At 35.2% G+C, this 285672-nt stretch overlaps 28 protein-coding genes across 50 annotated transcripts in view; 18 read left to right on the forward strand and 10 right to left on the reverse strand.

The window, feature by feature from the left end:
* The first annotated feature begins 2242 nt into the window (after window positions 1-2242).
* Window positions 2243-10642, forward strand: LOC140795038 (nonsense-mediated mRNA decay factor SMG7-like). Of its 3 annotated transcripts, none has more exons than XM_073147398.1 (8): window positions 2243-2370; window positions 2849-2948; window positions 4437-5039; window positions 5190-5312; window positions 6460-6689; window positions 6803-8746; window positions 8859-9003; window positions 10074-10642. In XM_073147398.1, the coding sequence occupies exons 2-6, from the start codon at window positions 2880-2882 to the stop codon at window positions 8721-8723; spliced, it is 2946 nt and encodes a 981-aa protein (XP_073003499.1). In that variant the 5' UTR covers window positions 2243-2370; window positions 2849-2879; the 3' UTR covers window positions 8724-8746; window positions 8859-9003; window positions 10074-10642. The 3 variants fall into 3 exon arrangements, with proteins under 3 accessions (XP_073003499.1, XP_073003497.1, XP_073003498.1); XM_073147396.1 differs by having other exon boundaries at window positions 8862-9003; XM_073147397.1 differs by having other exon boundaries at window positions 2344-2422; window positions 8862-9003.
* A 1989-nt stretch (window positions 10643-12631) lies between these two features.
* LOC140794717 (flowering time control protein FCA) lies at window positions 12632-32749 on the forward strand. The gene is made up of 19 exons (XM_073146854.1): window positions 12632-13241; window positions 16892-16962; window positions 18205-18283; window positions 22752-22834; window positions 22947-22998; window positions 23396-23463; window positions 23758-23824; window positions 23917-23996; window positions 24069-24133; window positions 24267-24329; window positions 25981-26134; window positions 26220-26303; window positions 26375-26962; window positions 27138-27329; window positions 27414-27650; window positions 27726-27764; window positions 31373-31435; window positions 31514-31559; window positions 32377-32749. Exons 1-19 carry the CDS (start codon window positions 12872-12874, stop codon window positions 32382-32384), a joined length of 2409 nt encoding a protein of 802 aa, XP_073002955.1. The 5' UTR covers window positions 12632-12871; the 3' UTR covers window positions 32385-32749.
* A 2195-nt stretch (window positions 32750-34944) lies between these two features.
* On the forward strand, window positions 34945-37184 carry LOC140794727 (peroxidase 40). The gene is made up of 4 exons (XM_073146870.1): window positions 34945-35389; window positions 35494-35685; window positions 35807-35972; window positions 36554-37184. The coding sequence occupies exons 1-4, from the start codon at window positions 35147-35149 to the stop codon at window positions 36937-36939; spliced, it is 987 nt and encodes a 328-aa protein (XP_073002971.1). The 5' UTR covers window positions 34945-35146; the 3' UTR covers window positions 36940-37184.
* Window positions 37185-37531: 347 nt separating this feature from the next.
* LOC140794726 (probable sucrose-phosphate synthase 4) lies at window positions 37532-48088 on the reverse strand. The gene is made up of 14 exons (XM_073146869.1): window positions 47779-48088; window positions 47605-47694; window positions 46323-46564; window positions 45450-45513; window positions 44566-45264; window positions 44235-44351; window positions 44012-44143; window positions 43686-43862; window positions 41541-41594; window positions 41393-41455; window positions 40358-41296; window positions 40126-40253; window positions 37960-38280; window positions 37532-37750 (listed from the first exon to the last, which is right to left on the reverse strand). Exons 1-13 carry the CDS (start codon window positions 47959-47961, stop codon window positions 38004-38006), a joined length of 3165 nt encoding a protein of 1054 aa, XP_073002970.1. The 5' UTR covers window positions 47962-48088; the 3' UTR covers window positions 37532-37750; window positions 37960-38003.
* A 7699-nt stretch (window positions 48089-55787) lies between these two features.
* LOC140795461 (calmodulin-binding receptor-like cytoplasmic kinase 3) lies at window positions 55788-63296 on the forward strand. Its single transcript, XM_073148017.1, has 7 exons — window positions 55788-56344; window positions 56733-56990; window positions 58602-58870; window positions 60123-60288; window positions 60379-60468; window positions 61937-62235; window positions 62799-63296. The coding sequence occupies exons 1-7, from the start codon at window positions 55993-55995 to the stop codon at window positions 63006-63008; spliced, it is 1644 nt and encodes a 547-aa protein (XP_073004118.1). The 5' UTR covers window positions 55788-55992; the 3' UTR covers window positions 63009-63296.
* A 707-nt stretch (window positions 63297-64003) lies between these two features.
* On the reverse strand, window positions 64004-68021 carry LOC140795790 (putative chloride channel-like protein CLC-g). Its single transcript, XM_073148568.1, has 7 exons — window positions 67703-68021; window positions 67422-67622; window positions 67152-67329; window positions 66400-66662; window positions 65973-66242; window positions 64634-65753; window positions 64004-64502 (listed from the first exon to the last, which is right to left on the reverse strand). The coding sequence occupies exons 1-7, from the start codon at window positions 67876-67878 to the stop codon at window positions 64335-64337; spliced, it is 2376 nt and encodes a 791-aa protein (XP_073004669.1). The 5' UTR covers window positions 67879-68021; the 3' UTR covers window positions 64004-64334.
* Window positions 68022-74486: 6465 nt separating this feature from the next.
* LOC140795637 (synaptotagmin-5-like) lies at window positions 74487-80087 on the forward strand. The gene is made up of 13 exons (XM_073148322.1): window positions 74487-74723; window positions 75344-75446; window positions 75536-75588; window positions 75746-75866; window positions 76544-76665; window positions 76755-76856; window positions 76936-77010; window positions 77118-77197; window positions 77283-77433; window positions 77501-77731; window positions 78914-79210; window positions 79285-79398; window positions 79727-80087. The coding sequence occupies exons 1-13, from the start codon at window positions 74619-74621 to the stop codon at window positions 79868-79870; spliced, it is 1698 nt and encodes a 565-aa protein (XP_073004423.1). The 5' UTR covers window positions 74487-74618; the 3' UTR covers window positions 79871-80087.
* Window positions 80088-81504: 1417 nt separating this feature from the next.
* On the reverse strand, window positions 81505-88626 carry LOC140795633 (translocase of chloroplast 90, chloroplastic). Its single transcript, XM_073148317.1, has 3 exons — window positions 88449-88626; window positions 85863-85978; window positions 81505-84471 (listed from the first exon to the last, which is right to left on the reverse strand). Exons 2-3 carry the CDS (start codon window positions 85975-85977, stop codon window positions 82250-82252), a joined length of 2337 nt encoding a protein of 778 aa, XP_073004418.1. The 5' UTR covers window position 85978; window positions 88449-88626; the 3' UTR covers window positions 81505-82249.
* Window positions 88627-90088: 1462 nt separating this feature from the next.
* Window positions 90089-92349, reverse strand: LOC140795049 (probable monogalactosyldiacylglycerol synthase 3, chloroplastic). The gene is made up of 7 exons (XM_073147409.1): window positions 92213-92349; window positions 91876-92037; window positions 91646-91787; window positions 91091-91307; window positions 90936-91006; window positions 90662-90736; window positions 90089-90256 (listed from the first exon to the last, which is right to left on the reverse strand). The coding sequence occupies exons 1-7, from the start codon at window positions 92332-92334 to the stop codon at window positions 90089-90091; spliced, it is 957 nt and encodes a 318-aa protein (XP_073003510.1). The 5' UTR covers window positions 92335-92349.
* A 2018-nt stretch (window positions 92350-94367) lies between these two features.
* On the forward strand, window positions 94368-95426 carry LOC140795807 (triphosphate tunnel metalloenzyme 3). Its single transcript, XM_073148595.1, has one exon. It carries the CDS (start codon window positions 94655-94657, stop codon window positions 95276-95278), a length of 624 nt encoding a protein of 207 aa, XP_073004696.1. The 5' UTR covers window positions 94368-94654; the 3' UTR covers window positions 95279-95426.
* Window positions 95427-104073: 8647 nt separating this feature from the next.
* Window positions 104074-112597, forward strand: LOC140795620 (protein S-acyltransferase 24-like). 3 transcript variants are annotated; one of them, XM_073148300.1, is made up of 13 exons: window positions 104074-104444; window positions 105036-105176; window positions 105871-105983; window positions 106233-106312; window positions 106432-106595; window positions 107800-107938; window positions 108028-108124; window positions 109742-109799; window positions 110135-110212; window positions 110310-110408; window positions 110545-110623; window positions 110706-110854; window positions 112104-112597. In XM_073148300.1, the coding sequence occupies exons 1-13, from the start codon at window positions 104229-104231 to the stop codon at window positions 112326-112328; spliced, it is 1638 nt and encodes a 545-aa protein (XP_073004401.1). In that variant the 5' UTR covers window positions 104074-104228; the 3' UTR covers window positions 112329-112597. The 3 variants fall into 3 exon arrangements, with proteins under 3 accessions (XP_073004401.1, XP_073004402.1, XP_073004403.1); XM_073148301.1 differs by having other exon boundaries at window positions 106465-106595; XM_073148302.1 differs by having other exon boundaries at window positions 104303-104444; window positions 106226-106312.
* Window positions 112598-114954: 2357 nt separating this feature from the next.
* On the forward strand, window positions 114955-119479 carry LOC140795682 (protein PHOX1-like). Of its 2 annotated transcripts, none has more exons than XM_073148398.1 (3): window positions 114955-117257; window positions 117857-118069; window positions 119180-119479. In XM_073148398.1, the coding sequence occupies exons 1-2, from the start codon at window positions 115379-115381 to the stop codon at window positions 118003-118005; spliced, it is 2028 nt and encodes a 675-aa protein (XP_073004499.1). In that variant the 5' UTR covers window positions 114955-115378; the 3' UTR covers window positions 118006-118069; window positions 119180-119479. The 2 variants fall into 2 exon arrangements, with proteins under 2 accessions (XP_073004499.1, XP_073004498.1); XM_073148397.1 differs by having other exon boundaries at window positions 114968-117257; window positions 117857-118091.
* Window positions 119480-124149: 4670 nt separating this feature from the next.
* On the forward strand, window positions 124150-125054 carry LOC140795255 (uncharacterized). The gene has a single exon (XM_073147729.1). The coding sequence runs from the start codon at window positions 124190-124192 to the stop codon at window positions 124760-124762; it is 573 nt and encodes a 190-aa protein (XP_073003830.1). The 5' UTR covers window positions 124150-124189; the 3' UTR covers window positions 124763-125054.
* Window positions 125055-127922: 2868 nt separating this feature from the next.
* LOC140795771 (protein TIC 22-like, chloroplastic) lies at window positions 127923-133007 on the reverse strand. Its single transcript, XM_073148531.1, has 7 exons — window positions 132004-133007; window positions 131770-131844; window positions 130564-130620; window positions 128578-128637; window positions 128414-128494; window positions 128290-128325; window positions 127923-128194 (listed from the first exon to the last, which is right to left on the reverse strand). Exons 1-7 carry the CDS (start codon window positions 132556-132558, stop codon window positions 128105-128107), a joined length of 954 nt encoding a protein of 317 aa, XP_073004632.1. The 5' UTR covers window positions 132559-133007; the 3' UTR covers window positions 127923-128104.
* Window positions 133008-138581: 5574 nt separating this feature from the next.
* On the reverse strand, window positions 138582-143381 carry LOC140794781 (70 kDa peptidyl-prolyl isomerase-like). Its single transcript, XM_073146959.1, has 13 exons — window positions 142979-143381; window positions 142818-142904; window positions 141332-141592; window positions 141163-141237; window positions 140989-141069; window positions 140693-140887; window positions 140504-140593; window positions 140223-140398; window positions 140013-140135; window positions 139780-139926; window positions 139564-139691; window positions 139351-139471; window positions 138582-138877 (listed from the first exon to the last, which is right to left on the reverse strand). The coding sequence occupies exons 1-13, from the start codon at window positions 143163-143165 to the stop codon at window positions 138812-138814; spliced, it is 1737 nt and encodes a 578-aa protein (XP_073003060.1). The 5' UTR covers window positions 143166-143381; the 3' UTR covers window positions 138582-138811.
* A 4406-nt stretch (window positions 143382-147787) lies between these two features.
* Window positions 147788-149671, forward strand: LOC140795462 (RGG repeats nuclear RNA binding protein A-like). Its single transcript, XM_073148018.1, has 5 exons — window positions 147788-147853; window positions 147943-148278; window positions 148781-148933; window positions 149020-149061; window positions 149198-149671. Exons 3-5 carry the CDS (start codon window positions 148784-148786, stop codon window positions 149390-149392), a joined length of 387 nt encoding a protein of 128 aa, XP_073004119.1. The 5' UTR covers window positions 147788-147853; window positions 147943-148278; window positions 148781-148783; the 3' UTR covers window positions 149393-149671.
* A 991-nt stretch (window positions 149672-150662) lies between these two features.
* Window positions 150663-167607, forward strand: LOC140795594 (uncharacterized). Of its 7 annotated transcripts, XR_012110321.1 has the most exons (14): window positions 150663-151059; window positions 151149-151308; window positions 152751-152812; window positions 157119-157278; window positions 157362-157482; window positions 158070-158151; window positions 158248-158351; window positions 161978-162056; window positions 162148-162198; window positions 163661-163759; window positions 164353-164408; window positions 165557-165599; window positions 165680-165772; window positions 167345-167607. XR_012110321.1 is itself a non-coding variant. In XM_073148265.1 (11 exons), the coding sequence occupies exons 1-10, from the start codon at window positions 150820-150822 to the stop codon at window positions 163742-163744; spliced, it is 1143 nt and encodes a 380-aa protein (XP_073004366.1). In that variant the 5' UTR covers window positions 150664-150819; the 3' UTR covers window positions 163745-163759; window positions 165680-165888. The 7 variants fall into 7 exon arrangements, 2 of the variants coding, with proteins under 2 accessions (XP_073004366.1, XP_073004367.1); XR_012110320.1 differs by lacking the exon at window positions 165557-165599 and having other exon boundaries at window positions 150664-151059; XR_012110319.1 differs by lacking the exon at window positions 164353-164408 and having other exon boundaries at window positions 150664-151059.
* LOC140795595 (uncharacterized) lies at window positions 165833-166804 on the reverse strand. Its single transcript, XM_073148267.1, has 3 exons — window positions 166518-166804; window positions 166387-166448; window positions 165833-166300 (listed from the first exon to the last, which is right to left on the reverse strand). Exons 1-3 carry the CDS (start codon window positions 166600-166602, stop codon window positions 166106-166108), a joined length of 342 nt encoding a protein of 113 aa, XP_073004368.1. The 5' UTR covers window positions 166603-166804; the 3' UTR covers window positions 165833-166105.
* Window positions 167608-169623: 2016 nt separating the features above from the next.
* Window positions 169624-169923, reverse strand: LOC140795050 (putative lipid-transfer protein DIR1). The gene has a single exon (XM_073147410.1). It carries the CDS (start codon window positions 169921-169923, stop codon window positions 169624-169626), a length of 300 nt encoding a protein of 99 aa, XP_073003511.1.
* A 6977-nt stretch (window positions 169924-176900) lies between these two features.
* On the forward strand, window positions 176901-178103 carry LOC140795295 (uncharacterized). Of its 2 annotated transcripts, XM_073147792.1 has the most exons (4): window positions 176901-177207; window positions 177318-177488; window positions 177584-177718; window positions 177811-178103. In XM_073147792.1, the coding sequence occupies exons 1-4, from the start codon at window positions 177202-177204 to the stop codon at window positions 177877-177879; spliced, it is 381 nt and encodes a 126-aa protein (XP_073003893.1). In that variant the 5' UTR covers window positions 176901-177201; the 3' UTR covers window positions 177880-178103. The 2 variants fall into 2 exon arrangements, with proteins under 2 accessions (XP_073003893.1, XP_073003892.1); XM_073147791.1 differs by lacking the exon at window positions 176901-177207 and having other exon boundaries at window positions 177229-177488.
* A 1909-nt stretch (window positions 178104-180012) lies between these two features.
* Window positions 180013-189134, reverse strand: LOC140795266 (uncharacterized). Of its 3 annotated transcripts, none has more exons than XM_073147745.1 (3): window positions 188668-189134; window positions 185825-185992; window positions 180013-180367 (listed from the first exon to the last, which is right to left on the reverse strand). In XM_073147745.1, exons 1-3 carry the CDS (start codon window positions 189028-189030, stop codon window positions 180356-180358), a joined length of 543 nt encoding a protein of 180 aa, XP_073003846.1. In that variant the 5' UTR covers window positions 189031-189134; the 3' UTR covers window positions 180013-180355. The 3 variants fall into 3 exon arrangements, with proteins under 3 accessions (XP_073003846.1, XP_073003845.1, XP_073003844.1); XM_073147744.1 differs by lacking the exon at window positions 180013-180367 and adding an exon at window positions 184153-185144; XM_073147743.1 differs by lacking the exon at window positions 180013-180367 and having other exon boundaries at window positions 185687-185992.
* Window positions 189135-190720: 1586 nt separating this feature from the next.
* LOC140795593 (uncharacterized) lies at window positions 190721-215055 on the reverse strand. Of its 2 annotated transcripts, none has more exons than XM_073148263.1 (16): window positions 214589-215055; window positions 212232-212378; window positions 211503-211555; window positions 209678-209715; window positions 207436-207526; window positions 202644-202749; window positions 202483-202553; window positions 200021-200090; window positions 197850-197912; window positions 196796-196867; window positions 196576-196677; window positions 196334-196408; window positions 194627-194749; window positions 193299-193415; window positions 192835-192891; window positions 190721-191039 (listed from the first exon to the last, which is right to left on the reverse strand). In XM_073148263.1, exons 1-16 carry the CDS (start codon window positions 214610-214612, stop codon window positions 190980-190982), a joined length of 1269 nt encoding a protein of 422 aa, XP_073004364.1. In that variant the 5' UTR covers window positions 214613-215055; the 3' UTR covers window positions 190721-190979. The 2 variants fall into 2 exon arrangements, with proteins under 2 accessions (XP_073004364.1, XP_073004365.1); XM_073148264.1 differs by having other exon boundaries at window positions 209678-209712; window positions 214589-215050.
* Window positions 215056-223054: 7999 nt separating this feature from the next.
* Window positions 223055-227881, forward strand: LOC140794990 (serine/threonine-protein kinase AFC2-like). Of its 5 annotated transcripts, XM_073147341.1 has the most exons (12): window positions 223058-223282; window positions 224264-224456; window positions 225104-225130; window positions 225328-225481; window positions 225582-225630; window positions 225723-225837; window positions 226171-226262; window positions 226465-226600; window positions 226688-226752; window positions 226843-226940; window positions 227068-227170; window positions 227452-227881. In XM_073147341.1, the coding sequence occupies exons 1-12, from the start codon at window positions 223184-223186 to the stop codon at window positions 227608-227610; spliced, it is 1290 nt and encodes a 429-aa protein (XP_073003442.1). In that variant the 5' UTR covers window positions 223058-223183; the 3' UTR covers window positions 227611-227881. The 5 variants fall into 5 exon arrangements, with proteins under 5 accessions (XP_073003445.1, XP_073003443.1, XP_073003446.1 ...); XM_073147342.1 differs by lacking the exon at window positions 224264-224456 and having other exon boundaries at window positions 223056-223282; XM_073147344.1 differs by lacking the exons at window positions 225582-225630; window positions 225723-225837 and having other exon boundaries at window positions 223055-223282.
* Window positions 227882-230108: 2227 nt separating this feature from the next.
* LOC140795451 (E3 ubiquitin-protein ligase RGLG2-like) lies at window positions 230109-236786 on the forward strand. Its single transcript, XM_073148005.1, has 11 exons — window positions 230109-230475; window positions 232751-232835; window positions 232908-233048; window positions 233134-233247; window positions 233342-233439; window positions 234179-234258; window positions 234426-234531; window positions 234641-234768; window positions 235722-235902; window positions 236024-236080; window positions 236337-236786. Exons 1-11 carry the CDS (start codon window positions 230239-230241, stop codon window positions 236415-236417), a joined length of 1308 nt encoding a protein of 435 aa, XP_073004106.1. The 5' UTR covers window positions 230109-230238; the 3' UTR covers window positions 236418-236786.
* A 2648-nt stretch (window positions 236787-239434) lies between these two features.
* LOC140795562 (28 kDa ribonucleoprotein, chloroplastic-like) lies at window positions 239435-245652 on the forward strand. Its single transcript, XM_073148209.1, has 4 exons — window positions 239435-239994; window positions 240558-240659; window positions 244769-245047; window positions 245330-245652. The coding sequence occupies exons 1-4, from the start codon at window positions 239521-239523 to the stop codon at window positions 245390-245392; spliced, it is 918 nt and encodes a 305-aa protein (XP_073004310.1). The 5' UTR covers window positions 239435-239520; the 3' UTR covers window positions 245393-245652.
* A 4365-nt stretch (window positions 245653-250017) lies between these two features.
* LOC140794637 (actin-related protein 3-like) lies at window positions 250018-262644 on the forward strand. Of its 2 annotated transcripts, XM_073146742.1 has the most exons (10): window positions 250025-250424; window positions 252036-252264; window positions 252339-252563; window positions 253717-253863; window positions 255624-255716; window positions 256184-256303; window positions 260956-261066; window positions 261210-261335; window positions 261409-261507; window positions 262210-262644. In XM_073146742.1, the coding sequence occupies exons 1-10, from the start codon at window positions 250378-250380 to the stop codon at window positions 262288-262290; spliced, it is 1278 nt and encodes a 425-aa protein (XP_073002843.1). In that variant the 5' UTR covers window positions 250025-250377; the 3' UTR covers window positions 262291-262644. The 2 variants fall into 2 exon arrangements, with proteins under 2 accessions (XP_073002845.1, XP_073002843.1); XM_073146744.1 differs by lacking the exon at window positions 256184-256303 and having other exon boundaries at window positions 250018-250424.
* A 3113-nt stretch (window positions 262645-265757) lies between these two features.
* Window positions 265758-276102, forward strand: LOC140795628 (ALBINO3-like protein 1, chloroplastic). Of its 3 annotated transcripts, none has more exons than XR_012110327.1 (12): window positions 265758-266217; window positions 266832-266942; window positions 269633-269707; window positions 269920-269980; window positions 270480-270553; window positions 270650-270754; window positions 271421-271528; window positions 273250-273353; window positions 274226-274447; window positions 274533-274602; window positions 274678-274892; window positions 275602-275742. XR_012110327.1 is itself a non-coding variant. In XM_073148313.1 (12 exons), the coding sequence occupies exons 1-12, from the start codon at window positions 265873-265875 to the stop codon at window positions 275695-275697; spliced, it is 1485 nt and encodes a 494-aa protein (XP_073004414.1). In that variant the 5' UTR covers window positions 265759-265872; the 3' UTR covers window positions 275698-276102. The 3 variants fall into 3 exon arrangements, 2 of the variants coding, with proteins under 2 accessions (XP_073004414.1, XP_073004413.1); XM_073148313.1 differs by having other exon boundaries at window positions 265759-266217; window positions 274779-274892; window positions 275602-276102; XM_073148312.1 differs by having other exon boundaries at window positions 265761-266217; window positions 274533-274677; window positions 274779-274892; window positions 275602-276102.
* Window positions 276103-283415: 7313 nt separating this feature from the next.
* Window positions 283416-285672, forward strand: part of LOC140795788 (succinate dehydrogenase [ubiquinone] iron-sulfur subunit 1, mitochondrial-like) — a 2947-nt gene continuing 690 nt past the window's right edge. Inside the window, exon 1 of the mRNA XM_073148566.1 lies at window positions 283416-284209. Coding sequence (XP_073004667.1) covers window positions 283545-284209 — 665 coding nt within the window. The 5' untranslated portion in view covers window positions 283416-283544. The remainder of the gene's footprint in view (window positions 284210-285672) is intronic.

Raw genomic sequence — 285672 nt, forward strand, 5'->3', positions numbered from 1 at the left:
TTTTCTCTTGACTTTCTTAGCACCTAAATTTCTAATATGCATGACTTATTATAGTACTGGATATATACACGTGGTCTATCATATAGAAAGAAATGCATAAATCTCATTAATAGAAAAGTTGATAGAAAAAGCATGAGGGTACCCGAATAGGCGCCAGGGTTAGAGGTACTTGAAGTGACGATTATGGTCGCTGATATACGATATCTCGTGGTCTATGTCCGAGATCAGTTGAATCTGTGCGCACAGACAACTGGACACATGTTGTTCGCCAAGACATACGTGTGGTGAGTTACATTCATGTGATTTATATTAACTGGTGGGGTACTCGTGTATCAATTGTTTAGTTATATCTTGATGGTTTGTTGTGGCCTATATGGGCCTTGCCAGATTGGGTAGTGGTCTAGTGCATATTATTATGGACTTGGATATATTTATATATTAATAAATTTATTTAGTCGATAATATGATTTATTTAGTGTTGGATTATGTTAGCATGAATATGTTAGCAGATATTATTTCATGATGCCTTGATTATATGTGCACAAGAGTGTATCTGTGTGTGACGGGCTTCGCCCGTCCTATCGCATGTGCCGCACATGCCGTATGGGCGTGCACGTGCCCGTGCTGGGCGGGGGCGTTTCACCGCATGTGCCGTGTGAGCGCTTGGGCGTGCACATGCCCGTACCAAGCGGGGCGTCTCGCGCTTTGAGATCTTTGCCTTAGGAGAAAGTAGCAATATCATTGTGCCCTAAAACATAAAGGAAGAGAAAGAAGAAGAAAGAAGTAAGAGCATTTTAGTTATTTTAGAAAAAAAATTATTTGTCATCATATTCTCCTTTTATACAATTTGTATATACAGTGTTAGTGTAAATATAATCCAAGATGTTCTGGACACATATTTATAAATATTAAAAATAGAAAAATTGCATATAGCACCCTATCTTTTAACGAAATTATGGTTTTCACTATTTATATATCGAGCCTACAATTTAGTGAATATGTGCAAAAAATATCATATTATTAGATCTGTTAGTTACACTTAACTAAACATCTAGATTAAATTAACTATAGTAAAAAATTACAAAAATACCCTTAATCAAATCATACTAATGACATTTTAGCCATTTTAAAAATAAGATTATTTTAGTCATTAAAATATTTCTACTTAACGAAATATTCTCACAGGGTTAGTTTAAATCTAATCCGGAGTATTTTTTGCACATATTTACTAAATTATATTTATGAATAGTAAAAATATAGGGTGTAAATTATAATTTTGTTAAAAAAAGCAAGGTGTTATATACAAATTTTTTCTTAAAAATATAGGGTGTAAACTATAAATAGATTAAAAGACAGTGTTAAATACAAGTTTTTGTAAAATATAAAATATAAAATATAAAAAAGTCACTGCATTTGACGGTTGAAGTTTTTTTGTATAGTGGGTGAGTTAACAAGTACATCTTGAAATAGAGTTTACCTAAGAATCTAAATCATAAACCACATTCGAGAGTACATTTAAACAGATTTTCCACCACTTCTCATTTCCTATTTGGAATGAATTTTTACTTCACTAATTCATTTTAGTAGTTCCTCCAAGAATGATGAACCTGAATCATTTTCTTCTTATTCTATTTTATAGGGTAAAACGCAGTTTATACTTCTATGATTAAGCCAAAATTCAAAGTATTTCTTTGGATTTTTGTTTATATCACTTATTCTCTTGTAGTTATGATTTGTATTCAACCATTAGTTTTTTAATCTAAAGATAACGGTGATGAGATGAGGCCTCGTAATTATGATTAAGCAAGCTAACCGACCCTCATCTTTTGAGCTCATAAATATATGTCCCAGTTGATGAGATGGAGGCCCCGACCACCCCCCTTATCCCAGAGAAAGAACCGAGGCTTCTTTGTGTAACCACGAACACCCTGTTCCTCTCACTTATGATTCTTCTTCTTCTTTTTTTTAATTTTGTTTTTTATAAAGGAAACGATTCCTATCACTTATGATCAGCTGATTACCAAAACTAAACCTCTAATCCTCACAATCGGATCGTCTCCACCCTTAGTTGTAGGAATATCCAGAACATAATACATACCTGGCAGGTCTAGCCGTCTAGATAAATGAGGTATCGACTCACTTGCTGCCACGTAACAATCGAAGGCTAACAGAGCCGTGTCTTGCTGTGGCTCTCTTTATTTCTTATTTTTCTTAATTTTATCCTGGAAAAACTAATTAATATCTATTTATAAAGTCGATAATATCCTGAGAATTATATAATCCGGTCGCCTTTCTCGCACCGGCCTTTCTTATTTGACGTCAAAACGGGCCTCGGAGACTCCCTTCTCCATCTCCCTCTCCTCGTCGAGGGTACGATTTCCTCGTCTCTACCTCCCGCTTGCTTCAATCTTTGATCCGTAGGGTGAGAAATTCGTGATTTTTCCCGATTTTTGCGGTTTTTCTTTTGTTTTCGGGGTCGGATTTGGCGGGATCTGTTGATTTTGGACGCATTCTTGGTTTCGGAAGCGAATGATCGAATTTAGGGTTTGGTTCGGTCGAGTTTCTGGCGGGGTTGGGTGGTGGTGGTGTCGTTAGTGTTTGGATTGGGGTTCGGTGTAAGATCTGTTAGGGATTAGGGTTTCGGATTTGGTAAAGGCTGGATTCTGAGCTTTTTTATTGTTGGGAAAGGGAGAAATAAATGGAATTATTTGAATTTTGTACTTTGCTGTAAATTCGTCGTGTTGATCGATTGTGATTACTATTTTCCTCTTTTGTTTTGAATATTTGGGTGCATGTTCTTGTTTTCGTGATGTATGGATGCATCTTACTGGTGCCTATTTTATTGCAGGAATTCTAGATACCATGCTCTTGATGGATTGATGGCTGTCCCGATGGATAGTTCACTTGCTCCCTCATCTTGGGAGCGTGCCGAACGACTTTACAAGAAGGTATGTTCTTGTTCTAATTTGTTCCCTTGACAATTTGGTCTTTGTTTACATAATAGTTGCTCATGATTTCGGATGCACCTTGTTTCTTTATACTCATGAATTTGTGATAGTTAATATTCAAAGTGGTAAGCTCTCTACTTTGACTTGCTTGGAGATGCAAAACTTATTTCACTCGATTCTTTGTCGTTACTAAAGAGGTAATTTGAGCTTATTTTGTTGTCTTCTCTTATTTTCTTTCTTTCCTTTTTTTTCTTAGCTGGACTATCCAATCAAAAGCTGTTGTAGTTGTAATGGTTAGGCAATTTTAATTATTTTAGTTGTTGATACTTGTTTCTAGTATCTGCTCAGAAACTGACAGGGGTGTGTAAGACTCTTAAGATTGCCTGTTGCATTCCCTTCTTGTTCAGAATATTAATATTTATCATAGTCGCCTTTCAGCTTTTTGTTAAGAATTTTTTTTATGCTTTATTTGTTGATGCCTTGATATTGGAGTCAACTGATCTGAAAATGCTATCGTCTTATGGTCTTATCTTTAGGAATTCCTTGTAAAAAATGGATTTGCTCTGTGGTTTGACATCATGGAAAGAGAGGAAACAGTGGTGTTGGTGTAGGAAGCATTAGCTTTTTATTCCAGATGCAGTAACATGATGCAATGCATCTGTGGACCATTGTGTAGACTAAAGAAAGGATGGCAATACAAACTCAAAAGCAGATACAAGCAAGAAGATTTTATAATTTAATTTTGGTGATGAAATGAACTATAGAACTTTCCATTTGATTGAGCATTGCACTAGAATGTGTTGGTTTAGCTCAGATACTATGTGCGTCTAGTTGTTTTTGTTTTACCCTTTTATATGGTTTACTTACAAGTATCTCATGATGTTGTGGAATTGAAGTTGGTTTTATTTGTATCTGGTTTAGATCTTATTATCATTACGTTCCCATTTATTTTCAATATGTTCCGTTGGTTGCAAATAGATTTTTAAATGATCTTGATTCCAATTCCTTTAGACTTTTCTTTCTTTATCAACGCATATCGTATGGTCATTTGTATTTCTGTACAACCCTGCTATTTGTAATTATGGAATGTGGAGGCAGTAGACTTTAATATGAGATTTTACTGCAGAAAAGTTGACCTACAAAACTTAAGATATTAGTTTATTTAATAAATACTTAAGTAGCACACTGCCAAATGTTAGATATGGCAATTGTGTCCTACAATTTCCTGCTGTGATGGCATCACATTTTTGCAACTTCCTGTTGAACATTGGACAGAAGGATAACTCTTTATCAATAGTAAGGTTTCTTTTGAACTTTGCATTTTCTCTATACATGATGCTTCTCGTTTTCCACAAGTGCCTGCCACCATTGTTCATATAATAAACAATCTTGGTGCCTCAAAGTTTGATCAGGTCTCAAAGGAGGATCTGAGCTTCTTGTTTGCATTGTTTTTTTTTAAACATCTGGTAATAATCATGTTTTCTACAGAATATTGAACTTGAGAATGGTCTGCGAAAGTCAGCACAGATGAAAGTTCCTTCAGACCCTAATATATGGTTTCAGATGCGTGAGAACTATGAGGCCATAGTCCTTGAAGATCATGATTTTTCTGAAAAGCACGAGATAGAATATGTTCTGTGGCAGTTGCACTATAGGAGAATTGAGGAATTCCGGGCACGGATTAATGCCGCACCGCCTGCTGGATCAATTGCTTCACAAGGTGGGAAAAGTAGTGCTAATATGGAGAGGATTAAGAGAATTCGATCTGCCTTTAAAAGCTTCCTTTCAGAAGCAACAGGATTTTATCATGATCTTATACTGAAAATTAGATCAAACTATGGTCTACCTCTGGGCTACTTTTCTGAGGAATCTGATAATCAAATTCTTCCAATGAAAGATGAAAAGAAAATGGCTGAGATGAAGAAGGGGCTTATCTCTTGTCACCGCTGCTTGATATATCTGGGAGACCTTGCCCGTTACAAGGGATTGTATGGAGAAGGTGATTCTGTCAAGCGTGAATATGCTGCTGCTTCTAGCTACTATAAGCAGGCAGCTTCTCTCTGTCCTTCAAGTGGCAATACCCATCACCAGGTTCTCTAATTTCTGAGTCCTTCACATTTTTTATTTGTTTTGCTGTAGTTGTGTCCTGTACTGTGTTAATATGAATGGTCTAAGGGGTACTATTTTATGATTTTGAGTCATGAGTTCTTTTAACATACGAATATGTGCCATGTTTGTCAGCTTGCAATACTAGCATCCTACTTTGGTGACGATCTATTGGCTGTCTACCGCTACTTTCGGAGCTTGGCAGTGGATATTCCTTTTTCAACAGCAAGGGATAACTTGATTATTGCATTTGAGAAGGTACTTCTTTATTGGTGACAACCCATCAGATGTGCTGCTTTGTTGGATCTGCTCTTCTTTTATGGTTGCACAATCTTATAAAGCTTCACGATCTATTGTTCCAACATGAAAATATTACTTTACTGATCTAACACATTATGCCAATACTAAAGTTGTTAGAGCTTGCTCAAGTCTAATTCATATTAATTACAGAATTTTGAGCTTCTCATATACCAAGGAAGCCCTCTATATAAGTATATATGTTAGTTATATTATAGTTAGTTGTGTGCATACTCTAAATGAGTTGTTTTTTACATGGTCCCTGTGGCTGTATATGAATCTTATACATAAGAGATTAAAGGTTGATATCGAAATTGTGAAGTGTTGCCATGCATTATTTCCACTTGTCACCACAGTTATACTATGCTGAAATTTAATGTACTGCTTTTGTACATGATAGCTTCACATAATAGGGGTTCATACAATTCTGTGATCCCTCTTGATTTGTAATTAAATACACAAATCAATTGGTTCCGTCAGGTTAGCGATTGTTGTGTTGTGTCTACTGTCTCCACACAAGGTAATATGATATCTTGAGGGGTTACATATCTTGGATCTCTGACACAAATTGGTGCATATCTAACTTCATAGCGATTACTTATTGATACAACTTCTTTCAAATTTACTATGTTTTGTGTAGTGATTTTTTACTATTAAAAGTTAGCAGCTTTGACATAGTACTTTATAGGTAGGTGTAAGTAGCTCAATTAAAGGTTTGGTGATGGCTTGGGTGCACCTTTCTGGTAAATTTTCCTTGTTTTCTTGCCCTGTCTTTTTTGGAGGTTTCCAGCATGCGACATTTATTTTGACATTAATTGGTAACACTATTAGGATTTTAAAATGTAGCATAACTTGAAAATGCTATTGCTCTCGTAGATGTTGACTGTTTTATTCCTCAGATATTAAGGGAGAAGTCGATCTTGCCCATGTCCTTCCTTTCCGCACATTGAAATCTGGACCTCTTTTTCCTCTGGTTTATACTGGAAATTTATGATCTACTTAAAAATGCTATCGATTTCACATCATTCAGTTGATGATGTTTTGGTTGCTAATACAAGGTCCCCCAATAATCTTTGAGTATTCTGACTTTAGGAATTATTTTATGCAGAATCGTCAAAATTATTCTCAGTTGCCTAGTAATACCAAAGCCCCTGCAGCTAGGATATTGCCCACACGATCAGCTGGAAGGGGTAGAGGAAGAGATGCAAAGGTTCTAGCAAAAGAATTAAAAACAGATGCAACTCCTGTTAAAGAACGAGAACCCACCATTCCTGAAATATTTAAAGCTTTTTCTACTCGATTTGTGCGACTTAATGGCATTCTTTTTACAAGGACCAGGTATTGCTTATATTTTCTCTTCTCCTTTAGTGTTTCCTTTTCAGAGGGGCAAGATATTCTTTCTTGTTGCTTTAATATGTCTTACATGATCATTTATTTATTTATTTAAACAGCTTGGAAACATTTGGAGAAATATTTTCTTCAGTAATCAGTGACCTACATGATCTTGTTTCTTCTGGTCCGGAAGAGGGGCTTAATTTCAGTTCTGATGCTGCCGAAAATGCACTCATCATTGTGAGACTTATAGCCATTCTTATATTCACAGTGCATAATGTGAAGAGGGAGTCAGAAGGTCTGTCATATGCTGAGATACTGCAGCGTACTTTACTTCTTAAGAATGCATTTACAGCTGCCTTTGAGTTTGTTGGACATATACTTAAGAGATGCATAGAGCTACATGACATTGCATCAAGCACCTACTTGCCAGCCATTCTTGTTTACATTGAATGGCTGGCATGTCATCCAGATATTGCAGCAGGTTCTGACATAGAGGAAAATCAATCTAAAGCAAGATCATTCTTCTGGAATCAATGCATATCATTTTTGAACAAGTTAATCCTGACAGGCCTTGCATCTGTTGACGGTGATGATGATGATAACTGCTTTTCTGATATGAGTATGTATGATGAAGGGGAAACTGGCAATAGGCTTGCATTGTGGGAGGACTTTGAATTGAGAGGATTTTTACCTTTAGTGCCAGCACAGGTTATTTTGGACTTTTCAAAGAAGCATGCATTCGAAAGTGGGAGCATCAAAGAAAAAAGTACTCGTGTTCAAAGGATTCTGGCAGCTGGACGGGCTCTTATGAATGTTGTTCAGATTGATCAGCAGAGAATATATTTTGATCCATACTCAAAGAAATTCGTGATGAGCATAGAGCCTCCAGAATTTGAAGCTACGCTTACTGGCATCACTGATATACCTGAGACAAATGGTAATAAGCAAGGATGCCAACTTGATGACAGAATGAACCTTGAGGCAAAACTATCAGCGGCAGCGATTCAGTCAAAGGCACAGCTTTATGTTGAAGGAGAAGAAGATGAAGAAGTTATTGTATTTAAGCCAACTGTTGCTGAGAAGTTTCCCAGCGTAACTACTTCAGTGTCTCCGACGAATGAGTACACACGTCCTGTTCAAGCGTCTGCTGCCAATTGGGCAACCAATGGGACATCGTTTACTACACCTCTGGATAATGGCCATCTGCCAAACATTTTGAATGTGGGTGCAGATCTGCAAACTGTTGTACCCCAACTACCTCCACATTACGCCAGTCCAGAAACGTCAAAATGGCTTCTCGAGCGACAAGCATTCTTATCTGATGGACTGAAGAATTTAAACTTTGGTGACAATGGGCTTCTAGAGCAGGGGTTGCAAAGAGGATTGAATGGTTTGCAGCCTCAGTCGTTTGCACCTCAAATTTCAGCCGCAGTAAATTCAAGTAATACCAGCATGCTGTACAATCAGATTAAAGCTGCTGAAATCGCTACATCATCTGTTCTACATTATGTAGTACCATCAGGTGCAGTGTCTGATGCAACATCTATAAAGTTCACAGCAGCTTTGCCAGCGGCATCGAAGAAAAATCCTGTAAGTCGTCCTGTTAGGCATATTGGACCTCCTCCAGGTTTTAGCCATGTTCCTTCGAAGCAACAGGATGATCCCATTTCAAGCTTAACTACAAAGGACCAGCACCCTCAGGTTGATGATTACAGCTGGTTAGACGGTTACCAACCACCATCAACTAAGGCTGTTGGGATGGATAACTATAAAAATAACATTGGCTACATGTATCCAAATGTTACCGCTGTTAGAAATAATGCAGTTAATGCCACTACTGGCTTCCCTTTTCCTGGTAAACAGGTTTCTGGTGTGCAGACTCATGTGGTTAACGAGAATAAATGGCAAGATTTCCAACTTTTTGAGCAGCTAAAACCATATGCAGAACAACAGCTTCAGCAAGCACATCAGCAAAATGGTCTGTTGCCAGAACAGCAGCCAGCGCAATCTCTTTGGTCTGATCGCTATTTTGTGTGAGAGCTGTACCAAAACGATTACAGGTAAAGATATTAATTGATAGCATGTTTAATGATACATAGCCTTCTAACTTGTCCTTTCTCTTTTGTAAGAACTGAAACTGAGAAAATTTATTGATTGCTGATCTATTTAAAGCAGAGGTTGCTCAGAATTTGTTGCAGTACTGACCTGCAGCCTTGGTGCATATCGAGTTCCGCCCCACTTTTCAGCCCTTTCAATATTATTTTCATTTGGAGCATGAATGGTCTTGGGAGCATTGAAAGTATTACCCTTAAATTTGGTAAGTCTTGGGGCTCCATTTGTTTCATACTGCTGTTCCTCTTTTATTCTATTTTCAGAAAATTAAAACCAATCTTTGAGTGATTGCTGACTCGGGGAAGGATTTTCTAAGCAGTTCACTTACAGGGGTTTAGGCTAGTCAAAGAAATCCTGGCCATTGTGCCTTAAATGCTTAAGATTGGATATGCTGAGAGAGCTATTTATAGTGGCTGGCTAGATTGTATGGACATACAGATAGAAGTTCATAAGCCTCTCTTTCAACTAGTGAAATTTTCTTTATATTTTTGTTTCTAGTTATCTATCAATTCATATTCAAATCTGAAAACAAATGAGACTTGCCCCTCTGTCTACTTTGTCTTCATTTCTGTTTCTTCAGCAAATTCATAATATGCCTTTTTTTTATATGTATGCATATTTTTCTTTCTCCTCTTTAGCCAATTGTTGTAACTTGTGGCAGATGATCTTAATGCGCATTTTGCCTCTATATTTTCTGATGTATTACATTATTTGCTGTTTGCAGTCTGCTGATATGCAGAAAGTAGCTCCTAATTCTCTAACTAGGTCTTCTATTTCCATTTAGTAACTTCAATTCATACTTGTCTGGCTACACAATTGTCTCCAAGATCTCTTTCTAAGACTGTTTTTGTGTCCTGGATTTGCCTGGATGAATATTTATGATGTTCAGTGACCATGTTGCCTCTATGCTGTTTTCTCTTTGTCCTGGCTGATGAGTGATCCTTATATCTATTCAGTTTATAAAATATCTCTATAAAGGAAACTCCCAATAGTATTAGTATATGTCTGCATGATACATTTATTTGAAAAAATATTGAAGAGCTTAGGAAACATTGCTTTGTTAAATTTGTGAAGTTAGCATTTGATATATTTGTATGAAAAGAAATTGAACAGTTGTAGAAAAATGTACTTACAGATCTGCTTTTCTCTTTCGGCTTTTTTCTCTGCTCTGACTTATGCAATTCTAGAGAGTTGGTTTTTTTATTTTCTTACGGAAGTAGGGTGTTCTTATACTTTTCAGATTCTGCTACATATTACTCCAATTTTTATTTGCAGGGTGTACTGGAACTCCTAGACTCGAGGGACAGAAACATCTGTGATTGATGATGCTGAAAAAGTTCTCACTCGTGTGCTTGACCCTGGGGTTTATCGCGATAAGCTTAAATCTTATCTGGGCCAGAATCGAGCTGTAGAGATGCCGTCAATGAGTTGCTCTGTCTCAGTTATTGGTCTTTAGGTAAATCTGCTACAAGGATACTTCTGCTTTGAGTGAGCAATATAAGAGATGTAGAATCTGCTGAAAAGATTCAATCAATTGGAGGAGGCTGCTTGGTGATAATACTCGGATCGAAATGATATGGAATGGAAGAGATTGCAGAAAGAGTTTGGTTTTAGGAAGATAAATACCTTAATATTGTTACTGCTAGTATTGTGAGTGTGGATCTTCCTTTGATAGGGTGGTATCTTGACTCAGTATATGTTTTGGACTTGCACGTACTAAATTGTCAGTGTCAGTGTCTCTTTTATTTGGTGAAGATGGTCAAACTATTTATATTGGTCACTATATCATGTAACCTTGACTTTATGTGTGATTCTATCTTTAATAAGATGCTTCTGTAGTCTAATGGCATGCAGTCTCATTTCTTGGGTTCTTTAAGATTGTAACACAGCAAATTTTTCACGCGGTTTCCATTTCCAATCCTGTTAAGCGCTCCAGCTGTTGTTTTCCACCTTCCTGTTTGCTGCATGCTTCATTCATGGGTGGAAATAGGTGTGTGCTCTAAGCCTCTAAATCATCTTAACTTGGTGACTTTTACATTATTATATATCTGGAATTGGATTTTTTTTCTTCTTTTTTGTTGGTTGGGGGTGGGGGTTTGTTGCAATTGGGTTCTCATATATGTGCTCTTGAAATGTCGTTAATTGTTGTGAGCTTAATGATGGGTGCATTCCACTTGTTCCTGAATGTTCGGAATATGTGCTATTTTGCTCAACTTCCTTCTTTGCAAGTATTGGTTTTATAATTGTGCATGCCTATATTTATTCAGCTGTATTCTTGTCTAAATAGCTGTGTTTATTATCAACGTCATTTTTAGTTTACGGAAAATAAATTATATGATATTATGATGGCATTTATATGGTCATCTCAGTTTCTGGCACTGGTTGATGACTGACTATCCCTGACGTCGCATGTATAAAATGAAGGCTTTTCTGCCTTTTTGACCCAAATAGACCCATTTAAAAAAAATTTAATCGAAATAAAATTTTACTTAAATTTATTATCAAATGAGGTCTAATTCATTATATTCCTAATAAAAATGTTGATTAGTTCAACATATTTTGACTTTAAATTGTCGAAAGATTAGTTAAAAAAATTTATATACATAGAACATTAATCAACTATCCGTTACTAGTTACTAAGTAGAAAGTTGGATCACACTTCTCCTTCCAAAGTTCGATCACACTTCTTCCCCTTTAATTTTTTTTCCTTAGCATATCTTGTAACTTCTATTTTAATTAATAAATAGTTACAATTATTTTATTAAACTATGAATTTTATTTACTTTTTACTTTTTCGTCATTCAAAAAGGTTCTGCACTTGCATTTATATGGTCATCTCAGTAGAAAGTGTATATCTTGCATTTACCTCTTTATTTTCCACAATGTCATATATGTGATGATATTGTCTTTGTATATATATATATCTTCCTCTTCATTACTAATACCTTTCTCCATATCATCAATGAATCATTTTATCCAAACAATATATATCTTGCAACACATTGTTGTTTTTGACTTGTCTAAGAAATTGCAGCTCCTCCAAATAAAAAAAACATGACTTGAAGTAGATTTACCATCATTTATATCCCCAGGAAAATCAACATCTAAATGTCCTAAAACCTTTAATTCATTAGCTTTATAGCATGATTTTTAAACCTTTTGTACCATATATTTATCCAGATTTACCTTGAGAACCAGTAGATATCTGAGTTTACATGATCACCGACAACTCAACAAGGGGCAAAAAAGTTGAGAGTGCGAGAGAAAAGAAAAAAAATAAAATAAGTGTAGAAGCAAGCAAGACAAGAAAAATAATTAAACATAAAAAATGACCAAGGTTTTGGATGCAAAGCGCTTTAGTTGAATTATTTTATGGGAGAGCAATTTATAAATTACTTACCATTTTTATTGATAAGAAAAATGATCTTTTAATATATTGACATAATTGATAAATCCATTTCAGAATCGCTATCAAATACGACTACTTTTTATGGGACATTAAACTGAAAAAAAAATGTAGAAATAAATTTGAATATTGCAGCACTCCAGTAATTATCAGTTTCTGTGAGATTAATTTAGATAAAAAATTGCCCTTATCTAGCCTATGGATAATATTTCGGTCGAGATTTTTTTTTTTAATTTATAAAAAGAAGAAGAAGAAGAAGCATTCTAGCAAGTAACGTCAATTAATTTTATTTTGGCGAAATTCCAAAGAGCTCAGAATGCAGTCAAGTCACAGGTGATAGAAGAGACAAATTTGACGACACGTTGCAGGACACAGTTGGATCGTAAGGCCGTTTGCTGTATCTCGACCGATAGCCAATTCTATCCCTGCCGCCAAAAAGGCTAAGTTCTCCCTCTCTCGTGCTCAAACCCTTGTTACCGTCCCAAACCCCTTTCCACGCCTCACCCTCCTTCGTTCCTCCTCTCAATCTCCTCGACGCGCTCTGCTCCTCGACCACCATTCCTCTCCTCTCCTCTCCTCTCCTGTTCACTGACTCCTCAAGCGAGTACGTCTCGCCCCTCTCTTTTGCAAGTCACCCCCGCAGCTGAGTAAAACCCTAGATCCAGCGATGGATCGCCACCGCGGCGGCGGGGGCGGCGGGGGCGACGGCGGGAGGCACGCGAGAATGCCTTCCAGGTGGTCTTCATCCGGAAGCCCCACCCACGGCAACCACCGCTATCCCCGCGGAGGCGGTGCTGGAGGAGGAGGCGGCGGCGAGGGCTTCTCCAGCGGAGCCGCCGGAGGTGGAGGCGGTGGCGGCGGCGGCGGCGGAGGAGGGAGGTATCACCCTTACAGAGGTCCCCCGGAGTACCCTCCTCCCAGCGGTGGGTTCCGGGGTGCCGGCGCCGGTGGAAGCCCGGTCGAGTTTGGTGGGCCACCGATGCCTATGCCGATGCCGGGACCGAGGCGTGGGTTCTCCGGGCGGGGAGGTTCTCCAGGTAGGTCAGGAGACTTCATTTCTTCTTCCTGTTGGGAATTAGTGATTTTTGTTAGTTGCTATTTCGAGTAGTTTAGGGTTTTCATTTGATGGTGTTACCTAGTGATTCTTATTAGTGATTATTTTTGGTTATTACTGATTCTTGTTACCTAGCCTTTTGTTTTCTATTGGTCGTATCATTGATTTGGAACTCTTACGCTTACCCCTTGGATGTGAAATGATACACATGTGGCGACCGTTATGCTTGCTGTATCCTACATTTTCTAGGATATGCTTATCTACATTATGACAGGTGACTTGACCATCGAAGGAGGATCCTTCTGTAGGTTGATACTAGAAAGATTGCACCTTTTTATTTATGAGTATAAATAATTACAGATCTCAAATAACGATAAATCACATATAGATTGACCCTTACTAGGGCTTGGATAGTGCAAAGATGGATCTTTGGATTTTCAACTAATGCATTTCAGAATTTCAGATATGAAGTCACCATTTGTTGGATAACTCTTTGAGAAAATTTAGGTGTTAGGTAAATATGATCGAACTAGGGGAATAAAATGAAGAATACGACGAATATGAAGTTCATGATGAGAGAGAACTTTCAAGAAATTGACATCCCTATAGAAGATGATTGGATGGTTAGTTTCTCGCTCCAAGCCTCCATCGGAGTTCATTTTGATTCCAAATGCTATATTTTAGACTATTTGGCTCAAACTTAGTTTGTTACTTTGTTTTGTACTAGACTATTATGTTATTATTTATTAAGATAGAACTTGGTCTCCCACAAGATGGTTGTCGAACTTATTTTGGAGACTGAGAAACTGTAAAGCTATACAAGATTGCTCAGTTTAAATGTTGAGATGAAATTCTTGACTGAAAGTTGCCTTGTAAAATTTTCAATAGGAAATTCACATTGCAATGAAAATTGGGTGAATTGGGTGTATAGTGTTGATATAATTTGTCATCCTCTTTTGGGTTACCCTTTGGTAATTTGATAGATGGAGAAGACACGAGGCTGTGAATACCTTTTTTCTTTTAATTTCTAAGCCAGGGTAATTATGGGCTAGACGGGGGGTTGGGGCAATACATCCTGATACATAAGGCACTTAAGCACATAACAAATGGTTCAATGCTCCAATAGAAATATGTGACAATGGGCAAAAGCCAGAACACATATGTATACGCTAAATTCTAGTTGGTCCACATGTTGCACATTCCTCTAGAGCATTCTATGCCTAACTCCCGTGATCTCTTGGCTTCCGTGACAGGAGCTTGATCGTTGTGATAAGTGGTTGAGCCAATATCTTGATCTTTATTCTTTATTGAAGATAAAGTGTAAATTGTCTTGCATTCTTAGAAAGATGCGCTTTTGTCAAAAAAGAAAAAAAGAAAAAGAAAGAAAAAAGAGAAACATAAGCCATCTTATGACAACCTAAAATGCTGTCACCCTCATAGGGGTCAGATATTTGTGTCTACACTTTGTCCTACATAGAGCTAATTCTTAAAGGGTAATAAGACCTGTGTACAACTTATTGTAAACTTAGCATATTATTCTTCTTAACTGCAATTATTACAAGAGATACATAGAGTTCCTTGTATAGCAACAAGTGCCTTTCTTCCATACTTCTCTCAATATCTTCCTTTTCTTTTGATTGCCAACTTGTATTATATGTACTAGTGAATGTAAATATTATAAAATATTGAATGCCTATGCAGCATATGCGTCTGCAATACTGCATATGCGTTATGTACCTTGTCTGCCTGCATATTGCGTCTACCCTTTAGGACATCGATCTTATATAGAGTCATCACATTTTAATTTAAGAATACTGCACATGGAATTTATTCCTTGACATGCAAGGGTTCATCTAATGCAGTTCATGTCGTTGTTCTTGGTGAAAAATTTGCTTGGCGTCTTTTTGTTGGTTGTTGGAAAAGGTATTAATATTTTAAAGTTTAAACAATTTCTTGGAGAATTTGTGGTCTGAATATTAAAATGAGAAGTGTGCTTTGCTTTGTTAGTGCATGCCAAATACTCAAAATGAATTAGTTGACCAAGTAGGTGGCATTCTATTTATGTATAGTGAGAAAAAGGCCGCCTTAGCTAGAGTTGGTTCTTTCTTAGACTATGCCCTTTTGATTTCATACAAAGCCTGATCCATTTCCTTGACCTACAACCCTACACCTTCTAGTGTAAGTAACTTATCAGCAGTGGTAGTAGCAAGATCGACTGCTGACAATTTCATGACATGCATCTGCAGCTTCTTGATATACTTCAATCTCGTATTCATAGCTCTAGAGCGATTGCTGACCCACAATGTGGAGATTTGTTGTTTGAAATATAGTGACATCTTTAGGCATCCATTCATTATTGATTATGCATATGTTTATTGGTAGGTATGACCTGATTAGGTTTTCCTTAACATCGGATGCGACCAATGTGCTTCACATAGAATTGCCAGAAATGATGATGACATGTTACACCTGATGGCTGATTGCTGATGGCATCGGTATTTAGAGACTACAACTTAATAGTCAAGAATGAATACCCTGAGGGAATTGATTTGGGCATGGACGCTCAACTGATTTACTTAAAGCTCTTTTGAATTTAAGTGGGTCCAATTATTGTGCAAGATTCATCTGGAAGCAGATTATGTCAATTAGATTGATCATTTGGTTTTACTTTTCCCCTTTATTTAGTTTGATTAAGCCAACTTATTATTTAATTTTTCAATTGGTTTTGCCAATTGCTAAACTGAGTAGAGTAGCCTAAGATATTGCTTTGGATGTCTGACTTAGTGGAGTCATTGTGTCAACCTAGATATTGGGGTTAAATCTGAATTCTGGGTTTTTTAATATAAAAATGATAACAATGGACCTCTATATCTGATAGGGTGAATAGCTGTTGCTCTCATCAAGTTGCAAGTTAGCCCACTGGATGTTGGAAGAACTCCCACGAGATATTAACCTGACAATTTCACAGCTATATTCCTTAATGTAATTTTGGCTCATGCAATCCTAGTTGCAACTTGCAAGTTTATAAAAGTTTGTCTTATATAGAGCAAAACCTAGATGAAGATAGATGGATGATGACTTATGATGCAACTGTAACATGCAACCCTAGACTGAGCTAATTGGTCTCTTAACTCTCTTCTGTATTTTCTTGGAGATTTCAACAAAGGGAAATTGATTATTTCACAAGTCATGGAGCTAACAAAGGTAATCAAACATGTTCCATGAATTAAAATGTCGTAATGTCAATTGGGTCAAATATATTAGTTATTCCATTTGTTCATGGTGAACATTCTTTTTCCCTGTTATACTAGACTCATTTCTAAAGTGCCAAAGGTATTGAAGCAATTGAGATTTATCAAGTCTACTTAAAACTTTATTTTATTCCTTAAGCAATGAATAAAATGTTGGATAATTCCTTCATACAGAAGTTTCTGCTTGTTTTTTGTTTCATAATCAGTTCTCTAATTAGTTTGGAAATGGATTGCTCTCCAATCATAACTTAACCACAAGTTGAAAGCCATACATGTGTACTACTTGCATTTTCCCGCTTTAATTGAACAAAATTTGTCCATTCTTATTATATTCTTGCTTATGCCTAACTTTTTACATCTTGTGTGGTAACATTTTGTCTAGATCATAATGATGCGAACACCTATGCTAAACTTTTTATTGGTTCGGTTCCAAGGACAGCTACCGAGGAAGATGTGAGCATTTTCTTCTCACTTGCAAAATCTTTTCCCATTGCAGCTTTATTTTCCATCATTAGAGATATATACACCATTTTTTGTATCCATTCGGGATAAGTGGCTGTTTCTTTTGTCTGAGATATACCGGGGAATTTGGACATCTCATATTCTTGGACTCGTAGCTTAAATATCTTGCTCAAAGTTGTGTTCCTTCGTTATTGTTTGTCTTTTATGAGCTTTTGGTTATTTTCTTAACTCGAAAGTGTGCCCTTGTTTTTTTACTTATCTGTAACCATGCTTATTTTCACGGGTATTAATGGAAAGAGGGAATGTATTGGAAGTAGGTTGTTATTAATTATTTGAGTGCTGTGCATTAATCACCTTATGGTGCCAAAAAGAGCTACACTTCTCATTCTTGATCTCGAAATTCTCTCTCCAAAGAAAACAAGAAAAGGGGAAAAAAGAAGAATTCAAGTGTGGAATTTCAAAGGAGATATCAGTTTCAAGAAATATAATATCGTTACTGAAGTTACAAGTAAACTAGAATGGTTATTTGCAAGGATACAATCAGATACAATCCCTCTTCTTGATATTTCTGGACCGTAACAACTGGAAAAAATATTAAGTTTTTTTTCCTTGATGACTAATTGGAATCTGTCTTCAATCATAGGCTCATAGCCACTGTAAAATTTTAGTTCTGAACCTAGACCACTGCAGTAGTCATTTGTAAAAGTATTATCTGGTACGTGCATTACCACGAAGTTAATAATCATTTTCTTTCTAGATATAACATTAGTGATTATATTTTTAGTCACTAGTTTGAAGTTTGGATTGATAGAATTTAACTGGGGCTCTTGGCCTCCTCCAAAAGTTATCATCCCACCATTTTAAGAAACAAATCTTAGTTCACTTGTTACACAATATTTACATCAGGCGATTTATTAAATATGACTGAATTCTAATTCCGTTAGGACTATACAGTCAAAGCCTCAAATAGTTTAGTAATAGCATTCAAGATCTCTGCAACTATAATCATTTGCTATATTAAATGATAGCAATGAGGATTCACTATTTTAAAGTTGTGTTATAAGTTATTGTACTGGTATACAACAGCCACAATTATGCATAAGTTGGTTAGTTTTATACTGGATCCATGGTGTAGTGGTTGTTGAGATGGCTGCTGAATGTTTTTGTCCAGTTTCCTACATGTGTTTCAACATCCTCTAATTCATCAAATAACATTTTCTCTTTCTAACTCAGATTCGTCCTCTATTCGAGGAACATGGTGATGTTATTGAGGTGGCTTTGATCAAAGATAGGAAAACAGGCCAGCAACAAGGTACGCTTAGATGCATTTTCCTTTCTCATTATGAATATATTTTTTGTCCCATTTCAGGTCTCCTGAGGGGTAAATGGAGCAATAAGGTGACGTCTCCTCTCAATTAGTTTTGGAACAGTTGTCCGTGGTATTTGATGTGGTTGGCTATGTTTTCGTTCTGTTCTTTCTGTGTACCTGGAAGAAGACAAGGTCATGGAAAAGTTTAACGGTTGATTTGTCATAACACTTGAATTAAGTTCCATCTAGTACCACTCAGAGCGGGAAGTCTTATCACCAGCATATTGTTTAGGTTCATTAAGTTTGTAGTGTTAGTATTCTATGGTATTTACCCCTGTGCGAGTTTTGCAACTGCAAATTGGCAAGGGATATGAAACTATGCTTGCTTTAAAGGATGCTAAATACCAAAATAAAATTCTGAAGTGATTGACGACTATCAATTTTCATCTTTTTCTCAATTGGAAGTTAGTTGCATGCCTAAAAAGGATTTCATCATAACTCTTCATATTGTTGGATGATTTGGGAAGCTTTCATATCCTCTTGTCTCAACATAGGTGTTTCACTTTATCTTTTCTGGTGTTGGATCCTGGATACTGTTTCATTTTTGTTGCCAGTGCAAATTAAGCCTGCTGGCTGTGTGAAGCATGGGAAACGTTGGACTGAATGCTCATTCATAGTGGTATTCTATTGTGGTTCTATTATTAAGCATCTTGTGTTTGCTTGATGGGCTGGTCATATTTCATTGGTGGGCTTCTACCTATATAGATCTCAAATTAGGTGTTACGGTTTTTTTTTTCCTGTTTTTTGTGTTGGATCCTGGATTTCTTTCCTATGTGGGTGGCAAGCCCTTTATTTCTCAATGGTCAAGGTGTTCCATTCCTTTTGCAAGTATGATGTCCTTATTCTTTTTGCTAGCCTAGGCAAAGGATGGAGCCCTCATACATAGCATATATTATACTATGGTTTTACTCTTAAGTTTGTTGTGTTTGCCTTGTTTAATGGTCATGTGCAATTGGCTTGCTTGCAGTTGATATTTTCCTTTTATATTTTGCGTGGATAGTTTTCTGGGTTTTCAAATATTGTGCTTCATGACCTGAATGTAAATATATTATATTTCCAGGACAGCTTTTGCTGTACATTAGTGGCTCGACAATGCCGAGACTTATTATTCTGGGTCAAATGTCTAAAATTATCCCATTTGTTGAAGTTTGATGTACATATACCTATAGATCAAAGTAACTGCCATAAGAACCAGAGCTGCCTTATCTTCAGGGAACATCTTGGTCTGGTTATCATGTATGCTATATATCAATTTCATGGCTTCCATCTACTTAGTAATTGTGTATGTGGGAATGGTTCTGTCATCCTGTACCTTGTTGACTGATTTTCAGTTAATTTGATTCTTTTGGCTGAAACTTAAGAAGCAGTTTTCAAGTAGGAATCTGCTAATTTCTTATAATGGTGGACTGGTGGCAAGATACATTGTACTCATTGTATGTGGAGTGCTACTTATTGTATCTGCGTAATATGCTGCGACTGTTCTGCTTAACCCACAGAAACATTTGGTGATTGTTATGTCCTTTGTATGACAATATTGTGGCCTCAAAGATACTCTGGCTGTGCAACTTTAGTTTTTTTTTGACACTTGCAGGATGTTTTATGCTCAATATATGGAACATGGTTTTGGCCCTATGGGAGTTTCTATGTTTGAGCAAATATATGTGTAGATAGATTTATAGATGCTCCAACGCTTGGATGTGGTTCATTATAGAGAGCTGCTTTGGTAAATGATTGGTGGTTAGTGGATACAATTGGCTGCAGCTGTCAAGATGCAACCAGTTTTTCCATTGCATGAGAAATGAGGATACAATGATTGCTCATGAATCAATTAGCTCAACTGGTACATTTTCAGCAATTTCTGGAAGTGGACTAATTCTTTCCTCGATTACATGTCATTTGGAATTTAAACTTCTGACACTATAACTAACTAGATGCAAGCTGTTGCTATTTTAGGTTGTGATTTCTTGCTTGTTCCTCTTGTCTATTATTGTGCAGTGCATGCTAGTAGAGTAATGATAGATAGATAGATAGCTGCTCTTCTTGCCATCATGGGGTTGCATATTACTTTCTGTTATTAACATGTATTAATGCACTAATTCTGTACTCTTCTTCATTATTACTTTGTCTTTCAAGTCACAAAGATCTACTTCGCTATTTGGAAGCATGTTCACTACCATGAAGAATTGTGACTGTTATATATTTGAAGCACATTCTGGCTTTGCAGGGGTATATGATTGGGTCAAAGATTAGCAGATATGCTTAATTTTATTGGACAGTTATTTTTTTAATTATATGGGAAACCCAATATATAATGTTATTATCTTTGACTGAGGAAGTCTAAAAAATTTATGTTTCTGTTTGTGCTGCTGAAAGACTTCAAATGTTCTTCCCTTGTTAAAGGAGAGGTAGTGGCTTGTAATTTTAGATTTTATAATCCAGTTGCATTTCATTGTGTTGATAGAAGAGATGAAAGTTATTAACTTGCTTAACATCATCTCCAAATGTGTCATAAGGAGCCAAAAGTGTGAGATTGTAAGTTGAGAAAAAGGGCCTCAAATTGGGATATCTTAGATTAGTGTCCTTTTATTTCTTGCATTCTTGAATGCCTATTCTTATGAATCAGAATTCTGGTATATATGGAACTTTTCTCCATTGGAAGGTAGACATGTCCGTTTTACTGTGTTGGTACTGAGAAGCAATGCAGTGAAATAAGGCAGCATGCAAAAGTTGTTTTGAGCTAACAATAAGGCTACTAGAATGTTAACTGTAGTCGTAGCAATGGTTGTAGACTATTAGTTTCAAGAGATACAATCTTCAGATTCTCTATTTATAACTGTCACTAAATGATTCAACTCCACAAAGTATAACAAGCATAAGATCTTATGCATTGTTTGTTGTTGATCGTGTAGCTAAGAAATTAGTCTTAATTAAATCCCCTTCTGTGTTCTGAATTCAATATATCTGTTGAGAAATTTTGAGAGACACATACTTAAAATTTCCAGAATCATAAGTTTGATGCAGGTATAGGTGCAGGTGAAGCACTTGTGCCAATGTATTGAGTCTTGTGTTTTGTGGTGAACCTTATTACTGATTCTGTCTGTTTTGACGTGAACCTAATCACTCCTTAGTGTCATCACGTGAAGTAAAATTTCTTGTGTTTTGTGGTGAACCTTATTACTGATTCTGTCTGTTTTGAGATTTTCTATTGTTGTCTAAATGAGTTGGATGTGCTTAATTGGTGCTCTAAAGACAGTGATGGTTGCAATGCTGAATATCTCAATTTCATGAGAACTCTTACATGCATGTTACAATTTGCTACCACTAAAATGCTGGCTATAAGCTCTTCCCACATGGTTCCTTTCTTTAGACAAATTGTTAGTTCATTGCTTGGTTGGATCTCATCAACATATGACAGTGGGTAAATGCTCAGAGATATTGGTATCTGCTCCATGTGTTGGTTATTAACTTTCTGAAGAACTCTCCTGTCTGCTGACTCTGCTCTTTAATTTTGATCTTTTCATTGTTTTCTGGATGAGCAAAGATTGCTGTAATTTTCGTTATTGGGAATTCTAAGATCTGAAAGTGTGGTTAAGTGTCAATTTTAGCTCCTTTTTCTTTGCTGCATGGGTGTGATCGCAAGAGAACATTCTATCTCAAACATTTCATCGACATCTGAATCTTGTTGCCCCAGGAGTTAAAGTTCTAGTTGAATTGTTGTGTTGGTTTATGTTTCTAGAATGTGACTCTTTTGGATGACATGGCAACTTCAGCTTTTCCTTTTTTTCTTGTTTTATACAGTATATGGTTCATAGTGCATAAGACCCTGCAAATGCAGGGTTAGGGATAGCAATATGTCTGTAAATTCAGATTTGAGGAGTGAGGAGTAGGGTGGCTTATTTTTATTGTAAGGTACTAGCAAGATATGTAGAGTGAAATGTAATGTTATTGTACTTGAGAACTCAAAATTATGTTACAAGAACCATCTATGGCCTTCACCTTGCTTGACATTTGAAAATCATTCATGGTAATTAATGGGACTCATCAGCTTTCCTTATCTGGTGGAGAATGCAAACTTCTTTCCTTACATCTTGATGTTTGTAAAGGCAGTGTGAGTTTTCATCTGTTTTTAAATATGATTGTTTAGATGTTCTTGAAGATTAGTTAGTTGTGACTTTTTGTGAATGATAAAGGTGTTGGATGAAGTCTTTCGTGACCTACTCTGCTATAAATTTTCTTTCTCCTTTGCGATATTTGATCTGGTGAAGTAATAAATCTGCAGCATATAGAAGCTTCTTCTGTTTTAATTCTCCACTTTCACTGTATTTATGCTGCAAATGCATACACATATGCCATCTGCATAGAGGAACTCTTGAAGTTACTTGGAGTCAACTATAAAACCTTCACTCTACAGGATGTTGTTTCATCAAGTATGCAACTTCAGAAGAGGCTGATCGAGCCATCAGAGCTTTGCATAATCAGTATACTTTGCCTGGGGTGAGTGACTTTTATTTCATATTGCTTGGTTTCTTTCTCTTACTTTGCTATGGTTATAGGTTATAACACAAGTAATTGAGTTCTAGCTTAAGTAATTAAGCATTTGGTTCAGGGTACAGGTCCTATTCAAGTTAGATATGCTGATGGAGAACGGGAACGCCATGGTAAGAATTCAATTGGTACACATTTTCTATTTGATTCAAACTTAATTATGCACAGCTGATATTCAAAAGTATGGTAAATAGCCTTCACTGTCTACATCATCTCTTCATCAAGTTCAAAAAATGTTAAGACGTAATTTTCGAAAAACTGCTAGACCCCATAGTTTGCCTGCTTATTGTGCACAAAGTAGCTCACAGATATTAAATACTTTGGCTTTCAATTTTTTGTAGTGCATCTATTAATGTAGTCACTGTGATCAGTATATGGGCAAACAAACCCTTGTTTGTGATCAGTATATTCTACTAGTAGCCGTCATCACAGAAACTCATTTTTCATTACCTAGACTTGTTAATTAGCTTAGTTGGTTCTGTACTTAATATGAAATCTGTATTTCACTAGGGGCAATTGAACATAAACTGTTTGTCGCATCACTGAATAAGCAAGCGACTCCAAAGGAGGTTGAGGAAGTAAGTGTTGCCTTTTCTTTTCTATCCTTCTTGATAATGCTCTAAGAAGTATTTTATTGGAAGCATATAAATGTTTTTATAGATATGTTCTTTGATAGTATGTTACTGCAATGGAACTACCACTTCACTACATTTGTTTTGTACTGCAAGATATTTTCTGTCAGCTTTCTGTTAGACAATGTACAACATTATAATGGCTAGATGTTGCTACGAAGTATACAGTATATTACAAAAAATGACTTCATTTTCTTTAGTATATTTAAATCGGTGGTATCTTTTGGTCCGACTCTACAGATATTTGCACCATATGGTCATGTGGAAGATGTCTACATTATGAGAGATGGATTGAGGCAGAGTCGTGGTTTGTACTTTCACATCTTCTGTATGATTTTGTTGCATCCTTTTTTTTTCCTTTTCATATATTTTAATGCGTCACTGTAATAAAATATGAAGGATGCGGATTTGTGAAATTTTCGACCAGAGAGATGGCAGCGGCAGCTATGAACGCTCTTAATGGAACTTATGTTATGAGGGTATGTGTGCTTGATCAGTTATCTAGAATTCTGGACTTACCAATGATGAATTTGCTGTTACTCTACTACCAGGGATGTGATCAGCCGTTAATTGTTCGGTTTGCTGATCCTAAGAGGCCAAGACCTGGAGAATCAAGGTCACTTAAACTTGAAGTCCTTTCTTCTATTACTTTTAGTTGGAAAATTGTTTGATAATCCTACGTCCACTATCATCTAACTTTTCCCCCTGCTTCTGAAATTATATTTATTGTTTGGTTGGTTCTTTTCTAGGGGTGGTCCTGCATTTGGGGGTCCTGGTTTCAGTCCTCGATCTGAAGCAGCACTAGTGATCAGGTATATTCTCCATCTCTGAGTTCTTTATTAGAGCAGACAAAAAATGAAGCGACCTTCATAAGAATGTAAGCATAAGACAAAAGGTATACTTAACATTCTTTTTCTACATGGCATCACACTCTTAGTTTCTGAGAATGCAGATCTTTTGGTCTGCAACGCTGATAGATAGGGAGATGTGCATACATGCAACTTGATATTCCTTCTCCGTCCTGGCTGAAGAAAATGCTAGTTTTTGCTTTTATTTTTCTGGATTTTTGTATCCTTAATCTCCGGAAGAAATTGTGTCAATTTAATTGAGGGTAAATTTCAAATTAACACTTTATGGTTATGCTTACCCTTTTAAACTTTCATTTACTTTGCCCCACAACCTTTCCGTGGTTAAATTAATTGAAAAAGTACAAATTATGTAAACCCATATTATATTAATAATTCCATTGTTTGAGTAAATATGAATCTTCTATCCGTATTTTTAAGATGTTTGAAAATTTTCATCTCATGGTCATATATTTAAAGAGAGGTATATTATGATAGATAATAATTAAGATGTGAGAGTTGTAATCGTAGATACGAGAAGTTAGAAAGGTTGAAAGTATATATTATTTTAAATTTGAGGAGTATAATATGATGAGTAAATTTAATGGAAGGAGAAGGACTATGTGTGCTGCTTGACACTGTGTGCTGGGCGATACATTGCATGCAGCTGAGGAGATAGCAGAAGACCTCATTGGCCCTAGGGCATCACCTTGCACACCTATTTCATTGATTTCTTCGCTCAATTCAATTTGTTCACTGTTGATTGTCCTCCATCGTCAGCTTCATTCACTGTTGATTGCCCCTCCTTTCACCCCCACTTCTTCTGCTTTGCCGCTGCCTCCTCTTCATCTATTCCTCCTTTCTCAAGTTCCCACTTTATCAATGTAACCCCTCTCATCGACTCTGGCTCCATTCCCTCTTAGTCTCCCTCGTTTGCTTTCTTCCTTGTGGGGAAGACGGTGTTTTGGGACAAAACTACTATGTTTTCTTTTACGCTCATCCTTGGGTTTTAAGAACCTTTCTTAAACATGTTTAGTTCCTTTTTTCTTCTCATGCGTAAGCTGAATCTAATAATTTGTGAATTCCCATAATCTTCTCATTATATTAACTGCGACAGTGACAAGCTGCTATCCCAATGCCCAACCGTTTGCAATTTGTTATATACTTATATATCCTTTCTTCATTCAACTCCATTTGATGTAATCATTTTTCCGTAATTAAGTGCTATCATATCTTTTCTTACTGCTTATTCCCACATCAGTTTTGGTCTTATGCTCTCTCAAGGCACTCACCAGAACTGCTTCGCCTGAAGACCTGAACTTTTCCTCTATGGGGCTACTTACAACATGTGTGGATGCACATATATTTTTTATTCTACCTTCTGTCATAGCCTGCTTATCTGTCTCAATATCTTCATTTCGGCAACACCTTGAGTTGACCTGACTAGCTGTAACAATAATTAACCTTCAAGGTAGCTCTTATGGAGTTAGTAGTTGGTTTCTACATGCTTAATAGCATGTGTATATCTATGTGTTTAATTTTATGCAGCCAAGTTAGCTTCCTTTCAGATTATTTTGTTCTCCATAGTCATTTATTTCTGAAATCGTTTTTGTCTCAGGCCAACAGACAATCTTGATGAGTCAAGAGGTCGACGGATGCCACCTGATTCATGGCAGCCACTTAGTCCACCGTCAATGAGACCTCAATTTAGTAACCACGGATCTGACAGTCATTCAACTGTCAAAGGTGGTGCAGTCACGTCATCAGATACCGTATGCATCAACTTAAATATTCTGTTAGATTAAATATATTTTTTTAATTCTTGTTTGCTTATTTTTTGCATTGCGGAAATCATAGGTTGGTACTTTTGGACCCACCAGCATTCCTCCCAATGGATCTCTATCTAGTCACTCAGCTGCACCAACTTCTTTCCCACAAATGGTATTTTAATATAGACATAATGAACTAACAAAAGTCCGTTCATTTATTACATTAACTTTTGCATTTTCCAGGGCTTTAACCCTTCTATGACACAAGTTCGTCCTGTTGTCGGCCAGCAAATATCACCCTTGCAGAAGTCACTTGTGTCACCTCAAAGCTTTCCCCCTTCTCTACCACTGCATAATACCCAACAAATGCTATCTTATTCCCAGGGACAAAATCTGCAGGCTCCAATGCAACAGCTTAGCCAGCTTCAGGTTCCTCAATCTATTGGCATGGCCTCCTTTAGCCAAACTCTACCATCTCAAAAGTTACCTGGTCTTGGAGGGCCTCTGCCTACATCACAAACTATGATCCAACAAAATCCCACTGCTAGTGCTCTCCAAACTCCTGGAACTGCACAACAGCAACCAATGCCTACTATGGCTAATCAACATCAATTTTCTTCCTCAAACATCTCACCCCAACTGCTTCAGCAGCCTATGCAGCAATTGCCATCACAAATACCACAAGTAATGCTGCAGCAGCAAGCACAAGCTTTGCAGTCAAGCTTTCAGTCCTCACAGCAAGCAATTTTGCAGCTCCAACAACAGCTACAAATGATGCAGCAACAATCAAGTGTAAATCAGCAGCAGGCTACTCTAGCCACTAAACAGCAGGCAAGGAGCATTTAAATAGTCTATGGCAGCTGACTTTATTTGGTCAGATCTGAAATACCGGCTTTCTTTGTGAATTTCTTTTCTAAGCTGCTGAGCTACCTACAAACAAGTTTAGCATATTGTGTTAATTGTATCATTCTTTGTTGCTTTCTGATTTTATATAATTTATTCGTAGTCATGGGGTGGACCTGTAGCAACATCCAACAGTGCCAGTGCACCAGCTGCTATTGTGCCTACAACTTTGTCTGCAACTCCTTCACTTCCAGTAATTACTACACCTGCAATTCAATTGACCTGCAACTGGTCAGAACATTCCTCTCCTGAAGGATTCAAATACTACTATAATAGTGCCACTCGGGAAAGTAAGGTGAGCCTCGATTATATTTTTTTTTTCTTCTGAAAGTCTTGGCATTATGGGTCCACACAATTTGATTAGATCATGCTACTGTAGTGGGAGAAACCTGAAGAGTTTGTGTTGTATGAGCAACAACAACAACAACAACAGAAATTGCTTTTGCTGCAGCAGCAACAACAGAAACTCTCTCTCCAGCAGCTTCAATCACCATCACACACTCAGTCACATACACAGATTCAGCCTACCCAGCAAGTTCCTCAAATGCAGCAGGGACAACCTCAAATGCAGATGAGGCATCATGGACAATTGCACATCCTTCAGCCTTCAGTTTCGGTTTGTACCACTTATTTGTTTTGTTTCACTTTATTAGGTTGTCCTATTTTATAACTTAGTTCCCCACCATCGCAGTATCAAGCTTCTGCTGCTGCTGGCCAGCAAAACACACAGGTATTCCTTTACTACTTGTAGCTTTTCATTATTGTAATTTGATCCTGGTGTAAACTTCTTTTTCTTGTAGACAAATTTTGATGAAATTCTAGCTGCAGATTGCTTAGTCGACAAGGGAACTGAGAGAAGCTAAATTACTATCGACCATTTATAAGTTTCATCTGACCATAAATATATGAAACAATAATAAACCCCAAAAAAATTGTGATAATATCTAAGCACAAGATTAAACACAAAAGGAATCTTATCTGCCAAACTGGAGAGGAACAATAGTAGAATCAAAATAAACAAATACTAGACTACTAATTGCTAATTGTCAGTATTCCCACTTAATGATTGGCTTTGGGTGATTTTAATAGAAACTTTGTAAACTTCAACTGCTTGTATTGGCTGTATCTGGGGAATTGATTTATATCGAGCTGAAAGAATCGGTTTCTCCTGAGACTTCAAACTTTGATTGGTTCTTCTAATATCTCTATTAATACTTAGATATTAATTAGTATCGTTGCAAATTCCAACTTTTAGGTTAAGATTAGTTTCCAGAGAGGAGGGAGTGTCTTCTGCTCGAGTATTCCATGGGCCAAGTGCATTTAGCTTGTTCCCTATAAATCTTCACAGAGCCAGATCCCTTAGGCCTGTCGATGTAGTTAACCAGGTTCTGCACTCCTACTGATAATCAAGCTTTGTTCCTGCCTATGCTGGACATGAGTAATCTGCTTCATGCCATTCCAGAAAAAAGTTACTAATTTAAATGCACCTGTTCATTGTCCTGAGTGAAGCACATGAATGAACAACATAACAAGCTGCTATGAACTTCTTTTGGCTCTAGGAGCAAAGAGGCATTTGAGATCTGCAAGAGTGTCAATTTCTCATACTGGAAATTCAACTGTAATGGTAAAAGGAGAATGTATGGGTTGTTATGAGGGCCTATGCCCTGTGTTTAGTTAGTTAAATTGATTATTCAGCATTTTGTAGAGGATGCTTTTAGTTTTCTTCTCTAGTATTCTTGGTTGGCCTTTTCTCTTCATCCAATCTTCTGCTCTCAGATTTTAATGTTTCCTTTCCTCTACTCCTTTGCATCTTCTGCTCATCATACAATAGGTTCATCTTGAGTTTGTCATGTTTTGGGTGATGGATATAAGAAAGCATGCCAACAAAAACTCATCATTGTTTGAGAACGCATGGGGCATGTGGGTACTATTGTGATTAGGTCTCCTATCTGCCATTTGGAGAACAGTTGCTACTTGCTACAATTAAGCTATAACTCTTGGACTTTTTCTAAGTGAATGATAGCATGAGGTAAGGTTTTAAAAGACTATAGGTGGTAGATGAGCGGACAAGGGATCATGTAGCTAGGGATGTAAACGAGCCGAGTTCGAGCAAGTTGAGCTACGCTTGGCCCAGCTCGAAATGGATAATACCCCTGCTCGGCTCAAGTGGCTCGCATCTAAAATATTATATATAAATTAATTTAAGATAACACATTTTAACGGTGTAAGAGCTAGCTATGAAGCCATTCCGTGTTTGCTATTTTCCAATGTGGGACTAAGAGTGGAAGTTCATTTGAAAAACGCCACATATTACTTTGATAAATATAGTAAGTAGGATTCAAACCTGTGTCTTGGATAATGAAAAAAGTACTCTAACCAACTGTGCTAGACTAGCTTTACATAAAATAGTTGAATTATATATATATATATATATATATATATTAAGCTAATTCGAGCTGGCTCTAGCTCTATTTGGCTCGATTAATTTTTCGAGCTAAATAATTTAGCTTGGCTCGGCTCATTTGGAGCTCAAGGTGAGTTCGAGCCGAGCTCATAAGCCTCGTGAGCTAGCGATTTTTTTTGACAGCCCTACATGTAGCGCTTAGGCGTTAGGTGGGTGCCTATGCGGGCTCCCAAAATTTAAGACGATTAAAAAATAAACAAATACAAGAAATAATAGTTAGAGAAGAAGTTAAAATTAATGCCTACAATCTAAACAATATACTAACTGCATTCTTGTTAAGAACTATAGTAATCTATTCAAATCCACTAATTCATCATGTACAATAATTTTGAATTTCAGAGTCAATCTGCATACTAAAATATGATATGAGATTTTAAGGTAGTCACCTAATGGGAGCTTAGTTATATTCTATCTAAGATGGGTGGCAAAGTGTTAAAGGGTAAATTTTTTAAAACAATGGCATGAGGGGACATACTCATTTATCTGCTCTATTTTTCAGCAGAACAACAAAATTTGCATTGATACTCTAAACAAACTCTACAGTTAGGAAGTTCTGAATATTGGTTTTATGGGTGACTAAAATTAAAAGTGGGGTTTCTACTTACAGATAACTACGAGGTTGCTGAATAGTGCTACTATCCAAGTGCATTTACTAAAAAATGCAAAAAAGAATGATATTGAAGTGAGAAAGGAAATTAAATAATTGAGCAAGTGTTAAAGTTTAAAACGGAGTTCCTAGACTCAGGTAGGTGGTAGGAATTATTCCATAAAATATTCTTGCACCTTCATGTTAGAATCATGTTCTATAGAAGGGAAGGAATGTCACAGTATTCATATGTTAAGGCAATCAATCGGTCATCGTGCTGGTTAATGCAATAACCTCTGATTTCATACATTAGGTAGAATAAATAACACAAATGATACAAAGGGAAATAAGATAGCCAATGGAAGGATCACATGCTTTCCATTTCTAGCATTTCTATTTGATCACCTGCAAGATTGAGGCTCCTGTGATTTTTCCTCTGTTCTTTTTGATCTTTTTAATCAAGATGAGATTTTTTTTTCCTGTTGGAGCATCAATTGCCAATCTTCAATTCTGTCAGATCGTACAAAGTTACTCCTGTTTCATTTTGATCTCCGAGGCCTTTAATTATTCCCAGGGTTATCTTCGATAAATGTAGTAATGTTGGTTTTGTGGCAACTTATTACTTTGCGGAAATAAAGGGAAATGTCTTTGTTATGGAACTAAAAGAAAATGAAGAATTTACAAAGTCAATGAGATGGACTTAATCAGGATCAAACTAAGACCTTATGTGAAAGCTAATTTTTCTCCAGGACCTCATTTGTGTAAGTGGTTACTTCTTTATGACCATCTGGAGAGAAGAAGGATTAAATGTCTTTAACTTGTAAGAGTTGTTAATTGTTATAGAAAGCAAGGCATGTGGATATAGGAGGAAGTGACAGTAAGAAGAATTATATAGCCCATATGCAGCTCCTATAAAGGCGTGCATTGTATATTGTCTGTGTTTGCGATCTATGCAGTTAATGGATGGCATATCGATGTGTCTAAGGAACATAGGCTGGTCAAGGTTATAAAATCTGTTCTTTTCTGGCAGTCACCTGTACAGCATTAGTAATTGCCTTTGGTGGCAAGGTATATGTAGTTCTTAATTATTTGGTAATTATTATATGTTATATGTTATTTGTTAGTGAATATTATTTGTGTTCCAAGTCATTCTAGTGTTTATTCTCAAGTTTCATCATAAACTTTCATTTCTGTATTGTTATTCAGTTTCTGCTATTTGGGGAATGCTCTCTTCTTTTTGGTTCCTGCCACTTTGATTGTTGTTCTGTTAACCTCTTTCTTCTTCCAGGATTCAAATTATGCTCAAGTGCAAGGCAATAGTTCTGCTGTAGATCTCAGCCGAGTTCAACAGGTAGTATACAAGTTTGTAACCTTCAGTACATGTTTCCAATACATATTTTTGACACTTCCCTCTATCCTTTACATGCAGGGAATTCAGGCTGCACAGGAGTGGGCTTGGAAAAATAAACCTGCAGGTTTGCAATTTGTTTTAACATCTAAAGTACTCCATATGGGTTTCCAAATCATGATTTTTCTCCAATTTCTTCCAAACAAGAGTAGCAATTAATCTCCGGTTATGTATTTATTATTTAAAATGTGTGCGATGTGATCTCCAATTGCAATTCTTCTGCAAACTTATTTAATATGAAAAAAAAATTGTTTGACACTTTTTAAACAATACTGAGGCAAAAGCTTCCTTTCATAGTTGTGATAATAATCTGGTTTTAACTGTCAGCAATTTATTTTTGGTGAGCTTCTTATTCACTATTTCTGATTTCTTCATGTGATATTTTCTCTTTTCTAATCTGCATGATACTCAATGGAAATCAATAGGCTTATCACAACAGTTCTGCATAGTCATTGTTCAGTATGTCATGATATATTTTTCATTTGCCCACCAAGAATTTGGTGTGCTTTCAATTGATTGGATTTATTGACAGCAAGTGACAACCTCTAAAATTTGTCTCCCTATCACAGCTAATCTGATCCTACCCATAGATCCGTTAACAAATTATTTCCTGTAAAGTAAACAACTATATGTATGACTCCCCTATTAAGCAGATCTATCAAATCAAATTATGGTCCATGTTGTCCTCAGCCAATAGTTATACATTACAGCCCTTCTATTTCTTCACTCTAGATGCAAGAATGACATCGATGATTGCCATTTTTTTTTTAATCTTGTTGAATGTATTGACATTTGATTGGCAAGAACTCTGTGAAGTTACACAGGTTATAGATGGAAATTCTATGTGTGGCCTTTACTAGTTCTTGGATGTTTCTTGTTTTCAGGATCATGATCGCGGTGCAGTCATGGACAAGCTCATGGGAGACAAACTCATGGGAGATTGGGAGCGGGAGCCAGAAATACCCTCTGGTGCAAGGGTTCCATTGTCTAAGAATTGATGAATGATAACTACTCTGGCACTACAGCTGTTTGCTCCTCATGGCCACAACGTGAAATAGATTACGATTTAACAAATGTCAACTTGAAATTATTTTTATCTCAGGCTATTATGTTGGTGTATTCCCAATCTTCATACCCGGCAGAGCTTCTGGTTAACATGTAATTTTCCTGATCAGTATATAGTCTTGTTGACAACCTCATAAAGTGAGCTAGCGTGCTTCAGATTATGCATGCTTGGCTCCTTTTCAGGAGGCATAACAGTGATTGCTTTCTGGGTCTTCTATTCTTCCCTGTCGCAGCCTTGGAGATTCATAAGAAATGTGATCATCTTTAATCTACCACCAAAGTAAAAAATCTCTATATCATTGACAAAGACGAGAAATTTCAGAGACCTGAAACCACTATTTGATCAGGAGAGCATAAGCGATAAGGATTAGGGCAAGTGAAAATGGGTTAGTTTTGGGTGAATAGTCGATGATAAAGGGGTTATTAAAGTTATAACTAGATTATTGTGTCATAAACAGGCTGATAGGTCGAGTCAGCAGGTAATTAGGTTGAGATAATAATACAATATTATCTGATTAATAATTGGGTTAGATGTGGGTTAACCTGTAATGACCTGAATTTTTTTATTATATTAAAACTTAAGCTTGTTTAAAGCATTTGGATTCGGGTAGGATTAAAAACTGACACCCAACGATGGCTATCCAACCCCTGAATTTAGTAGTATTTTAATGGTAAACAATGGTTCACAATTCCTAGATCTTATGTATACGGGTTAATTACATTTTCAGTCCTGCACTAATAACCTAGCACCACATTAAACGGGGCGTGCACTTTATCTTATGCATCTACCATCTAAAATATGCCATCTTCTTGCACCTTTATGTTGAACGTTTTCAAATAATTTAGATACAAATTAAATGCTTTTGTTCTTGGGAGGTAATGTGAATGTGTAACTAACTAAACCCTAGCTATGTATATATCTTAACTTGCTGTTTAAATTGCTTACGTCAACGAATAGGTGTCCTGAAGCTCTCTTATATATATATATATATATATATATATGTTAGTCTGAAGGATTAGCTCATGCAATGCACCGTACGTAACTGCTTGCATGGAAACGATCTCGATCGTGAATCGCAAAGAGAGTTGAGAGAGTACGAGAGACGGTTTCACCAAATACGCGTCGATCTCTGCCACCTTCCGCATGTGATCAGGATGAGTTGATCTCTTCTTGACTCGAAAAACTTGAAGTCAACTCCTCTCCGATCTGATGTAATAAAGAGAAGAAAGTTTTAGTTGTTTGCTTTTGAGTTTAGTAACACTTTCTGAACTAGTTTAGAAAACTTTAAATTAGTTCAATAATTAAATATTTTTTATTTTTTATATTAAATTAAATTTATTTTTTTAAAATTTAAGATTAACTAATCGAATTTGAAGCTTAATTTCAAACTAAACAAGGCCTTAAGAACCATTCAATTGGTTCAAGCGGCTCTAAGATTATGATTTCAAAAAAGGAAAAAAAAAGTTGGCAAATTACAGTGTAACTCCCTGTGGTTTGATACCACCTCAACTTACTCTCATGTTCTTTAGACCAAGTTACAATTGTTATATTGTTGTATTTTTACATAAGTAATCAAGTCTTTTCACATCCTCATCAAGAGCTAATTAACAATTGCAATTTGATGTCAATTATTAAAAAACGTTAAGTGCTTAAATTTTAAAGTAAATTAAAATCGAGCCAAATTAGAAAGGAATAAACTGTAATTAATTTACCCAACTTATATACATTCTAGCAATATTTTTGAACTTGATATATGTGCGCAAAGTTTTGCATTTTAAAGTTAAATCATATCATAATCTTTTAGCTCATGTGTCACGATTAAATCATCACCCAGGAGTCATCATTTGCTTACTTATTGGCTCCTTTTTTTTTTTAATAGATTTACTGGCTCCTTTTCTAAATTTAAGTACACATCAACCTATGCATATCACACTTCACACTCCTGCAGCCTGGGTTGCAGGATTTACCTGCATAAGGACTTATTGGCTATCAGAACCACCTTATCTAAAAAGATTAAACTGAGAGAAAATGGCAAAACCCTACTTGGATTCTTTCTATTATTCTACAATCAGCCATTATATAGAAAGATCAACAATTAATTCAACTCTCCTCACCAACGGTTAATTTATATTGTAATTAGTTTCTTATAAACCTCTCTCCTATATATATATATATATATATATATATATATATATATATATATATATATATATATATATATATATATATATATCCTTGCAGTTGTAATGCTATCATTGTAGATATACATTTCACTGACATCCAACCAATCCCTTACAATTAATTGACCACTTCCAAATGCCCTCCACTGACTCCTTCCAACCACCCTTGTCCTCCATATATCTACACACACACATTCACATTACATGCACCACCCTTGCATGACTCTCTCTCTCTCTCTCTCTCTCTCTCTCTCTCTCTCTCTCTCTCTCTCTCTCTCTCTCTCCATTGCATCTATATAATAAGTGATCAACTAGCTAGAGACCTAGTAGTACTCTACACTCAACCACTGCTTTAGCTTTAGCCTTAGCTCTTTACTAGAATTAAGTACGTAGCTAGCTTAGCTAGCCATGCTGATCACCTTCCTAGCTTATTCCCTTCTTGTGCTCAACCTGTCTCCTATGCCCTACGCCTTGAATAAAACTTGCGTCGGCGACGGCGACGGCGATGGATCTCTACCCTTAGACATCTACCAGATGACTTGCCCTCAGGCGGAAGACATCATCTTTTCGCGGGTCGAGCAGGCGGTCGCCGCCGACCCTCGCATGGCGGCCTCCCTCCTCCGCCTCCACTTCCATGACTGCTTCGTAAATGTAAGCATTACTTAATATTTTACCAACCATTTAACTTAAGTGGTAATTTAATTAATTAGCCGAGGTTTCCATGTTTTGGGTGATGATCGAATCGACGAATGCAGGGGTGTGATGCCTCGGTGCTCCTCGACGACACAGCGACGTTCGTCGGCGAGAAGACGGCGGGGCCGAACCTGAACTCGCTGAGGGGATTCGACGTGGTCGAGTCGATCAAGTCTGAGCTGGAGGAAGCTTGTCCTCAGACTGTTTCTTGCGCTGATATCCTCGCGATAGTGGCTCGAGACTCGGTTGTGTTGGTATGTGATCAAATTAAGGATTGGGTTTAATGCTAATTAACCACATAGCTAGTTATCAGAGCTTAAGATCATTAAGGCTGCTAATTTTCGTAATTTTTTGTGTGTGTGTGTGTGTTTGTAGTCAGGAGGTCCCACGTGGCAGGTGGAGGTGGGTCGGAAGGACAGCAGGAGTGCGAGCCGCCAAGCAGCGAACAACAACATCCCGGCACCAACGTCCGACGTGGCGACACTTATCCAGAAGTTCCAGAACCTCGGACTGTCGACTAAAGACATGGTAGCCCTCTCTGGTAAAAGAAGCGTTTCCCCTGATCACTCTACCCGTTTCCCGTGCCACCTCTTAAGAATTAATTGGTCTACTTGGTGAGATAAAATTATCACAAATAATAGCCACTTAATCACATTTCCTGTAGAACCAGTCCCATTCACACGCACAAAATTAAATAAAATAAAATTAAAAAATAATATTTTCCAAACATTTCTTCCCGCAAAACTTTCTTCTTTCTAAATGGACTCTTCTTCTTCTTTTTTAATAGCTTATAGCTCTTCTCACCCCTAAAGAGATAAAACGATAAAGATGGCTTTTGAAAAAAAAAAAAGCTCCAAATTAGTAAAGTGTGGTAGCCAATTTTAATATTTTAGAAGTTATGATTTAAAAATGAAAGAATATTTATCAAAAAAAATTTAAAATTAATCCAAGAGTTTCTTTTCAAGAACTTATAATAAAAAAAATAGTCGGTTTAGACACTTAAAAACGAAGTATTATTTGTTTTCGTTCTCACTTGATTCAATTAAACAGGTAGCGTTAGGACTTACAAATCTATGAGATAAAACTCTATACTAATTCTAAACGCTATCTATATGCATGCAGGTGCTCACACCATCGGTAAGGCTCGGTGCTCCTCCTTCACCTCTCGGATCGGCGGCTCCGGCGACGGAGGCGGCAGCGAGTTCCTCCAATCCCTCCAGCAGCTCTGCTCCGGCTCGAACGCCACGCTGGCGCACCTCGACATCGCCACGCCGGCGACGTTCGACAACCAGTACTACATCAACCTGCTCTCTTCCGAGGGGCTCCTGCCGTCCGACCAGGTGCTCCTTACCGGGTCTGGGGATGTCGGTAGCCTCGTCGAAGCCTACGCCATGGACGAAATGCTCTTCTTCGGCGACTTCACGGTGTCGATAGTCAGAATGGGGAGGCTGGCGCCGCCCGCCGGCGTTGTCGGTGAGGTCCGAAGGAGCTGCAGAGTGGTCAACTAGGCTGTGCTTCTGGTCGTTATGCCATTAATAAGTGTTGGTGGATCAGCTTGGTCGTAGTTTGGTTTAGTTTGTGGTTGTAGATTGTGAGTGTTTTAGTGGTAAGATGGTAGTAGTTTATTAACTATTGTGTTTGAGCTTCTATCTCCTAGTAGTTTGGGACCCGTGTCGTTTACCCTTATGGGAGTGATAAAAAAGATGTGTTGTTTTCGATTCAAGCAATTGGAAGATCTGGCTAATTTCTGATACGATAACTTAAAGCCACACAGTTATAGAATGACTCTAGAAGTAGTAAACTTACATGGACATAGCTTTGTGTGCATGAAACCGATAGTTTTGGTGTCAATATATTTTGAAGTTATCATGATGAGATCCTTCCTGTAACCAATACCTGAAATCGAGTAGTTGCTATGTAATAAATACATAGTGAGGTGCTGATGTGATGAGAGCCGTCTTCAGAAGAGTAGCTTCAAAGAAAATGTTGCCAATGCGAGATAGGAACTCTGCAAAATAGGCATAAAGCTACTGTTTTCACAATAAAATGGAAATAATTTCAGGGGGGAGGTGTGAGTTGCAGTGTCTTGAGAGGAAGAAAGAGATAAATAGCACGACTGCCTTATTAATATGTATATATACAAGGTAGCATGATAAAATTTCATCACATGTAATAGCATATACTGAGATAACATTTTTATCATTTATATAGTCATTTTAATTGTAGCAGAACTTGGGACTCTTCCACTCAGATTGCAGAGTAAAGCAAAAAATGCAATCATCTCCATCAGACTCTGCCCTCGGCCCACCTCAACCGGACCTGATTGTGAAAAAGAACAAAACAGAGTTAACTATGTCAAATAAGGTAGTAATCTAGAAGCAGAATTGACAAAAAAAATATGACCATCTCAAAAGGAATGCTTCAAAATAACAAACATGGAATACCACAAGAGATGTCTTTTTGGGCTTAACAAGTGAACTTAGCCTATAAAATGAGCAACCATAGAAGAAACAATTCATCCAACTTACGGTGAAGCTCTTCCATCGCAAAATGAGGAAAAGGGTATTTGATGTCAGCTTTTCTTTACGCTAAGTTGTTGTAGAGCTGATTTTATGTCATTAGTGCCACATCCCTCGACTTGGACAATATTTGAGTTGTCAAACGCGACAACATCTTCTAAGGGGTAGCTTCTGGCTGCATGAAGTTGGCTTGGAGCATTGTTAAATGCACCTTTTAGTATGATGGTCCTGTGCACACCTCTAAGTAATCCTTCATAATCTGTGTCACCACTTTCTCCAACTAACACCACCATATTTGACAGCTCTGCGCCCCACCTGATATATAAATACCTGAAAAGATCGCGAAATTGTAGACAAATTAGAAATATGGACCAATTAAGTACAAATAGGATGCACATAACAGTGATGATGGAGAATATACTATAACATAGCCTCTATGACCATTTTAACTACCAATAAACCGCTTGCTCTCTCACAATTCTGATATTTCTATCATTGACAATAGACCCAAAAACAAAGTAAACCAAAAAGTATGTGGTTTAAAAGCCACTTCCCAAATACTTGGAGATGGAACCTCATCACAATATTCTTAGTAATTATTTTAGTTATTGTACTAGGCTATGTTCACTTGTAGAATAAGGGTGGAATAGACATAACTATTCTAATTTTTAATACTAAAAGAAGAGAACTAATACTAGTATAAGCTATTCTAATATTTACTTTAATACTAATATAAAGAATAATAATTACATTTGATGTAACATAAAGTTGATATAAAATTTTTGAGAATTGGTGATATTTTAAACCAAATGATAAAAATATTCTTAAGCCAGTGAAAAACAATATTTCAAAATTTTCCCCACATTATGCGGGTATGCGGGGTTATAGCCCCGCATTCGAGTGTGCGGGGTAATATTCCGCACTGTGCGGGTATGCGAGGCTGCCTTTTAGAGAGGAGAGAGAGAGGAGATAGCAACTGTAGCTGATATAACTAGTAATTATGTGGTCATCTCAAAGAGTAAAATGATAATCTTAGATTATTAATAAGTTTTAAAAAGTTGCAAATAAGATAAGAAAGAATGTTGCATTAGTATGCTAGAATAAGGTAAGATGTTGTTTAGTTATTATACCACAATAAAGAGGCTTATTCTAGAATAAACCTATTCCTATTCTATAAGTGAACGGGGCCTAGTGTTTTTTCCTTGATCCCAAAACCTTTTTCCTGCTAATATTTAAAAGAATCCAAGAGCAATGTGTACTTCAACTTTATATAGCATTTTTTCATTACAAACACTTGCATCACTAAGTATGTTAAATCATATATATCTCAAAATCTAATATTACCAAGTTCCAAAACATAGTAGATGACTTGATATTTCCAAAACATTTGGATTTGGCCATCAAAAGGCTTCAATAGCCATTTTTCTTGATGTGGGCCCAGTTATAGGTATTCAGGTCATTACATGAGGGGCTTGAATGCTATAAAATATAAACCAATCATAATCGTGCCAAATCGGCATACCCCTTGCTGACCGACACTTGCCATTCCAATAGTGGTACGACACTTGGCACGGGGTTGCTAGAGGCACACCCCCGTGCCGAATCGTGTCGACTGATATGTAAATCTAAAATATTCAGTGATTTTTTCTTTATCATGTGATAAGCATGATGTCATGTGGGCCTTTTTTTTAAAATGTTTTTCTTTTTTTATCATATTTTTTTCTTAGTTTTAATGAATATATTCAATCGTATTATGTGTTGAATAATGTTTCTATTTGACTATTACTATATTTTTAATAAAATAGGTCATTTACAAAAATAATCTAAAGAGAAAAGACTCTAATATAAGCTTTAATACATATATTCATATCAAAAAATTAAGGATTGACGTACCGAAGACCTAAAAATATTTTTAAATACCCTAAAAATTATATTACAAATGTGCCAAGGGCAAGCCAGTGCATGCCAGCGGCATGTAGGGCCGTGCCGACCGGGGATCAGCATGGCCATCGCTACTATAAATGGTTGGAGGAATAGTTTGCATAGAGTGAGAACTCTTAAAACACAATTCTTATGCATCAATGACATGCCAAAAGACAAGTTTGACAAGTTTCAGTCAATCAGATAAATATTCAAATGGTAAAAAGGAAAAGTAATTTGAAATTGATTAGAAACCTGAGTGCTTGAGATCGAGACGCTAGGACAGGAATAACATGTAGTTTGCTACCATCATGGCTATATAATACACGACAGCGGAGTGCCTGAATTCGCATCGACTTCCGTAGCTCCTTCACAGGAGGTACCTATGACAATTTAAAGTGGAGGAATAAATCTGTTTCTATGATAAATCTATTCAAATGCGTAGCAATCTCGAGAAGTCAGCTAAAGAAAGGGAAAACCAACTTACAAGTTGTGGGTTCAGCACTTTAAATGCAAAGCAATAAGTAGATGAGCGTTCTTCATCTTCAATGACAACTTGTTCTTCATTATCCCCCTTCCTTTCTCCAGCCCAACGAACTAGCGTCTTCCGTAAACCTTCTCCTCCCCAACGATATTCAATTTGCGAATGGTAATCTAAATCAACAGTAAATGGAAGCTCCGAAGGGCTAAGAAGATCCTCAGAACTTGAAGATGGATAGTATAGATCACTACCGCTATTGCATATAAAGGCATCAAAATCAGTGGCAAGAATGCCCCCAGAGATAAGTATAGGATGTATCTCAGAAATTGTCAGAGATGTTGACAATATGAAACCAATAGAACCCGAGAACCTCTCTCTATGTGAAGCCTCAAAAGTGTTTTTAATAATCTCAATCAGGTCTTCCTTACTGACTGAATCCACAGCAATAACAAAGATGTGTTTCCTCCTCCTCAAAATTGGTAAGTTATTAGAGTTGCTGCCCTGATCAGCCTTCTCAGACCCATCCTTTCTTGTGGCTCTAAGGACACCTTTCGTCAATTTCGATACAACACCTTCCAGGTTAGCAGAATTTTCTTCAGAATCAACAGCAGTGTCTAGACAGCCACTGCCATCAGCTTTTTCACCATCTAATGAAAGCTTTAAGTTCAACGATATGTCTTGAATATCCCTCAAAGAGTCACCTGGTGAATCTGATTCTGAGCTTTCAGGAACATCTTCACTGCGCCATTGAGGATGTCTTGCTCTGAGAGTAGCTATCCGTGACAAGTAGCTCTTGCAATGTTCAGGCCATGAGAATTGGTGGATGTTTTTCAATCCATTCTGTCGGCATCGTGCCCACAGCTGCTTATCAGAAACAAGTTTATAAAGTGCATCAGAAATTGCATTCTGGTCATGAGGATCAACAAGGATACCGTTGTCAAGAACCTGAATAAAATTTAGTATAAGTTAATACAACAGGTTCAATGGGTCAGCAAACTCAATTACTCACTACAAAAAGTAAAAGGATCAGAATACACAAACCCGATGTATATCAACAGGGCCTCCATTTTTTGTAGCCACGATAGGCAGACCATGTGCTGCAGCCTGTCCAAAAGAAAGAATTACCAATGCTAGTAATCAACTGCACTTTAAGGTGCTAATGACAAAGGAATATCACTACACTAATCACCTCTATCAAGGTTAGACCAAATGGCTCAATGAAAGCAGGATTGATGAAAACACCCTGCAAGAAACCTAAATTAGTATGCCAATATACTTGAACATATACAAATAAAGAAAAGAAGATACAAAGGTAGGTGGACTTAAGCATGTATCCTCTCAGAAGGACAAATTTCATAACCAAATATCTATCTACTAACCACAAACTTGATAAGAATAAGGCAATCAAATAAACTATAAAATTACTATCGCTATCCGAACCAAGGATGGCCATGCCGACCAACACGGGGCGTGCCGACTCGGCACGGCAAGTGCCGGCGGCGTACCGGCACATGGTACGAGGGGTGCCGCATGGCACCCCTCTTAATAGTTCCGCCGCTCGCCGTCGAGCTACCCGTTGCCGATCGCCGGCGACGGCAAGTGAGCGGCGACGGCGGTCGGTGAGATGCCTCTAGAACGTCGTTTTTTATTTTTTTTTACGACGAAGGTAAGTATCTCGTTTTTTTTTCTTCTCCTCTTACGGCACGGTTCGTGCCTGTGGCACGGTCATCGTTGATCCGAACCTTTTTCAGCAATATGTGGTCCAGTGACAAAAATTCAAAGTGAAAGAAGCTACCATATAAGTACAGAAGAACAAACAGATTTTGCAACCATTTGCCAATATATGTCAAGGATCTACAAATTGTTGAATAATTCCTAAGAAAGACACAGTTCAGCAAGAGAAAGGGCTTCCACTTAGATATGTAATGCCTAAGTAGGGTGATATACTAAATCAGACAGTCGAAAAAGAAAAGACCCTCAAAAGATTGTCCAAAGAGAGTTACGATGAAGGCACATACAAATAAATTCTAAAGTTTCAATACATTTTTTCATTATTTTCTACTAAATCATCAAATGGTCCTCACAAATTTAAATAAGTGATCACATGATATAGTTTCATGACTTCCAGTTTATATTTTATACTCGGCTAACAAGTCAGATAATGATCTGTGTTTCAGAAACTCACATGAAAAAAAAAGGTTCTTCTACAACTTGATAACTTTTAGAAATGGAAAGATTGAACTATTGAAAATTGACCTACATATGGATCAATTTGTATTGTGATAGAACTTTACATTGCTATGCTGCCTTCATTATGGTCAGGAACATGAAAAAATTGTAAACTATTCTTTTTTAAGAGTTCAACTATCAAGGTACTTTAAATGATATGTTCTGCACAATAAAACATTCAGTGCTACACTAAGAAAGTAAGAATGAAAATTAGATAAAACCTATATTTTCCAAGTTATTAAGATACGATCATCATTATCACCATCCGAGACTGTGCTGAACTCCAGTAGGACAAGATGTACATATGTGGGTACTTAAATGACTGTCTCTAGGTAAGAAGTTTCAAGATAGTAAGGTAGAAGATGAGAGGCCATCATGTAAATCAATTCATTAATGAAAATATCAGGTCATCACAGCTAAGATAAATTCATTTCTCCTCTAGATTTTATTGATGTCTATGAAGAAGACTGAATATTGATGTCTATGACAGTATGACTCTATAAATGAATAGTTGCAGCTTTTCTTCACCATTCTTGAATGTATGTTGTACATATTATTATCTGTATTTATATTATAAAAAATATTAAGTAACTGGAAGCTCGCTAGATATGGATTAATATTATCTCTTCCAAGAAACAAAAGTGGCATTCTCCCCCGTAGACCCTCCTGACAAGATAAGGGAAAAGAAAAGGAAAAAAAGAGGAAGAAAGAAAGAAAAATGTGCATATGCACACAAACAAACACACAAAAAGAAACAACCTTCCTTTCAAGCTTGACAATAACAAATATACACTATAATAGTGCATTCTAATTGTCAGTAAAAGACCTAACATCTAGATAAGTCACTAGGATATCTACATGCTCCACTTCTTCTCAAGACTGCAGAGTTCACTAACCTTCTTATCTCTTTCCCTTCATATTTTTCATTTTCCTTCTCATTCTCCTATTTCTACCTTAATTATCAAGCATTCTCATTCTCCTATTTCTACCTTAATTATCAAGCACAGACATATTTAATTCAGCAAAAACATAAGAAGCTACTTTAAAGCAGACAATGATAACCTTAAATATATGGCTTGTTCAGAACATTGTAATATTATTGTACCTTTGTCCTTGCTGCCAAACGGTAAATATCAGGAACTTCATACTGTTTATGGTGCTTTGGATAAGCCACTTGACCATACAAATCATACTTGTCAATTAACTTAAGTATTGCAGTCAAGACAGCTGCATTTGTAGTTGACATTTCATCTATAGCCTCACGATTTCCCATTATCAATGTCTGTATAAAATTCCAAAAATGTTAGACATAGAGAAACTTCAAAAGAAGAAAAGAATTGACTTTTCTTGAAACTCCTACTAAAAACATGATAAAAAGACCAATAAAGGATATTACAGGTAAATTAAGAAAACCCAATTATATTAACATACAAGGTTTGCAAGCTCCCTTAATGGGCGGCATTCACCAAATGCCTTCACCAATGTTGTAATGTTCTTTTTAGGATCTGCTCGAGCAAGAGCAAGGATCATAGGCTTGCGTGGATTGGTAAAGAATCGCATTATCTGCATTGATAAAAAGCAGTAAGAAGATGGATTGCAATCTTTAGGCTTCAAAATTAGATCCCACAGAGAAGAGTCCAAATGAGAAGTCAACCTCAGACCAAATGGGTGGATCTGGAGAGACTGAAGTATCTTCATTCCCTTCTCCATCACCATCCATATCAACATCAGGAACAACAATATGACTGAACTCCATACCAGGCGGAATCACCTGTAGATTTTAGTAAAAGAGCATTAACTAATAACATAAAGGCAACCATCAAAATAAGATGAGAACCAAATAGTAAACGTGCTTACCTAACACCAGTGATCAGAGGTGCCGGACAAGAGGATATAAGAACAATATGAAGCCATAGGCATAACAAGTGAACTAAAGCATTCTGATGGAAAAAAAAAGAAACAACACAACATATGAACATACTCACAATCATACGAGGCATATGGCGTCCATAGCAGCTAACGCCACGCTTTATTCTTGCCCGAAGTTTCCGTGCAAGTATCACATCAAAACCATCATATAAGTTCCATTGCTCTTCTATCTCCTGTCTAGTGCTTGTGATAACTATTTCAGATGAATCAAGAGACAGTTCCTCAGCCTCAATCCTACGCATTATTTTGTATGTTGCATTTATTTCGTCCCTTGTTTGTCGCCCTTGTTTGAGAAGTTGTTCTAACTTATCTCTGCCAAGAGAATGTCCTGTGAACAACATAGGGACGTTCAGTGCCCCGGATAGTAGAGCAGCAGAGTCTCCAGCATCAGCATAATGCCCATGAATAGCATCAGGCCACACTGGCTGCCCAGAACCTATTTGTTCACCCAGAACTTTGGACATCTGCATGATGTGACCAAGTGCACCATCAACAAATTCTTGAGTATGAGGCCATAGATGTTCCTTAGGGATATATCTATCTCTTGGTCCAAATGGTATGCGGATGATATAAGCACCACTGCTCTCGCCCATCTCATGGATCAAATTTTCAGAATTTCTAGGAGTCAACATCTCTGTTGGTTCCCCATAACTCCAATCAACATCTGGTGCTGAGATTTGTCTGGTCAATAAATCGACCCGATAAACTCCAGGTGTTGAACCTAAAGCCCTTGCAAGTTCTACAACATATTTTACCTAACAAAAAAAAATCAAGTCCACGTCATGAGATTCAGAATGATGTAAATAATTTGAAAGGAACAATGTCAACAGGCTCTCTTACTCAGATACAAGGATCATAAATATCACAAGTAGAGCATAACAAAAGAAAAAGGAATATAATATACATACATATAATATAAGTATAAGCATGACAGACCTACCTGACCGCCGGTATCTGAATCACGCCCAAGCTCCATATTCTCACCACGTATCAGACCATGAATACTGCGTAAACATATAGTATCCATTAGAAATGACAAACAAACCATGCATAACGACAATGATAAACATGCATGTACTTAATTTTGCCCAAGAGCTTTTAGAAACATTATTAACAACCTTCAGGACAAGCACACAATCCAAATTATTTATCACTGAAAAGATTTTTCAATGGTTTTATTAATAGCTACTCAAGCAAACTAGATAAATATAGAATCGACATCCTTGAGCTCTTATTTTGATTATTCATCATTTTATAGCCTGCACAATAAGTTTCAATCTCTTTGTTACATGACAATATCATATGACAAACTCAAGCGAGTCCTCCAGTAAATTCTAAGTATTTCCTTTTACATCAAGTAGCAAGAAACATGGGTCCATAAAAGAAAATCAAAAATCTATCGGATAAAGATCAGGTCCTTATCAATTCAATAAATTATTGGAAACGAGTACTAGATACATTCAAAGAAAACTACATGAAATTCTATGATACTTTGCTTACAGGTGCAAATATATTATCTATTACATGGTGGAGAAATTCCTATTGTTTCATGTTTGGAGTGCCAGCTATAAGCTAAATATAAGATATATACAAGATAGCAAGTGTTACAAAGGAAACTGTCATTCTTGCTGGGAACATGGGTTGGGTAATAATAGAGGAGCAAATCACTTGCAAAAAAGTGAAGAACAGAGGACATAAGATTTTATAACCATCATCCCTGAGAGACGGTAAACTCAAAATAAAAAAAGAAACTGAAAAGAGAATCAAACCGAAAAGAGAATTTATTGTAACTGCAAGAGATTTAGTTCTGTACCTTATCAATACTATATATAGTTTTTTATCCTTATGCTGACTAGCCCAAGCCTCAATAGCATCAACTGAACTAATCCTCAGCATTCGGCCTCTTGTGCTGTCACCATGAGCAGACAGATCACCTGTATTATCTCCTTTTTCTCCTTCAGAGAGGTCTTCAGACATATCAGCAGTTGCATCTCGACGTCCTCTCTCACGTTCAAGGCGACGCTTAGAAACACACAGTGCTTCCTCTCCTTCAATCTGCATTAGCACATCCAAGATGGAACATAGTAAAAGAAAAATACTGCACCTCCAATAAAACTATGCATAGCATAGTGTTATAAATCTAGATAGGTAATACAGTGTACATATGTACACACGTGTTCATTATAACTCATGGCAAACTGCAATCTAGACCTATAAAACAAAAATACGGAAAACTAACTAAATTATGTACTGCTCATTGCTATTTCATTGATCCAAGAATATTGTAGCAACACAGTAAGCATTACTTGTGATCTTCAGCCTTGGTATCTTCTTTTTAGGAGGATAATCATATGTCCATACTCCCATTCAAAATCTCAATGCTTGTGAGAAACCATGCTCTGCTCCCTGTTCTTCCAGTTACATAATAATGGTTGAAGCAATGAAGCATCTCACCTTTTCCAAACCATCGGTACATGAAACCCAAATAAATAGCCAACTGACCACTATATCCGGTGGTCAGGTCCAGCTAGCCCATGATGGAGTTTGGGTTCATATCCTCACGTGGATCTTGGGGTTAATATATGACGGATATTCCACCAGAGCACCGTATACGCACAGTTTGAGTCCAAGCCCATTTCTTGGGAGGGTTGCTAAGTTATCCACCCTATATATCAAGGGGCTACATTTTGTCTAGACCACAAGCTTATGATCTATCCAGAAAAGAAACCTAAATTGGAAGAATAATAACAATAATAAGGGCAATTGCATCAGAATCAAATTGGAACAGAGTTTCCACCTAAATCACTATCCTGCTAAGCCATGCATCCCAGAAATGAAATTGGCAGCATCAGTTTAACTGAGAGACAAAATATAGTAACACAACGCCAATCAAGTGATCTGCAACAGATACTACAAGTAACTAACATTACCCAGTAAATCATCAAAATCCCAACTTAAAAATAAACCGATGTTTATTTTCTTTAAAAAAACAAAGCACTAATAATAATAACAACGAGAAATATCAACAGAAATAAACCATCAGGAATTTTTTTTTTCGAAAGAAAAAAAGAAGAAGAAGAAGAGGAAATCATCACCTGCTTCTTCTTCCGAGCCAAATTCCAAATCCTCCAGCACATGTTCTCCAGCCTCGTGTTCCTCTCCTGCGGGCTCCGCATCGCCGCCGCCTACCAAAACCCACATCGGCAAACAAATCAAACCCAAAACCAATCAGAACCCAACAAGACCCCGGAACAGAAGACGATACCCACCCGCACCCACGTCTTGTGGAGATCGGTCTCATCGAATCCGGTGATGACTTCCTCTACGAAGTAGCGAGTGGGGCTAAACCTCCCCCTCTCCCGCAGCAGCAAAGAGGACTTGTCGGCGTCGATTGCAGGCCCGGCGTCGAGAATCGCCTCCAAATAGCTATTGATCCAATCGTTCCCCGCCATTAACGAGTGATCCACAAGAGAAGATAAGAGAAGAGAAGAGAGGGGAAGCGAAGGAAAGACAAGAGTGGTGGGTTCTTCTTAGTAGGAATTTTTACTAGTATCTCTTCTCCTCCACTGCCGTGTTAACGGGGAATGATATTTATAGTGGGATAGAGCAAGAGAGCGCAACCGATGTAGAAGGGTCGCAATGAATTGGAAAATGAACCCGGAGAAGACTCATGAATGTACCCAATAATAATGTCTCTAATGACTTGGAATCTAAAGGGGGAAATGGGTAAATATACACTTTACTCCCTACAATTTTTTTTTTTTGATTAAGTTGCAAAAAATTTCATTCAAAATTAAAGCTATTTTTTATTTTTGATACATACTTATTTACTAGAAACTGAATTATTTACGGTTTAGTTAAAAGTAAACTTACTAGATAAAACAATTTCATGGGTATCAATGTTTTGGTACTCAGAGATGAGAACTATGCTCTTGTTGAAATATGAATCCGTAGTTAAATTAAATAATTGTAATGCAAGGAGGGGGTGTTTGTCCAAGGGAGCATAATAAATATTCCATGGATTATGCTTTGCAAATCTAGATGTAGGAAATTGCTACCGGACACTTGGCAGCCTCCCATTGGGGACCAGCACTGATAAGTCTTTTTACATATACTCTGAATTCTGGGGTGACAAACTGACAATATATTATTTATTAAATAAATTATAAAAATATTATCGATTCGGATTATAAATAAAATTTCTTTTATTATAAAAAGTTATTTGTATTATAAATAAATTAAAAGGTAATAAATACGAGTAATCTGGTTAATCTGAATCCGATTAAACTCTACTCGACGTTCTAGTTTCAAATCTAGTACCTAAAATTTTTACCTAAGATATTTGATATTATTTGATTTTTTTTCTCAAAATTTTACTTCTCTAATAAAAAGTATAGATTGTTTGACCTATTACTAATTTTTACAAAGACACCCTCATATATAAAACTTCCAAAATATCCCTTAGTTATAAAAAAAATTGTCATAATTAGACGATGACCATCACTTTATTCCTACTGTAGATGAAAAAAATAGTTTGCATTGTTCTTTGTTCCTACGGTCAGTAATAAAGTTCCGCAAAGTATAAGAGTTTGCATTGTTCTTTGTAGTCATATAAGATTTTATTTATGGGACCATCCAAGGTATAAGTATCATTCTTTTAAAAAAAAAATTAATATATATAATATTACTTTTTTTGAAAGAGAGTAACAGGTGTACAACTTTTTGAGTTATTGACCAAATTAGCCCTAATCCAAATTTTATATACCTAATTAGATAAAAATACTTATAAATTAATTTACTGATCTTATTATTATTTTTATTATGGCAAACCAACATATCTAAGAAAAAGAAAATAAAAATATGGACTTAAGTATCAGATTAAATATTATTATGTTTAGTGCCTTCTGAAAAGAAAAATACTGAACTTATCTCATCTTATAAGTTTAATATTATCTTTTTTTATCAATAATAAGTTTAAAGTGTAATTAATTTAATTAAATAAAGTCTGGGGAAGGGTCAGTATGGTCAGAAACTTTTCAACTTTTTGGGATCGAATTTGCTTTATTAATAAATAATGCTATTGCATGTGAATGCATGGGCCAAAGTCAAAGGCAAACATAATCTAGAAGCTGCCAGGTAACAGCAACAGAAGAGGAATAGGAAGATATAATAATGGTGTCCCTTAGATTATTATACCAATTAGTCTTAAAAGGTCTGGTTTACTTTAGAAAATAAGTTTAATTTTAGAATTTTGTATCTTTCATGTTATCATCAAAATAAAATCTTTATTCTTAAAATAATTATTCTTATGATTACTTATATTTTAAAATAAGAGTGTAATAATTATGATCTTTTTATTGGTGACATGAATAGATGAAAAATATTGCACAGCATAAAAGTAGATAGTATACATGAGATTTAAACTCAATTTGTGTAGAAAACCAAGCTTTGATATCATGTTAAACACTTGATTAACATTATCAAATTCTTTGAAGACATTTATGTTAGAAATGTGTCCCATTTTATTTAATGGTGAGAATAAATAACTTTATCCTTCTCCTCTCAAAATTGAAGAAAGATTTCTTGAACTCTTTCTTATTCCCAACAAGCAATAGAGAATTGCTTGTCCAACTAGTGACAATCAACATCTCAAGAAAGCAACAGCATCAACTTTGAGTCTCTATCAAGGAGACAAATTTAGTATCCTCCACCATTCTAATATCCAGTGCTAGCTCTCAAGTAGAATAACAAAGAAAAGATAACATTATGGGGGGAAATTTGAGAACCTCATCAATGCAATAGCATAATTACTTGTTTTTGTTAATCATAAGAGAGGTGCTAACTATAACGGAAAATTATAATTTACCTCCTGTATTTTGAATGGATAATAACTTATTCCTCTGTGATTCATTGACACTAATATTTTTCGTCATAAAAAAATTGTTACATGATCAGACTATCCTTATCATTTTCAAAGCAAATTATATTTCTATAGAGATAATTAAATCTTTTCACATCCCGTTAGCGTTTGACTGACGGTTATAACTCAGCATGGATCACAAAGGAGTTAAAGTTTGAACTACGTCTACATAAGTAAGTTAATTGAAAATTACCCTAATTAAAAGTTGGGCTATCTTATAGCATGAGCAACGCAATAAAACTAGCATTATTTGCAATTAAGGTGAGGTTACAAGGCTTTCTATTATAAGTCTCATTGAGATGTCATCCCATAGAAGAAGAAAAAATGTAGGAATTATTAAATTTCCTCATGCCAACTTGCAAAATGCAATCATAGGGGATAAATGGGCAAATGTTTAAAATATATATATATATATATATATATATATATTATCTGAACAGAGAAAAACTAGAAACATATAGTTTAAAATGCATGAAGTTTAATCAAAAGGATAATTTGGCAAATGTTGTTAGAAGTAACAATCTGATTCCAAAGAGTCACAAATCAAAAATCCGATCTCTCTTTCGGATGCAGACTCAAACTTAAAGACTCGACTCTAGAAGGAATGAACCAAGTTTTTCTTTGTATAATTATGCAGACACCATTTCGGGTTTGAAACTAATTAATAGTTACATTGTGAAGAGATGCACCATTTGGGTCGGGTTCAACCAACTAACTGATTATCGAAGGCACCACTTCGACCAAACCAGATTTGAACCCGTATAAATTAGACTTGACCCGTGCGTGCGAACCGAACCGAGCCGACCCGGGCCGGGCGGCGCGCGTGTGTGAGTTAAGTTGCATAGTAACATTTATCCATAAAATAGGTACCCCTTTTGGGGCCCAAAGCCCATAAGAAGTTTGTTACTTATATACCATACTAACATTTCTTAAATATCCAATATGGTTTTAAATTTACTTTTCTTTATTTTTCATTGCCATGATACCCACTTCAGAGCCAATTTTCATTCACTTCTCTTCATGGATTTGACTAAGTGAATATTTGACAATAAAGTACACTTTGAGCTAAATTAATTCCACCATTAAACCATCATTAATAATGTGTGGGCTCCACTTAAAACTTAGCTCAAAGTTAATAAAAATTTATGTCAAATACATGAAATTATCAACAAATGTTTCTAAGTAAAAGCATGGTCTAGACTTCACATGCATGTAGTTGGCATCAACTAAGAAAAATTAATTGAGATTTGGTAGGTTGATCAAAGAATAATTATTGATGGCCACCTCATTGTCTTGAACAGAGAGGTTGGCATTGCCATCTAATTTCTTATGGCATTGCCATTATAAAGTATATAATGTTTAGTTTTGGGTCTTGTTTGATATGAAATTGCCTTGAAAACTAGTATCTAATTGAAAATGGTCCTAATAATAATAACTTTTTTTCTAAATTATATTTTAGATTTTGGGTTGAACTTGACTTTAATCCTATATTTTTGACTTTAATGTGTTTGAAAAATAAGATACAGAAGACTATTTATCAAAAGAAGTCTAAAATTAATAATTTGAAACTGAGATCGAAACTTTGAACCATGATCGTAACTTTTTAATTAATATTTATTAATTAGTAACATATAAACCTCCACTACTCGAGATTCAAAATGTGAGTTAGCCGAATATTACTCTATATATCATAACTTCATAAATAACTATAAAATCTAAATCATAATTCTTTTGTTTAAAGTCAATCCTCACGTAACTCTATAATGGGAAAAAAAATTTGGAAGAATTTTGATATAATTCTGGTTTTTGATCTCATTCCGCTCATAAAAATCTTTGGATAGCTAAAAATCTTGACAGGAAAGTGCTCACTTATATGCTAATGATTGATTCAGTAGAAAATTTATATTTGTAGTGAAGTGACAAATAAGCTATGTGTAAAAATAAATTATATTGGTTAGTATATAACTTTTAAAATTCTATCTTTTATAAGAGAACATTTCATAATAGTGTATAAAAGTAATCACTATAAGAAATTAAAACATGAATTTCTATATAGTTATATTTTTCTACTATATAAAGAATATACGAATATATGCATAGTTTTATGTTATGCTACCTTAAAATATATATGAGTATTGCATAGTTAAGATATTATATTTTATCCCATATGGTTTGGCCTAAATTCACTTCACGTTTCTTATAGTTTTATTTGGATTACTTTAATTTTCTATGGCTATATTCAAATTAAAACTATTATTTTTATTATTATATTTGATAAAATTATATGATAAATTTAAAGATACTTATTAGAAACAAAGTTATAATAATTGTATAAATTTTTTAACGCATCTAAAATAATTTTGATCTAAATTTAAATGAGAAAGATATAAAAAATATATATAAATTTTTAATATATTTGTCATTCTAAATTCGATCAGTATTATTTTAAATGTATTAAAAATATCTTCAAATATGATTATGATAATTATACACATTCCCAGTCTGTCTATGATGTAGCACTAGGCATATTTATTTTAAATTTTATATAATTTTGTATTTAATAAATATCTTTAAATTCGACTTATAATTTGGTTAAAAATAATAGAAAAATTTGCAGTTGAATTTTAATCCATATATTAAAAAGTAAAGTAACATAAATAAAATTATATGAAAGTAAAGTGAATTTAGGATAACCATAAGAGGGGTAAATATAATTTTTTTTATTTTCTACTATCATAAAAAATACATGAATTTCTACGCAGCTTAATTTTCTACTACTATTAAGAATAGATTGATTTTGTCTAGTTATTCCCTTATTGAATTTAAAAAATAACACTAGATATACTTTGTCCCTACTAATGCAATCCTTAAATACAACCAATGAACAACATAAACTTAGTTTAATATCAATATATTAAAATATTAATACTATGCTTAATATCATTTAACTACTTGTATAAAAATTCTTTCCTAGTATGTGAGACCTCCAAATAGCCTCTAACTCTTTCATTTTCTTTTTTCGATCATTATTTTTCCTTACATTCCCACATAGATTGCTACCGTTAGAGAGAGATTTTATGGTTTATCAACCGAAACATATGATTTTAATCAGAGAAGAGAGATATTTGTCCATGAACCCACTATATATAGAGTGTATTCCTATTAATTTCATAAAAGATAAAACTCATTTTTCCGGTCTTTTTATTATTTTATATTACATCAAAGATAATTATTACACTTTTAATTCAGAATACAGTAAACGTAAGAATAATTATTTATATAATAAAGGGATAATTTACTTTCCACTCCCTGAACTATCACTCATTTTCATACTGACTCCCTAAACCTTTTTTTGGTACGCACTAACCCCCTAAACTATCAGAAATACTCCACCCCGTGACGCCATTGACAGAATTTATGAATTGACCAAATTACCCCCTCCACTTATAATGACGAGATAATTAAATGTCTTCACTAATATTAAATATTTAATTTTTTTAAAATTCCTTTATTTCGCTCTACACTAAATCTCTTTCTAAACAAAATTCCTAATCCTCTTTCTAAACAAAATCTCTAATCCTTTTTCTAAATAAAATTCCTAATCCTCTTTCTAAACAAAATCAAACCACATCCTCCTTCATTCCTCTCCTCTCCGATCACATCTCACCCCAACAAGGGATGATGCACGAACGAGGCGGTCGGTCGCTGCCACCATTGTTGAGCTTGGTGTTGTGGGCCTCGTTGAGGCTGACGGGGAAGCTGTGGTTGGCTAGCCTTGAGGAGGCAGGTGAACGACGATGACATGGACGATGAGGAGGGGGTGACTGCGATCATCTTCATCTCCTTCTTCTTGGTGGTTTCATCATGCAACAGCATGAAGGCGTGGGAGGTGTGGAGGAGAAGCCGATGCTAGAGGCGTCGGAAGAGGTCGAGATGGCGCGGGGTGTTGGCGGTCAATAGTGGCTCTTGCGAGCTCTCGATGACCCCACCTGTCTTGCCGGTGGTGGTGGTGGAGCTCACGGTCGATGGCGGCTCTTGTGAGCTCTCCGATGACCCCACCCATCTCGCCGATGGTGGTGGAGCTGGCGGTTGATGGCGGCTCTTGTGAGCTCTCCGATGACCCCACCCATATCGCCGGTGGTGGTGGAGCTGGCAATCAATGGCAGCTCTTGTGAGCTCTTCGATGACCCCACCCATCTCGCCGATGGTGGTGGTGGATCTGGCAGTCAATGGCGGCTCGTGCGAGCTCTCCGATGACCCCACCCGTCTGTCGGTGGTGGTGGTGGTGGAGCTGACGGTGACGATGGTGGTGGAATGGTAGTGGTGGTGCTAGAGGGAAGGTGGAGGGTTTGGTGCTAGTGGTTTTGCTAAAGGGAGGGTGGAGGGTTTAGCGACGACAGCGATGGTGGTGGTGGAGCTAGCAATGGCAGTGGGTAGGGCGGAGGGTTTGGTGCTAGTAGCATAGGAGGTGTGGGTAGTGGTGGTTTTGGTGGAGGAGATGGTGGCGGTGTTAAAGGGAAGAAGAGAGGTTATACAGGGGTATTTTTGTTATAATAAAAATTCTCTTAGTTGCTCATAACTTACACACGCTTCTCTGAGGTAATTTCATCATATTATTATTATGTGACTGTCACGTGATAATTTATTAACGAAACCCTAATGGAAAGGGTCAAGTAAGGTATTTCTGATAGTTCAAGAGGTCAGTGTATATAAAAAATAATAATTAAAGGGTCAATATGAAAATGAGTGATAGTTTAGGAGGTAAAAAAAGAATTATTCCTAAATAAATACCCTATTTTAGGAATAATAAAAAGAAATATCTATTTCATATTTGACTTTATTGTTAAAGTAAACGAGAAGAAAATGAGTAGTTTGATTTTAGGTATAATCACCCTAAATAATAAAATAAATAACACATATTCTCATATATTTCCCTTGCAATTAACCCATGTATAAGTGTGATTGGGGGAATGCTAATCTTGTCATAAATCTGTTAACAACTTTAAATCTACGTGTTAAGACATTTCCATCTTATTTTCCCATTTCTAAAGTTTTGAAAATTTATTAGATCTAACTTTCACATTCCTAATTGAGCTCACATTCCTAATTGAGCTCACATTACCACATATATCTTATAGTGAAAGCTAAACTATTCTAACTCTAGTTGTCCTTAGTTTATTGGAGGGGCCTACTTAAAAATAGTTGGCGTGAGAATAACGCGGCGTATTGTTCTCCCCCAATTTCTTAACTTACCCAACCCACCGCCTCTTCCGTAGTTGAATACCACAAATTCACTGACCAGATGATAACGTCACCCCGCCAATTCCTATAACCGGAGCCGCCGGTTCCCAGGTTGCTTGTGCTCTGCTATTCTTTTTCCAGGCCAGCTGCAGAGAGCCCCGAGAAAGCCCTCGGCTTCTAAGTTTGGATTGGGGAGCGTTTCCTTTTTCGATCTTTTTTCGAGGTGGGTCTAATCCAATCCGTCGAATTTGGGGTGGGGCGAGGTTAAATTTGGCGCAAGATGAGATCTTTTGGGGATATGGAGGTCCCTGTCTATCTTTAAATGAGATTTTCTTTTAGGGGTTTCGGTGCTCAGATTGCGTTAAAGATGTCTGCGATTGCTCTGGGCCTCTTGCTGTTGGTATCGCCTTTGAATTTGGTTTCTGGGTCGGCTCGCTACCTTTGCAAAGATTGTGGTGTCGATCAGGTTGTGTACTTTGAGGATTCTGACGCACACTATCTTTCCATTAATCAGAATGAGATTGGGGATGCTGTTCTTGCTTGTGAGGTGTTGAAATCCTATTCTAAGAATGGGTGTTTCAACTGTGACCTGCAAGTGGAAGCATGGAGAGAGATTATTAAGGAGTTTTGTAGTGGAGATTTATTACCAAGAGAGGAGTGCATTACTACTACCGGTAAGCTCTACTCAAATGGATCATTTGTAATTTGGTGTAATTTTAATATGTGTGTGTACTCTATTTACTAGCAATGGAGAGGAAGTTAAATTGCACCTACTTAAGTGTTAAAATGGAGAGCAAGTTGAGATCTTTTGAACTAAATCCAACTTCCAGTTTCTCCAGCTTTTTTATTGAAAAATAATATCTTTATCTTGATTGATGTTTTTTTACTTTATTTATACTTCACCTATCTGATGAGAAGAATAGTAGTCAACTTATTTCCAGCTGAACCTTGCTATGATTTTCTTCTTTTCCTTGTGGACACTGATTGAATTGCTTTGACTGCTTATACCAGTGTGCAAACTAATCTGCTATCAAACATATATTTCTTTTATCTGTTATGCAGTGGATCTACATAGAAAGGCAGCGAGAAAACTTTTGCGGCATTTATCAGTGAATGCCTCAAACCTTGATTATCCGAGCAACGAGAAGGATCACTTCCAAGAAAATGCACAAGGTCATAATGTTTATTCAGAGCCAGATAATCATCCATTGGCTGTACCAGGAATTATTCTTTTATGTTGCGGTTTGCTCTGTCCTTGCTTTCATCCTAAAAGAAAAGAAGCAAGTGAGCATAATGTTCTGCCCAATCAGCTAAATTCATGTGAGACATTCCAAATTTTCAGTTATTTTTTCTTGTCACCTGAAATCCTCTTTGTTTGAGCAAAAGTACTAGATATATGATTCTTTTATCATTGTACTGCAACCTGCTTTTTTTCCCTTTGTGCATTGTAGCACTTTCTGTATAATTATATAACTAAGTTGGCTTCTCTCGCTTATATCATAAAATAAATGTTAGAAAAGTACAATACATCTCCAACTTTCTTTAGTTTCAGATGGTAACGAATTATGTCAAGAGTTTATGCTATTTATTAGTAAATGAATTCAGATATTGCTTACTAACTGGTTGCTACTTAGACTTTTAAGTTTAGCCTTTAAATGATATTTGCACTTATGCAGAATTAAGTGGGGGTATTCTATTTTTAGGATTAATTATAGCTGATTTCACTATGCTCTTAAATGTCCTAAACATTTTTTTATTTTATTTTTAATGATTTATGTTCCACTTCTATGACTGTGTAACAATTTTACCTGTTCAATAATTTTATTTGGTACTTTTTCTGGATCATTGTGACTTTTTGGTTTACATCTTTGAATTAATATTTCTGTGAAGTCAATTGTTTCATTGAAAGCATGCAACCGAACTTCATTTTGACATGCAAATGCAGTATGACATCCTATCAAGTTGTTCTGGTTGCACAAGACGTACCTACCTAACTATGCACAATATCTTAGAGAATTTATTGTTGGGAGTAACAATCTGATTCCAAAGAGTCACAAAAAATCCTATCGAAAATAAGTAAATAAATTAAATAAACTTATAGATTACAGAATATAAAATTCTATATAATCGAGTCTAGTGTTGGACTTAAACAGGCTCGACGAAAAGATGCAATTGGTCACGAATGAATGCACCATTTCGGGTTTGAAATCAATTAATAGTTATATTGTGAAGGGATGCACCATTTCAGGTCGGGTTCAACCAACTAATTGATTAATTAATTGTTCTAATCGAAGGGACACACTACGATTTCGAGTAGGTTCAACCAACTAACCAACTCGAACTAGACGAACCAGACCAGATTTGAACCCTTGCATAGTACCATAATACTATTTATCCATAAAATAGGTACCCCTTTTGGGGCTCAAATTTTATAAGAAGTTTGTCACTTATATACCATACTAAAATTTCTCAAATATTCAATATGGTACTAAATCTACTTCTCTTTATTTTTTATTACCATGATACCTACTTTATAGCCAATTTTCATTCACTTTTCTTCATAGATTTGACTAAATGAATATATGATAATAAAGTACTTTTTAAGCTAAATTAATTCCACTATTAAACCATCATTAATAATGTGTGGGCCTCATTTAAAACTTAGCTCAAAGTTAATAAAAAAATTATGTCAAATACATGAAATTACCAACATTTATGAGATACTTTTGTGCCATAAATTGGTACCTGTTCTCCTAATAGATAAAGCAAATGTAATTTCATATTCTCAAGGTCTCTGTACTCTTACAACTAGGTGTCTTTGAATGTAAATCACTATTGTTCCCATAAATTCAATCATTTTAGAATTATTCCAACTAATTATTAGCAAGTTTTGGACTAAGCAAACAATTCTCTTTTCTGATTCTTTTGCAGTGGATTCTCAATCATCTTTTGAAGTAAGCACATCCTCTGAAAAGATTCCACCAACTCCACGTAGAGTACCTCCTAGTCCATCTAGATTTTCTATGTCAATGTCACCTCAAGTGTCTAGCATTGGATCAGTACAGTTGAGCATTCATCAGATTGTCAGGGCTACTCAGAACTTTTCACCTTCACTGAAGTTAGGGGAAGGAGGATTTGGAACAGTATACAAGGCTGTACTGCCAACTGGTCAAGTTGTTGCTATTAAGCGAGCGAAGAAGGTAATCATTTCTGCTTCTGTTGCATATTTGTTAAAGTAAAAAAATTAATAGATGTTGATACCTAAGTTAGATGCTACTGTACAAGCATGGTTCTCATTCTTGGAACCCACTTACATGATAATGTTGACTTATATGGATTGCATGTCCTAGTACTTATTTACTTTTGCAGTTTTATTTTTATTTATTTTTACAAGATACATCTCTACAGCTATTCCATATAGATGATTTGCTTTCTAGTGGGAGAAGAGATCTTTTTTTCAAGAGGGTTATCAAAGTTATATCTATAAGAATGCACATGATAATTTTAAATCAGATCTTTGTAAGTATTTAGGTGCGATGCGCAGCAGAGATGTTTGGCGAACAACAATAACTAGAATTCTAAACCAGTACATTGCATTCTAGCAAAAATCATCTCAACCTATAACACTTTTTTGAAATGCTGTACATCTCTACACTATGATACTAGTCTAGAACTCTAGAAGATAAAGGTTGTGATTCTAGATATAAATTCTTGTTATCTGACAGCATTTTAGGCAATAGATCGTCTGTTAAAAATAAGTCATGAGAACAGAGGAAAAAAGAGTTCACCTTGCATCTAACAACTTTTAGAGGTGATTAGATCATATGAAATCATTTCTCATCAAGCAAGCTGAAGGAATATTTGGGCAGTGGAAGACTGGAAGCATTTAATTCCCGAGCAAAAGAGAAAAAATAAAGAAGGTTGATCTAAAGTGATACTATGTGGAAGCCTGACAGGGAAGTCCTTGCTAGTGAATACACTACTTAGCAAATGTTTGGAGGTCCACAAGATCTCACTGAGGTTTACTTTTTCTTCATTTAATGCACACTCAGCCACTTTCATGAACCGATTCAGTTAGTGCATAAAATGAGTATCTTACAGTTCTACAAATTTTCATATCCTTTAGTTACATGGTTTTGACTTTACAGAGTAGACAAACATGCTTTCTCTATTAGTGTTCGTAGAAAATAAACTATGACTTAGAGAATTTATCATGTTGACTTTTGGAATATGTAAGTGAATGTGGTATTGTTCATGTCAACCCTCATTTAGTTGATGTAACTTTATAATGGTAAGAGAACATTTGCCTGTGGCTTGCCAAACTCTAAGATACCTTGATATTCAGAGCTGGCTTCCAGTCCCAATGCTTTCTTCATGTCCTTTATGTGTTAATTAGTTGATAAATTTTATAATTTTTCTGGCGGCCCTCTGTTCATTATAAGCTTTTGACAGGATCAATTTCCAGCTATGGGAGATGAATTCAATAATGAAGTTGAATTGCTTGCAAAAATTGATCATAGGAGCTTAGTGAGGTTACTAGGTTACACAGACAAAGGAAATGAGCGCATTATCATCACTGAATTTGTTCCAAATGGTACACTCAGAGAGCACCTAGATGGTAAGTTGCATTTACACTTGTTATCTTATTTTATTTTATTTTACTTATTTTTATATTTATGAAATGCTTTTGTACATGCAACTGTTGCAGGGCAGCGTGGGAAAATTCTTGATTTCAACCAACGACTGGAAATAGCTATTGATGTCGCTCATGCACTGGCTTATCTCCATCTATATGCAGGTAGGGTTGTCAATATAAAAAACAGATGTCCTTATTGAACATAAAACTATCTGACAGGTTTTCTTATCCTTCTAGAAGTCCCTTCTTTTTCTACGACTGAGTTCAATATCATTTATTTAGTATGAATGAAGTCAATGAACATGGCTGCCAAAGACATCAATTCAGAAATATTCCTTTAACCATTTGTTTTGAACATAGCTTATGATAATTTCGTTTTTGTGGAATGAAAACATTGAAGCACTTTTATGTTTCATTTTTCTCATTTACGAGCAGCATAAGACATACTCTATGCTTATTAGAAGTTTCTGAAAACTAGCATGCCAAGTTCATGAAGAACAGGCATTTCATTTCAATCTTTACTCTTCAGATCAAAACCTAGCATGTCAAGGTTCCTGTTCCTTACCAACAGAGTGGCACCAACTTATTTTGTGCTTCTCAAAGTCTCATTGGAATTGTTGGAATTATGTCCTTTGTTAATCAAGAGTTGTAACTATCATGGAACCTTCCGTTTGTAGTCTATTTAGTATTCATGCACCAAAGAGGTTAGGATGTTCTTAAAGTCTAAAGTCTCTAGGTGGTCAGAAGTTGCATAAAATCATAAAGTTCACCTACTTCATTGAGGAAGACAGTAATTTACGAGAAGTTAGTAGTAGGAAATATAGGTAAGACAGTAATTTTTGGTCAAGGTTCTAACATTCAAGTGTAACAACATTTATTTCTGCAGAGCCTTTTTTAGAAGTTGACTTTGGAAGACAAATTTGCGTGACCAGAATGTTTAGATGGATGAGTAGTGTTTGTGGGGAAAAAAAGGAAACGATAATAGCAGACAAAAGTTAGGGTGAGCATCCATAGAAGATAAGTTACACAGCAATCAATTAAGATGGTGTGGAGATCTCCAACAAAGAACCCACATTAATGCACCAATTATTCATTTAATTAGAGGATTTCTAAGGCAATGAGAAGACCGAAACTGAAGTCGGAAGAAGTAACGAGAAAAGACATGTGAGCTCTTGATTTGACACCTTTATTGATGACACATGATGTCTTAAGACTCTAAACTAGCTAAATGAGTAAATTTTTTTTCTATTTGGGGCTCATTTCAAATGACTAGAAAAGACATGAGCTCTCTCTCTCTCTCTCTCTAAATATCACACACACATACATGCACACAACACACTCACACTTGCTCTCTCACTTGGATACACTCACAAAAACAGAAAAGCATGCACATACACAGAGAAGGACCATTGGTACTCTCAGTTATTGATGCATATGTCCTGTACCTTGGTGCTTGCAACTTCTATTCTTCATTTAGTATACTTCAAATCTTGTTCTGGTGGTGGACTAGTATATATATGATTTACTTTCTAAGTCTTCTTAGCCTGTTTGCTTATTCTCCATTCATCTGCTGCACCAGCTATGATACTTAGAATTAACACTTCGGCTCTGAATGTGACAATGTAAACAGAAAAGACAATAATCCATCGAGATGTTAAGTCATCAAACATTCTGCTGACAGAAAACTATAGAGCCAAAGTATCTGACTTTGGATTTGCAAGAAGTGGTCCTACTGACACAGAGAAGACCCATATCTCAACAAAAGTGAAAGGAACAGCTGGCTATCTCGATCCAGAGTACCTGAGGACTTACCAACTTACGCCTAAGAGTGATGTGTTTTCCTTTGGTATACTACTAATAGAAATACTTTCTGCAAGGCGCCCAGTAGAAGTGAAGAAAGTTCCAGAAGAGAAGATTACTGTCAGATGGGTAAGCAGTAGGATCCTTCTTGAATGCAAATAATCATTCAGTAGAAATATTTCTGGAAAGTCATATATCCACTGTAAAGTGTCAACTTTCTCAAAAAAAATTACAGGGTCTTACTTAGTTTGTGTTAGAATAGTGTTTGAATGCAAAATATAAAAGCTACTGTTTTTTAACAGCCAAAATAACTGTTTTTAGAATGTTAAAAATTGTTTTTAGAATAGTTAGTGAGTTAATATGGTATCAGAACAGAGGTCTTGGGTTCGAATCTCACCAGATTCATATGTTATTTAAAATATATCATCTTCACTTATGTAAGTTAAAGTTCACTTATTGGACTTCTCAAAATTTCTCAAACATAAAAACGGGGAGGAATGTGAGAATATTAAATTTTTAAAAATTATTTATTAAAACCTTAAGTTTTCAAAGTAATTGATGAGTTAACAGTTTAGTTCTAAGATATACTATTATACATCTTGGTGTCATGGATTAGCCTCATAATGATGTGAAGGGAGCCTTATGCTCTAGGAATCTTGGACATCATTTTACTGAAGAATTACCTTGTGCAGGCTTTCAAGAAATTTAACGAGGGCAATGTGAAAGTTATTGTAGATCCTTTGTTGGAAGAAGCAATAGATGACAAGGTAATCGAAAAGTTGCTTAGTTTGGCATTCCAGTGTGCTGCTCCTACACGTTCCGATCGCCCTGACATGAAAGAAGTTGGAGAACAGCTATGGGAAGTGAGAAAAGAGTACGTGAAGAGTCTCAGAAGCATATGAAGTTCCTCTTCCATCTGAACACTGTGAATGCATTGAACAGTATAAAGAAATTTAGTGCTACGCCCTTTTATCTGGGATAGGATGTCATGATGAACTCAAATTTCTTTATTTCTTTCAACTTTACGATTCCATATTACGATCATTTTGCGGTAGAAATACTTCGGTGGTTAGATTCATAAGATCAGCTATCCTTTTTCAGATGTATTGTGTTCTGTAAATACTGGGAATATCTATTGTTGATGCTACTAGTAGTTGTACTTCATATAAATTCATTAGGTTATTCTTCCATTGGTCTGAGTTTTTATTCTTGAAAATCTATGAAAACCACAGTACCTTTTGCTTTTATTGACATTAACACCTTGACATTAGCTTGCTTAATTGATAATTACTATAACAATTAGTTAAATTAACTATATATGTGTAATGATCCTAGTGCCCTTTAAGTTAACATGCCCTATTCTCCTATTCACCTCTCGGAAAATATCTTTGGGCACTAATGTTTTAGTTTTTATGGATAAGGAGTGCTTACCTCTTAAAATAGTCTTATTAGTTATATTTATTTACACTTTAGCAATCAAACATAAATTTTTACATATATTTATTCAAAATAATTATTATAGTTTTATCCATATTTTACGGTTAAATAAAAATAAAATATGAGTAAAGTTATAGATATGCTTAATTTGTATTTAGGAGGTGCATGTTAATTTCATACCAAGTCTGGATTAAGAACCTCAAAGCATACTAAGACAAATTGAAGTTGGAACTTCGTTGACTATGTCGGCGGCAAATGGTGATCTGCCGTGGGCGACATTGATCGGAAAAGAAGCAATCTGGGTTGACCCTGATATATTTTTGTGCCATTTTTGTGGTAACTCGAAAAGACCACGCCAATTTTTTTTCCTCTCAAGATGATTAATTTCTTTTTCTTGTCAGAAATATGCAACCACTTAGACCTATCAACAAGACTGCTCTTAAATATCAATGAAACAGTGTTAGAGATGCAACCGTAGCCTCCTTTTAAAATTCAAAGCTACAATTCCAAGTTTCAGAATATTATCAAATATTTTACAGATGATCATACATTAAGAGCAAAGTTAAAATTGGCATTGAGGAACAGCCATCTGCGCCGAGTTCTGGTACTGTGATATGGTCTATTATCGATCCTCTGCACGTCTGGAGTAAGAATTTTGAATGTAAGGACTTGCCTGCAGCTACATTTGCAATAGAGAAACAATCTGAAGATTTTGCAATTGACAAACAATTCTGAAGAGAGCATCATTCCATGATCAGCTCAACTCTCTCTTAGGCATGAAATGGTGGGATTTAAGAACATTGTGCGAGCCACATAAGGAAAGCCCTAAAGAACTTCGACACCGTGGACATCCGCCAACCCAATCGCTTCCATCTGTTTCTCATCAGGTAAGGATGCAGCCCCAGTATGTGTTCAGGCATAAAATCGTGTCTCGTGAGTATGCCGACTATTGGTGCCCTCTGAAATGCTCACAAAAGCAGCACACAAAAATTCGAAGAGAAGCATCAAGTAGAGCGAAAATTATATAACGAGTATAGAAACTGATATTAGTTCTAGAAAGAGAAGTTTGAGTTAGAATGAGTTCACATACATCTGATGACTTTGGTACAACTAAGAGGTGCCTCAGGCCAACTTCGCGGAAAAGTATCAGAGCTTTTGCCAGTGACATTGTCTCTACCACAGTATAAGGTGAGGTGTTGGTAAAAGGATGCAAATCAACGAACATGTCCATCTCTTCTGCAGTGACATCTATATCATCAATGCTGTCATGTTTGCCAGATCCACGCTTATCGAAATCAGCAGCCACAAATTTCTTCGATGTGTTCATGCCTGAAAGTGAGCAAGTTGCTAGGAAATCCTTCTTCTTTAGCAAAACTAGAAGGTGTGCTCGAAGGACTAGCCCATAGAGTACAGGAGAAGGTGAGAATGGCGGTTCATCGACGACTGGAAATGCGTGATGCCCAGTTGTCTTTAAGATATGGATTATGTGAGCGACTTTTTCAACGCCATTGAAGATTCTCAAGGGGCCTGCAACCACATCGCTGACGGTGAGCTGCCTCATGTATGGCTCTGCATGGCCTTCAAGATAAGGAAGCCCCTTCAGTTGCAGAATCATGTCATAAATATTTGAGTTGAAAGAGTCTGCCACAGATTTAGAGATCAGGAGAACCATCATAACTAGTGGAAGCAGTAACAAGTTGTTGGTTAGCTCTAAGATGATCACACATACAGATACTGTCATCCTCATAGTTCCACCAAGAAAGGAGGCAGAACCAAGGATTGCAACAAGGCCATGGTCTAGTTTCGAGTGTGAACCAATTAGCATAGCAACTAGGCGTCCATACGTCGCCCCTGTCAAAATGATGGGCACAAAAAGACCAAAAGGAGCCACCACACCATAGCTCAAAATGCCAAGAATGTAAGAGGAGAAGAAGAAAAGCAGCATGGAAATTGGATGGTAAAAGTCATTTGTTCCAGCACTGTAGAGACTTCTTATGGCATCATCGTTGGTGTTGAAGAATAAGCTAGCTAGATCATTGTAGTGATTCGGAGGACAGTTGAACTTCTTGAACCTGTTTGTGGATGGGCAGCCTCCATTCATCATATCTGGACAAGGTCTGCAAGATGCATACCAAGGCAGCACAAATAGGCACAAGGAAGTGAATAGGGACACAGTTGCAGCAAGGAGCAGCTTGTGTGCACGGCCTCTCCTGAAAGTACAAAGAGAGACGGCAACTTAGCAACAGAAATTGTTCTTTTACTTCCAAATTTGCATAACAACAAACAAAGCTTAAAATAAGTAGACTATCTACTACTAAGTACTCATCAAATAACATAAACAGGGTAATCAACAATGTAAATCAATAACATACACAGCACAATCACACTAATAAATAGAGAGAGAAAGAGGGAGGGAGGGAGAGAGATACTCATTAATCAGGTTGTATATTCGTAGAACTTTTGACATGAAGTAGTTGTAGAGACTCCCCAATACTCCCCCAATAACTCCAAGAAGGATCACTGGAGGTAAATCTGCAAAGTGATAAGTCATTTCATCTGATGTAACGTCGTACATTATAAGCCCGCCCTTCCCAAACAAGCCACACTCCCCACTATTGCAGATGTTAATGAATAATCGAAGCACGACAGCAACTACTGCTGTTGTGAAAAATGATCTCCAGATTAGTGCACTTCTCCACCTGCAATATCATCAAGCCAAGCATTGTTCCCATAAAGAAGAGATGAAGAGAAAGATGGCATTGCCTTTTTGAGGTGAGGGTTCTAAGATCTAGTAAGGCATGATCAAATCTAGCAATTGTGAGAAGAATTATGAGCAAGAAGGAAGTCACGAAATACCATGATGATAGTGATTCAAGAGCAAATAGAACACCACCAACTGGGGCACGGAAAGCTGCAGCAGCTCCAGCACCAGCTCCAATGGTGACAAGATCACGCCTGTCTCTGTCATTTTTGAAGTATCTCAGCCATTTACATGTCATATGGTACTTAGTGGATCCACCCTGCCCAAACAAAGCTGCAATACATGCACCAGTATGCACCATGGGCCCTGCTTTACCCACATGGATAGATGATGATACAGCAGCAATGCAGCCTAGAATCTGCAATTCGGACCAAAATACTAAAATTTTGTGCAATTACTACTCAGAGATCTAACAACTATCACTCTGTACTTAGTATTCAAGTGATAAGGAATCGTAAGAGTTCAAATATGAAAGAATTCATCTCTGGATTCGGTTAACAAATGCAGGTAAGTCACACAGAACCGCACTTGAGTTTAAGTTGCATTAAACTTTTCGATTTCTAATTGCAATTAAACATCCGATTAGAAGACCAAAAGAACCTTAGAGTATCTTCATTGAAATTAGATCTCCCTGGCCTTTTGATTCAAATACACAATAAGATAAGCTCAAAGCTACTAAAGTTCAACTATATTCATATTGGTGATTCAAGGTTTCTAAAAAGTGATTGAGATCAATACAGTACAAGGTAAAAGTGGTATTTGTGAAGTACCCATCAACTACTTTACCCCTAATATTATTCGTCTTTCTACTATGCATAAATCAAATTGGACAGCTTAAAAATCACACCTTGACAACAAGAGTCCTCAGAGAGAAAATATTAGGAGCATCCACACCATTCAAGTAAGCCTTCACCTCCGGGATCCCAGATCCCCCGGCTGCTGGCGAAACAAATGCCGTTATCACCGACGCAAACATCAAAAGAACCAAATTTGAAGAAGCAAACACACCAAAAGCAGTCCAATACCTACACCCAAATGAAAAGGATGAAGAAAAACAACAAACCCAGTTAAATTCCATCCAAGAAAAAAAGATCCAATTTTTATTTAATCTGCGTACTTCTTCTCCTCCATAAACTTTGAAATCGCGACGAATTTAAACCCAGCAATGTTCTCGACCGCGAGGTTGTTGAAGAATACAACAGCGGCCACAATAATTCCTATCAGGAAGCAAAACGTCCACTTGAGGAAAACGTATCGCAGTATGTGGGATCTCCCTCGGCTCCTCCAGTTCTGGTTGACGAGGTCGTTCTCGATCAATCTGAGCTCGTTTAAAACCCATTAGACCCAAAACGATAACGAAGAGAAAAGAGAGCAAAAGAAGGGATGGGCATAGATTACTCGTAGTCGAGGCTCTCAATTGGGCAAGGATTGGAGCCAATGATGGCTATTTGGGAGGTGTTATTTGGCGCACTGCGGCGGAGATGGATGGTGCTGTGACCCAAGAAAGGTTCCATGAGAGACGAGCTTTGCTCGTCTTCTTCGTTGTGCTCTTCTTGGAGAACCATAGAAGCCATTGGAGCTTAGAGAACGATGAGAAGTAAGAAAAAAGAAGTTCTGGAGTACAAGTAGAGAGGAAGGAGATTAGCGCAGACATTGCTCTGTACATTTAAACGACCATAGAATTTTGCAACCAATCTTGGAAAACATTAACTACCCAAACTCACCAAAAAGCAAAACAGTAGGATGTCTCACTCTCAGACGAGAGAAAAAAAAAAGGTAAGAATGTAATGAATAAAGAAAGTGATGTGAATTAATTCGAATAAAATTATAATGCTGGATATTTATACATATTTTTTGAAAGCCTTATTAATGAGAGTTTTTGAAAGCCTCACTGTGGTTAAATGTAAATTTTAGCATACAAACTTATATATATTGACTTGAGGTGCAACTATTCATTTTTTTTTATTTTTTTCTGACGTGTTTGGTAATTAAAATAATTCTCTCCTTAAGAAAAAATAATTTAATTAAAAAAATGGTGCTTCTTTTGGTAAGTAAACGAGTCACTTTTTTTTTATTTTTTTTAAAGTGACTATTTTTTCTCTTATTTTTTAAATAACGAAACAATAAAAGAGTAAGTAAAACTCTAATTAAGATTCATTAGAACAACAAGATAATTTATATTCAGGGAATTTTTTTTTTTTATCAATCTTGCAAAAAGATGCACCAATAGGCAGCACTGCATCCAAATCACATGCAATGGCATGGATTATCTGATGCCAAGGGCCCCACTGACCTCATCCTCTTGTCTTCACATGTATTAATAATTAGTGTATATATATTGTTTTTCTTAGAGGCATCATGGATTGATTCATGGGCATGGCCCCTTGTTTGGTTTGCTAGTTCTTGTATCATTAGGATTGTTTGAGCTAAATTGGGTCCCACCCACTTAAATAATTGGTGCTGACTGAGCAACTGGATTAAAGTTTAATTAGATAATGTAACCATTATTTGTGGCCTTCTCATGGTCCGTACTATTTGATGTGATCTAGGTCTAATTATCTTAGTTAGTTATTTAATTTAGTTAGAGCTTTAGTATGTTTTTTATTTAATTAGCTAAATTCAACTATTTACAGTTTCGGAAAAATATTCGCAAAATATTCTAAAGACATTCGAATAATATCAAACTAATTGGATAAGATCGCCAACCTCTAATTCTACAAATTTAATATTTACGATTTCTCCATATTTGGAATCTATCTGCGGCAAAACGAAGGGTTAATCTTAGAAGATAAGAAAGCCTGGTTTAATTGATTTGTTAGAGTTTTAATTTAGTTGTTTGAGTCCTTAGGTAAGCCTCTATAAATATGTGAAGAAAATCATAATTGGAGTTGGATCTAATAATTGAAACCAGCATTGTGACTTTTATCTCCTTCTCTACTTGCTTTAGTCCTTGGCGCCCTCTCCCACTTCCTTCCTTCTATCGCCTAAGTTCTTGGTCAGCTTCCTCTAACTCCTAATCCCCCTCTTCTGTAATAACTTCTCCCCATTCACATTAAGAAATTAACCTAGTACCTATCTAGCCATTGAAGAGCTATCAAGCTAGGGTTTATCTGACCTTCGGCCACTGTTCGGTTAATATCTCAAGATCTAGTCATCCAAACTATGATCTTGGATTCGTTGGAAAGCTCTGTTCAAGAACGACAACATATCCAAAATTCAATAACATCCATCGGTTAGATTATCCGCAGCTTCCTCAATCTAGTCTAGAATCGTTATGGATCGGATCAAGCAGATTCGTAACACTATTTGCATCAAAAGTCTTTATAAATTTTAAGTAATAATAAGATATGAGCTCTCGTGTGCATCTCCTATTATAAATTATATATACTTCATTATAAAATAATAAATACACTTGGTTTCTAAGAGTTTATTTTTGAAAAATGTCAGTAGACATATAATTCATTAAGCTTCATATACACTAAAAAAGGGGAGATATGATAATATCTTGTAACAAGTCCCATTCTTAGCTGAAAACGGACTAACAACATTATACTGGGCTATCAGTTTGTAACAAAATAAATACTTACGTAAATAAAAAATAACTGGAGGGGGATAGGGGCTCTTAGCCCGCAAAGAAGAAAATGTTGCAAAAGACTTAAACTTAGAATGCACCTCATCAAAGGGTCAGTGTCCTATGGCTCATCTAAAAAAAAATAGAATCAACACGTACAGAGACTTGCCAACCCAACTAGACAACTAAACAAATTACTAAAATCGGATTAGGCTAGCCACCAAAACAACATCCAACACAAGCACATCTAGTCCACAATAATATGGCGGGGCACTCAACCATTGCTAGTCTTGGCAGAGTCACTAGCGGTTAACAATTGTAGCAAGAGGAGGCCCGGTGAGGGGCAGTGAGGTATGGGAGGATGACGGCCACATGGGATACTGAGAATGGTCGTTGCCTAGGCTCTGACAGACCAACACGACCACCATAGCATGAGGCGGAGGCGGTGAAAAGGCAAGAGGTCGAAGAAGCGACAATTGAATAGGTGGATAGTAGGAGTCGAGACTCAGTTTGAAAAGGTAACCAAAGCGGGGACTGCTGATATGGGGTCGAGACTCAACCTAAAAAGGTAACCAAAGCAGGGACTGTTGCGATAGAGGCTACACCACTAAGAGGAAAATGGGTTCCGACAGGGGGAGGTGGAAAGAGAGCGGAGTGAAATACCAATGGAATGGGAGCGTAAAAGGGGCGACGACGTTGGAGAAGAAGAAGGTGTCGAGTACGACCCACTTCAGCCAACCCCGAGCCCAATGAGGAGAGAGAGAGAGAGAGAGGAAACCTTTAGGGGAGAAGGGCCTCTCCCGTCCTCTAGCACTCAGCTAGATGAGGGGAGTGGAGGGAACACCGACTAAAAAGCCCCTTATGCGAGAGGGAGAAAAATGATCGCCAAAACCTAGTAGAGTGCTAGAGTCAGTGCTAAGAAAAAAAGCTAAGAAGAAATGGAGATGGTTGAGATGATTTGTGTAGTTTTTAGAGTTAAATCTTGTTATTACTAAAATCTAAAATGTTATTTTATAAAAATAGTTGATCCATAGTCTGCTTTGCTTCTCCACTAATTTATTAATAAAATGTATCCTATAATTACTAATTAAACAAGAAAAGCAGAATGTACAATGCGAACTCTCTCACTAAATAGGTTGTTTCAATGGCCCCAAACTCAAGACTTTCTAAGAGTTTTTATTGAAGAAATGTTATTTTTTTTAAAGAAAATTTTAGTAAATTATGGGAAGGGGCACTTATTCATATAATCATTTAAGAATTTTTTTCCATAACTTCCTAATGGGGTTGAAACTCTACCTACCTTGCAGCATTCTAATGAGACTAAAATCAGGGTCTACTTGAATCTTATTTTTAATACATTTTCTCCAATTAGTTAGAAAAATTATAATTATTCTTTTGTGGTTCAAACTAAGTTGCAACTGTTAGTCAACCATTAGAGAGATAGTTTTTAGTTATTTTATTATTTATTTATCATGGTAAATATTAATGATAATGAAACACTGTTAATTTTGAATAAAAATACCAACTGTTGTAATTTAATCTAATCCGCATAAGGTTTAATTTGAAGTATAATAGGGTAAGTCATAATTGAGATAAACCACAGAGGATAAGTGAGAACTTAATAAAATCCTAATTAAACCAATGTCACTAAGAATTTCAATAGAGAAACACCCATATAATATGAGCCTTTTAGCCAACTATGTTTTATACGGCGTTATCATCTCATGTTATTAATCTATCATTTGTTTGACTTCAATTGCATGAGTTGGAATAGAGACTTCTCCAATTGAAAATTGATTTTGTTTGCATTAAGAGCATCATATGATGATTACATGACCCTACCTGAAATAAAAGAATAATCCAATTTTGTTCTTATTGTTATTTGTATAAAATATCTAGTTGGTTTATTTTTTTTTAAAATTTTTTAGGAAGGATTGGGGATTTAAACCCCAATTAAAACTTCATTAAATAATGAAAAATAACAAAATGCACAAAGTTAAAATGCAAGGTTTTACATGAGACAGATAAAAATAATTGTAACTCTAACTAAGGATGATTTAGTAATTTGAATAAATCCAGTCTCTGTGTTTGCCTCCTAAAGCATGCATATTAATCAGCTAACTAGTGATTAAGTTTTTGATTAACTTTTGATCAATTCATTATCAAATGTAATTACAGACACAAAAGCTAAACAGAGAAAACAGGTAACAATTAAAAGTCAAATTTACATTTTTACTCTTATCATATTAAATGTACACGTAGAATACTCTTTGAGGTAAAAAAATATTTTTCTAAACTTTTATTTATATATCACTTTAACCTTATTGTTTTTTTAAGGGAAAGTTCGTATACCGAGTTAATTCAACTTCGAATGGTTATAATAATAAGACCTGATACATAAAGAGTAGGGGAGATAGTGTGATGGCTCTTTGACACAAGCCCTACAAGAGCAAAGAGCCTCGCGTTCAGCATTCATAGCCTAATAACTGCAGGTTCCATCAGTTTAACATGCCAAGACACAGCTCTAAAATTCTATTAAGGTAGGAGGATCGAAGATTAACCACTTGTAACACAATATTGAAGAAGAGAGAAAAACTAACACCACTCTAATTCTGCTACAAAACAAAATAAAAGAAATAGCTAGGGACCACCAAAAAGCACTACATCTGTGCCCTAGCAACACAAATGCTGGCGAGCATAGACAACTCTATGAACAGGTCTCGGCCTCTTTCAATTAGCATGGCAAAGAACACACTAAGTGAGGAAGAGACCTCAAAGGCAGAGCTGCAGCGCTAGGCGCAGATTGAGCGGTTACCAAGCTTGGATCTTGCAAGGTGAAAAAAAGCAATGGCGGTAGTGAGGTGCGGCTATAGGGAGCAAAAGCTACAAGGGGGTTTAGGACAGCGTCCAAGCACAGCGGTAGAAGGTGGAAGGGAGCACTAGCGGTGGGGAGCGGTGGTGATGGAAGACGGCGTCCAAATACAAATATAGTGAGGGAAGAAGGAGAATGATGGAGGCGATGAGGAGCATTGGATGGGAGGGGCAGTGGCGTGGAAGTGAGAGGGAAAGGGATATGCTGTGGTGCGCGACATATGACGATGTCGAGAGGAAGGAAAATGGTAACAAGGAGGCGAGGGATCCGACTTTAGAGGGGAGGAAGAAAGAGGGGAAGAAGAAAAAAAACAAGTGCTTCCTCTTCCTCTAGAAGAGGGAAACCTTGTTGAGGATGACGAAGGAGAAAATCTCTCTAGGAGGGAGGGGATATCTCTGTGCCAAATCCTAGCAAAAACTAAGGCCACCATAGAGCCGCAACTTTTCTCTCTAGAATCACCCTTTTAACTCTATTATAGTTTTGACATCGACGCAGCTTATAAAAGATTCAAAAATGTCCCGTTTGATATACATCAACCGATAGGGTGATGGATTTTCTATAAAAATTATTAAGTCTTATCAACTTGACTTTCAGTGGACTTTTTTTAGACCGTAAAGAGAGAGAAGTGCATTTATTATAATCTAAAATTTTATTCTTATTACCAACCAACTTTAGTAGAGTTGGTAGGTATTTTTTTTTATTCGGTTGATGGCTCGACAGTGCAGTTAGCTTGGAGAAACAACTCGGCAACGCAACGTCTTAGAGCAGGTCTTAGCAACGTTTGGTTCAGAGCAATTGTTTGACGACACATATCTAACTTTCGTGCTCATGAATGATCAAATATTTTTTTTTCATTTTGTCACTTGGTAAATAGAAAGTTACAAATTATGAAATATAACTACAAAACTTGCAAAAATACGAGGACTCAATAACTATACATTTTATAATAAAATTTCGAAACAGAATATACAAGTATTCAATAACTATAAATTTCATAATAAAATTATAAAATAGAAAATATAGATGTTCAATAAGTGTGAAATCCTTAATAAAACTACCAAACATAATTAAAATTTTCTTTCAAATTCATTAATTGCAACAACTTCCCATCACATCATAGAAATTCAAATTGAAAAGAAAAATACCTCACTTGTAAGGAAAAATCAAAACCGGCCTAAGTGATAAAAATAAAAATTTAAGTGTATTTTTTATGCAAATCAACCTAATTTTAGGTATATATATATATAATACGAGTCATAATTTTTGTGCTATATAATATTTATTATATTCTAAAATTAACTTAAGTAGATTGTTATGTAATTTAATCTTCTTCATCATCAGCTCGTTTAGAATTGAGGTCGAAATTAGTTCAAAATTGGCTTAAATTCTTGGTGTGACCGTGGTTAATTTTTTATCCACAACCGGAATAACTAAAATCAAACTTCATCCAGCTTAATCAGTCCCATCCACACGTGGTACTCACGCGAGCCCTCTCCGTCGGCAATGCCCGATCTTATTCTTATCACACACACAGCAACCCCACCGTACCCGCATCCGCATCCGCATCCGCACCCCCTGTTCCTGCCGACGAAGAAACGAACCAAAACGCCAAGCTACCGAAGCGTAGTCTCCCCCTCTTCCTCTATCCGTCCTTCCTCTTTTCCTCGATAGATCTCTTTCACACCCCACCAAGTAATCCCAAACCCCTGGTATCTCGCCACTCCCAGCTAATCCACTCGGTTCTCAAATCTCTTTCTTGTTCTTGAAGTTGTTGTTGTTGTTGTTGGTGGTGGTGGTGGTGGTGGTGGTGGTATCTCTTCCTCGGTTTGCTACTTGGGTTTTTCCTTTCTCGTTTTTCGTTGTGGTTTGGGATGTCGTTCTTCGTGGGATTGGTCCTCGGGGTGGCGTTCGGGGTCGGGCTCGTCATGGCTTTCGCGCATTGCGAGAATTACCGGGCCAAGCAGCGAAGCGAACTGGTGAAGTTGCCTCCTTTTGATCTTTTCTCGGTCTTTTTGGTCTTTTTTTTCTGCTTCATTTTTGGAATCAATTAGTCGTTGGAAGACAAGAAGAACACGGTGTGAGATTAGGAACCTATCTTGTTAGAGTTGAGAGAATTCGAAGGCCAAGGAGAGGAATTATGATATCTCTTCTTCTATGTTTCAGTTAGCCCTTCTAGGCACGCGGTTTTTGGCCATATCGTACGTAAATTTGATGTGCAAATTTAGATAAGGCCGTAGCTGTAACAATTTATTAACTACATGCATCTCTATGGAAACTTTATAATGTGAAAAATTGATGAATATTGAATATCTAGACAACTACATGATGATGTCTGAGGATTATATATATATATATGCTATACTTGGAACCACAAGAAATTTGTAGATTCTGGATATTATTAGTTGCAAACAATGCATGGACATGCTCTCTATTATATTAGCCTATTATGCTTATTTCATTCATTTTGGTACATTTTCCTCGAGCATTAAAATTCTGACATTTAGTTATGTCAGACACAGAACTCGTGTCTCATTTTCTTTTACTAACTAAGAATCCAGAACAAAGGCCTTTCTGAAACAGATAATTTTATTTGCAGGCTGCTACAATTGCCGCATTCTCAAAGATGACAGTTCAAGATTCAAGAAAACTTCTTCCACCTGAATTTTACCCATCATGGGTTGTATTTTCACAGCGCCAGAAGTTAAGTTAGTTATATATCATATAAATTTGATGTGTGCTACCTTGTTCTGTATTAAAATACTGATTTGGATCATTTTTCCATTCTTTCAGCTAAAGTGGCTCAACCTTGAGCTGACAAAAATCTGGCCTTACGTGAATGAGGTGCTGAATCTTGGAACTCTGAAAGCTTAGTACATTTAATATTGATGTGCTAACTCCTTGTGAAGTTGCTTTGTTGAAATTTATTAATGTATGTTTGGCAAAGGAACGTTCTCTGTGAATGGGATGATTAAGTTTAATTAAGATGCTGTTATTACAGGCTGCATCTGAGCTGATAAAAATTTCTGTCGAGCCAGTTCTTGAGCAATACAAATCTGCTATCTTAGCTTCACTCAAATTTTCAAATCTAACACTTGGTACTGTTGCTCCACAATTTACAGGTGTGGTTTTTTAGATAGACTTTTTAACTTACTGATTACGAATCAATTAGAAGCATCACTTTTACTATCACAAATATCTCATATCTGATATAGACACCAGATTCTAACTTGACCTTGTCTGCATATGCTATTTTGTTGAGTAACGATGTCGAATATGTATACTAGATATGTAATACCAAGTGCTGGTGGTTTATAAATCCTTGATCGTAACTACCATATGAAAATTATCTGTCGTTGGGTACTTGGGTCTATTCTGCCTCTTAGCGAATTGGTATTTTCTGGGATATCGAACCAAAGGTCTTTCTTGTTTTGAAGTTTAAACTGGTAAGTAAACCATTTGAACCATGAAGCAATTGACTGGACCAAATGAGAATTTTCTTGATGGACCTAATGATTGTCTGTCTTTAGTTTTGCTGATTTGAGCTGTGATGAGCTGTGTTGTCTTATGGATAACATGATGTTTTTTTCTTTTCTTTTATGTTCATTTATCTCAGTCATTTTTGCTTTGTTGCCATCTTACTGTTTTCTAAATTTCGCATTGCCTAAACAATATGCCACCTCGCATTTTGCGATACCATTATAGTTTCTTTCTTTCTTTTAAACTCACTGTCGTCTTACAGATCCTTCTTCCTTCCTTTCTTTTTCCTACAGTTCTTAATATGAAATGACTTCTGTAGGCATTTCTGTAATTGAAGATGATCCATCTGGAATCACCTTGGAGTTAGAGTTAAACTGGGACGGTAATCCCAACATTGTTCTTGATATTCAGACAATGTTGGGTGTGTCACTTCCTATACAGGTATCTAAGATAGTCCTACATTTTCACTTTTATTGATTTCAACGTATGAAAGATGCTAAGTATCTGGCTTCAAATTCTCCAATCTTTAGGTGAAAAACATTGGCTTTACAGGGGTATTCCGTTTAATCTTTAAACCTTTGGTGGAGCAATTTCCATGCTTTGGAGCTGTCTCTTATTCTTTGAGAGAAAAAGTATAATCCTTTCTTCTAGTATTTTGATCTTGAAGTCATGTGGCACTACATAGTTACAACATCATACTTTTGAGTGTAGAAAAATCTGGACTTCACTCTCAAAATTATCGGTGGTGAATTATCGTCCATTCCTGGAATTTCTGATGCAATTGAGGTTCCGTTGTCCCCACCCCCATCCAGTTTCATGAATCCATCTCTTCTATGTACATGCTGAAAATGACATATATTTGTTGCTCTTCTAAAGTTTATTTGTTTCTCTAGGACACCATAAGGGATGCTATTGAGGACTCAATAACATGGCCGGTGCGTAAAGTTGTTCCAATATTACCTGGTGATTACAGGTATTCCCTGAAAGGCTGAAACATAATAGTTACTTAAATTTTATGGTGCATGCACAATGTTGAGGGCAGCCTAATTGTTTCTTAGTGACCTGGAACTTAAGCCTGTTGGAGTATTGGAAGTAAAGCTTGTTCAAGCAAGAGATTTGACAAACAAGGACATAGTAGGAAAATCTGATCCCTTTGCTGTATTGTATGTACGTCCATTACGTGACAGAACTAAGAAGAGTAAAACAATAGTAAGTGATGATGTGATTTCTCTTCTTTTATTTCAACTATATTCTTCTAATGCTTGTATTTTTCTAGAACAATGATTTGAACCCAATCTGGAATGAGCACTTTGAATTCATAGTTGAGGATCCATCTACTCAACGTTTGACAGTGAAGATCTATGATGATGAAGGGATCCAGGCATCAGAGCTTATTGGTTGCACTCAAGTACACTTAGCGGACCTTCAACCAGGAAAAGTAAAAGACCTCTGGTTGAATCTAGTCAAAGATTTGGAAGTCCAAAGAGACAAGAAAAATCGTGGCCAGGTCAGCTTAGACTTTAATGCACCAATTTCTCAATACTTGTTATCCTCCTTCTTTCCTCCTTTCAGCAATGTATAGGTTACTTTATAGGCATATTAGTTAAAATAAAGAGATGCTTTTACTGATTTAGATCTTCAAACAACAAAATCTATTAAAAGTAGATACTGCTTAGATATGATCTGTTGATTGCTGCCTTTCTATTCTTGTTGACATTTTATAATTGTTAATTTTCATGGATAGTTCTATTGTGAAACAATGGTTTATGATACTGAAACTTGTTTACGTGTAAATATTAGATCCTTTTAATAGGTATTCTATCAGTAGGGCATTCTCATTGATTAACCATGAATAGAATGTTAAGAGAGTTAAAATGGAGCCTACACATCTCTAAGGGATAAATCCTAAAGTTCTCCAAATTTTATGCTGCATAATAAAAGGAAACCTTTTAAGTTTTTGACGATTATAATGAACACTCGTGCTTTTTCCAAGGTGCTCCAATAATAATTAGTGCTAATACAACTCCCTGCGTTTCTATAATTCTATTGATGTGATTAGTTGGTGTTGTGCAATGGCTCATTTCCTCTGATATATTTATTTTTACATTACTCAATATCAAATCCTTAGGAGTTTACTTCTTTTTGTATCACTCCAATGATTGTATTTGCTTTAATATCGTTCGTCATCTATTGAAGAAAGCAATCTTGCGCAGTTGTGCATGTACTTAGTAACATTACCCCTGTGCCCCTTTTCTACACCTAAGATAGCTTTGAATAATTGTACTGTAATGGAATCAGCAGAGAGTCACTATCCATCCATTGACAAGTTGCTCTATCCAGGCATATGTTGGTGTATTTTGCATTGTTTGTAGATATTGGAAATGATGTGATTACATCATGTCATTGTTAACTTCTTCTTTCAACTTGTTGCTGTTGCTTTATAGTTTATACTTGGAAGCAAATTAGGAAAAAAATCTCCTTGCATTATATAAAGCTAGTTTATAGTTATATTAGTGGAGAAATGACTTTCTGGCCACTAATAACTGGTGCTTGTTAAATATGCCCTTATATCGGTGAATGTTTTTCAATTTATTGACCGGTTGAGGTTAAGTATATCTCTTGAGCTTTGTGTATGTAGTTTAGGTGATTCTTGCATCACTTCATATCTGATACTCCATGTGTTCATCAGGTGCACCTGGAACTTCTATACTGTCCGTTTGGAGTGCAAAGTGGGTTTTCCAATCCTTTTGCCACTCACTTTTCTTTGACTTCTTTGGAGAAGGCCCTCAAGAGTGAGGCCAATGGCTCTGAGGCTGCTGATATCGACAAGGCAGTGAATCAGAAGAAAAGGGATGTTATTGTGAGGGGTGTGCTCTCTGTGACTGTCATATCAGCAGAAGACTTGCCTGCCATGGATGTGATGGGAAAGGCAGACCCATATGTTGTGCTTTATATGAAGAAATTGGGAACAAAAAACAAAACAAGGGTAATTTCCTGATCTGTATGGAAATATTTGGGAACTTATGTCTTTGTTCTTGCCACATAACCTGACATCTGCAGGTAGTGAATGAAAATTTGAATCCAACCTGGAACCAAACTTTTGACTTCGTCGTGGAAGATGGCCTGCATGATATGCTTATTTTGGAAGTCTGGGACCATGATACATTTGGCAAGGTGAGTTTGCGTGCACTTTAAGTTTGCTTGTACAGTAGTAGGATTCATTTAATTTGTTGAAAGTTCTGCCAGTTCTTTTTTTTTCTCATAATAGATTCTTAGCTTTATGATTTGTTTCTTTAGAGGATTGACTCCTTTTTCTAATATCCTTTATGTCTTCTCTCATTTCTCCACTTCTAGTTTACTATGTAGGGAAATGAGATTAATTGGCTTTTAATAAATTTGTTTCATTCAGGGCATGCCCTCAAGCAGATCTGATTTAGGTGCAAAGTTCGCTTTGTTTTTCATAGTTTAGTTATAGTCTAACTTTCACATGTCATCATAACAGGATTATATGGGAAGATGCATAATGACCCTAACAAGGGTTATAATGGAAGGAGAATTTACAGATAGCTTTCCTTTAGAGGGGGCTAAATCTGGGAAGCTAAATTTGCACCTTAAGTGGACTCCACAGCCAATTTACCGGGACTAATGAAGACGATCTGATCTTGGTTCTCTTCAGTGGATGGTTTGTCCTCTGATTATGCTTTAAGGTTCAGGTAAGGAAGCAAATGTAACCCATGACAGCCTCCCACTAGCAAATGGGTTAAGCTTACTTTGTAAAATTATGTGTTCTAGCAGAGCTGAGTGTAAATCACGATATACATGAGGACGTATAAAATAAATGATGTCTTTATTTACATTCAAAACGTTCATGATTGAGGAGCAGTACTCATAGATTGAATTAGAAAGAGTAATTGGTGCAAGTAATAGGTTTAATTTGTTTTTCTTTTATAATCTACATGGGACTATTTCCTCCTGGAAGATGACCATTGTGCTTGAATGACTTGGCAGCATTTAGAGGCAGGTGAGAGGTGTCTAGAGACACAATCAAGTTTTGCAAAAACGGCCGACATATCCAAGCATAGTAGCATCTCAAATGATATTGGTTCTCCTACTAGAACCAGCTTTTTCTTTAATTTTTTTATTCAAAAAATGGGGAAGAACCCCGAATTTGCTAGAATGATGAGTCTAATCTTATGTAGTTTCAGAGGTTTTCATCAAATATTTGTTAATAGAGCAGTAATAATATGGCAATTACCTTATCCTTCAGTGGTTAATACTTTTTATAAGGCTGGTGTTTTTTTTTAAAGAACTTTAGTGTCATTTGTTTGTAGTTGTGGTCGGAATGTACGGTAGAAAAATGTGCTTTAAATGCATTCATTGATCGTTGTTTCTATTTTAGAGAAGCACGTAAAATATGTGTTCATCTGCAACTTGGAAGAAAGATCATAAATATGATAGCGTCATGGCTCTGGTAATCCACTGAAATAATTTTAGGCCTTTTGTATTAATACCCCTGTAAAACAACCACTCCTTAAGGCCATTTAGTTTTGTGTATTTAAAAAAAAAATGGATCTGTATATATAAAATCTAACACAGAAATCAGTTTTCAGTTCATAGATCTACTAAAATATCATTTCCAAAGAGAGATACTTTCCAAGGACTACAATTAGCTCATAATCCACATGTAGTATTTTCACATCCATTTTAATTAATCTGTGATGGAAAGAAAAGAGACCAAACGATCTCTTAATACATAGTCAATTAAAATGTTTGCTTCTATATCTCATAAAAGTCCTCATTTTTAAATACATAACCTTCATATGTATTTAAGACAACTAGATACTTTGCATCACAACAAAGTCCGCTCAAAATGCTGCCAAAACATCAAATTTGGAGAAATTGTGATCCCTTTTTTTTGCACCATAGGTAATCAATGGTAATAAATTGTTTTATAATAAAACTACGAAAAATACAGAAGAAGCTCAAAATCTTTATTTCTGCTCCTCGTGTCCCTCCTAGATCGTTAGATAATATTCGGATGATACAAAGGGAAGCAAAGAATATCGAAAATTATGCAACTATAAGAGATACTATACTTATGTGGTAGCTGTGTAGTCTTATTATAGGAAATTTGTGACCATAAGAGATACTATAATTCTTTAGAAGTGACTAGCCTATTTGAGATGATATCCTGCAACACTTGGTGCAAAAAGTCAGGACATTCTCAAACACACGATGCACACGGTACAAACAAAAGTAATAGAATCTGCAAAGGTGATGGATATGAGATGTGTGTTTAGCTTCATTAAAAAAGTTCACACTCAACAATCTTTTATCCAGGTAATTCTATAAAAATTTTGCCTCAGTAACTCATCTAATTCTGCCTCATGTTGTTCACAGTAGGATTAACAACAAGAATAACAGTATTGCCTGCCTATTTAAAATGAATAACCACTGTTATCAAAAAAAATATTGTAGAAATAGTAAAGAACTGCAGGTGGTTAGATCTGACAACTGATCACTGCCCTAGTGGCTAGAATTTTGTCTTTTTTGTCTCCTATCCATTCTTGGCAACATGTAATTTCTTTGGCATCTTACATAACTGATGGATAAAAATAATAGTAGACCTCATGTAAGATACCCCATACCTCTCCAAGTTATAAGCTGAATACGAACAGGAAAACCTTTTTTTACCAAGGGAGCTCAGAACTTACTGATAGAAGTTTTCTCACATGGTTTGCAACTTGTATGCTTGGGATCTTGGATGAACAATGATTCCATACTTCTCCAAGTTGTAGGCTCCAAATGAACAGAACAGCCTTTCTTCGCGATGGAATCTTGAAACATTCTGATTAGAATTCTCACACGATCACTATACACGTGCTCTTAGATAGAAAATGAGAACATTGCATGTCAGTTAGAAGTGATGGGGCACCACATATCCGGCTCCAGCAATCATGCAGTCATGGCATTTTTGTCATCGTCTGCTTATTCGATTTAACTAATTTCAAGTAATTTCTCAGCATTACTCCACAACATCCATTGATTTTCTCCTAAACAAGGCCTGGATCAATGAAATAACTGCTACCAATGCTATTTCAACATGATCTGAGGTGCTTGTCCTGACACAGACCTGACCTAATTTTCTACTATTTAGATTAGCACTAATAGACACTGTAGAGCCATGGCCAACTCGGAAATCTGACTGAATAGAGCCCCCAAGAACAGTATCTTTGTCAAAGGAAAGCATAGTAGCTGCAAAGGATACTTTCTCATCTCTGGCAGGGTAATCTTTCCCCTTTATTATTGCTTCTAAACTTCCCCCATATGCCACTTGTCCACAGCCCCCCATCCTTCCGGTGTTCATCGTCAACTTAAATCTCCTCCCTACAGCAATGGAGTCCTCTAACTTGGCCCCAACAAAATACAAGTTACCATATTTTGTTACAGAGAACCCACCTCCGGTAGTGTTCCAGGACATATTGCGAAATTTAGCATCTCCATGAGCAGTGCAAACCAAATCCCTGCCAGAAGTTTGAATGTCAACTCCCCCAAGAAAAGATTGGTCATTTGGACCTGTATACCTTGCTGCACATTCTGATCGGATACTAAAATCGTCTTTGTCTTTGCTCATCTGTCCAGCAATTGAAGTATAGATATTCCTCTTTATGTTCTGGGAAGCCTCCAAGCTAATCCCATCAAACCCAACATCATGATCCCATCCTTGGGGATCCAAAACAGGCCTCCAGAGCCATTGATCATTACCTAGTTGGCAGCGATATCTATAAACAGGACAGTCCGAGTCAAAACTTTGCGGTATAGCAATATCTGTCACTTGCATGGCCTCTTGGGGAGAGCTGCTCTCAAAATCATCATTGACAAAAGATGCATCATCACTTTGAAGAATGGCTAGCTTTCGCCTCCTAACTTCTTCTTTTAGTTGCTTCTTCAGATACAGAGTCTCACGATAATCCAGCTCATCAAGATAAGCATTTCTCTGAGCTTTGGATAACTTCTGGTATTGGGCCTTCGTTAGAATACGGATTGGAGGTAGTTGATCATATTCATCCTCATCATTGTCTGATATCTCACCTAATTCATTGTCAATGCCACCAGAACTAGAAAAGGAATGGGTTCTCAGTAGTGAAGAGAGGAGATGGGGCAGCGAAGGCAATCTGGTGCCTGCAGGTGTTAATTGCAAGCTATCCTGAAATTTCAGGAGAGAGTTTGCTTCCCCGAGTACCTTTGTAGCTGTACATAACAAAAAAAACTTGGACATCCAAATGTGGCCATTTGGAAGAACTTTTTCACCCTTGGTGTTTGTTCGACACATTGGATGATTCTCAACTAAAACAACTGGGTTCTCAAGCTGTGTATTAGAGACTGCCTGGCGTATATAGTGCTGCAATATATTCGTGCGATGATGAACAAAGGATTCATAATTCACCGGATAGCCATCAGGTCCTTCAGGAGGAGCTGAAGAATGAGTCATGACAAGAATAGTGTTAAACCAGATTGAAGAACCAAAGACATCAGTTATAAGTTTCAGCAGTGGGTAATCATTGTAGCCCTTGTTAATAAGATCAAGTCGCTCAAAGTATAAAACAATGTCAGGCGGTGATTTTCTAATGAAGCGTCGAACTTTATGCATAAGCACTCTATTTTGCCGCTGATTTCTGCATGAAGGTAAGAGACCCGGTGTATCAATAACTGTGACTTTCATTCCTTTAATTGTTCCAACAATTTCCTGGATACTCTTGGTGGCAGGTTGGAACGCATCGGTAACTACCTTCGGTTGATCAAATATCGAGTTTATGGTTGCACTCTTGCCTACACCAGTTTTCCCCAGAAGAAGAATCTTAAAAGAGAAGTCCAAATTAGGTCGGCTAGTTGCCTCCTGCTCTGCTGCTATAGCTCTAGCTTTATTAGTCTTAAGACTGGGTCTCTTTACCTCTGATTCACCAGTTCGTATCAAAGTAGCAAGTTGCAATCTGTACAAAACCTGGGCAACGACAATATCATCAGGTGACTCTCCAATTCTATGGACAAGACGCAAGAACTTGATTTGGAGTGCCTCAACTTTCTTTAGAGGATCTTGATCCTTATCCTCAGAGTTCTGCTGTGCTATATCAGAAGTCAAAGTCGTAACAACCAGCGGGCCTGCTGGAGATTCAGACACTTGGTTGTCACTCGAATTGTTATTGTCAACTGAACCACTTTCTCCCATGTTTGTCCTATCTACAGTACCTGAACCACAAAAGCCATGATCAGAAGCCTGCATGCCAAATTTAATTAACAGAAGGAATTTCAACTGAGATCAAACTTATTCAGTTAAAGTTCTTGCTTTCCGTCACTATAACAATAGCTATTAGGTTGAATTACTTTTTCCCTATTACAATGAGATATTCTGATAATGATAGTTAATAGTTAAAATAAATGAAAACATAAATTGATATAATGTACTCGTAAAAATTCAGACAGGACAATTATATGTAATTATGTATAAGGAGAATAGATGAAAGCAACATATTAGAGAGACGAAGTTCAAAAAAAAAAGATCAATAGCTTAAGATTTGTATACAAAATAAGGCTTGATTTAGCAGTATGTTTTAACAAATTAATCCTTTAATAGAAAGAGATAGAAAATTATAACTTGTTTAAAGCTCGTAAAGATCATCATATTTGGATCTTCATGGTGGAAAGATTTAGTGGTAAGATCAAAAGAAACTGAAGAAATATTTAAAGTAAAAGGGTAAGTCAATAGATGTTTGTAGTGCTTGATCCAGCTCAGTGAGAAAAAAAATTCTCAATGCTAGAAAACTATATAAGTCCTAGATTCCATGTAAGGTTCGATTGGCCTGACAAAGTCCTGAACCAAAACCAAGGAAGGTTCATGCACAGCTGATAGAAAAGCTACATGTATGCTCAAAATGTTGGGTCATACTCGGCCTTCCTCATCATCAATTATCATAGGAAATTAGAACTAGTAAAAGTCAGTCTATTGGAGCCTGTTAGCCTGTGCAAGATTTAAAGTCAACCTAGAAGGGCAAGATCAGGAAGTAGAGAAAAAAGAAAGAAAAACTTAAGTTTTTGTTAGAATTAGGAAGAACCAATTGAATGAATATGTGAACGAGTTGTTAGATTTCTCCAGTAATAAAATTGCTTACAAATTTCAGATATGTCCATTTGTGGGCAAGAATAGACCACGAAGCATAGATTCAGCACGATGCAGAAATGAGAATTCATGAAACAGACAATATATTACTGCCATGTTCCAAGCCTCAAATCACTAGTTAATGGATGCACCAACTTTTTCAAAATAAATGGATGCATGTTCCCCATTTGACAGTTTGCCACATGTCACGATAACCAAGTACAACCTGGTTCCTTCTTTCCTCTTCCTGAACAAGAGCTCAGTTGGCTCCATCAAGTGCAACCTTCATTTGGTTATCAACTAAAATGGGCTGCCACAGAGAGTGTAATAAGACCATACAAAATTTCCAACAAGGTCAAACTCCTCTAAACATACATTGGCAACCTATTCCAACAAATTGTAATACCAACAAGAAGAAGATTAATATGAAATATCTTCTAAGAGATGCATTAGAAAAAAAAAGAAGAAGAGAAAGAATGTATACTTTGATTCATAGTTTGTCCATCTGGAGAATCCTCATCAAAAAAGCTGAAAGGCCTTGCAGACAGCAAAGACTTGGATACGAGTTGACAGGAAACCCACTTTTTAAAATTCATCATCCTTCATAAAGAAATTGAAACAAAAGGATGAAATTTGATATTCAATAATGCATATGTCTATCCGAGTATAAATAACTTTGAAGATTAAAATCAATAGGTACCTTCAGAAGGTTATAATGCTAAACTTACACCACGCAAAAATGAATACCTTATACCAAGAATTTTAAAAATGTAGTACTTCATTATTTCATCATCCTATTGGAAACATTTACTCTTGTTCCCTTCATTTGGAATACCTTATAACAAGATAATATATCATGCAACAGCTATTACTACAAGATAGCATAGAATGAACTTCAAAAAAATTGATATGAAAATATGAAACAACTCAACATGATGAACCTCCCAAGAGAAAAGAAAAGGAAAAAGGAACAGGTATGAATTAAATTGGATATCAAACAATTAAGGTCAACCAAGATAGCTCAGCTTTTCTTATCTCCTGCATTTTTTCAGGAATTTTAGATGAAACTCCTTGTTCATTTCAAAATTCTTTTGCATAATAATTCAAATGATACAATTAAACCATCGGATGATAAGAGAAGCACATTATCCAGACTCGTTTGTCTCAATCATTTTCTACGGTTTCTATGTAACACTAACTTTAAGGGATTATTTCTTATGGTTTTGGAAGAAATACAAAGGTGTTTTAGTGCACGAAGCTCCTACAATGGGGTCTGAGAGAAGATGTATGAAGCTTTCCCTTTATTTTGTAGGAGACTTTTTCAATGGTTTGAAGTCATAATTCTTGGATGTAGGGAAAAGACTTATGGTCATATCATGTGATGCCCCCATGAAATATGTTGTGTCTTAGCAATATTTTTCTATAGCAGCCACTCTAGGAAAGGTGTCAGCCCAAGAGCCCACTAATCATGCAAAAGTGTTCATTCTTCTAATCTTCTTGTAATGGTTTAGAACTGCAATCAATTAATTAAATCTCAACATCAATGATCCAATTTACGGTTTCAGGATATAAAAAAGGGAAATTAATGTCTTAACCATCAGATGTCAACTATGTAATATGGAAATATAAAGATACTTAGTACTACAAATGTGCAAATGATATTCTGTCACCTTTAACATACTATACCTCAGATAGTTCACAGTTGCAATGTATGAAAGTTAAAATATGAATTATTATGAACTTATGATTATGGGTTTTGGCAAACAGTTATGGATACAACATGTGCAAAGATGAGCAAGTACAAATAACCAGTCATACTTACCAATATACCATTGGAGGTCCTTTAAATCATTTAATTTAAAAAATATATATCAAGGAGTGCTATTGGACATAGGCTTCTGTTAATGTGTTTGCTTTGGTTAACAGCATCACTTAGCAACACATTAAATTTTGGATTTGAATGTAACAAAATAGATTTGGATGCTAAAGCAAAGAGACTAAAGTTGCTTTTGATATAAATATCTTGTACTAACTAGAGGAGTGGAGAAGAAAAGATGATAGAAAAATGAAAAGATGAATGAAGACTAGAACTAGAAGAGAGTAACAAGTAGGAGCAATCAGATGTATTATTAAACAATTTCCTTTCATACATATGGGTTAAATGGGCTTTCAATGATCCTATTAATAGACACCCTAATAACTTGAAGAGTTTATCAAATTGTAATAATGGCTGACTGCTGTATAACCTTTCTTACAATTGGGCATGAAACATGAAATGCTATAAGGTAATCAAGGTAGTGAAGTACCATTCTGAGACAACAAACTTTTGACTTTAACAAGCAACTGCAACGTCAGATTCTAGTTTGAACCATCGATAAAGAATCCTAAAGTTATTACTTGTTGCTTGTTAGTATTCAAAGTATACCTAGCAAATATACAAAAACATAGAGTGAATATTAAACCCCATATCAATAGAATGAATAATTTGGACTAGATTTGACAAATTATGCATGAAGTCATGATATTTAATAGTGCAGCATTAGCTCCCATGATCCATATTGCACTATTTGGTTAAGCCGTCCTTTAAACAATGGGTTCCACCACAAAACAAGATCAATATCCTTTCGTAGCATGCTATTAACTTATCCATTTCTGTTCAGGCTTGCAAACATAGATTTAATGCTTAATTTTGGCATCTTGATTCGATGAATTCTAGAGAGTACATGAAAGCTTATTTATTTCCTTTTTTTTCCACTGAGAGCTGATGGATTCAACTCAAGAGCTGAATTCTCTACTTCCTAATCTAATACCTTTCACGCATGACACAAATGAACCTAGTTCTTCACAAACAAATTAATTAGCATAAATTAGAATGCCAAAGACTTTCTTCACAGCATCACAACTCCAGGCCTAACGAATCTCCTCACCCTACCGCCCTAAACTAGCACAATCCAATACGTTTCTCTCCGAGTGGTACAGAAGAGAACTCGATCAACAACTCATCAAACCTAAACCGAGTTCCAATCCTTGAATAAAAGTCGATGCTTGGCATCTCGATCGAGTGCGATACCTGAAGAATCGGCGGGGCTGCTGATCATGGAACGGATCGAAGCAGCTGTTCTGGCTCGATTCCTCTGCGTCTTCTGTAGGATTTTGGGGTGAGAGGGAGAGAGAGAGAGAGAGCGAAGAGAGGAGGAGGGAGAACCCGAGGCGGCTTCGTATCCCGACCAAAGATTCGACGATTACAGTTGTTTGGTTTCCTCTCCTCTTTCTTATCGCTTAGGAGTCCAATTTGGAAGGGGAGGAAAGGGACCGCTTGATTTATTTGGGTTCAGCGATTTGCACCAAACACAACGTGTCTGGTCAATTAGTCACAAAACAAAAACAGAAAAAAAAAAAATCCAATATTGGGAAATTTTGTTTTTGTTTTAAGAGAAAATTATAGATAGCACCCTTTATTTTATCTATATTATAAATAAAGCCCTCTCTTTTTATTATTTATAAATAAAAATTTGTCTCATTTGCTATAAAATACCAAACAACACTCTAACAAGTATACGACGGAACCGAATGGAATAAAAGGTAGAATATTTTGTCCATTTTCAATGGTATTTTTATATTTCCTAATAATTTACCCTTTTCTTACTCCTTTTATATCACCTTTATAATTAAATAACGATATTTTCAATCCATCAATCTCTTGTGGGATTCATTGGGTATAATTTTTGTATTTTAGAGGCTTGAATTGATCATAGAAATCAGTGTTTTGTTTTGTCTCCAAGCTGCTTTAGAAACTTTATGTAGTTTTACAATTAAGTTAAACTGATAATTGAGTAAAATTAATTTATAAATTGTGACTTAGTCATTTTTAGCAAATAGAGGCAGAAAATTTATAAATAATAAAAAAGAGGGCTTTATTTATAATATAATTAAAATTAATGGTGTTATTTATAATTCTCTCTTTTTCTAAATTTAATTATATGTATTAGATATGAACATTTCCAAATCAGTTGTCATGTTTCTTTTTTCTTTTTTTTCTTTCAGCAAATACTAGACTAGATCTCTTTAGAAACTTAAATACCTGAATAATCCTTCAAACCCCAATAAAAATTAAAAAATCTATAACAAAACTAAAATGCTAACTCGATCAGCGATTTATTTGATTAAATTACAAATCCAAGTTTAGAATGTCAGATATTGCCAGTGCATATTGGTGCAAAACATTTGGTTATTCCTTTTGTGGACTGGAGTTCTAGTGACGCAAGTCCAAGAACTTCAATTAAACTTTCTTTCTTATCACGATTGAGAATTAAAACCATTTCAATAAATATCCTATTACACTAGGCAACCAAGAAATTTATATCAGTGTCCACTTCAATAATGTAAACTATCTGGATAAGATGAAAACATAGATAAGTATATATATTTGTTGGTTCTCACTTCTTACTAAGAATGATACAGAGAAGCAATGGACTATTTGTGACTATCTATTTCTATCTCACAAGGGGCTAGAATTCTGGCTAACCCACTTCATCAAGGACTACGTACAATTCAGACGCTAGTAGATGTGTTGGGTATTACAAGAGAGAGTTTAAAATCAATGCCAAATCCTTGTTCATTTGTAGTGAAATTTTGTGTTTCTTCAACAGTTATAGTATTAGAGTTGAAGGGTTGCTTGACTGACCTCGCCATGGAAGCAGTATATGAATGTCAAACACGGCACTGGGTTGGGCTTAGTTTCAGTGCATTTTGAGAGAATTTTCTAAGCTCTTCTTTGCTTGAGTTGAACCAGCAAGCCATAAAGTTGGATGTCTTCTTTGGGTCTTTAGAGAAAACGCCGGCTCCATTGTCGACCACATAAGATACATTCTCGACTTCCTGCAAGGACTAACTACTTTTAAGGGATTGAGATTTTTTTTGAAGGAACATTCTAACATATATATATATATATATATATATATATATATATATATCGGATAACATTATAGTATTTGATAGCTAATCTAATCATTTTAAATATATTTTTATAATATAAGTTCAGTTTCAAAAGTAACTAGTTAAATTTAACAGACTGAATATTATTTTTGAAAGAGCTCAATACTTTTAGTTGTAATTGTAACATTTTAGAAAATATTATAGTGGCAATTGTCATATTTAAAAAAATGACTAAGTTAGAGTGCATTACTGGAGTTCTTTTTATTGTTTGGATATCCATAATCTACACTAATTGATCACCTTTATCATGGAGCAAGATTCAAATGTATGTAGCAACTTAGAACTAACTTGTCCAGGGGTGAAGTCATTGAGAATCATAGGAAGTCCCCTTATCGAAGCCTCAGCAATTGTACTTGGCCCAGCCTAAAGCAACAAAAAGAAAAAAAGAAAAAAAGAAAAAAAAAGAATCCAATTAGAAAATAGTATCTGAAGGGATTAATTACATATTCACCAATGAACTATGATTTTGTATCATATTTCACCTCTGAAAATGGGAATGATAATATAATTTCTATGCTTATAGAAATGTGTGAAGTGTTTCATTTTGGATAGTATGATGTACCTTTGTTGTGATGCAATCACAAGCCCCTATCCATTTCTCCATCTCATTCTCAATACCTCTTATTTGCGATGAATGACCATGATCACTGAATTGCAAAATATATGCATAATTCAGACAAAATAAGTTCTCATCTAAAAATTATGGTACCTTGTCGAGGACCTTCCATTTGATCTTCTGCAAAGACGATCGTAGCGTATGATTATGACCACATATGATCACAATCTGTCCAATGATTTTGTTGAGCTCTCTATCATAGAGTGCTTCATCAAGGGCCTTTGCAGTCTTCTTTACTGGACCCATTCCTTCACCACCTCCCATCAGAAGAACTGCAGGCAAATGAGGATCCATCTCAAGTTCCTCTCTTAGATCTTCCTGTAAAGTGCATCAAAGATTAAATTATCATTCAAATATATCAACTGGTTTAGCTTGAGGGTTTAGGATTTTATATATGAGAATGAAAGAAGAGAAAGAGAAAGTTTCAATGTCAGTATTCATATATTTTTTGTCCCCATATTTCTTAATTTTCACTCTTGTTGATATGTTTTTCTTCACCCATCTCTCAAGAAGTTAGTGTGTACGTCTCCAGTGTAATCTAGAGAGACTTAGATTCATAAAAGATGTATGTGTAGTTATTGTTCCACTGAATTACTTGCTTCCACATCAAATTTCCTACACTGGAGCATTAAATAGTGAAGTGAGAGAGGCAAGGCCTTGACAAGAACCGCGTGGCAAAATGATGGCCTGCTAGGCAACCCGAAGACATGAATTTGAGAATGTCCTAGGCCCTCAAGAAGAGCTCTTTTCGCCACCTTCTCGGAAGGGCAATAACATCTAGTAACACCATTGTGGAACCTGAACCAATTCAGAATGATTCAATCTTCATACATATAAATGTAGTAATAGTACTAGTAGTATTTTGTAAATGAGAAATTGAAGTTACCATGTAGGATTGCAGGTATTTAGATCAGCATTGACAGTAACAAAAGGCACTCTTTGCTGAAGGCTCTGCCATTTGAGCACCCATAGAGGTATGTGCTGCATGAGGGGATGCACACTTATGATGATATCTGGCTTATACTTCATTAATCCAACCACCACTTTCCTATGAATCATAAGCATCAATTAGATAAGTAGATAGTTTAAATTTTTTGAAAAATTTGTCCTCTATAACGTAATACTTTCTTTCTCCTTTACAAAATTGCAATAGTCTTCACTATCTTAGTATTTCATCAATCTAATTACATGCCATGGCATTTAATAGTAAGAAGATACCACACTTGGCATAGATGGCAGCAAGGGCAGTGAGATAGAGGCAATGGGACCAATGAGGCGAAGTGCCATGGAATGCCACCATCCATAGCTGCACATGCTTCACCATGAACTTGTATGATCTCTCCATATCATTCAGCGGCCATCCACCGTACTCTTTTCCCAAATCCTTCACGAACACCTAAAAGATTAAAACTTTAAGATTACGCGGACAAAAATTAGCGCAAATAGTTCCAAAGACTGAGCAAAACCAGAGGAAAACCGAGGAAAGGCAACCGAATTTCGGAAAGAAAAGAAGCCAGAAACGCGAAAGAAGGCATCTTTATGGGTTTCGGAGATCCACGAACCTGGTACTTGTCGCCGAACTCGAGGCGGAAGGCGTCGCGAACGGCGATGGCGGAGGCAGGGTGGCCGCTGCCGGTGTCGCTCACGAGGACGAGCACGTTCTTGCGACGGCGGCCGGTGCAACCGAGAGTCGCCGCGAGGCCGTCGGTGTGGGAGCAGCAATGCCGGGGGTCATAGTAGCAGCCTTTTTCCCCGCCGCCCCGGAACACTGCCTCCCTTACCGACCTCCTCCGCGGCAGTGGCACCACTGACATCACCATAAGTATAGAGATGCGGGAGTTTGTGCGTAGATTTGAAGTAGAGGAGGTGGATGGATATATCAATTGTCTCAGATTGGAGAGGTGGCCATTAAATTCGCATCGAGATGGAACCTTCGGGTTTAAAGATTTGCTCCCGCCACAGCGAGGTGCGGATCGTTGTTGTGGTGCTCCGCAAGAGCAACGAGTTTGTGTAAATAAAATATAAAAAAAAGAAGCTATTTTTGATCCTAGCTTGACTCGTTTAATTTCAATTTGACCCTAATTTCTAGCTTCTTTTGAGTCGAACTGAGCTTAACCCTAATGAGCTGCTTGATCAAATTGATCATATTCAAGCATGTCTTTTTTAGTGTAAAATTGATTCACGAAAACTAAAGGAATGGACCACTCCCTTTTTATTTAATGAATTTGATCATTTGAAACCAGCGGTGCATCCAAAAAGGACTTGGAATAAAGTGTTTGAGTTCTTTCTTTTACATAATTCCACAACTTTAGTTATGCTACAAACTCATCTATCAAAGACTAACGCCTCTTATTCTGTAGACAGGCTGGGGCGACTGGATTGATATAAGTGTGTCAAATTATGGTATCATTCTGGCTTGGAGATCTTCTCTTGTGTATCTATCTTCCTCCATATTGGAATTGGTAAAATTTTCTTATTCAAAGACCCTTGGATTTGCATAGGTAATTTCAATTCCATAGTTAAGCTTATAATGTTAAAAGATGCTATGCCTCCCGTTCCTTTTGTTTTGAATTATTCTGGCTTGAGTATCCTGCTGTGAAGGAAATTATTTTTGAGGTGTTGTCGTATTCGTCTCTTTCTTCTGCCTTACTTAATTTACTAATTCTATTTACTAAGATCGTCTATGAGTAGGTTTCCTCTTGGGACCGCAATAGAACTTGGCTTTGCCTGCCCCAAACCTAGATCACAATAATATATCCTTAAGACATAATTCTTGTTTCTTAATTTGCGTACTTATTTCTACACCTACTCTAATCTAGTTGACAAATTTTATATATATAAAGTTTGGCTCAAAATTAATTCCAAGTGTAACTTAATAGAAGTGAAATCAAAATTCATTATGTTTATATCCAAGAGCCAGCTTTGTTTATTTATTTTGTTAAGAAAATAAAAGAACAAACCACCTAACAAGTTGCGTATGGCTAGACAAGATGATATCACATCATTTTAAATATATAGATCTCCTTTATTGTTTTCCATATACACCCTCATGAACTTCTCTTTAAATATATAAATCCGCTGAACTAAGAATTATTTTATCATATAGACTATTGAATTAAAAATATTTATGTGGATATTTCTTATAAACTTAGGATATTTATATGGATATAAACAAAATTTAAAGTGTGCACGTAGAAACAGTGATAATTTATGAGGCTCTATGTAATTAACCCTAAAGTATTAAGAGATTGTTTGTCAATGTAGCAGTATTATTATTATTTAAATGATAACTATATTTTAAACATTATTATTATTATTATTATTTGAACGGCGATATTCTTCTTTTTGGGACCACTTCATAAAGACACCTTTAATCTATTATTCCGATCCCTCGAGGGAAAATAAACACAGTCGGGAACTATCATGCTTCGGAGGAAGCCCACCAAGATCGAGGTGAAGGCGGAGGACCGCGAAGAGCTCGAAGAACTACTCCGCCTGCGCTCCTCCTCCTCCTCCTCCAAACCCCACCCCAATCCCAATTCCAATCCCAATCCTAACCCTAACTCTAATCCCCTCCACAAGCTCCTCCTCGACCCCCTTGACCCGACCTCCAAATCCCACCGCATCGGCCTCCAACCCTAACCCTAACCCTAACCCTAACACCGATGGAAGTCGAGATCAAGCTCCGGCTCCCCGACGCCGTCGCCCACCAGCTCCTCTCCGACGCCCTCGCCCCCTACCACCTCCGCACCCACCTCCAGGAGAACCTCTTCTTCGACGGCCCCGCCGGGGAGCTCTCCGCCGCATTCGCCGCCCTCCGCCTCCGCTTCTACGACGGTGACTCCCGCTGCGTCCTCTCCCTCAAGGCCCGCCCCCGCCTCACCGCCGGCATCAGCCGTGTCGAGGAGGAGGAGGAGGAGGTCGACCCCTCTCTGGCCCGCGCCTGCGTCGCCGAGCCGTGGCGGCTCGTCGCCATGGCGAAGGGGTCGTCGCAGATCATGAAGAGAGTCATCCAGGAGTTCGGATTGGGGGAAAAGGAGGAATCTTTGGTTTGCCTTGGGGGGTTTAGGAATGTTAGGGCTGTGTACGGGTGGCAAGAAGGGTTGATACTGGAGCTTGATGAGACGCAGTTTGACTTCGGAACGAGCTATGAGGTGGAGTGCGAGACGGCGGAGCCGGAGAAGACCAAGGAATTGCTCGAGAGCTTCTTGAAGGAGATCGGAGTGCCCTACTCTTACTCTGAGACCAACAAATTTGCGGCTTTCAAGTCTGGAAAGTTGCTGCCTTGAGTTAATCTTTTCTGGACTACTACTTATTTGATCGAATCTATATGTAATGGCTATAAATTTTATTTTGACGAATCTTTGGAGATATTGTTATGCTTCTGATAATGGTTTATTGGTAGAAAGTTATGATAACCATTGGATTGGTGTTTAACATCTTGCATAATGTTCTTATTGTTTACTAAATAACTAAACAGTTTGTGATAGGCTGATAGCAATATGGGTGTTGAAGCATTTCTTTTGCTGATAGATAAATTGGATGCAATTAGAATGATGCGGATTAGGCTGTTAGTGCATTTGGGTTGTGCTGATAAGCATATCATGAAATCAAGATTGTTTCTCGAGTTATTAGTCAATGTGATAGAAAAGTAATTTTAGAAAGACAGGGATAATTGAAAATATGTACTACGTAGGGCTTCTAGTAGCTATGCTCATTTTTATTTATTTATTTATGTTTCTCATCTTGGGTAGGTCTGTCTTTTGATGGGTTTTTAGATGCCGTATGATTCATACATGAGTATTTATTCATGAATTAGATCTTCATTTAATATATTTTATAATTAAATACCTATTTATTTATATTTTGCTCAAATCTTGTATAAATTAAGTCACGTCACAAGTAATGTATGAAATCTTATTATAAGCGATGGGATGCGAATAAAATTATGTGTACTTTTTAGATAAGATTTTTGTTATAATAAATATACTTATTCACATTTTAGTAATTAAACACAAATTTTTATTTAAACTTATTTAAGGTAATTATTATATTTTATAATTAAATAATTGAATGTGAGTAAAAGTATGAAGTTACCTAATTTACATTTAAGTTCTCATATTTTTACAAAACTTTATACAGGAACCAAACGAAATAATTGTTGGCCATGGCAAATTAGCAATATGAGTAAGATAGAAAGAGGCTCTTACCTTGAAGAAACTTCTGTACAATGGCATGAATACTTCACTTGAACTAATACTTATATGGTTGTGAAGAGTTATTTTAGTTTAATTACTTTGTTAGTGTTTGTTCCCCTTTCTCTTCTCTTTTAGCCTCGTCAAGAAATCGAGTGACCAACAATCTCGTATGCCAGTCCGGGAAGCTTCTCTTTGCGAAGTTCCTCCGATTTTTACCATTCGTAGGCTCTCATCTCTCTTGGAAGAGGCCACACTAAGTGGCCTCTTCCCATCGACTTTCAAGGGTGAATCCAACAACTAATATCGCCATCTCTTCTCCTTGTTCGAATGTGGATTTTGACAACCTCCATGACTACTGGCCATAGAGAGGATGTCTCATTGCCCCCAGCCACCCTAGTCGGCCAATCCTTAGGTTGTGCGCACTCCTCTCGGCCTCTCCGTTTGTTTGGTTTAGTTCCTCAGCCATCTCCCCCAGCATCTCACTAGTTTGCTCCTTTGGTCGTCAAGCCCCTTTTTTTTATCCTAATGTACCTCTATGGCCTCACCTCTAGTATGGGGTGCTTCATGCCTCCTTCCCCTTGTGGGTGCTAGTAGGCGTGCTGGTCTCGACTGGCTGGGCTAGTGTTCGCCAACAACCACCTTTTTTTCTCTCTGGGTATGGCCCAACTCATGTTGATCAGTTGGTTGGGTTGCAGCCCAACCTAGGTTGTTAGTGGTTTGAGCTGTGGCCGAGCTCAAGTGGCTATCTTTTAGGTACTTTAATGAGTTTGTATTGTAATTTTTGGATTAGTTATAGCCCAGTCTATTGCTTTGGACCTTAGGTTGACCCAAATAGATTAGTTGTTCTTTAATTTATTTTAATGTACTTTAGTAGTTTTATTTAATTATTCATGTCAACTTGATTCTTAAATATTAATCATATTTAGATGTGGTTTTGTTAGTTATAATATTTGTTATAAACCAATATTAAATGAGGCTGTGGTGTGAGAATCTCTTTACTAATCACTCCTAACGAGGGATTAGTTCTAATTGATAATCATTTTTAAAAATACTCAATGGAGCAAATTAATTGAATGTTGTCTATTTTATTAAATTTTAAATCGATAATAATTAGTGGAATTATAAATTTGAAGTTATTTGGATTAATTACTTTTAATAAGACATCAGATTATTATTATTGTTATACAAACTCTATCTGCTAATAAATGTAAGAATTCCTAAATGGACCTACCTAAACTTGTAACAATTGTCCGTGGATTATTTAATTAATTAGTTTAGGTAGGCTTGTGTTTATGGTTATTACTTCATTATCAAAGCAGATTCAATGCGAGGGTGATATTGAAGCTAGTTAACTAAGAAACGATTTAAAGCAAGTGGCTCCTCCATGGTCTAGAAGGAATGTAATATTGAAGTGATATTTTATTTTATGGTCTCATTACGTTCATATCATGCATAAATATTTATTTATTAATCAGCATAATAATGTTATTTTACTACTTCATATTTATGCATGAATTGTTGGGTGCATTCATAGGGTATGATAACTTTGATGTACATGTCGTATAATTAATAATATTTATCATGCATATACAAATATTTATTTATTAATCAGCATAATAATGTTATTTTACTACTTCATATTTATGCATGAATTGTTGGGTGCATTCATAGGGTATGATAACTTTGATGTACATGTCGTATAATTAATAATATTGATCACTGCACCATTTGCACATATTACTATGTAGTTAAGTCCTGTCTCGACAGTGCCTGTTTACTCGCGCAGCCTAGGATCATGAGGCATAGTGTATATATTACATATATTTATTGGCCAAAGTCAAGGCCGAGGTTGTGAGGTTTGGATATGCTAGAGGCACTGCGTGAGTCGTTTGAGCAAGCGTAGTACTTCCAAGTATGGAGGCTAGACATTGGATGATCTTAAACTATGATTTAGAGGTAGGGGTCATAAATTTAGCACTACCTATGACACATAGGTTAGGTTGAGTTATGGCTTGTGTGTTCCGCACATGTGGTGCGATGATTGTGAGCGAAAGACTCGGGTAGGTAGCATCGATATGCGATGTTGATTATGTGATGGACTTACGACTGAGACTTTTAGTCTGCGTGACCAATATGTTTGAGTTTCTTGTTGTTTATATTATTGGTAGAAATATTGAGTCTTTATCTTATGTATTATATAGAAATATTGACTATCATGTTATATAAAAATCACGTAAGTTTTACTCACATGAGGGGATATGTATTTAGTGGCAGGTGTTTCAATATACTTAGATTTATGTGTACTAATAATTAAAAGAAAATTTAAACTTGTAAAGCCTCAACATTGGATACAATAATTATTAAATCATTCATTTGTCTCCTTCTCTTGTACCATTATCTTTAGTAAGTGCTTTAGTGGATCATTTGTTTTTGACCCTCTAATTCATAGCATCTTTACATGCAAAACTTCATGATAGAGTCATAGGTGATGAATCTCTCTATATAATGAAAGACACTGAAAATATGCAGCTCATGTCATTTTGTACTCTTCTTTTTATCTTGACATTGTATTGATTATTTTTTATACAGGATTTGCAAGATGAGTAACAAAAGAAGGGAGGAAAAATAATATTGACGGCTCCTCCTCCCCTGAAATTGCTAGAGCCGATATATATATATATATATATATATATCTTGCTATGTTAGCTTCTTATGATAAAAATCTCATAAGGCTTCTTGTTAAATACTAAGAAGTTGCTTACATTTGTTCTGCCGACTATAACCATACTTAATAATAAAATTCACAATTAGATCCTATGTTTAAGATAAATCCCAGTACATCATATAATTGTATCTTCGTTTACTGGCCAACAAGACAAATATTAAGCAAATAATTATTTTAAAGGAGTCATTGATATCATTAACTAAAACTTGCACCAGTGAGTTGGGATAGGCCATTTTCCCAAATATCATATACTGAGTTTGTTGGCCAGTCGATCCGGAGATTTATTCTCTCTCTTTATTCCATAAAACATTTAAAATTAATTTAATAATAACTCAAATTATAATTTTACTACTATACTAGACAGCATCTAAATACTATTAAAGTTCCAATCAAGAATACTTTTATGTATTTAGTTTAAAATATTATTAATTATTAATATAAATTTACTATTTTTTATTACTTCAATATTAACTTTATGTCACATCTAATTTAATTATTATTCATTATATTAATAGAGTTAAAAATTAAAAAAAAAATTTTAAATTAGATTTATTTTACAAATAAATGAACACAGAGAAAAAATAAAAGGAGCAAAATGACTAACTGCCATAACGGAGAGTACTTGTAGAAATTTTGAGAAGAAAACTTAGCACCACCTAGGTCCACCGGCTCAATGAAAAATCCATCAATATTAAAAGTATAGATAATCTAAATTAAATAATAAATATATTTATTTTTTGTTATTTAAAATAGACAAGTGTAAGAATATCCTTCAGACCTCAATTATCTTTCAAATATAAACATCAAACAATGAAACACATCAAATATAAAATAATTAAAAAATTACATCAAAATATTGTATTCATTCATTCTTGTGTCTATGTGATAACCGTTCAATCAACATATTCTAAAACTCAAAATAATTTTTTCTATCTTGGATCTTCCTATGTCAAGCGATGTTCCATACCAATATACGATATGTAGTTATTACTTTTTACAAAATTGATAATTTAATTTACTACCACCATTTTTTTTGCATAAATAAGTTATTGCGCTCTTTTACTCCATTAACAATGCGAATGAATATACTCCTCCTACATCGAACTTTATAGGAAAGGTATTCTCCTCGTATGTAGGTATTTAAAACTATGAAACAACTAATATAACTGTCAAAAGGAAAAAACTAAACTACATTCCTACAACATATAATCTAGCTTAATAAATTCTAGTCTACATTCATTTAATTGCAGTTTGTCAACTCATTAGGAAACTCGACGACATGAGACAAAGGAGGTGGTTGACACTTCAACCTGCTGATTTTGCTGCTCATATATTGCATCCGTCGTTAATGTCACTAACTCATCTATCATTGTTGTCACTGCCATCAATACGAATCTTAGATCTGGAGTAAGATAGGCTGTTACACATATTATAGAGGAGTTATGCTGCTTTGATTGCTCTATTATCATAATTTATATCCATGAGAGATATTTAAATGAGTAATGAGATGTGAAAAATAACTCCTCGAGATAGATATGCGTATTTCAATAAGAGTAGAATGTTACAATTTGTTTGAACTAAGAATTCAACGTGGACAAATAATGTGCAGTTTGAAGGTGCAGGTGTTACTTTATTTTCTCCCACGATTGATCGTCATATAGCATCTACATTTTCTTTGCTTGTTTTGGTTAGATACGATTAATTGTTTAAAAATTTCTTCCTTTTATGCTAGTTCATGCTTTTAAATAAATTTCAGGGTTACATTCAACATATCGAGCAAGTAAAACAAATGATGTTTCTGAATTAGACATAACAAGTATCTAGGTTTGTATTTATATTACATTGTTATTTTGAAAGTCTAATTTTTCACCTTTTATATTAGATTACAACATTTATGGAGAATAAATTAATAAAAAAATTGGTTTTAATTTCATAATGTTTGATCGATTCTTAAGAGTTAAGAATGCTAAGAAGTGGACTATACTTTAAAAGTCAAGCTTTTTTTAAAAGATCATAGTTGAGCTTCATAAATTGCATCGATATTAACATGAAAAGGGAAAACTTTTATTTCATGGGTGAGATTAATCTCCCATAAATAATTCATCAAGTCTCCATAATAGAAAAAAGAAGAAAAAAACGAAGATGAGATCAATAGAATTTATTTTCAAAGATATTTGTAAAGATGTAGGCAAAATTTGTAAGAATATAAAAGAACATAATAATTATATTAACAAAATAAAATTAACTTCATAAACATAATATCTTAGTACATGACAAACTAAACTAACATTTCATTAACTAATTAAATATAATTTTATATAACAAAATTGACTGTTTAAATGACACATAAAAGTATATCACACTCCACTCCATAGCAAGTACTTGAGAAAAAACTATTAAGATTATCTAAGATTGGTATCTTGTAGAAATTCAAAAAATAAATCATTTAAAATGCATATATTTGATGTCATTGAATAAGATCATAATAATTATTACATATCTTTATTAGCAATTAGATAAAACAAAATAATTTAAAACAAAGATGCCTAATAATCTTTAATTCAATTTTATGTAATAAATAAATTATTATCGAAAATATTATACAAACTCATCTATACAATCTTCTATTTTTAGTGATAATTCGAAGAGTGAAACAATATGAGAACTTGGTGTGAATTGTATTCCCAAAATAAATAGTATTTCTAAAAAATATGTTGAGTATGATCCATTCATGTTTATACTCACCAATTCATCCATATGATTTAGATAAGTTGTTTATGCATTGTTGCATATCTCTTGTTTACTTGTATTACCTCTTGAACAATTTGTTCATACTTTTAGAATAATATTATTGTTATAAAATATGTTTCACTATAATAGAATTTGATCGTCTCATTTCGAGGGCACAACTAAAATTATCAGGCTTATTATGGCTTGTGACTTTAATGAATAATCTCTTCACAAGAGAGAGTAGCTTAAATAGAAGATTGAACATCTAATTATAAATTTTCTTAGATTCATGAAAATAAAATCATATCTTTCGATTATCATATTTATATTCAACTATTTAAAAGACTAATCAAAGATATCTATCTAATGCTTTTAAGCCTTTCTATTAACTCATTTTTTTTTATCTTTCTTTCACCAAATTATCTCAAATATTTCAGATTAATTAAGTTCACGGTGTAATGTTTTCTTTTATTTATAACAATATTATCAAATTAATTATAATGATGAAACTTTATGTTACATAAAATGAAGCTAATGAAATCAATTATTATTGAGAAATGGGTAAGCTTAGTGAAGCTAGTACATCCAATCAAGTGTGGCTTCTCTCAATTTTTTGATTGATTTATTTTATTTCTGTTAGAGATAATCTATAGATTCAAAAGTAAATTATAAGATTAACTAAAATAAATAAAATTAGAAGTATATAAAATGGCACAATTTTTTCTTGATACACATAAACCCATAGTTATCATAACCAGATCGGACATTGATCCGGTCAAAGGTCAGTTCACTGGGTTATTGGTCCAACTAGTGGTTCACCCGAAGAAATCAATGGTTTTCTAAAAATATTTTAAAATATTTGCATAATATATATAAAATATTTTAAAATATTTGCATAATATTTTAAAAGACCTTTAAAATTAAGATACTATATCTATTTCATACTTTCATGTAAAATTTAGTAATGCATCCAAAAATAAATCAACAAAATAGAATAACAATAAATAATAACAAAGGTATTGGATTTACTCAAAAATGAAAGATCTAAAAGATTCAAAGAAATAATATCAGTATGGGTTTATAATTTATTCTAAAAAAAATTATAGAGGCAATGGATTTACTTATCTTTGATTTGTTTTATAGTAGCAATCAATAAGGCCAAGAGGTTTAGTGATGAAATATGAAGAAGACAATATAGATTAGAGAATTGGAGATTGAAGTATTGTAGGCTGAAGGAATTTGGAATTTGGAATTTGGATGGTTATTCATATTTCACCCCATCGAGAGTTTCTTTTCCTAATTAAACTTTGACTTTTAAAAAAAAAACTTATTTTTGGACTAAAATACCCATAGCATAAAGAATAGAATAAGTAAATATCAAGGATAATTTAGTCATTCAAGCATTAAATGACTCGCTCGGTTCACTAAAAATCAACTAGGTTGCACGGGCTAGTGGTTCAACTGTTGAGTTGGCCGATTTTTACTAGGGCGCATGTTTATCTAGTTTGATAACAAAATTAAACCAATTTAGTGGTTAGTTTATCAGTCCAACCATCCTATCCGGTCTAGTTCTGATAATTATGCATAAACCCTCTAAATTGTTAGAAACCTTTAATTGATAGAAGCTAACCGAAGAAAAATTAGAGAGATTTTTGATGATTTAGATGTTTTTACTTTACAGAAAATGGAAAGGAAAGAGTTGTCAAAAGATAATTTTACCTTTTAATGTGATTTATTGTTTTGTAACTTAGGCTTTTCTCAAAAAATAAATAACTAAATATAAAAAACTCATAATATATATGTTTTATTTTATATGCTTTTAAGTCATATGGAATCACTTAAAACATTAGATTGCAATCAATGACAATCTGAGTGACAAAACTGACATCATTGGCAATTTTAAAATAAAGAAATGAGAAGGACACCTGTTGAATTTTACTCTTATCTTAACTATTTTTTATTGTAAATACCAATTCATTATATTTAAGATTAAATTATAGCCTTTCTAAACTTATTATTTTTATATCGATAATTTTGAACTAATTCTTTTTTTACCACAAAGACCTATTAAACCTTGTATTTATACTTTGGAGTTTGTAGGTAGAAAACGTTAATAATTTAGGGGCTAGTTTAGGCTTCAAACATATGTGTCACCGAACAATTGCTCTGAACTAAACGCCGCCAAGACTTACTTCAATTCGTAGCGTTGCTGAGCTCCTCCAAGCTAACTGTACTATCGAGCCATTAACTGAATCAAATCACCAAATAATTTTTTTATAATATTATTTAGAATTAAAGTTGAATTTATGAGCTCCTTAGTCACGAACTACCAATACATGTAGAGTTGGTTAGTATTTAGGGGCTAAGCCTATTTAAATCTTGTATTTATACTTTAAATAAATCGAGTAAGGATTCCCTCCAATCCTGGTTGCATCGCATAACCCAATAAATCTCCGGCACGAGCGAAGCGTAGCCTCTACACCTATCGGAGGCCTTCTTCGGTTCTTCCTCCCTCTTCTTCGGTACCTCTCATCCACCTTCCGGCCCTCCAAACCGTAAATCTTAACGCCGGAGATTTCCTCGCAGATGGAGGTAGTGGAGGAAACGACGGAGGTGGGAGGAGGCGAGGAATTCCTAAAGAACGACGTGTACACGGCTGCGGCGTACGGCGATGTGGAGAAGCTGCAGAGATTGGTGGAGGTCGAGGGTTGCTCACTGGCTGATCCCGACGGGATCGGATACTACGCTCTCCAATGGGCCGCTCTTAACAACCGTACCGCTGCACTCCAGTACATAATTGAGGTAATTTTCCGCATTTTAGATGGATTTAGAAGTTTTGGTGGATTACTCTATCATAATTCAAATATTGTATCTTTGATGTATCTATTTGGTTGTTGACGAAATTATGGTCACTGCTGTGATAATTAAAGTGCTGCTCTTGCTGAATTTCGAGTCCTAAGCTGGATTTTTAATTCTAAGTTCTTTTGAGTATATACCCTATAAAATACAATATATTTGTCTATACTTCTCTAAATTTCATATTTGCATGGGTACCCCCGAGTAACTTCTTTGACAAATATAAGTTAAATTCGAGCCATTTAACTGTTGAATGACCGAAACACTCTTAGTCGATAGATATGTATCCGGGAAAGAGTAAAGATAATTTTTCTTTTTTATTTTGGAATATTCCGAATTTTTTTGTATTAGGTAGTAAAGGTATTTAGAGGAATATCAATGCAAGACACAACAGGTTTTGAGGTTTATACACGAAATTACCAAATTAAGGGGGTATAATCATTAGTAAGTAGTTTTAGAAGGATACACAAGCAAGAAACCTAATTGGCATAATATAGTACTACAATTATTGTGATAATGACTATGATGAATGGGCAGAATGGAGGAGATGTAAATGCGGCAGATAACACAGGGCAGACGGCACTTCATTGGAGCACAGTGCATGGCCACATCCAGACTGCTGATCACCTGCTGAAAGAAGGCGCTCAGGTTGATGCGGCAGATATGTATGGCTATCAGGTTTGGGTTCAGGATAGCGCTTTTAACTATCTTGTGGAGTTGATTTTTGACTCTTCTGCTTCTATTGGTAATTGAACTGGTTTTGCATGATTGAATTATTATGAAGATTACTGGTAGGGCTGGCACACTATTGAGAGTATGCTTTCTCTACATTTTTCCTGGATATTATTGAAAGATAAGAATTTCCACAGCACAGGATGACAGATATAATTTCCTAAGTTGTAATGAATGAAACAATTTTAACTCTGTATAGTTGTGTACAACCTAGTAATAAGCATGATTGCTTCCTGACTTTTTAGGTTGTAATAGCTTAGGTGGGCTGTCTATGTCCTTAAGTTGGTCACTTGCATTACTGTAAATTTAACTAAGATAATGTTATTGTTTCTATTCTTCCCATTGAGATGATATAAAATATTGCTCGCCTTTCCTTTCAGATGTTATTTGATTGATGTTCGGTCTTTCATTTCCGAGCATGTTGATTGACCTTTGGAACTATGTCTTAAATCTTAATCCTTCTTTTCTCAATAAATAATCACCTTTTACATCTTATGAAGTAGGTTAATGTCGTTACATACTTACATTAGATTTGTAGAAGCTCATGTGTTTCTTATGGCCTTTTTAGTTCATCTTGCTTATTTCATGGACTAGAGCCGCATCCTCCTGGGAATCCTTATCTGTTCTAATTTAAATGCAGAACACTCATGTTGCAGCCCAGTATGGGCAGACTGCATTTCTATACCATATTGTCACCAAATGGAATGCTGATCCTGATGTTCCAGATAGTGATGGAAGAAGTCCTTTGCATTGGTACAGAACCTTTATGCTCTGTTTTCACATTTGTTATGTACAAGTGCCAGCCAGTTTCATTTTACCAAAGATCTAATATATGTTGACAACTCCTTTCCAGTTGTTTTAATTTATAGTGTCATACATCTCTGTTTGGACAAGCAATATGTGCATTAAATATCACTGTGTACATTTCTTCCTCACCAACAATGCTGGCCAATAATTCTTTTCTTTCCCTCTTAAATTATTGCAACATATTGGAGCTTGTAGGGCTGCTTATAAGGGATTCATTGACTGCATACGTCTTCTTTTATTTCTGGATGCTTATAGTGGGCGACAAGATAAGGAGGGTATGTACCATGTTTATTTATCCCTTAATTTTTCCTCTTCTGTTATTGAAGTATCTTAGCAATTAGATGCATATATTATTCTATGTCTGTGTTTCTATAGATGATAACTTTGTAATTAGGATACACTCCTCTTCATTGGGCTGCTATAAAAGGGAATCTAGAAGCATGCACTATGTTAGTTCAAGCTGGAAAAAAGGAGGATTTGATGGTGCAAGATAATACTGGTTTAACCCCAGCTCAGCTTGCTTCTGATAGTAATCATCAGCAAGTTGCCATTTTTCTCGTAGGTACTCTGAATCTGGAGTTGCTAGTATTTGATTATTTATGACATTTTTGGTGCTTTGTAGTTTTCTTTTCATCTAGCTGGTATTGTGTATATTCTTCAATCATTTTAATTAAAATATTAAGATAATGGTTCTGATATTTCTGCAGTCATTTTGCATGCTTCCTATCTCCCAGAAGTTTTTAGGGCGAAGATTCTTTTTTGGATTCTCTTTTTGTGTGCGTACCATTCTAAAATCCTTTATTTATGTGTTTACACCTCAAAAGTCAAAACTTGATATTAATATGCATACTTCCATATATGTACATATCACTACAATTGAAATCAAGAATGGTCATGCCAATAGTGGCATGACACTTGGTACAGAGTGAGCCAGTGGCACACCCTTGTGCTGTGTCGTTCGACACGGGCATGTGAAGCCCTTTTTAAATTTTTTTTCGTTATATTAACTTTAGTTTCTATGTATGTTCAATATTCATATCATATCATAGAAAAATTATAAAATTTCTATTTGTATAGAATCAAAGATTTCATTTACCGGCATAAGAATAACACGAGAATATTGCATTAAATACTATGTGTTCAATTAATATTGTGTTCAATTATATTATGAAGTGTTTAATTATTAATATTAGTTTTAATGAATGTATTCAATCATATTTTGTGTTGAATGATATTTATATTTAACTGTTATTTTATCTTAATAAAATAGGTTATTTACAAAAATAATTTAAAAATAAAACACTATAATATATGTTTCATTATATATATTTAAACAAAAAATCAAATATTGATATGCCAAAGACCTAAAAATATCTTTAAATATCCTAAAAATTTATTTAAAATAGTATAAATGCGTGCCAGTGACACACAGGGCGTGGCGAGGTGTACCGACCGGCACATGCCGTGTCAATGGTGGCACGACACTGCACGTGCCATTGACATGACCATCGTTGATTGAAATATTCATAATACCTAAAATATTGCATTTCTCCTTTGGTGCACTACAATTGAAATATTCATAATACCTAAAATACCAAAGGATCTGGATCGGGATCTGCTGATCCTTCGAACCATGGAAAATACTGCATTTCTCCTAAAACAATTTCAAGGAAATACTCTTGTTTTTTCAGTGTCATGAAAAAGAAATTCTATGAAAGCTTATCATTACCTATTATAATCTTAATATGACTTACGTTGACAGGGGAATGCTACAAGAATATTTGATAGACTCTATGGAGGGAGCAGCCAGTTTGGAAAGCTATCAAAGTTAGGACATGCACCTCTCCTTTGGTGCACTATAATTGCTTTGCTTGCCACATATATGTATTCGGTCATCCCAGGTGCTCTTAATTACGCAAGTCAGCATATCACAATTTATTATATAAATATTCTGATAATTTATGTGGACTTCCCTTTTCTTCCTACGCAGGATTTAATATTTGGAATTTATCTTTATCTGGACTGTTTGCATGGCTAGGTGTTTTTCTTGCTACTGCTGGACTTGTCATGTTTTATAGGTGTAGCAGGTAAAACATTTCTAGCAGGCATGCCATTTGGTTGTCCATTGGTGTGGTTTTTACATATAACTAGTACGGTTGAAAGGTGTAAATACATCATTTGTTGCTCATGTTAACCTTGTTACATCTGTCAGTTTTCCCAGACAGATGATGGCCAAAATATGTATAAACATAGGCAAAACATACCTACACTCAAAAATTAGTTACAAGTAATCTCTTCATGTTGATGACACACACATACACCCCAATGCATGCACATATATAGTTGGCATGTGTGTATAAAAAATTAATTCATATAAAACAACCAGGCTTTCTAGGCTGCCAATTTGTACCATGAATGCAATTGATTTTCCTATCTTTCCATTGTTGTAGATAAAGGTAGCATTCCATCAGTTCTTGGTCTTTAATCTTTATTCTGATTGGAATTATATTACTCTCAAGATATCGTTCCACCATACATATTTTTGGTCCGTAATCATCTCTAATTTCTCTACCCTCAAATTGAAGAAGCCCCACAAGAAAACTTAAAGTATAGAAGTTAGAACTAGGTTATTATGTGGATACTTCTATTTTTATGAGACTACTCCTAGACTCTTTGTACTCCCTCGAGTTCCTGCTCATCCTCCTATTTGAGAATCTTCTTTGGACTTGTGTCACCACTTCGTGCTTGTTGGGAATTCTTCCAATCTCACTTTACACTCATGACACATATAAAACTTTCCTCTTTTTTTATTCCTATCTCTAGGTCACATGAAGCACTATTACATGAACCTGCAGGTCCTGAAAACACCATGCCTTTCTGTTACATCTGACTAACGAGCAAGGACAAGTCTGAGCATGTAGGTCAACTCATAAGGTGACTTATGTGGATCATGTCTCTATTTACCAGTGGCCTTTCCTAAGGTTAAGTTGTTGTCTTGGGTGTCTTGGGTGTGCATAGGGATGCCTCAAGTAGCCTGCTGCTATGACCAAAGAATCTATTCTTCCTTGCATTGCCAAATGTCTTTCAACAAAATAAAATTGGGAGCTGCTTTGAGAATTCAGAGGAATAGATGGCAAACAAGCCATGGTGAAGGAAAGTTAGGGAAACCGAGGATTCGTCCAAATGCAGTCTCTTAAGGAAATTACACTCAGTGAAAACCAGATTCTTTCACATAACCATTAGTTTGAATCCATCATTCTAGAATTTACTCTCTAAGTTATTGTGACTTGCAAATAGAGAACCGTCCAATTTAAACTACTGAACAAATTAAAATGAAATGAACACAGGTTGACATTCATGTTTATGTTATTGGTTTTCAATATGTGTCTCATATCACAATCACAAAGATAAATTGGTGTGCATGCAATTTAGAGATTTTCAAACTTAATTTTCATGGATTAATATATTTCATTCATTCTTCTACTCTTGGTCCATCTATCATTTATCAAGTCAATTATCAAGGCAACTATTCTTGTATGACAATTCAAATCTCAAACTAAAATATATTGAATTATTGTCACTATTTTTGTTTATGTCTATATTTTTGAACCGTGAAACTAAGTGTTCTATCTTCATGATGTTTATATGACACTTTGATTTCAATTGACTTTTAGATATATATGCTCATTGTGCTTTTGCTGCAGGAAAGATCCTGGTTATGTAAAAATGAACCCACGGAATTCACGAAACATAAGAGATGACGTGAGTTGAAAAGTATTGCTAGTTAATCTTCGTAAGATTAGTATCTTGATTTCTTGCTTTGTTCATAGACTAAAAAGGTTAGATTTATTTGTTTATGTACACCTTTTCCTTCTTAATTGTCAAACAGAATTAGGTTTCCCTTTGTCCTTTTTCTGTTAAGCTTACTTCTCAATATAGTATCTTGTAAAACTTGAACGGTAGCAGTAAATAGAAAAGGAAGCAAGTTATAATTTATCTAGAGTTTCAAGGGTTGTTAGCAGATATTTCAAACCTCAAATATTACTTTCACTTGAAAGCTCATAGTCTTTTAAAACATCGAATATTTATGTTTTTAGGAACCTTTGTTAAAGGTGGATTTAGGCAATCCAGCTCTACTGGCTGGGAATTGGTCCCAGCTATGTGCATCATGCAAGGTATAACTTTGCCACAAGGCTTTTATATTTCTTCAATTTACATTCAAGTTCTTAAAAGTTAAAACTTTCTGATTCTACATGCATTTATATTTCTTAGATCGTTAGGCCTTTGCGAGCAAAGCATTGTTCCACATGTGATCGCTGCGTTGAACAGTTTGACCATCACTGCCCTTGGGTATCTAACTGCATTGGCAAGGTACACGTTATTCTCTTTTCATCTTATTTTATCTGTCTACCTTGATCTTTAAAGTCAATAGTGTACTAGAGTATATTACTGTAGTGTATTTCTTTATCCTCCGTTTTATTAGCAGAGACATGGCTTGTAAGTGCAGAAAAATAAGCGGGATTTCTTTATGTTTCTCCTTCTGGAAGTTTCTGCCATGGTGATTACTGGTGCAGTGACCATTATAAGTATGTATTCTCTGAGCTTATTTCTTTGCAAGTTACCACTGCTTCATAGTATTTAGTACTTCATACTTATTTCATGCTGTAGGAACTGTGAGAGATCCAGCTGCTCCAAAAAGATTTGGTGCATGGTTAAACTATTCTGCTACTCACCATCCCGGGGCACTATCATTTTTGATAACAGACTTCTTCCTTTTCTTTGGTGTTGTGGCTCTAACTATTGTACAAGCAACACAGGTATGAAAAATAGGTACATGAACTATTTAGTTAGTCAACAATTGATTTGTGGGAATGGCCAATGAATTATTCATCCATTGCTGCATGACTGTAGCCTAACATGGCATTGAACTGGATTCTTGTACCTTGGTGTGAGAAAAATTGTTACTTGTTCGTGTCTTTTTATAATTCTTCTCTCATTAATGTGCATAGTGAGGATTTATATGAGGCTTCATTTAGAGTTGCTTTTTATTTATTCCTCTTTCTTTTTTAGAGGGAAATTGCATTTTATTCCCTATAGTTTAGCTCAATTTTATAAAATCTCTATATACTTTCAACTTAAGTACTTAATCTTAATATGATTTTGATTAAAATGCAACTGTTATTTTTTTTTTATCAAATTTGACTAAACTAGAGGTTGAATTCAAAAATCTTCATTAAAGACAAAGTTGTAGAAAATTTCATAAGTTTTTAACGTATCTAAAGTAATACCAATCAGATTTTAAATAATAATTATATTAAATAGATGTATATTTTTGTCATATCTTTGTCATCTAAAATTCGATCAGTATTATTTTAGATATATTGAAAAGCTTATTAGGTCAGCTGCAATTTTGCCTCTAATAAGAATCTTCAAATTTGACTTCTAATTTAGTCAAATATGATAAAAAAGATAATGATTGTACTTTAGCGAACCATAAAAGATTAAGTACTTAAGTTAAAAGTATATAAAAATTTTGTGAAATTGAGCTAAACCACAGGAGGTAACATACAATTTACCCTTATTTGTTCTTCTCTATAGTCCATACTAGGTTCTAGTTAATGAGAATGGACTTCTTAATAGGAGAAAAGTTGGCCATAGTTATTATTTTCAGTACACAATGTCAAGAAACATGTTTCTTTCACTTCTAACTTCAAATTCTGGTCCTGTTATAACTCTTTGATTTTGAAGTTCTATCCTATTGCTCAAATGAGTCTGGAAGATCACCTTTGAATTAATTTACCTCTTGACTTTTCTGTAGTGTTCTTGTGTATGTGACATTTTTGTGCTGAGTGACGTTGCTGGTTTATATTAGTCCACACACTCCTTTATGGCATTACCTTGAATATTTATTAATTATTTACTGCAATCCTCCTACCATTTCATTTTCCATGTTCATACATTCCTAACTTTCTCATGACTTACCAGCTTACTAAGCTGCCAAGTTTTGAATACTTGCTAGATTTGATCTAGTTATTCCTTGTCTATCTACTTCTTTATCTTCTGCAGATTTCACGGAACATAACAACAAACGAGATGGCGAACGGCATGCGGTACAGCTATCTCAGAGGGCCAGGTGGCAGATTCAGAAACCCTTATGATCATGGTATTCGCAAGAACTGTTCTGACTTACTGATAAATGGGTACAATGAGGATGTGGAACACCCAGAACAGCCATCACTCTCTGCACTAGAACTGGGGATGATTCAGATGGCCAGTGACAGGGCTTTATAGAATGGAATCAAATAACATTATGATAATGGCGGCAATCAGTATAGATGTTCAAAATCTCAGGGGCATGTAAATGCATCAGAATGCACTCATAACAAGACCAAGAATTCCCTCTGGACTTGGAGTTTGGCCTCGGACATGCCACATATTAAATGTTCACAATGAACTACTAATTGTAAATTGATGACCTTTCAAACTAAGTAGTTTAATATCTTAATTGGATGCCGAATAGTTTAATATTTTTTAATAATAAAATGCTTAATTGTCTAGCATTTTACGTGGAAAAGATAAAATCATCTTTCTCTTTGATAAATCTTCGAACAGTTAAGCATTTTTCTTTCAATAAAAATATTAATAAAATTAGCGTTTTAGTTAGAAGACAAGAAGTTGAACTCATTTAAAAATAAAACATTGAACTTATGGGCGTTTTTACTACAATAAAATGGTCAGAGTGTGATTTATTTCTCATCCTCTTTACGTGAGAGTAGCGCCAAAGAGCAGTCTGGTCCATAAAAAAAAAACTTTTTTTAGGTCCTTTTGCAAAACAAAACCAAAACTTCATGGTCATGCAAATTTCTCAAAATATTTTAAGGAAGACTTGCAATTTTCTCAAGGGACATCAATCCTGCCACTCTCCAAGAAAGGGAAACTTATAAGCTTTCCAAGAGTTTTTGACCAAGCTGAACTCTTTTAAAACTTATATACTAAAATAGATGACAACTAAAACATAATATCAAAAAGAATCTATTTAACTGTAGCTCTAATTAAAATGCTAAATTATTAAGCATTTTATCTTGCTAAAAGTATAACATTAATTATATCAATATTAATTTTTATATAATGCACTGATATAATCAATATTTTATTGAAAAAATGCTAAAAATTTAATATCTTTTTAGGTACAGAGAATACACATAAAACACTAAATAATTTAAGTGTAATTGTTAAAAATACTAAACTATCCAACACATTATTAAGATGATGAACTATTCATTTTCTTAAATCACGATATTCTACTTTGGACATATAATATGTCATTATGAAGATGAAAGAAAAATTAATATAATATTTAATCAAAACTTAATTCAACCTTAAACAAAAAATATATAGGTGAAAATATAAAGAAAAAGTACTTTGTAGCATTATAACTTTATACTTAGTTATCCATTTTAGTCAATAAATATGCCATTGTGAAAATATAGAAAAGTTAGAATTACATAATTATTTTCTGTAGCCAACTGTGCTTAAAACTACAAAAAAGAGAAAAAAAAAATTGTAGCTCTAAAATTTTTTCAAATTTTTTTTTTTGATAAAATGCTCAACTCTTCAGCATTTTCTAATGATCATCAGCATTTTAATTTCGTCTAGGTAAAAGGTTAAACTTATTAGCGTTTTAAGTAGGGCTATAGTGACATAGACTCATTTTGGTATTAAATTTAAGGTATGGTCTACTTAGGTATATAAGTAGGGTTATCAAAAAAGCTTGTGGGCTCGTGAAGCTCATGCTTATGAGCTCAACTTGTTTATATTCTGGCTCGAGCTCTAGATGAGCTAAGCTAAGTTGAAGCTAGCTCGTTTGAGCTCAGTTTGATTAGGCTCGATATTGTAGCATATATATAATATCAAATGCTCTCTCTCTCTCTCTCTCTCTCTCTCTCTCTCTCTCTCTCTCTCTCTCTCTCTCTCTCTCTCTCTCTCTCTCTCTCTCTCTCTTTCAATTCTTATTTCATACCCCTACAAGACCGCGTTCTCATCGGAGTCGCGTCTTCTCCTCTCTCCCTCTATCCCTGAGCTTGGAGTAGTACCATGGCTAGGGTTATGGTTTCAGTAATGGCCTTTGCAAGGCCTCGATGGAACCAAGCGGGCATGACCTGTGTAGTCGAGGATGGAAACTCCTCAACTTCTGACAATGTTGATGTTGGTGGTGTGAAGCTTTGCTCTGGCTGGTGAGAGACGTGCGAAGACTCCTCCACTAACTTTGCTCTTTGGCAAGCTCTCCCCATCACTGGCGAGGACTTCTTCCGACGAGGTCGAAATGAAGACAGTGACGACACCAATGCCCCCTCCCTCTTTCATCGCCTCATTAATGTCCAGCCTCCAAATCCTCTCGTCGAACTATCAAGTTGAGCTCGAGCCTCATCAAGTAGGAGATGAACCGAGCTTAGCTCAGCTTTTCCAGCTCAAATCGAGCTCGAGCCGAGCCAAACTTGGCCAAGCTCGCTCAAGCTCGGTTCTATTACACCCCCTTCATATAAGTTTTTAAAGAGGGCTAGTTTGGTCAAAAACTCACTTTCTAATTCCATTTTGGGTTGTTAGGAGTAAATATTGATAAGTTTCTCGGCTCCGCTCGGCTGGATTACACCCCTAATATTACAAGTTTTAAAACAGGATTAGTTTGGTCAAAAACTCACTTTCTAATTCCATTTCGGGTAGTAATATGGGTAACTTTCTTCATTTCCACAACCAAATAATACTCTAATAATTCTACTAAACCAGCGCACGAATTTGGACGGCCGCGGCTTCGCTGTCTTCATGTCTCCGTCCACTCGATCCCGTTAACATTCTGTTTAGATTCTTGAACCTTTCCGTTGTCATCCGACAAAAAAAAAATATTAAGCCGAATAGAAGCGATGGGATTGCGCGCTGTTCCCATTGCTTGATTAAAGGAACAAGCTTTTCTTCCATTCCCTCCGATTTCGAGTGCAATTTGGAGCTTTGCCTATTGGGATTTCTGATGCTGGGGAGGCTCGAAATAGCGATTTGAAGAGAACCCACATCGAGATAAGTTTCCTTTCCCCCCTTATCTGAACGATTCCTGAATCAATTCGTCGATTTCTGAGGGAAATATTTGGATTTGGTTGAAAGATTAAGGTTTTATTATTTCTTACGAGGAGGTTAAAGAAATACCCATCTCTTTATTTGATTCAATTCTGCTTGCGGAAGAATCTCTCAGTTTGTTCTGGTTGGTCAGCGTGGAAAAGGAGGGAGTTTTATTACAGATTTGGGGTTTTCTTTATAGCTAGATTTGGAATATTTGTATCTTGATCTCAGAGATGGGTAAGCCTGAAGCCAAGAAAAAAAGGTCATCAGGAGGTAAATTGAGCAAGACTAACTCAAAAAATAGCAGAGCCAGTGACCACAGCCCGAAAGTTCTCGATAATGACATGACTATCTTCATTGATATGGCTAACGCATTGAAAGATGATGGTAACAAGCTCTTCCAAAGGAGGGAGTATGAGGGAGCACTGCTCAAGTATGACAAAGCCATCAAGCTCCTACCCAAGAGCCACATCGATGTCGCGTACCTCCATAGCAATATCGCCGCTTGTTATATGCAGATGAGACCTGAAGAGTACCATAGAGCGATAAATGAATGCAATTTGGCCCTTGAGGTCTCTCCCAAGTACAGTAAAGCTCTATTGAAGCGAGCGAGGTGTTTTGAAGCCTTGAACAGATTGGATTTGGCATGTAAGGATGTTGATGAAGTTCTAAATTTGGAGCCGAACAATCTCACCGCGGTAGAGATTTCTGAGAGAGTCAAAAAGGCAATGGAGAAGAAGGGTATTACCTTGGATGATAAGGAAGTGGTGTCACCCCCAGAAATTGCTGTTGTGAAAGAGAAGCCTAAGAAGAAGAAGACCCAGAAGTCTGAGGATAAGGTGGTTGTTGAGGAGGAGAAGCATAGCGAGATTAAGGAAGAACCTAATAAGGTTGTAAAGCTAGTCTTTGGGGAGGACATAAGATGGGCAGAGATACCAGCTAAGTGTAGCATGTTGCAGTTGAAAGAGGCAGTTCTTAAAAAGTTCCCAAGATTAAAGGCAGTACTTGTCAAATACAGAGACAAAGAGGGGGACTTGGTGACAATCACTAGATCTGAAGAGCTAAGGTGGGCTGAGGAATCAGCAGATCCACAAGGATCAGTTAGGCTGTACATTATAGAAGTTGATCCTGAGCATGAACCTATTTTTGAGGAGGTAAAAAATGGTGCTTCAGTTCAAGGGCTAGATAAAAGTCATAATGGCATTTCCGAGAACGGATCCAAGCATGATGATGAGCAAAGATCTTCAAGTATTATTGATGACTGGGTTTTGCAGTTTGCTCAGCTATTTAAGAACCACGTCGGTTTTAGTTCTGATGCATGTATAGATCTTCACGAGATTGGCATGAAGTTGTACTCCGAAGCAATAGAAGACACACTCACAAGTGAAGAAGCACAGGAAATATTTGAACTTGCTGAGCGAAAATTTCAGGAGATGGCAGCATTGTCCCTGTTTAATTCTGGCAATGTTCATATGTCTCGAGCAAGGAAGAGATTATTCTTGTCAGAAGATTCTTCCAGGGAATCCATACTTGCACAAGTCAAATCTTCATATGAATGGGCGCAGACAGAATATGTGAAGGCCGCAAATAGATATGAGGAAGCTTTGAAGATTAAACCAGACTTCTATGAAGGCCTTCTTGCACTTGCCCAGCAACAGTTTGAGCAGGCAAAGCTTTCTTGGTATTATGCCATTGGATGTAAAGTAGATTTGAAGACCTGGCCTACATCAGACATCTTGGAACTATTTAATAATGCTGAAGACTATATGGAAAGGGGAATTGAGATGTGGGAGGAGAAGGAAGTGCAGCGTTTAAAGGAACTGTCCAAACCTGATAAGGGAAACACCCTCGTGCATAAAATGGGCTTTGGATATCTGAAGGATGTATCCACAGATGAAGCAGCTGAACAGATTTCTATTCTGAGGTCTCAAATAAACATTTTGTGGGGAACTATGCTTTATGAGCGCTCAGTTGTAGAATTCAAATTAGGCCTTCCTATTTGGGAGGAATGTCTAATGGCAGCTGTTGAAAAATTTAGGCTTGCAGGGGCTTCTCCAACTGACATTGGTGTGATGATAAAAAACCATTGTGCTAATGAAACTACCCAAGAAGGTAATATGATTTATTTTCAATAGCGACAGTGCCTTATCTTGTGGAAAGAGAACATACAGATGAATAGACAAACTGACTGAACGTAGGAAGTAGGCCACTTGGGCTTATGGATATAGTAATAGTAGGACTTGTTGATAAATTGGCTGTGCTATGATTGTTCCAGATCAAGTGTGTCTGAGCTTTGAAACTTAATGACAATTCCTGATTATGAGCAACTATAATAATATTATGGACAGTCCAATACTATTACAATTTTTGTGATATTCATGTTTGTGTTTGCATGAATGAACACTTCGACAGAATACTACTGCTCTTTCTTACTTGGTTTTGATACCAAAAACTTTTCTGCAACCGATCATTACTGTTTGTATAGAACGTACTATATGCACTGCTAGAATGTACTTCTATATAATGGTTCACTTTTACACCAACTCTGGTGAACTATGCTCTCAGCAATACTGATATGTTGTTTTGACACTTTTGAACTGAAATCAAAATAGTGAAATTCTAGAATAATTGTAATGTTAAACTTTAAAATTAAAATTAACTTCTATTTTCAGAATTAGTTAAAACACTAAGATATTTTCTTTCTTTTGTAGGCCTGGGCTTCAAAATTGATGAGATAATTGATGCTTGGAATGAAATGTATGATGCTAAAAGGTGGATCACTGGTGTTTCATCTTTCCATCTTGAACCATTATTTCGGCGGAGAGCCCCAAAGCTGCATCACTTATTGGAGCATATATAGTACGTTTTGTTATTGCCAGCATCGGGGGACTAGAGTTGAGCTTCAGCATCAATAAACTATAAAGGTTTGTTTTCTTAATGAAGCAGGTAATATCCATTCGCTTGGATTATTATGATGTAATCCAGTTAGTTTATTCATTTGGTACATTATGTAGAGTTAAGTGTTTAAACTTTTAATACAGCACTATGGATTATAGCAATAGTTTATACAAAATTGAAACCATTTAACTCCCAAGTGCATGCTTACTATTTATCTTTCAAAAGATGGTCCCAAGTCCTGATAAAGGAGGAGGGTTGCATTAGGTTGAGAGCCAACAAAGAAGTTTTTTGCAAGAGAACTGTAAAAATGGAACCTTAAAGAATTATATATGGAGGTTTTATTGTCTTGTTCAATTCCAAGATTTTTTTTCATCCCTCACTTTGAAGCAATTAATCTTGTAACCTCTGTGGCGATAACGAGAGACTATCTACTTTTGTGTAATGCAAAGTTTTAACCAAAATAAACTAATTTTACAGGCATACAGAACCCGAAGTAGAGATGATACATGTCATGATACACTTAGTACCAAATACAATTCTTTTCTCAATAGTTTATACTTTAACTAGGAAATTAAGAAATTTCTTTTTTCAGCTCATACTATAATTAGTGTATCAGGTCATCCACTAGAAATTGGGAATATTGGTCTCAGAGTCATGCCTATTTCTTGCCTCACTGTGTCCTAACACAAATATCTTGAGCACTGGGACCCAGGCTGCTTATTTTTGTGCTTTTGACAGCACTCCTTTATGTAAATGTCCAGGATTGTGGAAACAAAGCCAACTGATAAGGAATCGACAACCCTCTAAGACAATCATTCTACAGACACCATTAAGTAAAAACCAGAATGCTTGTCTAGAGTCTAGACTACACACATGTATGCTAGATTGGCTTAGCATGAGTAATAACTATTGTAAGCTACTTCATATTATGACATCCTGGTAGAAGGGCTTCTCTGATTAATGTGCACTTTGTCAAAGTTTATTTTACATCTGTAAAGAGGATATGTTAATTGCTGTTACTTATCAGATTGGTTGTTCTGATTTATGACTACTGAAGCTCTTTTCTCATATTCCTTGCGAAAGAGATGCAATTTCCTAATAACTATAAGTCTAACATAATCTGCATCTATCCACAGATTATTTGCTGGTGGGGATGGTATATATTGGATTTTCTTTTTTAATGTTCTTATAGAGAAGAAAGCTTGTTGATTTTACAGCGACGGAATTGTTTGCCAAAATTACAGAAGACTCTCTGGAAATATGTGGTGATATCGAGAAATATAAGTTTTTTTTTTTTCCTTCATTTGATTCTGACTGCAGATGCTGTCAATTTATTACTTTAAAAATGGTTGGAGAAGAGATTGCAGATTCTTTGCTTTTGCATATGGATCATAGCAAAAGATATATGAGAATCACTTTGATTTGTTTGAGATTTATTAGCTTGAGTAAATTATTTTGATTTGTTCAACATTTGCCCAGATGAGGAGAATGGTCATCATTAAGCATTGTTAACATTAGTCAACTGAAATAATTGATTGGAATCACGTTGACGATGAGTGCCATGGCAATATGAGCCTTGAGAGTAATGGCTCCTAATCGTGGACTCCATTTTCAGACCTTTTTTTAATCCTTTTTACAAAGTATATGTTTATTTTTAAATTAAATTAGAAGAAAAAAACTATTTGAGAAATATGTTTCTTTTTTAAACTATTTGGAGGAATATATGGAGTTATATATATATATATATATATATATATAGAAAATATTTGGTACTAAAAAATACCATGCCTTTAATTTGCTTTTATTTACACTATCATATGGATATTTCAACTATTATATTTTGCCTAAAATGCCTCAAAAGTATCCTAATATTAGTTTTCTTAACCATCAGTTATCATATAGATGCAAAATAATTGTAATACCCTTGAATGAGTTTTTTTAGGTTAAGGTAAAAATAAATAGAGAACTAGATTTCCAAGTCAAATGAGGTGTATTAAGGTATTTTAACTTTTTAAGTTTCAAAAGTAATAAAATACTCTCTATTTATTCCATTAATTCTTATTAGAGTAAATTTAACCTGTGGTGTTTTTCTCAAAATAATAAAAATAATAACAATAATAACCCGTAATACTTTTAAAGCGCTAAAAGTAAAATATAGAGGTCAAATGATAAAATAAAAATTTTAAAAAAATTATTTTGCTTTCTTTCATGAAAATTGTGAAAATTTTGTATTGCTCTCAAAACTTTCAGAAGAATTAAGTGTAAAACTTCTTGCAGCATAGCATAGCAATTAGCAACTACCATGAGATGAATGATTAAAAATTAAAGATTAAAGATAAGATGTGAAGGGCAAGGAAATTAGTAGCCTAATCAGGTGAGCTCATCTTTCCTTGTACCTTTTTTTTTATCACTAGAGAGTGACAAACAAACATCTAAATTAAATAAAAGGGTAGGTAGGAGAGAATTAGTACATTGGCCCTTGACAACTATATATGTTGCAACATCATATACCATTACTCTATGCATCACCATCAATTGATGGAGAAGAATAGATCTCCTCTTCTATTTCTTCCAATTTATGGTAATATTATAGGTATGCAAAGGTTAGAATATGTATTCTAAGAATGACCCCAATTGTTTAGTCATTGGGTGCTAACATTCCACAATGATTTTAGCATTTTTATTATTAATTTTTGATAAAAAATTTAATAGTTGTAACGCGGTGAGATATACTTTCAAGATATGAAATTGTTCGTCTCCTCTGCCGCTTTAAAAGTAAATTTATTAGACTATAAAATATAAAATATAGTGTTCTCTAATGTCTTAAACTTTTAGATTAATTCGTGAGTTCGAATTCTATCAAATTTAAAATCATCGTTCTCTAAATACTTAAGTTTTTAGGATAGTTGGTAAATTAATATGGTATTAGAGTAAAGATCTTGAGTTTGAATTCCGTCGGCCACAAAATTATCACTATCTAATAGCTTAAATTTTTAAAATAATTAGTGAGCTTACAAATTTATTTCGAATAATTTTATAACATAGATAAGAATACAACTTTTATCCCCTTCCAAACACAAAAAGGACCACTATAAAGATGTAATCTATGGAGTGGTCTAAGAATAGAGGAGGATAAAGCAATCTTATCCCCTTTCCCAACAAAAGAAGGATCACTATGAGGAATTGGAAGTTATCTAATATGGACTCAAAAACCTCTGCATCCAATTGGAAGAGGGGGACAAATAATGTGATCCTTTGTCTGTTCATGTTTCTACACTGTGATCCTTTGTATAATACATTCATGCACTTTTCGAGAATGCATTCATCACAGGGAGATTGCATTTATTATTATTATTTATATCCTAACTTATTGATTATATTATGAGTTTAATCTTTAAAAAAGATCATGAATTAAATTCAACCAGAAAGCATCCGATAAAATAAAGAATGTTTCAGAATGTATAATACATTCATGCACTTTTCCATAATACATGCATTATACTTTCATTTTGGATATTATTTTTATGGATAAATTCACTTAGATTCCCTGAATTATTACTATTCTTCACATACTAGATATTTTTATTACCCTCGTTCATCCTCTTAAATTAAGAAAAATATTTAATATTTTTTTTTTAAAGCCCGGAACAAAAGTAACTATACAGATTTGATTTCTAAACTAAAAAAAATAGATTCAAATAATATAGGTGGTTATAAAAACGGTGATAATTTATGAGTCTAATAGAAATTATCCCTTATTTTTATTAGCGAAGGAGTTGTATTAGTAAGAGATGGTAAGAATTTATTATAAAATTTTTAATACTTCATAGATCTATATATTCAAAAAAAAAAGTTCAAAAAAGGTATAGAAAAAATAGTAATAAATCTGGGGGTTAAAATATAATAGAGTTGAACCAATTAATTGTTAATCCAAGATGAGATCTAATCTACTATATAGTAGTTAAGCGGGGTCGTTCTTTTAAACTTAAAAAATTAAACATCTTTTATAGAATGCTAAGTTATCGTACGAGAACACCACCATATAGGAACAACCATGACAACTAATATATATATATATATATATATATATATATATCTTTTATATTAAATAAAAACTTTGGAGAATGAGATGAGTCACACAAAATGTCACTTCCTCTATGACTTCATATTAACAAATTCTCATTACTCATTAGATCAGGGGATGCTTGAATTTTTTTTATTATTATTATTTTATTTGAAACTTTAAACCAATCCTGTTGCCACTTCTTCACTTTAAAAATTGATCAAAAGAGCTTGGGAATTTTATAAGCAACACTTTACCTTTTTGCTTTTATTTATTGCTTTAAAAATATCTCACAGAGGACTATTTTAGGTATTTTATTTTTATTTTTAAAACTACTAAATGTCTTTTTTTTTGTTTAACTAAAGTGTTTTAAACAATAAAGACTATATTATAATTCTATTTTTTTAAATGGGAATATGTCACAAACTAGATTTGGATTAATCTAGAAGTAAGAAAATTATAAAAATTTAGATGGTGGTAGTCTCGTGAGTTAGGGTTCTAATAGCTCTAATTTCATCTAAATCGGAGATCGGGATGAAAAGTTAAAAATAAAATAGTAGAGATAAGTCAGAACATGGCAGAATGGCAATTAACTGATGTTGTGGCGGTAGTCAGAGGGTGGCAGACGGATGTCTGCTGGAGGAAGACGGTGGCTAGGGTTTAAAAGCAGAGGTTCTACGGTTATGATCTAATTCTAGAAAGATAACGACAATCTAACAACTACAATAAAATATAAGGACGAAATAATAACTTGGCTAAACTCAGATATCTTCAATTTAATGATTATTATACACTCCTATTTATACGAGTAAAAATTCTTAGCGGATCGGATCCACGTGCGGATTATCCGATTTTATTTGAAATTCAAACAATAAAATAAAGCTAACTAATTAACTTAACTAAATCAACCTTCCTTATATTTCTCGGATTAATCCTTCGTTTTCTTTACAAATAGAATATTCTGTGAATATTTTTTCAAAACTGTGCAAGAGCTGAATTTAGCTAATTAAATAAAATCATAACCTAGGCTCTAATTAAACTAAATAAACAAATAAGATAACTATACTTAATCTATTGAGCCTAATATCTCCTTGATGTGATCTGATATGACTCGGTTCGCATCAAAATATTAGATGAATAATGAATACCTATATAATAAGTAAATTACAGATTGCTAAAATAATTTAGTTTAAGACACAGTTATAAATAGCCCTTAATAATTCAACTATACTATAAATAAAACCCTCTCCTTTTAATTATGCATAAATAGAGCACTCTATTTACTAAAAATATTAAGCTATATCTTACTTAGATAGATATAACTTAATTTGACTATTAAGTTAACTTAATAATAGAACTAATAATCTCTTAAAATAGTTTAAAGGCAAACTAAAACATCCATTTCCAATAAAGTAGGATCCATAATACTAAATTTATATTGAATCCCACGTAGTATCCAAAACTATTATGTTAAATCTCAAAATTCATATTAGATTAGAAGAGTGAGATTGGGAGAATTTTGAATTGGATGAAATATTTTATTACTTTTTATTCTATTTTCTCGAAGTGTTTGTTCCATTTTTTATTTTATTTTTTTAAAGCAGAGAGGAGGTTTTATTTATAAATAATTAAAAAAAAGTTTTATTAAATAATATAATTAAAATATAGGGTGTGATTTGTAATTTTCTGTTAATTTAAGTTATCCGGGACCGGTGTGTGGTCACTCCCGAAGAAAAAGCAACTGTAGTCAAAAAGGCGTTCTACACGTGTCAGCTTTTGGTAGCCTGACTGACAGCTGTTCCAAGCTCATGGAGCCACGTCCTGGATTTAAACCGACGCCCGCCGCTTTAAGCTTAAACCCATAGTTCCTTATCCGAAGCTCTAACCCATGGTTAGCTCAAAACCCCCTCATCGAGTTAACTTTGGGACCCGATCCCACCGTTACATTTCCAATAATACCCTCCTCATTTCTACTATTTATTTTTTATGCCATTCGTCGCATTTTCCTATATATGACTTCCACTCCACTGCCCAACTAGGTTTCACAATTTTGATTGATCTCTCTCTTTCCTCTCTTTCTCTAATGGCGGCGAATTCGAGATCGAGATCCGACGGCTTCCGGCGATCGATGTCGGTGGCGACGGCGTTCGCCTCCTCCTCGGCCTCGGCTTTCGGCCCATCCTCCTCCGCGGCAAGATCCGCCGGCTTATTCCGCTGCCACGGCTCATCTCCGACCCCGCCTTCAACGTCCGTCCGATTCGCCATCGATAGCCGTCCGACATCCCCCGGCCGATCCTTCGCTGTGTCCGATCGCCACCGTCACCAGCCGGTGAAGAAGCCGGTCGCTGGCGCGGCCCGGGGCGGCGGGAACCGGAAGACGTGCACGTGCTCGCCGACCACCCACCCCGGCTCCTTCCGCTGTAGCCTCCACAAGGGATCCGCCTCCGGCGGCGGCGGCGTCTCGAGCCGGCTCAACGCGCGGCGGTCAGCGATGACGAACTCGCTCGTCCGGATCGGGACGGTGGAGGGGGAATGGTTGCGACGGGCCCTCGCCGCGCTGATCCGACCTTCTTGCCACCAGCAGCGGCGCCGCGCGGCCTTTCACCCGCGGCCGAGCCGCCTCTCGGCCATGTCCAAGGCCGAGGATGATCACTGATCCCGAATCTTGAAGCAGCTCGTTCGGAAATCGAAATCGAACGAGTCAAAATCTTCGGTAAATCTATGCTCCTCCTTTTTAGATCGGAGAGGGATGTAATTTTTATTTATTTATGCGGTAGAAGAAAAGGGAAGGCTTTTTATTTTCAAGCATCCTTTCTTTTGAATCGATGGATCTAAATGGTAGGAACCGAAGGAGAAACCTATCAGATGATCTGTTGATTTCTTTTGTATATAAAGTTTTCTCGTGTTTTTTGGGATAATAAAACAAGCGAGGAGATCTCTTGATAGAATGTTCGATTATTCTATTACTGTCGCAGATGTTGTTCTTTTGGGATCCCTCAACAATGTTGACCGACCATTTGCATGCACTTCAGTTGTTTATCGAGACTTATGGAAGAGAAATTATTTGAACGTAGTGTGGATAGATATTGTCGCCTTGCTATTAACTGGCTCCTTGGATTCCAGGATTAGATTTCAAAGATACCTTCCCACTTTTACTTATTCTTCGTTGGGATGAGAATCTAAAGATATTTTATCTTTTCTATAGATCGTATTGAAAGTAACTTGTCAAAATCTTGTTCATATTCTCTCTGTGGTGAAGCCCAGGCCTTGCTTAGACCACATCATTTAGGATATCCAAACTCTCTTTGGCCACTCCTAATTGGCTCCTTCAGTTTGCGAAATTTTCTCCTTTTACTATTTGCTATCATCTGAGAGGGGAGCATCTCTCGTGACGATAGTAATTGGCAACTGAAATCTTATTTCTTTTGCTAGCCTCTGAGAGGGGATGGATCCTTTCATGACTATCAAACTTTTATATTATGACTCTGAGGCTCTCAGGCCATGATTTGGATAGAGTCATGTTTTTTAGGTAATACAATACCTTCTTTTATCAAAAGAAAAAAGAAACTTGAAATAGTATGTGGATCACTTGATAGTTGATAGGTCTTGTTATAGTTATTATATAAATAGCTAAAACTCTTTATATAGATTAAACCAACTATCCGTGTTGTTGTCCGCCGCTTGTCGGACGAGATGAGAGAAGTAGACCTGGACGGGTTGGAGCAGGTGAACTCGAGTTAGGGCATTCAGATTGGATGCGACAATGTCTTTATCGACGGGCTTTAATAGTACACGAACGATGGTAAAGTCGAAGAGTAACTCGTTCGGTATCTTTTTCTCTCCCTCTCCCTCTCTCTTTTATGGTACATACCGGCCAACCATTCCTTCTCTTGTGGTACATGTTAGTTAAAAAGATTTGATTGTTAAAGATTTCTCTCTTGTGATAAATATAATTATGTTTTACTTATAAGAGAAAGTATTTATATTAAACTATTTAAATTTGATTTTTTTGAAGATAGATTTCAATTTAAATATTTTTTTTATCTCTATATGTTATTAAATTTAGTTTAAATTAATCTTAAACTAACGAGAGATATATTAAATAATAAAAAATAATTAAATAGATAAAATTAATTAAATTTTCATCAAGTAAAGAAATATCAATACCTTTATTATGATATATATATACAACTCTCAGAATATAAATATTTTTACTTTATAAATTATTAAGATAATATAATTATTAAAAATAATGTGCAAGATAACATATTTAAAAAATAAAAATTATCTATTGAAAGATAATATCTTTTAAATTTGTTGTATTTTTATACGGAAGAAGCGCTCTTAGATTAAATAGCTTAGTCAAATTATAATAATATTAAAATTAAACAACCGAGTCAATTCAATCCTTTTAAAATGATGGCTCTTTAAAAATAAAAATGAATAAGTATAACGTGCATATAGCATTCTAGTGGAAATTTTACTAAAATCTAATTCCAACGTTTATGGGTGAAGTTAAATCCATAATCTTTATCATGAATTAGTACCACTGGGTTATCTAATATGTCCAGTTATTATGGATGGAATTAACTCCATAATCTGGTATTGGGCTATCTAATACGTCTAGTCATCTTGACATCAGAGAAATGTGCTTTTAAGTAACTGATAGATTAACCAATGGTATAGTGCTGTTAAATTTCGAATAGTTAGCCCAACCAATGATATAGTGCTGTTAAATTTCGAATAGTTAGCCCAACCAATGGTATAAGTGCTGTTAAATTTTGAATAGTTAGCCCTCACTTTCTCCCCATCCATCCTGATCAAGCCATCACCTATCCAATGCCCCAACGGAATAGGATCTCCGTTTGTCCAAAGGTGTCTTTTTCTTTCTTTACAATACGGCTCTTATTCCTTAAAGCCCGTTCACATTACGATCTACGAACGGAGGTGAAATAAGAATAACAAAAAGAATATTTTATTACCAAAATGAAAAGATTTACTTTATGAATAATTACTTGTATTCCAGAATAAATATGTAATAATTATTTTTAATATGATATAAAATAATAGTAAAAAATAAAATTATTAAAATACATTTTGATTTAATAATAATTTTAATAAATAGTATTTATTTTATAGAATATAGATATTTTGATATTTAGCTGTTATTCTAGAATAAGGAGGTGTATTCTCAAAACAAAATTTTTATTATTCTCAAACAAAATTATAGTTTACACCCTATATTTTTATTATTTACAAATTAAGCCCTGTGAATGTGATTTCCCAAATTTTTATTATTTCTAGGAGGTGGCTAAAGCGGTCGATTAACGAATGGCTATAGCCCACGATCGAAGTATGCCACCAGTTTAGGGAGATGGGAATTGGGTTGCCACTGCTTTCCAGAGAGCAGAGAGAGAGAGAGAGAGAGAGAGAGAGAGAGAGAGAGCAAAGGGATGGACTTGCTAACCAGGCAAGGCAAGGCAAGGCGGCCGGAAAAAGAAGTCTTTTCTTTCCCGGGGAATACTGAGGCGGAGGTGCGTCCACAGAAGAGGAAAGAGCAATGCATCTTGCTCAGCAGGGCCTAGCTTGCAGTGGGAGTGTTCCGGGAGTACTCTGTTAGATTTCACTTATCTTAGAAAGAATAAAAGAAAAATAAATAATAAGAGACAAATAATGATAATAGATGCACAAACATGCACACACACATATATATATATAGTACATTATTTATAAATTTACCTGCATTCGGATCAAGTGATCAACGGATTTCACAATTTGAATGGAAGATGTCCAGAGAGTACTTAAACAAGCACAAATTCGATAAAAAGCTAATGAAATGAATAATCGAGATGATGGCATAGGCCCAATCTTGTATATCTGGTTCCACATAAGCTGAAAGTTGATCTCATACAAGAAAGATAACATAACTGCAAGGAAATAACTTGCTAACGGGCATCAATATGCTATGTTACAGAGAAGTTGATGGAAGGATCATGGCCTACGCAGATATAGTTTCACTGATATCAACCGAAATGTTGAAACCGGGAGGGATGAACACAACATCATCCCATTTTGATGAAGAACTCTCCTGCAAATGTGCTTGTTAACTTGTAGAGTTATGAATTATAATAAATACAAGTGCTTACTGAAATGCAATATAATGTGCCGTAACCTGTAATTTACCTTCATTGCTTTAATAATTTCCTCCAATACACAAACCTGAGAAGACAACAGTAACATGACATGAACCAAGGTAGTCTTTGAACTCTTCATGGCAATCTATCTGATGGTATGTGATGTTACATACCTGAATGTCACCCTTCCTTAAGGATGGATTTAATTGCCTCTGCTGTTGAGAAGCTCTCGTAAGCGAGTCTTCTAAATCCTCCTTGATATATGAAGGGCAAAATATTAGATTTAAGACAACTTAAAGTGACAGAATACAGAAACAAAATATATGTTTCTCTTAACCTTTCTGAAGAAAACAGGCCGATATCTCTTATTTAGACTTTTTAAGACCAAACTCCTTGACTGAAATGAACAAGAGTCAGTATTATAAGACTGTGCAATAATGTCAAGAAAATAGTTCAGGTAGGAACTGATATAATCTGATCGAAGAGTTCTTGAAGCATATGAGAAATTACAGTTGAAGTCTACATCAGTGAATAGAAGCGACCCACAAATATGCATCTTTCTCCTCTCTCTCATTAACTAATGCAATATTTTTCCTTTTTTCTGAGAGAGCACAAACCTTGGAATAGGTGATTACTACTACAAGGAATGATCTAAATTTTGAGTGTCTTGATTCTCCTATTTACATAGAAAAATCAACATCTTATTTGGTTGCCTATAAAGGTCCCTCATTTATGTATAGAGAATGATCTGACTAGCAGTAAAATAATGCATATTCTTCTTAAGGTAAAAGTTCTATCAAACTCATCTTTTAACTCCTTAGGGTACACCACAAGTATCAACGCATGTATAGCAAAACCATAATTCAGAAAATGTGACAAGGATACAGAAAACCCAGTCTATGCAATAGATTGGATAAATAATGCAGCATGAAGTAGCTTGATGGTCAAGTGCAAAAAGAGAATATGATTGGAAGGAAATACACAGAAGTTGATTCCAGATAAGAGCTAATAATTAAAATATATGGAAGGTAAACTAATAAAGTGAATAGTTAAAGAAACACTAGAACTCACACCAGCGGGATGCAAGAAATTCAACAGGCAACAAACTAACTTGCCCCTGTGAGAACAAAATCAACACCTCAAGAAGGCAGCAAGGATAAAACTAGCTTTAGTTAATCTTAAAACTAATAAAAGAAAACTAGCACAAATCAGATCTGAAGAGCTTATTTTTCTTCTTTTTTCCTAAACCGGAGCCTGACACTAAGGAGAACATACAAGTAGGAAGCAGGTGAATAAATCAAAAAATGGCCCATGCCAGATGCAACTTAGACCATATTGTGGAAGTGGTGAGACTCATTGCTCATTGGTCACATGAGCTAGAAACCAGGATAAACATTATGTCCGCTGCATCTTTGTTTAGAGAAGTAGACCATACATGCATTGAATCAAATGAACCCACAAGGACCTTAAGATTAGTTCGAATTATAGAACCTTCAACTTAGAGCTGACCTGAACCCAATCCAATTAGGTGTGGTTCCCCAAATATAGGTCAGAACTCAGAACTAGATCAAGCAAAATCTGGACCAGCTTGACCCACTTGCCAAGATTTGTTCTGTTTAGGTCGCATAGTATCATCAACAAGTGCGAGCGAATTTTGTTTTAAAACTGTCCAATCAAGTTGGGATTTCAATGAACAATACTGGCCCAGAAAACTAGCTAGTTGAGGATATGCTTTGACAAGGGCTTTGGTCAGCTAACTAATCTGCAAGTAGAGCCCTGGATGAAACATTTGGGCAATTTGGTATATGTGCTCTGTTTGGCCCTTGCTGCTGATCATGATGATCCATAATAATGAGTTGTAAAAAGAATGATATAAGCTATTCTCTTATAACACCTTAAATATTTCGTGTCCAACTCTATACATAAAATAATAAAATTATTCCATTACTAATCTCATGATTTGAAAATATAAAGTGCGATTTGGATTATTACCAGATGGAATGGGGTACACTCAGTGCACTAATTTTTTAGAAATTAATACACTTATGAGATTCAGAAGGCTGATAATGACAGACTAAGCCTGTCACACTAATGTCCCTATGTCAGATGGAAGATGCAACCACTAAAAGTCTAAAAGCACGGGACGCATTTGAAATGTTTTGCTCATTTCCTTTCTATCTGTTTGCAACTTTGAGTTTAATAGCTGGAAATCATAGAAAGCAAATAACAGAAGGCTCCTAGAATTATGAAAAAGACAACAGGTAAACCGCGCCTCTTGCAAGTAAAAAATTATTAATAGACAGTGGTAGCATAACATTCAGACCTGGAAAACTGGAACTCCAGAAAAACCATCTGAAAGATACCCTGCCTTCTCTTTCTCCTGTAAAACAAGAAGGAAACTTCTTCAATATATATAACCCTTCAAAAGAGCCTATTTGGACAGTTCGACAACCAAACTGAAAATCGCAAATATGCCTCTTCAAAGTCCTATTATTTGTGTATATACGAGTCCAAAAGTTGTGATTTTGTACACATGCCACCCCAACAACAATCTTGGAAGGGCATATATACAAATTATATTTTGGACGGGTATGCATGCAAATAATAGATTTTTTGCCACAGTATACAAGCAGAAAACACAAGAACTCCTTAAAGCATGCTCATCTAGGAGAACTGCAGCTTGTAGAAGGCAACAAAAGAGAGATGGAAAGGAATCAACATTTTCTATATGCAGATAAAGGGAAAGGCTCAATAATGTTAACAAGTGCAGAATCAACATTAGGGAAGACAAAAGCTATTTATGAATAATTAACTTGATTCCACTAGATAAAACAACATCATTTTCTTTTCTGTACTAGTACATCTCTTATGCCTTTTTCTCTTCTCTATCTTTCGCATAGATTTCTACATTTGTTTCTTCCTAATATTACATAATTGAAAACATTAGCTGCAAGTGGGTGGCAGTGTAGCTAAAAATGTTGGCTTAATGTACATGGAGATGGTAATTTTGCCACTAACCACAAACTATAGGATTTTACTTCCTCTGTTGGTTTTTCGCTTATTCTTTCAGTCACTTGCTAGATTACTCAAAATGTATATCAGCTTCAACTTTCAGAAAATATTTCTAAATGAGAAAAGTTGAAAAGAGAAACTCTGTTACGTGCGACTGTTATAATATGTCCACAATTAAAGAACCAATTGAAGAAACTGCACCAAAAGTACTTTTTTGCCGCTTAAATGAAATGTCCTTCCTGCAATGCTCACAGAGAAGTTTCACCAGAACATTTTTGACATGAGCATGCAGTAATACTTGATGTTTATATATGTTTGCACAAGGATTCATCTTCCTTTTATTCTATTAGAAAAAAAACTGTCTTTTCATCCAGAAATTGCTCTAAACGAAGGAAATGGAGAATGGATACAAGTTTGAATAGCTCTTCTATTGGACGTAGGACCTATAAAAGTATAGGTTTTATAGGTTTCTTGCTCATTTGTTTACTATCCTCAACTACAGATAAAGAGCAATCACCTTAATAGCATTTGCCACCTGAGACGAATCTGGAACAAATCTGAAGGCAACCCCATCGACCTTGAGCTGGAAAATCTGCAATGAAAGTGCCCCAAATCTGAGAATGCAAGGCCAAGCAAACGCCTTTTCTTCACATAGCACTTATAACAAAAACGTAGAACTCAATGTAAACAGCAAGCAGTAGCATTTACGCAGTATACCACACACAAAAAAAATAAAAAGAACAGGCCCCACCTTGTTGAGCGCGACGGCGACGACCTTCGACCCCTCGCGCATGTCCTTGTTCATCGACCTCATCTGCTCCAAGAGCTTCTCCGCGTCCTCCTTATTAAAGCAGAAGAGCCCCAACGACTTCCCCGTCCTCACCCCAGACACCAGCACGAACTCCTCCGCCGCGTTGCTGAGCGCGTACACGGGCACCCCGGCGAGCCGCTCCTCGATGGCCTTGGGCGACATGGCCAGGTCGAACACGTGTGCCGCGCGCGCCCACGCCGGGCCTCGAGCGGAGGAGGAGGAGGTGGTGGTGACGGCGCCCGATTGGAGGGCTCGCTTCGCGTGGGTGGTGATGAACTGGACGGTGGAATCGAGATGGGTTAGGAGGGAGGAGGGGCTGGGGTTGGGGTTGGGGTTGGGGTTGGGGTTGGGGTTGGGGAAGGAGGGGGAGAGGTGGGAGAAGAAGGCGGCGAGGTGGGATTGGATTGGGAGGAAGGGGTTTGGGGAGATGGATTTGGGTTTGGGTTCCGGAGGGGATTGGGAGAAGGGATTGGGCCAGGTGAAAGTGAAGGGCATCTTGGGAGGAAGAAGCTTTTGCTTATGAGCTTTTTAGGAGGAGGAGGAGGACGAGGCTTGAGTTGGAGGAGGACATGGGAAGAGGGAAATATAGGAAGGGTTTTAGAAGGGGTTTATGGTCTTGCACTTTTACTCTTAGAATGTTGTTGTTCCTTAATAAAATGAATCACATTCTGTGGTCCCTATTTCGGTGGTGGATGATGAGAGCAACCTTGTCGGCCACCAAGCCCAAGATGCAAGGAGGTTTCAAATGTTAGAGACCTCAGAAGTGCCGGGTTTGCCTTTTGTGGCGACGTCGACGAGAATCAGAGAGCTGCTCAATTAGGAGGATTATTGGATCAGGCCTTCCCACGAGGAGTCTTAATCTGACTTATTTGATGCAGTAGAAGGCAGTGTTAGAAGATTTTGAGAGGTCCCCGTGAGATAAGAGATGCATACCTTAGTTAATTAAGAGAATGATATAAGCTTTGGATGCTTATATAAAGACAGCAAGATGAGCGTAGAAGTGAGCACTAGTGGGCTGCCCTATATTAGATTGATTATCTACCACTACATATTAAGGATCTCAGAAGTATATTTATATCCCCATATGTCAACACTGCTACAGCAAAATTATTGTATATAGCAAAAATTATGAGTCATCACTCAAAGACACTCTAATCCTATTTTATCGATAATATCTATTTGAACCTATTCACTAATTTTCACTTAAATACCTCAAAAGGTTTAACTCACATCAATCGATAGCATCATTGCATGTCTAATCTTGACAAATAATATGTCTAATTATTTGGGATCTATAAACTAGGATATCAAACATTGACTCTATTATATAATATTATAATATAATTCTTTTACCCCCCTCACTCTTGCTAGGAAAATGTCACTATCAATAAGTAGAAATTACACCCCTTAATATAGTGCACATACATTGGTGATATGCTATTATGTAAATAAGATATTAATATGACTATTATCATATATTAGGTGTTATATTACAAACATGCTATATAAAAGCAAGCCATCAACATGACAATCTATACCCACACTAACGAACATCATCATCATAGAATAATTATGTATTGTATTGTAAACATGCTATATCAATCATGTGCGGTCATCTGAATAATGTAACCATACCATATATAGAGGTCTTACTTATGTAATTATATCACCATATATTTATTATTAATAATTAGCAAGAGGATAGTCTGCTTGTTTGAAATCTCTTCAAAATCTCTTCTACCAAATGACAGATAGGTTTCTCGGTGACCATAGTCTACCCCGAGGTCCACATAAATCAGTTGGGAATCTGCACCAATGCTTATCACTAAAACAGGCATTGCAAATCTAGCAGTATGATGCACACAATCACTCAAAAGCAAAGTTGAGGAAGGAAAGCAATGGAGTTAAAGGGGAGGGAATTCCATTTGATCAGACTACCAGGTTGCTAATGGCCTTAAAAGAATAGCCCAAAGCTAACCCAACCTAGCGAGCTGCACAAGGGCGGGGGCTCGGCTTGGGTTGGGACCCATAGCCCCACCCACGTAGCCCACAGAGGGGGCGAGCTCAAGAATGGGCACAAACACAAGAGCAGGTGTATAGCTCACGAACAGAGGAAGAAAGAAAGAAGGACTAGGGAGAAAGAGGAGGTCGTCACCGTGGGAAAAGAGGGAGGGATTAAGACAAAGCAACTAGCCAACACCAATGCTGAGGTCAAAGGAAAAAATCATGGTAGGGGGGTTAGGATCAGAAAGGAGGGAGGAGGGGAGCTACGTCGGCCTCGAGGATGGGAGGCGCGGTAAAGTTGGCTTTTGGGGTACATGCATACCACCATGAGAGGATTTGAAAAGAGATGGAGAGATTAGGGTCGCCGACGGAGGGGAAGGAGAGAGTGCTGCAATTTTCTAGACAACCACTGCAGTACTCCTACTCGGTAAGACGTTTCCCAATACCCCGATCCTCCGCGAATTCTCTTTGACTTCTTATATCCAAATACTGATTCGTTTCCCGTTTAGTTTCCGCGAAGAAATCCGGCGATGTGACGGAACCCCAGATCGGATGTGAAGGTAACCAATCATTGACCTCTCCTATCCATCCGTAAAACCACCGATGGCCACGCAGCAAGTATTAAAAGATTTGGATCTTTGGGTTAGGGTTGTGGTTAATGGATCGCCACGTTGTAATAGATTGAGAATGATGGAAAGTGGTGTTCATCTTCGAGCTCAATTTGGTGGAAATAGATCATCACATGAAATATTCTCTTTTGTTTCTTTCTTAGCAATTAAAATTCCCAATGCTTTCTGTTGGATAATGTTATCTTTTAATATGATTCTAATGATTTCACAACAAAAAAATTACATAATACTTAATGAGATGTTTGCAAATGCTAATTCCCATTTTTTTTTCTCTTGAGAATTTGTATTTCCTACTTGCAGTACAAACCCGAGTCTTGCAGCATTCAAGCGCACAAAGGTGACAGAATTAAAGTTCACTATCGTGTAAATTGCAATGTGATTGAAATTATTTGTTCATCAGTATTTCAATGCATAATTAATGCATTACCATAGTTAGCTGCCAGACTTCTCATTAACATACATTGCCACTGCATATGTTTACATTTGCTTGCATGTTGTTCGCATACATGTACCAAGTCTCATCTTCCATGGTTCTTGAATATGCCTATGATGTATAAGTGTATTTTTTTTTCTCTTTTAAAAGTATCTTAGCTTAGAATAAAGATTAAATGAGCATAAATATTTTAATTTTTAATACTAGAAGAAGAGGGCTAATATTAGTATAAATTATCGTAATATTTAGTTCGATACGAGTAGTAATTATATTTAATATGATATAAAATTAATATTAAAGTATTGAAGAATAATAAATTTGTATTGAGAATTAGTGATGTTTTATATAAAATAACGAAAATACTTTCGAGTATATGTTAAAGTAGTAGGAGTATATGTTAAAGTGGTAGTCCTAAATAGTATTTTTTTTTTTAAATTTATTAAAATCGCGGACTTAAAATACCCTATATACTCATGCACTACGAGATAATACAAAGTTATAAGTTTGCACTGCGGAAAAATAACTTTGCACTTTTTATATAAAATAACCATGCACAAGATAAAGAAGCACTACGAGTTAATATAATGTTATAAGCATGTACTGCAGTGTAACACAAAATTATAAGCACGCACTGCGGTGTAATGCGAAATTATAAGCCTACATTCAATATAAAATAATTATACGCTAAAAAAAAAAAAATATACACTGTGGGTTAATATAGGATTATAAGCTTGCACCGTGGTGTAATGTGAGGTTATAAACTCGCACTGTAGTGTATTACGAGGTTTTAAGCCCGCGTTGTGAGAAAAGCGTGCGGACTTAATATTTTTATTTTTATTTTTTTGCAGAATTTACTAGTTCAAAAAAAAATCTCAACAATAGGTGAGATGACTAATATTTAAAAGAAGAAATAGATGAGAGACGAAATATAAACTGAAACTGAGATATTATCTAATCTAATAGAAGAAATAGTGGAGAGATTAATAGAAGAAATAGTGGAGAGATAGTAAATCTCAACTGAAATGATGCATAATTAAATATTATCTAATCTAAGGGCAAAATAATAATTATGAATTATTATTAAAAAATTGTATAGAATAAGATGAGAGAGAATGATAAAAATCTATACTATAATTACAACACTAAAATAAAGAGACTTATTTTAGAATAAACCTATTGAGCAGAGGCTTATCCCAGAGAAATAAATAATTGGCGACAACGTTAGGATATGACGTCAATGGGGACGTATACAATATACATATGTAATCATGTGTCTATATACCATATCAGATATGGTACACTTCTGATTCTTCACACGGTATGTGTCAAATATGTTCTTCAAGCGTCTAGACATGATCAAATGGCCCAGCCCGCCCATGCTCGGCCCGACCCGGCCCGAGCTCGAACTACCCATGGGCGGCACGGGCCAGCCCTTTGCCCGCCCGACCCGGCCCGAAAGCCCGCCCGTTTAGCCCGCAAGTAAGCCCGCCCGTCTACTACAGTGCTTTGCCCGTTTGCTACAGTAATTTACCATTGCTACAGTGAAAAAATATTTTAGTATTATACCATTTTGCATTATTTTAAGCAGACTTTTAAAAAATTTTAATTTTTTATAATTTTTTTTTAAATAGAGGAATATAAATATTTTTAAAAAAAACTAATAGTTAAAAAAATTCTAAAAATAGCTGAAATATGATTTGAGCCGAGTGATTGGTGGGTTGGGCTGGCCCGGCCCAATCTCTCACGGGCCAACGGGCGGTAACGGGCTAGACTATTCTAGCCCGGCCCGGCCCGAGTGATTAATGGGTCGGGCCGTGAACAAAGACTTAAGCCCGCTTGGCCCGAAAAGCCCGGCCCGAACCCAGCCCGGCCCGCCCGGTTATCATGTCTACAAGCGTCTGATATTTTAAAATAGGAGAATGACGGGATATAGATTCAGTAATTTTTTTATACGTTCGGTAGATTGATGTTGTACTTAAAGTCGAATAGGAGAAAACTAAAATTTTTTATCTCCTGTTAGTTTGATGAGGTTCCATTTGCTGACTTTGGATGTTAATTGATGAAGATGGTGATCACATACAAACCTGTAATGGATATATAAAAAAAAAGAGATAATCCCTGAATAGTTGAACCTTCTAAAATAGATAATTATACTCCCTGTCATTTTTCTTCTGACTTTCGAAGATATGTTTTACCCTCGTTTCTTATAACCTATGAGCTGCCCTAGCTTTAGCTCTGGCTCGGCTCGATTTGGCTTGAGCTAAGCTGAGCTCGAGTCTTATTTTAAAGATCGATTTGAATTTTGAGTCGAGCCTGAACTGTAGCAGACTCACTTAGGCTCAGCTCTATAAGCTCGGTTTAAGTATAATATTTATTAATATTATATATATTAATATATATTATATATAAATTAACCATTAGATCTTTAAAATTAATCATTTATCTTTATCCAATAGCTACCATTCTGACAGCCTCCTTCTCCATCGACCTCGGCCTCGGCATCAGCCTAGCCGCCACTACCTTCTCCTCTCCGTCGGCCTCGCCTCCTCCTCCTCATCCTCCTCCTCATCCTCATCCTCATCCTCCTTCGGCCTTGATAAGCAACCTCCTCTCCATCTCCCTCGGCCTCCTCCTCTAGCCTCAACTAGCCACAACCCTCTCCTCTCGTCATGTGTCATATAATGTTAAGATGATCAATGTGTCATATAATTTAAATAAGGTCTATCTAAAATGGGTAACAATTCAAAAGGTCCACCTATAATTATCCAAAACCTGAAAAGAAATTGGATCTTCTACGTATATTTACTGGGTTTATTGAGTTATTTGATCATTTACTTTCCTATCCTAGTTGATCTCGAACGGACGTTTCTTGGACCGTTTGACGATCTCATTGACTCAGGCTTCTTGGTTTAGTTGATTGTGTTGGCTTTATGATCTATCAATCATTTATTTATTTCAATTAAAAGAGTAACACATTCGGATAGCGTTTTTACGTTTTAAGTAGCAAGGAATGATCTATTGAGAAGAACAGAGAAAAAATAGAACCTTAATATAATTTTGGGTTTCCCGTATACGCACTATTTTAATTATAGCATATATCCACTGCATCGGGCCACTGTTATTTATAGAAGTATCCGATGTTGGATAATTAATTTATTAACTTCTAATCGGATTCAAGTTCTCCTTATCGGATCCTTGTGTATCCGATCCCCGCTTGCATATAAAAGTACCTATATTTCAACCTAATTACAGAGAGCTCCTCCTTAATATTTCCAAATCACAACACATCTTGTTTAAGATATTTTCTTTTCTGAAGTAAAACTGACTGCCCATAAACATCCTATAATTGCATTTGATTAAATGAAAATAATAAAGAAAAGCACCAAGAACTCAAGAACCCAATAAACAATCCAAGCTCTGATAAAAGTAAATAAATGACGGCCAGCCATTCGTACTAGAACTTGTGATAAAGATTGAAGCTCAATTGTGAACAACAGATTAAACACAAGTATAGTTTATGTGACTGATTAGAACTGCAAACCAATAAAAGGATGCGGAGATTATAACTCAAATTCTAACATCCCGACATAGTTTAGAAGATGCATTAAGAAACTACTATGGGAGCCACCATCAAATTACTGACTCATAGCACTCGGATTAGTAAAATAAAGTAAATAAAACCTTAGGCTGCACTGTCAACGCTCATTGGTTCTGTATCTTGCTTTGGCACGGCCTGGCTTCCACCATTCTGCAATAGAAAGAATATGAGTCTGTTACACAGGGAGGGGAGGAAACCATAAGTCATTGATTTAAGGCTGAACCTATCAAGATCATTCTGAAACATTCATTTCGTTCTAGGGATCAAAACCGAAACCAATATAAGCTGAAACTTCAAACCATATAAAAATATTTATATACTTTTACTGTTTACATGAATCTCTACTCTACTTTTCATATATATATTTGCTAATTGCGCTATAGATTTTAGTAATATCATAAGTTCTTATAGATTAAAAAATTAAGTATGAATATATCCAATATCCAATCTATATCTATTTGATATAGTAATTATATTCACTATTTGAATATGTATTAGGAAGAAAAATAGAAATACGGATATAATTTTATCACTATCTAATCCATATCCAGTTCGTTTTCACCCCTATACACAAGTCATCTTCCCAAGGAGTATAGAAAGTGTCAAAGTGTTGAGCAGCTTACATTAGCTTCCGTGTGCTCCAGCTTGCTCATCTTCGCGAACATGTTGCCATAGAATTTGGCATCTCTCTTGTTATATTCCTTCACCTTCTCCTTCAAAGTTTTGTACTCCAATTTCACATCCCTGAGATGAACAGACCATGAGAACAACTATCTTCAAAATAGCAACTCATAACAAAGATGAATGAGTTGCATGCTTTTCCCCAGTAAATATACCTATTGTGAGGATCTATCTCCAGTGCTTTCTTAATGTCCAATTCTGCCAAATCAAAATCAATAAGTTGGATATAAGCTTGGGCTCTCCTGTAGAGGGCCTTCACATTCCTGCTGTCAACCTCCAGCACCTAGAAATTTTGTCATTCATACCCTCGTAGTTAATAATGATTATTCTATCGTTAAAAAAAATCTAAGAAGTGCATGGATGAACAATACCTTGGTGCAGAGTTTCTCTGCCTGCTTGTAATCTTTCAGTTTCAGCTTGCAGGCTGCATTATTGAGATTGCAAGTGACCTTCAAAGCTTTGGACTGTTTCTTTTCATCATCACTGAAAGAGCTATCAAACTCCACAAATTTTGCAGCCTAGAAAGAGAGCAAAAACAATTATGAATTCGTGAAAAAATGTGGCAGGCACAGCTAGTCAATCAGAAACTACTAATAACAATTACCTTCTCATATCTCTTGGAGGCTCTCTCATATTTACCCAATTTGAACAGCACATTCCCTTCCTCTTTCTTCTTACCAGCAGCCTCAATCTTCTCTGCATTGTTCAAGTCCCAAGACTCTTTCTCCTGAATGGAAAATATAAGTTCATTAATTTACAGATTGCAGGTGACACCCTTCTGAAACTGAACAAGGGATCATATATAGTTACCCACCTTCACAAAGGAGACTAGTTCAACCTCATAAATTAGAGTAGAGTTGGCAGGTACCACAGCAAGGTCCTGTTTTGACTCGGTGGAGGAGAACGCATACTCAGGAGGGATTGTAACCAGAGCAACCTCGCCCTTCTTCATGGTCATAACAGCCCTATCCAGGCCATCAATTACTTGCTCTGTCCATCAATAAAGATATCAAGCTATGTTATCATGCAGAAAGTGTTTAATGAGAGTTGATGCAGAAATACTAGATGTTCAAGGGAAGCTGGATTTAGTATTACCTTCATCAGTCTTGAACTCAAATGGTATCTCTTCACCATGTCCCTTCTCTAGAAAAACAGTTCCATCTTGCAGCTTCCCAATCAGTTTCACTGCCATGATCATATTTATATATAAATGTTTGGGAACAGTCAAACGAACAAAAGGCAAATGAAGAAACATGGATCATAATGTTTGCATTTTGTTAATACCTGTCACAACTGAACCTTCATTTGGGCGTTCATAGCCCTCTCCTTCCTTCAAAATTTTCTTAAGAATTTTCTTATCATCTCCAATCTCTGTAACAGTCTTCCAGGACACCAACTCAAGCTCCACATGAAGGGTTGCATTTGGTGGCACAGCACCCTCTTCACCAGTTGCTGGCCTACCTTTCTCACCAAATCCATCTGACCCAAGAAGGTTGTCAACAAACTCGTATCAATACAAAGATAATACATAAGACCTGAAAAGAGACACCATTTGCAGATTTAGAAGATCATGAACTTACATTGTGGTTTCACAGTAAGGAGCACTTTCTCTTCTTTCTTCATTGTCTTCACTGCTCTGGACAGTGCAGAACAGAAAAATCCTGATGACAGAAAGAGGAATAACTGTTAGCAAACCACATTCCATATACACTAGCATAAGTTACATAGAGCAACATCAGGCTACTGACACTGACCATCCTTAACAACGAATTCAACTCCCTCAGATTTAGACACCAATGTTCCATCCTCGAGTCGTGCCTCATATTTTACTGAAGGAAAACAAATAATGTCAGTTCCAACCACAAAAACAAGAGAGGTGGAAGAAAGAAGGAGAAGAAAATGCAATCAAGCAATCTAACATACCAAATACTTCATCCAGATCTTTAGGGTTCTCCCACTTTTCTCCTTCCTTCAAGATCTTCTTGAACAGCCCTCCATCCTTGCATATGTCCTTCACGCTAGACCATGAAAGCAACTCAACGTCGAATTGGAGGGTCGCATTGGACGGGATGGTAGGAGGGGAGCCAGACTCACCATATGCCAACTCAGGAGGGATGGTGAAAACAGCATTCTCCCCCTTCTTCATTGTCTTGATACCTTGATCCCATCCCTTAATTACTTGGCCTGGAAATTTGAGCCAAAAAGAGAGGTGAATAGATTGCAAAAGGAATAACCTTTCACCAAAGTTATTTGACTAATAATACAAATTAAACAGTGCAAAATCACAACATTGAAACAAAATGCAACACCAAGAAATTGTTAGTCCAAACAAAATACAACTAACTAGAACAAGAGAGTCAAAACTCAAATAACAATTATCTTTTGACGTCATCAAATAATAGCATTCAAATTTGATTGTACTATATATTGATCTAGGTACTACTAAAAATTCCAATTGCTTGAATTTGCATTAGTCTTCCATATCGATCCTCAGTCATGAGTATCCAAATCCAATTTTACAGCTTTATTACTGCAAATTATATTTGGTTGTTTTCCTGCTCAGGAGTTCCTACTGCCACAACCTGAAGTATAAATTAAGAATCTAGAAGAGAAATTTGAAACTGCATAATCAACTAACTGAAGGGGGAAATATATTTTCCCTGCCCTGCTTGAGCTGAAATTTAAAGTCACTCCTCAAACTTTCATTTGTGGCACATAACCCCCTTATTATTCTTCCCTATATGTAATTACCAAACAAACATTAGCTTTTATTTAAAAGATTAAAATGCCCCTTTTATTTTTCAGAAATAAATTTAAAATGCATTTGCTTGTGAAATTATATAGGTTTCATACTTCTTTCATCTAAAGTCACTACAGTTTATAAAGTTTGAAGACTGAAAACATCCAAAAACATAAAAGATTAAAAAAGCATAAATCTTAAAAGTTTGAGAATCTTGACAAAAAAACGTCCTCATTGAATATTTCTCGTTGCACACATACAAGCATGTTAAGTATCACAAATAAAAGTTAGGGGGCACTATGAATTCTGGCCAAACTACGAGGACGGGTAAAGTGTATTTTCCCTTGATTGAATGTTTAGAACTGGACAACTCTAGAAATGCCACCCTCCCACTGCATCAACTCTGACGAACAACACTACCTCACACTACCATTCAACCATTAAGTTCTTTTCTGGTGAGCCTATCTTCTATCCATCGAGTTGGACTACATAAATTACTGTTCCTTTACATTACATTCATCTAATCTCCAGCTCAATGCTCAGAGCACTCAAAACTCTATCATCAAAATGATGGTTATCGTATAAGAATAAGCATTATGACTGGAACGAATCAATAACAGAGGCAACCATCCCAATACAAAGCTTGAAGGAGAGAAAAAAAGACTTCACCTTGCCCAAGCTTAAACTTGAACGGCGTCCCCCGATCGCGACTGGAGTCAAACTTGGTCCCATCGAGAAGCGTCCCAGTGTAATGCACTGCACCCAAAAATCCCCAAGATGAAATTTTCCTCCCCAAAAAACCATAAACTCCCACGGATCCCATCAGATACCTTCGACCTCGTCGCCATTCTCGGGGCAATCCCACCCCTCCCCTTCCTTGACGAGCTTCTTCTTGAGCCCTTCCTTCCCGATCTCCTTCTCCTGGCCGACTTTAAGGGCTGGGCTCTCGTCGGCGAGATTCATCATATCCTCGTTCATCATCTCATCGCCCGCGGGGAGATCGAAGTCCTCGTCCATGTCGCAATGCGCGGACCGATCGAGGCTATTGAAGAATTCGAGCGAGTCGTGAAATGGAGAGATGAGAGAGAGAGAGAGAGACAGAGAAGGGTTTAAAGCGGGTGGAAGCGTTGGGGATTGCGATTCTAGAGAGTTCTATAGAAGAGTGGAGGGCCGTGATGCTTCCAGAGGTTTGCTTTCTCTTTGATTTTATTTTAGTTTCTAATTTATTTAATTATATGGATTAGGGTTTTGAATCTTTTGATGCTCCACGAATGGAGTGTTGTGGTGCTCCGCAGGAGAAATATACGAATGTATAGGCATTACATTATCATCCGTAGATACGTCAAAAATGATCGAGTGGGTAAGTTCTAGCTCAGCTCCACAAGGCTTTATCAAGCTCGGCTCAACTTGGGAAAGAGATTAATTTAAATTATTAATATATATATATATATATAAGATTTGATTTAGTTATGTGTTTGATTTAAATTTTCAAAATGATAAGTTAACCAAGATTCAAATCAAGTTTGATTTCAACGTGATTTAGGCTTGAATTAGTTTTAATTTTGTAATATGATTGATTCTTCTTATCAAGCTAAGCTCGCGCTTAAAATAGGCAGGAAAGTCTTTTTAAGAGAATTGTCCAGGTAAGGATAAGTCCAAATAGACATTTTATATCCATGAGAGGCTAGATTAGCTAGTTTCTAAGCTGCGACGTTGTTGGCATGGCTCGTAAAGCAAACCCTTGGTCTAGAGTAATTACAAATCCACCTTCTACATTCAAGCACAATCGAACTAATAGTCCAATTCTCCTTATTTGGCCATCCATTCACCTCCTTAACCAGGGTGAGGGAGTCACTAAAAATCCAAAGGTCTTCATTCTTTAGGAACTTCATCACTGTCTTTAGGTCCAGCATAGCAAAAGCCTCTCTTGCTAAAGCATTAGTATAAAGCGATAGATGGATACTCTTAGCAACACAAAACTTGTCTGGTTGCCTGAGGAGAAGAATGCCGAGGCCATCGATGATGTTAACCCTCTAGGAAGCATCAACCCAATACACTAGGTCCTCTTCTTGCTTGAAGGTTATCTTGGTTGAGACTACTAGCTACATTTCGATCAACAACGTCATGCAAGTCTCCTTCTGGCATGATCCGCTCTTTCGCCATCTTTAGAACCGAGCTGGGAGAGCAGTCAGAACCCCTAAAGATTCTCATTTCTCGCTTTCCATATCTCCCACATTTTATTGAAAGCGTGCACGAGCTTATCTGGGGGCAATTGATCCACCATTAGGGAGACCCAACAGTCTAGAAACCAAGCTCGCTTGCAAATCAAATAGCCTAAGAGAAGTTGCAGCTCAAGAGGAGGTGATCCACATTTTTCAGGGCTGATTTGTAGATGGGATCCACATGGGATAGGTACTTTGCTAACTCTTCTCCAACTACATACAATAGCTCCGTTTAAGCAATGCTAGAGGAATGTTTGAACTCTTGGTATAATGTTTTTGCATCCCCAAAAACTTTTCCAAAGTTTATGCTTGGTTACATGTGAAGCTGAGCTAACGTTGAATGCAGTCTTCACCGAAGACTCGCCCGACTTAGTGTGAGTTTAAGCGAGGTGATACTTGTTGGACTGAGAAAGATTCTTTTCATTGTCAGAGCCACATTCCTAGGAAGTGCATATTGGAGCTTACCGTCCTCCCAAGCTGCGATATTCATTAGGTCCTTCACCAAAGCAATATTTGAGGGGAGTTCTAGTCCCAAGATATCTAAAAGAGTCCATGGATCAGATGTGATAGAGATAGAGAGTCCATTGCCAACCTGCCAAAAAACACTCTTGCGCAGATGCTCCCTTATCTTTAGGATGGAGCTCAATGACCAGGATGCTTAGGCCTTCGATCTAGCATGCCAGAAAGATTGGTCGAGGAAGTATCACTTCTTCATTATCGTTCCCCAATCTGAGTTAGGTTATTTGATCAGCATCCACGCTAACTTCGTGACCAATGCCTTGTTCATCAAGTCTAGCGTCGGATGCCGAGTCCTCCCACGACCTTCGGTTTACAAATCTCCTTCCAACTTCCCAAGTAGAGGGGAATAGAGCACCAAAAGTCTAGTTGTTATTAACTCATCTGTGAATTCTCACCAAAAGTCTCTCATAAGACAATCCAGTTTTGAGAACAACGCTTCTAGTCATGAGGTAGAGGGGAATAGAGCACAAGCCCATCTAATCAAGATAGGCCTCTCTGTGTGTGAGAGAGGGTTTGCCTTCAAACTGGCTAGTTGTTATACACTCGTAAGAAAATTATAAAAATTTATATGGTGAAAATTATAAAAATTTATATGGTGGTAATCTCACAAATTATATATTTAATAATTTTAATTTCACGTAAACTGAAGGTTGGGATGAAAAGTTATAAATAAAAAAAGTGGAGAATATGTATGACTTCCACCGACTTGACTAACTTAACTCAAATGATCATTCCAAAATAAAGATGAGATAATAAAATAACTTAACTCAAATGATCATTCCACAATAGATAATAATCAATAGATAACCACTCATATTTATATAAGTAAAAATTCTAACGTATCGGATCCACATGCGGATTATCAATTTATTTGAAATTTAAAATAATAAAATAAAGCTAGCTAACTAACTAACTCAATTTGACTCAATTCGACACTTAACCGACTTAATTGACTCAACCAACTTAATTGGATCATAACACTAATTTCTACTTGATCTTTTCTGTAACAAAAACATAAGCCTTCAATTTGGACTGAGGCAAGAAGTCAAAATAGTTTATCTAAGCTTAATGCTTTGACTAAAGCTCAAAATTAATTTCAAACTGTCGAACATAACCATCGGCCAAGGTGAGAAATCTTTAACAATTTTTGACTTGATATATATGTCAAATGATCATGTTTTTATCATCAACATGCTTAACCCGTAAAAAAAATATACATAAAAATAATTAAATAGTTTTAATATGAAATAATAATTTGATTAAATGCTTATGCTACTTGTCACCTATTCCTAGGATTAAATTTTGTGCTATAAATTTTGGGTTTAAAATGGTTTCAATTTTTATTGCCTTTTTCCTATTTCACCCTATAAAACAAACCAATATATCATTGGATTTCTATTAGAATATGCATGACTTCCAAATTATAAAATATGACTAAATATATTTTATCATTTTATGCTATGCTTGAAATCACTTTATATTTTAAAAAATTATAAATTGGTAGTTATAACATAATTATCTTTGATATGATATAAATAATAAAAAATATTTTTATAAATAATAAAATGTATTTTTTTATATATAAAGTAGGTGATGAGATAGATACTATAAATATTCTTTGATTTGATATAAAATAGGTTGATAGAATAAATATTAATAGTAAATTAGTAATTAAGTTAATATATAGTATAAAATATAATTTTGATGTATAATATTTATATTTAAAATATATTTATTATAATATTTAGCTATTATACTAAAATAAAAAATAATATTTTAAAATAAAATAAATAATTATTTCTAAAATGAATGGAGGCTTAATGTATTGCGAGTTTTTTTGTGATTTGATTTCATATTACATTTTCACACTTTAAATTGAAATTGCAAGTGCAATAAATAAGGATGATTTCAAATTCTCCATGTACCACAGTAACCACACTAACTGAACCATGTAATAGACAAATGCAATTTGCTACCTAAAATATTGATGAAAATATAGGGCTTTATTTGAAAGTTTTCCTAGTTCAATCTCAATTCATTTCAATATAAAGAACAAATAAACAATTAAAATAGAACAATTACACAACACATTGTTGGTTGATGGATTTAACGAAAATTTTCAATTTTTTTTTATATAACAGGAAAAAATGCAGTGCTATCTATCCCAAAGAGAAAATATAGGAAAATATATAATAAGGTTTTTTGGACGGTATAACTCAAGTTGCTTATTAGAATGAAAAAAAAAATATTAATTTATTGTGCCTTAGCAAATGTACATAGAGGTAGGATTTTTTCTCATAATATTTGATAAAATGCAAGGTGCAAATTGAAATAATGAAAACGGTGGTGTTAAATGAAAACTTCCCTCCATTTTTTTTCATATTGAAGAGTTTTCTTTTGATTTGATTCATTTTAATATTTATAAATTGAGCACTATTTTGACTAAATATTTGCAAAAGAGGATATTCTATATGTTTTACCAAATATATCTATTAGTTTATTTTCACAAAACCTTTAAAATAGTAAAAATAAACTCATATTTCCATTATACACATTTTATTATAAAAAGTTATATTTAATATAAAAAAATTGAATGCATTTAGTTTTAACAGCTCTATTACTAAAATTTAAGAGTTTTTTTTTCTACAAAAGCCGATACCCATTAACAGTATGATAATTAAATATTATTATTATTATTTAAAAAATTATAATGTAGGAGTAATTAATTTACTGTTCCAATTAATTTTTTAGATAATTATATAATTTTTAAAAATAAATATAAAGAGATAAATATTTGGATAACTTTCTTTTAAGTATTCGAGTCTTACTAGATTTCGATACACCTCCACCTCTATATATACTCCTCATTCCTCGTCGATGTTGAAAGCAAGCAGCAACGTATTTTCTCTTCTGTTGACTGGGACTCGGTTGTCAATTCGAAGCCCTCTCCTCTTTCCGAATCCGGTAAGGATTCTTTTCTTAAATGTGCTTTTTCGAGAGCTTTTTTGATGTTGTTCAAAGCCATTAATTGATCTTGTTTTTTTTGGTTACAGATCTAACGCACGTCCGACGATGCAAAATTCTTATGTGGGAGAAAGAAGAGGCCGGGGAAAGGGAATTAGTAGCTTTTGCGATACACAAGGAACTGAGATTGGTGAGGTTTCAGGAGTCGGAGTTGGAGGCGGAGAAGAGTGTAGATGCGACGGACGTGGCGGCGCGCAGAACAGGGGGGATAACGATCGGCACGGAGAGGACCACATCAGAGCTTCTAGTATGGCTGATGAGAAAGAGAAAAATATGATTGAAGAGGGTGGTGATGAGAAGAAGAAGGGTGTGGCTGAGGGGAAAGAGAGAGGTGTGGCCGATGATGCTGGAGCTACTTCTACGAGGTATATCATTTGTATTCAAATTAATTATAAACTTATTGAATTAATGTGAAATTTTTTGGAAGCATTCTCAAATTTTTGACCTGTATGTTTTTATTTTTATTTATTTGTTTATTATAATAAGCTAAGATAAACTAGAAATGTTTATCAATATCCTTACTTTTCTCACGTATTCTCGTTATAATAAGTTTGTCTCAAAGTTAATTAATTTAAGATTCATATGTTATTAAGTATATTTAAGCTTCCATGAATTGACATATTCTAAGAGATATGGTTGATAAATTGATTGACCGAATTTATATTGTACAGATAAAAGGAAACTAAAGAATAAAAGGGAAGAAAAGGAAGATAATGTAATATCCATATTTAGTATTGTTGCTAAATCTTATATATCCCTGCCTTTTTAATTTATTAATAAATATTGTATTTTTATCATTAAATAGCCAGCACAAGTAGTTGTTCTACTCTGATTTAGTATTTGTTATCTTTTCTTTTTCTACAACAGAAAATGACTCTTTCAGAATATGAGAAAATGATTAAAGAGAGAAAAAAATCTCTAGAAGTCTTGAAAAGGGAAGAGAGGAAGGTTGTTGAAGACCAATTTCATGGCATGCTTCCTATTCAGAGAAAGAAGGAAGATGGTTATTCCGTCAAGCTGGTTTGTTGATTAGTTAAACTCATAGATAGATGTTCCATTGATATAATCATCAGTTAACTAATTTGTATTTTTCTTGTCTTTGGTAGAGTTTTGAAAATAGCAAACAAAAGGAAAAGAATGTTTGTAAGGTATTATGCTAATTTAACTTCGTTACTCAGATTTTGTTGTTTCATTTAATTGTCTAAATAGTATTTTATAGAGTAAATTCTACTAGTATTCATAATGAGTTTATTCTCATATTATTTATTTATTTATTTTTTTCAGTCGATTAGTATTAATCACTTCTTGAAACCTAAAGAGGATGAGGATATTGTTAGGCCTTTGCCTACTTTTGGAAGAGGCGCCATACTTCGCGGTGGACTCCGAGCTAATAGTTCTGGTCGTGGACGAGTTACTTTTGTGCCTAACTTTGATGATGATATTCATTTTCCGGCATTGAAGACTGTGGATAACGCATAATTTTTATAGTCTATCTTTTCTCATATTTGTATTTGTATTTTTTTTTATTTTCTGGATTATATAGAATAGATCAATACAATTTTTTATTTTAAGAGAGTACTTAGGTTTTATTTTAAGAGAGTACTTAGGTCTGGAGTAGCTTCTGAATAATATTTCTATATTTTTATATATTTTCTAGCTTTTCTCATATTTGTATTTGTATTTTTTTTTCTGGATTATGTAGAATACATCAATACAATTTTTTTTGAGAGTACTTAGATTTACATTTTTAGATTTTAGGAGAGCAATTAGGTTACAATTTTTTAGAATAGCGAAGAATAATATTTCTATATTTTTATGTATTTTCTAGCTTTTCTCTATATGTTTGTTTTTAGATTCGAGCTGATACTATATCGATTTAGCTACCAAAAAAATATTTAATAAAAATATAGGAGTCAAATTATACATTTAATAAATGTATAGGGAATAAATCATAAATATTTAATAAAAATATAGGAGTCAAATTATACATTTAATGTATAGGGCGAATTCAACCAACCAACAACGTACTTATTAATTTTAATAAGCTAGAGATAAATTAGAGATGTTTATCACATTACAATTAGATAAACTAAAAAATATATAAAATATAATAAGCTAGAGATAAATTAGAGATGTTTATCATATTACAATTAGATAAACTAAAAAATATATAAAATATAAAAATATTAGATTTAGATCAAGAGGATACATAAAAATATTAGATTATAAGATTAAATACGAGGATCCATATTTCTAAATTTACTAATTCTATATTATAATTTTAATCTATTGTATATGATAACTAAATAAAATCACATTATTATAACATAGATTACTATTTTAAACTTTCATTGATTATCTTAAACTTAAATTATATTATTAAATGTCATTAAATTATATTATATTAATTACAAAAAGTTAATCACGTTCAATTCAAAATAATTAGAATTAAAATCAAAAGTAATACAAAATAATAGAATAAGTTACATAAAAATATTTAATAACAAAAATATAAAAATATAAAATTTTAAAGATAGCAATACTTTAAATAAATATAAAATATAAAATACTAATAATAAAATGAAAATAGAAATAAAAGCTGAGTAATTAAGATTATTAAATTTGTTATTTATATATCTAAATTTATTATTTCTTATATAAAAGCAGTAATAATGCTGTTTATCTAGTGCAAACAGTATAGTTAATCATGTAGTATTTAAGGTTGGCAAGATTTGTGGGTTTGTAGTATGACACTTGGAACCTCCACTCTTGCAAAGCATGTCAATTGACAAACACACATTCCCCTATCCCAAAACCTCCCAAACCTTTCAAATTCTAAGGCCGGCGACCTCTCATTCCTATCTTCTTCCCCTTTCCTCCTTCCTCTCCTCCGCCTTTCGTCGAACATGTTCGCCGCAATCGGTTCTCTGGGCCGCTTCTCCCTCCTTTCCCAGCCCTTCGGCATTGATGGGCCCTCTCCTTCCTTCATTTCCATCCGAAAGACTCCACCTTTGCGTTTCCCGTATCCTAGGAGACCCTTTTCGCCATTATCCACCTGCTTGAACAAGCTCGCGTCGTCGTCAGGGAGTGGCGTCGAACAGGAGGAAGCCTCAAAAGCCGGAGAAGACGAAGCCCGCCAAGTTCGGGTATGATTCTTGCTGCAGGAATTGATAATTGGTTTTCTTCTTTTTGAGCGGTGACCATTGTCTCATGCTTTGTTTATGTGAAGAAGTAGAGGTCTGCCGATTGGAGGGCGGCGCGGGCTTATAAGGATACCGGAGTAATCTTTGATGGAAAGGTTGAAGGGTCTAATAATGGGGGATTGTTGATACGATTCTATTCGCTTCTTGGGTTTCTTCCCTACCCTCTTCTAAGTCCATCTCATTCTTGTAAAGGTACTAATTATTCTTTTCGCATTGAGAATTCATGCACAATGCTGAACTATGCTATGTAGTAGGAGATGATTCCTGGCTATATGCTTTTTGATTCATAGAAATGCATCATAATCATTATCATTTATTCTTTCTCCCTCTGAATATAGAGTTGTATCTCAAGTAACTAGAGGCTCCATTGAAAGAATTAACTTAACTTTCAGTTAACTTGATTGGTACAATGCTTATGATATTGGAGCCAAATATTAGACTTAGGCGGCAAAGGAAGCAATGGGGAACCCTGAAATTTTTAGTGTAGTTGACAGGTGGAAGGACCTAACTTTAGCTGCAGTGTAAGCTCGTGAAAAGAAGGATCAGCTTTTTAAAGTTCTCAGAAACAAGAAAAGGATGCTATGAATGAAGAATTGGATAACTTTTGATATATGGAGCTATTGCTAAGATGCATTGGATCTGCATGACTGGCTAACATAACTATTTTTGTTGCTTAGCGTCAGTTCTAAACACTCTCAAATTAACACGATACTGATGGAATGTATCACTACATTGATTTCTTCCTTTTGTTATCTGTCCAGAGGGATGAATTGTATGATCCATAAACAAGACAAAATTCACAAATGTTGTTGTAGGGATCACTAAATATGGAAGGCCTACAACTAATTTTAAACTTGTGTAGGGGATAATTTGATCTATCAATAGCACCAGGGGTGTTATATAGGGATTATGATTTTGTAATAGCCTTCTTTGTCCATAACTCCTAAATAGCACTTCCATCAAAGAGAGGCCTGTGATTGTAATATGCATCAATGGGGGTATAGGGGAGGAAGAAAGTCTTTACTTTTGTTCTTTTGGATTATCAAGGATATCTTCACTCACGCATCAGTGTATTGTTGTCAATGTCAACTCAAAGCATAGATTCAAGTATCGGCCAATCCATTTCGCCGAAATGGATTGGCCGATATGGCTGATTTAGTCGATTCCCGCTTCGACTTGTTCGAAACGGAAGACCAATACAGTTGATACATATCATTTTTTCAAGTACCTGATCCCGATACTTAGAACCTTATTCAAAAGTTATACCTTTTCTAATTGACTTATGATATTATTGGCATATACCCTGATTTTAGAAAAATAGGACATAAAACTGTCAGTTTTGAAGCGGTAACTATTCTATCAATAGGTATGTGAATACAGAATTTTGAATTTTTAGTCATAATTCCAAAGAGATATAAGTGTAGTGCACGAACATGTTGAAAACATATTCGTTTCACTTCAGTAAAGTAGCAGTTGGATATGAAACTCTAGTGCTAGATGTCTGCACCATTGTACTTTGAACTGGATGAGATGATCATATGCTAATTTTTTTAATTTATGAACTTTCTTGTAAACTATAATTATTTGTTGGTTATTGCTGCAAGTCATGTCCTGATGGCTTGTTCTTCCTATAGATCCACTAAGAGCCATTCAAGATATAGCAAAGGATCTGGTAGGTTCATCAATTGCTGTAAAGGTCAGTACATTTCTTGGTCCAAGCAATACAAATGGTTAATTATTTCTCACTTCTGCTACTCTGTCGACACTAGCTACCCGTGAATGTAAACTAATAAAGAATGTAGTTTAAATGTGATCTAGTATGAAATTTAAATAAGAATATCTACAATTGAGATATAAAGGAGTAGATAATGCTGCAAACATGTTAACATGATAAAAAAAATTAAAGAAATCAGATTAATGCTAATAACCAGTGATAATGGAAGTTAAAACAGTGAGATGCGCTAATGTATTTTCATGTAGTGTTTACAAGTACTCACATCAATAAAAGCAACTATGGTATCTTCTGAAGAGGAGCATATAGCCTTGTACAGTTATCTCATATCATCATTTACCAGTATTGCTAATAGAAGCTGTGGATGATGCACTTACAAGTTACAATAACAGCTTTAATTTACTTTATTATCAATTGAGCTTTGGTTGGCAAGTGAGGTAGTAACTGTTACAGTGTCACACTATACATATTGAGTTGAATTCCATATTAAAACCACTAAAATTTCCGAAAAATAACACCTATCTAGTCATTGGTTGTGCATCAGGATTGCAAATATACATAATCGTAAGGTGGAGAGAGAAAGTTCAAAGTTGATTTTTTTTGGTGTGTATGTGTGAATTCCAAGGTACCAAGGTCCATTCAATGGTTACCAAAGTGCTAAAATCTTTTCCCAAAAATTTTAAATAATTGTTTCATGCCATTAGGATGCACTGACCAACATTAACTTAATCTGATTTTTTTCTACACCTTGCACATTTCAGTGCAAGTAAATGATGCAGGTCGTTAGTGTTTCAAAATGCTTGTAGTAAATGTGTGAACCTCTAAATGAAAGCTACTTACTATGAAGAGAGCTAATGATTTTTTTGTAAATGAGGAAGTAATATTTAAAGTATATTCTATAATTCACATCATTGTAGTGTATCAATATTCTTAATGTGTCATGCGAGAGGGATGTGCACCAGTTTTTTAACAAATGTAGGAAAAGATCTGATACATAACATTGTCTCTCCCCAAATAAAACCATTTAAATCAATGATCATCATTCAGCTCATGCCAATGAATATGCATGTTTTGAACTTTTTTCACTTTTATTTTCTAACTGAGCAACCTTGCATAATGTATATTGTCTTTGATTTGCTAACTCTGGTTGAAACACCCAAACCTTCAAATACATGTGTAAACCGTGTGGGTAAATTCCCCCACGTGGTGTATCACACGATCTGTCAATAATAGGATTTCACAAGGCATACAACATTACAAATTCACCATAAATAAACTCAACCATAAGAGTCCGGATACAAGTTTTATAGGCCACAACAAGCCTTCTAGATACACATCCAAAATATAATGCTAAAGTCCAAAATATATCGTCAATCATAATGCCCTCGCAGAGGCTAAATACAACTAATAGACACACTGAAATAGAAAGACAGCTACTCCTCGCTACCCGCACCTACGTCCCCTAGCTCTGAAATAATGCCACCAAGAGGTGGTGTAGGATCCATACAATCTAAAATAATGAAATCACACGTGCATATCCAATATATGCCTATATTTGCTGGCAATAACAATATGTTTGTTGAAATGACTTACCATGCAATAACAATATGTTTGTTGAAATGACTTACCATGAGTTACTAAATCAATGCAATCGATAAAGATTACCAGTCATTATCCTAGAATATGCTAGTTTCTAAACATATCAAGATAAGTTCACACAGATATAAAACTTGATACGATCTCTTAATCATACAAATCTCAATCATAGTGTTTCATGTTATGCATAGCAATAAATGAGTAGTTTAGTCATCTCATGCCTACCAAGGTATTAATCATATTTATAATAGCTTACCGAGCTATTCACCGCACAGGGTAAATATTCATCACATTACCATCCATCATCTCATACGTCGAGGGGGGATATATACACATCTAGCAGTAATGCCGCCATACATGGGGGATATATACACATCTAGCAGTAATGCCACCTACACATGTATGGCGACACTACATGTGATCGGTTGTCTGTGGCAATTAGACTAAGGACCCCAGTCGTAAGCCCATATCTTACTCTCTCTAAATCATCACCGCCCTCAGCGGTAGAATCGGGAGCCCTCGACTCATCAATAGACGCCCTAACCCTGCGTCGTCGGGTACCGCTAGAGACATATCCCCACCTTACAATCATGTTCTTCTATCATCATAATCTAGTCCTGACTATGCAGGATAATTACCTGAATGCCACGTAAGCTCCCGACCTTAGGTGTAGGCCGCTAATAGTATAGTCATATAAGATACACTCTACCCTTAACCATAGGTTGAGTGAGTAAGGGCACTGCCTAGTCAAAACCCGATTACTAATAATAAGTGAAAGTGTTGTAGTGTTTATGAGTGTATAAAGCATGTCATAGTTATCATGATCATTACATTCTATATTCACAACAGATATTTATGCAAGGGTATATCATACAGGATACATGTAGAGCATCGTTACACTAATGTCTATGCTACATTAACATTCTCATAATATCATGATGAACAAATTATCAATAACTGCATATGTAAAGATATATCATGGTACACTAAATGCATGTATTAATACCGACATTTTCTACAGTGTCATGACAGGTATAATAACTGTAATATATTATTTTAGACTTGTATAAACTCTACTCGCTTGCCACAGTACACTAAATTTCGTCAGCTAGCCGGTTCCTCCGGAATCCCAAAATCTTACTCACTCGGTGTCAATCCTATTAATTCACGCAAATAAAACCATACGAACTAATAGAATTAATTATCTTATTAGAGAATTTATGTTTAGGCATATACATGAGTCAAGTGTCTCTAGGGTGATTCCTATATTATCCTAAAATTAACATAAGAATAAATTATCATTACGGGGAGTTAGGCTAATTAATCAAGTCGAAATAGATAAACGGAGTTATAGGGTCCAAATGACCCCAAATGGGCTAGGCTGGAGGTATTGAGTTAGGCTCAAACGTAATCCAATAGGCAAGGGGGCCTTGGTGGGCTGCAGTCCAACTGCAGACCACAAGGTTGCATGAGGTGGGCTGGGGGGTCCAACCACAGCCCACCAAGATTGAGTTGGTGGGCTGCGGTCTGTAACCCACCAAAATCGGCTTAGTGGGCTGCAGTCCAGCGCAGCCCACTAAGGGGGATGGGTGGGGGTTCGTTTAACCTCCACCCTCCCACACCATCTCCTTCCGAGGGAAGGAGACCGAGGGGGGAAGGGAGGAGGCCCACGAGGTTGCGGGTCGGCGGCGCAGCCACAAGGCTGGCGGCATGGTCACGAGACTGATGGGTAAGTGAAAGGGAAGAGAAAGGAAAAGGGGAGGAGAGCTCGACGGCGGCGAGGGAGGGGGAGGTTAAACTACTAAAATTAATAACGGGGGGTATGAGGGCTTACCGAAGGGGGGTTGGTCGGCAAGCTCGACGACTCTCGGTCCGGGGCTTCGTCGGCTCCGGTTTTGGCAACCCGAGAGAGAGAAGAGGGAGAGAGATAGTGAGGTGGAGAAGTGGTGTGGTGGGGGAGGGGGAGATGGGATTAATGGAGGTGGGGAAGGTGGCCTGCACGACAAGGGAAGAGGAAGAAGAAGAAAGGAGAAGAGAGGACGAGGGGGGCAGGGAAATTTTCTTTTTTTTTCTTTTTTTTAAAGTTTTCAGGTGTTACACTGGCACTTGGGCATAAGTGTTTAATGTCAACTCTAGAATCTAGATCATACTCTACACCCAGTTATACATGTGCCACATGATGCAACTTATCTGATTGGCATAATTTTAAGTTAGTGAATTATTTTCTGAATGTACAGTCTTTGTGATATCATCTCATAAATGAATAAATTGTATCCCTTAACTGCAGGATAGTAAAAGTAATATTGGTTGCTTCAAATATGCATGTAAGATGAATCTTATTAGAAGAAATTTGGATGGTCGATGGTTGCTAATAATGTGGAAAAGTACATTCAAAAGGCACTTTAAATGACAATTTTATCCTGATATCTTTCAGATACATCCTACACAAGATATACATCAATTTGTGGTGCTTGGAAAATCCTTCATTTCCCATATATTAGGCCAAAGTTAGTTGGTACCAAATTATTGGTGGTTTAAATTGTGAATCATAGTGATCAACTAATAATACATCTTTGAGTATATCTTATGAAACTCCAAAATCATGGCATTACACACACATGACTTTGAATTTGAATAATTGTCAAAAGTAACACTGTTTCAGCAAACATTTTAGGTCATAGAGTCTAGTGAGGAAGAAAAGAAGCTTATTTTCTCCGAAAAGGATGCTTGTTGGTCAAAGTATTCTAGCCAAGCCAAGGTTGGGGATGTTTTTGATGCGAGGGTTGGTTCAGTGGAAGACTATGGTGCATTTGTTCATCTACGTTTTCCTGATGGTACCTCTTTCTCTTATGATGAAGTATTATAGTTAGTCGCACCCCAACCAAATATCTTTAACAATGCTAATTAATCTTGACAGGTTGTTACCACCTTACTGGACTTGTTCATGTCTCTGAGGTCTCCTGGGATTTGGTCCAAGATGTGAGAGATTTTCTAAGCGAAGGTGACCCAATAAAGGTCAAAGTTATCCATATAGATAGGTAAGAATGCTATTTTTTCATTACCATGTTTCTGAATCATCAAAATCTTCCAGAAATTGTTGGTTACCACTATGCTGTGGAGCATGGGCAGGCGTCTCTCATTGTTATATCTTATCTAAGACAATTTTTGACTTTCAAGTTGGAAAGTGTTCAACTACAATCAGTTCTTCCGGTGCATGGAACCATGACATATACTATTGGAGTTGATCTTGAACAGTAGCTGCAAGATGATTTCATGAATGCTTTTGAACAAAACAATGGGATGAAGACAATATTGAACTTTGTGTTCCTTGTCGATAACATAGTCCTTTTCCTTGATAAAAATGGCATTAAATTGAACTCTGAGATTAGCAAGTTTTTAACATGGTCGACATGCTAAACAGAATGAATTGATGGTTAAAGTTCATATTTGCAAGTATACTTAAAAAGTTTGTATATACCTTCTTTTATGTCACAAAATTTGGATATGCTTTGCATTCTGTTTGGACATTAGAAAGTTTAATTATTTCCTTTTCCTTGATATTCTGAGGACCTAATTTGGTTGCTTGCAATTTCTAATTTAATTTCTTAGTGTCTTCAACAACCAGGGAAAAGTCAAGGATTACTCTATCAATTAAGCAGCTAGAGGATGATCCTCTGCTGGAGACATTGGACAAAGTAATTCCTCAGGTTGGTTGTTCAGTATAGATATGTTAACATGATCTATACTACTTTTATAGTGGCTTATGTTACATGTTAAGTTACTTATAATATTATTGCTCACAGGATGGCGAACAAATGCCTGATGCATTCAACATGTCTTCTAGTACGAAAATTGAACCACTTCCAGGACTTGAGAGCATATGTAAAGAGCTATTACAAGAGGATGGGTATGGGTTGCAACTTATTCTCATTCTGAGGTTCAAAAAACAGTAAAAGCTATATTCTTTCTTCAGTAATTTGCTTCTAGCAGTAATTAAATGTTTAATTGCTGATATTACAAGGTAAAGGAGGTTTTTAATAGGAAAAATTACAAATATTGTGTTATCTTCTCAATTCTCATATATATTCTTGCTATCTGAATCATCTAATTCATTCATGCTAATGAGGATTGTACATACTGATTTTCAATTTTGGATTTGACATTGTCATGTTGGGAACAAATGACTTGTTATACCTTCTTGAACTGTTTCCTAATTACTTTTCGTTTTTTTATAAACCTCCTACATATTACTCAGCTTATGATTTGAGGAAGTAATATACTTACTATGTGAATATCCAGCTTTTTGATAGCTTCTGCCAAAGAATTGGTCTAATGTAACATAAAATATCCAAATCTCAGCTGTCGTTGCTTCTGGATGTTCAAATAACGTTATCTTGATTGGGAAAATCCAACTAGAGATTTATTAGGATATTATGAAAGTAGTACAGAGAAATATTGGATATTACATAATGATGCAGAACAACGTCTTGATTGTAGAGTTGAGAAGAAAAAGTAGGAAGAAATAATCAAACCCGAGGAATCCACCAATCGGGGTGTCGGAATCCACCGACGTTGGAATCCACCAACAAACACTCAATAAAAAAAAACTCTCAAAATATTTATTAACCCATAAAAGATGATTACAAGCCTTTATATAGGCCAAATAAAGTAAAAGATAAAAGACGAAAATAACCATAGAAGGTGACTAAAAGACAAGATGAAAAATAGCCCTAGAAGGTGACTAGTCACAACCCTCGTTAAGCCACAGAGGCACGGGTGCATAACTCAAAAGGTCACCAAGATAAGAATGTGGCAAATATTTTTCTTTTAATTTTTCTTTTATTTCAGGCCAATGAATTATGGGAAGTTTGTTTCGTCGCACTAATAGTTGTTCTATACTTTGCCAAAACAGTTTGGCCCGACCGACTAGTTTCTGGGCAAATCTAACGAGTCGGTTTTCTGGTAGATCATACCACTCAAAGAAATTGTCCATCTCACGGAGCCAGTCAGTAAATATAGCAGGATCTAAGTGACCCTCAAAAGTTGGGGCATCCACCTTAATATTTTTTATAATTTGATTGTCATGGTTTTGAGATTCTCTAAAGGGGACATTGCCTCTAAACCCCCTATTATTTTGAAAATCAAATGTATCTTCACGATAATTTTGCCTATGGGGTTCTCTCTCAGGACCTCTCTCACGGTGAGGATAGTATGGAGCTTGTCGATGGGTCTCGACATTAGGAGCGGCACGCGTGGCACCCGTGTTGGATGCACCGACGTCACTCCTAGTCTCATGTTGGTCACGACTCCTCTCAATAGTCTCAAGACGAGCATTGAAGTCGTCCAATTTGGTAGTAATGGTTTCAATGGACTCTTGTAAAAATCGACGAAAATCTTTCATGGTATTGGGTTCCATGACAGACTGGGATGAAGGATGAGATACTCTCCTACCACTACGAAGGTTCATATAAAGTGTCTCTACCATTAAAGAAATAAATGCAATAAATGAATGATGGTATGCAAGCTAAGAGATCACAGCGAACAATAAGGGAGTAATAACTAGAATAACCTACAACCACTTATGAAGTTTTCAAGAGAGCCGGTCGACTCAAATGAAAAAATTGCAAATTAGTAGTACAAGCTCCCGAGATCGAGACGGGGACTGCAGCTATGTCAAGACTTTCCCTCTAACCTAGCTAGTTCTACCGTTAATATTAATTGTTTTTTTTTGTAACAAACAAAAAGAAGTAGGTAGGCAATATCAGGCTCAAGCGCTTGTTGAAATAAAACAAATGAATTAAACAATGTAAATAGGTAGGCAATAGCAGGCAATAACAGGCTTAATATGTTTATGATCCACCCCAATAGAAAGACAGTTGCTATTTTAAGACTAACAAATAACAGTAAAGAAAGGATGGATGTTACCGAATGTCGCACGTCCACTGTAGATGGTGGTCGTGATAACGGTGGCTGAAATCTAATAACAATGACTGTGGCGATGGCTACGGTGGTAGGGACAGCAGTGGCAGCTGCGATGGCAGGGAGATGCAAGAATGGCAGTGACGACTGCGATGAAGCAGTGGCAGGCCCGCGCAGGGGCTGCAGCGACGACAGTAGTAGATGGTGAAGATGGTGGTGAAGATGGTGGCACGACAGAGCAAGGGCCGTGGAAATCGACGGTGATGTCGTCCGTGGAGGTCGGTGGCAGTGTCGGCGAACAGAGAAAGATGAGATGATGGATGTGAGTGACGGCTGAGGCTAAAGAGGAGGAAGATGACGATGGTTTGGATTGGGTTGGTTGGGATTAAGTTATGGAAGTAGATAAGATAGGTATTTATCTTGAAATTAGGGAACTAATTTTCAAAAATTATGGAAACTAATCCCTAAAATTATGGAAAAGGTAAATAAGAAAAAGAAGAAAAAAAAATCTTCTAAAATTAATTTCGAAATCTAAAATTAAAGATAAAGATGAAACAAACAAACTGAATTTCGGATTTTTTTTCTCTTTTTTTTTCTTTTTTTCAGAGAGCTTTTTTTTTTTAAATCTAAAACGGGGAAAGAAAATCTATGGAATAAAGCTTACTTGTGATTATCTCCTTGTGATGGTAATGGTTTATTGTTTTCCTCTTTGAGGGTGATCTCCTCGCGTAACTCGGATTCGGATCCTAATGTTATTGGGCGACGGATTTCGTAGCGATCTGGTGTTCGTGGAGCGATTGATCTGACGAAGAAAAGATGAGGCGCTGCGTAAAATTCAAGCGGTGGAGCATCCATAAACTAGGAAACGATCCGCTCTGATACCAAAGCTGATGCAGAACAATGTCTTGTTTGTAGAGTTAAGAAGAAAAAGTAGGGAGAAATAATCAAACCCGAGGAATCCACCAATTGGGGTGTCGGAATCCACCGACGTTGGAATCCACCAAGAAAAAACTCTCAAAATATTCATTAACCCATAAAAGATGATTACAAGCCTTTATATAGGCCAAATAAAGTAAAAGATAAAAGACGAAAATAGCCATAGAAGGTGACTAAAAGACAAGATGAAAAATAGCCTTAGAAGGTGACTAGTCACAACCCTCGTTAAGCCAAAGGGTCACGGGTGCAGCCGTTTTTGTGCTTACGAGAATAAACGTGACAAAAAGTGGTGTCCCCACCACATAAAGATGTAAAGAAATAGAAATCTGAGGGAATATTGAAGTGACCAACATACTCCAACTTCATCATAGTTTGTCAGCTCTTCTATTTTAGGACCAGATAATGTGATAGCATCTTTGGAGTTTGGAATTCTTTTGTTTCCCTGAACTTATTGCATAAGAATTTTAAATTTTATGTCACACATCATGCAACTAATAACTTTTTCTGACCTGGTAAAATCACCTCAGAAGTGAGTGACCTGAAATTTTGATTCTTATTGGCTATTATTTTTTACCTTTTATGTACAAACTGATTTGAAATTGAGCCATGCGAATGGAGTGACAATCTTCTCCATCTGTTTCTTTACACTAACAATGTGAAGCTTCCATTTCTGAACAGCATAACGGATGTACAGCTTGGGCGCCAAGGATTGGAGAAGCGTGTTGTCTCACAAGATATGGAGCTTTGGCTTTCTAATGTAACATCATAACATGCCAACTCATCTATAAATGTGTTTCTTGTTCATTAAGTACGATGAAACTTAAATAGACAGATACATTGTTATACAGGTACCAGCGAAGGACAAACAATTCACACTCCTTGCTCGAGCTGGAAGACAGGTCGGTGCTTAATTCCTTGCTTTAAGATCTCACTGCAACGTTCAATATATGCTAGTTGTCCATGATATGCTTCTGCCAGCAACTTTATGGAATGATAGATTTGAAATATGCCAGTTGCCATTTTGACCAGTCACTGCTTCACCTAATTGTCAGTGGCATCTTTTGTATGATGTTAAGAACTAGTTACTATGGAATCTTAAGTTGTTTTATTCGTAAGTAATATAAGAAAATTGCTGTCTATGGATAACTGAAGTAAGAATCAATATTTCAAACTCTCGCTTCGTAGTTTTTGGGCATCATTTTTGCGACAATATTGTGGATATTTATTTGATGATGCTAGACCGCAATATTTGTTTGAGGAGATAGGGGAGTCTTATTCTAAGTGAAACAAAGTTTGACACAAACCTTAGAGCTCAATGCAAGTCAAACGCTTTATACTATTAGCTGAAGGCTTATTTTTTTAAAAAAAAATTAGCTGAGGGCCCAAAAATCTATATAAACTCTCTCATTTTTTCTTCACTTTATAATGTGAGAACCTTTCCAATTCTACGCATCCTTATCCTAAACCAGTTACCTTGCTCCATCAAGTATAACCGAACATGCACACCAATCCCGCGTGCCTAAGCCCCCAAGAGCCCCAACCTAGGGCCTTTTAACTCCACTAGTCCCACAACGCCATGACTATTGCATTACTATGACTCATCCATAAGAACCAGCATATACACCGAAGCCACTAAATTGGTGACATCAAACTGCTTCAGAGTAGTCCAGAAATATTGAATCATCGGCTCTTATTGAAGAGATAGCAAATTCTAGCCTAAGTGAAATAGAGTTTGACACAAACTTTTGAACTCAATCCAAAAACTTAGGAGGTGAGGGCCCAAGAGTCTATGTAAACCCTTTCATTTTTTTCTAACTTTTCGATGTGGGACTGTAACTCTCACATGTGATACTCAATACTGTTCAGATTATGTGTTGTCTCATTAGTTTTTATTCTCATTTTTAGTTTTTTTTTCCTGTTTTCCAACTGTATGCTTCAATGCACTAAGACATTAGGTTATAATTTTTGACATTTTTGCTGGCTGTTTCTTTTATGTATGCAGAATCAATGCATCATGATTTTAATAAGCAATTTGAAGAGTTCTGACTATTCCTATATCAGGATACCATTCTAAATTATCACCATCTTTTACCATATTAACATATTCAGAAAGTACAGACAAATTGGTATTGTCTGCAAATATTGTCCCACAATAATCTTTAAGAACTCAATTACCTTTATTTTCACTTTTATATGCTGGTAGTCCTCTTCCAGTATACCGAACTTCTATCACACATTGACCACAAGGCGATAACAATCTCAAGTATGTTGCAATTAGTGCACTCTGAATATTTGTGCAGAAGAAAATCACAAGAGAACAATTAAAGTATGGTGATATAATTTTAAGCTTATTTTTGACAGGTCCAAGAAGTTTATTTGACAACTACACTCAACCAGGACGGAATAAAGAAGGCTGTACAACGAGTATTAGGCCGTGTTCCTTGAGCTTATCTGACTGTGGTATGAATACAAGTGATTTTTCTGCACTTTTTGATGCTACCATGTGCCGCCTGTTCCACCTTTTACGTGTTGCGCAAGAATTGCGAAATGAACTGAATACTAGTTAACAAAAGTAGAAAATTCCAAAAGTTCCATAGAGAATGTTTATCTTCCAGATTCAATTTCTGTAAAAAAATCAGTGGGCTACAATCTGTACAGGGGCTTTGGATCTCAGTGCAACCATTCATGTAAACTCTTGCAAATAATTTACTTAATGAAAGACCGAACCAATTTCATATACGAATCTGCAAATGCCTGTCTTTATTGGATGGTAATTCTCTCATGTATTACAACAGCTTGCGTCATTCAATTTAGTTTGTAATCTTACACCATCAGGGATTATATGTGCTGAAAATGTCTGGATCTTTTGGATATGTTGGAAGTATGGATATTATTTCCAAGGCAACAAGTTGTACTGATGTCATTATTATTAAGTATTAACCACACAAAATATTAGTTTTACCATCAATAATGTTGTCGGCACCACTAATTATCTGCCATGTGTCTCATATATAGATAATCTTTGCCAAAGTACTTATTATAATTTCTGGTAGGAGATGCTGAAGCTCTACATCACCAGTATGATTCATGAATTACTTTCTTTGATAAGGTGAGAAGATTTTACACAACTTACCTTTCATGGACACTCTTTTCTTTGATATGGGGGTAAGCCTTGTACAGTGGGACAAACCTCTATGCCATTACCTATGCTTAAAGGGTCATTATCATCATCATCTTCTTCCATATGAGTCACGAAAATATATTTTTTAATAATAGGGTAAGGCTGCTTAAATGAAAGATGGGTGATGATGATGACAATGGTAGTGGTAGTGGTAGTGGTAGTAGCGGAGGTGAGGTGACCACGACTTTTTTAGGTCATGGTCCATGCATATGCCCCTATAGGCATCATATGCAGTGCAGGACATATGGTATCTTGCCATAATCTGGTGATGGTAGTCGAGGATACAAACAACTATAGATGCCTCCCCATGTGAACCTTGATGAGTCCCTATTGGGACCACTCAATTCATGTGGACACCTCCTATACCTCTCTTCAAGAATTCAGAGGCCCATGACCTCTCCCAGTCACCAAAGTGTACCTCAGGCAGTATTTTCCAGCTTAGCTTTCAAAGACATCTCCTGGAATGTCTGTCTTCCTGTCACTCTCATAGTTAGGCCACTGAGACTTCTCTTAGCCACCATGGTTAAGATACAAAACTGTAGGCTGGACCAAACCTAGGTCTTAGATGTGAGTCAAAGCTTTAGTCTAGTCCTCCTACATGATGTAGAATATAAGATGTGAAGGGTTAATATATGATAGTGGCTTCATAAAATTTTTAAGCTTATTTAGAGATGAGGCTTATTATAGTTTGTCATGTGGGTTTTGCATTAAGTTTTGTCGCGCTTTATTGATTTATTCGATAGAATCATGTAGCTTTTTTGGAGCTTAAAAAGACTGTTTTGATGGTTATTCTTTCCGTTGTTCAAATGTGAAGAGTGAGATTGTTGAAGTTGTAACATATATAAGTAAAGTTAGTGTGATGACACCTTAGAGAACAATTTGAGCAGTAAAATTATGGTGATGGTAAAAGTTGAGGGACTTTGTTAACTAAAATATGGGCTTAATACTGAAGCTTATGATGTTATGGTCAAGGGCTCCTTCAACCTGGGACACAAAAATATTGTGGAATCTTTCAGCACAAGATTTATGTCTAACCTAATCTTATTAAGATAAACCTAATTACTCTTGGTTCTTAGGCTGTCTGGATATCAACCTGTAATATCTTCGAGGCGCAGTTCGGTAAAAGTACTTTCTTCTTTCTCTTTTATATTTTTATTTCCTTTTTTCCCTGATTGTTTTTTATGCTCTTCTGTACACAGGACTACTATTCAGAAGCCAGAGACACAAAAACTCATAACGGCATGAAAACTTTTTTGAGTGCATGGAATAGAAGAAACTGTAACAAAAGATAGGTATCATCACATCACTGCAAACCAATGTTTTTCCTGTGTTTCAGATGTCCTGAATGCAGATAATGTAAAGTCATGTGTACTTTCAATGCTCAAATAAGGTGAAATCCTTGCTAAAATCATTGAAGAGATTACAACATCAATGACATTACAATACATCAATGAAGCTAAAGTTACAAAACATAGACCAGGAGATGCAATTCTTTTTCTAATAGCTTCAACTACACTATTGATAGGAGGATATAAATGAAAAAAAAGAGTAGTGAACAAAAACAATCTCTCTTCATTGAACTATATGATCCATGGCATACACACAACTAACCCTTTCACTCAAGGTCACCTGTGGCACAAACATTTGTAGTGGTAGGCACTGTTCATGGGATCGTTGGCGTCAACCGGGACTTGCTCCGCGCTGCACTTGAATCGACACCCTCTGCACTCGTTAAAAGTGCAAGTCGGAGCGGCTGAACCTATCATCAACCTCCTGACAGTTTTGCTCTTCCATATCCACATTTCTTCTTTGTTTAAACCCTATATATGAGCAAAACATTCAAAGGATTAATTAGTATGGAATGCTAACTCAAAAGTCACAAGTAACTCAAATTCATATCTTTCACCTGTGAAGGGAGCTCCTTGCTTTTTAGAACCAAGTCTGGGTGTGAAACTTGTGCTCTATAACCTGCAACAATCTCATATAAATTGAGATAGATAAAATTCATGAGGAAGTGAAGATAAGATAAGAGGTTACCTGGTTTGCAAAGAGCAACAGCAAGGATGGAAGAGAGGAGGAGGAGGAAGAGGATGGGGGCTTTGGTGGGGCTTTTTATGGCCATTGCTGCTCCTAGTAGGCAGCAGAGAGGAGATAAGAGGTAGCCTGTGGAAAGAAACAAGGAACATATATAAGAGTAAATTGGCAGTGGTAAAGAGTGTCAGATAGCACCCTTGATGCTGCCATGCAAGCACAGATTGCCAGGCCCCCCTACAAAGATCTTGCATGCTGTATGTGTGTGTGTGTGCGTGAGAGAGAGAGAGAGGTAAAATTCCAAACCATCCATCAATAATTTTCTTCACATTTTGTCTCCAAATGCATGGCCTAATCTGTAACTTTTGTTCTTGTCCATATATACCTTGATCTTATTCTATCTCAAATTTCACTTCTTATGTTCAACAGTTTCACATCAGTAGTAAATATCCACCAGACTGATTTAAACTCCTGGTTAACTACTGCCTATAGCTCAATAATGACAAGAAAACTTCTATTTGAGACCAGTGATTTTATTGGCAAGATAAGATTCACCACTATGTTTAGGATCTGAAAAGCTCAGATACCTGCGAACTCCAACATAGAATCCTTATTGTTTTCGATGCAAACAACAATTGACGAGCTTTATGTCATGGCATTGGCATCAACCTTGGTTAGTTACTCAGTCTGGACCCCCGAAAAGAGTTGGCAATACTATCATCATATAACATTTATAGACTGTTGATGAACAGCATTTTTATTTTACTCCTCCTGGTTGATGAACACCACTTTTTAGCTCTGAAGGTTTTTATGATTGTTAATTATTATGACAGATATTTGCTTTTGCTAACAAAGAGAAGAAATCTGGAGGACAAGTCAGGCAATTGAGTTGACGTATGAGCAAGGATAGTGATTAAAATCGTCATCTGCAGAGCTGTTATTCACTCCTATTGCATACTTTTCCATGAATGAAAGAGGTGATGTAGATCATATTTTGAGTCTTTATTAGGTTTGAGTCTTAATTCTTGAACATGACTACATAGTTGTAATTTTCAAACATGATTTAAATAGTTTAAACTACGCTAAGAAGAAAATATGATGTTTGATTGTGAATTAGACTAAGTCTAACAATTAATTACTTTTAATGTGGCGTAAAAAAATAAAAAAATTGTTGGTTTTGAAGTAAAATAGATGATATATAAAATTAATAGATAAAAATGCCCTTTTTTTATTTTAACTTTGATGGTATTAGATGGAAAATATTATTTTTAAATTAAATCAATTAGTTAAAATCTAAAAATATATAAAAGAATTTGTTTGCTTTTCAAAAGGCTTAATCCATTGCGAATCATTATTATAAAAAAAAAGTTGAGGACTTGTATGCTAGCAATCTTATATGCTGTAACTATACCCTAATATAGCTCGCAACCATACTATAATATCACTTTTTTATATATAATTAATTTTAAAAACTTATTAAAAATAAGCTATTACGGACTTACAACTATTTGTAGGCTTAGAAGCATGTAAGTTGGTAATCATATTATAAGCTAGGATTTAGTAAATTTTAAAAAAAATTTGGAGGGAAATAGAAGATAGAGAGGGAATTTGAAATAGGAGTGTTATTATTATTGTAATGTGACATAAAAAATAAGAAATATTTATTTTTATAAAAATTTAGTATGTGTCAATATAAATAGTACCAAAATATTATTATTAAGTTTGTAAAAATTAAATAAAGTCATTTCAAAGATCAAATTATAATTTGAAAAAACTTTAAATTTGTACTTATTTATATTTTCCCTCTCCTCTCTTATTTTTAAATTTGGCTAAGAAAAAAAAGTAGTATTTCGATAATGAATATGGTTAGGGATCCCTAACTGAGTTTAGGGACCAATCTGAACTCAAACTAAACAACAGCTCGATAATCATAAGCTCTCTTAAGAGGAACCCCTTTTCGTTAAGCGGTAGTTAATTAAGCACTACAAGTGTATAATCTACCCACTGAACTATTCAAAATATCACAATTTCCACCCTTAATTGCATGAGGATATATTGTGCTACATTTTTGTTATATTAGGTCATAGTGTAGAGGGGAAAATATAATTGACCCTTAAGTTAATCCTTATTCTAAATTAATTTCAATTATGTTTAGGAGTTCTGTTTAAACAAGGTATTGTATGTTTAAATATGAGTAGTCCCTTACCTTCATGGATAACTTCTATTACTAGGAATTGCAGCCTATTCAAACCAGCTTCTCTCGTAATTTTAACCTCTAATTTGTTTTGATGAACAGAAATTCCAAATAAATTCTCTCTTGAAGCCTTAGTTAGCTATCCATTGTATCAAAAAGAATAGAGGAGCTTTCTACTGCCATTAGCCCAAAGACTTGCCTTTGAACTATCGCCATTTTCTGATAGATCTTACCTATTTAATATCTCTCACCCCTCGTAATGTTACTGATAAAAAACATATTTGACCTTTTTCTCTAATATAACGGCAAAATGATCCTCTATCATGGTGATACTTTTAGCGGATAACTAACTATTTAAATGTGCTATGAAAAATAAACGATTGTATTCATATAAAAATGGATAATAGTTCAGGATTTCTAGGTGTAAGATATGCATGATCAAAAATTTATTCAAATTCTATCTCCATAAAAAAGACCATACATACTGCAATCATAGTCCTGGAGCAACTGAAGCAAGTTAATTATGCCAATTTTTTTTATGTTTTATGCTTGGATAATTTAACTAACCTATTCTTCTCTCCAAATACACTCTCCACTCTCGATCCGCAATGATGAATTGCACTAGAGTTGATTGAAATGAGTAGTTTCAGCAAATTTGAAGTCTTTTATCATGTCATTAGACAAAGGCACAAACATCCATTTCATTACATTACTAGCAAATCACAACATTGACACAAACTAAATCCCCACACAAATTAAGGAGATGGAACACGACAAACACCTTCATCATCATGACGACCAAATAGAAACTAGACTAGACATGACGATCAACTCATCTCTTACTTAACAAGGAAAAAAAAACCTAAACCCAGTTCAACTCCACCAAATTAAGTCCTCTATGCATGCAATGCATATCCATTAACACTGGGTAGGTGGAGTGAGGTTGCATTTGGCCGGGAGCTGCATGGCTCGGTTAGGATCGATCTCAAAGTACTGCAACAGCCCGGAGTTCTTGTACCTGCACAGGCATTGTAGGTCGGCTTTCGCGAGCGCCGAGCAGCAGGCGTCGGTCGGCTTGTCGACGGGCTTGTTGATGGTGATGCATGGCTTGCATGCCATCAGCCCGTCGTCGCTCATGTTACATATGCCATGCACTCCATCCGCTACTAGGAGGAGTGCAACAACGGCCATGGCCAGAGCTTGGAGCTTCATCTCCATTTCTCTTTTTCTCTTTTCTTTTCTTTTTCCTTTTTGTGAGTTAGTCGATCTTGGCAGTGGTGGTGGTGGTGAGAGAAGAGGGTAGAGTTGGATGAGGTTTATATAGGAGGAGACCAGTGAGGTTGTGGGGAGCCCGTGAGTGGTAATTTGTCGTCAATGGTCACGGGAGGCATTGGAGGCCACAAAGATTGGTGGTGGGACTTCATATTGAATTGGTGGATAGGGGATTACCTAAACTTAGGAGTATTGCATATATATATATATATATATTTATATATTTGTTTCATATGATGGATGGAAAAAGAGTTTGCTACTTCAATTTATTTCTTTGATATAACAAATTACCATCAGATGTTAACTCATCACTCTTGTTAGGACCACTGTTTTTTGCTTTTGTTTCTTATAAATAGATAGAGGTTGAATTAGAATTTAGTATCTTTTGCTTTGATATTATAAAAGCTCAAGTTACTAGAGAAGAAACACAATATGGTTTGATGTTTTAATGCAAACGATGTTAACTCACTAACTATATTAAAAACTTAATCTCTAAACGATCGAGATGTTTACGACGGGAGTCCGAGTGTGTGAGTGCATGTGACAAAGCTAATATTTGTGAATTTTTATGAGTGTGACAATGGAGATGGATTTGGTAGGAGAAGGTTAAATATTCCTAAACCAGCTAAGCTAATAAGAGGATGCATCCATGTATGCATTATCTTAGTACTTAATATCACATGTGGTGTGGCTGCTACTCGCCTATTAGATGCCATCCAGTCAAATATTTTAAATATTTAAAGAAAACAAAAAACTCCCCTCTTGTGGATCATGGGGTAGTACACTGCATTTAGCTAGCAAACGGTTCATTTTTCTTTTTGGAGTTATATCTATTACTCAAAAGAGTCAAACCAAGTTGCATGTAGGGTCATATATAAGTTTGGATTAATATGTAGTTGATTGATACCAACTTCTTCTTCTTCTTTTTTTGAATTTAAACTTGATTTTAACATTCTCAGCTCTGTTACCCCCCAGTTTGACAACTCTAGTTTTTGGAGTGTTCTAATGTACAATTGCTAAGAGTATCAAAATAATCGAACAGCTCGACTCACACTTACCTCATCATCGACTTAAACTTAAAATGAGCTAAGCTTGAACAATAAAAATAGGGTTGAAACTGAATAAATCTCGAATTAATTTTTATATTATCTTTAGAAGCCTTGAAAAAAAGAGGAGATGAAGGTTGTTGAAGACCAATTTCATGGTATGCTTCCTATTCAGAGAAAGAAGGAATATGGTTATTCTATCAATCTAGTTAGTTGATTGATTAAATTCTTAGATAGAGATAGTTTCATTGATATAATCATCAGTAACTAATTTGTATTTTTTCCGTCTTTTGGAAGAATTTGGAAAAAAGTAAACACAACAGAAGAGAAAGTTTGCAAGGTACTCTTGGCTAACTTAACTTAGCTACTCTAGTTTTATTGTTCCATTTAATTATCTGAATAGTATTTTATAGAGTAAAATTTATTATTGAAATGCATGTTGCATGTTTAGTCTCTAATATTATAGTATAAATAACATTGGACTTGATATTGTTGTAAGTAAATTTTGTAGAGATTTAGAAAAGAAAGTTAATATTATTTCTTTTTATCAGTTTTGGAGTATACTTGAATTGAGTATATATTATTATTACACAGAGAAAATGTGTGTATAATTTGGGACCATGAGATCTTAATCTGATAGTTCATATGATCTTTTATCCTTTTAGGAATGGATATAATTGGTTCTTTCAATTCTAATAAAGCTTTATTCAATTCAAGCTTAAATCAAGCTTGAGCTGGTTGGCTTGATTAAGACTTGAATTGGACTTGTTTAGGGCTCTAGCTCGAATTAGACTTTAAGTCAGCTCAACTTGGATAGGCTTGACTTGGGTTCATTTTAAAGTTTGAGCTCAACCTCGAATTAGACTCGAAGTGAGCTCAGCTTGATTGGTCTAAACTTAACTTTTAGGGCTCAAAATTAATTGATCATACCCAATTAGCTCAATCAAGCTCGCCTCATTTACACTCCCTCGAATTGCATTAAATAAAAATTAGCTCTGATAATATTATATAAGGATAAATCTTTTTTTACCTACTAAACTATTACTCATTTTCACAATGACTTCCTAAATTTTTTTTTGGTACACACTTACCTCCTAAACTATCAGAAATACCTTACCTCTTAACGTCGTTAACAGAATCGGTGAATTGACCAAATCGACTCTCCACTTATAATGGTGGATAGCTATGTGGTAGAGCTAAAATTAAATATTTTAATTTTTGTTGAAATTCCTACATTGCCCTCTACCCTAATCCCCTTTCTCCTAAAATTCTTTATTCCTCTCCCCTCAAAGAGCTCAACGGCTTCACTCCTCGGCGTGATCAACGAGGATCCACTCGACCTCTATAGTTAGGTGTTTCATGGAGACGAATTCACACTCGAATCTCCTCAACAATGCCTTAGTCAGTCGGTGATGGTGCTACTTCTGCATCCCTTAATCTTCTTCCTGCAAGTGTCCAGATGTGTCGTCACTAGAAGCTGAGTGGTGGGAGCAGATGCGAGTGAGTGAGAGGTTCGATGACAAGCTTAGATGATCCTAATGAGAATCGAGTCAGATCGGATTGCATCATGAGAATATTAGGTTCGATGGATCGAGTCTATTTATCTTTTAATTAATTCATGTTTATCTCTTATGTAAGCCCTTAAGTCAAATCTAGTTAAGTCATGTAAGCCACTAAGGCAAGTTCAATTAAGTCACATAAGTTACTAAGGTAATTTTAATTAAGTCATGTAAGCCTCTAAAATAAGTCATACTTCGAGTCGTATAAACTTTTAGGGTTAAGTTCAAGTATGACTTATTATACCCAACCTCTATATATAGAGGGGCTGGTCTTCTTTATTTATTCATCAAAGCATCCAAGTATTGAGAAATTATTTTAGTCTTAAGTTTATCTTAGGAGTAAGAGTAAGATAATTTAGGAATAGAAGTTAATTATAGTAGTTTATTTTTTAGGAGTATATCTAAGTTAGAAACCCTAATTCTACCTCCTAACCCATAGCCACCACCCTCTACCATGAGCCACCCTACTATACGGCCGTCCACTACCATCCTTAGTTGACCGCCGCAACTTAAAATATTACCTTTTTGCTCTGATATTTCTTCACTATTTTAATTATATCTTTTCATGTGGACATCCGATTAATGTGAAACTAGAGCCATTAGAATCCTATCTCATGAGGCTACCACCATCTAAGTTTTCATAATGTTCTTACATTTGGATCAGTCTAAATATAGTTCGAAATAGATCCTCATAGTGGAGCAGAGGGCTGAGGGCACTAATGAAGGTGATGGAGTGGTTGGAGCTCATTGTTGGCCCTAGGCACCACAGTGACACGGGAGTGATTAATGGACATTGGGGGAGGTGACGTGCCGTCGCTCACCTCTTTCTCTTGCCTTTCTAGAGCTATGTACAAGAGCTTTCCCTTCTCCTTCCTCTTTTAAGTGGGATGACAACGATGGCGACGTGATCAACCACCTATGTGAGGTGCACATCGTCTCCATGAACCCCTTCGATAAGACTTGGTCTAGGTTTGGCTTGATTGGCCTCTTGTAGAGTCAGGTCATGTTGGCTGCCATCCTCACCACCCATAGGAACCAGTGCCTGCTGTTCTCCAACCCACGCACAATCCCTTTAATCTGCTCCTCTATGAACACCCATGCTCTTGAAGCAGAGTAACACAATGTCGAAGGGGAGCAACAAGACTAGACGAGGTTGTTGCCGGTGTTGGCAACGAGGCAGAGGAGTTGAGGAGGGGTGTCAAGGTGGAGGGAGACAACATAGTGGCCAATGCCGGAGGCAGCGGTGAAGACGATGAGAGCGATGAGGGAGGAGGAGGAGAGGAGGAAACAAAGGAAGAGAATAAGAGTGTGAGGAGGAAGAAGAAGAGATCTAAGGGTATTTGGGTCATCATAAAAGTCAATCTTAAGTTGTCACGTGTATATAAGGATATTTTGGCCATATTATTGTCACGTGATAGAGGAGGTTACACAAGTAAGTGGGGAGGTCCTCATCCAGGCCCATCAACCGAAATCCAAATGCATACATACCCTGGGTGGCGGCCCAATCTGCCACCCTATTCCCTTCCCGGTATACATGAGCCATACTGAACTTCATAAAACTCTCACCCAACCTTATACATTTAGTGATGATTGATCCTCCATGGGCACTCAGCCTTCCTAGAGCAGAATTGGACAAGAAGGGAGGAGTTAGTCTCCACCTCTAAACTGCGATAACCACGGACTACAGCCATCCTTAGCCCCATGCGTAGCGTCCAGGCTTCACTCATCAGCACCAAGTCCGCCGGCATCGGCTCCCACGCAATTTCTACAGGGCTTTCCTCTTCCGTCCTCAGCACCGCCCCAGCGCCACCCTGGCAGCTGTTCGCCACCCAAGCCCCATATGAGTTTAACTTCACTCTGCCCGGCTTCGAAAGCTTCCACTTAGCTTGGACGCGCTTCCTTGTTTCCATGCTCTTTCCTTGGTCCTCTCCATATTTAAATTCTGCCTCGTTTCATCTAATACATTGAGCAGGATTGGCACTAATATCTAACTCATATTAACTTACGAACTTATTATCTATGAATAAAAGACTTCCGGAAAGTCCCGGGATACAATAAAAGTGTCACTGTTGAGGTCGTTTATATCAGCCACGAATCCCATCATCCACGTCAGCTTTTTCCGCAGTCTTGGAAGGGTGGGCCCCCCCTTGCTATGTCCAATCCTATAATTTCACAGCTGGCAGAGAGCATCTTTTTCTTAAAATGAGAAAATAGCTCTGATGTTTTTCCCGTCTCATTTAGAAACAGTGAAAATAATTGAGTGTTGTTATCAATGGCTGCAAGAATATCCTGCAGCGAGGGTATTTGGCAGCCCATGATAGCCGGACGTAGGAAGTTCCTACGTACTTGTCTGCGGATGATCAAATCTTATTGTTCTTTTATTTAGGTTACTAGAAGAGATCATTTCTTTGCACAAAGGATATAACCAACAAAAAGAAAAAGGGAACAAAGGTGCTCATAATAGCCCACTGGGCAACCTGTGGGCGTGCTCAGATTGGAATAAGGAGGAAGAAACAAGAACAAAAAGAAAAAAAAAAGAAAAAAAAGTTAAAGTCTCCTATAAAGTGGTAAAGAAATTATCTTTTCAAAAGCTCACCACTAAGCAACTAATCTTAAGTAAAATAAGGTGTATGCCCTAGGTTTAAATGTACCCATCATTAAAGTAAGGGTTCAAACTCTCTACAACTAAGTATGAGTTGGGGAGGTAGACAGGGTTACCAAAATTATGGAGCAAACTCAAGCTCAGCTTAGCTCAAGCTCGATTTAGTCTCAAATCGGTTTATATACTTCCTTATAGATGTTATGAATAGTTTGGAACCATTAGATCTTAATCTAATAGTTTATATCATCTCTTATCCTCCTAGTGTTGATCTACGTTCATCTAATCCTAATCAAGCTTGGCTCGATTAGCTCGATTAGGGTTTGGATTAGCTTATTTTAAAACTCGAGCACAAATTATGCTTGAATTGAACTCAGTTTGAAATATGCTTAAATTGGGCTCATTTGAAATTTGAGCTCGGCTTGAACTCAAATTAGGTTCGAATTGGGCTCGGTTAGCAATCTACCAAGCCAAGCCTGAACATAATTTTTAGGGCTCATTAGTTTTGAGTTTAGCTTGATCAAACCTTTAGTTAATCAAGCTTGACTGATTTTAACCCTTGGAGGTACAACCCTAACCACTTGCGTTAGTGATTAAGCTTTGATCCAACTTATATACAGGGGGGGTACATGAGTTGAGCTTGTGTGAGAGCTAGTTCATGTTCGGCTCGGCTCGAGAGGTAAATTTTTCTAACTCGAGCTTAATTCGAGCTGGAAAAGCTCAGCTCACCTTGGCTCATCTCCAACTTAATAAGGGTTGAGCTCGACTGTACAGCCTATGCAGAAATTATAGAAAATTAAAAAGATAGACATCAAATAATAATATCTCTGAACAAATATCAGAGTTTTAGAAAGGCAATGTGTGATAGTTGATGAATAGGCTCTCCTTTTAATATTAAAAACTTTTATTATGCACAAAACATTCAAACGAAATTGTAGAAGCATCAAGTTTTGCTAAGAGAAGATTTATGAGAACAACCAAATACAACAATTTAAAAGGAGTAATATGGCAGGTACCTCTTAAATGTACAGTGGTGATGACTAATGGGAGCTTGAAGATAGAGGTGGGTTTTAGTAGAGATGGGTTCGGTGGTGAAGATGGAGATAGATTTCGACGCTGAAGACGAGGTTTAGCTAAGAGAGTTTAGGGAGGTATTGGAGAGGCTAGGGTTTTATTTATGTACATTAGACTATTTGTTAGATCTAAGATTTAATAGTTCTAAACTCATTATATAAATATACGAGTCTAATTAAGCCGAACTTGAGCGAGCACGAACCCACGAACCCACTGACTTTTTTGAAAGAGTAAAAAAAAAGAACTATCCTACCTTTCTTGACCTTTTGTGTATGGAATATGGATGCCGGCCGTGTATCTCAATTTTCTTTACTCTTTTTCTTCTTCTTTTTCTCACGGCTACATTAAGCGTCGCTGCGGTCAAAATACGTAAAAGTGGGTTCTTTCCGAATACATTCATATCCCATGCTTTTATCTCTGCTAAACAATCAATCGGCTGGCTTATTAGTTTTACTTCAGACATGCAATGTATGATGTATCTCAATCTCTCTAACTCCCCTCTCTATCACCCAATCTTCCACACTTTATACGCGTATTACTTCCAGAGTTCAGAGAGTCCCACATCCAGAACACTCGCAATCGAGTGGGGTCAAGTCAAACCCCGACAAGGCATTAAAGAAACTCGACAGTAAAAATTTAATCGAAGAGTTTAATTTTTGATCCAAAAGTACTCCCGTGAGCCCAAATCTGAGCATTGCTGCAGGCGAGAAGAAGGAGAAGAAGGAGGGAAGTTATAAAATAAATAAATAAAGGAGCATTTCTCTCCTAAGTCCTGGCCCATCCCCCTACTTTTATTTTTCACTTTAGCCCCTCAGGCGTGGGCATAACTGACCAAAAGTTTACAACTTTATTGGCATGAGAGCAAACCAACCGACCTCTCTTTATAACCTCATCCTCTCAACTCCCCCAGCCTTCTATTATTCCATTCTAAGCGATAAAAGAGATCATGGAGGTAAGTAGATGGAGGAGAGGTTGAGTACTTTGTTGGGTCCTTTTCTTTCTCTCTTCTCTCTCTCTCGCACTCTTTTCTTGATGGAGTTTGGGGGGGATTTTGTGATGCAGGAGGTGAAGAAGAGGCAGCAGATTCCACCGTTTGGGAGTTGGAACTTTTGTGATGAGATTCCAATCACCCAGTACTTTGAATCAGCTGCCATCTTCTTTGGAGGAGAAGGCGAAGACCTCTTCAAGGTGGTGAAGCCAACCAAGCTACACCATGACTACCATAACAAAAAGGTTTGAAAATCTCTAGAATCTACTACATTTTTGCTTGACTTTATTTATTCATTTTTCATATTTTTTATGTTGTTTGAGTTGATTGTTAAATGCAGGGGAAGAAGGGAGGTGTGAGAAGAGAAGAAGGGAAGAAGAAGCCCAAGAGAGTAGATGAGGACTTGTACAAGGTGCCACCTGAGTTGCTCTATCAAATGCCAAAAAGAACAACAAGTGTATTAGTACCAAAGAAGGTAAAGTATATTAATAATCACTAGAACTCCATTTGTAGTAGATGGCGTCAAGTTTGAGAGTTCTGATAGGAGCTTTTGCAATTGCATTGCAGAAGAAATTGCTGTGGAATTTTTGGACAGGGTGTTTAGGCCTCAATTGCATTTGCCTGAAGGAGCTCTAGAGTTAGTGAAGTATTATAGACTGGTGTGTCTTTGTATTTTGTACCTTTTCTTCTTCTTTTTTTTTTTGCTTAATTACATATAATGAGTGGTGAGATATATAATGTAAAGTAGCATGGCTCTGAGAGGAAATAGAAGAAGGTTTCAGTAATTAGCATGCTTGCTATTGTTTTAGTAGGATGGCATCAATCATGCATAATTAAAGGCTATTCTTCTTTTCTTCTTCTCTTTTTCTTTCTTTCTTACTTTTTTTTCTTCTTCTGATGAAAGTATAAATAGTTCATTAAGCTTCAAACAAAAACAGTAGGAGGGAAAATAGGATAACAATTCTAGAACAAGCCTCATTCATCATCATCTTCTTCTTCTTATTATTATTATTATTAGCCAATAGCCACAGATTTTGATCAAGATTAATGGTTGTTGTGACTCATTTCAAATATCATAGATCACAAAGAATGCTCATGAGATTTGTTATGCTAGTCCTCATAATTAGTTAGGATAAATGTCTAATTGGAAAATTGAGTGGTTTGCTTAAAACTCTTTGATATAATCAATCTCACTATCATCATAACAGAGAAAGCTTGATTTCTCATGTACAAAAAGAGGGGTTCTTTTTTACTTACTTCCTCTTGAAAACTTCTAATAAGACCACATTTGCTATTACATTCTTCAAAGTATTAATTTGACTCTTTAAAAATATAACATTGTGGTTAGATTTAGAAGAATATTTATAAATTACTCCTAATCGATAGTATTAGATAGTGCAAACTTCGTTTCAAATAATAATTTATATAAGGATAAAATGGTAACTTCCTAGCTCAGTTAAATTTTAATCTATCATAAGTTAGACAGAATTGACATAATGGCTTTTTATAAAATAAAATAAAAATTCAGTTAACTATAGAAGCAAAATGACTTTAATACCCTTTAGTAAGTATTTAAAAAAAATAAAAATAAAAGGGGAATCAAATATTAAAGTAAAATGATAAGTATTTTATTATTTTATTTCCAAAAGTAAAGTAGTATTTTTTATTCCGTCTGTTGTTATTAGGTTAAAATTAATTCAGTCTATTTTTAAGGTATTAAAAAATATTAATATATCATAGAGTGAAAAAGATAATAAAGACAAAATATGTGATATTTTTTATATAATTCCCAAATGATAACAATTAGAATGTTCCGAAGAATATAGGGACAATGATAATATTTAATTGGTACATAAAGTAGGAATCTCTCCTTGCTCAACAAAATAAATATTCATATATCCGCCCTCGTTGCTGAAGCTCTGGCCCTTCAGAAGACTTTGGTTTGCATTCAGAATTGCCGGATCACTCACCATCAGATCGAAATAGGCTCTCAGCTCCTAGTCAATATTATAAATAGAATGCACGATACACCATGATCCTTATCTTTTATCAATATTATAACCGGTTGTAACCTGCTTATCCTTTTTTGCTTATTTATCATATCTATCGCGAGGCTAACAAATTTGCAGACCGACTCACAAATTACAGTAGAAATATGAGATTCAGTGTCACGTGAGAATGAGTGTTACCCTCCCTCGCTGATTACTCTTTTGACCGTTGATGTTAGCGACGCTCTTTATAACCGTGACAGTTAATCAATCAAATTTTCCTATATTTTTTCAAAAACAAAAAACAAAATTATGCAATGATTAATGAGTATTTAAATTTGTAAAATATTTTTATCATCCATCTAATTCACTTTAAAACTCAAGTATAAAACTTGATAAATTACAAATCGTTAACTAGGACATCAAATTTTAAATATAAGTAACTTGCTCCCTCTTTGAAAACACATAAAAAATGTGAAAACTACTAAAAATTTATCAAATTTCACAGAAAAAATTACTATACAAATCATTTTCTGATTCAACTATATCTTAAATATGAATCGCTAAACAATAAAGTAACTTATAAAACCTTTCATGTCTATGATTTAGAAATTTTCTGAACAATTTTTAGACTTCCATATAAACAAACTTGAACATGGCAATTTCAGTCAGTGGTTTTTCTTCCAGAAAACTAAAATTATTAATCAATGACGTAGTAAATAGTAAACATCATGAACACGACTACGTTTGTCATATCAGGTGAAAAAGAATCTAACGATGATCCATCCATCCACCATGGAAAGAAGAGATTAAAAGAACAAACCCCAAAAAAAAAAAAAAATGATCACGACAAGCACTTAAAAAGTAGCAAAAACAGTGGAGCAATCTTTGTGTCGTTACTAAAGCAGCAGCCTTTTAATGCTTTTGTGCTCATTCTAGCCCATGAAGTAGACAGACTGCTATCTTTTTCTTGACATCAACTCTCTCATTGCTTTTACTAATGCTTTGGCAAAAGCAATGAAGCCCCTCATGTCATGTGGTCACTACTGCTGGATCCATGTCTTTTGTTTCAAAAAGGCTGTTAGCCTTCCTTTTCTTTGCCCCTCAAAAGCTTGAGGAGGGTTTCAAATCTTGACCTGGAGATATGAGAAGAAGAGGAAGACATAATGGACATTGCAGAGAATGAGAATGGGAAGGGAAAGCAAGCTAATGTTCAACAGTTTTGACTTCTGAGTGTGATGTAGATTACTCCGCTTTTAACTTACCTCTGTCAGGTAGGATACTTTTATTCTGTCAGTAATATTTAAATTGGTATATATTTTCAGCTAAAGCTTTAGCAGGCTAAATTACAAAATTAGATATCCTGTGTGAGACTTTTCATCTCATGAATCAAAGATATGTTTCATATTGCAAGTTCTACTCTATTTCATTGTTTTCTGACCGATTTGCCTTTGCCTTATTTTTAAAAAGTATAAATGTGAGAGAATGAAATAACTATATTATCAAGTATTCACAAAGTGTTTCTCTATAAAAATTAAATAGAATAGAAATAGAAAAAAAAAGAATAGAAGAAGAAGGTCCCGAAAGTATTTCTTCTTCTTCTTTCTCTATCCAAATAAACTTGTCATTATTATCTTCACAAATTATATACAAGCTCATAAGCATACTACTCAGCCTTTTCTAAAGATGAAATAAGCCGCTATTAATAACGAAATTAACTTTTGTTCAATCTCTTACTTACTGTTTTGCTTATATCTTTCTCATATAAACTCTAATTGATATTATTTTATATGTCTTAAAAAGCTTATTGGAAGACGGAGCTGCTCTTCCGGCCGAGAAGTCTTCCACAACTTCATATATCACAATCAACATCTTTGAATTCGATCATTTCGAGAACTTAAAATTCTAATTCAATCATTTGAATAATAAAATTAATTTTTATTCACTCTTTTGTTAATATATTTCTCGTATGAACTCCAATTAGTATTATTTTATGTGTTGAAAAACCTGTTCAATTCTTTAAAAGATTATCTCTCACAAATATCATCAAATTTTACTATTTCTGAGGATTGAAATTATTGAAAGATGATAGCTTATAGTAACATAGTACGTTGAAAAATAATATAGTCCATTGATCGCTTACTTAATTCTAATTCGTTACTGCATAACACATAACTCACTTTTATTCACTGTTTTATTGTATCTTTATTATATGAACACCAATCAATATTAATTTATATGCATCGAAAAAGCTTATTCATTTCTCTATAACTTCATATCTCACGAGTATATTTGAATTTGATAATTTTGAGAGTTTAAAATTCAAATTCGGTCCTTTGATAATGGAATTCACTTTCACTCACTCTTTTGCTAATATCTTTTTTTTGTATGAATTCTAATCGCTATTATTTTATACGCCTTACAAAGCTTATTCAGTCATCTACAATTTTATCTCTTACGAATATATTCATATTTGACCAACAGCTTAAAGTAATAATGTAATCCATTGAAAAATAATATAATATATTGATCACTTACGTAATGCGTCAATAAATAGCATAATTAATTTTTGTTAACTGTTTTGCTCATATTTTTCTCATATGAACTCCAATCGGTATTATTTTATATATGTTGAAATAATTATTTAGTCCTCTGCAGCTTCATATTTTACGAGTATCTTTAAATTTGATTATTTAGTATGCTTAAAATTCCTTAGAAGATGACAATTTAAATAGTCAAATTCTAATAAATTCATTGTTTTAAGCTGTCATCTTCGATCGGTTGGTCGAAGTTTATACGAAAAATATACATGCAAAAGACTTCGATTGGTTTTATATGAGTTGAAAAGATTACTCAATCCTCTATAACTTCATATCTCACTAGTATATTTGAATTTGACTATTTATAGGGCTTACAATTCATTAGATGATGACATCTTACATAGTAAAACTTTAACAAATTCATTGTTTTAAATTGTCATCTTCTAATGAATTTAAAATATTTTAATTGGTCGACTTTAAAAATACTTGTGAAAGATAAAGTTGTACATGACTCAATAAACTTTCAAATACATATAAAAAAGTACCAATCAATGTTCACATAAGAAAGATATTAGTAAAACAGTAAATAAAAGTTAATTACATTACTTAGTAACGAATTACGTAAGTGATTAGTATTTGAGGGTTTCTTCCGTGCAATCGAATTAATTCTTTATCAATCAATTTGATGAAGATCTAACGGTTAAGATCTTTAAGGGTATAATAGGAATGAAAGATATTACCGGTTCAGCAGGTAATTTTTTTTAAATATATAATCTTGCACATTATTTTTTAATAATTATATTATCTTAATATTTTATTAAGTAAAAGACATATATATCATTAACTGAGAGTAATGTATATATATCAAAATAAGGGTATTGATGACTTTTATAATTAAGTTGATAAAAATTTAATTATATTTTATCTTTTTAATTATATTTTATTATTTACATATATCTCCCATTAGTTTAAGATTGATTTAAATTAAATTTTAATAGATAGAGATAGAGAATTATATTTAAATTGAAGTTTATCTTCAAATAATCAAATTTAAATTATTTAATATTAAATAATATCTCCTATAATTAAGGTATAATTATATTTAAGAGAGAAATCTTAACGGAAGAAAAAAAACTTGTAGAGCGCTTCTTCCGTACTTATCAATCACTTTGATGAAGATCTAATGGTTAAGATCTTCAAGGGTATAACAAGAAAATTGGAAAGTTAGGCACACGTTCTTAATTAATATACTTTTTTTTTACGTAATGTAGTTTTGGAACCGGTACCGGGAAACAGGTACCGGGTATAAAAACTAGCTATTATAGCCGTTGGATTAAGATTATAATTTTTAAAAGTGCATTGAAGTATTTGCCTTAGTATTTTGCTTATATATTTCTCATATAAACTCCGACTAGTATTATATTATACACGTTAAGGATAAAATTACAATCAATTAATTAATATTTTTTATTTTATTTATTAGGGACCGAACTTCGTTAGGGATAAATAAAAAGTAAAAAGATGTTTGGTTACCAAAAACACTAGATAATTTTTTTTCTCAATTTTAATTCGCTTTCTTTTCTCTAAATAAAGATAAAACGGCCCTCTAATAATGGGACATTTTTCAATGAAAAAGATTAAACGGATAATTATCAAAAAAAGCATTTGAAAATGTTTACATTTGAGGAGCTCAAAGTGTGACATAAAACAAATATGAATCTAAAATGAGCAATTCACGGATTTAAAATCTAATTTTACATTTTACACCTCGTGGTTAGACCAAAAGTATAAAAAAAAAAAAAAATTCCACCCTAATTTCAGTTATGTCACTTAATTCTACTTTGTGCATCCATTAATTTTTCAATCCAAAAGTAACGGTGAAAGTAATATTCTGTAAAAGGATTTAACCGTTTTACCTTTTACATTCTCATTTTGAAAGAGTTTCAACGTTCAAAATAAAATGGTAGGAAAATTGAAATAAAAGAACCACAAGACTAAAAGATTTGCAAAAAAGATTCAAACTTTAAGTTGTCGAACAGTTATATATAAATTAGAATTCTGAAATTTTAGACTAACCGATTCAATTTGCATGTCTAGTATACTCCAATACCTTCCAAAAATGAAAGTATTGTGAGAGATATTTTTAGTTAATTAATGAATAACTTATATTTAAAAGTCGCAGAATAAAAAAAATAACTTTTATAAAATTTTCTAATTTTTTATAATTTTAAAGTATTAAGTCAGCGGTTTTTAAATATACCTAATTATGTATTTAAATTTTGAAATCAATATCAATTAGACATTAGGAACAGATTTAAAATAACCAAAAACTCTAGAATTATGAAAGGGTTTTAAATGAAACCAAAGGAAGGCACTTCAAATTTTAACCTAACCACATGTATGTAAATTATAATTTCTCTAATATAATTATCCCAAAATTTCAGGGTAAGACAGCAAAATCTCTAAATTATATTAACTTCCTATATCAGACAACCAAACACACCACACCATAATAGTGTCAATTTTATGGTAAGTCAGCAGTCTTCTCCCATCGTCCAAGTCCAAACCCTAAACCCTAACTCCCACCCCAATCCTAACCCAACTCGCGTTCTATGAGACTCGACTTACTCTCGGATTAAATCCTATATCTACGCGCACAATGCGCCGCTTTTTCCGGCAACCTTCACTCCCTCGCTCACATGGGTTACCGCAGGTCCCAGATCAAGTTCATCGACGACCGCCGCCGCCGCTCCGTCGCGTACCGCAAGAGGAAGCAAAGCCTACACAGGAAAGCCTTCGAGCTCTCCGTCCTCTGCGACGTCGACGTCGCCGTCATCCTCCTCCCCCGCGGCGGTGGCGCCGCCGAAGCGTGGCCCGCCGACGCGCGCCGCGTCCTGGAGCGCCTCGGCCGCCGCAATGCTGTCCAACAGCTCGCGCTGCCCGAGGCGGCGGAGTCGCAGACCTCGCGGGCGCCGCCGCCGGACGACGCCAGCGGCCTGGCGGGACAGGTCGAGGCGAAGCTCGACGAGGTGAGGGCGCGGCTCATGGTGTACGAGATGCTGAGCGACGCCCCTCTATTCGATGACGGGGTCGGGGGACGAGACGAGGTGGTGGCAGACACGGACTTCGATCCGGCCGACTTCCTGGGTCCGTCGTTCGATATGGATTCGTTCCTGGAATTTGTCAACGCGCCATTGGACGTGGGTTACGGTGGCGACCTCGCGCATGCGCACTCGAGTTGTTCGGCGAAATGCCCTCTGGTCGACAAACCCGACGAACTCCTAAGCTTGACCTGGGACTGGAAGGAGGAGGAGTATATCGAGGCGCCGTGTTAATTGGAGGAGTAGCGGTGCGATGTTCCATGCCAGAGGAGCTGCGAAAAGGCGGCAATTTTGTGGATAACAAGTAGAATACTTTATTATTCTCTTGCCATTGCATAGCTTTTATGAACATTAGACAGCAATTTTGTATTATTAGTAGCTGTCCCATTGACATACTGTGTAACTCTATAATAATAAAATAAAATAAAAAGTATTCATACCCTTCTAAAATCTCTTATTTGATGTATTCCCATTTAATTTTTGTGTGAATATGCTTTGAGTTTAGTAACCTGAAAACTTATTCTGGACCTCTAACCTGATTTAGTAATTAAATATATTTTTTATTTTTTTATATCTACTTAAGTTTATTCTTAAAAAAATTAAGATTAACTAATCAAATTCAATACTTAGCCAAAAATCAAACAAGACCTTAAACTCTTCTCTTTGTCTTATAGGAGTTCATCAATTTAACTGTTTTTAAAAAAAAAAAAAAAGGAAGCACCCTTATTTTTGTTCGCTCTTTTTATTTAATACATACAATTAAATAAGAGACTTTAGAGGGTATGCATGCAAAAAAATAAATAAAGAACTCAAATAAAGTACAATTTGACACATTTCACATTAGCCATGAACATTATTATACATCCATGAATCCAGAAGCAAATTTATCATATAATTAGTTAACTCATTTAACACCAACTAAAGACTTCAAGAAGCTAAGTGTATTGCTTACCTCGACTAGATCCGAGGAGTCCTTAAAAGAGGGGGGTGGTTCAACTCCAGTGAAGAGGAGGAGAGCTCTGAGCTCTTCTACACAGGAAGAGTGTATAGTATCTTTGTAACCCACTACAATTCGGAGTGACTCGATCTGTTGCCATATCTTCTCCTCGCTGTATAATACCTGGGCAAAATTGGCACAGGATTAGATTTGATTTCAATGTTTGGCTTTGTAAGATAGTAAACATTAGAAAAGTTATAAAAAAATAGCACTACTTTTTATCTTTATTATTATTTACACCATATTAATATCTTATGAATTATTTCTCATTAGATTCCTACATTTTAATTTTAATACCTTAAAAACGTAAGAATTTCTTTCTTAAAAAAAAACTAAGATGCTATTCATTTGATCTTAAAATACGATTACCTTTTTATTTTGAGATTTTCATGTAATTGGCACTAAAGCTTTTAAAATATCACAATTACCACTGAAAATTTTCTCTTTCAAAATCATCATTCCTAACATATTGTTGTTAAAATTAATAAACACATTTAAATGCTAAAATACTCTCTCTTTTTTAATTTGTGTAAGATTTTATTATCAAATAGTATTATATTAGGTAATATTAGGTAGCTTTAGAACCATTTTAGGCAATTTATAGTCTTTTCCTGATCTAAGTCTATCTTTAACATTGATTAATTAAATTTAACCATTGGAATAATATTGAATTATAATATGGATTAATTACCTCCTATACTTGATATGACTCGGTCGGATTGGATCCACTCGCAGCATTGGGTTCATTGGGATGAGCATATTTATCTAGTTTATATTTGCTTGAGAGAATAAGGGCTTTTGATAAGGGGGCATTCGAATGACAAGGACACGCATTAGAACACAATCGTTTAAATGCTTGCACGCGTTCGCAACGACAGAGAACGATATTTGCACGTTCGAACGCATTACGACGAAAATTGTTGGTTTATTATGGTTGTTTAACTTAGTTGATGAGTATCTAGAGTGAGCCTCTATAAATATGTGAAGAAAATCCTAATCGGAGTTAATCTGATAATTAAAATTGGCATTGTGTCTTTGTCTCCTTCTCAACTATCTCTAGCCATTGGCGCCCTCTTCCACCTCCTTTCTTTCACCGCCCAAGTCTTTGGTTGACCTTCTTTAACTCCCCCCTCTTTTACAACAACTTCTCTCCCTTCACACTAATGAATTAATGTAACACCTATCTAGCCATTGGAGGGCTAACAAGCTAGGGTTTATTTAATCTTAGACCACTGTTTGGTTGATATCTCAAGATCTAACTATTCAAACACTGCGATCTTAAATTCATTGGAAAGCTCTTCCCAAGACAGCATATCTAAAATTCAGGAAGATCCATCAGTTGGATTGTTCGCAGATTCCTTCGAAAGTACGAGCTTAATCGAGTCCAGAATTCATTTGAGTCGGGTCAAGCCGGTTTGTAATAGTACTATACCCGATTTTCACAGAAGCCCCCTAAACTTCTTTAGGTTAAAATGTCCCCCCTAAATTTTAGATCTAAGTAAAATGATAAACGACGGTGAAAGAATACAACTAATGACTATTATAGCCATAATAAATATATCTCATTATTAATTATTAAATAAAAATAAATTGAAAAGATAAATTACATAATTGCCCTCAACTTAACCTTCTTCCACCCTCCTCACTCCTCCCCTACCGTCATTCCCTCGAGATTCGATTCGCGCCTCCTCCCTCCCCCACCATCATTGCCCGTCCTCTCCTCTTTTAGCGCAAGCATAGAAGACCCTCCTCCTCTGTCTGATCTGAGTCCTCCACCGTGCATAACCTCGCTTGACCACCATCATCCATTATCCGATCCCAGTCCTCCATCGAGTGTGACCTCGCCCATGGCCACACCCCGTCCTCAGCCACCCTCGTCCTCACTGCCCTTGACCTTGGTTGCCCTCACTCTCACTACCCATGGCCTCCCTCGCCCTCGCCCTTCTCAGCCGCCGCAGGTGGAAGGTCCTCCCCAACGGTGAGGCAGGGGAAAGGGAGGAGGGGAAGCTGTATTTAAATCTAATTTAGTTATCCTAATTTAATTAAAGGGTTACAATAAAACTATATTTTAATCTCTATTAATTTGATTGAAATATATAAAAATGAGGGCATCTAGGTTATTTTAGGAAAATATAACTGTCACCTAAGTTTTGACTCGCCTAATTTTTCTCGGGGCATAATAACAAGTGTGACATTGAAATTTTTCTAAAGTTCAGCCGGAAATATTATAACCTAAAAAAGTTTAGGAGATTTTTGTGAAAACCGCGTATAATACGGGTCAGCGTAATTAACCCATATAATATTTTGAGGAATGCAGTGCCTATGGTTGATACTTAAAATTTGCAATTACGTAAAATCCATTTATTTTTATCTTAATTTTACATACTCATTCAACACTATTAAGATTGTTTTGCATATATCTTTTAATTTAACTTATCTATATAGTACTTATTTGAAAAAGAGGCATTAAAAGCAAAATGCTCAGTAGAATGATAATTATCTTACAGTGTGAATGAGGAAAAGATACGGTGTTTTTTTAATAAATTTGCCTAACTATATATTATAATAGTCACATTTGCAATGGAATATATAGATATATATATATTATCCACTTTTCTGGATAAAATATAAAATAAAATTGGCAACCAAATTAGTTCGACTTGGATGAGAATATATAAATGTGAAATGAATCAATAGAAGCACATGAAGAAAGAAATTGCAAGGAGAAAAGTAACAAAAAATATTTCGTAATATTTAAGATCTAAAATATATAATTTTATGGGGGGAAAACAAAATACCTCTGTTGACGAGCGATCCTCCAACGCGGACGCGTACTCCGATCCCAACTCGCTGAGCTCGGCCTCCGCCCCGATCGAGTGGTAAAAGCTCGATCTCGTCTCCTCTTCTTCTCGCCCTCCGTCGTCTAGGGTTTGGGGAGGGAGGGGGAGGAGGGAAGCCATGAGCTTGTCGGTGCAGGCGACGCCGGCGAGGTAGGCGCCGAAGGGAAGGGAGAAGGCGATGCCGACGGCCGAGAGGAGGAGCGCCGGAGGGAGGACCACGGGGGCGGCGGCGGCGACGGCGGCGGCGATCGCGGCCTTCTTGGCTGCGGGGAGCACCCACCTTCGCCAGCCCGGTTCTTTCCCTTCTCCTTCGAAATCCATCTCTCGGATCTCCCTCGTTCGCAATGCGCGGGAGGAGGAGGAGGAGAAAGAAGGAAGAGGAAGGGAGGGGAGAGAGAGGAGGAGACACGTGGGGAGTGTATCGTAGTGACACGATTCGAACATGCGAATCCCAAACTTTACAGCGTCTTTTTTTTTTCCCAAGGAAAATTACATTTCCAACCTTCTTCTTTTTGCATTTATGATCCAAATCCATGCTATTTTTTTAATCCTAAATAAAGAAAATATGAATAAATTGTATTTATTGTGATTTTTTTTATCTCAGTTAATTAATATCTATTTGATTTTATTTTTAGCACTTCTATTTCGATGACTATATGCTATTCTCTCTAAAGCTGCTAGGAGGCGATAAATAAGTTGAGATAATAAATACGAACATAATTTAATTATTAATTAGAATAGACGAATTAATTCATTTACAGTCTAAACTTTTTTAAATTAATTTTAAATTAGTTTAAAACTCTAGATATCGTGCCAGATTAATTTTTGCTGCTGTTAGAAGTTTGGCACTTCACAATATACTTATGCAACATGAGCTTAACCTCAAATCGATGCAAAGTGATGAGCTCAATTCTTCACAAAAACAAGTATATAATGTGCTTATTCGAAGGTTATTGCTCCAAAATTCGTTCCTGGTTACTATCATGAGCAAGATCATATTTAAAGAAGCCTGCGAGTTATCCAAGAAAGAAGAAAAGAAGCACAAGTATAACATGATTTTTAATATATATATATATATTATATTTGTAAGATAAATGTTAATTACTTATGTTTTTACTTGATAAAGTAAGGATGTATCACATCAGGGCATGCTTAGATATGTCCTCAGTTTTTGGTATTTTTTTTTCTTAAAGTTTAGTATGTACATATAAAGAGATGGGTAATAATGTTGGTGAAATGTGAAATGAGGTGATAAGTCTTGGTGTGTTCCTTCTAAGCTGGGGGTGGATTTACGAGGTAAAAAGAGCAAGGTTTTGGCTTTTTGCTTGCATGTTTAAGTGTATATAGTGCTGTTGAAGGAGCTTTTATAATTTATTTATATTTAATTTTTTTAATAAATATTAGTGTGTATTTGATATATAAATTATGTACGATCTATTATAATAAAATATGCATCGACTATATAAAAAAAACTATAATATTAAATTGAAAAGAATAACTCGTCTTTAAAGACTTCAATTTTGTAGGCTATTAAGACGCTGAAACTTATAGGCTATGTTCACTTATGAAATAAAACTAATTCTAAAAAAAATATTTTAATTTTTAATACCAGAAGAAGATAGCTAATACTAATATAAGTTAGGCTTAATATACTTTCCCCTCTTATACTTTGATCCGATATCATTTTGCTCTCTTATAATATAAAAATATATAAATACATTTCTAGATTATTAAAAAGTTACAACTAAACTCATCTGGTAGCACTCCATGAGTTAAAACTCATGTGCCAAACATGCAAACAATATATTATTTTTAGATAGACAAATTACTCTCGTGAAGGGCCAAAAAAGTAAGTTTTAAATAATTTTGTCCTCGTCCTCTTTCTTTATTAAGTTCAGGTGAGGCATATTGAATTCAGGAAGTGTGATAAGCTCCAATCCAAGATATCCATAATGCTCTATACTGTAGAAATAAATACAAGAACACCAAGATATGGACATGCTACAAGTGATGAATAAACTGAAGCTTCATAAGAGTGATCACTGGTAGCCACAAGTTAATTACAATCCTTTAGTACATCGAAAACTGTATTCACAAGATATACATTAGGATTTAGCAGTATGAAATTGATCAATAGGGATCATAAAAGCCTTTTGAGTGATGGAACAATTACTCACAGTTTACTATACAATTGCAAGTCTCCATTTTCATATTAGGAAGCCATCCTGTTGTTAATTTTTTTGAGAACACTAGTTCTCATTTCTCAACAATCATCTTTGTGAGTATCGATCAACAAGCACTTTAGCTGCATCGGGTGCAAAGAACTTTGCCTACATGGAAACACGAGAGAAATGAAGATCAAATGTATAGAGCAAAGTCATTCTAATAAAAAAAATGCACTACATTCACACTCTAGATTCTTACAGAGAACACATGATAATATACAAATCTGCCGTGTGATTAGATTAGATGTTGTCAGCTTCATGCTTAATCGAGGCTCAATCATCAAATATTAGAAGTATAAGTTTAGTGCCTACTTTACAGATAATTTCCAAATTCGCAAATATAATGATGGAAAGGATGATCAGGAACATATAATGGACAGCAGGGATTATTAACTTCGACCACCAGAATGATGTAATTTCATGATATTGACCTGTATTACTATTTACTATAGGAAATCTAGGAGGTAAAATTAGATTGTACTCAACTCTCGTCATTATCTGCAAATTTATTTGAAAAATTGCAGGCCAAGGAGGTAAGAAAATGGTCTTCCTCATGATTTTTCAGCTTTCTGTCCTTTGTCATTTAGTATTGGGTAATAGTTCCCCCACTTTCATGTGTTATTTCTGTGTAAAAAGAACCTCGACACACATAAGTGACATTAAGTCTAGTAGCATAAAACACTTGAGAGGGAAAACTAGGTTTTGCTAATTTAGGATTGAGGTACATTGAAAAAAAATTCTGCTAATTACAAGAAACAATGGGCAGTCAAAAGTGTTCCATATGTGCAGTATCTTGTTTATGTTGATCTTGGATCCTGCACCTGGCAGTTGATTCTGTTCACGACTCAAAAGTCGAAGAAGACTAACCATGAATTAGAAGAACTTGGCATCTAGTCTATACCCAGTCCATCAAATTCAGGAGTGCTATAGCTTATCATTATAGAAATATAAGTAAAGCATTGGCAGGTTTAAGAGCAAATTCCCATGCCATGGATTCCCTTAGTTTTAGACTTTTTAGATGCCACAAAATTCAGGATACTTGGAACTTCATTTGTATGATTAGTACGGTGCCCTTAACTACAATTTGTTTGTCGTCCAAATGATTTAAGTGAGGAAAACAAAAATTTATCAATTTATAGGCCCAATATGGTGTATGATATTCCAAGAATCCAAAATGCGTTTTAATAGCCCTAATTAGTTTCCGGTTAAAAGAAAATCTAGAGTAGCTTTTCTAATTTTTTTTTCTTCTTAAAATTTCGCATCTAATCTAGAGTAAGAAAATAGGGTGTCAAATTCAGGAGTGCTAGAGTAAGCATCACAAGGAGCATCCAAGATGGCTAGTAAGAACCTTGAAGTGCACCACTATTAAAACTTTTACATGATAAAAATTTCCATTCTACTTCAATCCTTTTCTCCTTAAGTTGAAGTTGTATAGATTTAGTTTACAAATAACTAGTAGCGGTACACGAAGAAAATGAGAGCATTTAAATTTCAGAAAGGCCCTTACAAACATTTTATATTCAGAAAGTTAGAATGCTTCAAGTTATTATGGTAACTGACTAGTTCATGTAAGAGAAGAAACTGCAACCGAAAACCCTGATGATAAGGTTGTACAATGACATATACATTTTATGTATTTCACTGAAAGTTAAATATATGGGCATGACTTTCTCTTTACCAAGATAATGGCTGTACAAATATGAAATAACAAAACTTACTTGCATTAATATCCTCCCTGCAGCTCCAACTTTACATTTTTCTTTCAATATGATGTGTTTTAAGCCTTTATGCATGCATTTTATGTATTTTATGATTCTATCCAAAGTTAAATATGAGGATGACTTTCTTTTAGCCCAGACAATAGAATTATTATACAACTAAGCAAACAAAAACTACTTACTTGAATAAACATCCTTTCTGCATCTCCAACTTTACCATTTTCCTTCAGTATGATTCCCTGTCAAATTACAATTGAAATCTCTCAGACCATAAGCCTTCGGCTCCACAAAATATCATCTAACCTACACTCCATTCAGTAAGTAAAAGTAGAAGAAACTACATTCCAGATAATTTGAGGAAAGGAGAGATAATAATGGATTGGCTAATCAAGCTGCTTTCCAAAACATTTGATTCACTAATTTAATAATTTAAATCTCACGATACAGAATGAATGGTCATTCTTTAGCTTTTCCAGCATAATTTAATACCCATTATCTACTCTACATATAAATATTGCAGATATCTGTGACTACACATCATTTTCTCAACAAGCATCGATATGTTAAAATTCTTTCCTGCAACCAACTTTCTGTTGAAACAAATGAAAATAAGCAAAAGGACATAATGTAACCTATTGACAAGTACCTTTGCCAAGTAACCACGGAAATCATTTGGATGCTCATTAATAAGCTTATCATAAACTGCAACAGCATCACTTATGTGGCCCCAATCAGAATAGGCCTTTCCTAGAAGCAATTCAACCTGTACGTAGAACGCAATGCATATATGCATCAGGAAAACAAAGATCGGACTCGCATCTAGAGAAAATGCATATACTTTAATTAGTTTGTGATACACTCCACAAGCAAGATTCTAGAGTTTACGGATATTCTGCCAATACAATAAGACTGCAAAATATACAAAGGAATTCTTTGACAGAAAGCAACTCCATACATAATGAGTATGCTTAATTGCTTATCACTGGCCAGAACCATGTGCATTCACACACTATCTCCGAAAATATGCACTAAAGCTACTATGATATGTGCAGAGTGGTTTTGATTGATTTTAGAACCTTCTTGGATATTACCTCAAAAAAAGAATTTTTCCTTGAGGTACTATCGTTGATTGGACACATCATGGAATGAAAAAAATCAATTGCCCCAACAGTAAATCCTATAGACGGACTTTTTGAAAATTCACCTCTAAACAGAATCAACCAAGGGATTCAACACAACCTTGTTAGTTTCTGAGTCTCTGACACACACCAATCAAGGCTTCTATGAAACCCTCTAGTGAAACACTAGTTTTAAAATTTTCATTCCTCCATTGTGTTTTTAATACCACATCCAGATTTTATAAAGGTCAATGGTGGCCCTCTTTACATGGACAAACCATCCTGATTAGGTCCATCTATTTATCATGCCAATAGGTAATGCCGAGGCCCGAGGGTGGGAGGGCAAGTAATAAGGGAGAAATTTACATTATTCTGGTAAGATAAAAATCAGAAGTTAGTAACTCATGCTATTATTGATTGTCTATATTATATTTGAGAAAAGTTAATTATCTTAATGGAAGTGTTAAATGTTGAATTTGTTAAGTTCGCAAATAATTTGTCAAGTTTGTGGGATTACATTTTAGTTAGAGGCAAGGCTTCCTGAAGTTTTCAGAAATTCTACTAAAAGGAGAATCAATTTTGAATGCAATGGGTCCTAGGTTTAGCGTGCACGCACAAGCACACACAATATATATATTGTATAGGATCTAATAGTGAAAAGTTAATCAAAATAATAAGATGAGACATAAAAAACCAGTGCATGACAACGATAACCACAGATGGATTTCTGGGAGTGAACAGAGAGAGTATCAGTAGTCCATGCTCACATTTTTCACTATTAATAAACGTAGAATTTGTGAGTAACTAAAAAATAGCTATTTGTACAGAGGTAAATATAGTTGGATAAAGAACTCACTTGGATAGGGTCAATTTTCTGCTTTTCCTTTAAATCATTACCATTTGAATCCGCCAGATTATCTGGAGGCATTTGATTTTGTTCATTCAATTTTTCCCGGGTTGACAGAAGGACTTGAATTGCCTGTGCGAACCACCAATAATCACAGTAAGCATTATAAAAGCTTGAAAAGCTGTTATTTTAGGAATCATAACAGCACATAAGCAGCTCTGTTTAGAAACCTAATTGATGGTTAACCCATCACTAAAGCAAATGAGATGATAATCAAAGCAAATTTAACATAGCCAAGCCTGAGATCTCATGGGGTTAACTATTCTTCATATCTGGTACTGTATAAAATTCAAGTCTGGTCCTTATCTCATGGGTTCTTTATGTAAGACAGGGAATTGAAAAGAGATGAGAAATGTAGCCAAAGCCCCAGCACTAGAACTATTCATGTGGTACTCACTGTTGCTAATAGTAAAAGAGTTGGTACTAAGCCTTACACAACACTAACAAATAACTATGTACCACAATCAACAAGTTGTAGCTTATATCTATAATTGCTTCAGATTTGGGAAAATTGTCTTTTTACAGACCTAATTTGATAGATAATAATTACGCAAACCTTACAAACTTGAGAGATTCTTCCAAGTAAACATGAATAGATAGGAACACTATGAAGTTGATCTTGAATTTTGTTTCAACAAGATAAGTATTTGAAGTTTTGAACCATGGCATTTGAATCAATTCAATTATGTAGCAGGTGACGAGATGATAAGTTCTGTGAATATGAAAATCTTTATGAAGTCTTGAAGTGTCCAAGACAATCAAAGACATAGGATAACGAATTAGAATCTTAAAAAGGAGGTTTTCACAATAAGAGATTTCAGTTTGAAAAAGTTAAATGCAACTTAGGTTTGAAAATGTTAACTTCAGTGAAAGGTTAACTTCTGGAGAATGTGTGTCACACTTTTCATAAGAAGAGCAAAAGAAAACCCTTCAAAAGCACATTTGGGAAAATCTTGCAATAACAGTTATTAAATTATAACAGAAGAAAAGAAAAAGGAGTTACTAATGATACAATTAAGCTAGACCATCTGCAAAGAAGAAATACATATATTAGATCACAAGCAATAGCACCACTTTGCATAACTATGAAGAATGGCAACGAAAACAAAATCAACCTTCACCTAAGCAACCATACCCCAATCTGAAATTAAACTTACTAAGAGGACTAAGATCCCTATGCATAGACCTATTATCATCCTAAGAGATAAGGGGTTTGAATCAAAACGTTATCTTTCCAATTAAAATTTCTAAATTTGATCACATCTCTCACATTATAAAATCCATTTATGCCAATTAAAACTCATAACAATCCAGCACATTCATTTCTGGTCTTAAAGCTAAATTATGCTCTTAGTGTTTCTTCAGTATTAAAGATCACCCAAAAACTAGAGAAGTAAATGCAAGAAACAGTACTCTTTTACACATTGTCTATATGGTCACTTGTTTCATTGTAAAGAAGAAAATTTGGGTAAGGAGGATTTAGAACAAAAATTGAACTGCTTATCACAAGAACTATTAGCTTTAGTAATTTTGTCATTACATTGCCTATGCTAATGTTTTATTCCCTATGAATTAAATGAATTTTTTTAAATTTTAAGCCAACAATTTCATCAATAAAAAGAATAGTGAACTACAGTTAAACAGCTTAAAACAAACCTCATCAGGTCTTTTAGCAGCAAGCAATGAATTAGTAAGCCCTCGAAGAACTTCAAGGTCAACACTGTCAGATAACTGTTAAAGGGTTAGTCAGAAAATAGTGAAAAAGGATATAAATAGTAAGTCTGCAAGAAATAAAATAAATGCTTAAAAAATAAATTATTTTACAGACAACAGGAGAAATTGCCTGATAATTGCCAAAGAAATTTTAACTGCAGAATCAAAATTTTGTTCATACTAACAGATAAAGAATTTCTGTACGCTGAAGCACTCCCTTCGTAATCCTTCAGCTCGTACTTAACTTCTCCCAGCAAACGATATGCCTCAAAATTGTTAGGACTTTCCTGAACATCATAAATAACATTTTTCAATTAATAAGGAAAATGAGGTCAGGCATTATGCTTGTTGAGGAACCTCTGTGTAATTGAAGAAGGCACAATAGAGGATACTAAATAACCATACCTTATTTAACTTCTCAAGAAATGTCGATGCTTTTTCATATTCACCTAATTCTGCCAATGTGACCGCTGCTCCCTGCCATTTACCCAGGAATAAAGAGAAGTTCTAACAAAGATACTAGGGTATATGCTTAGATTTTTATAGTTATCATAGAGAAGCTACACGTATCTGACCCATCATTGCAGACGTTTTCTCCCTCTAAGTCTATATAATAATTGCACCACAAATGGCCACAAAGAAACATAGCATAGTTGAAAGACACCAAGTGTATCAGCCTAAGGAGACAGCATGCAAAATGTGGTGACTGATGAGTATTACCCTATTTAGCCTATTAGTTCGGATAAGATGTAGATAACTCTCCACAGTGAAACCTATCATTTTACTCATTTCTCTAGACATTTCCCAAAGGTTCAAAATGAAACCTATCACTAAGTAAACCAGTCACAAAGCTTCGAAATGAAAGATATAGAAAATTAGAAATTGAAAACATAAATTCCAGAACATCTCGACGCCCCAAAATGATTATTAGACTTTAGATTTAAACTTTTTTCTCATAAAGTATAGCTGTTTTTAAGTTGACATCTGTTTAGATATATTTAGGAGATAAGAGGCAATGGAACATAATCTAGCATGCTTTTTAGAACTTCAAAAAGTTAGTAAGGAGGATGACTGAGACCAGAGCCTTCTCTCCCCATTCCCTTAAAGTCATTCTTTTCTCAGTCATCAACAGGTTAGATTGGGCAGAGGGCCTTTGGAATATCTCCTACCATAAAGGGTTCAACGGTTCTCTGGGTTGTCCGCTCTGTGATGACGCATTGGAAGATACATGATCTGCTCTTTCTTCTTGTTTGATTCATGATGTATCTACTGACTTATTAAAATTTTCAAATTTTATCTTGAAAATAGTGAACTTTTGCAGAAGCAAAGTGTGAAAGTCTGTAAAGATACATGATTACATGAAGTTCACAGATAGAATGGATCTAAACAGCAGAATTTATGTAAAAAGAAGTATAGATTTGCTTCATGTATCATCTATGTATAAGAGTGAAGTACTTACTTCAAGAGCAGTAGGATCTCTAGGTGACTTACTAAGTGTTGCCTCGTAATCTTCAAGTGCCCTCTGATAAAAAGTATACAACACAAAAGTCATTTAATGAGTTCTAAGAATGTCACTTCCCAATACATTAATTAGAAAAGTGTTGCTCATGATAATTTTGTCAGAATATAAAATAAACCACCATTCTCTAAGGCCCCATTTTGGTTGCAAGATAAGAAAAAATTAGAATTCGGATAAAAGAAGGATTTATTCTAGATATTTTAATTTTAATTTCTCATTGGGTGTTTGGTTGCAAAACAAGAGAGAAGTGTTGGAACAAAAATATGGAATAAAATGGTGTTTGGATGTAATAGTTGGAATAAGAGATTAAAATGATCAAATTGACTATGCTGCATTTTTCCTAGTTTAATGTAAATAGATATTTATTATTTATTTTCTTTTCTTTTGAGAAAAATAGGAAATAAGTTTAAAATTAAATATAAATCGTAATTTTATTTACAACTATTATATTATCATACCATGGTTATTTTTACAATTTTTGGCTAAAAAATAATTTGACTTAATTCATCGTAATTTACAATGTAAATAGCATCACAAATTGACATTCTGTATCAAAATATTATTCACTATAAACACATTATAATATATTACCAAGTATATTATAGCCACATTACATAGATCCCACCTGAGTCTAAACTAACAATATATAGCCATAAATAAGTGAGGGCAAAAGGTCATTTGCATTTTCGAAAAAGTCTGTGAGATATTTCAAAAAATTTATCCCAATTAAAATCTAGGATAAAGATATTTAGAATGAGAGGGTTAATTCCATTTTTCTATTCCAAAACATTATCCGCCATTTGGCATGAATTTTTTGAAATAAAGGGAAGTCTAATCTAGAATAACTTACTTATTCTACTTAATCAAATAGCCCCTAACAATTTAAGCTTTTAAGGTAGCTAGTGCATTAATATGGTATCAGAGCAGAGCTCTTAAGTTTGAATCCTACATTTGTTATTTAAAATATTAAACTTTCACTTATTTAAGTCAAAGTTCACTTCTTAGGTCTCTCAAAATGCCTCAAGTCTATAAGTGATGAAGTATTAGAATATAAAATATAAAAACCATTGCACTCTAACAACTTAAACTATTAGAGTAGTTGGTAAGTTCAAAAAATTCATCTCAATTTGGCAAATAACATTATGGAGAACTAAATTAAAAATCTGTCCACAAGTATAAATTTCTCCAACTTGCTTAGGAAACAGTGAGAAGAGATATATGATGACCCTTTGCATTAGTCTTCAATTGAAAAACAGAATATAGGCTATGTATTTATGTATATTGATTAATAAGCTCGAATAAGGCATAATGGGCTACAACCTGCCATTGAGGAGTTGATATGACCATAACCCATGGCGGCTGCCAAATCCATCATAGGCTGCTATGGCAGACCCCGTGTTCTAATCTACTAGGTTTTAATCTGTCATTATCCATCACCATGTCAACAGCGCAGCACTGGGAAGGCAATTCCACCATAGCAGCTGCCATGACCTTTCTTTTTTAACAATGAATCTTTCAAACCATGTATTAACAATGATAATCCAAATTCATCTTGGTATGATGTAGGACATAGGTAGTTAAAAGTGTTTCCAAGAAATCAAAGATTCTAACTTGTAAGGCTTATGAAGAAAATTGTTGAAAATGCATAAGGCTGGATCAATCACCAGTTACTTTTTGGATAGTGAAGAGTAGACTAATAATGGATGTACCATTATAGTCTTAAACAACTCCACTTTCACTTTTAGATTAACTTAAATTAATCATTCCACCTGCAATAATTGATATAAGAGCTGCCACATTTTTCTCGATTTACTTCAAAATATGGTAACATCTGGCCAAGACAGACGCAAGAAGCAGAATGAAGGATGTTCGTGATCACACGATGAAGCTATATCAGCCAGAGAACTTCACAAGTTCATTTCAAGTGGTATACTCTCAAGTTTCTCAAGTTTTACCTATGAAACTTTCTTTTGGTTAAGAAGAGATTCTTCTGTTTTATTCTTGTACTAAAGATGATCTAATTCTTTTTAACTTATTGCTATAAGAGCATTATATAAAGAACAAACAATATTGACAAAATCCAATAAGCTAAAATATTTTATCATTTATACCTGAAAGCTTTCCTTCTCCTTATCAGTAAGTTTTCTCTCAACCACAGTAGCATCCTTGGTAGGGCCAACACTGTCACCAACAAGGTGAATAAATAAGTTGTTTCCATATTTTGACAAAATATGGAATATAGTAAGGAATGGAACTTCCAAAAGGTTGATAATTACAGTTCCAAGGACACTTATAAGAACGAAAAATGGTATTGATAATTTTGCAACTTGCATAATCATTAGGGGAATTCGTATGTGATCATCTTATAACCTAAGAAACTAAAGCTAATAGAATGTTTAAGAAAATATGGATAGCAGGAAATTAGAAATTAGAAATTAGGAAGAATTAAAACATCAAATTAGTTACATCCTGATATCAATAAACCTATAAGGTTCTACGAGAACTGCTCCATACTATGCAAAAGATCTATATCATCCTTCTCATGTCAAGGGACAATAAAACAACAGGATTCATGATAAGCAATACTACAGTAAACCATAGTACAATCCTCTAATTGTTGCTCAGAAAGTTAACAGCTCCAGAGTCCAGTGTAGCAGCATGGATCAATATAGGTGCAATTAGACTATATATTTGACAACCTAGCTGAATACCTCCATCTGAATTTAACAGATTCAAACATTATTTTCTGCAAAGGATATTCCGCACCTTTTCCTTGGTAGAAATCAGCAATATCAACAAAATCAAAGGTACAGCATTTAAATGGCAAAATAATTAGCTTGCTTTTCATAAAAGTGCTTCAATGGTAATAGACTAATAGTCTAATAGATGTATAAAATATTAAGCATTTAACAAAAGAAATGCATGATGATTGCTGACATGGACAGATGGACTACTACATAAGAGCAATATGGAATAAATAGTGAAAAAATTACAAAAAGAGTGAAAATAATAGTAAAGGGCTATATTGTGAATAGGGCTGTCAAAAAAGCCCGTGGGCTCATGAGGCTCGCGGGCTCGGCTAGTTAAGAGCCCAGCTTGAGCTCTAAATGAGATGAGACGAGCTAAGATTTCAGGCTCCAAAGAATTATCGAGCCGAGCCAGCACTGGCTCGCTCAGTTTCAGCTCGATTAGGCTCGCTTAGCTTTAATATATATATATAGTTTGAGTTATTAAGAGCCATTGGATCTAATCTTAGATCCAACTAATTTCTAAAACCCTAAACTTGTCGCACTCCAAAAACCCATCTCGCCACTCTCATTCTCGCGGACTTGCCCCCAAATCCCCTCACTGCCATTGCCATCACCATCATTATCTTGCCTTCTGACGTACCAGGTGTTGCCTCACGTCCAAGGGCTCCACGAGGGTGACACATGGCTTGTGGGTAAGGTGGTGAAGCAGTTCTTTCTCTCGATTAGCTTTTTGCCCTCATCAAGCTTATCAGAGACGTGCTTGTTGACAGGAAATTGCTTGAGAGTGTTATGACCAAGGCTGAAAAAGTACCAGGGTAGGTGATCATATTCAATGTGCACGGTAGTGAAATTGTCTTGGATCTCTTTGGCTTCATTTTTCTGTAGTGTTCTCTACTACATCTTCTTTGCCCCTATCTTCTACCTTCTCCTCCTCCTTTATATTGTCAATTACAATTTCTTCCTTCAAATTTTCAGAAATTACAAAAGGATGAAGACAAATAAATGTCAAGGACTCTGACTTCTCTAAGATAGTAGCTGAGTTCCTTACCAGAGAGAGGCAAAGAAACGTATTCTCTGAGACCTCAGGATTGTTTGGTTGGTCTACCAACATCAGTTGTGGATCACAATTATTTCGATCATGGTAGCAGAACTAAGGTGAGAGTCCATAGTTTCTAGTATGATCTCCTCTTTTGCAAGCTCACATTCTAATTGAGATCATTCTCTTTCTCGATTAGGTCTTGTGGTTCTCCTCCAAGAAGATGCACGATGTCACCTTCTTACATGTCGCTTCCTGGACTTTGGCCAACATGTTTTGGGCCATGGGCTTCAGCAAGCTCCAAATGCAATCGGCGACGAATGCCATGACGTGATTGTGTACATGGAGGAGCCTAACTCAATCAAGCCCATGACTTATCGAGCTATCGAGTTGAGCTCGACCTTTATCGAGCTGGACATAAACCGAGCTGAGCTAGACTTATCTAGCTCGTGTCAAGCTCGAGCTGAGAATATAATGCTATCGAGCCAAGATGAGCTGGGCTTAGCTTGCTCAAGCTCGGCTTATTTACACCCCTAATTGTGAATTCAAGTAACAGTTATATATTGGCAAATGAAGCAATACAACTAAGAAAGGGTCATGAGGATGCACAAAAAAGTAGCAATGATCATGCAGAAGAGCTAGAACCATAACTAGCAATAAGTGAATGTGATTTATATACAAGTACCTCTTTTTGAGAACATGAAACAGAGTAAATTCCACTTCTCACAAATTATAGTGAACATTTTAATCAAGAAAAAAGTGCCTCTAAAATAGAATATATTGTTACCTTCCATAAGGGAGAAAGTCCCCGAGAGCAAACACTAAACCAAAAACAAGAACAGCTATGCCAACTCCCACCTGTCTTGCATCAGTGCAGAGTTCTAATAGCCTGAATATTTATCAATCTCAGTTATATGCAATTAAGAGTATCTGATAAGAAGCACTGACCTTGGTACCAAATCCAATTGTACTTTGTCTTGATTCAATTGGTGCATCGTAATCTATAGCTTGATAAATTTTGGTAGCATCAGCTTTTTTTTGCTCAAGAGCAGACCTATATATACAATTGAAAATTGGATCATAATATAATACCAAAATGCAGATACATTTACAGAATACTTAAAACAAATTAAATTAATGTGCCATGATTAAAGTATAGCTCATATGAAAGGATGCCAGATCAGATGTGAAATATTGTTATTTAAAGCTGAAATTTTATGGCCAAAAAGGATCAAGGAACTCAGGAAAAGTACTATACAAAATTTCAAATCTCATGGGGAAGAGTATGAAGGTGCTTACAACCAAGCTCAACACCCAACGGTTAACTAGATCGCTTGTCAAAGATATAAAGATCACATCATAATCAATAATTTAATATAAATTTCCATCTATCAACATCTATTAAGAGTACTTGTTTATAGTTTTTTTTTTGGGGGGGGGGGGCAGGCATAATGACTCAGCAAAGAAATATTCAAGGAAACTTTCCTTGATACTTACAGTAACTTGCTAACTATGAAAATATTGCTCAGTATGATAGTAGGCTTATAGAAAGATATCTAAATGCTTGTTATAGTTATACTAGGACTATCATGAGTAGAAAACATTGCAATGGTCTCTTGCCTTGATAACCAAACATCACTCATATTGTCAGAAAGTGAGTTTAACAGCCTTGAATTGTTGAACGAACAAATTTTCACATGTATTATACTTTCAATTTTCTTCAATGATAATTCATGAGCTTATAATATGAGCTATATCTTGTACCCTTATGTCCTGTTTTCATATTGTTAATTTAAATGTCATCCACATGTAAGTTCACCAATTTGGACAGCTCCAGTGACACGATGTCCAGCAAATAACTATTTGACTTAAAAATTAAAGCTTTCTTCTTCTTTGATGAGTGATAGTGGTTTCTAATTTACGTGAATCTTTTTCCAAATTATTGATGTGTTCAAATCACCAATTATTTTCTCAGAGAAAAGATATAAGACATCAATATCTTGACACACAAACATTTTTGTTTCCAACTCATTTACATTTCATATGAAAAAGACTAGGAACCAATGTTTTAAAGATTGCAGCAGGAGGGTGTGCCACAATCTTTCCCAAACAAGACATGTCAGGCTGCATGGCCAATACAAAGAAGAAGATGAGGAAGCATCTGCAAGCACTAGATTTCATGTTTCATGGGAAAAGGGAGAAAGAAGGTGCTTCAATTTAGACTCAGGAATTGAGTTACATTTTTGAGGCTGATGGTCAATCTAGGGACAGGCCTAGAGGCCCTAGACCCAACTTGAAAGTTGATCCTACTGCTTCTCTTTCTCCTTGCAAAATGTGATATCTAACCGCAGTCATCCCTCCTCTCTCTCGTTCGTATTCCCATGTCAGCAAGCATCCCCAAAGAAATATGCTGCCCAGCACGCATAATATTAGATGACACTTAAATTTTTGGTAGGCTGATTACGAAAAGAATGTATTGACAATGAGAGAAGAAAGAAAAAATGAGCTAGGATGATTTATTTGACTCTCATGATTTATTCTGATTGGAATTTGTTTCCCACAGCTGATAAAAAAAATTACTAGACAGCAACTACTAGAAAGAAGAAAGGACTTCTAGTTCATTAGTCTGCTTAAATTAATGAACTGAATGAAGTCAAGCTGTAATTGTTCCTTCCATATAGTGCGTCTACAAAGAAGTATTTTAAATAGCTGACTACAACTCGGACATAACTTTTCACCTGGTGATCAAATAGAAGTTATTGTTTCCTTTCGCACAACAATAGCTGTGCCACAGGGGCCTGTGGCACAAACCGTGCTAACCACCAGACGGCATAGCACATAGCACTTACCGGCCATACCATAAGAGGGGGAGAGAAAAAGGTAAGGGACTACTCATCTTCACCATCGCCGTCGCCCAAGCTCGCACCACCGTTGGGTGCCCCAGCTTGAGGGAGGAAGAAAGGTCAAGAACAAGAGAGAGAGAGAGAGAGAGATTAAAAACTTAAGTTGCGGATCCAGATCTGGATCGGCGGCGGCAAGCTTAACGACGAGGTCAATGGTGAGCAGTGAAGCTATTAGGAGGGGTGCCATGCGGCACCCATCGTGCCATGTGCCGACATGCCCCGTGCCGATCAGCACAGTCATCCATGTTTTCACACTTAATTCATGAATAAATTGCTTCCAAATTGTAATATCTAATAACTCCTTATTGCTAATGTAGAAACTAAAGACTCAACCTTTTTTGTAATGACAAAACTATTGGAACAAAATTTTGAAGTGCTATAGATTAATTTTTGATGCGGACATCAGTGACATATTACATAGGGACATGTATCAACACAATTCATCCTTCAGAAAATTAGTCTTAAATTAATTATTTTTATTATACATTTGCTATTTAGTGTCCAAGGTTATATTTTCTTTTTTACAATTGTTTTATTTGTTATAGTCATTTGTAAGGTCTATATATAAGCCAAATCTTTACTTAATCGGGATCAATAAAGAAATAAAAGGTTTTTTCTCTCGAGTAAAACAGTTAGACAGTTAGATGAGATGGTAACCCTATTTTTAGGTACAGACAATATTTATCCATTCAATTTATCCTCCCAACTTCCTTGGCACATTGCTCATAAATATTCTATTCACGCATGTCGTTAGTTCGTAACGATGCCAATCAACCCCCATCCCCTCTTGTCCATTTTCTTATCACTTCCCTGTCATCTCACCACCATGTCTACATACCATAGTTCGCAGAATCGACAGATCCAGGCTCAATCCAACTCTCTCTTTCTTTCTCTTTTTCCCTCTCTTTTTCTCTCTTTCGCTCTTTCTTCTCGCTCCCTCTCTCTCTGACTCTTTTTTTATCTTTTTCTCTCCTTACTATATAGTCATTATTTCTCTTACAGGGAGATCTAGCTCCTTACTATATAGTCATTATTTCTTCCACTCTCCCTTTTTCTTCTCTTTTCTTCTTCTTCTTCATTGCACCATAGCTTTTTCTTCTATTTTCTTCTTCGTTGCACCATAGTTTTTCTTTCTTTATTTTCTTATTTGTTATAATTTTTCTAAATTTTTAGAAGTTTTCCTATATTTTTAAATAATACTTAAAAGTTTACGTAATTAAAAAGTTAGATCTAGTCCAAGCAACCAATATGGCCAATCCAGCCAATACGTATCGCTTTCCGAAAGGCCGATCCTAATCCCGGTACCGATTTTTCAAACCTCAGTATATACGCCCCCGCCCTCCTCCAAACTTGTCAAACATCTCTTCCCCATTCTAGTCTCCTTCCTCTCACATGAGGAGATCACCTTGTGGAGGAACGAGAAAAAATCGATCATCATTGCGAAGCAAGATCCAACGGTCACCGGACGTGGAGTATTCATGTATCATCCAATAGTTCATCATCATATAAATCAACCTTCTTCTCTACTATAGGCGAGCAAAGAAAAAGAAAAAGAAAATCGAATTTCAAAGAATTTCAAAATTTTAAATTTTGTGAATTTCAACTTTTTGAATTTTTGAATTTCAAATTCTAGTGACTTATCTTTTCCACCGCCTATTATCGTCTGCTTGTAGCCGCCAACCCTCATCCATCGCTGCTGCGTCCACGACTTCTTCTCTCATCCTCATGATTGGTATCATTTTTAAAAATAAGGACAAGTCTTGACATCAGAAAGATTTAAGTGTAAAACCCTAGCTTGAGAGTGAAGGTATGAAATATATCCCTAAGCATGATAATACTTGGTTTGACTAAAGTGACTTGGAACAGTAAGAACCCAATGGACTAGAGTAGTACGAGGAAAATCTCAATCCACTACTCAATGTCACTAAGGACAAGTCTAATCATCAAAAAAACTTGGGTGTGAAACCCTATCTTAAGGGTGGAGATGTGAAACATATCCCTGAATCTGATAATATTAGCTTGATTGAAGTGACTTAGAGTGTTAGAAAACTATAGGACTGAAGCAATATGAATACTGCAAGGAACACTCGACAGAGTCAAGTTCTCTCCCACTCGGGGAGAATGATGCAAACATCAGCGACATATTATATGGGCACATGTATCAACGCAATTCTTCCATCAAAAAAATCAACTTTAAGTCAATTATTTTTATTATATATTTGTTATTTATGGTGTTTAGGGTTATCTTTATTTTTGTTTAAGATATTATTTGCTTACTGTCATTTGTAAAGTATATATATGTGTGTGTGTGTGTGTGCGCGCGCACGCCAATTTTTTACTCGATCAGGATTAATGAAGAAATGAAGATTTTTAAGATTTATCTCCAATGTGAGTTTTGGGTCTAAAACCCTAGTTGATAAAGGAGATGTGAAACCCATTTATTTTCTCTTTCTAATCATCATTATTCCTAGAATCTCCAATGTGAGTTTCACATCAGTTTTCCTCTGGTTTTATTCCAAAGGAAGAAACATTAGTTTTGCATTTCAATAGTTCAGTTTATTTGTTTTTGTGTTATTATCTTTGTTCTAGCAATTTAACTACATTCTAATCCTACAATCTAGAGATTCCTCTCTACATCACCTTTCGAAAAATATAGGGTGCTTTTTGACAATACTGTAATATAAAATTACAGAGTTTCAACTACAATAAAGCAGTAACATATGGGGTTACTTGCAAACTTCCCTTACGTCAAGAAGTTAGGATTGTATAGACATGTATTTATATCTTCAAAATTTTGAAAAAAAAAAAAGGCCATGCATATACTTGTAGTCTTGTACCTTCTAACTGCTTCCACCTTCTCTAGAAATTGCTGATCTAAGACGACATTGCTTGATTTTTTACCACCACCAGTATTTAGTTCCGGTATCTCTACAAGTAGGAAGCCAATATAAGATAGAATAAGATAATAGATGTGAATCAAACAAAACACAAAATACCCAATATCTTATTATACATTAGGTAAAATTGCAAGTGAAGAGCAAAACGATTAAGAAGTTCAAGCTACAATATTAGTTGGATAAAGGATGCCCTAGCTTCCACCTTCCAAATATCAATATTTCAAAAGTGTCTTGAGCACTTCACTTTCCATAACCACAAGGCAAAGTACTTGAAATAAAATAAATGCAATTTGCATGTTCATAACCCAAAACTGAATATATAACCTGTTAAAGTCGCAGAGATGTATTTAAAAATGCAACCACAAAAGAACCATCCAGGTTAAGGAATATAGTGATAAGCATATTTTTACGATTTCATCTAGATGCCTACTTTATTGTAGGCCATGTGGTACTTAAGAAACGAAAATTCTCATATTCCAAGGTCTTATGTTCTTTTAAAATCTTTACAGGTCAAAGAAAGAAATGGAAGATTGTCATATCTTGCCATGTCATGATACCAGTAGCTATCAAAATTATTCAGAAAAAAAAGGCTTGAAAAAGAACCTTCACTTTCCTAATTCGTCTGTCCATGACTCAATTTGAAATGAGTTGCTTAGAAAATGTTAGGTGGAATCATGTATTGGCAGGTCGCAAAGTCCAACTTAATTAACAGAATGGATCCTGTAGAAATCAAAAGCTAATGTGCTACATAATGCAAACTTCCATCAATAAAAGGCCTGTTATATGACTATTATGTTAGGCAAAGTCAGTGTAACATTCAGAAAATTTAAGATCGTTGTTCAAGAGATTGTTATATGATTATCAAGTCTGCATATGGAGAGCCCCCTCTACATCCCATGGATTACAATAACAGCTGCACTTCCCACCCTCCATTTGTCATGCCTCAACCCAATTTTGAACTCATAATTAAAGATCTTAAGACTTAAGCATACAAAATTACAGAAATCTCAAAAAATTAGGAAAACTAACACTGGCCACAGGGAACACCAAAAGTGTTGGCAGCAGAAAGTAAGCCCCATCAATAGTTAATACTTCACGTTCTGAAGATAAAAGGACAATTGGGCCTGATTCAGATTTCAGAAGACAACCAGAGGACAACCAGTTTGACATCCATAAGAGGTTATACTAACATAGTCCTACTAGTATAATTAATAATTATCTTAAGGGTTAATTATATCTTAACCCTCTCAAACTATCGCTTGGTATCATTTTTACCCCCTAAAGAAGAAAAGTGGGCAGAAAAGTATTAGAATCCTACAAACCCCCGGAATGCCTTTAACAAAATGACAAATTACAATTCTACCCCTATTTAAAAATGATTTAATAATGGAGAGAAGTTGGGCATAGTTGAAGTAAAAATATATAAAATACTCTTTTTCACTCATTCCTTCTTCTCATTCCCTTCCTATTCTCTTAATACTTTTCATGGTACCCATGTCAATCACCTCATCCTCCTTCCATATCCTTCTGTCATATCCATTATCCCACATCTCATTCCCCAACTCTCCTCTCTAATTAAAAAAAGAGATGATGTAAGGAAGAAGGTGAGGGAAGGAAGAAGGAAATAAGAGAAGTAAAAATAAAATGGAAGCAAAAGGTGAGGGCATTTTGTCCATCTATTTAAATAGTCAATATTTTAAGATTATTTCTAATAAAATTTCTATCTAAATACTGACTGAGTCTTAGTGATACACTTAGATAATTCAGAGTTGTAGATCCATTTTTTTCTTGAGAGGGTAAAAGTGATACTGATACACTTAGGTAATTCAGAGGTGCAGGTCCACTTTTTCTCTTGAGAGGGTAAAAATGATACCCTTATAGGTAATTCAGAGGTGTAGATCCACTTTCTGGGATTTTTCTTGAAGGGGTAAAAGTAATACCAAGTGATAATTGAGAGGGTCATAATATAACTAACCCTTATTTAATGTCTCCTAAGATAACAACTGACAGTATCCTTCAGTTAAACGAAAATGATAATAGCAAGCACAGTAGAAGCCTGGAAGGTATTTTTAAAGCTAAACCAATCCAATTGTCATAATATAAGAAAGCACACAGACTTACCTAAAAAAAGAGAGAAAGATATAAAAATTCATGTACTATTGCAAGCATACAAAGAACTTACTTTGATTCCTAGTCTTCGGCTCTCCAGAAATTATTCTGCTGCACCAGAAATTTTGCCAATCACAGAAATAAATGAATGAGACAAAAAGTCTGCCATGCTGACTAAGAAATGACTAAAGATTTCAATGAGTCAACGAGTAATATGATAAAATTGAGGTTTCAAGCATCAAACATCTGTGTATACAAAAGATAACAGGACTTATCAAGTACTAACATGAGTATGTTCACTAACCTATGTCTAACAAGCTCTTATATTTGTTCTGAACTTCAAGTCAAATCTCCATTTGAATCAAAGGTGTATAGATAATCAAATTTTATTGTGTTCAACTGTACCAATATCACAAGTTCAGCTAGCAGTTAAAAGCAGATTATGTGCATATATGAAGTTGTGCAATACTGCAATGACGTTGATATTTTCACTCACCACTAAAAGAAGAGGACATAATGATTTTGTTGCCTTAGCTATTGCCACATAATTCCTACTGAAAGTTGTATATGATGCTACAACAAAATTAAACTTTATGGGTCATTCAATGTGTTTCTTAAGACATTTAAAAGGTATAAGACCTGATAATATGAACGGTCGTGCCAGTTGGCACTTGCCGTGCCGGCAACATACCGGCACGTGGCATGAGGGGTGTCGCATGGCACCCTTCCTAATAACTTCGCCGCTCACCATCGACCTCATTGTCAAGCTACCCGTCGCCGATCAGCGAGCGATGGCAACGACAACTGCAAAGGTGACAGCGACTGCGATGGCGAAAGTGAGTATTCTTTACTATTTTCTCTCCTCCTCTTACGGCACGTGCTGTGCCTGTGGCACGATCATTGTTGCTTGATAAGACATTTCGAAAGATATAAGACCTATTAAGACAATTTGAAAGGTAGAAGACCTGGTGAACTTACAGAGCCGTTAGAAAATAATGTAATTGATGTCTCAACTCTAAAATAGCATGGTATTAGAGAAGGAAGTCCAGATTGGAATCATACCAGGCCTATTTGCCGTTTAAACTATAAATCTCCACCCATTTAATTCAAATCCACTTTTTGGGCCTATTAAAATATCTTGAGCCCGAAAATGTAGGGGGGTGTTGGAGTATAAAAGAATTACAATCAAGTGAGTGTTACAAAATTCTAAACAAGTGGCATTAACTCCATCCAATTAAAGACAAATTTTCTAAGTAAGGCTCTATTTAGGACACAAAGTACAAGCTCTAGTTACACTACTTGCAAACATATAAACAATAACACCCAACATCAAAACTTTGGACTTGATCATATGATCAAATTTTCAACAGATTAACCTTGAATAATCAAGCATAGTTAAAAATTGATTATAACAGACAAAAGTACTTATATTATTTAAAATGTATAATTACATATGCGAACTATGAGGATCAATACTAGGTTCTTACATCCTCCCTTTGTTAAAGAATGTTCGAACTTCAAAAATTGAACTCTTAAGAATAACATGCCTTGGAAATTCTGCAAAAGCCATGGACAACCAAAGATGACAATTCTCCAACAGCACTATGAAAAAATGTGCTTATTGACAATTGATCAAAATTGTGCTTAATCACAATACTACTTTATTACGCACTAAGAATCAAATGCTTATAAAATTTATATTACATGCAACTATATGGTTAAAAATTAAAACTTTAAATACAAAGAGCAAAGGTTACAGGGTCAGCGAATGCAAAAAATTAGTACTTCCAGAGGTGTGTAAGAATGAAATATGGTACTAGAACAAGCAAGACAAAATGTTAAACAAATGACTGGTTCAAAAAGAAGTTTAAAACATCTACAAAGAAAAGATAATTTACCTTGGTTCCAATGCTATACGTGTGTTATCTTTTGGTCTCTTCATGCTTTTATTCTAAGAAGAAAAAGATATGAAATAACAACAAAGTATAGTAATAAATGTGAAAAAAAACAAACATTTCTCATAATTGACCATGTAGTTTAGGATGTCACTCATACATTATATTATACTGAATATGGCTGTAACTGTATAACAAAATGGAAATAAGTTTTGAGATATTTAAAAAGAGGGTTTTTCTTTCATAAACAAACTATGTTATACTGGCTAATAGAAATCAATTCAAGGAATAAAAATATCTACTGTTCTTTAGCAAGCTTCCATAAGAAATCAGTAAACAAGGAAGAGAGCGTGTAACATAAACTCATAAAGTATTACTGAGGATCACCATTCTATACCAAGTACAACTAAAAAAGAGAAGAAGAATAACAACAATTGAAGATGAAGAAATAACCGTACATAAGCTATAGAATCCTCTTAATACAACAGATATCTTGGCAGTTTCTAAATTTCATAATCCCAGTAGGATTAAAACCTTGGTTGAAAATGACCCAAAAAGTTGGAAACAAGTCATGAGCTCCTTGCTTATAATAGGAATAGTTTTGAAAGAGTTCATGAGAGAAGGCCAATGCAATAAGTAGAATTACCTGCAAAATTAACACATGGGAATAATATCAAGAGAAAAGGAAAATAGAAAACATCACCAATCTCACATGCTTAGCAGGTAGCTTACCTTATCATTCTTAGCAGGTTCAGTCCCGAAACCACGCCTCTTGGAAGCCAGGCAGATAACATCACCAATCTCACATGCTTCATGATAGTCCTTCTTAGAACGGGTTCTTCTAACATGAATGCCCCATCTCAAATTTTGTATGCATGCCTACAACTTAAAGGTTCAGCAAAGATATGAAGAATGTTTACTTCAAAAGAAACTACTATTAGGAAAGTCAAGATCAATATTTCATCCAAAATTTAAAAATGTTATACAATTAGACTAGTCATTTAAACCCTAAAAGTGAAGGGACAGCAATCCTATGTAAAAGGTCCATAGGGTGATAAGGGGAAAAAGAAAAGGAACAACATTTGATGATCAGTATTTCACTCTCCAACATTCCAGCAATTTAGTTGAAACTTTTACTTGACAACATTCAAACTGACTTTTCTTTTGTCCTTTGCATGATATAAAGTTTGGCATGTGTCAAGTAACATAGAAGGGAAGAAAACCATATTTCATGCAGAGTGCCAACTTCAAAGATTTTGACAATTAATTGTTGAATTATATGATGTAAGATGTTAATTGAGTGCTAAATTGTTCTGGCAAAATCAAACAAAAAATTCTCCTGAATTGCAATGGGAGAAGTAAAAAGAGATACTGTTGCGAAGAATAAAGCTAATCTTATAATATTCATAAAGGGAAAAAAACAAATGAAGATGGCTTCCTCGTACTGAGAAAGATCAACAAGACAGAGCAACACTAGGGACTATCTTCTACATATTTAAAGACAGTAAGGATTGGAACGATGAAAGTACAAGGTTTTAACTGCCTATTAGAAAGAAAGATGATGCATGACACAGAGAATGGACAAGCGAAATGTGCAACGAGTGTTTATTTGGCAAAAACAGGCATCTCCTATATACTTTCAAGACCAAAACCTCAAAAGAGCATAGTGATCTGCTGATCCTTTAGTTAGCTTTAAAATGTAGCGAGTTCAATCACAGTGCAGCCATTAGGAAATATTCTGTTTGAGTTTATAATTACAACCCTTCTAGAAAAAATAATGGAGTCAGTCCACACCACATCTAAACTATGAAGTATGAAGGGGGCAAACCAAACAAAAACAGTGGAATCAATAGACACCTCAAGGGAAATACTGGCTTCCTTCTCTTTCCTTTCATTCTTTATATTAGAGATGGTAATTCAAGGTCTAGCCTAAGAAAGATTTTTGTGTATGGTTATAGAGTTCCTAGGTTTAAAGGACAAGAACAAAAGAGGACTCGTTTCAATACATGGTTCCTCTATTTTCTATATCTATCTCTTGTCATTCCTCTTTTGTTTATTTCCTTTTCCTCTTTCTTTAATCATTAAATTCTTGTTATTGGAATGCGAAATTGGTCTTAATTTCCTAATAGAATAAATATAAAACATAATAACAATCTCCCCATAGGAGATAAATCTTAATTTTGATATCAACTTGGCCCCATGTCATTCTTCCTATTTCTTTATGGCTTAGGATTTGCAAACTCAGCAAAACATCCTTAAAAATTAATAAGAAGACTGATCCAGCAATACGAGACGCTATATGACCATACATCATGGTGATTCATGTGTTTTGCAATCAAAGATAGCCAAATCCTTATATATCTCACTGAGCACCACATTGTGGTACATGAATTGCCATAAGAGATACTGTATGAAAATGTACCTCCAAAAGTTTGAACTTTTGTCTAGGACTCACAGTGGTAGGGTCTAAATAATAAACTCTAATTTGGTTTTTCCACAGTAGCAAAGATGCTATACAATGGTTTCAAACAAGATGTCTGACACACAGATTCTTACGCTAGACATATCAGTTCTAAATCCTGCTGGATCAGGCCTGACCTAATCTTGATTCTAGAATGGATATAATTGATATGGCAATCCACCTTTATATTTTCTGCAAATCAACCATTTGAATCACGATTTACATATGCGGAACTCCAAGTGGAATCAACTCAATCAAGCATAATCTATAGGTTCTTATTTTATATCCGTGTTAGAAAATCCCAACTAAAAGATATTCATTTCAAGTGCTCAATCATGCTAAAGCTCCAAAGCATTGGCAACTCTTTCTACAAATAGAAGCTCCTTCAATACAAATTATCTTAAACCACACTGGCTGCGGTCTGCAGATCTTTCACAACCTCTTTGGACATCTCCACTAACCTATTTCATAGAACTGAAAAACAACAAGCATTATAACATTGCAAACCCACAGCCAGTGATTAAGAAAAGTGAAAAGAACAAGAAATCCTATACTAATAAACCAAAAGCTTCAACCTTTAATCGGGAAAATGGGAGTGGAAAGGGAGAAGAGATGAATTCATACATACCGCTGCTGGGAGGCTAAATCCCATTGGCGGACCACGAAGCCGAAACGCTAAGATTGGAAGCGGATAACACGAAATGAGTACACACTTCGCTCCCGCCTTCCTCCACTGTCCTCGCCTCCTAGCGTGACCCCTAGGGTTACAACTCTTGTTTGACGCCGCCTGGTTGGGGGCAGTTCCAGTTCAAGCCGCCACCAACCGCCGTCTTCCCGCGGTGGACAGTGCTTCTTGCCGCACCTACTCCGCCGAAGAGGAGTCTATCAAGTATCAAGCACCTTCTCCTAAAGGTTCAATTTTGCTCATTCGTGACCAGTAGCTACGGCCCAGTGATACATCGCTCTATCCCTTTGGAAGTTTGGACTTTTGCGACAGCGTTTGTGGAGGGTTGCATGGGAAAAAAAGAGTTACAACGAAGCTCCGATTCAAGAAAGTCAATGTCTCCGGTGATTGCATCTCAATCATGATGACTTAGCCATTTAGCCTCTCGAGTTTATCAATATATGAATTAGATTGATCCACGGCCGGAATAGTTAAGTACATATTTTAATGAATGGATGATCTCGCCTTCACAAAAATATATATTCGTATGGGTATTATTGGATCCAAATTATTTGATATTGAATTTGTTATGTATCTAACTCAGGATACGAATCTTAATTTTATCTTAATTTTTCGATCCAATATATTAGTCCGAGATATATATAGTTAAGTGTAAATAGAAATCTTAGGGCCTTGTTTGGTTTGATATTAAATTCCAAACTCGATTAGTTAGTCTTATTTTTTTTAGCCTTGATATTTTGAAAGTAAATTTAGATAGATATGAAAAAGATAAAAAGATATTTGGTTAACCAGTTTAGAATCCTCTAAACTCAAAACAAACGAGAGTAGATTACTGACTCTTAATATCTCAACACAATATTTTTTTAAAATAAGATTCTATCATCGTTATATAAGTAGAATAATAATAATAATAATAATAATAATAATAATAATAATAATAAGAGAAAAGATTAGAATATAATTAAATAATTTTAATTTCTTTAAATCACATTAAAAGTAAATTTGTCTTTTGACAACTCTTTCCTTTCCATTTTCTGTAAAATAAAAACATCTAAATCATCAAAAACCTCTCTAATTTTTCTTCAGTTAGCTTCTATCAATTAAAGGTTTCTTACAATTTAGAGGGTTTATACATAGTTATCAGAACTAGACCAGATAGGATGATTGGACTAATAAACCAACCACTAAATTGGTTTAATTTTGTTATCAAACTAGATAAACATGCGCCCTAGTAAAAATCGGCCAACTCAATAGTTGAACCACTAGCCCGTGCAACCTGGCTGATTTTTAGTGAACCGAGCGGGTCGTTTAATGCCTGAATGACCAAATTATCCTTAATATTTACTTATTCTATTCTTTATGCTATGGGTATTTTAGTCCAAAAATAAGTTAATTTTTTTTTAAAAAAAGTCAAAGTTTAATTAGGAAAAGAAACCCTTGATGGGGTGAAATATGAATGACCATCCAAATTCCAAATTCCAAATTCCTTCGGCCTGCAATACTTCAATCTCCAATTCTCTAATCTACATTGTCTTCTTCATATTTCATCACTAAACCTCTTGGCATTATTGATTGCTACTATAAAACAAATTAAAGGTAAGTAAATCCATTGCCTCTGTAATTTTTTTTAGAATAAATTATAAACCTATATCGATATTATTTCTTTGAATATTTTAGATCTTTTATTTTTGAGTAAATCCAATACCTTTGTTATTATTTATTGTTATTCTATTTTGTTGATTTATTTTTGGATGCATTACTAAATTTTACATGAAAGTATGAAATAGTTATAGTATCTGAATTTTTAAATGTCTTCATCAGCTACTCCATTAGAAAATGATTATATACTTTCACCACCTCTAAGAATTAGAGGAAAAACTAATCCAGCATGGTACCATTGTAATCAGACCATTGTAATCAACATATCCTTATACAATTTTTATAGATTTTTTTTATTTTTTAGAATTATATATATTATGCAAATATTTTAAAATATTTTTAGAAAACCATTGATTTTCCCGAGTAAACCACTAGTTGGACCAATAACCCAGTGAACTGACCTTTGATCGGATCAATGTCCGATCTAGTTATGATAACTATGGGTTTATGTGTATCAAGAAAAAATTGTGACATTTTATATACTTCTAATTTTATTTATTTTAGTTAATCTTATAATTTACTTGTGAATCTATAGATTGTCTCCAACAGAAATAAAATAAATCAATCAAAAAATTGAGAGAAGTCACACTTGATTGAATGTACTAGCTTCACTAAGTTTACCATTTCTCAATAATAATTGATTTCATTAGCTTCATTTTATGTAACATAAGGTTTCATCTTTATAATTAATTTGATAATATTGTTATAAATAAAAGAAAACATTACATCGTGAACTTAATTAATCTGAAATATTTGAGATAATTTGGTGAAAGAAAGAAAAAAAATGAGTTAATAGAAAGGCTTAAAAGCATTAGATAGATATCTTTGATTAGTCTTTTAAATAGTTGAATATAAATATGATAATTAAAAGATATGATTCTATTTTCATGAATCCAAGAAAATTTATAATTAGATGTTCAATCTTTTATTTAAGCTACTCCCTCTTGTGGAGAGATTATTCATTAAAGTCACAAGCCATAATAAGCCTGGTAATTTTAGTTGTGCCCTCGAAATGAGACGATCAAATTCTACTATAGTGAAACATATTTTAGGGCAATAATATTATTCCAAAAGTATGAACAAATTGTTCAAGAGGTAATACAAGTAAACAAGAGATGTGCAACAATGCATAAACAACTTATCTAAATCATATGGATGAATTGGTGAGTATAAACATAAATGGATCATACTCAACATACTTTTTAGAAATACTATTTATTTTGGGAATACAATTCACACCAAGTTCTCATATTATTTCACTCTTCGAATTATCACTAGAAATAGAAGATTGTATAGATGAGTTTGTATAATATTTTAGATAATAATTTATTTACTACATAAAAATGAATTAAATATTATGAGGCATTTTTGTTTTAAATTATTTTGCTTTATCTAATTGCTAATAAAGATAGGTAATAATTATTTATGATCTTATTCAATGACATCAAATATATGCATTTTAAATGATTTATTTTTTGAATTTCTACAAGATACCAACGTTAGATAATCTTAATAGTTTTTTCTCAAGTACTTGCTATGGAGTGAAGTGTGATATACTTTTATGTGTCACTTAAACAGTCAATTTTGTTATATAAAATTATATTTAATTAGTTAATGAAATGTTGGTTTAGTTTGTCATGTACTAAATTATGTTGTTTATAAAGTTAATTTTGCTTTGTTAATATAATTATTATGTTCTTTTATATTCTTACAAATTTTGCCTACATCTTCACAAATATCTTTGAAAATAAATTCTATTGATCTCATATTAGTTTTTTTCTTCTTTTTTCTATTATGGAGACTTAATGAATTATTTATGGGAGATTAATCATCACCCATGAAATAAAAGTTTTCCCTTTTCATGTTAAGATCGATGTAATTTATGAAGCTCAACTGTGATCATTTAAAAAAAGCTTGACTTTTAAAGTATAGTCCACTTCTTAGCATTCTTAACTCTTAAGAATCGATCAAACATTACGAAATTGAAACCATTTTTTCTATTAATGTATTCTTCATAAATGTTGTAATCTAACATAAAAGGTGAAAAATTAGACTTTTAAAATAACAATGTAATATAAATACAAACCTAGATACTTGCTATGTCTAATTCAGAAGCATCATTTGTTTCACTTGCTTGATATGTCGAATGTAACCCTGAAATTTGTTTAAAAGCATGAACTAGCATAGAAGAAAGAAATTTTTAAACAATTAATTGCATCTAACAAAACAAGCAAAGAAAATGTAGATGTTATATTCCCGGCTATATGACGATCAATCGTGGGAGAGAATAAGGTAACACCTGCACCCTCAAACTGCACATTATTTGTCCAAGTTGAATTCTTAGTTCAAACAAATTATAACATTCTACTCTTATTAAAATATGCATATTTGTCTTGAGGAGTTATTTTTCACATCTCATTACTTATTAGGTTAGAAATTGTTAGTTAACTAATTCAGCTCTGCAATGTTTTGAGAGAATATTTAAAGGATATTTCACAGATGACCAAATATTATGAAACCACTTAGAGAAATCGGAGACGTCCTGATCTACAACTTACATATTCAAGGTTTCTCTAGATTCAGACTCTATCCATAGAAGAACAAAGAATCAATCTGAGAAAAATAAGGAAGGTTGATTTAGCTAAGTCGTGTTTATTTCTTATGTAAGCACTTAAAGCAAGTCTAGTTAAGTTATATAATCCACCAAGGCAAGTTCAATTAAGTCATGTAAGCCTCTAAGGCAAGTCTCAGTTCAAGTCGTATAAGCCTTTAGGGTTAGTTTAAGGCAAGTCCTAATTCGAGTCGTATAAACTTTTAGGGCTAGTCCGAGTATAACTCATTGTACCCCACCTCTATATATAGAGATCTGGGTATCTTTGTTAGGGAATTTAAGTAAATTCAAGCATTGAGAATTAATTGAGTTTAGTTATTTTTGTAACAACCTAACCATTAAAAAAAATTATTTTGGCCACGACTTGGCCGGCCACACTGTGGCCGGCCTCGTGCCATCATGCATCTTGCATGGTGGGGGCGCCACACGCCCGCTGCCGCAGCCAACGGGCTGGGGCCAGCTGGCCGTGGCGGGCCCCGGCACCGCCGCTGGTGAGATCCCTCATTCCCCCTCTATTTCCTTCTCTCTCTCTCTCGGAGGCGAGCCGCCGGCGAGAGGCTGGCCACTGGCTAGCCAGCAGCGGCCAGTGCCCTCCCCGCCGGCCTGGGTCCGCAAACTCCTCCCTCACCTTCTCTCTTTCTTCTCTTCCTCTTCCTCTTCTTCTTCTTCTTCTTCTTCTTCTTCTTCTTCTTCTTCTTCTTCTTCTTCTTCTTCTTTCTTTCTTTCTTTCTTTTTTTTCTCCTTCCTCAGCTCCTTCTCCATCTTTCTGCACAGTGCTGGGCCGAATCTAATTAATTAATTAATTATTTTATTTTATTTATGTTATTTATTTAGGTATTTTTCTTCTTAATTAATGCAAATAGATTATTTAGACATTAACTATTTTAATAATATTATACATTCTTCAATATAATTTTATTAATAATATTTTTTATAATTAATGATTAATTAGGTATAAATATAGGTAATACTTATATTTATTTATTTATATATCTATTAGATTAATAGATAGATTTGTAAATTATATATTTTAAGTATTACCCTCATCATATATATTTTAAGTATTTCTATTAATTTTATGATTATTCTGCAACAAATAAAATACTAAGCTTATTTAGTTATTTATTTATTATTTTATCGAGTAAAAATTGCATTGTCTCTAATTAATCAAGATAGTGTATGAATTATAAAATTAATTATAATTAGACATTGTCTATATTTATAGTTATTTAGCCTTTTATTTTATTTTATTTTATAATTATATATTAGAAATGCTCTCATATAAAAGGAAAGAGGCCTCCTCTCCTTATGTTATAACTAACATTTTATAATAATAATATAATTATAGTATTTGAATTGTATCTATATTATAGCCCTAGTTATGTAATCAAAAATAAAGAAAAGTGATTTTAAACCTAATAAACATTTATATTTTAATTGAATTAATTCTAATTAGATAAACGACTAACATCATACTACTTAAATATTTCAGATCCCGAACCCCTTATTTGAGACCCCGTGGACCTTGCTAGCGATGAATGTTACTCGGTTAACTGACGGACGTGAGATGGTTTGTGTCTTCTGATCAAACGGTGAGTAATCTTATCCCCTAGACGCCTTTCTCGAATTAGAATATATTATATCTTATGCACACTCATGTTTTGGCCTCCAGCATGATTATATGACTTTATATAGAGATGATTTTAGTCGAGCATATTTTTTCATGTATTAGATTAAACTGATCTGAGATATGAGTACATTAGTGATATATAGAGATGATTATACTATTATGGTTTTATGTCGGGATGATCTCTATCATGAGTATGCATGTGATAGACTAGCAAAAGTATACATGTGTTAGATACATGGTTAGAGTTGGCATTGCATCATTTTTCTCTTAGCCTCTTTACCACATAAAATTATGAGTTGCATGATCTGTTGTAGTACTGAATATATGCATATGATTTATCATGTATAGGAAATCATAAAAGTACATGTGCATGTGATATGATGTGATAGCTGGAACGGTATTTGGTCCGGACTAATAGCATACTCTTAGTATATGGAAGAGTATGGTGATGGCTGATGATTATACTCTTAGCGTATGACAAGGTACAACTATCATTGATATACCCTTAGTGTATGGCAGGATATGATTTATCTACATAGTACTCTTAGCGTATGACAGGATATGCTGTGAGCTTATGACATGATGTGTATCGAGTATGGGACCGAGTACCGTAGTCCAGAGTTGAGACGCATGATTGTGATAGTGAGAGATATGTGGATTATATATGGCTTTGACATATACGATTATCTAGTGGTTGACATGCATCATGCATCATCATTGATGTGACTAGTATCATTGAATCATAATTGTTATACATGATATGTTATTATATTCGGTGATGCTATATGATAATTTCATCATGTGATATATTCTTTGGTTGATGATATAGTATGCTCATTCATGAAAATTGATTTCATTCATATATATGTCATTGGGGATATATATATATGCTCATACATGGCATCGTGCTGCTTTTTGATTCATATTATTCAGTACATGATTTTCTCTCTATTTGGCATCACTGATTCGGGGTAAGGTTTATTCACTGAGCCTTTTGCTCATGAGTCTCCTTATTTTTTTCTAACACTCACAGATAATATGATACATGATACCGACTCTAGATATTCCGAGGAGATATTTTAGAAAGATGAGGTGAGCTATAGACGCGAGATGATATAGAAGATAGTTTAATCAGATATTAAGTTGTACCATTATTTTATATTTGTACTTCATTGTATGAACGATAATTGGTGTAATAAAGGTCAGATTATAGTGTACTCCTGTATCAATTGTTTAGTCGTACCTTGATGGTTTGTTGTGGCCTGTGTGGGTTCTGCCAGATTAATTAGTGGCCTAGTGTATATTATTGTGGACTTGGATTATGTGAGCATTGATATGTTAGTAGGTAGTATTTGATGATGTCATGATTGTATGTGCACAGGAGAGTATTTATGCATGACGGTCCCCGCCCGACCTGTCGCGTGCGCCGCGCGTGCTATTTGGGCGCGTGGGCGTGCACGTGTCCGTGCCAGGCGGGGGGCATTACAATTTTCTTATTAGCGTATTTACCGTTTTATCGTAGCCCTTAGATCGCCTTTACATTTCTAGAAGTAGATCGTAGCCCTAAAACCTTTCCACCTTCAAACCCTAGCCACCATCTTCCTTCAGCAACCACCGTACCATACGACTGTCCACCACTACCCTTGGTCGTCCGCCACCCTCCGACGACCATCGCAACGTCGGATATTTACTATTATGCCCCGTTCTGACCTTGCTCCATTGTTTTAATTATATCTTTCCATCAAGACATCTGATTGACGTAAAACTAAAGCCATTAGAACCCTATCTCGTGAAGCTACCATCACCTAAATTTTCATAATCATCATATTAATGGATCATTCCAGATCTGGTCTGTAACATTGTATACTTTTGAAGGGCAATTTTGAGATTTAAAAAATATATGCAGCGTTTGGTTCGTGAATAACTGATATTTATTTATAAATTATGACTCTCTTAAATATATTTTGCAACCAAACATTTATTTACGCACATTTTATAAGATAAGTCACATGACAAGTTATCTTTAATATATTTATTTATAGTTAATAACTAAACACAAATTCTTATATAAACTTATAAAATTATTTTTAAAAAACTTTATGTACAAACCAAATAAAATTATAATAGTGATTTAGAATGAATAGGCACACACCAAATTTAGAGCCCAATTAGAATGCACAGAGCTCCAAATTTGAAGTTCCAGAGCCGACTTAAAACTGATGTTATAGAGATAAAAAATAATTATGATATAAAGATTTATAATTTTGTAGTGTAGGGTTATCCTATTTAGCTTAGAAAAAGAAATTAAAAAAAAAAGAAAAAGAAAAAACAACTAGTTAAATTATCTAAAATTAAATAAAAAACAAAAAAAAAATTATACTTAAAAAAGAAACTCTGTGAAATCTATGTGCCATTAGATTACCGCTCGTACTAATCTTGATGTACAGATCAAATCAAAGTCAACCTAGGGTTCTAATATAAAATAGAAGCAGCTGTCCTGATAAGAGTTCACCCATTCGCCGCCTCACATTTTCGCTTTCCCCTTTGTAGTGTTAGGGTTTGGTATAATCAGGACCCCAATCTCTTCCTCCCCCAAATCTCTCTTCCTAGGTCTCTACTTCTTTCCTTTGAATCGATCATGGAGATGGAGTGCGTCACCGAGTTTCCTTACATTCACATGGATCAGCGCCCCAGGAAGCGTCCGAGGCTTGGATGGGACGTCTCGCAGCTGCCTAGGGTATAATTTCTGTTTTTTCTTCATCGATCACTTCGAAACGCCTCTAGTTATAGGCTTTTTTGCACTAATTTGATAGATCAAAGGTCTTTTATTATCCTGTTTGGATTATATCAGAGATGCTACGGTCTATGTTTTTTTTTTTGTGGTTTCGTTATTATCCGCAGATGGTTCTGTGAGGGAAAAAAATGTAATTTTTTGTATTTTTGATAGATCGGAGAGTTTCGCTTCACTTCTTTTCCGATTTTATCAGATATATTGTTTCGATTCGTGTCGTTTTTTGTGACTTGGTACTAATTGACGATCGCAATAAGATCTGCGAGAAATTTTTGCACTTGTGCAAACTTTGTTCCGGAAAACTTTAGATCTGGAAACGATCTTTGTTCTCGTCCCTTCGCATTAAAAATTAGATCTGGAAGAAATCTTTTGTTGGATTCGATATTTTTGGGATGTTTATTCTTTATAACTTGGTTGTATTATGTTACATCACTCAGTTTTCTGGAACGTTTTTCTTTTCATAGATTGGACTGCGTCTATGCGAATAGTTTTTTTGACTTATAGGAAATAATCCTTATATTTTTGTGAGATAGTTTCAGTTACTATGTTAAAGATGTAATATGTTAATGTCTAAACACTGTATTATAAACACTGTATTTTTGTGAGATAGTTTGTGTTACTATGTCTTTCCTTGTTGTCTTATTGTTCCATAAACTAAGTAGAACAACCTTTTTGGTTATCTATTTGATCTTCATTGTTTCTTTAAAGAAAAGTTTGTTGTAGATTCTTCACTGGTTTCTCTTCTGCTTAATTTCTTGGGTTTTACTTCGTCATTTTGTTTTTCCATGGTTCTCTTCATTTTTAATTATTCTGTCAGAGGTTGTCAAAAGTTTGGGATAGGTTGGGCTGGAAAAGTTGTGTAAAAGGAATAAATTATATTATTGTTTTATTTTGTTAGTGGAGAAAATGAATGGTCGCTGTGTGTAGGCTCAGATAGAAATTTTATGTGGGCAAGAAGTTGGAGATGTGGCCAGCTTAGTGTCTTCTGGACAACCTTCGGGCCATACTTGTTCTTCTCTGTATTCGAAGGGAGTGTCACGAAATGCTTCCCCTCCATGGAGAGAAGATGATAAAGATGGACATTACATGTTTGCGGTTGGGGAGAATTTGACCTCTCGCTGTAATTACACTTGACTACAATTATCAAAATCTTAAATATCTGAATATTCTTCCCATTCCTGTTTGTTTTTCCTCACTTTAGGTATTTCTGTTTTTCACGTAACCTTTATTTGAAAGATTAGTATATTGAGACCATCTCTCGTTAGGAATTCTGATCCTTGCATAAATTTATATATATGTCTCGGCTTCTCTAGCAACAGAGTGTTCTCTGACTTTATAATCAATATGATTGTTGTCAATAGTATTTTTATGGCACAAAATTCTTGCATATTCTTTGCTATGCTACATAATAAATTTTCTTTGGACGGTTGCATGTGTTTTTTTCGCATTAGTCATAAATGTCTTCTAATGGTTTCTTTATTGTTATGAACTTTTCTGTTCAGTATTTTGTTTTTTATCAAAAATTTTATTGTTTTATTTTGTAGTCAAAATTTATTTTGGACAGTAGCACTATTACATACAGTTATGGATTTTAGCTTTCCAATGATTCATATTCCAACTCTGTTTAATGCTGTATCTTTAAGCATTATCCTGTGATAAATGTAACATTTTCTCAGTGCAATTTGTTATGTTGTCTCTTGAGTGCTATGATTTGATGTCCAAATTAGCAATTGTTCTCACATTTTTTTGACCTTTCCTTCTGTGCAGATAAAATATACGGCAAAATGGGTGAAGGTTGGTTTCCTATTCTTTCAGAAAATTGTACCAGGAACTCTTTATTGATGCTTTAATCTTTTCTTACCTCCTGTAGAATAGTTGATATAAAATTAATTTTTGATCCTGTAAATTTGTTCTACAACCTCCATAAGAAAGTTCTTAGTCTTGAGAAAATTAATCATAATCAAATTTTAGGATCATTTTTGTGCATCCAGGTACCTTTGGCCAGGTATTGGAATGTTGGGACAGGGAAAAAAAAGAAATGGTAGCTATCAAAATTGTCCGGGCCTTGAAAAAATATCGGGAGGCTGCTATGATAGAAATTGATGTGCTCCAGCAGCTTGGAAAGCACGATAAAAGCGGCAACCGGTGAGTTCTTTTAAAAGTTTTCCCTATAACATTCAGTGCTTGTATTTGGTTGTTGTTTCAGTAAAGGATAAGGTTACATCTCTGTAAGCGGTTTTTGCAGTTGTGTGCAAATACGGAACTGGTTTGACTATCGTAACCATATTTGTATCGTAAGTATATGATTGTTTTACAATAATTACCCAAATTTAACAAGTATCCCTGGGGATTAAAACTTGTCAATGAATGTAAATGACCTCAACAGGTATTTGAGAAGCTTGGGGCAAGCTTATATGATTTTCTTCGGAAAAATGGTTATCGCTCATTTCCTATTGACCTAGTTCGCGAGCTTGGCAGACAATTGTTGGAATCTGTTGCATGTGTGTGAACAGTACTTCTGCAAATTTACTTTACTTCATTGATGTTCTTCTATTATTAGCTCCATTTCTTGATAATTTGGAATTCTAATTTAGTATCTTCCCCTTTGTTATGTCCCAAGTACAAGAGCTAAACATGCTTAGATTTTGTGGTACCCCCCTATCATAGGTTTTTCCAACTTTGTTAAACCACAATCCTTTTGGTAATGTTTTTTTTTTCTTTTAACTCCCTTCCCCAGGGTTAGTTTACTGTTTTATTAAGAGTTGCAGATTAGGTGGCTTGTTGGTTGAGATTATAATGGTATTCATTTTTAATTGTTCTTTTTTCCTTTACAGTTATGCATGATTTGGGTCTCATACACACTGATTTGAAGCCTGAGAATATCCTTCTCGTTTCATCGGAATACATTAAAGTACCCGATTACAAGGTATGCATTTGGTTGAATCATATTATTAGTATTGTAATTGCTCTGGTACCTCTTTATTTAGTCTCTATAATTCTCTTTGGTGAGCGGTATGCCAGAATAAGACTACTGCTTGATGTAGGTGATAGACTCTTCTTTATGTTGCTCTTTGGTCATGCCATTAGATGATTGCTGAATAATAAATTTGATATTCCTTTCCTTGAAGGATGATTCGTGCTCAAAGAGATTACCCAAATCAAGCGCAATTAAGTTGATTGATTTTGGTAGCACGACTGACATTAAACAGGATCACAGCTACATAGTATCAACTAGGCATTATAGGGCGCCTGAGGTTATATTAGGTAACGAACCAGGTGGCATTTTTTTATATTTTTCTTGACACATCTTATATTCTTGTTGAACTGAACTTCTGCACAATTTCCTATCAGGACTTGGATGGAGTTATCCATGTGACATATGGAGCGTGGGCTGTATTCTTGTGGAGCTTTGCTCGGTAGATATTTTTTCTACTAATGTACTATCTATCTGCTATTAATTGGTTGTCTCTGATGGACTTAGTTTAAACTTCTTTGGACTGTTATAGGGGGAAGCCTTATTTCAGACACATGAAAATTTGGAACATTTGGCTATGATGGAGAGGGTATTAGGTCCACTACCCCAGCATATGTTGAAGAAAGCTGAGTAAGTTCTTTTCTGACTGCACAATGAGCTATAGTAGTCTGAGATATCTACGCCGTGTCGCTGTTGGTGTGTAATATCATTTTGCTGGCCACTGTTTGACATGCTCTCTTTGATTTGTTTCTATCAGCCGACATGCAGAAAAATATATTAGAAGAGGCGGATTGAACTGGCCAGAAGGTGCTTCTTCGAGGGAGAGCATTAGAGCTGTTCTTAAGCTTCCTCGCCTTCAGGTAGAAGAAACAACCTCAATGGAAGCATCTAATTTTTTTTCTGCATCTCTATTTTTCCACCTTGTTCGATGAATGCTGTGTCACGAACTTAAGAGAGGTTGCTGGTCTGCATTAGAAGAATTTCATTGCCTTAAGTTGTTTGATGTTAATGATTACTGCATGGCCTATCGCTGAGTGATTTGCCAGTTTAGCTTGTGTGCTGTAGCAATTCCTTTGATGTGTCATTGGGGTTGAGTTCTCTATCATTTACTGGATTTGCTTTTTTCATTTTTGTTTTGCAGAACCTTGTGATGCAACATGTTGATCACTCTGCAGGAGATCTTATTGACCTCTTGCAGCACCTTCTGAAGTACGATCCGAAGGACCGTCTGACTGCTCATGAAGCTCTTAAGCACCACTTCTTTACAAGGAATCATCACCATCGTAGGTCCCGCTCATAGTTTTAACAAACTCGTTCTTTCTTGTGTTCTATTGTACCATTCTTCAAAGATGCAAATCTATGTCAAGAGTAAAGAGTAAAGAAGTTACGAAATTGGGAATTTGCATCCTAGGAGCAACTGTGATGACCAGGAGTAGTTTGACCCCCACAAACTGACCTGACAAATGTAAAGATGTGTTGTAATGTTTGATCTTCTCTTTTTAAGTTCCATCCAGTTCATACTGCCGTGTACAAGACTCGATCAAAATGTAACAAAGTTGAATTTCTCTGAATGTTGAGACATATATTAAATGGGATGTCGGTGAGGAGGTTGAATATGGCTCGTCTTTGACTAATCTACCATCAATTCGCCCCAAAAGTTTTATAATAGTTCTAAAATTATTTATTGAAACATTATAGGTATTGCCACGTAGCTTCATGTTAGTAAATGACAACGTGACTATGATAATAGTCTGCTGCGCTATTTTTCTTTCATTTGGAGATAGGTTTTTTTTTTTTTTTTTTTCTATTGCAATGAATAGCCAAAAGAAAATAGTGCAGATCAAAGACCAGAGAATTTGAGGGTCCCAGAATTTTTTTCTATTGCAATTGATGGTCTATGAGCTTTTTAAGTTCTCTCCAATCATCATCCGATTAGTTAATTTGTAAAGCTCTGACTGTTATTTTTCCAAAGAAAAGAAAGAAGAAAATTCCCTCTTCCTATTATTAGCATCAAAGCGAGGTTCTCTAGATGGATCTGGACGAGGTTTTCTGGATGGAACTGAGGAAATCCTTCTCATGTTCACATATGACGTGGCAAAATTGGGACGGAAGAAAAAAAAGCACACGAACTCTCTCATTATCGCACTCTTATTTCTTGGGGCGAAGAAAAAACCACGTTAACTCTCTCATTTTCAGACATCTTTTCAATCACGCATTCGCGTGCCATGTAAGGTAACGAATCACTTTTACTTTGGAGTATTTACACCTTAAATTTTTACTATATATAAATTAAGTTTTTTAATTTAATAAATACATATAAAAAATATTTTGAGTTAGAATACCTTATTAAGTAGAGATATTTTAAAATGCCCGTACTTTTAAAATAATTAAAATATTCTAAGTATAACTTGGTTGATGATATTTTTATAATATTTTTGTTTAGTTAAATTAACTCAAAATTTTAATTAAATTTAACTAATTGATCTAACGATATAGTATTTTTTATGCATATTCACTAAATTATAAGATTAATTTATAAATAGTCAAAGTTTAAAGTGTAAATCTCAATTTTATTTTATTAAAAGACAATGTGGAGTTCTATCACGGAGTTCAATCCATGTTAAACGAGTAACGTGTATTAAAAGATTTGAGTTGCTTATAAAAAGGACTCATCAGACATAATACGTTGCAGTTAACTTATTATGAATCCGTCTAACTTAACCTGAAATTTTGCACATATAATTATATTTTTTATCATCGATAAGTTAGATGTTTAATATGAATTCGAAGTGACATTTTGGAGAGCATTGCTAGCATGCCCTCTTTTTATATAAATATAATTGTTTCAATCCACCATTCTATTATGACTTTTACTTACCACATTGTTTCATGGTGTATAAAAATAAGGATTTTTTTAAACATAATTGATACTAAAATATAACAATTATTACTAATTTCTTTTAAATTTTTTAGAATTGACATTATAGTTAGTTTTTGACGAAATATTTATAGAATATTCTTGACACATAATTGCTAAAGTTAATAAATATATGTAAATAATTAAATATATTTATTTTTAAAAACTAAGATTTTTTTTTGTACTAAGATATTAGGTAATATTAGACAGCCTCGTAGATTTTAAGCAATTTATACAAGAAAATGAGTCTAAATTTAGTTTTAATAATAATTAATTAAATTCCTTTTTTTTAAAAGAGTTTAATTATTTTGGTGTTAATTATGATATTTTAAAGAACGAAGTGACTATTTTAATATTTTGAAAGTTTTTAGCTGTAATTTTATAAAAAAAATCCGTAAAATTAAACACACGTAAACAAGAAGTGTTCAAGATTGGTTGCTTCTCGTATCCACTACAGTTAATAAATAAAAAAAGCGAGATTAATTTCCAAAACCCCCTCTCCAAGCAACGAGTAGCTGATAATTAAAGAGAAAATTACAAATAACACCCTTTATTTTTATTATATATGCATAAAGCCTTTTTCTTCTTCTTATTTATGAATAGAGCCTCCTATTTAATAAAAAAATGTGGAGCCGTTTAATTTGGATATATAACTAATTTAACATGATGTCAGATTAAATTATATCTATCTATCTATCTATCTATCAAATTTTTAGCAAAATAGGAGGTTCTATTTCTAAATAGTAAAATTTAAAAGAAGGATTTATCTGTAATATGGTCAAAATATAGGATATTATTTGTAATTTTCCTGTAATAAAAAAAGCCAAATACGACCACCTTTCCAAAGTCTTATAATAAGTCTGCGATGTATAAGCCAGGAAAGAGTAATCGAGATGGTTTTGAACGCTCGACGCCGACTTATCGCCGCCAAACTGTTCTTGCTTCGAAGCTTCGCGGAATAAATCTCTATGAATACAAAAACCGATCTCCGATATCTCTTGTTTGGAATCGATGGGAGCGAGCAATTCACGAGAGACGGGAGGAGAGTGGAGTTATCCGCAGGAGCCATCTTGGGAGCAGAGTTATTCCCACGGAAACCCGAGTTATCCGCCGCCGGCGTATGACTACTCTGCCACTTATTCGCGCAATCCCCCGGAGACTTCGCAGGCGCCGGGAGCCGGTGGCAGGAGGCCGGGGTTGGATCGGAGGTATTCGAGGATAAGCGATGATTACCATTCTGTGGATCAGGTAGGCAAGTCCTTTTTTGGGATTTGTAGAGTTTCTTTTATTTCGTTTTGTTAGGTTAGATTGTGTGGTTAGGGCACAAGAAATCATTTGGAAATTTTAATCTTTTCTAACTTGATCAAGAATACTTGACATTTTGAGAAAAATGAAATGGAAATTGGTTGGTGGGAATTCTAATTCACAGCAAGAGAGAGATTGAGGTTATGAATATCTCCTAAGTTGCAGCCTTGCGATTCATGTAGGTATAACTTCCTTCGTCATAGGGAGGGAAGGAGGTAGGTTTCTTGTAGGTTTTTGCGAGGATTTTTTTAGGGATTGCGTTGGATTTTTGTTGACTATGAATTATGTACGCATGTTCCTTCTGAGGGAGGGGAAGATCGAAGCTAGATTTGGTAAGAGAAGAGAATAGAAGTAGTCAATTTTTGTACGTCAAGTTCAGATAAGGGCTGACCTCTCATGCACCACAACGCGCTAAAATATTGGTTGACATAAGTGTCTTTCCTACCTAAGCTTACGCTCATTGGTTGCCAAGGGACTAGTTTGTGCTGGTACATTGGACTTGGTATTCTAGTGTTGGGTACAAGCTGGTGACTTTGTCAATGGCAGAATGGAACAAGAGAATCATCTCAAGGAGATGATCTGCCAGCGAGTTGCCACAAGCCTGCTATTCCAAATTTCCAACTACCAGTGGGCATGCCGTTGGCACAGCAATTCTTAATATTTCGTGCTCCTTTTGTGACGCCATGTGGATTTGGCTCCTTAGTAGTTGGCATGTTCACCTGCCTGGGATTTGGCTCCCTCGTGGTGGTCATGCCAATTGGCAATAGAATTTTGACATGACGTATGCACCTTGGCAAGTCAATCCTGTTTAGGGCACCCATTTCTCCACTACTATTAAGCATTAAGTTATCTTTATGAAATAAGAATAGTACTTTTTATAGTTATTTTAAAGGGAAAATTTTAATTTACAACCCTACGGTTTGACCCGATTGCAACTTACTTTCATGTACTTCAAATTGAAGTATTTAATTCCTTTGCGGTCCAGATCAAGTTGCAACTACTAGTCAATCGTTAACTGGGACGTGAAAAAACTTAATTATCCTCATAAAAAATAGTCTAATTTGTAGATCAAGAGATAGGATGGTCATTTTGCTATTTATTTATGGTGAAAAAAATGTTGGCACCAATAAAACACTGTTAGTTTTGGATGAAAAATGTATTCAATATCACAAACTGTTCTTCTGTTTGTGAGTTGTATACTAGTTCTGCCATGTGGATTTGTCTCCTTAGTGGTTGGCATGTTTAATTGTCACATATATTTGGTTAGTTAGTGGTGGGCATGGCAAATACCAATAGACTTTTGACATTCCCAGGTAGGCTAATCAATCCTTCTTGCAACACCCATTTCCCAATATTATTAACACTAAAGTGGCCTTTATGAACTAACATTAGTAACTTTTGCATACAATTTTGAAAAAGAAGGGATCATTAGGATTATATACACATTACCACCAACTTCATGTGATCTGTAAACTTGTACTTATTTAACTTGCATAACTACTCTTCTAAAGGCCATTGCTTTATAAACATGGAATGCCATGCTTAAAATAGAAGTAGTTCCCACCTTGATCATTATATGTCTGACTTGCAAGCGGTTTATGAGATTTTTTTTAAAATTATTTGTTGTTTTCTAGATAAGAACGTGTAAGGAGAAAGTGACTTAAGAATTATGAACAAAAAGGAGAAGTGCATGATTCATTTGGGACGTTTTTTATATCATCAATGTTTCTATTAATTAATGAAACAAGTTAACTGTAAATTAAGGCAAATCAACACAAGGTTTCAGTGAAATATATGTAATGCTTAATGTTTAAGTGTTTAGGTAGCTACTTACCTACATTCTATGCCTAATCTTTTTATATTTAGCTTTAATTTGGTAGGAAAAGGCAGTCAGTTGTATTCCTTAACTTGCTGCCTAATTAAGGAACCGCATATGCATGCGGTTACATACTGAGGCACAAAATACATCATAATCAACTGTTTCTAAATGTATTATTCATTATATGTGGCTCTTCCTGCTAATTCCTTTCTTTGATGTGCTCCTTGGTGTTAGTTCCAGAAGAGAACAGGGAACAACCACATTTTTAACTGTTGCTTGACAGAGTCTATAGACATTAAGTTTTAATCTATCTTTAATGCCCAATCTAATAAATTAGAAAATATATATGATTTTTTTATTGTTTGTATTTCTTCTTATGGATATTGTGACCCTTCACAGGTCACCGAGGCTCTTGCACATGCGGGCCTTGAGTCGTCAAATCTTATTGTTGGCGTTGATTTCACAAAAAGCAATGAATGGACAGGTTTGTATTCATTTACTGAAGGTTTTCAGTGACATTGTTGGTGAATTTATGTATATTATGGTTTTTCATCAGGTAAACACTCATTCAATAGACACAGCTTACATCACATTGGTGATGCACCAAACCCCTATGAACAAGCAATATCTATCATTGGACGTACATTATCCAAATTTGATGAGGATAATTTGATTCCATGCTACGGCTTTGGAGATGGTAACATTATTTTTTGAGGCTCTTGAGGAATGCCATTGTTCTTTCTGTGGTTCACTGAAATGATGAGAGCTCTGTGTTTTGACAGCATCAACGCATGATCAAGATGTCTTTAGTTTCCGCCCAGATGGGAGACCCTGCAATGGATTTTCAGAGGCTCTTACGCGATATAGAGAACTTATCCCACAATTGCATTTGTCTGGTATTTTATTATGGATTTTTGGGGTGTTTAGTTCAGAGCATGGAATTTGATTATTAGTGCTTTTAGTTTTAATAAATTTCTTTTTCCTTTTCAGGTCCTACCTCCTTTGCTCCCATTATTGAAATGGCAATGACAATTGTGGAACAGAGTGGTGGACAGTACCATGTTTTATTAATAATTGCTGATGGTCAGGTATATAAAACTTTACATCATATAAAAGGTCTGTAGCTTTTGATATGCTTAGCTTGCATTCATGTATGCATGACAGGTATATATACACAACAATTGCCATGCTAGTAGCACATGCGACGCCGACACCATGTCGGCACGTTTCTAGTGTGCCACTAGCACATTGACATGCCTCTAAATAGGTTTTTTAGGATTTTTATATGTATTTTTAAGTTCTAATTTATGTATTAAATCCTACGTTCTAATATTATACGTCTATGTATATTCTTTTTTGTGTGTGTCTATATCTATATATATAAGACTGACTTGGTAATAGGTGTTACTAAAAGAAATTGATACAATATATAAGATTAAGTTGATGCAAATAGCACTAACTTTCGGTAGAAGGAACTTTTGATATTGTCTCATGATTACATCATAGTTTGTAATGGTATCGACATATATATTTTGGTGAAGGGACAAGAGATTTGGATGATCAAATCATAGTTTGTATGCAAGACACGTTGCTAGCTACAAACTTGATTTGCTCTATTCTCATGTATTACTTTTTGTATACGACTTAATTTGACGAATTATTGCCCTTTTAGTGTCCTTTGATTTATGCCATGTTATTCGTACAATATTTGTTTACTGCATATAAAATGTAATCCAGAGCTCAAGACCTGCTACTTTTGATTGTGTCTTCGTTCCTATTTCAATTCCAAGATCAAGTTGATGAAATATTTGTAACTGGGTGGTACAGGTTACAAGGAGTGCAGATACTGTACCTGGACATTTCAGCTCCCAAGAGCAAAAGACTGTTGATGCCATTGTAAAAGCCAGGTATTTATCAAACTGTTTTTGTTCCCTGCATCATATAATATATGACCTTGCCCTCGTGGCTTTTAATAGATTTGTTTTCTATTTTGTATATATATCATGCTTTCACGTATACATGGCAATCAGTAATCTAACTTTTTTTTTTCTTATCATGTCTTTAAATGTTGTAGTGCGTTTCCATTGTCCATTGTGCTGGTTGGAGTTGGTGATGGACCTTGGGACATGATGAAAGAATTTGATGATAACATTCCAGCCCGATCCTTTGATAACTTCCAGGTAGGAGAAAAGCTAGACATTAACTCTACTGTTCTTGCCTACTACTTGATTTCTAGTCTGTGGTGCCTTTTAAGTTTTAACCTTCTGAAATTGTATTCTCCTTTTCCAGTTTGTGAATTCTACAGAGATAATGTCTAAAAACATGCCACAATCAAGAAAGGAGGCTGCATTTGCTCTTGCAGCTTTAATGGAAATACCCTCACAATATCAGGCAACAGTGGAACTGGGGATATTAGGGTATGGATGCAAAACCTTGGCCTAAAATATTATTAGAGTAAATTATGAATTGTCTTGCTTGTTGTTTTGTCTAAAATCAAACTACTTCATAAACTTTTATTTGTATCACTTTGCCTCCATGTGGTTTAGATGAATATGGAACTATTAACTTTCCCATCCAAACTTAACAGAAAAAGTACAAAAAAATTATTAGAGTGAACTTTTTTACCATAATGAATATTTATATTCTATTTTTTAAATTTAAAATAAAATGTACTTTCAACCATGGATGACCGTGCCAATCGCTATCTACCTCGTCATTGTCATTGCCGCTCGCCGCCGCCTGAGCTTCCACTGCTTGCACGCGTCAGGTGACCTAGCTCGAGACGGTCAGTCGATTTAAAATTTAAGTTGCAAATTCTGATCTCGTAGGGCATCGACAAACAGGTGCGAGCGGCAAAGGCGACTTGGTGAGCCAGTGACGACGAGCGATGAAGGGTGAAGATAAATAGTCCCTTACCTTTTTCTCTCTCGCTTTTACGGTACGACCGGTGGTCGACACAATCCGTGCCTGTGGCATGGCCATCGTTGCTTTCAACCTCTCCTATCTTCTCTTATATGAGATTATAAGTCTTAAATCTTGATTATTATCTAATTATTATAATGTACATTCTTTTAAATATAAGATCAAAAATAAAAATTTTCAATCATTTTAAAAATATGGGTAGAAGATTTATATTTACTTAAATAATAATATGGGTATTATAGTAATTTTACTTTTTTTTGTTAAATTTAGTTGGAAAAGTTAATAATTTTATATTAACCTAAATTATATGGGGGTAAAGTGATACAACTGAAAGTTAGTGATTTTAGGCATAACTACTAGGGTAATTTAAAATATACCCTATTATTAGTGTCATTTATTCTGTCGTATTGTTAACATATGGTGACTTCTCTTGTTATTATTCAACCAGACGTCACTCTGGTTGGTCTCCGGAAAGGGTTGCGCTTCCACCGCCGAGTGCTGCTTATTCCTCTAATTCTAGAAGTTTTAGTTCAAACAGTTTCAAGCAGAGTGCATCAACTTACCCTTATCCTGGGTATAAGGTGACGCCAAGTACTACTCCTGCACCCAGTGCTTCATCAGATAATCAGGTACACTGTTTTAAAGGCTTAGAATCTATCATTTTAGCTCTCTATTTTCTCCATTTGTACGTTGAAATGACCAGTGAGCTTGGGATATCTCTAACTGCTTTTTTTTTTTTACTGTTGGCAGGTTTGTCCCATTTGCCTTGTGAGCCCGAAGGACATGGCTTTCGGGTGCGGACATCAGGTGAAGCATTTTGATCTTATAGGACTTCATCTTCCTCCTATTTACTACATCTCTAATCAATTGTTTTTTTAAACAATTGTTACTTTACGTAATATATATATATATATAGTCAATTGTTATGCCTAAAATCAAATTATCTTTTCTAAACTTTTATTTGTATCACTTATCTTCCTGTGGTCTAGATTTTGAAACCGTTTAAATCTTTTTGGAGTCGATTGTTGTTCAAGACTCCTGATTGTGAATTTTCTGCTTGCAGACTTGCGGGGATTGTGGTCAAAACCTCCAATCATGCCCCATCTGTCGTAGTGAAATCCAAATGAGAATAAAGCTGTACTGAAGCAACCATAGAACAATCTTTGTTCAAGCCGTCGAAACTCTTGGATGTTCTAAAGTCAACATGCCTGAGGTTGAAGTAATGGAAGGGGCGATGTTTTACGATCAGCATGTGTCGTCGCAAGATAGAATTTATTTTTGTACATATTCTCAGATGGTTATGCTTTCTCTATTTTATCATCTTCATATCTAACAACTAGGCACAGGGAGATTTGTCTCTTCTCCTTTTTATTTCTTATTTGATTCGTTCATGGTGTGTTATGTAAAATGCTATTGATTTTTATTATTCATTTCTTGTTGATATTGATGAAGTTATTCATTCATGTACATATGGTTAATTTGGTTGTTCAAGAATATTTTTCTGGTTTGATTATATATTGCTCCTCTAAATTTTGATTCCGGATTATTTCATCTCTCTCAACCATGCAAAGTATAAATTATCTTTTGTAATATCTAAAAGTGTAACCTTCGGCATCCCTTTATAAGTATGAATATTATAATAATTTTAATAGTTCAAGAGCAAACTGTAACGTTAGGCTTCAATCATGCTTGGAATAAAATTAATTCGACAATAAATTTTCTAATTTTTTAATACCTGAAGAATTAGAGAGCTAATATTAGTATAAATTATTATATTATTTAGTTGAATACTATATAATAACTAGTAATTATATTTGATGTGATATAAAATTGATATTATAATATTAGAGAAAAGTAAATTTGTATTAGAAATTTATGATCTTTTATCCAAATGATAAAATTAGGATGTAAAGTAGTATTAATAATATATATTATTTTGAAATTATAATATATTTTATTATAAATGCAAAATTAAAATGGTTTATGATGCGATTCGAACTATATGGAATCATCTCGAAAGAAATTGGCTCAATGGATTGAGTATCTTATTTGGTTATTTGGTTTAGTTAAAGTCTTAGTAGGTTAGGATTTTATTTAATTAGCTAAATTCAGTTGTGCGTAGTTTTGGAAAAATATTAGCAGAATATTGTACAAATATCCGAATAATATCAAACCAGTTTGACCTTATGGCTTGTAGCTTAGACTTGCTTGAAATAAAAGATTAATTGACTTTTGCCCTAGTATCTCTCTCAACTAAGTCACCGGTCTCTACATCTCCCTCCTCCTCCTTTACCAACCAGCGCCATCTCTTCAGTTGGCACGATCTCGTCTAGCTTCTAATCTCTCTCTTTCACCGATCCTCTTAGTCCCATATGGCAGGCCTACTTCTCCTCCTTTGTTTTTTTATTTTAACCATCTCTACCTCCCGTACGATTTTTACCACAGTTGTAGGCCAATCATAGCCTTCAACCATCTATCGCATTTGCATTTGCAAGCCACCACCACCACCATCTATTGTCGAGCCACCTTCATCAACTACTTGGCCTCCACTCCATCATCACCTCCATCCTATACCTAGGAATCCGTGCCTCCACCCACGAATTCCAAATCCGGTGTAGACCTGAATCTCAATTGCTACGAATCAGATTAAGTCGGTTCGTAACAGTTTATATATTCACACTAGGACAAATGCATGACATTATAGACATATAATTATATAATGTATTAATGTATGACAGTGCAGACATATAATTATATAGTATGTGACAGTGTTGATATATAATTATTTAGTGTGTGACAGTGTGGACATATAGTTATGCAGTGCATGACAGTATTGACATATAACTATATAGTGCGTGGTAGTGTAGACTATGTTACTGCTTTTCTAAAGAGAGAATGAATCTCAACTGTAGCTATTTCTAAAGAGAATGAATCTCAACTGTGGCTGAGGTGATGTATAAATAATATCTTATCTAAAGGCAAAATAATAATGAGTTATTATTAATTAATTTTTTAAAAATTGTATAGACTAAGATAAAATAGAACGATATACCAGAAAGAGCTAAGTTTTTTAATTATTACACCATAATAATGAGGCTTATTCTAGAATAAAACCATTACTATTCCAACGGGGGATTATAATTTAGGGATAATTAAGCCCAAAAAAATTTAAACATAAGAGTAACAATCACAGTCAAATCCCTAAGTTGAAATGCTTTGGACTTTCTGTTTCTTCATATTTTGTAAGTTTTTAGATAATTAAACAGACTTTTAAATATTACTTATTTTTATATTTTTGTGATAAATCGACCCTTTTAACTATGTAAAAATCTTCAAAATTCTCTTCGGTTAGATTTAGGTTTGATTTTTTTTTAGTTAAAAAAGATGTCCCGTGATTAATTTTAGAAGTTTTGAGAACTAGTTTAATCTTATTTAAAAATAGAGAATAATTGAGAATAAATAGCCATTTCATATTTTTCATCCAGGTATAATTAATCCTTAATTTTACAATCCCAAAACACAATAAATGGGGGAAAGTTTTTTTTTTTTAACAGAAAGTTTCTAGTTTAAATATATATATATATATACATTTTTTCTTGATGAAATAGAGCTTGTATTTAACTTAAATAGCCATAGAACTCTGAGTGTAAGGATAAAATTATACACAAGTTAAGGTGGAAATGAGACTTCAGGCTCAATCATATAAAACTCCAGACCCACAACTATCCCTCCGATTGCCACCTCTAAGCACTCTGCGGCAAAGAAGTTCTTCTACTCCCTCCAAGCACATCAGCCTCCCTAGAGGCCCAAAGTTCCGAGAGTAAGATCTGACTCACTAGGACACGACTCCCAAGCTATGACTACGAGTAATCCTTTGCCATCCCAAATGATCGAGGTACCAAGGCGGATCGGTAAAGGCTCCATCTGTGTTTAGTTTGAGCCACCCGGCCTCCGGCGGATATATACTTCTCGTATATATTATTAAGCAGCTATTGAGGCCAAGTTCAGATTTGGCTGGACTAAATCGTGTAGCATGTAAAACAAGTTCAAACCAATGGCGGCGCGTCAAGTATCCGGCTGGATAAAATGCCTACAACCAAACTTGCAGACAATCCCGAATCACACCCTTCCCTTCCTCTTTTAAAAGTTAAAACCCAATCTCCCCCATTCGTATACCAACCTCTTCCCACCTCTCCTCTACTCCCCCCTTATCCCCTCCTCCCTCTCTCTCTCTTCCCTTCGCAGCCATGTCGTCTTCTCCGGCTCTGATGAGGTCCTCCTTATCCATGGTGGAGTCCTCCCTCCCCACCCTCTTCCCCTCCTCCAAGCCATCTTCCCTCCCTTTCCTCCCCTTCCCTGCGAAGCCCACCACTTTCCTCCACCTCTCCCTCTCATCTCCTTCCATTTCCCTCAGAAAGAAGCTTCCTTTGGTCCCCCTCGTGGCCCAGACGTCCGATTGGGCTCAACAGGAGGAAGAGGAGAACGAGGTGGGGCTCGCCGCGGAGGGAGCCGAAGCCAGCCTCTCGGATTGGGAGGGGGCGGAGGCGGCAGTGGAGGGAGGGGTTGTTGAAGAGGGTGTGGAGGAGGAGGAGGCAGAGGAGGAGGCTTATCAGGAACCTCCCGAGGAGGCGAAGCTATTTGTCGGGAATCTCCCGTATGATATGGATAGTGAGAATCTCGCGCAGTTGTTTGATAAGGCTGGTGTCGTCGAGGTCGCAGAGGTATGATGTGTTGTAAATATCTTGAACTGAAGCTAAGATTTGTTTTGCTTTACTAGTTCATCAATTTTATTATTTGGGGGATATCATAAATATTACTTCCCTTTGAAAGGTGTTGTTGTGTAGAAAAAAATTGAGAAGGTTATATACATATATATATGGTGTACGATAACAAGAGCGTGAGATTCTGCTGAATTCTGGGTATTATCAATGTTGTCGTTATATATAGTTTAATGAAGAGCCTCAATTGAAGCTAAGAGACTAAGAGTTTCCTTACTCTAATGGTTCCTCAGTTTCCTGCAATGAATTCTTGATGCTTCTGTAGTTAACAGTGGGTTTTTATAAATTTTTTATTCTCTGAATTTGGTTAGGGCGTTTGTTGAGATTATTAGCAAGTGCTTTGTTTTGTGGGTAAGCAAATTGATTAGGATATTTGATGCGTGTTGTAAGATAATGAGAACATGGGATTGTGTTGAATTTCTGTGCTATTTGTATTTGTTAAATATCTGAGATGTGGGTGATGTAAATTCTTCTCCCTTTTTTTCCTTCTGTTTCTGCGTTTGTAGGTTATTTATAATAGGGAAACAGATCAGAGTCGAGGCTTTGGGTTTGTTACTATGAGCACAGTTGAAGAAGCAGAGAAAGCTGTGGAGATGTTGAATCGTTATGTAAGTTTCTTGTTCAAGCTTATTTGTTGATTTTCTTAGCATGTATTCCTCTGGTCGTCTGGAGTAGCTGAGCTTATTGATTATTGAATGATAGATTTTCTCAAATAAAATAATGCTTGAAATATTGTTAATTAAGAATGTTAGTGGATTTCTTGAGAGAATATTTTCTCATAGCATGTTTCTATTGGATTTCATTTAATATATTTGCCCCATGATTAATCATGATGTCTATCATTTTTTTACATGTTTCTAAAACTGTTTATAACCTGTCTTGTGACTCTTGTCCTTGAATCGAAATGTTATGCATGGGCATTCAGATTCTATATTTTTGTTGGTTCCAGGATTCCTTGCTTTGGGTTCTGATTGTTTGGTTCAGAGGAGTGGACATTTTCTTATGCTTGTTTTTGAAAAATGTCCATCTTAATCATCTATTGAAGAGATTCACTAGATTTTCAAAGTAATATTGGATTGGATCTGCATAAGCATGTTTAACTTTAGAGTTGAATAGCGAATCTTTCTCATATGTTCACAGAAGGAAGATTCACTGGGTTCATGTTTTGTTTATGATGGAGTTTATGTAGAATATATTTTGTTTTACTACTTCTAGGATTGTTGTTCTCAGCCCCTAATATTTCATTGATAAAATTGTTAAAAATGTAAAATTTTTGTTAGGTATCCTAGATTCTATGAATCTACATGGATTTTCAATTTAGAAAGCCCTATTCAGTTAATGTGCACCCATCGGAGTAGGTCTCATCCATTGTAGTATATTCAATACATCTTTTACCTCCCTCTCTTCATATATATTTACGTATTAGATATGTTTTTATCTATTATTGTTTTTATCGATAGAGAGTAAAGCTTCTTGCCTTCCATCTTTTTGAATTTTTTCTATCGTCAGATGTTTTGGGGATGGAGTTTAAAGTTTTAACTTTAAAGCTTCTTCATTTTGCTGATTCAGAAAGTTGTGTATAGTACATCTGGAAAGAATTATCAAACAATGAACAATAATGTGGGTTAATTGGATTACTAAATGCTGTACAATTACGGCGCAGTGGTAGACTTTAGTGTTAGCCTCCTGGAAGTTCTGTTATTCAGATCTGATATTCTCATTGAGCAGTATTTTTTTAACCTATGAGCCTGACTAATGCATTGTGGGTCTTGTTCTTCTCTGCATCGAATGAGGAAGTTAGATACCCCTGCCTCTAGCAGGTGATGGATCAGAAGAAACAATTCCCAGTAAGCCAACTACTAAAGTCATGAGCAATGCTTCTAATTTCTAATCGTTGGTGTCGTTATGAAAAACTAACAATTAAGACATTATGCAAAAGGCCAGTAATTGGACATTCTGCTAGTGTCATTATACATAAACACAGAAACACATGCTAATGCTCATAAGTAGTAAAATAACTAACAAGAATCAATTGGTAAGTGGCTAAGTTCCAACCTTTTGGTTTTGGGCCTTTTGGCTACTTGAATAAATGTTCTCTTTCTCCAATTTAATGCTACTTGGGACTTGATTGTCAGTCAAAGAACTATCATGTCAAATCTAGCTTTCTACTTCCACCTTGATCAATTTTGCGTTCCCTTTTAAGGTATCTTCATCTTGGAGTGAATCATTTCTTATTGGTTCAATATGGTTAAATGTGTCCAGAGTAAAAACATCCTGAAACTTTTCACGACCTTTAACTTATCAGAAAGAAATTGTGTATCTTTCATTGTATTAAATATGGTTAATCATTAAGGCTTCGTTTACTTTAGGAATAATGTCAATTCTAGAATAGGTATATTTTTTGTTATTTCTAAAATGATATCTTTATTCTAAAAATAACTATTCTTATGTTCACTTGTATTTTATAATAAAAGTGTAGTAATTAACTAATTATCTTTAATGTGATATAAAGTGAAGAAAAAGATGGAAAAATTATTTTATCTATCTTTTATAAAATTGCCATGAATATCCTTTGATTTGTTATAAAATATGTTGATGGAATAGATATTAAGGGTAAATTAGTAATTGAGTTAGTGTGTGATATAAAATATAATTTGATGAATAGTGTTTGTATTTTAGAATGAGGTTATTATGATGTTTAGCTAGGGGTGAAAACGGGTCTAATTAACTCCGACCTGACCCGCTACCTGATCCGGATAGGATACGGGTGCAAATTTGCTACTCGTTCCGGATCCGGATATAATTTAGAAATAGCCCGGATCTGGATTTGAATACAATTTAATATAAGTTAGTCGGATCTGGATCTGGATACCAGATATTGGATATCCATTAACCTGCTTATATATAATCACTTAATCCCATCCCTCTATTTCACAAACCCTAGCAGTTGCCTCCTATTTTTCTCTTCGCTTTCTCCATCCCATTGCTGCTTCACTCTACCACCACTGCCTCCTTTTTGCCCCGCCCACTAGCACCACCACCATTCCATCTTCTCCCCCTCCATTGTGCACTGCCTTTATCACCTCTGTGAACCACCCATCTCCTCACCTTCTGCCCACCGTAGCCACGATACCGAGCTCTAGATCACGGTGGCGGTGGGCAGAAGGTGGCGCACGACTGCGACCTTTTGCCGGAGCTCAACCAACCACCGCCACCTCCATATGTCGGGAATACACCGTTGTCGGCACCGGATGCGTCGAGGACGAACTTGTGCCAGAGCTTCTACAACAGCGGAGCGAGGAAAAGGATGGGAGGAGGAGAGTTAGAGTTTTGGGCGTCAGCATTGAGATGATGGCAGTGTGAAATGGGATCGGGTGCTCCGCGGATAAGCGTAGCTAGTGCACGCACGGTTTATTTTTCTTTTTTATTTATTTATATTGGCTGATAGATATTTATGTTTGTGCAATGGTGGCTTCCTGATCCAAAAGAGTCGTAGGCTTTTGGTAGCAATAGTGACGTATAATGTAATAATAAACTGAAGCTTATCTATTGCCACATATCAAAATGGATGGTTGCTTTGTGGAGCGAGACAAAGTTTGTTGGTTTTATTGGGTATGGGTAGGTTTGATTGTAATTGTCATTATTACTATGTGAACATGGTGATCTTATGTTTCTACATCTTATGTTTTTGTAATAGATGATTGTGAGTTTATTAGTTGCAATAGATATGTAGATTTTCTAGAAGTATGCAATAGATGTGCAGATTTTGTGAGTTTATTAGTTGAATTGTGAGTTTATTAGTTGATTTTGTGAGTTTTCTTGTTTATGTATAGATGATAGTAATAAATTCATTTTGTATTCTTATCCAATTAAGATTTAATTTTTTATCCAATTTGTATTCGTATCCATATTTTCGGATTTGTATTCGTATCCGATTTGTTTTCATATCCGATAAATAATTTTTGGGGATAAATATGTCGGCTTGGTCTGACAAAAATATTGCAAACAATATATCCTAGCGTCGGAGCCTGAAAATAGCATCATAAGCACAATCTTCTAGGAGTGTTTAATTAGGGAAGTTCTGAGAACTTCCAGTAAAACATTGCTGGCAAAGCCTTGTTTGGGCGAATGATATATATGTTTTGATTGTGTTGTAATTATTCTGTTTGACTAAACATTCTGATATAATCTTGAATTTAGCTGTCACATATTAAAGGTTGGTCCTCATTTATCTTCTGCGTCCTTGAACTAGTAATTCTTTCATAATCTATGTACTGCCAGCATTTTATTTTGAGTTGTGATAATTAAGAATCAAGTAGTGTACAGTATAATAGTATAAGATAACTTATTTTACCAAACTAAAAGTAAATTGGAAACATATGACACTCCCATTGATCTAATGATGAGTGTGCAACAAGCTATTCTATAATTGATGTTGAACCTAGTCTACTATCCTATAGAATAATTCAACATAGCAAATTGGCTTATATGCTTGAGGGCTCGCTCCTCTCTTTTCTGATTTATTGGATAACTAAGGAAATGTCTAGTAAAAGTAGTTTCTTCATAAAATGGATACTTTAGTTTGTATGATTAATTACAATTCTGAAAACTCCACTAGGGATTCACTCTAAGGATATATTTGAAGCAAAGAAAACACCATATCCCTGGCCTGGTCTCCGTAGTGCTCATATAAGCTTCTTTTCTACATTGTGAGCAGGACGTCAATGGCCGGCTTCTGACTGTAAATAAGGCAGCTCCAAGAGGTGCTCGCGTAGAAAGAACTCAAGAATCTGCACCTTCATTCAGGATGTATGTCGGCAATCTTCCATGGCAAGTGGATGACTCACGTTTGGAGCAAGTATTCAGTGAACACGGCAAAGTAGTTGATGCAAGAGTTGTGTATGACCGGGAAACTGGACGCTCACGTGGATTTGGTTTTGTAACAATGGCAACACAGAACGAATTGGATGATGCAATTGCTGCCCTTGACGGACAGGTGAGTCCTCATTGGTGTGGTGTCTTTTGGACACATTTCTGGCCTAATTAAATTATATTTAAATGTTGAAAGACTAGGGCAACAGGCTGTTCATAATCTGATTGAAATACTACTACTAGTGGTATATCCACACCATTCTTAGCCATCTTTTATGATTTATTCTTATTATTATTGTCATCGTTTATTTGGGTTCAGATATTATAATGAACTCTGCCGAGTAATAGATCAGTTGATCAACCAATCATATCTACTCATGTCTTGTTCTATTTGCTGGTGCTGCAGAGTTTAGACGGTCGAGCTTTAAGGGTGAACATTGCAGAGAACAGACCACGTCGCAGCTTTTGATATGACCAGTAAGGCAGCTTCTGATACTGGAGAGCACAAGAACATCTATAAAGATGACAACTAGTATCGTTTGCAGCACTCAGATTATTCGTATAGCTTCCATTAATTTTGTAGTTTACCATCTGGTATTTTCTCCTCCTTGCTCACAACACTGTCACCATAGGTGATCTCTTTTCTTTTCTTCTTTGTTTTCGTCAGTTAACTCTGCAACTTTGGTACTCCTATTAAATTTGCTATCTGAGACTGTCGTTTATTTTGAATTTTTTATTGTCATTGTACGATACAGAGGCAAGCCCTGTTTCTCTAAGTTCATCCATTCCATCCTTCTATTATGGATTTATGGACAACTTCTAAACTGGTTCTCCATGTGAAATGAAGTAGCGGAATAGTAGGATCTTATTTATTTTATTTTAAGAAAAGTGGGAATCCAATGGTAGTGTTGTTTCGTCAAATTTTGAATTGAGAAGCATTCATACATAAAACATGAACCCTTTTAACTATCTGAGCACTATTCTATTGGTCTTTTAACGGTCCGAGCACTATTCTATTGGTCGGGAGAATTTGTATGTTATCTGCATTTTCTTGTATCTTAGCAACAGATTGATATCTTCTAAGGATTAGGTTGGTTTATTTCTTTTAGAGTGCTCCATTTTTTGTATCTATCTTTGAGGGAAGGCAGCTTATGGGTGTGAATTGATGCTAACAATGCCTTCCATCTGAATTGATGCCAAATAGAAAGATCCAGGAGTGAAGAGAAACATTATTTTATGAGAAAGATCGCAGTAGCGTTGGTTGAATTGAGATACCACTTGTTTCCACCTCTTTCTCTCTCTCAATACATAAATAAATATATATTCTGAGGAAAAAATAAATACATGACTACCCAAAGCTCGACTTAGGCTATGGTCTTCAATTACATCTTAAGCTCGTCTTGTCTTATTTAATCATATTTTCCCCGTGTTATTATTCGTACTCTTACCACAGAGATATTTATTCAACTACTATATTATAATTTTAATGTTTAAAAAATATATGAGAATAAAAAAATATTTTGTTGACGATACCCCTACTTGTATCTTACATAATTGATTCTCTTTTACTTTTTTACCTTAATCTTTAAAAAAATTACTCGAAAATTTAAAAATAATTTTATATTTATATTTTAATTTTAACTCATATATAATGAGGTAAAATACAGAAGTCGAACAATCAATATTGGTATGAGAGGGCGTGAATGATAATAAAATAGAATGTAGGGATTTTTTTTATTTGACCGATTGGTCAAATATTCAATTATTATTAGTGCTTATTCTGGATTATTCACGTATAAATCCCCCCTCTTATCGAGGAGCCGGCAGCCACTAGAGTTTACTATGCCTTTTGGGGCGGCGAGTATTTATAGCCAGACTCGAAAGAACAGCGGGAGGGAAGAAGGATTAGAGTGAGCCAGGGAGCGGCAATGCTGAGGGTGGCGACGTACTTCGCGATGACCTTTGTTGTCTTCCTTTTCTGGCAATCCACGGATAAGCTCCACATCTGGATCGCTCTCCATCAGGACGAGAAGGTCTCTCTCCATCTCTATTTCTTCAATCTATGTTCTTATTTTTCTAGATTGTGATTCGACTCTCGAGATCTCTTATTATCGATTTAGCTACCGGAAGAATGAATATTTAGAAAGATCATTGCTTATATCTACAACTTGGCAGAAATCATTAGCCAAGTTATCTAGTAAAACAGAGCTTCGATTTGCCAAGAAAAGAAACATTTTGCTTTAGTTTTATAATAGTTATTTAGGAGTTTTTTCACAGAATGTTACTATCCAGGTTGATTTAGAGGATGGGCCATAGGCTAAAGTGGTCCAGTATTGAGCTCGGCTCAATAAAATTATCTACTATATTTACTTATTTATTTATTATATTTGCTTTAATTTAGTCCCATATTTGGTAATAACTCACTTGTATCTCTCATATAAATAGAAGGGCTAATCTTCACTTGTAGGCATCATGGATGAATTATTATAAAACTTTTGACTTGAGCTCACTTCTCCCCCTTTTATTAGTCTAGGATTTGAAACTCATCATGGTTATGTCTCTATCCCCCCGTATTCGACTAGTCGTTTCTTCTTAACCTTGAGAGCCGACTTCCTCCTCCCTCATTTTCTCTGCCTTGCGTAGCACCTTGATCTAGCCCGCACCATTTCATTCACCTTCTTCACATCCTAAGGTCTTCCCTACGCCCATCCTTAGGTTCCACCTTTTACGTCCATTTCACAACCATTTGACCTTTGGTAGGTATTTGCACAATAACTCTTGATCTATTAATCTGATCGACCTAATTTAGATTATGTTGGATCCCTTTAGATTTGTTCCGCAATCTATCAGAATATTAGATCTTTTAGATAGTTAGATTAATTTGAATTTATTTTGAAATATCCATCTTTAGATTTGTTTTGATATTCGATAAAATCTTGATATTTAGAAATCCACGTATCGCCCTCGAACCCACCACCCCATTCCGGAAAGTTGACTTAGAGATATATCTTCCATCCAAATCTGATCAGTATCCCACGGTTGGATCATTGGTTAGCTGTATTGAGATCAAAATCAGATCTCAATCTTCTTCTATTTCGAATTCGTTCCTAGATTTTCTTAATTATTCTTCCATATTTTTCCTATCCCAGTTCATCAGATTCCGTCTACTATCCATAGCCATTCTATGTGCACCATTCATCCCTAATCCTCTATAATCATCCTCCATCTAGCTACTTATCCACCATATTCTAAGATCCAATGGTTGGATTTGATACATTTTACTAATGCCTCTAATTATGATCATAACACGAAAGTATTGCTACATTAATAAATATTTACTAATGTATGTCATTGTTAAAACTATTTTCAAAATTAATATAATAGTGAAATTGCTATTTCTCGAACTAGTACATTAGTAAAATCAAAATTTAGTGGATTAATTAATTTTCTAATACATTGAAAAATTGTTAGGAAAATCATAGACGGTTGGAGCACCATATAGTTATCACTTTCTATTGGAAGCTATTCTGTGAGGTAGTTGCTAACTCTTGTGAAGTAGCACAGAGGTCATGTGTTCAACTCCAACTCCAAATAATATTATGAAGAAATTATTTAGTGGTTGTTCGTTTGGTAGCTTAGCTTGATTCAGTTGATGGCTCGATAGTGCGGTAGCTTGGAGGACAGCTTGGCAACACAATGGCTTGAAGTAGGTCTCGACGGCAAAGGAGCATAATTTGGTTGTTGAATCCGACTGCTTGGAGGCACTCAACTTGCTAAACCACAATGGAGCAAGCCCATGAAGAGTTAAGGAATTCGGTTGTAGAGTGCCAAAGGTTAGCATCGTGATATAAAATTTTCACATGTGTAGAGAGTGTAATCGGTCGACTGACTCGGCAGCCTGCCAAGGTAGGTTGTCTATTGACATATGTATTCTTGGGCCTAATGACCCACCTGACCTAGAATTTTGTAACCTTATTCTTCTAGATGCTCGATCGCCTCCATCTGGTTGAGGCAGGGCAAAGCTAAAAATAACCCCTATTGCTCAAAAAGAAAGAAAGAAAGACAGAAAAAAAAAAACTTGGAAGCCTATGCTCTCTTTTGTGCCACTGAGATTCTATCTCGCTTCATAACGAACAAACATTATCTTGGAGGTGGATTGCCTTGGCCTGCTGCAGATAATAAAAAATGAAGATAACCATCTTTCGCATAAAGGATTAAACTTAATATTTCTTCTTTATCAAATGTAAAATATTTTTATTCCTATAGGAAAAGGAATAAGGTAGGCGATCGAGTTCTTCATAAGAGATAGAGGTCATTTTACCACTTAGACCTTAGGAAAATTTGTGTTTAGTCTTATCAGGTTGTTGGTCTCTCGTTTGATAGAAAAAAGTAAAATAAAATAATAAACAATGATTGGATTAAAAAGTAGATTTTTAGACTATTTTAAATTTGCTAAACTTTTTCATGACGTGTCTAATTTACATCAAAACTTAAATATGAGAATAAATGAATTATAAATTTGTCTATTCTATAAGCCATTTTAAAACACATTAGTTATGAATAACTATTCTTATATTCACTTATATTCTGAATTAATAATATAATTATTATTAATATAAAGTCAAAAAAGAAGATGTTTTTTTTTGATGAAATTATTATAACTATTTTTTGATTTGATATAAAGTAGGTTGATATGATAGATATCAATAGTAAATTAGTAATTATGTTAATGTGTGTGGAATAAAATATAATTTTGATGAACATTATTTGTATTACAGAATAAGTTATTATAATATTTAGTTGTTATTTTAGAATAAGAAAAAAATTATTCTTGAAGTGAATAGGGTTTACGTTTTAGTGATAATAAGATTGAGCTTTCGAAATCGAATGCATTTATTTTTTATAATAAAGCGCACATAATTTACATAAAATATGAACACAAGGGCCCACAAGAACCTAATTTTATTATTTTAAAAATTAAATGACTTTTTTATGCAAATGACCTAAGGTGAAATTAACACCAAGGCGAGGGTGTTAAATGAAAACAAAAAGAAATCCCTTTAATTAGTGAACAAGAGGCAATGCTTTTCTATTACTATATGTCAGAGGACCTGAACCTGTTTGTTGTTATGCGCGACCGAAGGAAGAGGCTACAATTACACAGCTAAGTTGGCGCTTCCCCTCCTCGCCATTAGCAATATTCGCTAAAACAAAGTAGACTTCAAAGAGAGCGCGCAAAAGATAGACCTGGTCGTAGTCGTACCTTCCTGCTCGATCGAGATCAAGGGAAAAAAGGAGAGAAAAAGAGAGAGAGAAAGAGAAAAGAGAGAAGCGCGCAATCCTATGATCCTTCGATCGACGGCACCGCCAGCGAGCTGACCCTTACCATGTGCGGATGCCCCGCGCCGCTCTCGGATTCTCCGCTTCGGATTCAATCCAATCCCCTACCCTCGAATGGACGCTGCTTCTCGACCGGCCGTCGTCATTGACAATGGAAGCGGGTACTCTTTTGATCTTTTCCTTCTCCTTTCTTGGATCTGTTTATCCCAGTTGGGCCTCAAAGATCTGTTCTTGCTATTGAAAGCATTTAGACGTTTTTTTTTCCCATCCATATGTTTGTGTTTTGTGCGAGTAATCTGATAGCTTACGTTGCTGGGCATTGGTCAAAGAACTGTTTGTGTTTTCAAATGGGAAAGAGGATTAGGCATAAGTTTTGGTGGTAGGATAACTACTTCTATGTTATGATTACATTCGACGGATTGAGTCGGGTTACCCTTCCTTGTATATGTTGCTGCGCTGATTGCTTAGTGACTTTGTGTTGATTTATGAGCGCAGAGTAGCTTCCTAAAGTCTAACTATGGAGGAATGAGGATTATGGATAAGATTTGGCATGTCAAAAACAGACAATTTTTAATGAGAGGATATTTCTGATTGGCTTACTAGCTCCAGCAAGAACCAATTGGTTGCACAAAAATTGCATTGGTGTGATCTCTAGGCAAATGGAGGAATCATCAGAAGAAAGGGATAGAAAAAACCTGCCAAACCTTAAACTTGTTAAATATCTGTTTTTTCTGATTCTAGAAATCTCCTGTTAATTGATGAACTCCCATTTCCCTTTTCTTTCTTCTTAGCATTATTTTAAATTGCTTGAGTTATATATAGTTGGCAAGGCTGCCTCCGCCTACATGGTAAAGCATTAAGCAGGCCTAGTCATAGGCTCAAATAATAGATTGAAAGATAAAAGTAATTACTAATATCAAAATATTGCAAGATTTTTGTGGTAAGACAACGAATTACTTCGTTGCAACATATACTACTTATTCATAGACCTATCTCATCTCCCGTGCTTTAAAAGTCACGATAGTAGGCCTACAGCCTGAGAATCTCTTAAGATTCTTGCTAAAATGTGAAATAAATCATGAGAGATTGTATGTATTGTGGTTTGGGAATCCACAAGAAATTGTAATTTATGGTTTATACTTGATAGTTCAGACAGTTTGCTTTACTTCTTTCATCCTCATTGTAGGAGTATACATCGTCAGGGTATGAAAGCCAGGTAGCTTACTCTCATTGCATCTGTGAATGGAAAGTTTATTTGCTCTTTTGACATTGATCGGATTGATTTTACTCTAGAAGCTTTTAGATTGTTTACTGTGAAATAGAACTATCTTTACTGGGTTAATTGATTTAAGACGCTGCTTCCTTAATACATTTATTTGAGCTTCTCTTATGTGCATTCTTGAAGTTGACATAAATTGAAGGCTAGATTTTTCTGCTTTTGTTTAAGTTAGGTTCTTCCTTCAACTTTTGGTTTTCTGGCCTGCAAGTATTCTTCTCTTTCCATTGCAAGTCCTTTTAGGTAAAAAGTCATAGCCCCCATGCTCTACTGCTGATCTTTTTGTTGTTCTTTTCTTTTTGTTGGCATTGCTCCTCAGCTAGAGGCACATCCTTTCCAGATACACATAAATCAGTCTCCAATTTGCCAATTTCATGCTTCATATTCTCTCCTCTTGATGAATCTAGAATTATGTGCTCAACATGCACATGACTCCCTCTCTCCTTTTTTTTTTTTCTTTTTTTTTTCCTTAAAGTTTCTGGTTTTCTTGTGCTAGGTATTCGAAGCTGGGATTTTCTGGTAATTCAGAACCGTCATTCACCATCCCAACTGCTGTAGCTGTCAATGAATCATTTTTGAATCAGTCAGATAGTTCTAGTAATGGAAATTCGATAGCGCAATACAATGCGGGCATTATGGCTGATCTTGATTTCTTTATTGGTGAGGAGGCTCTGTCTCATTCTAGCGGCATATATAATGTAAATTATCCTATTCATCATGGTCAGGTACACATCTAACTACAATACATCAAGCTGTATAGTGCATACTACACAATTTAACTAATATTGTTTCCTTCCAGGTTCAGAACTGGGATACAATGGAAAAATTCTGGCAACAATGTATTTTTAATTATTTACGATGTGATCCAGAAGATCATTACTTTCTTTTGACTGATAGTCCAGTCACAACTCCTGAAAGTCGTGAATATGCTGGAGAAATTATGTTTGAGACATTTAATGTCCCTGGGCTTTATATTGCTGTCCAATCTGTCCTTACTCTTGCAGCTGGATATTCAACTCCCAAGGTTGGTTACATATGACATTTCCATGTCTGTCCCTTTCCAAAGTTTTCTTTTCAAACAGAAACTTTTTATGTCATTGTATATCTACGTCATGCCAATTTATTTCTCTAAAATCCCAAGTGATATATTTGGTCACTTGCTATATTGGTCTCTTGTGTGTTTACTTCTCTTTCTAGACTTCTGAGACCAAGGTATTATTTCCTGTGCTTGTCTGCCATGGTTCTATTTTGACAAACAATTATGCTTCCAGTGCAATTAGTTTTGTAATATTGGTGTGTTATCTGTGTGCACAAAGCAGATGTCATAAGAAAGTCATAATATGTAACAATTCATGACTAAAGCATGTATCTCAATGATTATAAGCTTGAGTTTGAAGTGTAGAACTCTCCTTTTGTTGTTACATTGTAGTGGCTAGTGAAGACTCTATGTCTACTTGTAATTATGTAATGGTACGGGATACTTGAAACTCTTGAGACTGAAGATACGTAATTTTTTTTAAAATACTTGAGACACTTCTACATATTTCCTTCATTTGCAAAATTGTACTGAGGACATCATTCATTTCCTTCTAATTTGGATCACTGTTCTTCGGCTATTCTATTCATTTTGAAGCTCTGAATGTCCATGTTGTTGCTTTAGACTTTGCACTATTTAACATTATAATTTTATTTCCATTTGTCTGTGAATATATTATTATCCATTATTTGTGTTATTACAGTGTAATGCCATAGTATCACATTGTGAGCATTAGCTACACACTCGAGTGACTTTTTTTTGGTGAGGACCAAATTGGCAATATTATCATAATTAAGCAAGGTGCAGATAGCTGATGCTTGCTTATAAATTTGATAGCTTACTTGCGGTTTGCAAATAATTGCATTATCAATCTTATTGTCATAGGGTCACACCTTTATAGATCCTTATAGGGACATTTATGCTTTCTCATCGCCAGAGTAGCTTCCCTGTCATTGCCAACAGATCACATAGTACTCAACTAAAGAACATTTTGACATAAATATCTCTGCTTGAGATTATTATGGCATATGAATTACATTCATACAGTACTGGAAAAAGATTTACCTTTTGCTTTTATTTTTGGACATTTATAAGTAAATCTAAATATCTTCCTTTATTGTTAATCAACACATTTTTTCAGTCTGATATGACAGGTGTTGTAGTTGACATTGGAGATGGATCCGCACATGTTGTGCCAGTTGTGAATGGCTATGTGATTGGGAGTAGCATAAAGTCTTTTCCTATTGCAGGCAATGATGTAACTCAGTTTGTTTTGCAACTGTTACAGGTATGGTCTCTTTAGCTCACATCTTTTGGCATTACAAAGCCCCTTTGTTTAGCATGTTTACTATATGTAACTGAATGTTTCTATTATGCTTGCAATGCTCTTAAAATGATTTTGCTTCATGTCTAATTGCTCACTAAGCTAATTGGTGCTATTTGAGTTTTGAACTCCATTAGTTCTTGATTTCTAGATACGATTCTGTGGATGTAATGTATACTATATTTTATGCCTGCATCATCACTTTAAAATAAATCATCTTCTCTTTCCACCTTTCCGTGATCTGCATACTGTGCATGTATTCTGTAATTGTATGAACACCACCAGAGGTATTGAGGCATTTGTCACATTGCAGCAAACCAATACTTATATTCAAATGAAAGATGTGTTTTCTAAAATCTCTTCCTATGGTTGCTGCAAAGTAAAATATTTCTTGGGTGCTGTTAGCTGCTGGCATACTATTTTAGTATACACAGTTCTGGTGAAGAAGTAGAATATTGTGAGGATTTTTAATGGTTGCTCTCATTGTTAAAATCGTTTTCTATGTGATGCCTAATATTATGATATTATCCTCTCTAAAGTTCAAAGGAAAAAGAGTGCCTTACATGTTCTTATATTTTATTTGAATGCAATTATCAGCCAAATGGAAAAGCATGGATATCAAATATTCTGATATGTACTTGCAGATGACAGTAATAAACTCTGAGCAAGTCCTTGTACTTCCAAGTCTTTTATTGTGACTCTGAATTGGTGAGATAGGACCTTCTAATAACTTGACATGGATCTTAGTTCCCACTGCGATGCCACTTGATTTCAACATTTTGAATAAAAAATATCACTTAGCTTATCCATAAGCTGATTGATAGATATCACCAATAGAAAATCAGAGAAGGACATTTCCCTTCTTGAAGCAAAATAAGGTGCTACTCCGACATGGAATATGGAGCATCTTTCTCTATCCATCTTGATGTTGATATGCTAAAGAAAGGTGATGTCTGACTGGTTATTCATGTAAATCAATACTCAATCCCTTTCTCTTGGCAGATGAATTACACTTTTATACCAATTACCAAGAATGTCATTGATTTCAACTTTGGTTTCAATCCTCTACATTGTGCATCATGACAGAATATAGTGCCTAACTGGAAGCTCATCCACAAGGTATGAAGTAGGGCAAGAGAAATGTTATGAATGTTCTAGAAAAATTGGACCCTTGGGGTATATTTTGGTGTTTGCAGGAAATTTATTCTGGAACTGAGTTTAGATAGTACTGAAAGAAGATATTTGAAATTTTTAAGAAGATATAATGTGTTATTAGTGTAAGCAAAAATTCCAGGATTTTTATTTGATGGTTTTCTAATCGAGCTCTATTCAAGTGCTTACTAGCACAAATATCTCTAGCCAATATTATGAAAGTACCTTGCAGTAGTGGGCCCTGAATTCCTGCATTAATAGTTATCACCTTAAAAGATAACGGATGTTACACATTTTAATCAATGTAGACATGCTTGACTTTTTTCTCAAAATTTTCTTACTGATTTTCATTGTTGTACTATCTTCTGTGTCAGAAGTCATATGAAATTAAAAATGGCTCCCGCTTCCACATTGCAAAATATATCAAAAGTTCTAATTTATTTGGAAACTTGAAATTATGATTTTCTCTGTTAAGAAAATTGGTGTGCAGATTCATTAGGAATTTCTTCTGTTCTGGAAGAGTATCATTATGAGATACGGTGTGCTGACCTTATCTTTGAAATATTATACAGGAGAGGGGAGAACTTATACCACCAGAAGACTCTTTTGATATAGCTCGGAAGGTGAAAGAAATGTACTGTTACACTTGTTCAGATATTGTCAAGGTAATTTTGTATTTAATTCATAGTATGAAGTATGATCTATCAGTCTCATGGTGTACTTATTGTTCCTATGGACGTTATTTAAGGAAGTGACTAGTGTTAAGGATATTAATGATATGATCGACTCATCTAGTTTGACTTGTTGATAGTTTGGAAAGAAAATGATTTGAATTCTCTTCAACATCATAGTGTCCTCTCTGTTTTATATTCTTTCTAACATTCTAGAGTCAGTTGTCTCTTAATCTGATGTAGAAATCATCACTTTTATGTACATTTTTGTTAATTATATTGAGTGCACAAAATATGCTAGTATTTGGTTGCCTGAAACTTGACAGTCCTAGTTTTGGTTGGTACTTTTAATCTACATTTTTGTTTTTGGGCAAGCATCTCTAAAGCCATAATGTATATGCTTCTGCCAAAATTCAGGCATAAGCTAAGACATTTGTTGATTGACATGTACATAATTTCAGGAGTATAGTAAGCATGACAGGAAGCCTTCCAAGTACATAAAGCAATGGTCTGGTGTCAAACCAAAGACTGGGGTGCCATACTCAGTTGATGTTGGATATGAGCGTTTCCTTGGACCTGAGGTTGGTTTACCTCTAATGCAGTTCACCATTTTAGTCTTAAAATTAGTTCTCTTTCAAAGAAAATTTGTTGTCCATAAAGATCCACTTCAAATAAAATGGCAATATGGCATTATATACAAATTAGAAGTCCAACAAAAATAGAACTTGTTGCGAATTGGGTCAGATTGGATCGTATCATAAGGACATTAGGCTTGATAGATCGAGTCTATTTATCTTTTAATTGATTCATATTTATATCTTATGTAAGCTCTTAAGATAAGTCTAGTTAAGTCATGTAAACCACTAAGATAAGTTTATTTTAAGTTCAATAGCCACTAAGGCAAGTTTAATTAAGTAATTTAAGTCTCTAAGATGAGTCCTAGTTTGAGTCGTATAAGTTTTTAGGGTTAAGTCTGAGTAGGACTTATTGTATCCAACTTCTATATATAGAGGGGCTGAGCTTATTTATTTAATCATCCAAACATTGAAAATTATTTTAGTCTTAAGTTTATCTTAGGAGTAAGTGTTAAATAATTTAGAAGTAGAAGTAAGTTAATTATGGCCGTTTATTTTTCTAAGAGTTGATCTAACTTAGAAGCTTTGATTTTACCTTCAATCCATAGCTACTACCATCTCCAGCATCTGCCCTACTTTATGGTCGTTTGCCATCACTCTTGGCCATCCGCCCCCCTTAGACGATCGCCACAACGTTGGATGTTTACTAATATGTCATGTTTTGACTTTTCTCTACTATTTTATTTATATATTTTTATCCCGACCTTCAATTTATGTGAAACCAAAACTATTAGAACCAACGATGGTCGTGCTAGTGGCATGTGCTGTTCTCTACCACTATCGGCACGAGGCATGCCGAGCGACACACCCCGCCGTGCCAGTAGCATGCATTTAAAATATTTTTAATAAACTTTTAAGATATTTAAAGATGTTTTTCGGCCTTTGATATGTCAATCTTTAGTTTTTGGTTTAAATATATGTATTAAAAGTTTAAAACCTATATTATAATATTTTATCTTTAGATTATTTTTGTAAATAATATATTTTATTAAAGATAAAGCAATAGTTAAATTTAAATATTATTCAACGCATACTATGATTGAAGATATTCATTAAAACTAATATTAATGATTGAACACTCCATAATATAATTGAACACATAATATTAATCGATAATAGTTTAATAATTAAAATTAATATCTAATTGAACATAAAATGACGAGGAGAATCAAATACTTTATTTGTCGGCTATGATGGTAATTATGATGAACTCATATCATCTTGTGGGTGCACTTCTTTTAATGTTTTGCTATCTACAAACTCAAGTCCTCTATAAAAAGAATATCTCTCTGAGAAGGTTGTATAATAGGGACGCATGTCTCATCTCTATTATCATCTCCACCAAATTGAGTCTCGTTATTATCACCATCACCATCACCATCATCAATTTTATCTAAGTGTTCTAAATTATCAATTGATTAGTTGATTTGATAACGACCGATGAAAATAGAATAAATTTTAAAAATATGGCTCTACATGATACAATGACTAGCACAGGGCCATGCCAAACAGCACATAGCTATGCCAGCTCGGCACGGCTCGGTAGGGCATGCATGCCGGTTGGCACAGCTCAACACGGGGGTGTGCCACTAGCACATCCCGTGCCAAGTGTCATGCCATTATTGGCAGGGCAAGTGCCGGTCTGCACAGGGTGTGCCGACCGGCACAGCCATCCATGATTAGAACCCTAACTTTTGAGCCTACCACTATCTATATTATTATATTTTTTTACGTCTGGATTGGTCCAGATCTGGTTCGTAACAGAACCTAGTTATCAAGTTGATGGTTATTTATTTATTTGCCTCTTGGAGCATACTGCATGCTACTTAAATTTTAATACCAAAGTGGAATATGATTTTTTTTTTTAAAACTCATTTACATGTTTTATTGACTAACTGCTTTATTATCAAAAGAAACTATAGCTATTTCTTTCTCCAAGGACCATGTCTGAGCACCTAAAAAATTCATGTTTAAGGATGGGATGAAATGTTTATTCCCTGATTATCCAAAAATCATGGTGAAATTAAGTACAACACCTCGAGGGACACAGAAACCTATAAATGAGAATGAAACGAAGGGAAATATTCTACAAGTATTATAGGTAAGAGAAAGAAGTGAAGGAGATGACTTAGAATTAGTGGTGAAAACAGATCGGATAGTGTTCAACCCATATCTAGATCAATATTTTTGGTATGGATACAAATTCAGATATGAATATTAAACAATAGCAAAATTTAAAACTAGATCCTAACTAAACGAATACGGATAATTTTTGAATACGGATCAAATAATTTTTTGATAGAGAATTGGATCTTAAACGAATGTGAATTGAATTTAAACGAATTATGACATTTCTTTTGGAGACAATTAACACAAAATATTAAGAGTTTCAAAAAAGAAAAAAAATTCTTGCATGTCAAATATGTATAAAATTAGCAAAATTGATCTCTAAACAATATATAACACATCTTTAGTAATAATTTCAATTTTCACTATTTAATTAAGCAAACTAAAAACTATATATCATTAAAAAGCAGGTAAACGGATATTTGATATCCATATTCGTATCCGAAAAATTATATCAGACTCGTTTCCATATCTGTATTTGGATTTTAAAAAAAAAAGATCTACCTGTATCCGAATCAATATTTGAGTATATAAATCCTATCTATATCTGGATCTATATCCGGATTGGATAGGAATTTTTTACCCGAATCATCGGATAACGGGTTGGGTCAGATTAACTCCGACCCGCTTTTGACCCTACTTGGAATAGAGGAATTTGGTATTTGATTACAAAACAAGAGCAAAACTAGGTTGCTGTCACTCTACCAGTTCTTGTTCCTAGTTACAAGAGCAAGTGGAGAACTGGAGATGGTATGATCTTGTTCAGTCAGGATAGGAAGAGGCTTAAATAAGAGGGCGTGTAAAAGGAAAATCAGGAAAGATAAATGTTAGGGAATAAATAAATTACAGCAAGATGTCGTGTCTGTGGAACAGTGGAAGTGTCTTTTTGTGGGGTGCTTGAAGTAGGGTTGTACATCATGAAGGCCAACAATTCTGGAAAATCTTAATAGTATACATTTTTTAAATTGGTTTTACAGAAGCAAGTTGAGATGGTACAATCTTGTGCAGCAAGTGTAGGAAGAGGCTCCAATAAGAGGGCTTTGTATTAGGAAATTAGGAAAGAATATGTTAGGGAAGGTGAGACCAAAATGACCTGTGCTTGTGGAGGTGATCTTGGATGGGTGTTTGAAGAAGGATTCACATATGAGGACCAAAAATTCTGGAAAGTCTTAATATTTTTGTGACGATCATGTCACATATATATGAAGTTATTTGCTGGTGGTTACACATAAGGCACTTCTCTTTTTCATATTCTTCTGTTAGCTCCTACTTTTGGACATAATTTACATTCTTTGATATTGGTCCATTGAAAGATGATAGTGACAATTAATATTGGAGAACTTAGCAGGAGGTCCATTACTGTAGCCATTTTGACTCTTCATTGCAGGTGGTTAAGATAACATTCTTAAAAACTGTCAAATTTTAACCATGAAATTTTTGGTCTTGCATTCTTGAATGTAGGCCAATATAAACTAGAAAATATGGAGTTATTATGGAAGTCTAAAGAATTCACATCATACTAAAGGGCTTTGACTTGGAAGACGGATAATAGGTGGAAGCATTTGAGAATTTGTGTTATAGGCTGGTAGACTGCTAGGTTTCTGTTTTTCGTTCTTTTTATGGTAAAGAGTGCTTGATGATTGTTGATCTTGTGTGAGTGGGGCTCTTTACCATTTTCTCATGTTACAAAATACTTGGAATACATTGAGTTCTTTATAAAATCTTAAAGGTTGGAAATTTACTTTTTTTTAAACATTGTTTGTTTGAGAAAATTACAGAAAATACCCTACATTTTGACTATATTATAAATAAAGCCCTCTCTTTTTGTTATTTATAAATACAGCCTCTGGTTTGCCAAAAATAACTGAGCAACATCCTGAGTTAAGTTTACTTAACAGGAACATAACAAAATGCCATGAAAAGTAGAATATTTTGTCCATTTCAAATGAGGTTTTTATATTTTGTAAATTACCCTTTTCTCGCTCCTCTAATATGACCTTTGAGATTAAACAACAATAGTTTTGGATCTGTTAAGTTTGTGGGATTCAATATTTGGATGTGATTTTAGTGTTTTAAATGCTTTGTTTAATCCTATTATGTTAGAAATTGGTGGTTTTGGTTTGTAGCCAAGTTATTTTGAAGACTTAATTTAGTTATATAATTAAGTTAACGTGATGGTTGAGTTAAATTATATCTATCTATCAAATGGTAGGGTGTTGTTTGTATTTTTTAAGAAAACAGGTGCCTTTATTTTTAAATAATAAAAAAAGAGGGCTTTATTTGTAATACAGAGAAAATGTGGTGTGTTATTGATAATTTCTCTTTTTGTTTAAATCCGAACAGTGAGAAAGCTCCTTCTTATCCTATCTAACCTTGTTCTTTTTATTGGTAAGTTTATTTATTTCATGCTTGGATGAAAAGCTCTATAAGGATTTATTGTTGGACTTACCAAAAGTAAAATTCTTGTGTAGATCTTCTTTCATCCAGAGATTTACAATGATGATTTTACTACTCCATTACCTGATGTGATTGACAGTTGTGTTCAATCATCACCAATTGATACAAGGAGGGCTCTATATAAGGTACTTAAAGATTTTCTGCTGACATTATTTTGATATATATTTATCAAGAAAAATAGGTAGAAAAGAAGAGAAAAGTGCTGTCTCAGAACACAAGTTGCTTTCTTCCATAAGTTTGTCACTTTGAAATCTGGAATTGCTCTCAGAATATAGTATTATCTGGAGGGTCAACCATGTTTAAGGACTTCCATAAAAGATTGCAGAATGATGTAAAGAAGATAGTAGATGACCGCATTGCTGCATCCACTGCTCGTCTTGGCTTGGATGTAAAAGTAAGTAAAGCTTTATTCAATTCTTTTAGTTTTTATGTGCAACTCTGATCTTTTATTTCTTTTTTCTTTCCAGCCTCAACCTGTTGAAGTCAACGTTGTCGCTCATTCTATCCAGGGATATGCCGTTTGGTTTGGAGGTTCTGTAGTTGCATCTATGCCTGAATTTTATGAGGTATATCAATCTTTTTACATTCTTTTTCTGTCAAATTCTCTCTTGTTTGTATATGTTGGTTATTGCATATCTCTGAAGCAATAAACTGGAGAAATAATCATATTGAAAAAATTGAATGCTCTGTTGAAGTAGTAGTAAAGCCTGTAACAAAGGCTAATGAAGATTCCCAGTAGTACCTCCTTATTTGCTACGACAATATTAATATAGAAATTAGAATAATTACTTACAGATGTAAGTAAAGAACAAAATAACAAGGTTTTTCCAACCACAATAAAACCAGTATGGGAGATATTTGATTTAATAATTGAACTCTGAATGAGTAAGTCTTGGATTTTATGTGATGCAAATTCTTTGCCAACTCGTCAGCTTCACATTCCTATGCTTGGTGTCATACATTATCATCCTTATCCTGGACTATTTGATATAAATGTTTCTTTTCCACAAGTACAAGTTACAAGAAGCAACCAGAATACTTGCTCCATAGATCTAGAATAATAGTGAGAAACTAGAGTATGGGAACTCAAACTGTGCTGCTGATGGTGCATTATTCTATATATTTATATTAGAAGCGGTGTCATTGGCACTATTCAATTATATTCCTCCATCCTCTTTTTTATTTTTTTGTTTATTTATCAAGATTCTTCATCTTAAATGATGAAATTAAGATACCTCGAGTTCAAATCTTTCCTTTTTCTTTTCCAGTCGTGCCATACAAAAGAAGATTATGAGGAATATGGAGCAAGCATATGCCGAACAAGTCCAATTTTCAAAGGGATGTACTAACATTCAGAAAGATAGCTAATTTATCAGTAACTGATTCACTTCATATTCTGTGGTTGCATATAGCATTCTTTTATTAATTACCTTTTAATTTAACCTACACATCTGACTTTGTAAATTACCTTTTAGTACACTAGTTGTATACTAGATACTGTATAAAGCCTAATTTGTGTGCATTTATTTCAACAAAATACCTCTTGATGCTTTATAGTGTCAATCTATTGTATTTTTTTGGTCTGCATTGTTTTTTAGAAATAGTTTTTGGACTTCATTCATTGTTGATTGGGCTACTTACACTTGCAAATCTGTACTGATACAATTAGTAATTGTTAATAACAACAGCAGGACTTGTTCCAATCTTGGGAGCTCTCCATCACCACCTTTTTCTCTTTTCTGGCTCCTTAATTAAAACCTAACTGCTATTTTCAGCTGACACAACATTGCTGAAACAATCCAATTTTTTTGGTTATTCCTGAAATAGTAAATTGCATCTCCTCAATTCAATTGATTTCATTTGGAAATGAATTCTACTGTTAGGAATGAAATTCATCTCATGAAAATTAAAGATTAAGCCCCATCTACTCGCGGAATAGAAATAGGATTATTCTAGAATAAGCCTATTTCTAGATGTTGCATTAATATATGCAGTATTTAATTCAAAACCTATTATTTAGTTTTCATGCATGAAATCTAAAAAGTAGTATTTTAAAAAACTAATTAAACTTAAATATAATCTTTTGCATCTATTTGGATGCCAAATTGTATTCAGCCATTTTAATCTGACTCATTTTTTTTCCTCTAATTTCAGCCTTAATTCAACCCCAACCTCTCCTCTTATTTCGATCTCAATACAAACCTCAAATCATCTCTCTCCTCTTGTTTTCATCGTCAATCCTAACTCATCTTTTCTCACCTCTCTTCTATTCTCATCTAATTAAACATTTCTTTACTAATTATGTTATTATAAAATTATACGAACTAAGCATTTATTTAACAAATACAATGTTATGAAATATAATCAACCAAATAAGTTATTTGTTTCTCTAGATACAACATCTAGACAAACATATATATATATATATATATATATATATATATATATATATATATATAAGAAACCAAATTACTCCTCAGTGTAAGAAATTTATCAAATCTTTGGAATGAGATATAGGAAATTCATTTGGTGATGTTTTTTTTTTATCCATAGGCAATAGGCATCGATAATGATGTCATAAAATAAGGGTTAATTTTGATATTTGATGGTTGATTCTACTATAGGACAAATTTGTAACTAATTATATAGCTTAATTGATGATCACCATCTTCTCATAATTAACTTTCATCTCTACTAATACTTTATTCTCATGTTTAAATTTTTTTATATCTACCAAAATGACACTGACAACACGATCTATATATTAAAGCCTCTTTCAGGTTTGTGCATAAGTTTTTTGTAAGGATAAGTTTATACATATCTATTCAAGGTAAATTAAGTATATCAATAACTATATTCATATTTTATTATTTAGTTATAAATATAATGATTGTCTTAAAAATTTATGTAAGAATTTGTATTTAATTAATACATCGTACATAAGTATGTTAATTATAATAAAAATTTTACTTCGAAAAATATGCATAATTTTATTGCACGATGAGATTTTATGCATAAATTTTAATCAAAAAAATATATATAAATAAATATTTGGTTGTAAAATATTACTTAAGAGAAAACTAATTCATGAACAGATACTCTTTTACATATCTCTTACGCTTGTTGGAATTTAGGTAGGTATCCAAAATATTATTATTATTTTTTTCTTTTTAAAAGAAGGCAGGCACGAGTTTAATGCGCCAACTTTGGTGTGGGCTAATCACTCTCAAAGTAGGTGTTTCTCTTGGTGCCATTTTTTTTTTTTTTTTTTTGGGTCACCTAATCAATAGTTGATAGTTGTGAGATTTATATTTAGATTTGGGGTTTGGGAGAGAGAAGATAATAATTAGAAGGATTAGTGATGATGGTTATGGTGTGACATTTAAATGCACTATTAGGGTTTGGGAGAAACATGATTAAAAGGAGAAAGAAGAGAACAAGAGATTAAAAGAATTATTTTGGTCGATTATGATGTTATGTCTCAATCATATGATAAATTTTTATTAGAAACTCTAACAGTAACCGATGAAGGACAAATTTGATAATTTTAAATAGTTTAAGGAATCTTCTTGTTTTTTAAAAAAGAAGAAGATAATCGATAAAAAGAACACTCAGTAATTTTATTTTATTTATTATTAACACTTTAACTTTAAAAGTATTTATCATTCAATAAATACCTTAACGTTAATCTTTTTAACCGAAGATAATTATACATATTAGTTAACTTAAGACTTAATTATACTCTGCCTCCCTATACTTTGACCTAATATCACTTTGCTTCCTTATAATTATACTTTGAAAAAGTTTTTTTTAATAGACTAAATTACCCTCGTGAAGGTAAACACAAAATTTTTTTGGACAATTTTGCTCTCATCTCTTCTAAGCCATCTCTTTCCCAAGTATTTTTTGGTTAGATCTGCACCTCAGAATTTATCTCTTGTTATGTAATTGTATAGAAAAAAAAATACTTCTATCATATTAGGCTTCCTGCAACTAAAAAATAAAACAGAAATATACAAATATGACACCTACGATCTATAAATAATTTTTAAAATTACCATTGGATGTTGTAGCAGCTAAGTATGCAATGAGAAAGAAAACTGCTACCTTGAGGCTAAAGAAAACCAAATCTTATCATCTTCGTATGAGATAGAGATGTACGACTTTTAAAGTAAAAACAAAATCCATCTATTATGATTTTAAAAAATAAAATAAAATATCGATATTGTCAGGACAAGTGTTTTTTTTTTCAAAGACATAAAAAGAAAGAAGATGAGATGAGAATTGAAGTAAAAGGGGAAGAAAGAAGAGAAAAGATGGGATGAGAAGGGAAGAAAATGAGTTTCATCCAATTGGTAGTATGTAAGGGTAGATAGATAATTTTATATTATCAGCTAGTAAATTTTAATAGAAAGATAATTTTAGGTCATCTGTTAACGGCGTCTAAGAATTGTAGGTTTTCAAAAGTCTAGAAAATATTTAGATGCTTATATAGTAAATGAGTCAAAGTTATACCAAGTTAAAGTACAAAATGTAATTAAGTCTTAATTTAACCGTAATCTTTGTCAAGTAAAAAAAAAACACATAAAAGTGTTTTTGATGAAGGGTAATTTAGGTAGTTAAATTTTTTATTTTTTAAATGAATGAAATATTTTTTATTCTAATACATGGGTCGAATGGTAAATAACGATAAGGTAAGGTGTAAATGATTATATATGTAAAACATAGTGTGTTTTTAATTAATTTTTAAAAAAATGAGGGGGGTGAAAGTAAAACATTAGCTGTATTTGAGGGGTCAAAGTGTAAAAAAGATTCCATTACATTTCACCGGTGAGCAACGACGATTCCTTCCCAATAGGCCATATCTCCGGCACGACTCTCTCTTCTCTTTCTCTCTCTCCTCCTCCTCAGTCCTCAAGCCGTTCCCTAGAATGGCTTCTCCCCTCTCCTTCCAATCCAAAACCCTAACCTTAACCCCCTTCCGGCCTCCCCCGACCTATCTCTCTCGCCGAGCCCACTTCGGTTTCCTCCCCACCCCCTTCCTCCTCCGCCGCTCCTTCGCCGCCAGGCTCGGATCGGGCCCTCACCTCCCGGAATTCGAGACAGTCGACGGAATTGCGCGGGAGCTATTCGGGAGGGTGGAGGGATTGATCTACACCGTCGCCGATGCCGCCGTCTCGTCCCCCGACACCGCCGCGACCGTCGTCGAAGGCTCGAAGCAGCAAACGGGGGATTGGTTGTCGGGCATCACAGGATACATGGAGACTGTTTTGAAGGTTGGTAGTTTTTGTCGGTTTGAGTTCTGGATTTGATTTTGAAGGCTGTTTGGATAACAAGGAGCGGTTTTTGTAACATATATAGGGATTGCAATTATGTTAAGCAGTAGTTAAGTAGTTGGATTTAGTTCAGGAGTGTATAATTGGAAATACAAGCTATGCCCTGTGCGACTAGGCTGAGGGATTGTACATGCATATTTTGGTGCATTTTAGAGTTCATTTCAGTGATTCAGATTTTGTACAACATCTATCTTAATCTTCTATTTTGTATTGAGTAATTTTAAAAACAATATGGATCTAATAGTCCAATATAATATATTCCCTTGCTTTATGCTATCGACATCATACCTTTTTAGTGTGTTCAATTATCATCTATTAGATATTCAACTTGGATGCTTCATCATAAGAATTACATTGTTTAGCCCCCTGAGGACTATTAAAATTTGTGGTCCTTTGATGCATATGCAAAGGATGTGTAAGCTAACGACAGATTTGGAGCACTAAAGCTTCATCAAAATTATATAGAGCAGACACTATTTTAGTTGGGAATCTTAGATTTTGTATTGGCAATTTTTCTGTTGATATTTTTCTCTTTCTTGGTTCATCTACTGCAGGTTTTAAAAGATGGGCTATCAGTTCTTCATGTTCCATATGCATATGGTTTTGCAATCATTCTTCTCACTATTCTTGTTAAGGCAGCTACATTTCCTTTGACTAAGAAACAGGTTTGATTTGTCTCGTTTTATTGTTTAACATGATCTCTTCTAGTTGTTCTGCTTTTACTGGCCAGGGTTTATCTTCTAGTAGTTTTTGCCTTTTTGATTGAGCTGCTTTTTTACATTTCACATTGAACGGAATGGGGAAAAAATAGTGAACCTTCCTTTTATCACTACTATTTATGATCATTTGAGATAGCAGAGTGATCAACTTATAGTCTTATATGCATGTTAGCTTATTTGTTATCTGAAAGACACTTCTATAGATGCAATAAATGAAGTTCTACATTATTTTAGCTAAAATTTTCTTGCAAACAGGTTCCTGATTTAACTTAACAATGCATAATAAGATGAGGTTATATAATATGTGAACTAGTCATCATGGAGAAAAGTAAAATAGAATCGGTTAAGAATTTATTGATCAAAAAATTAGAATATCATGGGGAATGTAAATTCAGCAGCACACTGTAAATTAAGTGAGAGATAGGAATATATTTTTCTTTCAAATATTGCTATACCCATGGGAATTTAATAATACATTATCTGTTAGATTGGGAAGCTGCAGAATTATTAGATTTTCTATCAATAGATGAGTAGAAAAGTGTTCTCACAAGTTAAACTTCACATTTTCTGAATGAAATTGTATGAATTCAAGAAAACTTTACAATTATGATATGAGGTTCTCTTTCAAGAGCACTTGGAAGGCCTATTTTGCAACTAAACAATATTCAAGCATTAATAATATGAAGGAAAAATGTTAAACAAATGGGGTTCCTCAGGACATGAACCAAGTAAGAATAATGTAAATAAAGAGAGATGGAAAGCACGGAGGGAGTCAGATGAAAGATATGTAGATTATGGAGATTGTTGTAGCTTGTAATAATTGAGTAGCATAATTAGGAACCAAAGATTGAAGTGCCATCAACATGGGTGCTCTGGCTGCACAATCTTATATCCATGACGAGGATACAAATAAAAACATATAATTGATCTGGAGGTTCAAATATAGTTATTAAATTGTTAGCACATGTTAATTGGAAAAGTTCATTATTTAATGTTGTAAATTAGCCAAAATGTATTGAGAATGCAATAGAAAGATGAACTTTCTCTATGAAAACCTTTCCCTTCACTCTCGGTGGATGGGTGGAGTTCAAGTCTCGAGTGCAAAGGAAGAATGAAGACCAAGTTATATGTAAAAGTAAAGAAGTGGAGGCAAAATTTCAAAGTCTATGTAGTTCTGTGTGTACTTCCTCTCTTTCATGAAGATGGTCAAGTGGCATGAAGAGGGATAGGTTCCTTTCTCTTATCCAATTAGAACCTTGCATCTGATTAGATTGTTTGTGGGGCCATTACTTACTAAAGTGATAATAGTAGTTGAGATCATTAGTGATGTAGCTGAAAATAAGGAACATTTTGATATGAGGAAAGATAAAGAGGTATAGAATATATGTATATAGTCCACTGAGAAATAATAGGTTATCCTAGGATCCCTTTCTCACATCCAAGTATATTTTTCCTTACTAATATAGTAAGATAAACAAGGAGGATAGGAGAATGCGGCATCCACCACAAAATTACAAGAGAAGAATAAAGAGAGGAAAAAGAAGAGTCCAACATGGGATATTAGAATCCTCCACAGTCCACAGTCCACAGTCCACACCAAGAATTAATTTCAAATTCCAAATTAAAGCTAAATATTTTCTAATTTTTTATTAAGACCGTGGATTCAAGTATTGGTCGATCTCTATCCGTATCACCAAAATGGATTAGCCTATATGGCTGATTTAGTCAGCCCCACTTCGAATTGCCCAAAATGGATGATCGATACAACCGACATATATTTTTTTCAAGTACCCAATCCCAATTTTGAAACTGATACTTAGAACCTTAATTAAGACTACATAAAGAGATAGGTGAACTAAAATGTATTTACTTTTAAATCTGATTAGTAACAAAACTGAGAAAGTACTTAAAGATAATTAAAATATCAATAAATTATCTCCGAATCAACTAAAATTTAACATTAGGAAGTTACATGTTAATTAGGATACTCTGAAAGATAATATTATTTTAGCTCAAAATAGTCTGAAAATTTGTAAAATATTGGAATACTAAGTTTCTATTTCTATATGGTAGTCTGAGTATATACTATATAGACCCCATATAAATACATTTTAATACTATTCATGCTTAGTATTGTTGAAGATGTACAGTTACATGCTTTCTTCTTCATATCTAAATTCCTTTAATACACCTTAATATTATGAGATGGTTCTTAGGATAATATACTGCTTTCTGTTAGTTTTTTTTAATCCTTGTCTGGCTCCTTTAATCCTTGTCTGGATCCTGACTAGCATGTTTCTCATCTCTTTTCTATTTTTATATTTTTTTACTGCAGTGACAATAAAAAGATTGTCAATGGTTGGTTAACTTGTTACTGAATATGATCTTCCTTAATTTTTAAAAATTATGTTTGCACAAAAAAGCCTCTTGACTTTTGTGCAAAATTTTCATATATTTCTGTAATATGATTTGTTTCTTCTAGTTTCTACAACATTCTCTTTCACTCAGTAGATTTAAGTTTTTGTTTGTCTTCAGGAGATCTTATTATCAAGTTCTGTTAACATCACCTAGTTGAAAGTTTTAATTTTCTGGACTTGGTTCGTCCTTTTGGAGTCTGAGCCTTTCTTTCTTTTCAGGTTGAGTCGGCTTTGGCAATGCGATCACTTCAACCTCAAGTCAAGGCTATACAACAGCGTTATGCTGGTGATCAGGTAGTTGATCTTTATCGAACTTATAACCTTGTAAACTTTTGAAAGTGCTACTATTGTCTGAATAGGTATGGTTAAGTTTCTGATACTTTTTCTCTTTCTGTTTCTTGGTGTCTAGTTTGGAACTAACACTACTCTTATGTTTAGAAAATTTAGCAATTAATATATATCATAAGGTAACATTCATGAAAATTCCTTTCTCCTTAATTTTGCAGGAAAGAATACAACTTGAAACTGCTCGCTTGTATAAATTGGCTGGTGTCAACCCTCTAGCTGGTACTTTTAACATGATTCTTCTTTGTAATATTTTGCTGTTGTCATAAATTTTGGCAGCTTGTGTTTTCTATTATGGAAGCTTGTGAGTAGGGTGTCAACAATTTCATCAAGGAAATGTGGAGACATGTTCTACTTCAACTAGAACCTGACCAGATAGTTGCTTTCAAGATTGAGCATGTACTTAGTGAAAGATCACTGCTGCTAGTCTTGGCATTATCTTTTATAGCAATTCTGGACATATTTATATGCACTTACAATATTTAAAGGCAAGGACGAATAGTGGACATGCTTGTTGTGAGCAATATTACTGTATATTGCGCAAGATATAAATATCTACTTCAAATATATTGATATGTAGTTGCATCCTTTTTTTTTTTTTTTTTAGGAGAAGCAATTCAATGTGCATTTATTTGTTCAATTATATGTTTTTTAGGACTTCTTTATGTCCTTATATTAGTGTATCTAATAGTCAACTTCTTGAACACCTTTACTGCATCAGGATGTTTGCCCACTCTGGCTACAATACCAGTTTGGATTGGGTTGTACAGGGCCCTCTCAAATGTAGCTGATGAGGTCAGATAGTTTAAAGTTGTTTTGGATACACTGCACTGCAGTCCTTATTTCTTTTTATGTGTTATATATACCTGACATGGTTTATTATAAATTAAGGGACTTCTGACTGAAGGCTTCTTCTGGATACCTTCTTTGGCTGGTCCTACTACCATTGCAGCTCGACAAAGTGGTAGTGGAATCTCTTGGCTTTTTCCTTTTACAGTAAGTGCACTGCATATGTTTTTTGTTTGGTTTTCCAGGATGCTAACATTAAGGAAACAGATGAATTATGTAATGGTATTTATAACCTCACCTAAGTAATATACAAGCTTAGCAACTTTGAAATCTGCTAACTTTGATTCATTTATTTGGAATAAGAGTGAAATAATCTTCATCTTTATGACATGGAAAGATATGGAAATGCAATTGCTAATCCTAACCATTTTGATATAAGAGAGTAATGGTGTCGTAATTAAACCGGTGTAGTTGAGATCCGAAACTGGGAATCCTGAAAGCAATATGAACCCCTTTAACCATCTAAGTACAATCCTATTGGCAGGTATTTGTTGTTTTTTTTTCGTGTTTACTATAATAAGAATCATAACAAGAGAGCTAAATCTGTGTATTTCATGAAGATAAAGCTTATGACAGTGTTTCATAAGAAATTAATGTGGTTGCATTTGAAAGTAGTGGTTATTGAGACTGTAAGTGTGTTCAAGGATGTATGCTATAATCACAAGTAGCATAGGCCAATAGGGAGAGAAACAAGTGAATTTCTAATAGTTGTTTGGAAATCTTGAACTAAAAGTGCATCCAATCTGATCATATATCGTTTATGAAATGCTATATATAGTCATCTAATTTTGAGATGGTTCATGTCTTCTTCAGGATGGTCATCCACCTCTTGGATGGTCTGATACATTAGCCTATCTTGTTCTGCCAGTTCTTCTGGTTATCTCTCAGTATATATCAGCTCAAATTATGCAGCCGCCACAGGTTAGTGGTATTTGTAGAACTGCTAAACATTTTCTGTCATGTTTATATGACTATATATTTTTCTCCTAAAAGCTACACTTCCATTGGTCCTTCAGCATATTTAATAAGATTCACTCCATGATTGCTACTTATCAGCTCATTGGTTATTCATCAAACTATCAGTTTCAGATATTTTTAATTTGTTACTTCTTGCAATAAGAGGCTTGTATTGTTATACTTAATACACATGTTAAATTCTTATGCATTCTTGAGCTTGATAACTTGGGTTCATTAAGATCTACTTTCTTTTTCTCAAATTTGATCACCTTTATTATTGTTCCTTTCTTTTTTAACTTTTTATCTATAGTTTTTTATTCTTCAAATTGTCTTTATTGCATCTTTTGTGCCTTAGAGATGAGCGACACTCCTGACATCAAACATTAACATAGTTTAATGTTTAGAGATAAGCTAGACTTTTGCATGTCTAGGACCGTAGATGTACTTTTGGATGTCCTGGTTGAATGAGTCTTAACTACGACAATAGTTTAATAATTATTACTGGCAAGCTAGGTTTCATTTCTTGCAAGTTTTTTTTTTTCCTCTTGCTTTTGCCTGAACTTGGCACCAAATTTAAAGGTTGATGCAGGCTTTTGAATAGTCATAGTTTGAATATTCTTCATTGAGCTTTGTCAACTCTGAGTTCTAATCATATCTGAAGCCTGCATCTAGCTATTTCTAGATTTTTCAGTACTTATTAAATCCCACTGAATTTGGATATATTATTGTCTTTGAAAAAGAAGATCATGCTTTTAAGTTTTTCCAGGCACGAAAAGTTGGAGTATGCATACCTTGAGTTATATTGCGTATAACAAGTTTAATCCTTCAACTCTCTAAGATATGAAATGTAATTGGAGAGCTTCAGGCATTTTTATTCCTATCATGAGCATGGTCCCTCTACCTTCTCAATCACTATTACATTCAGAATTGCTTTCTCTTCAAGCTCCTTGTTTCATAGATACTTGTGCCATTTTTTGGAGAGAGTGTCTTGCTAAATTTTTCAAGTTGTTTGGCTTCAGTAAACTATGATACATTCAGCAAGGCTCTGAATCAAGAAAATTGAATTGGAGGTCCAATTAAAACTCCCAATCCCTCTATTAAAAAGAAAAATATCTATTAGGTTTTTTTTTCCTTTTCACTGCCAAAAAAGTAAAAAAAGAAAGAACTCACCAAGCCTTTTGTCTCAGCTATTTATGTGGGGATCCTTTTTGTCCAGTCATCTCTATTTACTGCAATGGTTGATGTCAAATCATGTCTTTTCTTACTAATTCCTCTCATGTTAGTTTTGGCTTCCCTTCCCTCTAGATGGGTGCAAAGATTCTTTTCACTTATTTAGTTTCTTTATTGGATATTGTCAGAAACTGTATATTAACGGAGTTACCAATATTAAATTAATCTTCAGTTTAATGGTTCATATTCTGCTGTCTCCAACTGGGTGGTGAAGTGGCCAGAGGTCCTAAAAATGAGAGCTAGATTATAAATTCTATGCCGGGGAATGGAACTATTGTAGCATATTAATTTTTACCTCTCCGTGAAGTGTAATTATTTTTCAACATTTCATTACTTGATCTGTCGATTACAAATCTCTATTATTTCATTTTCAGATACATGCACCGCTATCTTTCAGAATAGTCAAATAAATATCAGTGTTGATCTCTTAATTTTTGTTTTCTTTTGTTGTGCAGAGTAATGATCCTAGTCAAAAGAATGCTCAGGCTGTAACTAAGTTCCTTCCTTTGATGATTGGTTATTTTGCTCTTTCTGTTCCTTCTGGACTAAGTCTATATTGGTGAGCAGGTGTTACTTTCTTTTCAACTGTTCCTATTGAATAACTTATACGAGGTCAGAGAATAGTTTAGAATACTGAATTTTCTTGTAGAAAAATAGTTCTTATAGTCTTACAAGGTTGATTTGGCATGAAGGAGCTGGTTCTCTATTATTTAGTAAAATAGATTGTGATGTTTGTGGAGGCTTATGTAGTAAATGGTTCATGAGGAGATTGAACTGATTCAGAGTTTGGATGCTATTCTACATCTTTCTTATTCTTGTGAAATTTTACAACTTCTAGAACATGTTGAACAGATGAATTTAGCTGAGAGAAAAGGACTGGTTAGAAGATTTAGCAATCACTTGCTGGAATTAGAAAAATGACTTGGATGTTTGCTAAAAACTGGCCTGAGATTTGATCATTTCATAAGGTTGTACAGGAAAGCATGGTGTTTATGAGAGAGATGTGGGTGTTATAGTTAACCTACAGATTAGGCTTCTAGAGAATTTTTTTGATACCCACATAGAGATTAAAGAGTAAAACCTCAGAGTTGCTCGAATTATTAGGATTGGTGTTTGATTCCTTATCTGATTGTCTTAGCAAGCTTAATTTGATAATTTATATTATTTTTATAGGCTTGAAGGAAATATTCAGTGGAACATGTATTTTATTCCTCTGAGTTTCTGTTTCTTTCAGTTTCTGAACTAGATATTCTGTCCTCTTCTTAGTCGCATTTTCTTTGTATCTATGCTATTACCGTTATTTGTATTTATTTGGCATGATATACTCTTCTGTTGTGGAAGATCCTTGCTAGTCTGAGAAAATTTCTGCTGCCAGAGATATATTTTGATCTATTAAAAAGGATCTGATCAGTCAGTTGAACTGATTTCTAGGTTCACAAATAATATTCTGAGCACAGCACAGCAATTATGGCTTCAAAAGCTTGGTGGCGCAAAGAACCCTGTTATAGAGTACATTGACAGAGCGGCTAGAGATGAACCATTGAACACTGACAAGTCTGGATCCACCATACAGAAGTCTGTAGGTGAACCTAAAGCAGAAAAAGCAAAGTCCAGCCAAGATATAAATTCTGGTGGATTGCGTCCTGGTGAAAGGTTAATGTTGGATAATGCTCAGAAGACCATCTTCAAATCTTCATTTCCATTTTGCTTTTATTTAGTCATTAACTATAGGATGCAGGTTCAAACAACTAAAGGAGCAAGAGGCAAGGAGAAGAAAGCTAAAGGAAGAAGAGAAGAGAGCAGAAGAGGTAACTATAAATTCTCCAGTCATTGCTGAACAACAAAATATGGATGTTAAAGTTGTAAAGAACGCTGATGAACAGGTAGAAGCTGATTTATGCCTGGCTGTAGTTGGAACTCTGTTGTGCTACATCAATATTTTCTCAATAATAAAGCCACTGACACAAACAGTGTATATAAACAGGATTTTGACCAGGCCCAAACAAAAGTATACCTGCCAATGAGTAACAATGGAGGACTTAGCCAGGGTGCTGATTCCACTACAGATGTCAGGAATCTTAATGGGAATACACACAAGGTACTCTCTCATTAACTAGGACTCTTATGTGAAGGAAGGTTTCATCTAACATGAATGTGATTTAAATTACTTGCAAAAAGAATCCACTTCTTTCTTTTCTAGCATAGTAGTTGGACAAAACGGAAGCGAAAGAATAGACGTCGTAATCGACATTGCTTGAGCTGCATGTAGAACAGTGAGAACTTATGTCACCTTGATGCGTTAAATTAGGTGCCTTTATGCCTTGTCTTATTATTTCTTTTGTGTGTTAGTTTTGGTCTTCCCCTCTCTCAATGCCTATTTCAATTAAAGCACTCTTACTTTTACTCTCTTGAACATGTCCAAACCACCTACAATCAATTATCATAGAAGCTATTCTCTGTCAGATGCACTAATTTTGTCTCTCATTTCTTCTTTCTCTTTTGCTAATAGCCCAACCTTGCTTAAATTCTATATATACCTCGCATACTAATTTTTCTGTATATTGGAGGTGATTATGAGATGTTAGTTGTTACTCATACATGTAGTTCCTTTTCAGTTCAATTATTCAGTAAATAGTGATATCATTTATGTGCCTTGATTTAGTTATCCATTGTTATACAATTATTTATGTTGGTACCCGGTGTGAATTCTAAGTACAGCCACATGAAAGATATCCATTCAACCGACCTTAAGAAGAAATATATATTGCTCATCTGATCTAATATTGAGTTATATGGCTATATATCAGGATGAAGTGGCTGAGATGCATGCCTCCAGTATCAACCAGACTACAGAGAGTGCTTCTGATGTAAGAGATCAAGAGACTGAAAGAGAAGAAGCTTAGGGATGTAGAAACTGCAGTAACATTCTCCTGACTACTCATGGCATTCTACACCATGTCCCAAATTATCATTGGGAGAGGTTATGCCTTTTCCAGGGATGCTTGCAAGTTCAGCATTTATAGTGCATCAAAGTTCTTATTCCATGGTCATACGAAATTTTAGACCCTTTGGATGTAAAATATGTGATGCAGAAAAAAGAAGAAGAAATCTCTATCCTGTGCATCAGTTTTGTTGGGATATAAGAATTTTACCTTCCAAGACCTATTTTTTCTTCTTCTATTTTTTTTTTCTAGGTATTATAGTATGATTTTCTCTCGCTGACTTTGGCAAAATGTATGATGAAAGCATGGATGATTCAATAATCAATCCTTCCACCTTTCTATTTAAAAAAATAAGGTTGATTTACATACCTTTTTCTTCCATTCGTCCACATTGTGACTTGATGCCGTCATATAATTTGTGTAATGGTTACTAAGGTTTTGTATCCTCAACAAACAAACAAAAACAAAAACATCAAAAGAAAAAAAAAAAAAAGAAGAAGGAAGAAGAGAAGATAGTAGGATCCGACCATTAATATTGAGCTCTATAATAGTCGGACTAACTGAATATATAAATTGTTTGGAAACATACTAGTTTAAATATACAAATTGTTTGGGGAACATGCGAGTTTGGTACAATTCCCCAGCGAGCAAGATATTCCAGTCGCAGAAATTTATGCATCTGATTAGCAGCGGATCCGAGGCAAGATGCAAAAACATTGGATATGCCATATGATAATTCTTTTTTTTTGTTAACAAACCTATACCGGAATTTTTTTCTTTTTGTTTTTTGATGGTCAAGTGAATGAGCATGTTACATAGGCAGGTGATCTGACCGATAGCTCATGATTTTGGCTAGCTATTAAGCAGCAGCTTGTTACGAATTTAACATTTTTTAGCGTTTTAACGAGTCCGTACGGTACTTCAACTTCTTTGCAAGATGAAATAAGCCTCAAAGTAAAGTTAGTATAGAATTAAGAAAGAAAGAAAGTCTTCACTAACACTTAGAGAAAAACTACTTTGATAAAGTCTTACTTCTTTTTATGTACTCAAACTTTAGATAAAAATACAAATAGTGAGTTCAAGCCCTCTATATAGAAAAAAATAATATAGCTACTAAGTTACCATAATAAATATTTTTCCTAAATACTTAAAAGGGAAGGGATATGATCGACAAAGTGTTGTCCTTTGCCTTTATCTATCCAGCAGTAGGTAAGCTTGAGGCCAATCCAGTAGTGAATAAGATCGATTTGCTTAATTACCGTAGTCCCTTGGGTCCAGCTTAGCCTTTTGTGTTGCTGATGCCTTTTGCACTGCGGTTTTGACCAAAACTTTAATGAGGTGTCACATTCTCCATCACCTAATGCATAGTCGTCCTAGCTGCCCGACGATTTTAAAAATCTACAATGAGGCTTTTGTATCGCTATAGCGAGTCCATCTTTTTCTGACTTGTTTCACCACGTGGCAATCATCTCCAACGCACTAAGTATTCAATGGTTGGTAGAACTCTTTGACATCACATCATTCGAGAGTCAATGATGGCTTCGACTTCTTCGCTTTATCAAGAGCGGATGTCATCGTTGTTGGGGTATGCCGCGACACTTCACGGCTGTAGTCTTCTAAGTCTTTTTGGTAAGGCTTGAGGCAACTAATATAGAAGACTGGATGGATTTTGAGATCTGGAGTTAACTCTAGTTTGTATGCTACTTTGCCCACTTTCTTAACAACTGCAAATGGCCCTTCGTATTGACGAATGAGCCCCTTATGGACCTTGCGGAAAGCCTTGATCTGGTGTGATTGAAGTTTGATAAGAACTTGATCGACCACTTCAAACTCTAGATGCCTTCACTTGTCATCCGCCCACTTCATCTTCTACGCATCTTTCTCTAAGAAGGCCTTCGCAAGGTCGTTCTTCTCTTTGAGATCTGTTGCAAATTGAGTGGTATTTGGGCTGCGACAAGCTTCTCTTGTAGCAGTAGTATGCAAAGCGAGTGGTTGTCGTCCCGTTGCAAGCTCAAAAGAGCTAGTATGCGACGCCTTGTTGCACTGCATATTGTAGCAAAATTGGGCCATATCAAAGTGATACTCCTAATCTCGTTGGTTGGCACTCACATAATGTCTTATGTACTCTTCAAGTAGGGCATTGATGTGCTAGTTGTACACAATCTAACACTAATTATTAGAAGCATTCTCGCACTTCGTTTGTGATCCAATCTCGCTAATACTAAAAGTGAGCACACTGTTAGAATAAACTCAGTACAAATATTTATGTGTAAAACCTTCTCAATATTAGAAAATTGGAAAAACTACGAGAAAATAGAGAAAGTTCACTAAGCAAGAAAACATAGTAGATTAACTCTGTAACAACCTGCCCAAAAAAAAATATTAAATTAATTTTTGGGCACGCACTGCTCATGCAGCTTGCATGGTGGGGCGCCACGCGCCCACTGTGCCCCGGCCCCGGCGCCACCGCTACCCCTCCTCCATCGCCTTCCCTCTCTCTCTCTTTAAATCTCTCTCTCTCTATCTCTCCCTCGGTCACTCTCTCACTCTACTCTCTCTCGCACTCCTTCCTCTCCTTGTTGCCGACGTCGGCCCGCCGCCGCCGCCAGTGAGATCCCTCATATCTCATATCTTTCCTTCTCTCTCTCTCTCTCTCTCTCTCATGCTGAGCTCGGGCTCGTCGGAGCCGAGCCGAGCGGCCGGTGCCCTCCCCACCGGCCCGGGTCCGCAACCCCTTCCCTCACCTTCTCTCTTTCTTCTCTTCCTCTTCTCCTCTTCTTCTTCTTCTTCTTTCTTTTTCTCCTTCTTCCTCGGCTTCTTCTCCTTCTTTCTACACAGTGCTAGGCTCAACCCAGCACTGAAGGCAGAATTAATTAATTAATTAATTATTTTATTTATGTTATTTATTTAAGTATTTTTCTTCTTAATTAATGCAAATAGATTATTTAGACATTAACTATTTTAATAATATTATATATTCTTCAATATTATTTTATTAATGATAATTTTTATAATTAATGATTAATTAGTTATAAATATAAGTAATACTTTTATTTATTTATTTATATGTATATTAGAATAATAAATAGATTTGTAAATTATAATTATTAGATTTCTATTCTAATATTCTTATGATATACATTTTAAGTAATTCTATTAATTTATTATATATTATTATTCAGCAACAAATAAAATACTAGGCTTATTTGGTTATTTATTTATTATCTTATCGAGTAAAGATGCATAGTCCCTAATTAATCAAGATAGAGTATGAATTATAAAATTAATTATAATTAGACATTGTCTATACTTATAGTTATTTAGCCTTTTATTTTGTAATTATATATTTAGAAATATCCTTATATAAAGGAAGAAGACCCGTTCTCCTTATACTATAATTAATATTTTATAATAATATAATTATAGTATTTGAATCATATCTATAAGATAAATCTAGTTATGTAATAAAAAATAAAAAGAATGATTCTAAATCTAATAAACCTTTATATTTTACTTGAATTAATTCGAATTAGATAAACAACTAACTTCATGCTACTTAAATATTTTCAGATCCCGAACCCTCTTATTTGAGACCCTTTGGACCTTGTTAGCGATGAGTGTCACTCGGTTGGTTAGCGGATGTAAGGGATACATGGTTTGTGTCTTCTGATCAGGGTGAGTAGTCTTATCCCCTAGACGTCTTTCTCAAATTAGATTATATTATATATTATGTATATGCATATTTTGACCTCCAGCATGATTATATCACTTTATCTAGAGATGATTACAGTCGAGCATATTTTATCATGCATCTGATTATGTTGATTTGGGATATGAGCACATTGGTGATATATAGAGATGATGAGAGATGATTATACTGTTATAATGTTATGTCCAGTTGATCTGTAGCATGAGTATGCATGTAATTGATTAGCATGAGTATGCATGTGTTGACTACATAATCGGAGACTATATTGCATTATTTTTTTCTTAATTCCTGTTCCACCTAAATTCCTGTTATGTATTGACTTGCTATCGTACTGGATATATGCATATGATCTGTCATTTAGAAGGAAATCATGAAATGTGATTGATATGATAGTTGATAGAAAGCGTGAGGATCCCCGAATGGGCGTGAGAGTTAGGACGCGCTTGGTGGATGATTGATCGCTCGACATAGTCGCGATCCTGTTGGCCTTACGTCAAAGGTCGTTAGTCTGTGTGCGCAGCAGATATTCGGACACATGCCGTTCGCTAGGGCATATGTGGCGAGTTATCTTCACGAGATTTCTATCAGCTAGAAGGGTGCCTAGTCTGGATGGTTGTTGATACCCTTAGCAGATGGCAGGGTATGATTATATTTGAGATACTCCTTGTGGATGGCAAAGTATGCTCTGAGCCTCCGGGCATAATGTTGAGACCGGGTACCGGGTGTTGACTATGCACAGTGGTCTAGTATGATAATGACATATAGAGCTGACATTAATGACCGAGATGTTGAGAAATGCATATGATTTCATTATCATTTGATTATTTGATTATCGAGTGGTCAATATACATCATATATGGTTGCATTTGATATCATAGCATGGTCATGGTCGGCATGCATCATGTGTCATATTTGAAAGAAAGTTATGATGATAGTATGATATAGAGATTTGTTTACTCATTGTCGAGGATTATATACTTTTATCAATTATGACATGTTATCTATTTTTCATTTATATATTATTGAGGATGCATTCATATATTCATTCATAACATGATGTTCTTTCGATTCATATTATCCAAGTATATGATTTACTCTTTGTTTGACATCACTGATTCGGGATAAGGTCTATTCACTAAGCCTTTTGCTCATGATTCTCTCTCTATTTCTTTTCTAACCCCTTAGATATGTGGTACGTGATAGCGACTTGAGATATCTTGAGAAGATATTTTAGAGCGATGATGATGTGAACTATAGATGCGAGATGGTATAGATGATAGTTTATATAGAAATTGAGTTGTACAAATATTTAATATTTATACTCTTTTGTATTAGACGATGATTTGTATAATATAGGTCGAATCATAGCGTACTTTTGTATTAGATGTTTTAGTTGTATCTTGATGGTTTATTATAGCCTGTTGTGAGTCCTACCGATTATATAGTAGTCTAGTGTATATTATTGTCGACTTGGATATTTTTATATTAACAAGTTTATTTGGTTATTAATATGATTTATTTCATGATGGATTATGTGATCATGGATAGGTTAGCAGGTTTTATTTAATGATGTCATGATTATATATGCATAGGAGTATCTGTGCGTGACGGGTCCTGCTTGTCCTGTCGCATGCGTCGCGTGTGCCGTGTGAGCGCGTGGGTGTGCATGTGCCTGTGCCGGGCGGGTGCGTTACAAACTCGTACCTCGTTGATAGATCAATCTGTACCTGAGGAACAACACTTGTACAACACAGCACAAGAATTTCACAATGATAAACCACAAAATGATATATAAACAAAAGTATGAGAGAAGATAATACTCGATTGAGAGGATGCACTTTATCACAGAGTCCGAACTATAAAACTCGATGGAGACATCAAAAGTCAACTAGAAATCCAATTAAGTAAAGTTTTTCTTCTACTTCTCTCTTTTTCACTATGTTCACTCAATTTTTACTATACTCCATCTAGCACATATCGACCTCTTTAGATAGGTGTCTAAGCCAACGCCCTAATCTCATTAGAAGACTTTTGTTATTTTAATCTCCAAACTTAACTAAAAGATACCCCGTTATATCCTACTTTATTTAGGAAACCAAAAACAAGATGAACTAATATTCTTACTCAAATTAAATAAGACTCCTTATGAGAAGTCATAATCCAATGGTTTCCTTAGAGGGTTTATTGTTAAGGAGGTCCAACTTTGTCATTGTGTCACCTCCTTTTACTCTGAAGTCTATAGGCAACGTTGATGGGCTTTAAAAAGGCTAGGATACATTATGAAAGGGTCATTATAGAGACTGGTTCTGAAACCATTTTGAAAGGTCCTTTGCTCAAAGGGGAGAAGAGCTCCTCCTGGCATAGCAGGAGCTTAGCTTCTTTATATATATATATATAGATAAATGTCTTTCTCTTTTGCCCTCTTTTCCAAGTGTTAAAGGATTCTTCACACTAGATTCATGTTGTTGAATGGGTGGGTAGCTAATTCAACAATTTGTTGGCTAAATATATACCTCTCAGCCCTAATTCCTAGTAGAGTTTTCAGGTCTTTTTTAGTTAGAATTTTGATCCAATGTACCATAATACTATTTTATAATGGATACAATAAATATGATAAATTATTAGGATGCTTAAATTACCTTTCTTCTTATTAATTTTCTAATAGATATATTTTAGTCATTTGAGCGAGGCTCTGTTAAGCGGAACAGAAACTATATAGAGTTCGTATGAGTCATAATTACGACTAGTTTTGATAAACAAAATTATAATTTTAAATATATGTACTTCTCGGTTTGTTTTTATTAGACATAATACTTCACTTAATATGAAAATGCATCACCCACCAAAATAAATCCTCTTATACGTTATGCTATTGATATGGAAATGGTAAAAACCTAAATTTTAACCCTCTTAGTAAGATTTTGCACTGATTAACATGGCTCTAGGGAACTGATTTATTGTTTGAATGGTTTTACAAGATTATATCTTCTTGCCACTGTTATATTAAATATTCATTGCATTTGATCTAATTTAAAAGGTAATTTTATTTTCCAACAATAAATATGAGGAATGATATTTATATATAGACTTTTTATATATAAGTGGTTAACATCCATGTTGAGTTCTTTCTTTGAAAACTAGTAGGTGAGATATCATTCATTTTAAATCATAAGATTTTAATCAGCAAGTTAGTACTAGTAAATTACAAGCCTAACATATAGAAAAAAAATAGTTCGAAAACCCCACAACTTGTTGTAGTGCAACAATTAAATATTGTATCAAGACCTTTGGGCGGAGTAAATATGGCAATTACAAGCACACCACAGATTGGAAGGAGTTTTCATTCGCTTCGTCACAACTCTAGCAAATATAGAAGCAAGCATAACATCATCCTACACAAGAAAGAAAGATGAAGCAAGAAATGAAAATAAAACGAAAAAAAAAAATTATCGATTGTGTTGTAGTTGTTGCAACCAAGGCAGCGATAGGAAAGGTGAGAGCAACGATGATGACAACTACATTAGCTAAGCAAAAGGGGGAGGAGATTGATGATAACAGAAGTGGCAGTAACCCCCAAAAAGACCAAAGGAGAAGGAATCAAATGAAAAATGAAAGTAAAGATAAGATTAAACAGTGAAAACGACATTGATCCGTTAAACAAAGTTAAGATTAGCCGTTAGAAATTAAACAAAAAAAAAGTTGAAAATAAATTTTATTTTAAATTTGATCCGTTGCTTCCGGTCAACATCTTAGAGAGTACGTGCATCAAATGTACTTGCAAAGTGGCCTAATATTTTTTTTTCGTACGTCTACAAATTTTTTCTTTTTCTAAAAAAAAAAAAAAAATTTTAATAATAACAAAAGTACCCCCTCCCCTTACATATGTGATGCATGATTGGCATGGGCATCATTGTCATTTTGCTTATGATTACTATATCAATAGCAATGCCCACAGATTTCACTCCTCCCCAACAAAACCACACTGCCACGTCTGCTCAACCCGCCCGCACGTCCTCCAACAAAACCACCCCTCCCGGTCCCGGAAGATGATCCATCGTCAATCCTTCTCCCCTCTCTCCTTCTCCTTCTCCTTCTCTCCATGGCCACCTCCTCTAAGCTCCTCTTCCGCCGGGCTGCAGCCGCCCGCGGCCACCTACCTCCTCCTCCTACTGCGGCCCGCCTAGTCCGTTCCCATCCCCACTCCTCCAGCCCAAACCCTAGCCACCTCAAGACCTTCTCGATCTACCGGTGGAACCCGGACGACCCATCGAAGAAGCCCCACCTCCAGAGCTACGAGGTCGACCTGTCCCAGTGCGGCCCGATGGTCCTCGACGCCCTCCTCAAGATCAAGAACGAGGTCGACCCCACCCTCACCTTCCGCCGCTCGTGCCGCGAGGGCATCTGCGGCTCCTGCGCCATGAGCATCGACGGCGACAACGGCCTTGCCTGCCTCACCAAGATTGGGTCCGGATCTAATCATCATCCGACGGTGATCGCGCCGCTGCCGCACATGTTCGTGGTGAAGGATCTGGTGGTCGACATGACCAATTTCTACGCGCAGTACAAGAGCGTGGAGCCGTGGCTCAAGAGGAAGGGGCCGGCGCCGGAGGAGGGGAAGGAGGTGCGGCAGAGCAAGGCGGAGAGGGCGAAGCTGGATGGGATGTATGAGTGCATCTTATGTGCTTGCTGTAGTACTTCGTGCCCTAGCTACTGGTGGAATCCCGAGACCTACCTCGGCCCCGCCGCCCTGCTCCAGGCCAATAGGTTCGTCATTCCTCGCTTATTCACATCTATTTCTCCTTCATTTTAAAAGGTTTACTTTATCGCATAATTGCCACAACTCTCTACAAAGTTATCATAAACGCCGATGAGATCATTTGGTTCTAAAAGTAAAAGCAAGAAGGATATTTTGGTCATTCAGATGGGCCATCATTTAGTAGGAGTGAATCTCTTAAATAATGGAAAATATTCTCAATTTCTCTTTTTTCCTTAACAGCGGTAAATTGCCTTAAGATAGCCTAACATTGACACTGAAATGTTATTTTTTTAAATAGAAAAATCTAATGGACGACTAATAGAAGGGACATGCCGGCGGGGTCATGAAAGAAATATATAAGGGGGTCTAGGTAAAAATGGACAACAGTTCGAGCAGTCTATATGTTATTATTCCTGAGTAATTTTACTATTTGATCACTATATCTATCCATATTTGTATTTGTATGTAGGAAATAAAAGGAGATCAATGATGTCGTGCCGATGGTGGCACAACACCTTGGCACGGGCTAGCACACCCTGTGCTGAGACATATCGACCAATATGGATGCATGTTGGATCGGTATGGGTGAGTGTCTTGCTATGCCGAATCAGCGCGAGTGTGTCGAACCATGCCGATTGACACAGATCGCATGAGGTTCAAAACGGGTCCATTATAGTGGTAAATCTAAAATATTTTATGAGGTTTTTTTTATCATGTGACAAACATAACTTTTTTTTTCTATTTCAATCATATAACTATTTGACTATAGTTATATCTTTAATTAAATAGGCCATTTACCAAAATCTAAAGATAATACTATTTCAATCATATAACTATTTGACTATAGTTATATCTTTAATTAAATAGGCCATTTACCAAAATCTAAAGATAATAGATTTTAAAACATATTTAAATGCTCTAAAATTTTTATTAAAGATGTGACAAAGACGTGCTAAATGTCGGTGGCACGCAGGGGGCGTGCCAACAGGAGATTGACACGGCACGTACCTTCGACACGATCATTATTGAAGCAAATATAGTTTTGCAACTATGTGATCCATTTTCTCCATTTCCATTAGCGATGTGTTGGGAATATTCTTTAAAAATTAACTATAATGATATTTCCAAAAGAGTCATATATGAAATTTTGTTTCACACCAGGTCCGCTATCATGTATTTGACTCGGAATTTTGTGATCTTCCGCTTTCCAATACGAGTGTTAATTCATGTTTGATGATATATTACATTTTTTTTCCTGCAAAAGCATGGGAAACAGTTTTTCAGGCTACATTTTCTGACAAAATTATTCTGAAAATCACCTGCAGTTTGGAAGATGTGGAGCTCATATTTTGCTGCATAAGCACTTCTATATGTAGACTGATATGCTAGCTCTACCATAGGAATTTAAGAAAGCCATCTGAAAACAAGAGCATGCATGATATATCTTTGACACTGGAAAGAGCTAAGAAAT

The sequence above is a fragment of the Typha latifolia genome, chromosome 9, assembly GCF_019914945.1.
Source record: "Typha latifolia isolate L0001 chromosome 9, TyphaL0001v2, whole genome shotgun sequence".
Taxonomy (NCBI): Eukaryota; Viridiplantae; Streptophyta; class Magnoliopsida; order Poales; family Typhaceae; genus Typha; species Typha latifolia.

Coding starts and splice junctions, on each gene's coding strand:
- LOC140795628 (XM_073148312.1), top strand. CDS start 265,873: ATGGCTTCTCCCCTCTCCTTCCAATCCAAAACCCTAACCTTAACCCCC. Junction 266,218..266,831: donor ACATGGAGACTGTTTTGAAG/GTTGGTAGTTTT, acceptor CATCTACTGCAG/GTTTTAAAAGATGGGCTATC. Junction 274,448..274,532: donor GGATTGCGTCCTGGTGAAAG/GTTAATGTTGGA, acceptor TATAGGATGCAG/GTTCAAACAACTAAAGGAGC.
- LOC140795451 (XM_073148005.1), top strand. CDS start 230,239: ATGGGAGCGAGCAATTCACGAGAGACGGGAGGAGAGTGGAGTTATCCG. Junction 233,248..233,341: donor CCCACAATTGCATTTGTCTG/GTATTTTATTAT, acceptor TTTCCTTTTCAG/GTCCTACCTCCTTTGCTCCC. Junction 236,081..236,336: donor CTTTCGGGTGCGGACATCAG/GTGAAGCATTTT, acceptor TTCTGCTTGCAG/ACTTGCGGGGATTGTGGTCA.
- LOC140795807 (XM_073148595.1), top strand. CDS start 94,655: ATGGAAGTCGAGATCAAGCTCCGGCTCCCCGACGCCGTCGCCCACCAG.
- LOC140794637 (XM_073146742.1), top strand. CDS start 250,378: ATGGACGCTGCTTCTCGACCGGCCGTCGTCATTGACAATGGAAGCGG. Junction 252,564..253,716: donor CTGGATATTCAACTCCCAAG/GTTGGTTACATA, acceptor ACATTTTTTCAG/TCTGATATGACAGGTGTTGT. Junction 261,067..261,209: donor CAAGGAGGGCTCTATATAAG/GTACTTAAAGAT, acceptor AATTGCTCTCAG/AATATAGTATTATCTGGAGG.
- LOC140795038 (XM_073147398.1), top strand. CDS start 2,880: ATGGCTGTCCCGATGGATAGTTCACTTGCTCCCTCATCTTGGGAGCGT. Junction 5,040..5,189: donor GTGGCAATACCCATCACCAG/GTTCTCTAATTT, acceptor CATGTTTGTCAG/CTTGCAATACTAGCATCCTA. Junction 5,313..6,459: donor TGATTATTGCATTTGAGAAG/GTACTTCTTTAT, acceptor TATTTTATGCAG/AATCGTCAAAATTATTCTCA.
- LOC140795633 (XM_073148317.1), bottom strand. CDS start 85,977: ATGATGAATTTTAAAAAGTGGGTTTCCTGTCAACTCGTATCCAAGTCT. Junction 84,472..85,862: donor TGGACAAACTATGAATCAAA/GTATACATTCTT, acceptor TTTGTGGTTCAG/GTACTGTAGATAGGACAAAC.
- LOC140794726 (XM_073146869.1), bottom strand. CDS start 47,961: ATGGCGGGGAACGATTGGATCAATAGCTATTTGGAGGCGATTCTCGAC. Junction 43,863..44,011: donor TAAGGGAGCTTGCAAACCTT/GTATGTTAATAT, acceptor AATTTTATACAG/ACATTGATAATGGGAAATCG. Junction 41,456..41,540: donor TTGGTCTAACCTTGATAGAG/GTGATTAGTGTA, acceptor TCTTTTGGACAG/GCTGCAGCACATGGTCTGCC.
- LOC140795266 (XM_073147743.1), bottom strand. CDS start 189,030: ATGGATTTCGAAGGAGAAGGGAAAGAACCGGGCTGGCGAAGGTGGGTG. Junction 185,993..188,667: donor AGGATCGCTCGTCAACAGAG/GTATTTTGTTTT, acceptor AATTTTGCCCAG/GTATTATACAGCGAGGAGAA.
- LOC140795790 (XM_073148568.1), bottom strand. CDS start 67,878: ATGGCTTCTATGGTTCTCCAAGAAGAGCACAACGAAGAAGACGAGCAA. Junction 67,623..67,702: donor ATTGAGAGCCTCGACTACGA/GTAATCTATGCC, acceptor AAACGAGCTCAG/ATTGATCGAGAACGACCTCG. Junction 66,243..66,399: donor CTTGAATCACTATCATCATG/GTATTTCGTGAC, acceptor ATGATATTGCAG/GTGGAGAAGTGCACTAATCT.
- LOC140795594 (XM_073148265.1), top strand. CDS start 150,820: ATGTTCGCCGCAATCGGTTCTCTGGGCCGCTTCTCCCTCCTTTCCCAG. Junction 157,483..158,069: donor AAAGTTATCCATATAGATAG/GTAAGAATGCTA, acceptor TTCAACAACCAG/GGAAAAGTCAAGGATTACTC. Junction 158,352..161,977: donor GAGCTATTACAAGAGGATGG/GTATGGGTTGCA, acceptor ATTTCTGAACAG/CATAACGGATGTACAGCTTG.
- LOC140795620 (XM_073148300.1), top strand. CDS start 104,229: ATGGAGGTAGTGGAGGAAACGACGGAGGTGGGAGGAGGCGAGGAATTC. Junction 106,596..107,799: donor AGCAAGTTGCCATTTTTCTC/GTAGGTACTCTG, acceptor TTACGTTGACAG/GGGAATGCTACAAGAATATT. Junction 107,939..108,027: donor TATGTATTCGGTCATCCCAG/GTGCTCTTAATT, acceptor CTTCCTACGCAG/GATTTAATATTTGGAATTTA.
- LOC140795637 (XM_073148322.1), top strand. CDS start 74,619: ATGTCGTTCTTCGTGGGATTGGTCCTCGGGGTGGCGTTCGGGGTCGGG. Junction 75,447..75,535: donor TGTATTTTCACAGCGCCAGA/AGTTAAGTTAGT, acceptor TTCCATTCTTTC/AGCTAAAGTGGCTCAACCTT. Junction 77,198..77,282: donor ATATTACCTGGTGATTACAG/GTATTCCCTGAA, acceptor ATTGTTTCTTAG/TGACCTGGAACTTAAGCCTG.
- LOC140795595 (XM_073148267.1), bottom strand. CDS start 166,602: ATGGCCATAAAAAGCCCCACCAAAGCCCCCATCCTCTTCCTCCTCCTC. Junction 166,449..166,517: donor TGTTGCTCTTTGCAAACCAG/GTAACCTCTTAT, acceptor AGATTGTTGCAG/GTTATAGAGCACAAGTTTCA. Junction 166,301..166,386: donor GCAAGGAGCTCCCTTCACAG/GTGAAAGATATG, acceptor GCTCATATATAG/GGTTTAAACAAAGAAGAAAT.
- LOC140795049 (XM_073147409.1), bottom strand. CDS start 92,334: ATGGAGAGATCATACAAGTTCATGGTGAAGCATGTGCAGCTATGGATG. Junction 91,308..91,645: donor GCCACGCGGTTCTTGTCAAG/GCCTTGCCTCTC, acceptor TGCACTTTACAG/GAAGATCTAAGAGAGGAACT. Junction 90,257..90,661: donor ATGACTTCACCCCTGGACAA/GTTAGTTCTAAG, acceptor TAGTCCTTGCAG/GAAGTCGAGAATGTATCTTA.
- LOC140795461 (XM_073148017.1), top strand. CDS start 55,993: ATGAGATTTTCTTTTAGGGGTTTCGGTGCTCAGATTGCGTTAAAGATG. Junction 60,289..60,378: donor ACTCAGAGAGCACCTAGATG/GTAAGTTGCATT, acceptor CAACTGTTGCAG/GGCAGCGTGGGAAAATTCTT. Junction 60,469..61,936: donor TTATCTCCATCTATATGCAG/GTAGGGTTGTCA, acceptor CAATGTAAACAG/AAAAGACAATAATCCATCGA.
- LOC140795050 (XM_073147410.1), bottom strand. CDS start 169,923: ATGGAGATGAAGCTCCAAGCTCTGGCCATGGCCGTTGTTGCACTCCTC.
- LOC140794990 (XM_073147341.1), top strand. CDS start 223,184: ATGGAGATGGAGTGCGTCACCGAGTTTCCTTACATTCACATGGATCAG. Junction 225,631..225,722: donor ATCGTAACCATATTTGTATC/GTAAGTATATGA, acceptor TGACCTCAACAG/GTATTTGAGAAGCTTGGGGC. Junction 226,601..226,687: donor GGCGCCTGAGGTTATATTAG/GTAACGAACCAG, acceptor ATTTCCTATCAG/GACTTGGATGGAGTTATCCA.
- LOC140795593 (XM_073148263.1), bottom strand. CDS start 214,612: ATGGGATTTAGCCTCCCAGCAGCG. Junction 209,716..211,502: donor CGTATAGCATTGGAACCAAG/GTAAATTATCTT, acceptor TTTCTGGTGCAG/CAGAATAATTTCTGGAGAGC. Junction 197,913..200,020: donor AGGAGAAGGAAAGCTTTCAG/GTATAAATGATA, acceptor ACTTTTTATCAG/AGGGCACTTGAAGATTACGA.
- LOC140795462 (XM_073148018.1), top strand. CDS start 148,784: ATGACTCTTTCAGAATATGAGAAAATGATTAAAGAGAGAAAAAAATCT. Junction 148,934..149,019: donor ATGGTTATTCCGTCAAGCTG/GTTTGTTGATTA, acceptor TGTCTTTGGTAG/AGTTTTGAAAATAGCAAACA. Junction 149,062..149,197: donor AGGAAAAGAATGTTTGTAAG/GTATTATGCTAA, acceptor TATTTTTTTCAG/TCGATTAGTATTAATCACTT.
- LOC140794717 (XM_073146854.1), top strand. CDS start 12,872: ATGGATCGCCACCGCGGCGGCGGGGGCGGCGGGGGCGACGGCGGGAGG. Junction 24,330..25,980: donor GAAGCAGCACTAGTGATCAG/GTATATTCTCCA, acceptor TTTTTGTCTCAG/GCCAACAGACAATCTTGATG. Junction 27,651..27,725: donor TCCTTCAGCCTTCAGTTTCG/GTTTGTACCACT, acceptor CCACCATCGCAG/TATCAAGCTTCTGCTGCTGC.
- LOC140795771 (XM_073148531.1), bottom strand. CDS start 132,558: ATGCCCTTCACTTTCACCTGGCCCAATCCCTTCTCCCAATCCCCTCCG. Junction 130,621..131,769: donor AGGTGGCAAATGCTATTAAG/GTGATTGCTCTT, acceptor CTTGTTTTACAG/GAGAAAGAGAAGGCAGGGTA. Junction 128,495..128,577: donor GGCCTGTTTTCTTCAGAAAG/GTTAAGAGAAAC, acceptor TCATATATCAAG/GAGGATTTAGAAGACTCGCT.
- LOC140794781 (XM_073146959.1), bottom strand. CDS start 143,165: ATGGACGAGGACTTCGATCTCCCCGCGGGCGATGAGATGATGAACGAG. Junction 139,927..140,012: donor CCTCCAAGAGATATGAGAAG/GTAATTGTTATT, acceptor CTCTCTTTCTAG/GCTGCAAAATTTGTGGAGTT. Junction 139,692..139,779: donor CAGAGAAACTCTGCACCAAG/GTATTGTTCATC, acceptor CAAAATTTCTAG/GTGCTGGAGGTTGACAGCAG.
- LOC140794727 (XM_073146870.1), top strand. CDS start 35,147: ATGCTGATCACCTTCCTAGCTTATTCCCTTCTTGTGCTCAACCTGTCT. Junction 35,390..35,493: donor TCCATGACTGCTTCGTAAAT/GTAAGCATTACT, acceptor CGACGAATGCAG/GGGTGTGATGCCTCGGTGCT. Junction 35,686..35,806: donor CTCGAGACTCGGTTGTGTTG/GTATGTGATCAA, acceptor GTGTGTTTGTAG/TCAGGAGGTCCCACGTGGCA.
- LOC140795562 (XM_073148209.1), top strand. CDS start 239,521: ATGTCGTCTTCTCCGGCTCTGATGAGGTCCTCCTTATCCATGGTGGAG. Junction 239,995..240,557: donor GTGTCGTCGAGGTCGCAGAG/GTATGATGTGTT, acceptor CTGCGTTTGTAG/GTTATTTATAATAGGGAAAC. Junction 240,660..244,768: donor TGGAGATGTTGAATCGTTAT/GTAAGTTTCTTG, acceptor CATTGTGAGCAG/GACGTCAATGGCCGGCTTCT.
- LOC140795255 (XM_073147729.1), top strand. CDS start 124,190: ATGGCGGCGAATTCGAGATCGAGATCCGACGGCTTCCGGCGATCGATG.
- LOC140795682 (XM_073148398.1), top strand. CDS start 115,379: ATGGGTAAGCCTGAAGCCAAGAAAAAAAGGTCATCAGGAGGTAAATTG. Junction 117,258..117,856: donor TAATGAAACTACCCAAGAAG/GTAATATGATTT, acceptor TTTCTTTTGTAG/GCCTGGGCTTCAAAATTGAT.
- LOC140795295 (XM_073147791.1), top strand. CDS start 177,288: ATGGAGTTTGGGGGGGATTTTGTGATGCAGGAGGTGAAGAAGAGGCAG. Junction 177,489..177,583: donor ATGACTACCATAACAAAAAG/GTTTGAAAATCT, acceptor TGTTAAATGCAG/GGGAAGAAGGGAGGTGTGAG. Junction 177,719..177,810: donor GTGTATTAGTACCAAAGAAG/GTAAAGTATATT, acceptor ATTGCATTGCAG/AAGAAATTGCTGTGGAATTT.